This window comes from Schistocerca serialis, unplaced genomic scaffold, assembly GCF_023864345.2.
Source record: "Schistocerca serialis cubense isolate TAMUIC-IGC-003099 unplaced genomic scaffold, iqSchSeri2.2 HiC_scaffold_1393, whole genome shotgun sequence".
NCBI classification, from domain to species: Eukaryota; Metazoa; Arthropoda; class Insecta; order Orthoptera; family Acrididae; genus Schistocerca; species Schistocerca serialis.
Genome location: NW_026047617.1, coordinates 15,368,712 through 15,654,570, shown reverse-complemented (window position 1 = coordinate 15,654,570; position 285,859 = coordinate 15,368,712). Strand labels below are relative to the sequence as shown.

At 43.3% G+C, this 285,859-nt stretch overlaps 2 protein-coding genes across 6 annotated transcripts; one reads left to right on the top strand and one right to left on the bottom strand.

The window, feature by feature from the left end:
* Positions 1–52,139: 52,139 nt before the first annotated feature.
* LOC126442629 (membrane-spanning 4-domains subfamily A member 14-like) lies at positions 52,140–134,962 on the bottom strand. The gene is made up of 2 exons (XM_050090716.1): positions 134,867–134,962; positions 52,140–52,742 (listed from the first exon to the last, which is right to left on the bottom strand). Exons 1-2 carry the CDS (start codon positions 134,960–134,962, stop codon positions 52,140–52,142), a joined length of 699 nt encoding a protein of 232 aa, XP_049946673.1.
* A 3,513-nt stretch (positions 134,963–138,475) lies between these two features.
* On the top strand, positions 138,476–278,525 carry LOC126442619 (uncharacterized). Of its 5 annotated transcripts, XM_050090706.1 has the most exons (8): positions 149,476–150,105; positions 183,966–184,281; positions 219,280–219,481; positions 232,451–232,770; positions 253,646–253,825; positions 257,954–258,193; positions 276,335–276,468; positions 277,585–277,719. In XM_050090706.1, the coding sequence occupies exons 3-7, from the start codon at positions 219,338–219,340 to the stop codon at positions 276,423–276,425; spliced, it is 975 nt and encodes a 324-aa protein (XP_049946663.1). In that variant the 5' UTR covers positions 149,476–150,105; positions 183,966–184,281; positions 219,280–219,337; the 3' UTR covers positions 276,426–276,468; positions 277,585–277,719. The 5 variants fall into 5 exon arrangements, with proteins under 5 accessions (XP_049946661.1, XP_049946663.1, XP_049946659.1 ...); XM_050090704.1 differs by lacking the exons at positions 149,476–150,105; positions 276,335–276,468 and adding an exon at positions 138,476–138,562 and having other exon boundaries at positions 277,585–278,525; XM_050090702.1 differs by lacking the exon at positions 276,335–276,468 and having other exon boundaries at positions 149,477–150,105; positions 277,585–278,525.
* Positions 278,526–285,859: the final 7,334 nt, after the last annotated feature.

The window sequence follows — 285,859 nt, the reverse complement described above, 5'->3', positions numbered from 1 at the left end:
GTTTGTTTCAGTTAACATGGTAATAATTGAACACTGTATTTGAAATGTGCAACTCCAATGAACATTAAGGCCTAACGACATTAATGTTCACATAACATTTCTAGCACTTAGATTTTTTGCAGCTGCCATGGCACTTCGCCTTCAGGGTTGATGAAGTAATTTGCGATATCTTCTCTGATACCGTTCGCAATATTTCCTCCACGGGCCAAGGAAGGTGACATGTCCTGCAATCCCTGAATAGTTAACGTATCCTCAAACTGTATTCCATCACGATCACGCACAAAGGTATGGAGGAGGCATCATGTCTTCACAATACTCTGCCAAATCCAATTTAACATCCAGTGGTCGATTGAAAATGCGCCACTTGTTTGCAAGAATTCCAAAAGTACACTCGATGTACCTTCTAGCTCTGCACAGTCTATAGTTGAACACACGTTTTTTTAATGTCTACATACTTTCCACCATAAGGGCGCAAAATAAATTTCGGCAATCGGAAACCTTCATCTCCTACTAACATGAATGGCATAGGTCTTTCAAACGACAATGACAGTTGTTTTGGTGCAGGTAAATCTAGCGTACCATCCTGTAGTTTATTATTTAACACTGCATTACGAAACAGTTGAGTCGGACGATTTCCCATATGCTCCAACGTCTACAAAAAAGAATTTGTACGTTGAATCACAAACAGTTAACAACAGAATGGAAAAATAGTTCTTGGAATTGTATAACTCACTTCGAGTGGTTCACTCTACTATAATTATGATGTGCTTCCCGTCCACTGCACCCACACAATGAGGAAAGTTCGCCCTCTTATGGAATCCTTCAGCTGAGGCAAGCCATGGATCTTTCGAGAGATCGGGAAAACATTTTGACTTCATTTTACGCGATATGGCAGAGCAAACGTCTCGTATAATATACGAGATAGTTGATACTCCAATTCTGCACTGAAAATGTAAGTCCATCATGGATGATCCGGTCCCCAAGTACCTGTAAAAAAAAAAAAGATAAAGCATATGGAGCAAAACTAAGTGTGCGTGCGTGTGTATGCTTGTGTGTAACCTGCATAATTTTGTAGACATTATAGATAACCAACTGAAACACCCGGCAACTATAATTTTAATAAATGCTGTCATAGTAGGAGGAAAGGTGATACTCCTCCGTGGCGCGTCCCAGATGGCGGATAGGGAAGTCCTCACCGGTTTACTGGCGGACTTGAGTGAAATAAAATAGCTCTCGCAGAGCAAACACACCCTCTGCGGTTAACAACCGGAGTTGTAAATCGAAGCTTGCTCCAACTAAGGTTGACAACCTTCGACAGTCAAAAATGGAAAGGTCTTTTAGGAAAAATTCCACCGTCCTGCTCAAAAAGGCAGGGAAAGGCTACATCGGATTCGGTGGGTAGTCAACTAGAAGACAGCAACGAATCGGAGCGTTTGCAGCCATCCAAATGTACACTAATACACAAAAAGAAGATTAAACATGAGCAAATAAATTATATAGCAACACACCAACATAAGGATGTCACAGATAGTGAGTTTAAGTTTTCCGGTCTGAAGTAAACAAAAAATTTTAATAACAGGGATCCAAGAAATGAGAAACACCACAGAGGAACCATTCGAATCACAAGGATACAGAATTTATATTGGGAAACAAGGACCGAGGGCAATGAAACAATGTCCCCAGTTTGGAACAGGGTTTTTAGTAAACATACAAATAATGACTCGGTGCAGTGTCCCGGTGTGAATGCTCCAATTCAAACGAATGTATCTCTGTCAGTGTCCGTCACGTGTGTCCCAGTGTGAAACGAGCCTAATTGCTGCAATTTATTAGTAGAGAAGCTTTATAAAAATATTTTGTACCACACTGAAAACTTTATAAAAAGTTCGCGTACGTACGGGACAACAGTATATTTAGGCGTGGCTTCTGCATCAGGCCGATTTGTTTTGGATAGAATGCTGTGTGAATTGCTGTTCTGTGGAAATGTCGAGCTTAGAGAGGCGAATGGGGAGCCATTACACTAGCGGCACGTGCCGACATTCTGTACATCCACTGGGAGCAGCGGTAGGCTGTTGGGGCGCAGCGTCTGGGACCGGGACCGGGTTTCGCGCCAACTGCCGAGCGAGGCGGCTGTTGGCGTCGTGGGAACAGCTGGAGCTCACAACGCGGCGCTCCTCGCTTCCAGCAGGTCCCGCTTAGCCCGCCGAGTTGCTCCGTGGACACGGGCTAACAGACTGGATCTCGAGCCGATGGCGGCTTCCCACGTGCAGCTGCGACTCCGCGTACTTGTCAGACCCACGTCACACGAAACAGCCGCTGTACGGCGTTCCTATAGTTCAATTCTTTTATCTTGGCGGCTCGCGCATGCCCGCCCACACGCGGGAGATGGCGCGTACAACTGGCAACGCAGCAAAGAGCAGCAGCGCCATATAGTATAGTTCGCAGACTTACGTTTAGGGGGGAGCGCGCAGTTTATGAAGTAAATCCACCACGGCCGCATTAACCCTTTCGCTGCTACAGACACGTGCTCCCCGAATTCCGCGATGTGCGCGATTTTGTCATCATTGAATTGCTCGCCTGTGCAGACACACGGTGTTTCGACTACTTTGACACACTTATCATTCGATTTCACAAAACCTTTTTGGCCCAAAAATTTGATTTTTACACATCTTCTTGACTGAAACGTCCCCCCATAAATCACTTAACTTTGTTTCGATGTTTAACGCAGTTATTGTGCAGCATTTGATGTAGTAAACCGTTGCACGAAATTTTGAAGATTTCGCAGCGGTAAAAGTCCACAGCGCATACTTTCCGTATGGTCGATTTAAGTTGCCACTAGAAATTTCAAAAAATTATTTCATTAATTTGATTCGTTTGAATGTAAGACAATGCGATATTCTATTTAAATAAAGAAAGTATTAACCACCGACTAAGGATTAACCATTACGCTGAGTGAAAGGTTCTGAGTTCAAAGTGTATGGCTGCTAACACAGCTCGTCGCTCAATTATTCTCCCGGAGGACTTTAAACTGTCGCGCAAAATACCGACAAACACTGTTGGTATGACTACGAATTACTCACGTTTCGTCGAAGTACAATAGGAAATAAACAATTACCGCTGTTCTTTATTGCGAAAATGCGGTTAGTGAAAATGATACAAACACGTTTCCAGAGGCTTATTGCTTGTTTGCATCATATTCTATTAATTAATTAAACCAATTAGTATAAAGAAAGCAGATTTTCTTTTATAGAAAGTGTAGAAAAAGCATTCAAGACATTGAACAAAAGCAATTACTTTATTTATGACTGAACGTTTCTAAAACTGAAGACACTCGTCCGTGCTCTGCACTGCTGTCGAGCTCTGGCAACGTCGTTCTCTGTTCATTGGCTGACTAGGTTCGTTCTGCGCATCTGACGCCGCAAAACACAAACTCGGCCGCCATCATAAATGACGCCCACTTTAAACGTGACCGATACGCTATTAAACCGGTCGCGTCAGCGGTTTGGCTCGTCGGCGTATGTAGAGCAGGCGAGACGCTGGAAAAGCAGCTTAGTTTTAACTGCGAACGATGAAAATATAAAATTCACTTGTTAAGAGCTGCAAATACGAAAGGGGAGAATATGGTGCACACGGTGACTTTTTACGTCACGCGTTAAAATTACACTTAACTGAGCCAGAATTTTGCACCACAGTCTGTTATATACGATGTGAACAATGTTTTGGGAATAAACGTGAAGAACTAGAGATATTAAGGAGAAGCTGTTGAAATTTGTCAACTGTCCAGGATACATTGCCATTTATCATCTACATACATACTCCGCAATCCACCGTACGGTGTGTGGCGGAGAGTACCTGGTACCACAACGAGCATCTTCTCTCCCTGTTCCACTCCCAAACAGAACGAGGGAAAAATGACTGCCTATATGCCTCTGTACGAGCCCTAATCTCTTATCTTTGTGGTCTTTCCGCGAAATGTAAGTTGGCGGCAGTAAAATTGTACTGCAGTCAGCCTCAAATGCTGGTTCTCTAAATTTCCTCAGTAGCGATTCACGAAAGAACGCCTCCTTTGCTCTAGAGACTCCCACCCGAGTTCCTGAAGCATTTTCGTAACACTCGCGTGATCAAACCTACCAGTAACAAATCTAGCAGCCTGCCTCTGAATTGCTTCTATGTCCTCTCTCAATCCGACCTGATAGGGATCCCAAACGCTCGAGCAGTACTCGAGAATAGGTCGTATTAGCATTTTATAAGCGGTCTCCTCTACAGATGAACCACATATTCCCAAAATTCTACCAACGAACCGAAGACCGCCTTCCGCACAACTGCCATTACATGCTTGTCCCACTTCATACCGCTCTGCTATGTTACGCCCAAATGTTTAATCGACGTGACTGTGTCAAGCGCTACACTACTAATGGAGTATTCAAACGTTACAGGATTCTTTTTCCTATTCATCTGCATTAATTTACATGTATCTATATTTAGAGTTAGCTGCCATTCTTTACACCAATCACAAATCCTGTCCAAGTCATCTCGTATCCTCCTACAGTCACTCAACGACGACACCTTCCCGTACACCACAGCATTGCTATCCACCGTATCCAAAAGATCATTTATGTAGATAGAAAACAACCAGCGGACCTACCACACTTCCCTGGGGCACTCCAGATGATACCCTCACCTCCGATGAACACTCACCATCGAGGGCAACGTACTGGGTTCTATTACTTATGAAGTCTTCGAGCCACTCACATACATGGGAACTAATCCCATATGCTCGTATCTTAGTTAGGAGTCTGACTCGGTGCCCCACTGCAAACGCTTTCCGGAAGTCAAGGAATATGGCATCCGTCTGATACCCTTTCTCACATGTCTTGTGAACCATAGATGAAGGGTGATTTGCGTTTCGCAGGAGCGATGCTTTGTAAGGAAACATTAAAATCAAAGTTGTTAAGGAGGAGCAGACGTGTGGAGACAGACTGGCACGGGCGGCAGCTAGCCGTGCCAGTCTGACTCGCAATGTCGGTCACGTGACCGCCTTGCCGATCGAATGAGAGATGTGTGGGGGCGCCATCAGTGGAACGATAGAGAAGTAGCGTAAATTCACGTAATTGTGAATTGCAGAGTAAGCGTGTAGGCGTAGATGCAGGCCACTCTTTGTGCAAGATTTTCGTTTTTCCCGCGGGCTGTTCGAGTCGTCATTGTTTTGAAGAGCGCGCCGCAGCGCGTAGTGTGAAGCAGTCGCCCTCCGTTTCTGGCGGTGGCGCCGCTGTGGCAGTCGCAGCTCTTTGGTGTCTCCCTCTGGTGGGAAAGGCGAAAGGTTGCCTGTTGACGAGCATTTAAGGGGCGCTATGAGCTCGCCCGTCGGGCAGTCTGGGTCAGTCTCTCGTCCGCATTTCTTAGGCAGGTAGTGTGTCTGTCCTTCGAATCAACCTTTAAAGCCGGGAAAATGAGTCTCTTTCCACTCCGCCCGTAAGAGAACTCAGCGAGTGGTCGCCCACTCGGGGCTGAGTTCCTGCATCTGAGTCTGCGCGTTAGGCCGCCAGCCTGCTCGAGTTGCCCGGGCGACGGTCATTGGCGGTTGGATCGGTCGGTCGGTTGGTCGGTCCGTCCCGCACTGAGACACGAGATGACTTGTCCGCATTGAGCGTCGGCGCGTGTGAGGTCTCCACGTGAGTCCAGTGGGCCGTGCCGTATAGCGAGGGGTAGTGGCTTCGCGGCCGACACGAGAGCAACAGGAGTCAAACGACGACGTCCGTCTGGCCGGTGCGAGCTGCGACGCCGGGAGACGGGAGATCGGCGCGCCTTCCTGCGTCCGTTGAAGCGGCTGGCAGCGGACGGTTCGGGAGAGCGAATTCGGGGTGCTGCGCCAGGTCTTCTCGAGAAATCGCAGTTTATTAGACGTGATTGGTGATATCTTGTTTCATTTACTGTTCTTAAATTCTGTTTTCTTGTTGAGGTCACCAGCCGCTTTGTTTTGAGGTCGTGCTACCAGTCTTCTCCGTTTGCTCACCCGCGGGAAAGTGGTTGTTTTTCCCTTATAAACAGACCAATTTATAGAGTAGGGGCGGGGTAGAGCAACCTGCGGTTCAGGTTGTTCGGTAATGTCCCTATCGATCTGCCGTATGTTAGCAGCTGCCTCTCATGTTTGTCTCATTTGGTGTTAACATATTCCAGGCATTAGGCCGTTACAGTCCAAGAAATTGCGTTTTGATCTTTGGAAACTTAGATACCGCTTCTCAAGATCATAGGCAAAAATATCGGTGTACTGTAGAGCATCTTAACTATTGTTTAGCCAACCTTGTAGAATTTTATATAAGTTTGCATTTCATGGGCTTTTATTAAAATGATTTCGTAGAAGTTAAAAAGTCTTACGGTGAAAGGGTGGCAACTTGATCGTATACTAAAATGAGTTGCACCTTCGGTGGCAAGGTTAATATTTTAATTGTTGGTACAAAACACCAGTCTGGGGCGCATAGCTTGTGTGCTTGTGTAAATTGTTACAACTTTAAACTAAGTTGCAGATTTGCACCAGTGTAACTCACCAGATAGCCTTTCAGAGGCTGTTGTGAGCGGTGGTAACTACGGCCGTGTCACAAGGGAGCGGCACGATTCTCTGCCCGAAAGCTCATACACTCAGAGACAGAAAGAAACAAGGTTTAACCTTTAAAGAACTTTTAAACAAAATGCTTTTAGGCACTATGAATAAAGTGAATAAATATCAGATTGAGAGGGTGCTTTCTGATTAAATTCCTTCTAACAAATGGGACGTTTACAATTTTAGAATTAGTTACTCCGTGGCAAGTGACGAAATCAGAACCAGTTGCACGCTTACATAGTGTGATTAAATGTGTTAATGTTCTCGATGAATCGCTAGCAAATGAAATGAAATGAAATGAAATGAATTAAGAATATTGTTTGAAAATAAATCACGGTTCAACCACCATCTGCAAACAATCTAAGACCACCGTTCAGACTGTGTCCTAAATCGTTCATGTTGATTATGAACAACGGAGGGGCTGTAAAACATCTGTCGATACGTAATACTTCCTTGGCGAACGTCAGAGTCATAGAGTATCATTACTTCGTGAGAACATAACGTTCTTGTGAAACACAACTAGCTATTCCCTGAATAATCCGCGTTGGCTATTTGTATCTCGGAGAAACAGATTTATTGACACTGGTGAATGTGGTGCACGTCTGTCAACATGTATACATTCAGTGCTCGCATTTCATACTCGGTACAATTATTATTACCTGAATTATTTCTATCGGTTGCCTGATTTGACGATTTGTACAGCTTGTCTCACACTGATCTGTGAGAGGAGCTTGGCGCCAGGAAGTTTCCTTATTTCCTAGCAGCCATGATGGCTTTGTTTTCCGATCGCCAGGGCAGCACGTAGTGTCGTTTGAACATTGGCCACTACTGAAAGTTTCTTCTCAGTTGGTTGGTGAGGCAGGTTGGGGAACTACCTACTATTTATGCTCGATTTTAACGTTGCGAGGTCGCCTCCCTGTGAAATTGCGGCCCTGTGAATGGCCAGTTGAGGTGCTCGCCCGTTTTTCGCGGGTGGGTGGTGGGCTGAGGGCCAGTAGGGCAGTCCTGGTGTGGCCGGGGGCGCCGCTTCCAGGAGGTGAAGTTCGGTGAGCACGAGCGCCGGCGCCGGCGTGCGCTGCAGACTCGCGCCCTGCGGCCCACAGGGAACCTTGTAGCTCACTGTGAACAGTTTCGCGTCTTGCGGGTTTTATTCCTTCAGTACGGGAGGCTACCGAGCGACTCACGCACAGTAGCATCTTTCTTAGTCTTTGGCTGATTCGTGGTGGCGGTCGTTGCATGCCTGCAACCCCTTCCTTTAGTAAACTGGACCCCATTTGATAATACGGCGATCGTTACTAAAATTCCTTTCCTCCTGCTGTCGTGGCTTGTTATGAAAGTTCGTCGGGGGCAGGCTGCTGAACTCGAATCTTTCTTCCCCCACCCCCATTTGGTTGTATTATTGTTCGATTCTCAACTGTTTAATAAATGAGTCCGTTATTATTACATTCTCTCTTTCATTACGTGAAATCACCCCTAGTGTCACAGAACTACAACGGTTGCTATAAGGTCGTGCACATCATTCTACGTCTCGCGCCATTAACGATAGGATAAAGATTCAATATCGCGCGCCTGGCACGACCATTGCACCTATGACAGTAGTAATCATGTTCAACTATTCGCCATTGATAAACTGGGGCCGGCCGGAGTGGCTGGCTAGTCTGGAAGCGAGCGACCGCTACGGTCGCAGGTTCGAATCCTGCCTCGGGCATGGATGTGTGTGATGTCCTTAGGTTAGTTAGGAGTTATCGGTCGCCTAGAACGTAGCGACTTGACCTCAGGTTTAGCTAGTTCTTAGTGCTCAGAGCCATTTAAACCATTTCTTTTATAAACTGGTGTTTTCCGGCTCGGTGTCAGTACGTGAGCACTAATCCACTTGATGTGGTGGAAGTAGTGGCCTCTGTTTTACCTTGCTAGCTTAGACAAAATCGGGGTGAGCCCTGGGACGGCGACCGGGGTGTGCAGCCTGCCATCGCCTTCATCCGCCGGCCGAGTCGGTCTGTCGGGCTCTGGCGTACTCCTCGTATTTATCCTCGGGACACACTCATCACCATTTACTACGGAACGACGGTAAAAAGTGTGATCACGTCTGATTTCGCACCGCCTGCTTATTTCACTTCTAATCGTAAATACTGAAAAGCACAGACAAGTGACTCCGGTGTCAGACCAGAAGAGTCGGATACTGGAAGATGTGTCAGTCAGTGAGGGATGGGGTACGTCTTGTGTGTGGCAGCCTCTCGCATTTCTGTCGACACGCCCTAAGAGACGTGTCGGTACAGACGTGACGTCTGTCGCCCTACCAGGTGGTACGGGGTACGTGCCACAGCCCGAGGTCGGTGCTAGCCAGACTCCCGGTAGCACTGGGTGGTGGCCGCTTCGCACTGCAGAGGCCGTACACCCGTCTCTCCTGTGCCTTCGGGAGCTGGTCTGTCTATTAGTAAAGTATGCGTTCAAGACCGTACAGTAGATTCCAGTAATTAGCCTTCAGTTGTCCTCCAAAGTAGTTTCTACGAGATTCACATATTGTGTAAATCTATGTTTTACCTACATTTTCAATTATTACGTGAAACCGTTGCTGTTGTGCAGCTAACATCTTGAGCTACTCTTCCCACAGATATAAAGGACGGTAATATACTGAACGACCAGTTGAACCTTGCTTGTAGACAATTTTTTCGAAGGCTTTAAACCTGTACTGTTGACGGTATAATAATGCTGGTAACCTTTCTGGTTTATTTCCTCAGGAAGCTGATACACCTTTAGTGCTTTAAGCTCACTACCCCTTACGTAATCGTGGTTTTGTCACGATGTATGATTGCTACTACATCAGCCCTTAATTTTTAGAGCCAGGCAAAAATAACATTTTTCCTGTGAATGTGGTACACGATCCTGTTAGTAATGGCTCTTGTCAAGAAAGAATTACGAACACTGTATTGTCAATTGTACATTTCTGAGATGTCTACCGTTTCGGTGTATAACTATATTATTGAAGCCCACAAACTCTGACGCCCGGTGGCATACATAAAAAAGGCAGGTGGAGCTTTCGCCGAGAAACTAATTTTTTTTATGTATTGTAAGAGGTATGCGCTGCCTGCGATATGCAAGGTACAAGAGAATCGCTGACCAGAGAGCAGTGTTGACTGTACGAACTGTGCGCTTGTTAGGACTAACTGCTACAGCTACAGACAACCTCAGTTGTTGCTAGTCGCTAGTCTGGTGTATCATAGTGGCTGGGCCGGCCGCGGAGTATTATTGTATAAGGTAAAACATACATGGGAGTTTACATATTATTAGATATGCGCGAGGCTGCTTTTTATCTTTTACCATCAATGCTTGTTACTAGGACATTTATTTCAATTTAAAGAATGTAATATTTTTGTCGATGCATGATCATTCCGATTGTTGCAAAAGAAAATAATTCGCTTCCTTTTTTCCGTGTTACTTCACGTAAGGACGTTATTAATACAGATAATTTACACGTTGCCTTGGTACGCCAATTGGCGTATGTTTCTCGGCACGGGCGCCACCTGCCCTGTTTTCAGAGTAACTGCACTCGGTTGTGAGCTCTGCAAGATCCACGACCCGACTGTTGTATATTAACGTGACAAACCCTAATTGTGGGGCTATATTTTATTTCTGACACATGGATCTATACCGACAATTGTAAAAACGGCGATGGTACATTAATGCGAGAGTTCATACTTTTCTATAGTCCTATAATGTCAAATTGTAAGAACCTTTACATTTATTCTTGGCGTATAAAGTAAGTACCAGTCGTCGTTATCATACGTCTAACGTAAGCTACGATTTCCATTGGCCTTAGGTTACCTTCTGAAGACAAATTTATACTTGAAACATAGGCAAAGAATTTCTTTATCCATTGCGACAACTGGTCGGCTGTTCGTATGCGTGGGTACATCTAAAAGGTTATTAGTTTGTCCCATAATGTGTTGTTAAATGAAAGATTTGCTAAAGACGTACTTGGCTCGTTCCTACATTTCCTTTCATTGTACAGTCTCAGAAATAAAAATTGCCGAAACCGTCGTTGTTAGCTGCAGAAGAACGTGCGTTCCCGGTAAGGGTGCGGAGGCCGTGAACGTGCACAACTAGAGGGGCCACCTGTGACGTCAGAGCGAGCACATGCGTTCGTATAAGGTCCACCGCACACCCGCTCGTGCCTAAAAGACGAAACTTTGCAGAGCTTTTCCTGACGACGGGAAGAGTGCGGGCTGCGGAAACTCTTCCGTGAACGCACCGACTGTCCTGTGAAGTCTGCACGCGTTGCGGCAGCGCGGTTCTATCCCGAAACGTAGATTAGTGACTAACTGCAGCCTGGTTCACGTCGAAGTACAGTAGGTTTCGCTCGGCTTTCCTACTGATGATTTGCTGAGACAATGTTCACAGGTAGGTGCAGGTCCGTCGTAAAGGGACGGAAAGAACCGCGCCGCCGCAGTCTCACGTCAGTGTGTAGTGGTTTTCATTATTTAATGACTGGTATTATTGCAGGAGGAAGTTAGATCTAGAAAAAACAGCTAGAGCCTGCGATTAAAATGGTCAGCTTTCTAATTTAAAAAATGTTTCATTTGACGTGTGAGCGCCACACAGTCGGCCTCTGTCAACCCTGGCCAGAGCCACACTTGGGGGCCGAGCGCACAACGGCGGCGACTGTCTCCCACACCACAAGTGGAAAGCGCAGGATCTCAGCATCTTTTAAATGGGGTGAGGACGTGCAGCTTCGGAAGCATTTGCTCAATCTTGACCACATAAAAACTAAATGTTGGTGCAACACAAGAAACGCACAGATTGGGTTCCATCTGCAGCTTATTTACATTAACCAGACCGCCCTGGCGAGGACCCTCCGACTGGGCTCAGCTCACAGCCTCTGCCTCCTTCAGCCCAAACCGGCAGAACACGCGTTACTTGTTAACTACCCGAGCAAAAACTCAGCCAAGGGGACCGGCATTACGAAGGAATATTTGTACATGTCCGTGCTCAAAGGCGTCACAGGCCAGCCAATACAGAATTAAAAGCATGAAACACAGAAATGAGAGTTCGAGTAATTTTGGATTGAATGCTTACTGAAAGGCGCTCGGGAGGCAGGGCAGATGAGTCGAGGGAAAGATTTCCAGCTAATTGGGACTTGGGGGGTCGTCATTCCACACTGACTGCAGAACTGGTCTCTGGCGGCGGACTCCAGGCAGACCGAGCTGCGGCCATGAGGTTATCTGTAGGGACAGTGAAACCCTCCATATGGAATGTCGGTCGGTTTGTGTTTTACTTTCGAAACTTGGTCATTTGCATCTCTGATCAGTGGACAGCAAATGTATTCAGAATCATGACACAGCTCTATTGAAAGGAACACTTTAAAACAGAGTGTCGGTCCAGTACAGTTATCAGACACAATCTGCCTTTGCCTCTACGAGGTTCTCACGAGAGCTTATGTGACGTTTGGAAGGTAGGAGACGAGGTACTGGCAGAAGTGAAGCTTTCGCCCGCGAATGGCAAAGCTCCCACGCACAAGTGCTCCACCATCTGAGCTACCCGAGTTCAAGTCTCGGTCCGGCACACAGTTTTAATCTGCCAGGAAGTTTTATAATGGCACACAGTCAGCTGCAGAGTGAAAATCTCCCTCAAGACATGTACATTACATAAAGGAAGTGATTATTGAAAGCATATTCGACAAAATCGTACCCCAAACCCTACCGCGAAGTAATTGCTACCAACTGAAACAATTAACAAGCAATAATATTGACGAAGCAACATCGTAACAAAGATCACAATTCAGTTTAAAGACTTGCAGGAAATAGTTTGAAACACATTCTGGAGGATGTTTACTTACCTTCACTTAAAATACGGTGATCTGAGCAATTAGTATCCAGTTTAATGCTTTGTCAGACCACTTACAAATACTGGTGTTGAATGCAAAGCGAGTAATGTCTTATAATAGGCCCAGTGAAGCAGGTAGTAGACTGTAGAGCTATCAATAAAGTGACATCATTCGTTGGAAATTGGAGAAACATTCTGGTATTCGTCACACTGATTCGTAACCACTGTGAGGCACTTACCAGTGACACGCTCCGCATTTAGTGTATCTGGAATGTTGAAGAAACGGACCGGTCGACTAACACGTAGCGGCATCATTTACAGTCGGTTCTAACGAAATGTCTCACAGAGAGGACGAGGATGTGATTATTGTAATCAGAGCACACAACACATCGAGTATAGATTTGTCAGGAAGTCGTTCCTGAAAGTGTTTATGTGGAGTGTAGCCATGTATGGAAGTGAAACGTGGACGACAAATAGTTTGGACAAGAAGAGAATAGAAGCTTTCGAAATGTGGTGCTACAGAAGAATGCGGAAGATTAGATGGGTAGATCACATAACTAATGAGGAGGTATTGAATAGGATTGGGGAGAAGAGAAGTTTGTGGCACAACTTGTCCTACCAACCGATCCCTTCTTCTGGTCATGTTCTGAGGCATCAAGGGATCACGAATTTAGCATTGGACGGCAGCGTGGAGGGTAAAAATCGTAGAGGGAGACCAAGAGATGAATACACTAAGCAGATTCAGAAGGATGTAGGTTGCAGGAGATACTGGGAGATGAAAAAGCTTGCACAGGATAGAGCTGCATGAAACCAGTCTCAAGACTGAAGATGATGACGACGACGACGACAACAACAACGTAATAAAGTTTGAGGCAAATATGACTTATCTAGGAAATTTTCCCCAAAAAATATTATTTGCATGAAAATCGAATGGATGAATATATCTATTTATAAGACTGTCTGTTTCACAATGGCGTGAAAATATTCTTTGTTTCTTGACCTCATCGCACCATAAGTAACATTTACATTACAGCCTACAACAGGCCATTTGCTGTTACGAATTAATTATTCAATGTGCTGAAACTAAGTCGTAGCTACTGTTTATTTTTCAAGCGTCCGTTCGAGAAGGAATCCACACTGAAAACATCATCACATCACGTCGTATATTGGTTGCCAATATGCGACAGGTGATATTGTATGCGTGACGTCAGCCTTTTTGGAACACACTGGTAGCGTGAACGTTGAAGGCAACAATGCGGCTTTCAGGGTAAGGAGGTAATATCTGTTGGTAACTTCGTTAGAGCCATTTGAACCATTTGTTTGGAAACGCTATCTGGGAACTATGGGACGTAACATCCGAGGTCATCAGTCCCCCAGAACGTAAACCGAACTAATCTAAGTAGTTCTAAGGACATCCATGCCCAAGGCATGATTCGAACCTGCGACCGTCGCGGACGCTATTTTTTTTTTCCATCACAGTTCAGTTACCATACGCATGCCCAGGTGAGATATTAGTTCATAGCTGATTTCATATTTCATGTGCATACATGTAGTTATACAGTTTATTGGTGAAGAAAACTGCACTCTTGCTTTGTGTGCTAATGTCACCTGACTATGGGATGTTTTGCCTCTCAAATACTGTCTCTGTAAAGGGCGCTTTACGCCTGTACACTAGCACTTCGTGCGTATGTGCTGTGACAGAAAATGAGCTGCAAGTGTCGAAGTGAGTGCCAAAAGTTATACGTAATGTAAAACGTGCCTGAACATAAGTGGAAAGAATGTGTTGTGATCAATGACCACAAAACTGTAAAGCAAATGAGTTTATATAAGGTTACTATATTCGTACGTTTTTGTTTAGTATATGTGACATATAAATTCGTGGACGTACATAAATTACCTGTCAACAAAGTGACGAGTAGAATGCTACAACACGGTGTGCTGCTTATATAAAACTAAGGGAACCAGTGGGAACAATGCTCCTCTTTGAGAACTAGCAGTGTGCTGTAAACATTTGTGGTTAGGAAGGCAGAGTAAGATTTGCATGCAAAGTGACGACACATATACTCATGCATTGTCGCGCTGAAAGATAGTTTGCTCCTGTCTGAAAGGGTTCACACCCACCCCCGCCCCACTGACAGGAGCAAAACAATGCCACACTACGACATCCTTAGCAACGTTTGTAGTGTAGGGGACAACGTTGGACACTCCTGAACTTCTGTCACTGCCTGCACCACACCGCAGCAGCTCAGAAGAGGGCATTCTTACCCGCTGCCAGTGTTGTTTGTACATCACACCCTATAGCGGACCACGTGTTCTGTTAACACGTTTTATTCCAGGTGAGTCGTATAAGTGATGTATTGTGGGATTGGGCCAATTCCTACTTTTATCCGTTTAGATTTATACACGGAACGACGAAGCATGTTTCGGAACATTTATGGCTGCTGCACCCTGCTGTCGCCTTAATGATGTGAAAGAGTGCATAGTTTCTGCACAGCCCCACCCTCATGCTCGACAGCGGTGTTAAGCAGAAGCACCAGCACCGTATGTGGGTTTGAGAACTTCTCACGTGGCAGATGATCGCGCTTAGATACACGTAGTGCTACGGAAGATACACACTGAACTGCAGTCTGTTCTTGTTGTAGTAGCTAATCTAACGTACAAACCTTTTCGATACATAGCGGGCAAAAGCCAGTTATCTTGCATGACGAATCCCCTCAGAACACCAAGTAACTCTGCACTCTTTTCGCAAAGAATGGGTTCGTACAGCACATTTTGCATTACAAATCCTTATACCTTCTTTTGTCTGCAGGGTAAATATATCAGATCTTCTTCGAATGAAACTCTACCAATACACCCACCTCCACATGTGGTGGAATCTTGTGCTGTTGTGGCGGAAACCAAATGATGTATGCATATGTTGGTTGCTTTATTCAGTTGCGACAGGTGAGGCATATTTTAAATTTGCTGATACAACGCTACGTGGCATACTAAACCGCAAAGGTACGTTAATGCGTTTCCACACGAACGAGACAGGTTAATGACAGTGGTAGACAAATACAGTACACATCCTATGTATTAAACTATTACGTCCATGTTACCTACTGAACGATTAAATGTTAGTTGGTCCCTTGCATGGGGGGCTTAATTATGATTAAAAATCATTTCCACATTTATTTTCGGTGGCTGTAGGTCCGATTACGCTGTGTCTCGTAAACGGTTGGCCCTGACTAGTATTTGTACGCAATCTGACTGCGTGGAACAACAATGAAAGACGATTTTCGTTAACACAATTAAGTCCCCAGCAACTACAAAACCAACGCAACAACAAGCACAAGAGTAACTGTTCTGTGTGTGGGAGTGTGATTCAACGTACACATCTGGCACGGTTCTTCTTCAATAAGACAAGAACTTTTAAATAGCGTTTATACTGACGTATTAGAGTATATCTATTTTGTAATTACAAGACGACAAGCCAGATGCTTTGTTGACTGAACCTGTAATGATGCATTATTTACGACATTGAGACAAAAGGAAAATTTTATTTGTATTGTTTTCTTTTACCTTCATATATTGACGAAAAGCACTCTCTAATCATTACAATATTTCCACACCGACTCGTGATACCGAAAAGTTTTTGTTGAGATGTGATAGTAACATCTCAGCAAGCACTGCCTACTACGAGTTCTCCGCAAGCACTGCCAGTGGAGGCGGCTGAATAATACTCTTTGGCGCAATCTCTGGCGCTGTGGCTCAGTGTAGCCACCTTTCACCCTTTGCCAAACTATGCAGTCGTCCCCCGCTCCGACCTTACATTAACTAAATTCGATACAATCCCATATTAGAAGAGAATCCCTATTTTCGTCCTCTACGGTATCATTTTATGGACATGGTTCGCTGCACTCAACTACAGTCACACAACAAAGACCTGCAGGAACAAGTACGAAACCTAACGAATACAAACACTGGTTTTGGGCTCTGACACTGTAGTTAAAGTGGCAGAATATGTCAAAGAGGCTCGAAGGATATAACAGGCTAACACACAACTGGCGACATATATATATATATATATATATATATATATATATATATATATATATATATATATATATATATATATATATATATATATATATATATATATATATATATATATATATATATATATATATATATATATATATGTCGCCAGTTGTGTGTTAGCCTGTTATATCCTTCGAGCCTCTTTGACATATTCTGTGATATATATATATCACACAAACAGCACATCAAGACGCCAAAGCTGTTCGACAGACAATCGCCACGAATCCACATCCCGGAAAAGGGAATATACATATAAAATCAATCAGACCCACCCACACTGTCTGTAACAGCTGTGACAGACAGTCTATACTGTCCAGGAGCCGGTCATACAACTATAGCTGTCTCACACACTAATCGCGAACGCCCACTGCCAACCTCAGAACAATCACACAAATACAAATCAACATTACAGAGAAGCTACCAAAGAGCAATTTCCTGGAGAAGACAACGTAATACTGCGGCAGATGATTTATTTGATAATGAACCCATCCCGCCCCCTCACACACTCAACGACGTTACAGGATAGCTGCGTTAATACGAAACAATATATAGATGACATGGCAATCGGTGGCTCCATAGACTACAACGTGGCAAAGCAATATCCTCCAGTGGTGTAATTGGAAGTTTAAGACAAATAACATTAACGTAGAGGATAGATGAGTTGGACGATGCGCTTATACACCACTTCTTCACATTGTCGGTTTTGTTTGGTATATACATTCACAAAATTTATCGCAACGTAGGAGTATGTACATTTTCTTGTGCACAAACACCGAACAACGCGCTCTAGTACGCGGCCGCCAAATACACACGCGCGAAGGCGGCCAGCGATGTGAGTCAGCACAGAGCAACTGGCTACGCCAGGAAGCATTGCGATTGGTTGTCCCTGGAAAACCGCGACCCCAGCCGACGGCTCCATTAACTAGCAAGCCGTATATAAACCCGGCAGCCGCCGCCGCAAACGACAGTTCCCGATGAGAAGTGCAGTACGCCGTGTTCCAGCTGCTTGTGGATGACTCGCCGCACCACTCGAGGTTACCTGGCTGCTCGGCGGAAATATAGCGACGTCACTCGGAGAGACTGGACTTGGGAATAAGTACGGGAGGTGCACCCCACCATGCACATTTGGTATAACCAAGTCTACTCAGGCTCACACTCAGACAATGCATAATTAGGCGCCTGGCGAACATAAAGTGGTTTAACAATTAATCACAAATAAACCAGACTGAGGAGGTTGTACGTGGGCTTTGGTGTGAACACAGACGTGTCGTAGGGTTTTCCATATGATGTGTATGTAAGGATGATATTCCTGGGTATAACACTGTGTAAACTGTACATCACATTTGTATTGCGAGGCACTCTTTCCTCGGGGTGAAAAGGGACAGGCACGTAGTCCCCTGAATCGAAACACTTAGACCGAGTTTAGTATTGGTCCGTGGCCTACTTGTAATTGGAACTACTGGCCCAAGACGTATACATGACAAATCTGCGGGAGTGACATTTGCAACGATGTCAACGTGCGTCTAGAAACAACCTCCGCCCCCAATTACTGGGTGTTCTAGAAAGACAACATGTCAGTCCCATACAAAGCGCCGCCGATACCAATGCAAAACGTGTAAAGGCAAAAGCAATGAAGAAGCGCGTGACGTCCCAAAGAGGGTCGCCGATTGGGAGACATGGTGTTTGCTTAACAAGCCACACTCCGTGTAGTGCCACCTCTGGGGACCACACCAGAAACCAAGCCCGCCACAACTAATGATACTTTTAATCTAGAATTTAAGTAGGCTACAGCAACAAGAAATACAATCATCCTGACAATCTACGTAGCATCCGCTGCGCTGTCTGCAGTGTCCGCTCAATCACCCTCTGGATGGCAGATACTAAGGACAGAAAATATTCCTACATCGGCTGAGCCGCTGCTCGACCTCACATTCCAGACATATATCTCAAATACAGGGGCACAATAATTAATCAACACACAAACACAATCAGTGTTATTATAGATATGTTCGTCAGACTGACTTTATGTGTATAAATCCGTCACAAACAAGTGCCAGTCAAACGGACTGACAACATCGACATGCATTTTGTCAGCCCGGAAAATCTAACATAGCACAGCATGTGCTATATCAGGTTCTTGTAATAGACATGGGCAACTGATATTGTGGTAGCATGTTTTAGTCGACATAACGCAGCACAGTTGTAACATGATTGCATGTTAATAAACCCTTTACTATTGCAGCCTTTGTCAATTGACACTGAGGGTTGTTTCCGAGTGGACACCGTTCGTAACGGTGTGACCATAGAGATAATCTGGTTCGTTATCTCCGATGCTAGTTTTGTTTCAACGTTACTGAACGGTGTAAGCGCCTGCAAACACCCCTGAGAGCTCTGAAGCGGAATTGGTGTTGGCCCATACACACAGAGCTGGCAGTTCAATACATGTGGTAACGCAGTGTTGATGCCATGAACCAGGCCGTGCACAATCTGCAGGTACCACAGTCACTGAACTGTAGTCTAGAAAACCGTTGTAAAGACCGAGTAGTAGTCGAATGGTAGATGGACAACCGGAAAGTAATTACAAGAGTTCCCAAACGCTGTCCTCAAAACCTGCAGCCCATCTTCTGGGACATAAACGAACCCCTACTACCTTCTGGATGGGGGCTTTGATTGTGTTATGGGTTATGGGCGCAAAACTAGCGCCCAGTCCGTGCCTTGTGAATGACCATAGTACAAAAACGAAAATGGAAACCAGCAGCAATGGGAGCGAAACGCAACAAATGTTAAAGCTTTCCTTGTACGTCTGGAGAAACTAACACCACTATTGAAGCTCTTTTTGGGGACAGCCAACCCCCTTCTAATGACTGACGTCATTTCACTGGCACTGATGAACTCGACACGCGATCGGCCAAGCGCGTTCTCATCTGCTAAAATTGACGATATATCAGGCGACAGCTGTAGACGGCCGCGTAACGGAGTAAAATAGGGGCACTCGAGTAAAAGGTGTCTGACCGTCCACAGCTGAGAGCAGTGGGGACAGATGGGGGGCGGATAGCCACTTAAAAGATGTCGATGGCTAAAAAGACAATTTTAACTAGACTCCGGATAGGGCACTATCTCCTCCCGACAACGAGTTCGGGAGGAAGAGCTCCAAGCACAGGGAAGAGCTTTCACGTCCCGCAGTTTATTATTGGGAAGTGTCGACCAATGTGCGTGCCATAAAAGAACAACACGACGACATAAACCGCTCCGTAGATCGGCGAAGGGAATCTATTGAATAGCTGGCCGAGGAAGAGAGACTGCAGCCTTGGCCGCAATATCGGCCGCCTCATTTCCACAGATACCAGCGTGTCCCGGGAGCCAGAGGAACGCCACCGAGACGCCCCCAGGTGGAGCAAGCGCAGACAGTCCCGAATCCGGTGGACCAGAGGCTGCTCAGTGTAAAGAGCTTGGAGACTGAGGAGAGAGCTGAGAGAATCTGAGCAGATCACTACATCCGCCGCCATCAGCGGATACAGTACGTTGACAGCCTGGAGAACAGCGTAAAGCTCCGCAGTATAAACCGAACACTGGTCGGGAAGCCGAAATTGATTTGGGGCGTCGCCAACAATATAGGCACTCCCTGCACCTAACGATGTTTTCGAGCTATCAGTGTAAATAAATGTGGCTTGCTTCATTTGTGCACATAGAGCAGCAAATGCCCGACGATAAACAAGTGAAGTGAAGGGGGGGGGGGGGGGTACCATCCGTGGGAAATCGACAAAGGGGACGGAGCCAAGGCGGTGCTGTACCCCAAGTTGTCAAGAAGGTTTAAGGAAGGAGAATGGAACAGGTGATGGATGGGGATGACAGGTCATCTGCATAGGCGACAATTACGTCTGACCTGATAGGGGAGTAACAACAACGGGGCCCAGGTCGAACACTACTGAGTAATTGTTTGTAGCATTCCACTGGCTTTGCAGTGACAACATATCTTTTACTGAAAACGTCACACTTGCACATAGACGCGGTAAACAATCTTTCAAATCGCATAGTGAAGTGGGACGTTTAGTGAGCACCCTCGTCTGGTGCAAACGTTCTATGAGATTGGATTTCGGAATTTAGCCGTCGCGAGAGCGTTACAAGGCACGACTCTTGCCGCTCTTGTATGGACCTTCTCAATCTCTCGAATCAGACCATACTGGTAAGGGTCCCATACAGCCGAACAATACTCTGGACGAACTGACGTAGTCATTGTAAGCTACGTCCTGAAGCGATGCAGTCCTTCGTTGAAGGATTGTACCAATAAACCGCAATCTAGAGTTCGCCTTATCCGTTACTTGTGTAATCTCACCATTCCATTTGGGATCATTTCGAATAGTCACACCCATATACTTCACGGAGGTTACCGCGTCCAAAGACTTACATGAATGAGGAGTTTCAGAGTACACAATAAATGATCACCGTGTTACACGCAGTATGTTTCACTAATATTGAGAGATGACTTGCAGGAAGTAAATGTGTAATAACTGCCAGTCTCTTTGAGTAGTATCACACGAACGTTGTGAACAACTACAGCATCACCGGCAAACGGTATTGACAGCGGCCCTACACGGAACAATCTGGTTGATAGAGTAACGTATTTGCCATGGGGATGCGTAGGCCTTCAGTTTGGTGATACACTAACGTTACGTAAATCGCACAATGCGGAGGACCTATTTAAACACGTATTTACATCTCCAAGCAGGTGCTTTCTCTCACGAATCTGGCACATGCTGGCAGTTGCAGCAGAGGGATGTGTCAACCCTCAATAGTATTTTGCACATGGTTAGCAGTAGTAAGGTATGTGTAACGGTAAGTATGTGCAGTCTCTACGGCATTTCGCGATGCACAGGGTGATTACGAGTATTTTATTTCATTGCTTCAATAATAAAGCCTTCAGGAGTTGAGTCAGTATGTTCAACTGCACGGTTGTCCGCGAGGCGTGATGGGAATTAGTATGCGCTGTATGGTTTGGTTTAGCGAGGAGGCCCACTGTCATGTGGATGGGTTCGTCAAGCGCATTTGGGGGGGGGGGGGGGGGGGAGACTGAGGATCTGTATTTCACGACTTGGAAGTCCCTTCGCCCTCAACGGCTGATTGGACACTGCGCACCAGTCACGAAATAATCTGTGCGGTATGCCTCGATGGCACGGGGACTCCCGAACGGAACTTCCAAAACCTTGAAGATGCACGAACCACATCTTCTCGAAATCGGAGTGGGGAAGAAAGCGAGAACGCAGCTCGACGCCATCGACGTGGGAGTGTGATGTCCTGGAGCAACACATTCTGGTTCTGGGGTACCAAGAGGCCACTGGCATGGCAATCGATTGTGTGTTCATACCCGGAAAATACGGTGGCCAGTCTTTAATATGCGACTCCATTTTGTGGAGCTGTGTACAGCAATCACCCCAAAACCATTCCTGAGCTGAAAGCAGCCATTCAGGAGCTCATAAACATCATCCGTGTTCCGACATTTCAGCGGGTCATGCAGACCTCTATTCGTCTGTCGATGCTGTGGCGCAATTATGGCGGGCATATCGAACATGGAATGTAAGCAGATATTCGGATTTACGTTGAATGACGTGTCTGCACGCCGTAATTTGAAACAGACATACGGTGATAATTATTGACCTATATGAACAAAAACGTATACCTTGAGTGTGCCTTGAGAGATCCCATCCAGTCATGCTACGGGTGGCGAACATGTTGGATCGGGTGGGACTACGTAACTGCTTTTGCTTTTTGCACACTACACGACTGGTTACCTTAACTGGCAAACCTATGTAACGGAATGAGGACTTAGTTTGTTAGTGCGTGACCATCTTGTTACAAAAGTACGGAAGACGTTTTGCAATCGGGTTATCTACAAGCAGGGATGGTAACTGCACGAGATTCGAGGCAGAGGGCGGACCTCATACTGGGCCTGGACATGTTGCGTAGCTGTAGTGAAAACCCGTAACGTGCGTCTGCATCCAGTAGTGCATAGAAGTGGAACAAAAGTGCCTGGACACTTACTTGCGGACGTTACATGGGGGCATGTTCATCTCTCGCCTTTATGGCGGCTTTAACCACTCTGGGGACAGTTTCAGGGCGTGGTGGTGTGGGGGGTGGGGGGGGGGGGGGGGGGAGAGGAGGTGATAGCAATGGAGGGGCGATTATACTGAGGGCATGTAATACGATGAACAGCTCATAATGTCTGTTACCTATAATACCAATGAGTGACAGTTTGCTTCAGTGCAGCAAATCTGTACCAAGCCTGGGAATGTAACATTCGTCTCCTGCGTACTAGGCAGGTGCGTCAGCCACTGAGTCACGTAGGCACATTGCTTAGCGCAACTGCCTGCGTGTGAGGGGAATTTACGGTAGTCTGGGGCAGCAGGGAGAATCCAGACAGAGGAGGTGGGCTTGCCACGGCGGTTTGTGACGGGGTGCCTCTGCGGCGGCTCCAACACACCTGAGCCAGGTTCGATTCCCAACCTCCGTTCAAACCGTCACTTGCTGCCCTCGCCCATACACACCATATCTGTACCAGTAAAGCTCTGAAATTGTCACTTCAGTTTTGGGTGTCAGCCCCTGTTTCTACACAGGTTGCATAAAAAGCAGTGGCACAAATATTACAAATAATTAGAGTGTGGTAATGCTGAAACATACGTACCGAACAGTTCAGTTCTGTGGAATTGTGCTACTGGTCAACACTTACCCGTTTCTTTCATCCGACAGTCAGAGCCCCGAATGTGCCTAACAAGTGGAAAGAGAGAAGCAAACACGACAAGACGTTTGTGGTGTTACGGATTACATTTGGTGGAAACATATTCTAGTAAATAACGAATCCGCGCAAACTACGTAGTGCAGCACCACCCAAAAGTGTCCCAAGCAAAATATTCACCACCACCACCACCACCACCACCACCACTACTACTACTACTACTACTACTACTACTACTACTACTACTACTACTACTACTACTACTACTACTACTACTACTACTACTACTACTGCTACTGAACCCATGAGTCGCTTGGGTAGCCTTGCTTCTCCCATGCGTGTAACATGACCCCACCATCTAAGCCTGTTCGCCCTGACTGCTACATCTATAGAGTTCATTCCCAGTTTTTCTTTGATTTCCTCATTGTGGACACCCTCCTGCCATTGTTCCCATCTACGAGTACCTGCAAGCATCCTAGCTACTTTCATATCCGTAACCTCAACCTTGTTGATAAGGTAACCTGAATCCACCCAGCTTTCGCTCCCATACAACAAAGTTGGTCGAAAGATTGAACGGTGCACAGATAACTCAGTCTTGGTACTGACTTCCTTCTTGCAGAAGAGAGTAGATCGTAGCTGAGCGCTCACTGCATTAGCTTTGCTACACCTCGCTTCCAGTTCTTTCGCTATGTTGCCGTCCTGTCACAATATGCATCCCAAGTACTTGAAACCGTCCACTTGTTCTAACTTTGTTCCTCCTATTCGGCAATCAATCCGTTTATATTTCTTTCCCATTGATATTACTTTCGTTCTGGAGATGCCAATCTTCATACCATAGTCCTTACATTTCTGATCTAGCTGTGAAATATTACTTAACTTTCAATCGAATCTGCCATCACAAATAAGACATCCGCATATGCGAGACTGCTTATTTTGTGTTCACATATCTTAATCTCACCCAGCCAGTCTATTGTTTTCAACATATGATCCATAAATAATATGAACAACAGTGGAGACAGGTTACAGCCTTGTCTTACCCCTGAAACTATTCTGAACCATGAACTCAATTTACCGTCAACTCTAACTGCTGCCTGACTATCCATGTAAAGACCTTTAATTGCTTGCAAAAGTTTGCCTCCTATTCCATAATCTCGTAGAACAGATAATAACGTCCTCCTACGAACCAGGTCATATGCCTTTTCTAGATCTATAAAGCATAGATACAGTTCCCTGTTCCACTCGTAACACTTCTCCATTACTTGCCGTAAGCTAAAGATCTGGTCCTAACAACCTCTAAGAGGCCTAAACTCACACTGATTTTCATCCAATTTGTCGTCAACTAATAGTCGCACTATACTTTCAACAATACCTGAGAAGATTTTACCCACAACGCTGATTAAAGAGATACCTCTGTAGTTGTTACAATCTTTTCTGTTTCCATGTTCAAAGATTGGTGTGATTACTGCTTTCGTCCAGTCTGATGGAACCTGTCTCGACTCCCACGCCATTTCAATTATCCTGTGTAGCCATTTAAGACCTGACATTCCACTGTATTTGATGAGTTCCGACTTAATTTCATCCACCCCAGCAGCTTTATTGCACTGCAATCTATTGACCATTTTCTCCACTTCCTCAAATGTCATCCTATTTCCATTATCATTCCTATCCCATTGTACATCGAAATCTGAAACGTTACTGATCGTATTTTCACCTACATGGAGCAACTCTTCAAAATTTTCCCTCCATCTGCCAAGGAATCAACAGGATTCACCAGCAGTTTTCCTGACCTGTCCAAAATACTTGTCATTCCCTTCTTACCTCCCTTTCGAAGACTGCTAATTACACTTCAGACTGGTTTTCCAGCAGCTTGACCCATAGTCTCCAACCTGTTTCCAAAGTCTTCCTAAGATTTCTTCTTGGATGCTGCAATTACCTGTTTGGCTTTGTTTCTTTCTTCAACTTAACTTTCGCTGTCTACCCGAGTTCTAGTATTTAGCCATTTTTGAAACGCCTTCTTTTTCCTTTTACAGGCTGCCTTGACTGTGTCATTCCACCAAGCTGTTTGTCTTGGAACAGTAGTGTGTAAAAGTAGGAGGAAGCATTCTTTAGCCACCTAGTACTGTGTCCCTGTACCTTGTCCATTCCTTTTCCAATGACTGTAATTGACTACTTTCAACTAACTGGTACCTTTCTGAGATCGCTGTTATGTACTTGTGCCTGATTTCCTTATCCTGAAGTTTCTCCACTCTTATCCTCCTACATATGGACCTGAACTCCTGCACTTTCGGCCTCGCAATCCCAATTTCACTGCAGATTAAATAATGATCAGTGTCATCAAAGAATCCCCTGAATACACGTGTGTCCCTCACAGCCTTCCTGAATTCCTGATCTGTTATTATATAGTCAATGACAGATTTGGTTCCCCTGCTTTCCCAAGTATACCGGTGAATGTTCTTATGTTTAAAAATACTGGCACAGAAATCCAAGAGTTGCTGCCCGTTCCTGTTGGCCTCCATATCCTCTCCAAATTTACCCATAACCTTTTCATACTCTTCTGTTCGATTTCCAATCCTGGCGTTAAAATCACCCATGAGCAGAACACTGTCCTTGTCCTTTACTCTAACAACTACATCACTGAGTGCCTCATAAAAAAACTATCCATCTTATCTGGATCTGTCCCTTCACAATGCGAATATACTGACAATCCTAATTTTCTTGCTAGACACTGTCAAATCTATCCACATCAGTCGTTCGTTTGCAATAAGGTATGTAACTACGCTGGGTTCCATTTCTTTCCTGATGTAAAGCCCTACACCCCATTGTGCTATTCCTGCTTTGACTCCTGACAGGTAGACCTTGTATTCTCCCACTTCCTCTTCTTTCTCACCCCTTACCCGAATGTCACTAACAGCTAAAACGTCCAGCCCCATCTTACTTGCAGCCTCTGCCAGCTCTACCTTATTCCCAGAGTAGCCCCCATTGATATTAATAGCTCCCCATCTCATTACCATTTGTTTGCCAAGTCGTATCTTTGGAGTCCCTGGTTTTTCAGTTAGAGGTGGGTCTCCGTCACCTCCAAAGGTCCGAGGCATTGTGCTCTGATTGATGCTGGGAAGCAGGTTGCTAGCCTTACTTTCCCCGAGTCCCATTGGGTTTTACCCCTAACGCTTGAGGGACTAACCGGTGGATCTGGTAGTCGTTGCCGTCTGAGCACAAAGGTGACCACCACTGGCACTGGGCGAAATTTTAAAAGACGGAACTTAGGGTTGTGAGTGAAATAAAGAGCTCGAGGAAATCGATAATGGTGGAAATGTAAGTGCATTGTACACGGTAAGTGTTACGGCGTGAAGTGAAGCGCCGGCACGCCAGTCGGTAACGAGACAGAGAGGGGGGGGGGGGGGAGAGGGGAGAGAGAATCGCACGCTGACCAACTCCCCTCCAGGATGACAACGCGGCAGCAGAGGACGTAAGCGCCGCGACCGACTGGCGACTTGTATGGCAGCGTCAACTCTATTCACTTTGCTTGTACACTATCTAGCACATGCTTGGGCTTGTCGATACTGAAGAGAGTTTATTTTGTACGTCGCTGTTTGCCTGAGACAGATTAGTGCAATTAACTGTTGCAATTAATGAATTTTGTTACAAAAGTTTTGTGTAATATGATTTGTCTGAATGTTTAGAATTTCTACATACTGTTCGCTAGACAGACACCACAGTAAGGGGGTGTAGGTAAGACACGGACAGGTCAGAACATTAGTAAGTATCCCTTTCCTCAACACTTTAAAGAGAAATGCCGAGACAGTGGAAATAAATACAAAATGTAGGCCAGGTGTGTGGAGACCAGAGTACATGTTGAGAGAACAAGCGTCATCTCATTCAGTGGTGTGAAACCTATCACAGAAGCAAGCACAACCCAGACTGTCGATAATTGGAATTTCGTAGTAATACTCATCACGATACATAATGCAAACATACACCTTTTAAAACAACTGTAAATAGATTATATGCCTACTTGCTTATTACTCGCGCGTCTCGATGCTTTCCTCAAAAAATAAAGAGCAAAATAAAAAGACTCGTCATGTAAAGCAAGTATAGTTGATAGTGTTTCTTTCATCTGCATACATATCGCTAGTACAACGAGATATTACCTGTTACTGAATTCTGTTCTGGCTGTTTGGCTACAATGTGGTACGAACATTAATTGGCGCACTGCATAAAACACTCCACCTTTCTTGGTTATTTTGTTAATTGTTAACTATTGTTTGGCATGCAGCAAACATCCCTGATTACTGATTTGTTCGTCACGGGGAATACACACATTTATCTCGGCATCTTATGTTCAGCGTAATATGAAAATCTCAGTAAGAGGAGGACAATGGGATGCCAGTGATGCAGGCAATAATACCCAATTATTTCTGTCGACTTAACACCATGACAAGTCTAATTAGCGTCTCAGTGTATTTCGATTATAATTCGTTAGCCTTCGTACGACCTCGTTCTAATACCTCGTGGGAGAAGGATAGTAGATGGAAGGGTACAAAGAAACAATTAGTCTTCTAATGATGAACTGGAACTACACCCATGCGTCTAATTAATAGGGAAACATTACGAAGGCAATGAATATGCTGGTTAGTATACATTAATTGTATAGAGGTGAAGATGAAAAAGTGCAGTTCTGCACAGTGCCTGCATCTGCACTTCAATTCTTCTCTTCTGAATTTTCAGTTTCTGTCTTAATCAATTCATTTAAAAATTATGCGCATTATTACGTGGCACAGGATAATTAGTTTACTGTGTTTCTTGTAGCTTCCACAACAACGTTACAAGTAGAATTTCATGAATGATCACAAGATTGGACCTCGAAATCGATAGCATCGAGGTGCAAATTGTTTGGAAACCAACTTTAAAAGTCTTTGCCCACCTGTCACGCAAAGTAAGATATTGTACTGATATATCGTGTTAATTACGAAGTAACCTTGCCACAGTTTCCCACAAAATATATACGAATAAAACACTTGTGATGGAAGATTATACACCTGAATGTTTGGTTAATTTGCAGCATTTTCTCTTACCAGTTGTCAAACCACGCGCCTCCTTTGTATCCTATGACACGAGCATGGGATTCTTCTCCCATACCGCTACAGAGCCATTCCTAGCACAGCCAGGAATTGGCAACATTGCACTGTCACAGTGTTGCCAAATGCTTGCGACAATCACTTCCACGTATGATACTGAATTGACTCATTCAAATGGAAAGGGAATATCAAGTGAATTTAGTGACTCGAGCTATATAATCCTCATGTAAACTAAGACACTCGGCATTTATTTAGATAAAAAATTGGTCACTTATGTGGAGAATACAAAATTCACTTTTATTATCTTTCATGATGTGCTATGAGGCTGAGAGGCCAATACCATGATGAGAGTGGTGTGCTGGCAGCAGTGTGTCTCATGCCACAGTGAGTCATCGGTTCTAACCGTGGTAGGTGCTAGCGTGTGTGACCTTTTTTCTGATATATTTTATGGAGCTGCGAATTTACAGAAAAATTCTGTAACGAAATCGGACGAAAACCTGTAACACAACTTACTGGGTCGCACTGCCAAGAGGACTTTATGTGTTATAGTCAGAAAGCAGAGATCTATGACCGCCAAGCTGCTTAGCAATACCAGCATCTCTGAAGAAATTCGAATCGACCGTGAACGATACGAATTTCAATATTGTTCTTCACGTAAGACTCACATGCCAGGGTGATAAGTATGAAGGAAATGAACCTCTTGATTAGTGTAGGGCCTCTATACTTAATGTCCACAGTAGCGATTAGGAACTCTTTGCTGACATTTGCCAACAGCGGCTCTCGTAACTTACGTGTTTCAAGCTTCAATTGGATTAAATGTATGTTATGTAGCAGCGATGGCGAGGCATGACAGAATCTCTGACCAGAGAGTTATTTATCGTTGCTAGTCTGCGCATGACCGCGCGAGAGTTCAGTTGAGTTGCGAGGCAGTAGTTGAACTACATGCTCTCGTGACTCGCTACGTACGTCAGTGCTAGTAGCGCGCGAGAGATAGTCGGAGTTGTGTGTGAGGAGTCGGCGGGCGTCGACATGGGGCTCTGGTCAAGATTCAGGACGATATATATTTTTTAAATAAGGTAATGAAGCAGCATTGCGCACATCTGAGAATGTAATCTATCTTAACTGTAACTAATGTATTCAAGAAGCGCCCCAATAATTGCTTTTCTTAAAAATGCTTGGTTTGAAAACAATCATTTGAATTTAAAGAAAGTTTCCCATGCATTTTCTTAAAGAAAAGTTTCACTTAAATTCAAAGTTGCACAGGGCCTAAGATCGACATTTCGGTCTATTTGCGTTTTCATTGTCACTGAGATTTCATGATCATTGAATTGTCTTACATTTTTGTGGACAGCTTTCACTTGGTTTAGATTGCTATTTCTCATTTGTCATTGTCAAATTATTTCATTTGCTGGGAGCTTACACTAGGTTCTATTCTCGTTAACATTTAAATATTGTCTTTCAAAATTTTGCGGGGAGGTTACACTTAGCACGATTTTCATTGCCATTCAAATTTTTGCCATTCAAATTTTTGCCATTCAAATTTTTGCCATTCAAATTTTTGCCATTCAAATTTTTGCCATTCAAATTTTTGCCATTCAAATTTTTGCCATTCAAATTTTTGCCATTCAAATTTTTGCCATTCAAATTTTTGCCATTCAAATTTTTGCCATTCAAATTTTTGCCATTCAAATTTTTGCCATTCAAATTTTTGCCATGCAAATTTTTGCCATGCAAATTTTTGCCATGCAAATTTTTGCCATTCAAATTTCTCCGGGGAGGTTACAAGCTATCCGGAGAAAAAGTGACAAAATTGCCCATATTTGAATATTTTAAATATCACTTTTGAACAGCGTTCACTTCTCCATTAGTTAATGTATGGACCTCTAAACAAGCAATTTGCCTCAGTGGCTATAGAGCAGGTTCTGAAAGGTATTGACACAATCTCTCGAATACATGGGTTTCTTTATTTGATTCCCTAACACATTACGGTGCATTTACTCTCTGTGCCTTGGCTAAGTTATTTTTGTCATGGATTCATATGTTATTCTTAAGAATCTCCTGTGGAAGGAAAAAGAACTGGACCACACTTTAATGTCATTGTTTCTGATACAGCATGCTATAATTAATTCTGTACCACATTGATGTATTGCATACTAGTGTAATGAAATACTTTTCAAAAAAAAAAAAAAACGGTTTTGTGCCTCCGTTGCTATCGAGTATGAAACACAACACTCAACATTAAAGCATTGTACACCGTCGAGAGTGAGGAGTGGTCCAGAAGTTGTCAGCAGAAGGCGAGGCAGCGCAGTGCCTCAGACCCCCGCCGGCTGGCATCAAACGGCTGCCACAGATCTCAAGTGACTGCGATGCTCAGAGGCAGGTGGTCGGCCAAGAAATCTCTCGCTGAAATATTGTTAAACCAAGCTGTTATTACCGATGTGACAGAGAGAAATATATTGTAGATTCACTTTTAATTATACTCATAGCTTCAGCACCAAGAGGAAGGGGGTGATAAACATTTTATCGATATGCGCTTTCAGTTACGGGACGTCATATTAGATAGTCTCGTAGTCTCGCGTTTTACCTCAAGACTACAGTCGAAGTCAAAGCTTCCTCCAGGAGGTTCCGCCGTATACAAAGTTGCCGTATCGAGCAGATTGTGGGACAGAAGTCTGAGAAGAGCACGACTGTATTGTCCAAGACTGTGTCTGCAACACATGTTGCACGCTGAAGACCCAGTAGCATTATGAAAAAAATTAGCTTCAAAGCATTCAAACTATAGTTAGCGTTGCTGTCGTGTGTGTGTGTGTGTGTGTGTGTGTGTGTGTGTGTGTGTGTGTGTGTGTGTGTGTGTGTGTGTGTGTGTGTGTTAAACTTCCAATGGCCACTCAAGGAAGACAAGGATACACAGTCTATACTATTGAAGCTAAATACATCTCCGTTTGTGGATAATCATTTTGAATATTTAGCACTATTGTACCACTGCTGTTTCACTCGTTTTCAACCAATGATTCCCACAGCTACAGGAACACTACTTGTCCGATAGCACTACGTAAGTATTTTGTCTAAGAGGTATCACAAGATCAACCCGACACAAACTGTGGGAAGTTTGTTTTACAACCTTCGTACCTGGATAAAGAGCTTTTCCTATTTACGATATCTGTGAATGTTGCGGTATAAGACGATTTAAGAAGAAACTAAAAACTGCCGTATCTGAAGGAGTTTAAAGAAATCGTCTTAACGGCACTATGTAAGCTTTTTGCCTTCCAAACCACGATAGAGTACGGCCGGTAAACGATTCACAGACAACCAGCGAAATGCGGCAAATTTCACAGAAGGAAAAGGGGGACTAAATGACTCCTACTGGATGGTATTGTTTTTGTAATCATTTAAATAAATCAGGTAAACCTAACAGTGAGGTTGTCAGTCAAAGCACATTACTGTTTTCAGTATGATGTTGCACTGCCGAGGACCTGTAATGATAAAGCGCCCGTTTAGGTCAGGCTTATTTTATACAAAAGTGGAAGAGAGAGAGCACCACTAAATTCTACAATCCGTATGCATTGTATACACACAGAAATTACTGTTACAGTGTACTTATGGAGCCTATTGGGTTGAAGCATATTTTCCGGTGAGAGAGCACTGGCAAACACACTTCGTCTCTGACCGTAATGTAGCGAAGACTAAGGTCAGAGTGACGCCAGTTTAAGTAACCTAAATTCTAGCTCACTGAGTCGGATGCCGGTTTTGCAACTGTGAAATACTTTCGTACATTATAGAGGCGAACATTATCGGAATATTAGTTCAAATTTAATTTTGAACTTAGATTGATAGAATGAAAATCTTTCTTTTTATTGCATAGGAAACCAAAGCTCTATTTTCTAAAACGTTCTGTCATACACAACTTGGAACAGGTGACGTTGACCAAATCATATGGAAGAACTGACAGCGACATAGCCAAGGGATCTTACGGCCTTCAGATTTTTCTTTGGCAGAATTCGACAGCGTTCTCTAGGTGCAAGTAAATGAAAAGGGCAGCGCGTTTTTGTTATCAAGTAACGTTTCCATCAATTACTTTAGTTTTAATGTAATCTACGAGTAATTGCTCATGTTTGATATTAATATGAAAAGAATTCCGTAGGCAGGGAAAGAACCTGTTCTTGGGCAACTACTTCTATAATGACCAAAAGGTATTAAATGATCCTCAAGCACATGGGTTCCAGCAACGGTATGAAGAAAATGATAATCGAAAAACTCCACTCTGAATTATCCGGTAACTTCAAACTATTACCGTCATTATTGCTAAGAAATTTGCTGAATTTGTGAAACTTTAAAATGGCTTCACATGTAGGGTGTGATGCCTAGAAGAGTCCATACGTGCTGCTGACATGAGAATAGCATGATGTCCGCGTCAGAAGCTTGCTTCTACTTGGCATTTTGTCCACCGTGACTAGTCAAGTAAATGGTTCATTTTGTAAGCTAAGCACATCATCCGTTACAGCACACACCTGGGGCTGGGAAATGTGGCCACGATGGTCTGGTGGAACGAACTATCACAGGTGAAATGAAATGCGTGGGTTCAGGCACTTACTTTTAAGAGGCACAGACAGAATTACTTTACCTCTGGTAACTTCAAGAGGAAGACGCTATAATCCAGAATCCGCATTAAACATCACATTGCTTCATTACCAACAGGGGCTGAGACGGTTTACGTTGGGAAATGACAGAGGCGCAAGTCGTGGTAAACAGAAATACTGCCGGCAGTAAATTTAGTTACATTCGAAAATTTTATTTTATTTGATGAACCGTTAGCCATTTAAATGAACAGCGCTCTTAGTGACGTTGAAAAATTTGGTGCTGGACTGCGATTCGAATTCGTATCTCCTCTTTCAAGGATCTGAATCTTTCGGAAGAGTATAGTTCAATCATTTCGTTCCTTTTTCCCAAGACGGCAATCTTTTCAAGGTCTCCTCCAAAGGTAAGTATGTGGGTCCGAATCCTGCTCAAGTACGAAAGTATTCATAATTTCATTTCAAGCCGTATCACGTGCGCACCGGCCTGCTAGTGAAAATTAAAAATGCACGTTAATGTCTAGAAATGATTGTTGGCAACACATGAATAGTCAAACACGCGAACATCTTACTTTTGGTGAGTAAGCAATTGATACTTAAAGGAGGACGGTAGGTGTGCGATTCGATTGTCACACAGGCACAAAAATTTTTATCATCCACGAATATAGCTTATTTTAGATTCAAACACCAAGCAGCTGGTAAGAAAAACCGATACGTAACATTTGACTTAACGTGTTGGTTTCGTATGTCCGTCGTAAAACTTCATGCATTTAAAGATGAAGCGCATGATGTGAACACTTAGTTAACAGGGATGAAACGATGTCAGATATACCTCCATTCAGAAGTAATAAACCGGGACTCTTATCAAGACCTTTCGTGGTTTATTACAAAAACTGTCGTCTTGTATTTTCAAGTTCAGATTTGGTTACGGATATACACGAAAATTTCGGTAATTTAAGACTCTTCATGGCTAGTCAGTAATATGATATGATTAGATTAGATTAGATAGTCTTCACACTCTGCATGAAAATTTTATCACAACTGACCTACATTTCACGTTAAGACTACCCCCGGTGCCAGTTCTCAAAATATTCTCAGTAGTGTTTCGCAAAAAAGAGTGCCTTCTCTAACGGGAATTCCCGGGGGGGTTCCTGCAGCGTTTACGTAATATTCGCATGACGATCGGACCCACCGGTAACAGATCTGTGGGGGGGGGGGGGGGGGCAAGCTTCTCAACTACCCTTAACGACATGGTGGGGAGTTTTGAGACTTACTCTACAACCGACTGCACCACCCTTTCTACCAGCAGCCCCCGTTGTAGAAAACAGTTACACTTTCCTAGAATTCTCTCAGTCGCCTGAAGCTGGCAGTAGTAGGGAAGGCGAACTGTTCTTCCCTCTCGTACCGCTTTGCGACACACTGCCTGGATATTTGTTTGATGTGACATTACTTTCCCCTCAACAGTAGTAGTCGATACCAGTAATATTGACCTGTGCGAAACTAAGAATCTCATTGTATACAAAATTATATGAATTTTTCAGGAAAACGGCTGTTATATTTCAAGCTAAAATTTATGAAAAGGAATTACTTTATTTTCGCTGTTACAATCGATATGTACTATCTCTAAAAGTACAGTTGAAACTTTTTTTTACACATTTAAAACCACGAAGTATTTGACACCCTTAATAATAACAATATTGGAAAGGGTTTACAATTGCTATTACCGCAGAGTGAAGGATTAGTAAGCATGGCTCTGATGCGATCGGAAGCAGTTTTGTATTTTGGGAGAACAATGTAATTTCGGCGTTATTAATGCGAAAATGCAGAAGAATTTGTGATGTATAAAATGTGACAAAATAAATTGTCACTGCAAAATTTGTTTTTACGTTAATCTTCAAATGGAAATGGAAATGATCGTATGGCAGTGTTGGCCTGCAGGCCCCATTCGGTGGAGTTCGGCCGCCGCATTGCGAGTCCACCTCAGGTGACGCCCGCCACATCGGCGTGGCGGTGGACGCACAACACCCAGTCCCCTGCCGGGAATAGAACCCGGGCCTCATGTGTGGTATGCGGAAACGTTACCGCTAATCTGCAAAATTATTTAGATTGGTATGTTTACCTAAGACAATGAAACACGGGATGGAGTCGCAATATTTACGCCGTGAAAAGAAGTGTACGACGAAATAGTTGTATCGAGTGACAAAAGGACGATAGTCCACCTCAAAAAAGAGTGAGAAACATGCCGAACAGTGTGTGGATGGCGAAAACACGGTGAATATAGAACAGTGTTAAAAGTGGTAGTGCGACCTCCAGACCAGATGTGAGGTAACTCAAATCATCCCACTGATGATGGCTTAAAACAGTAAGAGACGAAACGCGTATGGATTCAATATAATAAATAGCAGCAGGAAAAGGCAGTTCGATTTGCAAAACAAGTATTTATATGCTTGCTGTGGAGGATATCCACAGAAACAAACTTGTTATTTAGATCAGTTGAACCGTGAGAATCTAGCATGCGAGAATTTCAGCTTCAGGAATTAGACCCGTAGACACAAACAACTGGAGCCAACTCTACGTATCTTTTCCTGTAAACTAAAAAGTTTATTCTAATCTTACTTCTGTCAAATCTTCAGAAAAGGCTTTGTAATTGTGCTTAGCAGGGCGCGCTCTAGTGGGAAAGTTGTGTACGCGCTGACTACGTGGAACTATGTACACAACAACAGCGCAGGCGTAGCACTCGTCCGTCTCCGCACTACGAGATGGCGCTGCCTCAGAGACGGACCAAATTCTGCTTCCGCCGATCCGCGTATTAATGTGTAACACAGCCAATGAGATTGCTGCTGACATAGAACCTTTTCTCCTCGCAGTGATACCTGAACGCGCGAGTGTACAGACCTCCGATTAATGCAGACTGACTAATCTTATTAGGCGCAGACAAACTTGACTATAGACTGGTATAGACTATCATATTCCTGTACATAGCCATGAAGATAAATGAATAGACACTTTGTCAAGTATCGGAGATATGTGAGAATAAGATTAAGGTACCAAGACCAAAGGAACTTCAGATTTTCAATTGTAGATAGCATCCAGAATCAAGTTAAGTAATGTCTATGCTTTTTATTACTTTGAACAGAACTTGATTAATTTTCAGACACATTTATTAAAGTTGGTCACCGTCATCGTCAATCTGCTACTCTAAGCGTGCAAGTGGCATTTCTATCGTCTGACCTAACGGCAGAAGATAAACACGCCACGATAAGACCACGAGACATATTACTGACACTCGCCTACTTCGTTAGAGCGACAAGTGAAATAATCTGATGGTGTGTGTACCGAAAGTCTTACAGTACGCACACCACAGTAATCTACCCCTGCTTCCTAATTGCTGCTATTCTTCACTGATGTGCAAATTCGAGCAGCATACCACTAATAATGTATCCGAGTATTACCACAATTTTTTTCTGCTCATTTGCAGTAACACACATTTAGAACAAACCGCCACGCATCACATCAAATGGAACTTGCAGGAAAGTCATCCCATGTCCTTCCGCAGTCACTAAACGATTCTTCCCGATTTTCAACAGCATCATCAGCAAACGGTCACAGACTGTGTGCATATATAATGTAACAGAGCTCGTGACATCCTATCTCCCTGCTACAGGTGCCCTCGCCTCTGATGAAGACTCGCCGGCTGGGACGACTCGAGAAGTCTCGTGGCCTCTCATGTATGTGAGGACCTGTTCTGTACACTACCGGCTCTGTTGTGTGCGTGTGCGTTTTCTTTTACCCTTCCTATAGACTGGAGTCACCTGCATTTTTTTCCATTCACTGGGGACACTGAGCTTTCACGCCATTCGCTAAGACAGTAAGTACATCACTTTGTGGTCTAAGTTTACCGTAACATTGCTACTGATAGGCGCAATTCACAGTTAACGCGTGGTAATTTATCGTTTTCGCTCTCGGTTTTCTGTGTCTCGCTGTTATGTCCTTAAACTTCTCGTCCATTCACTAGGTGTAATGGCCTTACGACAGCTGTATCTCAAGTAGTACTAACTTTAACAAATTTCATGGTAGCTTTCTTGAAATATTTAATGAAACTTTTCCAATTAAAGCCAAATGTAACAAAACGACTAAGAAGATTAAATGGATAGGTCGGGGTGTTTACCGTAACTACATAATGAACTGAAATATAACAGACATTTTACTGTGTATGTGAAACATTATAAAGCAATCTTCAAAAAAATTGTAAAGGCAGCAAAACAAATGGCAAACAATAAGTTTATTTTACAACATAATAGTAAGACAAAGGCAGTGTGGTCTGTTGTCAAATCAGAGCTAGTAATGAAATAACTACTGACTTTAAATGGATGATAATGTTGTTCTAAACCCAGCTCAAATATTGAACACACTAATCTTAGGTGTTAAAATAAATTCTTCATAAATGTAGCAAAGTCCGAAGTTGATGTAGCAGGATAGAGTAAAGTAAATCCCTTTGGACTCTTCTAAAATCTGTGTGATACTCAGCTTCTTGGTAGAGTCACAATAAAGGATGTGAAAAATGTTATATTGTGATTAAAAAATGAAAATTCTGCTGAGTGGGATAGGACACCAAGTAAAGTGATTAAAGCAGTATATGACATAATAGCACAGCCACTAGCTAAAATAATCAACCCATCTTTTGAACAGGGGTGCTTTCCTCCTGTGTTAGAAATAGGGCGATAGTTTGCCATATCTTCCCTCGACCTTTCCTTAAACAGAGGTCTCACTTTGGCATATTTTATTCTCCCAATCCTGTCAAAAGTGTTTGAGAAAGTAGCTGCAAATCAGATCAAAAATTTTATCGTAAAAAATGATATTGTAAGTAACCAATTTGGATTCCAACAAGGAAAAAATACACTGGATGCAGTAAGTAACTTTGAGAAGATATGCAAATCATTGAATCAGAGGAGTAAAGTCGCAGGTATCTTCTGCTATCTTTCAAAAGCATTTGACTCTGTGAGCCATGACTTGCTTATCTGCAAATTAAACAAATATGGGATTAAGGACAAAGCTCTGAAATGGCTCACATCATACTTTCACAACAGAAAGCAAAGGGTGTCACATCAAATGCACTGAATTATTCTAAATGGAGTACAGTATCGCAAGGTGTGCCTCAAAGCTCCATTTGAGGCCAATCCTGTTCCTATTCTATGTAAATGACTTGCCCATAAATATAAATTCCCCGTCAGTTCTGTTTGCAGATGACACGTCTGTTTGAAGACGATGCAGAAAAAATTCATTGTGAGCACAATGGGTACTCTAGAAAACTGGTTCCAGTTAAATGGCTTGAAACTGAACATTGCAAAAACCAATATGGTACATTTCAAAACCAAACATTTGAAATGTGTGCATCTTAAAATACATCATCACAATCATCCTATGGAAGAAGTTAAACTGGAGTACACATATTGAGTTACTGTATTAAGTTGTTGTCCACATTTAGTCCTAGGAATTTGACTATCAAACTAAGCAGCTTTGCATTTGCAATGTAAATACTAGCAAACTCTACTGACATGAGTACACGAAAAATAGCAATCATAGATATTTTGAATCTGTCATTAGGTATGGTATTTTCTGGGGAAATTTAAGTACTGTATCTCGAATACTGAAACTGCAAAAGAAAATTATATGATACATGTGTAGTGCACAACAAACAAAATCTTGTCGCCCATTATTTCGGAACCTGCAAATCCTAAGAGTTCCCTCCATATACATTTATGAAATTATAATCTTTGTACACAGCAGACAAAAATTATTTGAGGAAAATCATTTTAATCACACATGTAACACAAGAAATAAAAATAATTTTATGTTACCCACACACCATTTGAAATTACATGCACAAACTCCACAGTGTATGGGGATGAAAATATATAACAAGCTAATGGGCAAAAATGTATTTAATATGAAGCCAGAGTGTCTAAAAATAAGGCTACAGCAGATTCTGTGGGATAAATGCTACTATTCAGTAGAAGAATTCATAGATGACAATTTGAGAAAGGGGTAATTATTAGTCTTTTATTGTATGTGTAAAAAAATTGTATGGTACCATTTGTTAAAATCAGTTTTAATTGTTAGTTTTTTATTGTATGTGTATTTTTATATTGTATTATGGTACCATTTGTTAAAATCAGGTGTTGTATGTATATGGTAAAACATTACCAAAATTTTGACGTGTCTCCCGTACCTGAATCAAATGATTTAGATTATGTACGTTATGAGAGTAATAAACCACAATTCACTGTGCCTCCAGTGGCGAGGAAGCAAACACTTATAAAGGCGAGAATCAAAAACACGACGCCATTGGAAAAGGAGCTACACGATAAAATATGTCTGTCATACAAAATGCCAGAGATGTAACTGAGCAGTAATGTATGTCTTGCAGAAACTTAATTTGTGACTGCAAAGTGTGGCTCTGGATGTAAAGTGCTTACCTTTGTGGCAGAGGATACTTCACCGTGTAACATGTCTTAGGGTTTCTTTTTGTTCTGCTTCATATGGAGTGTGGGAAAAAACGAGTGCTTAAACTCGTGTGTGTGCGCCGAGTAATCAGTATATTTTCGTGTGCCCGGCCCCTGTGGGAGTGATACGTGGGGGAATGGTTCTTTGAATTTGGTAAGCAAGCTTTCACAGGCTCTCTGTGTTTGTGTTCACGTGTGTGACAAGCTGAACTGAGTGACACTCTCGGGTATGTCAAACATGTCAATATTCGTGCTGCCCTTCATACACATGAGAGATCGGGAACATAGCAGGTGAGTGATGTTGAGGGTCCCATACATCTACACTTACACTGGAAATGTGCTTAATTCATTAGATAAAAAATTGCATGGAACTGGTATATGACGTATTTCATTGTGTAAATCACAATATCCTTTTAAGTAAATTAGAATATTATAGTGTAACAGGAATTGCTGCAAAATGGTTCAAATCTTATATCTCTGGCAGGAAATAAAGGGTGTTATTAGTAAAGAGACAAGTATTAAAGTATCAGGCATCATCCAACTGGGAACTAATTACATGTGGGGTCCCACAAGGTTCCATTTTAGGGCCCTTTTTCTTGTGTATATGACCATTCATCAATAACATTACCAGATGCCAAGTTCTTTTTGTTTGCCGATGATACAAACATTGCAATAAATAGCAAATCAAGTGTAATCTTAGGAAGATTAGCTAATAAAGAATTGGCTAGGAACTTGTGATTAATGTCCACAAATATTTTGTCACTAACCTTTTAAAAGTTCTGAACTGCATGTAGTGTGTGTTTTCAGACAACGTAAGATCCCAGCACTGGCAAAAGTTAAGGGGTGTCCCAGGAGTATATGCCTAACATACGATGACAAGCAGATAGAAGTGGACAGTGTTAAATTCTTGGGATTACAGCTTGATAATAAATTCAACTGGGAGCAGCACACCACAGAACTGTTGAAGCGTCTTAAATCTGTTTGCAATACGAATTGTGTCAGATATGGGGGATATAAAAATGAAAAAGCTGGCATACTATGCTTACTTTCATTCCATAATGTCATATGGGATTATTTTTTGGGGCAATTCATCACGACAAGCTAAAGTTTTCCGGGCAGAAAAACGTGCAGTGAGTTATATGTAGTGTGAACTGAAGAACATCCTGCAGAAGCCTGTTTAGGGAACTAGGGATACTAACTACTGCTTCCCAATATATTTATTCCTTAACAAAATTTTTAAGTGTTTAGTAGTTGTATTACACGTTTATTACCTTATAAATAAAAAACTATTTTAAACTCAGTGCATTAGCATTTGTAAAATGATTCATATGACGGCCATGCCATTTGGGACTTGTGGACTGGTACATTAGCTTATTTATTTGAGCTGTAAATAAATGTCATGTATTATTGTTTTTCTGACAAGTTCTACATTCTGGAGGACCACCTCACTACAGATCAATTGGAATGAAAGTAAATCTAATCTAATCTGAGAAACAGCGTCAACTCTTTCTGTATGTAAGCCTAGACCACACTTACTTTGGATTCAAACAGGATCGACGGCAGTTGAGAGATATATATACCAGATAAATAAAGAAATAAATAGACAACAGGTCCCACATGGTACACAAAGCAGGTTGTTACACCATTACAGAAGCTACGAAGAAAAGCACGCCAAATTTAAGAGAACGTAAGATCCCAGCACTGGCAAAAGTGTTTTACAGAAGCTGGAAACTTTGCGCCAACTTCTGCAACGAAAATGTCCCGAAATCTGGCAGAATCCAAAGAGATTCTCGTCGTATGTAAAGTACAACGTCAACACTCGATACCTTCACTGCGCGATAAAAAATGGTGATATTGATGAAGTGGCACTAAAGCCGATTTGCCAAACATGATTTTTCCGAAATACTTTCAGCAAAGAAAACTAGGTAAATATTCCAGTACTTAAATCAAGAACTACTACCAAGATGACTAACTCAGCAGCTGGTATCCTCGTTGAGAAGTAGCTTACATCACTTAATGAAAGCAAGGCCTCCAGTTCAGATTTTATACCATTGAGGTTAGTTTCAGAATACACTGATACAGTAACTCTACATTTAGCAATCACATACAACCGTCTGCTGACGAAGATCCACACCTAAAGACTGAAGCTGCACAAGTCACACCAATACCCAAGAGACACGGGTCTGTAACTGAGCGAATTACTATCACTAACGCAGATTTGCAGCAGGATTTTGGAACAAACTGTGTTCGTACATCAATTATCTCGAGGAAAGCTACTTGTTGACACACAGTCAACACCGGTTCAGACATCTTTGTCGTGAAGCAGCGCAACACAACTAACTCTTTAGTTCCGCAAAGTAGTGAGTGCTGTCTACAGGGGGACCTCAAACTGATTCCACGTTTTTAGATTTCCAGGCTTTCGACACACTTCCTCAGACGGGACTTGTAATAAAATTGCATAACTATGTATTATCGTCTTAGTTGTTCGCTGGAGTCAATTTCCTGTCAGAGGTCAGAGATCTTAATAATCTCGGAAAGTCATCTAGTAAAACAGAAGTAATATCCAGTGATCTCCAAGGGAGCGTTATAGACCCTCTGCTGTTCCTGATCTACACAAACGATTTAGGGGACAATCTGAGCAGTCCTATACTGTTAGCCAACGATTCAGTCATTCACCGTCGTGTAAAGTCGTCAGTCGATCAAAAACGAATTGCAAAATAGTTTAGAGAAGATATCTGTATGACGCAAAGAGAACAGAGCATCCACATGTGAACGAGAAGATATCCGCTAAATTTCGGATTCACAATGCGTCGACGTAAAGGCTGTCAATTCAGTTTAATAGCTAGAAATTACAACTACGGCATAATAAAACTGGAACGATCATATAGAATATTGTGAGGAAACCAAACCGACGACTGCGATTTTCGACAGAACACTTGGAGAGAGCCACGGCTTCTACAAGAGAAGAGTGTACACAAGAAGCTTGTCCCCCAGGTGTGGGATCCGCATCAGATAGGAGTGACGGAGGACAACAGTAAGTTGGAAGAAGGGCCGCTCGTTCTGTATTATCGCCAAGTAGGGGAGACACTTTCACGGATATGATACGCGAATTGGCGTGGCGATCGTTACAACAAAGGCCTTTTCCGATGCTGTGAGATCTTCTGATGAGACTTTGGTCACCAGTCTTCTACTGGAGTGTGGCACCCAGAGCTCGCACGACGCGACTCAAGTGTTCGCGAGCCCCGCGCGCTGTTCGCGAGTGGAACGGAAGAGAGAGCGCGAAGCTGGCTCCATGAACCCTCTGCATCGCACTTCGTTTTGAACTGCAGATTACTCGTGTGCATGTAGATTGTGTCGAGCGTCACAGTACTGATACGTTATTGCAACGTTACTGGCTTGTGTCTCTTACTTACACTTACACTGAAACTGTATTTGGTGTCATGAATGGCAGCTTGCTCTACACGTAGAAAAAATGCAGAGTCAACCTGTGTCCTCATGGAGTCCCTTCCAAAGCTGTTTCACAGAGGAAGACCGCACTCCAGTTCCTTCTCTAAATCCTCGCACAAACGACAACATGGCTGACATCGAAGTACGTGTCCAAGGAATAGAAAAGCAACTGAAATGACTCAGAGGAAAGTCCACTGGACCTGACGGGATACCAATTCGATTCTACAGAGCACGCGAAAGAACTTTCCCCCCTTCTAACAGCCGTGTACCGCAAGTCTCTAGAAGAACGGAAGCTTCCAAATGATTGGAAAAGAGCACAGGTAGTTCCAGTTTTCAAGAAGGGTCTTCGAGCAGATGCGTAAAACTATACGCCTATATCTCCGACGTCGATCTGTTGTAGAATTTTAGAACATGTTTTTTGCTCGCGTATCATGACATTTCTGGGAACCCAGAACCTATTCTGTAGGAATCAACATAGATTCCGGAAACAGCGATCGTGTGAGACCCAACTCGCTTTCGTTGTTCATGAGACCCAGTAAATATTAGATACAGGCTCCCAGGTAGATGCCATTTTCCTCGACTTCCGGAAGACGTTCGATACAATTCCGCACTGTCGCCTGACAAAGTAAGAGCCTACGGAATATCAGACCAGCTGTGTGGCCGGATTGAAGGAGTTTTTAGCAAACAGAACACAGCATGTTGTTCTCAATGGAGAGATGTCTACAGACGTTAAAGTAACCTCTGGCGTGCCAAAGGGTAGTGCAATGGGACCATTGATTTTCCTATACAATATATATATATATATATATATATATATATATATATATCCTAGTAGATAGTGTCGGAAGTTCCATGCGGCTTTTCGCGTATGATGCTGTAGTATACAGAGAAGTTGCAGCATTAAAAATTGTAGCGAAATGCAGGAATATCTGCAGTGCATAGGCACTTGGTGCAGGGATTGGCAACTGACCCGTAACATAGACATATGTAATGTATTGCGAATACACAGAAAGAAGGATCTTTTACTGTATGATTATATGATAGCGGGACAAACACTGCTAGCAGTTTTTCTGTAAAATATCTGGGAGTATGCGTACGGAATGATCTGAAGTGGAATGATCATATAGAATTGTTGGTAAGGCGGGTACCAGGTTGAGATTCATTGGAAGAGTCCTTAGAAAATATAGTCCATCAACAAATGATGGTGGCTTACAAAACACTCGTTCGACCTATACTTGAGAATTGCTCATCACTGTGGGATCCGTACCAGATCGGGCTGATAGAGAAGATCCAAAGAAGAGCGGCGCGTTTCGTCACAGGGTTATTTGGTGAGCGTGATAGCGTTACGGAGATGTTTAGCAAACTCGAGTACCAGACACTGCAAGAGAGGCGCTCTGAATCGCGGTGTAGGTTTCGAGAGGGTGCTTTTCTGGATGAGGTATCTAATATATTGCTTCCCCCTACATATACAATCACGAATGTAAAATTGGAGAGATTCGAGCGCGCACGGAGGCTTTCCGGCAGTCGTTTTTCCCGCGAACCATACGCGACTGGAACAGGAAAGGAAGGCAATGACAGTGACACGTAAAGTGTCCTCCGCCACACACTGTTGGGTGGCTTGCGGAGTATAAATGTAGATGTACTTTTCTGGGTGCCACTGCGTCATCAGCAAACAGTGGAGCACGTAATTGTGATGAAAGTGCAAAGCAGCTCAACACACTGGACCTAAGTGTAGAAGCACGGAAAGGTATCCTGTTTGCTGATGATTCGACAGTTCTATTAAAAGGTGAAAACAGCGATGAGCTGCAATCAAGTGCTCCACGAGTCGGGCAGACCACATCCGCCAGCAAGGTTGCTGTTTCTGTGGGTTGTTCTGTTGTGGTGTACATTCACCGCGACCGAATTTTTGTTTAGGATTGTAAAGTCGAGAGCGTCCTGTTACAAAACTCCGTTGTGTTCCACTGTGAGAGAATATGAAACAGCTTTCCACCGGTACGCTTAGTACGTTTAACCCAACACGGAAAATGAATATGACTACAGCAATAACTCTAAATAGCCACATCTAAAATATTTAGAAATATTGTAGAGAAATACACCAGCAGTTTCAGTACCTTTACAATTGAAAATAAGGCAGTCCCAATAATTAAGAGGAATAATTAAAGAATGGAAGCGTGCAAACATGTAGCAGTACTCAAACTTCCACTACCTTGCGACAGGGAAGTCAAAACAACCTTCCGCGACATTAAAAGCAAGGGTGATAACATTGAGTGCAACGGGAATTCCACTGTTAAATGCAGACGAGAGAGCGGATAGGTGGAAAGAATACATTGAAAGCCTCTATGGGGGAGAAAATTTGTTCGACGTGATAGAAGAAGAAACAGGAGCCGATTTAGAAGGGATAGGGGACCCCCATATTAGAATTTAAAAGAGCTTTGAAGGACTTAACATCAAGTAAGTCAGAAGGTATAGATAACATTCCATCAGAATTTCTAAAATCGTTGGGGTAAGTAGCAGCAAAACGACTAGTCACGTAGGTACGTTGAATGTACGAGTCTAGCGACATACCATCTGACTTCCGGAAAAGCGTCATCCACACAATTCCGAAGACGGTAAAAGCTGAAAAGTGCGAGATTTACGGCACAATCTGCTTAACAGCTCCTGCATCTAAGTTGCTGACAAGAATAATATACAAAAGAAAGGAAAAGAAAATTGAGGATGCGCTAGATGACGATCAGTTTGGCTTTTCCTGTAAAAGGCACGGGAGAGGTAATTCTGACGTTGCGGTTAATAATGCAAACAAGACTAAAGAAACATCGAGATACGTTCACAGGATTTGTCGACCTAGAAAAAGTCGTTCGAGAATGTAAAATGGTGCAAGATGTTCGAAATTCTGAGAAAAATAGGGGTAGGCTATAGGGAGAAACTTGTCATGTACAATAGCCAAGAGGGAATAATAAGAGTGGACGGCCAAGAACGAAGTGCTCATATTAAAAGGGCCCCTACTGCTCAATCTGTACATCGAGGAAGGAATTATGGAAATAAAAGGTCCAGAAGTGGAATTAAAATTCAAGGTGAAAGGATATCAATGATACGATTCGCTGATGACATTGCTATCCTGAGTGAAAGTGAAGAAGAATTACATGATCTGCTAAATGAACAGTGTTGTGAGTACAGAGTAGGGACAGAGTAAATCGTAGAAAGACTAAGGAAATGAGAAGCAGTAGAACTGAGAACAGCGAGGAACTTAATATCACGACTGCTGGTCGCGAAGTAGATGATGTTAAGGAGTTCTGCTACCTAGGCACAGGACGGAGCAAGGAGGACATCAAAAGAGTAGCAATGGCAAAAGGGCAAAAGGGCATTCCTGGCCAAGAGAAGTCCACTAATATCAAATATCGGCCTTAATTTGAGGAAGAAATTTCTGAGAATGTACAGCATTGTGTGGAAGCGAAACGTGGAATGTGCGAAAACCGGAACAGAAGAGAATCGAAGCATTTGAGATGTGGTGCTATAGACGAATGTTGAAAATTAGGTGGACTGATAAGGTAAGGAATGAGGAGGTTCTACGCAGAATCGGAGAGGAAAGGAATATGTGGGAAACACTGGTAAGGAGAAGGGACAGGATGACAGGACATCTGCTGAGACATGAGGGAATGACTTCCATGGTACTGGAGAGAGCTGTAGAGGGCAAAAACTGTAGAGGAAGAGATTGGAATACATGCAGCAAATAGGAGTTAGGTTGCAAGTGCTACTTTGAGATGAGTTTGGCACAGGAGAGGAATTCAGAGGAATTCGTGTCGGGCCGCATCACACCAGTCATAAGACTGACTTGGGGGGGGGGGGGGGAGGAGAACTTTGCGGCGCAACCAACCTATGGGAGAAAACCGCTAAATCAAACCTACTGCAGCTCACAGTCCCATCCCCCAATTAAATCACGGAGGAACAAGTTACGGAAGTAACTACCCCACGTCTTATGGAACCCACCACCCCCTTTGACGGTATTTGTTGGGTTTGGATTGTCGGAGTCCACACGAACGTGTTCAGAGACCTGTACCCACTAAAAATCGGACATACGCAACAGACCACCTCAGCCACACTGCCGATCTTGAGGAGCGAGTTGATACTCAACTACAACAGTTAACAGACACAATGTATACTTTGTCTGCCGTATTGCAGCGCGCATTATCAGAAAAAAGACATGTGTAAGTAAAGATGCGATGTAGGAGGTTGAAGGACCTTCCGCAACAGTGAACTGCTTTGTCATTAGCCATTAATTAATAGACTGAGTTACTGATTTCTGATCACCCAATAACCGTGTGCACAAGCAACATTCATGTACCCAAAAATCAGAAGTAAAGAAACGTGCATAGAGGGACATGCATTCATCTGATTGAGAAATTTCTAGTCTAGTAAAAACAGGCAAGAGAACAGATGGAGATGCCCTGACATTAACTCAAGACTGTTAAAAAAGTCACTATACAGTCGGACAGTATCGTGAAACTAACTTTGTAGGCACGGAGTTCACTTTCACAAGAACGAATGACATCGTCACTTATTAAACTAACACTGTTCCGGTAACTGACCAAGGTAACTGACCAAGGTAACTTGTACTCAGGGATACTGGCGACAGTTTAACATCCAGGGACTATCTGGGAACCCGGTACCAGTTGCAAGTTGCCTAATTAATGCCTTACAGCAACTATAAAAATTCGGTTTTCAATATTTCGTGTAGTTATTGACTGCTTTAACGCAAAAAGACACACTAAATGTTTAACATACGATTGTACGTCTTACCGAGCAGATGTCTGCTAGTGTGGACAGCTGGGAACTGTCGAGGCAGCGCGACTCCTCGCGTGCGACTTTATTCGTCGAGCATCTCAAGGTGAGTGCACTTACAGACTTCTGATAAACTTCAATCTCGTAAGCAGGAAAAAGTTTAGCAAAAGTTTGAAATTATGCTGCAAGTGAAATATTTAGCGCATTAACTCATTTGCAAAGCAGTCAGAAGTTTGACGCCGTCTTATAGACGGCAGTTAGAGTCTAAACAGTGGGCAATTTCCTGGCACATTTACAGCAGCTGGACTATAAGGTACTGAATTTTCACATGTGAACAGGAACATGGAAATATCACTATAACAACAATATCAACATCTTCGTGATAATCATATGTACACCAATTATAGTAACTTGCGAACAACAAAGTTTGTCTTAACAGAATAAGGGTAACATGCGTTACATGTAACAGCATAAGCACTCTGAAAATGTTTATGAACAGTCTGTTGTATTATTACCTAATTGTTTCATTCACATTCTTCGTCACTGTAAAACTATAAGGAAATATGACTGTAAAACTATTTATAAGGAAATATGACTGTAAAACTATTTATAAGGAAATATGACTGTAAAACTATTTATAAGGAAATATGACTGTAAAACTATTTATAAGGAAATATGACTGTAAAACTATTTATAAGGAAATATGACTGTAAAACTATTTATAAGGAAATATGACTGTCAATAACTGAACTACTGTCTGGGGTAACATTTCTACAAACATATCTAAACAATCGTATGGACATTACAGAATAACAATGTATTTGAATTACTGCAAATTTATATCCATAAATTAAGACGGAAGGAAAGCTTAAGTGCAAGCAGTTTTTCACCGCCAGGTAACAAACTAATTTAAAAACAAAGTTTCAAAAATTTACAAAGCGTTTACACAAACTTGGTTCACTATATTGGCATCAAAATAAACTTTACTGCAAACAAGCAGCTTGTAAAGTATCCAATTTACCAACTAGCATCATAAAAATAAACTACACAAAATATACCATTTCTTTTTGTGTAGTAATATTGATAACACGTGTAGCAAGAGGAATGATGTGCAAACTAGACATGAAGGACACTTGCTGAGGCTCAGTAGCCTCTCCCCAACACGTGCCATCCATCCAGTCATTAAAAAAGCCAGGGTGTCGCACAGTTCCTGTTACAGAGAGATTCTGGAGCAAACTTTATCCGCCAAGTTTCATTAATGAACCCATGTCTGGAAACGTACAAAGTCCCTTTTACAACTCCTACAAGTCTGTAATAGGAATTGTGACATGCCCTGGGCATTGGAAGTGGCTAGTCATCTTACATTATTCACTTTAAGTGCAGTGCTACAAATAGCAAGACCAATACTGTAGGTAAGTTCCAGATTCCAAAACAGTTTTAATGATTTAAAAAGATTGAGTGGAAAACTAGGCTTTAGAGTTTCTATGAATATGTGCCTAGATTTCCACATTATAAAAAAGCATTATGGCATCTCTGCAGTCATAAAATCACCTTTCAGCAATTACTGTATTAAAGAGGCGACATAAATAAACTCTCTATCATAGGCCGAGGCAATGTCTGGAACCACAAATTAACGATAAAAAACTTATAATTAATCTACCTTAAAATTTCCATCTCAAACTGCGTGGACACATTTCGTTGCAAAATTTCCACACCAAGCCAAATGCTCATTAACGTAAAAAATGTAACAGCACGGTGCGGCAATTTTACAACAGATTTCTTAATTTCTATTAAATTTAACACCACTGAAAATGAGCCATGAGCATGAATGGTGTGGTATTTGTTACTAAATAAATGGCCAAAATGACCATCGTTCTTTTTTGATAGATTCTGAAGTCATGATATGCTGCCTATCTGTTATCGGTAAAATATTCATACTTAATTGGCAGCTAAAATACAACAAATAACTATCATTTATCCACACCATTTAACTGGCACATTACATACAAACAAGGTCCGTTATTTGAGGTGGTAACTATTTCATTTATTTTCATTTAAAATACAATGCATCGTGTGAGTCAGTTGGAAATCCACAGCCTCTCTGCAGCATATTGTTGCTAAACGGAAGTGGGAAATGATGCTCAAACCACAAATATATAACAATTTTTTTGGCTGAGCGTATTACAGTTTACAATGAGAAAAAATTAAGCTGCAGAACAGAAACAAAGTTGAATACCATGTAAAGTATATCTAAAGTGAAAGGAAGGCCAGAGCTACTTCATGTGTTGTGCACACACAACCAACCCGACCGGATCTCACCGGCTGTGTTGAAACATTGAGAAGGGAATCGCACGTTTGAGGTGCTGGGCTAAGGCTGGCATCTGGCACCGCATTTCTTCTGAGCCGGCTCCTTTCCTTCCATACCGGACACAAGTGATAGCCACTGCTTCTGCGTAACATCGCATCCAGCGCAATACTAGTCCGGACGCCTCGATGTAACTACAGCGTCGACGCGTGACGTAGGATCCACGACTTGCAGTCTGCGGCATTCGTGAAGTGCCCTCCGTACGCTGGTGTCCTGGCTTCTACAATACTGAGGTACACGTTTTTGGGACGGTGAGGCACGTGGTGAGGCACGTACGTGGCTGCTCGGCAAGCAGGGCTTCTGACGCCAGACAGACTTGTGGAACTTGGTTGCCCTGCAGGCAGCTGACGTCCGTTGGCCGTGTAGGGTGCAGGTGCAGGTGAAGGTGAAGGTATCTGGCGAAGCTCTCTAGACCTCGTGTCTTCCCATTAGCAGACTAGCAAAACATTTGTCCAGAATGACAATGGTCTTTCTCCCAGTAGCGGACACCAAAATACAAATGATGGGCTCGGGGCAGACATCCGTGAGGTCTGGATGAAAGACCCGACTCAAAGTAGCGTCTGGGAGACTGCTTATTAAGAAGGTATTGTTTTGGGATGAAGTACGTCGTACTTGGCTCCAGCACAGTGCCCCGTCCTCATTGTCACTTCAATCTTCTCAAAACATCTGGCACCTCCAAACTTACTTTCGTGTCCGTCAGGAATGTCCAGCCTCTAGCATAACGTCACCGGAATTTTCAACGGCAGCCTGCTTTGTGTCACAAGCGTTTGTTCACTTGCCACGAAGGGCACTTCAGTGCCGTGCTGCTCTCCAGGATTGTCTCTACTAATGGCAGCAATAGGTTTCCAATATTCCCACTACTTTTGGTGAGGACATCTCCAAGAGCAGCAAGTTCCCACGGTCAAGGACGCTTCCTTTAGGCAGGACGGCGAAAGAAGCCTTCCATACATTCACTTTTGTTGCAGAGAAACGTCTCCAACCATGCATCACGTTGTGTTCCAAATGCAGAACTCTTGCGACTGAGTATGTAATGGTAGGATCTCTGCCGTGTATACACCCAGTATTTTAGGAGCTGTAGCATTGCAGGCAGCCAGCCAGGATGAAACCTTCAGAATCACAGCCACTTCTGACTTGCTCCCTTTACTACCAGCTGATGGGCTGACGGTGACAAATTTAATAATGCTCGTCAACAGCACAGTCTTCACAATGTTCAGATACAAGCATTGCCGAAAGTTTCCCCACATACATTGTGGAGATTCAAAATACTACTACTACTACTACTACTACTACTACTACTACTACTACTACTAGAATGCCTGAGGAGGTCGTCCTCCCCATCAGAGAGAAGATTAAATAAAGAAAATGAAAGACACCCTCCGGCCTCGCAACCTAATACCGTCGGGGTCGAAAAAAATCAAGAGTTGGCCAAGAGAGACCGACAGGAAAGGAAACAGAATACGCCTGACAAGGAAGAGGAAACAATGCCAGACGTCTCTAGTAGTGAGCAGACAGCGAGACAGATACAACTTTTTTAAAATGGTCAAATACTATTTGACAAACAGAACAAAGATATGTCATATGTAAATCATACAGTATTAAATTTATGCTGAGGCAACATGTTGACAATACCATGTTCTCTAATACTGCAAGAACATTCTCTGGTCATGATACAACTCAACAATGGGTACGTTGTTGCATTACAGGCAACATTACAAAACTGAATACCTCCAAGGTACCAGATACTTGTGCTGTTACATTTACTGAATCGTTTGAACAGTAATTTTTAGAACACAATGAAATTTACGATTTAAAGGCCTCTGTAGTCACTACAGGGTACACCACAGCTAAAAAATAAATCCTAGTATTAGAAGTATTTTCTTAACGTCGAGTACAGATGAAATAACTCTGCAGGTTGTTTGACCTGATCCTAATACACAAAATAATATATTTCACATTACTAAATTGCAATCAGACTGTATGAAATACTGAAATATGGGAGGGGCGTTCAGTAAGTAATGCAACAATTTTTTTTTTTTAAAGCAGGTTGGTTTCATTCAGGATTTCAATACACCATATTATTCCCTGCGATTCTGCCTACAAAACCTTACTTTTCAACGTAACTTCCGTTCAGTGCCACGACCTCGCTGGTAGGGCTCGCACGCCCGCGCGACACCACAGCTTCACTCCGCTCTGCTGGTCGACGTCTCGTTGCACTGACAGCCTGCCTGCAGGGACAGATCTTCAGTGGACAGATCTTCAGTGGGCAGATCTTCAGTGGGCAGATCTTCAGTGGGCAGATCTTCAGTGGGCAGATCTTCAGTGGGCAGATCTTCAGTGGGCAGATCTTCAGTGGGCAGATCTTCAGTGGGCAGATCTTCAGTGGGCAGATCTTCAGTGGGCAGATCTTCAGTGGGCAGATCTTCAGTGGGCAGATCTTCAGTGGGCAGATCTTCAGTGGGCAGATCTTCAGTGGGCAGATCTTCAGTGGGCAGATCTTCAGTGGGCAGATCTTCAGTGGGCAGATCTTCAGTGGGCAGATCTTCAGTGGGCAGATCTTCAGTGGGCAGATCTTCAGTGGGCAGATCTTCAGTGGGCAGATCTTCAGTGGGCAGATCTTCAGTGGGCAGATCTTCAGTGGGCAGATCTTCAGTGGACAGATCTTCAGTGGACAGATCTTCAGTGGACAGATCTTCAGTGGACAGATCTTCAGTGGACAGATCTTCAGTGGACAGATCTTCAGTGGACAGATCTTCAGTGGACAGATCTTCAGTGGACAGATCTTCCTGAGCCATCCGACAGTCCGGATCTCGCACCGTCTGGCTTCCATCTGTTTGTGCCGATGAAGTTTTCTACGCTCGTCTCGAGTGTGTAGACTCGTTCGAGGTCTTGCGATGCCACGGAGAAGGTGTTCATTTCCATTTGTGTGGCGACGAACGCGCTGGAGTCGTTCCTTCAGCTTCCTCACGGTGGCGCAACACACTTCAGAGATGACCTTCACACAGTGACGGAGGTAACCGAACATAGCAACACCTTCACAGTCTCAGAAGACCGCCACCGTGACTTTAGTGGGCCAGGATGTGGCTTCGAACTTTGTCTTCGGAAGAGATGGTATGGCGCCACCCACGTATTGCAGTTTTGTTTCTGGTTCGAAGTGACGCACCCACGTTTCGACGAAAATTCATCATCATCAGCCTAGTAACGCTGAGACAACTCGGCACTTCGATGCCCTTTACGGTCCTGAGTTGGGCGGCGAGGAAGCCAGCACGGCACACCCCCTACTGGTGGGCGGGTGTAGCAGCGAGGAGTCATCCGACGTGACCGGCGGGTCTCAGGATTGGCACCTGTGCTTTCTGCCACTACCAGGTCTCCGTAGATGTTCTCCAGCGCACCGCGAATATCCGCGACGGTCTGGTTTTGCACCGAAAACTCGGCAGGTCTCTCCTCGGAGGCTACGTACAGTGCTGTCACTTATCGGAAATCCGCGGAATATTCCTACTTCGGTCCCTACAGTTTCATCATGCCCACAACAAATTGTGAATTTCTGGAACTGACATTGGCTGAGAAAAATGTGTCGCATTGCTTACTGAACGCCCCTCTTACACAGTGTTACAAACTCAGATTCTCATTACGTGGAAAAAGCATCACACAGAAATAATGTTGAGGGATATTACAAGTAGTGTGTCTAGAGACATTTTGGAGGAGAAAGTACTGCCATTGTGGCAGCTGTAGTAATGTGTGCGGATAACAAAAAGTACAGTAACTGCCTGTATACACAGGTTACATAACAGGAACTAAATATAACTTTCCAGAAATTATTCTGTGAGTTTCTAAATTATCTTAAAGTAAGTTTTCTACAAATAAAATTTAAAGACGTAATGACAATCATTTAGAAGCTCATTAAATTCCCAACTGTGCTTACACCTTCATCAACAATTTTTATATCTAAGTTTCACAATCTTATTTCGAGGCTCTGAGCTCTCATATAAACATTTTCTAAAAGATGTAAAAGAAAACATCGTCCACTTACAAATGTGTACCATGTTGCACGAGATGTGATGTACAGATTAAAGTATCAGCCCACACAGGAAGCCACACATGTGCAACATATTCTGTATCAAAGACAAAGGGAAGATCAGTACAGGATATGATAGTTCCATACCTAGTATAACTCAAGGACGAAGATTTCGTCCTTTCACTGCAGGACCGTACTGTATCGTGTGAGAACCACAACTAATCAAATCTACTAACACAGAATGAACGATTAATCAGCTGTTCCAACTTCAGCCGAAGACACACTAAAAGACAATGTACAAGTCTTCTCATACTTCAACATTAGGCACAGTACGTAGTTACCTGGATTGCCAATTATTGTTAGTTGAATCTTACATTCTAAAATACATCAAAATGGTATAAACGCAGTTACTGGATTGTGAGTAATATTTATACACAGTGAGAAGACTGATAATATCCAGCCCCTCACGGTTTCCATCTCATCTTCGGGAAAATGGCACATATTTCTGCAAATACATGCATCAGTTGCTTACCTATGAAGTACAATTGTAAGAGTGACCTATAACTTAAGGAATAATAATGTTTATGGCTACAAAAGTACATCTGGGTTAGAATTTCAGGCACGAGTGACGAACAATCAGATCATAAAAATATTCTCAAATTACGGTGCACAAGAAGTATCTTCCACATCAATCGTCTTCAGTACCTTTAGAGACAGACTACCGTATAGAACAGTTTCAGATTGACTGCTTTGCAAATGCCCAACTGTAGGAAAGGTTTGTGATTTCCAAAAATCTTTAAACATAATTTCAAGCTCTCATTATGAAACATTTAATATAAATTTTCTATATACATCTCGTACCACGATGTTAAACTTTTGTCATAAGGTTATACCTCCTAAGTACTAAATTATGACAGGAATTTAAATTTACTCCATATTTGTATGAAATAGTGAAAAATCAAAGAAAGCAGTTATATAGGCTACGTGCATCTGGTACTGTGTCATGAACCGGATTAGTCATTTAGTAATACAGACTGTAGTGTTTGGGTACAAAAACATTCTTCTGTCCTCCTGGATCCTTCAGCGACTGTGATGTGTACTGAGATCTGCCTGCAGTTGTGAATGGTGTGTGTACAGCAGAAATTTACCATATTTGCAGATGACGCCATCATTGTAACAGAATATCCGTCAAACAATCACCAACTACATTTCCACCAACATTCTGTAGCAGGTTTGTCAATTCCCTTCCTGCCAACGTAAGCAATGTACATCTGGTCACGAAAAGCCAAACAGAACACTCAGTGACACTGCTGGTTATTCAGATAGAGATTTGATATCATCAGGTTCTTAGGCATTCACTTACAGTGCAAATCACGCTGGGAACGTCACATTTATTGGACTGAGGAGTGTGTCAGCTCAGCATCTCTGGAGATTAAGAGGTCAGAGAGGTAGCTTATTCTGCTTCTGCACACTACCTACTGTCACATAGGACTATGTCCTGCGGGAACTCTCCTCTTAAACCGTTTTCACTGCTTCGTAGGGAGGTTAGAGTCGTGTACAGAGAGAGCCCGTGAACCTCCCGTTGCAAATAGTTTAGTCAGCTGAGAATATTTGCTACTGCTTCCCAACACCTATTTTCCCTAATATGTAGTGTGCCTAGAGACTAGATCTTTGGTAACAGAACTCTGCCGTCAACGTGTGTGGCACTAAACAGAGGAATTATGTGAACTGTGTGCGCTGCAGAGACGCTATGCCTGCTGCTTTCCACCCCCTTCCCGCTGAACTGAAAATCTTAATGAACAGTAAATATATATTTAAAACTAAACCACATAACTTTATCTCTAAACACTACGTCGGACAATATGTTTATAGACAACTCATCTAAGATATACCCAACAAATTTCCTAATTGACAAACGTTAATACTAGTATTTCAGAGCTCAGTGCAGCTTCACAGCCTTAAAGGGCACTACGTATGACTCGTGCGTTGTACTAGAAAAGCAACAACTGGCTAATCTCCTGACTTCGTGAGAAGAACATACCACTCAGAGAACGAATGACTGAACACCACATCAAAAGATCTCTACCAGGGCCAAACATTTACAGAAGTGGGACCAAGTATTAAAAAGCGTCAACTGAACTTTGAAGGTATTAGTCGATCAAAGTGCCAAATTCTAGGAAAGACACTGTTTAAGCATGTTATCAACACGGTCGTCCAGCAGTGAAGCCGTGCAAATAATAGCGATCATCTACGTGAAAGAGGAAAGTGGCTAGGTTGTGCAATATCGTCGATACAAAGTACCACCGTACCTATTGTGAAGGACGAGGACGAGTACACGTTTAAATATAATATAGCTGACAGCAACAATGTGCAATAGCGTGCGCGGCGAAAATGGTCAATAGAGTTTCTGGGTGGGTGAGCGGTAGTGGTTACTGAAGCACACGAAACCCGCCGCCTACTCAGACTGCGGCGAAGGGTCGAACGGAATAAATGGAGAGCGTCTACTGCAGAGGTTAATGCAGCATCAAACGAGAGAGTAACAGTGATAATGGGCCTCAATTTTAGATAATGGAATTTTGAGCACAATGAACCCAATCAGGATTACATCCTGTGCCTTTTATCAAACAGTTCAAACATTTCAGAGACATTAAACCAAACAAGCTAAAATAGACACGTGCGTTAGCCACACGAAGTGTTAAGCACATATATGAGACAGTGTATCCGAAAATTATTCCGAACGCGAAGAATTTGAAACGGCATTCTCAAATTTTGGTCTCGAGAAAAAACAAAGGGATGTAAAGTCAAAGCTTCCAACATATGTCGGGGATAGAGTGCAAAATCAATGGCCACAACTTGCCACAAGCACAAGAAGTAATCTGAGAAGCCTTGATTTATTAAACCAAATGAAGTTTTGGAGACGGCCCTCTCCGAAACTAAAGTTATGGGAAATGGGTCAGAAGTCACAATGTCACAATGAAGACTATCAAGTGTAAACGCGTCACTGTCGCTAAAAACGAGAGAGAGAGAGAGAGAGAGAGAGAGAGAGACTCAAATAAATTTTAATGATGGATTATCATTTGGGTCGAGGGGGCGGTCGACAGCATGGTCAGCAGATATCATTACCCTGTATCCCAATGTGGCCAGGTGCGCAGCAAAACACCACCCCCTGCCACAGTGTTGGAGCCGCTGTAAGGAGTCACGGACGAGCTGCATCAGCGGGTCTACCGGATACAGTTGGTGTAGTGCCTGCAGTGCACCAAGACAGTCGCAAGAGATAACAAAACTCGTACGGTGATGTCTGAACCCTCTCCAGTGCGATCAGAATGCCATATAACTCCACATCAGAATTTGTAAATTTTCCTGGAATACTCACTTTAAAAACCCTATCAGGGAAAACCACAGAACAAACTAGAGCATTCCCCTGCTGAGATCCATCTGTATAAATAACTATAAAACTATGGTACATACTTAAAATAGACGAAAACAAAGTTTTAACAACCAAGTCTGGAGTACAACTTTTCGTGTACCGTGTCAAGCTTAAAATCACTTTGGGCCTCTGAAGACACCAACACTGCACTTCGTTGCATCCCAGACAGATCCAGATCGTTTAGACAGTCTGTAGTATCTATACCAAATGGCTGGGTCGCTTGGGGCCGATTCCAGAACAGTCGTTCGAAGGTGGGTTGGATCACTGAACTAAATGCCAATGATTGAGGTAACGCTGAAAGTTTCAGCGCCTGTCGAGCCCAAAGGACACGTCGCCAGCCTCTAGGCTGGTCCGAAAGGCTCCAGTCGATATCCGAATGCCCTCACGGTGGACAGCATCTAACATCCGGAGGTAGGAAGGACTGGCGGATCCGTAGACCACGCTGCCATAGGCTAAGCGTGATCGAACAAATGCCCTGTCAGCACTGTTTTTCGCCAGGGCACTTCAAAATGTTCAACAACCGGAAGCCCTTTACACACACACACACACACACACACACACACACACACACACACACACACAAGGTTTCCAGCCTCCTAGCCTCCTAATGGTCAGCTTTAGCGCCTCGTCGTCGCCGTAATATCAGAGAAAGAAGAAGATTGCAAAGTCATCCACAAACAGAGCATTTGACAGGGATCCTGACTGCAGAGGAAATGCCATTGATAGCGATGGCAAACTGTGCCACTGGGGCACCCCATTCTCCTGAACATGCCAATCAGAGATGGCATCACCAATGCGATAACGGAAACGCCGGTCCTCGAGAAAGGATTGGATCAGAAGCGGCAGGCGTCCACGTACTTCCCATTCATGAAGTTGGCGAATGATGTACCTCCAAGTATGTCGTATGCTTTTTCGAGGTAAAAAAAACTAAATGGTTTCGGCCTGAAGAGGACTCCTGTATCGCCGTCTCCAGTAGAATTGAGTTGTCAAAAGTGGAATGATAGCGTCCGAAACCGCACTGGGAGCGGCCCAGGTGGCTTCAGTACTCTAGCAGCCAGGCGAGGCGGCGGTTGACCATGCGCTCAACAGTCTTACCTGTACAGCTGGTAAGGGTGACACTCCGATAACTTAGGGGCGCTGTAGTCCTTGTCTGGTTTCCAGAATGGAATTAATATTGCCTCCTTGCAAGTCGTGGGGTACTGTCCTTCAAACCAGATCTAATTGAAACAGGAGAGGAACTGACCTTTCGCTTGAGGGCACAGATGACTAAGCACGGTATAGTGGGTATCATCAGGTCCTGGAGCAGTGTGTGTGGCTGCAGATAAAGCTGATTCCAGTTCCCATGTGCAGAATGGAAGGTTGCAGGCTTCCTCATTACACGAGAAGAAATTGAGCTTCCTCATCTCTGCAATCTGACGGAATACCTGAACAGCAGGAGCTTGTCTGGATGACTTAGTAACGGTAAAGAAGTTTGCAAAACCAAACTGTCTGATGGGATAGCAGCAATCAGCGATTGTATAATGTTACTTATAATCCGTCTTGAATGCAAATTTTTTTTATTCATATGAGCGGTTTATGTTCATCCAGAACAATCTTCAGATCTGTAACGATAATTATACTAGTTTACTATTTCACGAAAGCAAATCTTTTTCATCCTATCTAATCAACATCAAATGTACCAGAACGTACCTGATATTTCAGTTACAGGAGTAACCCGTCCAAATCCATCAAGTCTCATGCTGCGTCACAAAATTGGTTGGCAGAATGCACGTCATTTATATTAATTATAACACTATTACCAACAGGTGGCGTATGGAACATTTGTTACATTCCATTTGCACATGCTGTATTAAGTAGATTTTTTGATTAACTTATCTCCAAAAATACTTAAAATCTGTAGATGTCGAGGTTAAAATCTGTACTTATCAAAATTATCCGTGGTTCCCGCCATTTCGGTGTTGTGCCGCGATCCGCTCAGTTGTCTGATGTCCATCGCCTCAAAGCACTCAGTCACGAACATTGAACACAATTTAGACATCCTGTATAGTGCTCGTAAGGGTAGGTTTAAGATTTTGGAGGAAATTGAAATATACACCCACAAAAATAAAGATCCAGATTTAATCCTCAACGAGCAACACAAAAGTTTTGTCTCAAGTACAGATAGTGTTGAGGATCAATGGACAAAGTTCAAAACCGTCGTACAATATGCATTAGATCTGACTGAGGTTAACAGAATCATAGTAAATTTCACTGCCGCATTCGCAATCCGTACATTCACTCACTGGGAGAGGAAGTACATATTCACAGAAGAAGACAGCATTTCCACCCAAAAATTTCGTTCTTATTGGGAATACATATCGTAACAGATCATAAAACACTTTCATTCTTACTAAATTTGTACCTAACGAACAGCAGGCCAACGCAATGGTTGTTAGCGCTTCAAGAGTGTGATTTTGAAATTCATTACATACCGGTACAACAAAAATAATTCATCAGATGCTCCTTAAAGATTATGAGGGGGAAAGAAATGCGTTAAAGTCGTGCGTATGAGCAAAAGCAAAAAGCAAGTGATCATTCTTCTTGTGAGGGATGTACAGGGCGAGGTTTTCACAGAAAAATTTCTCCGTAATATCAGATGGGAGCAGGTGGTGATCGAAATTCTTAAGACTACTAAAAAAATATCATCCTGATGCAGAGTGTACTTTAAAATGCCAACACCTTTCTCGTTGTACAAAAAACCCAATTTGTGAAGAATGATGGTAGAAGAGCAGGAGCTTTCAAAAAGCGGCTGAACATTTGAATATTTTATCCCAATTGCGTTCACGATAAACCACCCCCCACTCCCAGTCCTGTAAGTGTGGGAGCGTAATTAACGAAAATAAAACCCAAAAACTTAAGGTCTCGTCTCCCCTCTTATTCTGAAACCTCGAAAAAATAATAGCGTTTATATCACATCACAGTGGTACCATCGCTGTGACCAAGCCATCGGCAGTACGCCCATTATTTACCGTATTTAACAATTTCCTTTTTATGTTAATTGAATCAAATTCGTGGATTAACATAAGAAAGGTACAACTTTGAACATGGCTGACGTTTGCAGCAATCTATACACAAATTTGAAAAATATGTAAAAATCAGCCAACCGGTTGCATAGGTTTTCTATATACCTTCACCAGGTTTCGTCACCGGTGTTACTTATGTTTTAATGCTTGACCTTTTGATGAACATTATGTTTTATATTTTAATGTATGACTTGAGCAACTCAGCTCTGAAATCACTGTGCATCTTTGATATGTTCTTCATGTAATTACCTTACCTTGAGATGAAGTCACCCTTAGAAGTGAGGAAACCTGGTCAAGGTATATAGAAAACCTATGCAACCGGTTGGCTGATTCTTACATATTTTTCAAATAAGAAAGGTAAATGGTTCAAATGGCTCTGAGCACTATGGGACTTCTGAGGTCCTCAGTCCCCAGAACTTAGAACTACTTAAACCTAACTAACTTAAGGACATCACACATCCATGCCCGAGGCAGGACTCGAACCTGCGACCGGAGGGGTCGCGCGGTTCCAGACTGTAGCGCCTAGAACCGCTCGGCCACCCCAGCCGGCCGAAAGGCAAACGAACTACATATTATAAAACAGTTTTGTAGCAACCCGTGTTCACTCAGGTACGAGCAGCCCTTACCGGCTTGCCATCTTATTTATTACTTTTCATGACGTCTCCTTTCCGGCTTAGAATTTTTTTAGAATGTGACTTAACTACTGCATCTCTTTCCAGTCAGTACACACTTCAGTTTATTAATGTCTTATATACCTATTATGTTATAGAACAGTTTAATTCTGAAGACGACGCTCGTAGTAGCGTCGAAACCTGGTGAATTTTGACTTAATATTTGTGACTGAGGGGTTATTTGTTCTAATATAATTCTGACACGGTCACTGAACCTCAGCAGCGATGTTCAAAGTTTATTATAAAACCAGCAAGAGAAAAATAAATATGACCCATTGAGCAGCTATAACATTTTTAGTTCGTGCAGAATATAAAACATTTATGTTAGCGTCTTAACAATAGGTACCGAAAAAGAAATGGTGTTAAACTAATACTATTTGAAGAGGTAGTATCGAAGGAAATTGAAGATCCGAAATGTGAAATAATTTGGGTGAAGGTCACGGTTAAAGCAGGCACAGACATGGTAATTGGATGTGTCTATAGGCCCCCTGGCTCAGCAGCTGTTGTGGCTGAGCACCTGAAGGATAATTTGGAAAATATTTGGAGTAGATTTCCCCACTATGTTATAGTTCTAGGTGGAGATTTTAATTTGCCGGATACAGACTGGGAGACTCAAACGTTCATAACGGGTGGCAGGAACAAAGAATCAATTGAATTTTTTTTTAAGTGCTTTATCTGAAAACTACCTTGAGCAGTTAAATAGAGAACCGACTCGTGGCGATAACATTAGACCTTCTGGTGACAGACAGACCCGAACTATTTGAAACAGTTAACGCAGAACAGGGAATCAGCGATCATAAAGCGGTTAATGCATCGATGATTTCAGCCGTAAATAGAAATATTAAAAAGGGCAGGACGATTTTTCTGTTTAGCAAAAGTGACAAAAAGCAGATTACAGAGTTTCCAGAATGAGTTTGGAAGGTAGGAGACGAGATACTGGCAGAAGTAAAGCTGTGAGTACCGGGCGTGAGTCGTGCTTCGGTAGCTCAGATGGTAGAGCACTTGCCCGCGAAAGGCAAAGGTCTCGAGTTCGAGTCTCGGTCGGGCACACAGTTTTAATCTGCCAGGAAGTTTCAGATTACAGAGTACCTTACGGCTGAACACAAACGTTTTGTCTCAAGTACAGATAGTGTTGATCAGTGGACAAAGTTCAAAACCATCGCACAATATGCGTTAGACGAGTATGTGCCAAGCAAGATCGTAACAGATGGAAAAGAGCCACCGTGGTGCAACAACCGAGTTAGAAAACTGCTGCGGAAGCGAAGGGAACTTCACAGCAAACAAACATAGCCGAAGCCTTGCAGACAAACAAAAATTACGCGAAGCGAAATGTAATGTGAGGAGGGCTATGCGAGAGGCGTTCAATGAATTCGAAAGTAAAGTTCTATGTACTGCCTTGGCAGAAAATCCTAAGAAATTTTGGTCAAAGCGGAAGGTGGATCAAAGCAAAATGTCCAGACACTCTGTGACCAACATGGTACTGAAACAGAGGATGACAGACTAAAGGCCGAAATACTAAATGTCTTCTTCCAAAGCTGTTTCACAGAGGAAGACTGCACTGTAGCTCCTCTAGATTGTCGCATAGATGACAAAATGGTAGATATCAAACTAGATGACAGAGGGATAGAGAAACAATCAAAATCGCTCAAAAGAGGAAAGGCCGCTGGACCTGATGGGATACCAGTTCGATTTTACACAGAGTACGCGAAGGAACTTGCCCCCCTTCTTGCCGCGGTGTACCGTAGGTCTCTAGAAGAGCGTAGCGTTCCAGAGGATTGGAGAAGGGCATAGGTCATCCCCGTTTTCAAGAAGGGACGTCGAACAGATGTGCAGAACTATAGACCTATATCTCTAACGTCGATCAGTTGTAGAATTTTGGAACACGTATTATGTTCGAGTATAATGACTTTCCTGGAGACTAGAAATCTACTCTGTAGGAATCAGCATGGGTTTCGAAAAAGACGGTCGTGTGAAACCCAGCTCGCGCTATTCGTCCACGAGACTCCGAGGGCCATGGACACGGGTTCACAGATAGATGCCGTGTTTCTTGACTTCCGCAAGGCGTTCGATACAGTTCCCCACAGTCAAAGTAAGGGCATATGGACTATCAGACCAATTGTCTGATTGGATTGAAGAGTTCCTAGATAACAGAATGCAGCATGTCATTCTCAATGGTGAGAAGTCTTCCGAAGTAAGAGTGATTTCAGGTGTGCCGCAGGGGAGTGTCGTAGGACCGTTGCTATTCACAATATACATAAATGACCTTGTGGATGACATCGGAAGTTCACCGAGACTTTTTGCAGATGATGCTGTGGTGTATCTAGAGGTTGTAACAATGGAAAATTGTACTGAAATGCAGGAGGATCTGCAGCGAATTGCCGCACGGTGCAGGGAATGGCAATTGAATCTCAATGCAGACAAGTGTAATGTGCTGCGAATACATAGAATGATAGATCCGTTATCATTTAGCTACAAAATAGCAGGTCAGCAACTGGAAGCAGTTAATTCCATAAATTATCTGGGAGTACGCATTAGGAGTCATTTAAAATGCAATGATCATATAAAGTTGATCGTTGGTGAAGCAGATGCCAGACAGATTCATTGGAAGAATCCTAAGGAAATGCAATCCGAAAAGAAAGGAGGTAGGTTACAGTACGCTTGTTCGCCCACTGCTTCAATACTGCTCAGCAGTGTTGGATCCGTACCAGATAGGGTTGATATGAGAGATAGAAAAGATTCAACGGAGAGCAGCGCGCTTCGTTACAGGTTCTTTCAGTAATCGCGAAAGCGTTACGCAGATGGTAGATAAACTCCAATGGAAGACTCTGCAGGAGAGACGCTCAGTAGCTCGGTACGGGCTTTTGTTGAAGTTTCGAGAACATACCTTCACCGAAGAGTCAAGCAGTAGATTGCTCCCTCCTACGTATATCTCGCGAAGAGACCGTGAGGATAAAATCAGAGATTAGAGCACTCACAGAAGCATACCGAAAATCCTCCTTTCCACAAACATTACGAGACTGGAATAGAAGGGAGACCCTGTAGAGGTACTCAGGGTACCCTCCGCCACACCGTCAGGTGGCTTGCCGAGTGTAGATGTAGAGGTATACTGTACACATTTGGAATTTTGAAAACTTGTATTGTCTTTGGAATGGTTGTCAGGCATCTGGTAATAACTCTTGATGACGGGTTTCCTGTGACGTGAGGTAGTTGAGGAGGGAGCAGGCAGAGCACGTATCGCCGCCTTTTGGTCATTGTTCTCGGCTGGGTAAGGCTTCAGCTTATTATAAGCCATCCGCGTGCTCAAGTGTTAGCGTGTGGTCAACTAGATTGGACAGTCATTTCAGCTCATCAATTTGCAACTTCATAATGTGTATTCATTCCGCATTAATATTTGCTTTTGGTGCAGAACATTGAAGTCAGTCCGAATAGCAATTCAACAGCAACTATTAAAACTGAGGAATTGTTTCCTGTCAACGTTGTTTGAATGAGTGACATGTTCCCTGCTGCCTGTGCGTGCTCTGCTTCCTCTGACCACACTGCTGTTTCAAATCACATTTGTTACCCTGCCTGTGTATAACATTAGCCTCTGTAGTTGTCACTACATCCCTGTCATAATAGCCTGTTACGCTATCATTCAGTTTAGAATTTGATACGTGTTTAGAAATTCAATCACCGAATTTACCTTAGGGTGGGCCTTTATGATTCACATATTTCTTTAGGGCAAAATGCAACGTTGCACAACCAGACGCCTACATTAGCAACAGAGCCACTAAAGAAAGATAATTTACTGAAATGAAAAACAGTTCCAGATACCTCTGACACTAGTGATGTATATACGCCGACTGAAGTGGCGAATGAAAATTTTTACGAATGGCTGGATTCGAACCCAGGCCCCTTGTTCACTAGGCAGACACCCTAACCCCTACGCCACCCTGTCAGTGGTTTCGCAGAATCGCCCCGACTACCCTAGCACGCTTCCATCCTCCATCGTTCCACATCACACTTGGTATTCCCAAAAAGCTAAAAGCATTGCTGAGGCTCTCCAACTGTATAGGAATAGCACCTCGGCATCTAATGGAATCTAATTTGTTACTATCCCGGCACGGCAGGATATGCACACACCTGTAGTTTCATTTGCCTCTACTTTATAATTTTGTTATAAAACTGGCAGCCAGAGGCTGAAGGAGTCATGGCCTGCGCGACCCACGGCTGCCGGCTCTTCTTCAGAGCCTACCGCCACAGCAGGTAAGCCCTCCTGTGTTCCAGTTAAAGGAGGGGAAAAACAAGGAATCCCAGTAGAATGCTACACCACGATGCCAGATCCCATCGTGCCATCAGACTCAGAACCCAATTTCGTTCGTGTTCTTCCATTCCAAACGGAGGACGTAGAACAAAATATTGGTCATCAGTAGAGGGAACTATAAACAGTGGTAAGCCGTGGTGGATGCCGTAACGAACAACACGACTCCCGAGATTAAGACGAGCCTCCTGTGAGCACGATCATTTTCGGAGGCAAAATATTCGTCATACAGTTTGAGAGATCAGGAAAGAACATGCAAGAACAAGACTTCAACTGTTTTCAGTTCAAACTCTTCCTTTATCGCCTGGTAGTAACATCCACCCTAGCACTTTGATAGGACCGTGACTACTCACTGCCTCGATTGTTGCTTAAGTAGGGGGGTTTAGGTTTTGATGTTGCTAACGTCACGTAGCGCTCTGTATGAAAATCACTGGCTGTGCTGTGTGCAGTCTGTGGATGGTTGGCATTGTTGGAATATCCGCTATTGTAGTGTTAGGCAGTTGGAGGTGAGCCGCCAGCAGTGGTGGATGTGTGGAGAGAGATGGAGTTTTGAGAGCGGACGATCTGGACGTGTGTCCGCCAGAAACAGTAAATTTGTAAGACTGGATGTCATAAACTGATATATTTATTATGACTTTTGAACACTATTAAGTTAAGTACATTGATTGTTCTCTATCAAAATCTTTCATTTGCTGACTATGCCTATCAGTAGTTAGTGCCTTCAGTAGTTAGAATCTTATTTAGCTGACGGTATTGGCGCTCGCTGTATTGCAGTAGTTCGAGGAACGAAGATTTTTGTGAGAGATTCATTTTGTAGGGATTTTTGTCAGTCAGATTGCATTGCGCTAAAAATAGTGTCAATTTAGTGTTGATCGGAATAAGTAAAGAGCGAAATGTCTGTACATTCAGTTCTGCTCAGCTGTTTGAAAATCAAATAACCTAAGATGTTTATCAGCACTGTCATTCATTAATTATTCAAAGGTGATGTTTCAGTTGCTCGAGGTTGATGCCCAGGTCCTTAAAAGAGGAATTGGCTACCAGCACCCAGCCTCTTCCTTACAGGTCTCACATCTGTCAGGTGTTCCTTTCAGCCTACAGGTCACAGCCAATGTAAGCTGGTATCAAACAACACCACGCCCAGAAATTTCCAACAATCTGATTTTTTAAAAGTCTCTCCCATTTCCTCAGAAATCTTAGTTCCTGACAACCCACGCAGTCCTGCGGAACTGATCATACGGGGTGCTTCACGAAGACATCCAGACATTTTAATGTCTTGTTCTACAAATAAGACTAAAGGAGGAAGTTTACATGAGCATAGGTTCGCAAATGTTTAGTTGCACAGTTACACCTAATAAAATATTTTACCTGAATTTTAGCAACTTTGCTAATGCTAAGCCATCGCAAAACTATACGGCGTTAAAGTGAACCACAATTTCCATTTATATTGTTATTGGTCTGGTGAATCTAATGAAGCATGTCCCAGGCGTGTATCTGCATTACTTGCCCTTATTATGAATGCAATATACGAAATTAAGAACCACCCTGCGAAGCTGAAACGAGCAACAAAATCTGTTCATACACGTACAGCTAAATGCACTGAACTCTGTGGAGACATTTTTGAACATTTATTGAGAAATTGTATGTACACTGAACAACTCCCTTAACACTGTGTTTTGTTTTCAGGTCGAACGTGAATTAACGTATGGCATGGTATTAACAAAAGCGGGTTATCTGACATTCACACACATTCAGTTAACGTTATTACCATCATTTTTCGAAAATTAAATTCTCTAAAGCTTCTGTTTGTCTAAAGTTTGAGAAAGAAATTGGGTCAAGTAGTTAATAAATTACAAATTGTACGAAATTACTTCTTTGCCCCTCTGAATGTTTTGGAAAACTACTGCAGATACACGTCTGGGACATGATTTATTAGAGTCACCAGACCAATAACAAAATAAATCTTTCTTTGCTTTAACCTCGTATAGTTTTGAGATGGCTTCATATTAGCGAAGTTGTTAAATTTCAGGTAAAATCTTATTAGCCATAACTCCATAACTAAACATTTGCAGACCTATGTTCATATGAACGTTTTTCTTTAGTTTTACTTGTAGACTGACATATTAAAATATTCGCAAAATTACGTGTAAGGCTAACGCACGTGATACCAGAAACCCATTGCGAGGCCGACATTTAAGCATTCCAAGGCCTTGTACAAGAACCGGACTAGCTGCCGAGGACACTCAAATATCTGAAATTCAGTTGTTTTGTCTGTATGACAAAACACTTATGAAATTTATGTACCATCCGATTGCCACGGACCCCAAAGGCATTAAAAAATTGTGGGAGTTAAGTTTAGTATGAACAGCCATGACCAGGTGAGACCATTTGCATACAGTGGTGTAAAGATTGTGGAGGTTACATCTGTGAACCCAGGATATAATCCTACGGCAGAGTGTCTGGCAACAGTGACAAGTGGCAATTGAAGCAACAGGGGATTTTCTCGAAAATGAGTTGGTGCCACCATTTTGTTCTCTGTGCTGCCATCTATCGATTACGCTCTTAAAACACGAACAAAACAGGTTTTTTCTGCCCTAGAATGTACCTCGAAAACCGTCTACAGATGCAAAACTGTCCTTCCACTTCTGGTTGCAAAGCAAAAAAGTGAATCCATTGTATGATAAAGAAGTAGAACTTCATGTATCCTTAGCATGCGCCATTATTAAAAAGGTTTGAAAATACAAAACTCTTTGTATACATTATGTATTTTGTCCGAATAACACAGTCTTCCCAGCTTATTACTTCATAAACTTTACGTTTGAGCCTATGGGTGGCGATTTGTCAAGTTGTCCTTACTGCAAACTAATGTGAAAAGAGTTGCACGTCAACTGTTACCTAGCCATATTGGCGTGTCGTTCTTGGCTTGGGTTGTTCGGGAGTTATGGAGAACGTTTGTGGTATTGTTGCTGGATAAAATACGAAGAGTGCTTTATCATTTCCTCCATGATCATGGATGCTACTGATAGAACCCATGTACAATCAGTTACAAAAGAAAAAGGTCGTAAAAGTCTGCCATTCCTTCTGGCTGGAAGAGGAACAAAACGAAACACATAGTTAAGATTTAGTCCTCAACCCCAGTATTTTATGCTATTTCACTGCATGGAAATAACATAACGAACATTTCTGTAAACAGTAACTTACACTGCGATGTTTTAGGTTTATGTTAATGTAAACTATAGTCATTTTATATGGCTGCAGACTGGAACGATTTTCGTGATTGAACAGTGCATCACTGATTATATAATCATTTGTTTAGGAAAACTTAGTACAGTATATGATTTTTTAGTGCATTATCCTAGCTTCTTATTAGTACTGTTCTTTGGTAGATATTCCGCAAGTGGATTTCCAGTTCGTACCCATTGCAAGCATGCAGCTTCATCAGTATACCAGTGTGCAAGAGTATCAATGCAGAATATAAGGAGATCACACCGGGCCTTTTATAAAGTTGCAGACAAAATTAAACAGGACACACACACACACACACACACACACACACACACACACACACACACACACACACGCACAGTCTAATCTCCGAGGAGGCGTCGCATTGAAGCAGCAGATTCCAGTAAAAACAAAAGCTTCAATCAGATACTATTTGCCCATTCTGAAAGCAGTGACCTAACTCAGCAATTGCGCGTGCGCCAAAAGATATTTACTAGTGTTCTTGGCATATAAACAGCGAGAATACGAAGAGTCTGTACACGGTACTTACAGACAGAAGCTCCAATTGAAAGACGAGGTGGAGACCGAATGGCGAATATTTATCAAGGAAAACGGGGTGTGGTTAAGAAGTTTGAGAAGCTGAAACCAGTGCAATCACACGCTACTGCTGTGGAAAAAACATTAGTAGACTATGTCCAGTGAATTATCGATCGCAAAGCTCTGCAAAATGTTTAATGCGGATCCAGAGAAAACTGTGGATAAAGTTACATACGAGTTTTTCAGATTTATTTTTATATCTGATAATATCAGTTTCGCTTCCCCGGAAACCGACTGTTGCTCAGTGTGCATCAGTTTAGAACAAATACAGCAATTAACCCGAACAACTGGACATGAGGTGAAGAAACAAGAGTTAACACAACTTGCTTTATACAAAGCTAAGGCAAATGCTTTTTATGATATACTGGAAGTTGAGGACAATGGTGAAATAACCCTGACATTTGACTGCTAGAAAACTCTTCCACTGCCTAAACTGCAAGATCAAAGTGCTTATTATACACGTTAAATATACGCGTATAATTTTACAATCTGTCAAGGACCATCTGGTTCATTGCAAAACAAGAACACATTTATATACACATGGAAAGAAACAGACTTTGCAAAGGGATCCAATGAAATTGTGTCTTGTGTACATCACAGGTTAACATCTACAGACGTAACTACCATCCGACTGATGTCAGTTGTGGAGAGCAAAACAAAAACCAAACGATGTTGGGTATGCTGTGCTATTGGCTAACACGAGAAGCTCCTGTCTACGTGAAACGAGTGAAGATATTTTATCGAATGGTTGAACATTCGTTTCTACCATCCGACAATTTTTGGCCAAACAAAAGTTCACCGAGTGAATACAATGAAGTGTTTGAGGATCACGGAATAGTTTTGCAATTAGGAATAGATATCTGTGTTGGAAGGCTGCAGTTGCTGGTGTCTTTAAGCCACCTCGTCAGTGGCACTTCAGATTTGCCCCTGTAAAAGGGGTTCTGTTCACCAGAAGTAAACAAAGAGAAGCACCAGCAAGACGGGAAGTGGCTCATAGAATGGAAACTGGTGAAGGAAGAGGGATATGCAGACGAGACAGTCATCTCGTCCATGGAGCCAAACGTTATCAGAATTGGAAGAGCCTTAAAGGAAGCTGAAGCGAGGGATTTTGATTTCCTGCTCAAAAAGCATTTCGGGCACACTTGGTAAAAAAGGAAAATCTCGCTTTCTACAAGAATGTAATCCAGTGTCAGACAGCTGGGAACAATGCAGATGAAGATTCATCCAGAGGAATGAGTTGACAGTGTAATTTAGAGGGGACGGGCGGGACTTTAAAGCTTGTGACGTATTAACTACTTTCAAACTATTGTGTAGTGTCATACCTTGTAATCAAAACCTTGAGGTTCGCCGATGACGTAATTCTGTCAGACAGCAAAGGGCTTGGAAGAGCAGTTGAACGGAATGGATAGCGTCTTGAAAGGAGGATATAAGATGATCAACAAAAGCAAAACGAGGATAATGGAATGTAGTCGAATGAAGTCGGGTGATGCTGAGGGAATTAGATTAGGGAATGAGACAAAGTAGTTAAGGAGTTTTGCTATTTGGGGAGCAAAATAACTGATTATGGTCGAAGTAGAGACGATATAAAATGTAGACTGGCAATGACAAGGAAAGCGTTTCTGAAGAGAAATTTGTTAACATCGAGTATAGATTTAAGTGTCAGGAAGTCATTTCTGAAAGTATTTGTATGGAGTGTAGCCATGTGTAGAAGTGAAACATCGACGATAAATAGTTTAGACAGGAAGAGAATAGAAGCTTTCGAAATGTGGTGCTACAGAAGAATGCTGAAGATTATATGGGTAGATCACATAACTAATGAGGAGGTACTGAATAGGATTGGGGACAAGAGGAGTTTGTGGCACAACTTGACTAGAAGAAGGGACCGGTTGGTAGGACATGTTCTGAGGCATCAATGGATCACCAATTTAGTGTTGGAGGGCAGCGTGGAGGGTAAAAATCGTAGAGGGAGACCAAGAGATGAATACACTAAGCAGATTCAGAAGGATGTAGGCTGTAGTGGGTACTGGGAGATGAGGCTTGCACAGGATAGAGTAGCGTGGAGAGCTGCATCAAACCAGTCTGAGGACTGAAGACCACAACAACTTTGTAATCACATTCAGTTTTAGTCATTAAATCTTTCGTAACACTATTAAGGTGTGTGTGTTTTTATGTAATGATAATATATGCTCATCGATCTCTACAGAGGCATAACTCCGCAGATCCCCGGGAACAGAGGCAAAACTCCGTGAAATCAAATTATTTTAGGTAATTACTGGCAAAATAAAAGCCAAATTTTTCAGGGATTGTCAGAAATAAACTCCTTTGGTAAGCATAAATCTACGATTAAAAAGAATTTCGAATATCTTTCATATGAAGTAAGAAGTTTTTTGCGTTTCCTGAAAAAAATGTTTTAGTGCACTCACTGCATTTTGCTTCTGGACACCTCAGATACGCAGGGATTGTTAGAAGTAGAAGACAGACATCAGGCCTGATTTTCGTTGAAGTCTTTCTCTCTTTCATTCTTGATATTTAATATCCCATTTCGCTCTTTAAGTGATATCGCATTCGGTAGCTGCGAGGAGGGTATCTCGCCAAACCTGTCACAACCAATAACGAAAGATGTGGGGAGGAGGAAAGTTTGAATGCGAATTACTTTGGTGATGATGCTGTAGTCCACAGTAAAGTAGTATCACACGAAAGTTGTGAACAAATCAATGAGGATTTGCAGAAAATAAATGCATAGTGTAATGACTGGCAGTTATCTCTCAATATTAGTGTAACCTACTGCGTATAACAAGGCGAAAATCCCCATTAATGAACGAGTACAAAATAAATGCCCAGTCCTTGAAAGCAGTAACATCCGTCAAGTATCTGGGTGTGACTATTCGAAATGATCTCAAATGGAATGATCAGATTACACAAGTAGCGGGCAAGGCGAACTCTAGATTGCGGTTTATTGGTAGAATCCTGAAGTGATGCAGTCCTTCAACAAAGGAAATTGCTTACAATACGTTAGTTTGTCCAGTCAGTATTTTTCGTCTGTATGGGAGCCTTACCAGTTGGGTCTCATTCAAGAGAATGAAGAGATCCAAAGAAGAGCGGCAAGATTCGTGACCGGTACATTTAGTCATCGCGTGAGTGTTACAAATATCAAACGAAGTTTGAAGTGGGACACACTTGCAGATAGACGACGCACTAAACGGAAGAGGCTGCTCACTAAATTCCGGAATCCGATCTTCGCCGAGGATGTAGATCATATACTATTACCACCAACTTTCCACTTTCGCAATGATGACCATTCAAATGGTCAGTCGTTTTTCCCTCGTGCGATCCGCGAGTGGAACAAAGGGGGGAAGGGGGGGGGGGAATATGACTTTGGCGCGAACTGCTCCTCAGCCACACACCGTTTGGTGGCTATCTGAGTATATATGTAGATCTACATGTGGCAGTGACCTATGTTAGCAGCAACTTCCCATGGTTGCACTTCTTACATACAAAGTAACGTAAGCTTTTCTTATTGTTATAGTTATTAGACTCAACTACCGAAGACTAATTTGAAAAGTATTTTACTCTGACAAAAGATTTACGCTCTTCGCTCATTAGCTTTAGTAATAGTTACTTTCTAAGAGCCTTCAACATCGCAGCGCGTCAGCAATCGTTGGTTAATATATTAAAAACTAAAAACCCGCCTAGACTGCGAAAAAGCGCCTAGTGGTGTTACCCCTGGTTTCGGCGTAGATAATTACACCTTCAGAACAATAAAACCCATAAGTGCCTAGAAAGACCTTTGTCAATTATTAAAAGAACACCATAGCTACACATTTATAAATCAAAGAGAAATGGAAACACAAACAGTACATACGTACGAAGTCAAAACCACTACTTAATGGCGTACGCTCCAGCCCAGACCGGCCCATGTTCAATAAACTGCAGCCAAGCTACAAACTGTCGCTCACTTGCAAGCCTGACCCGTTACCAGCAGGTGGCCAACAGTACGTGGCAGAACTAAAATAACGACCGCTTGTTCACGGCGTTTCAGGCTAGTATCTGTGAGCGAACTGGGGACAGAAAAATTTTAGTATTATCGCTAAAATCAAATTGTTGTTTCTCGCTATCATTGGCTACATGAAATTATCCTCTCATTGACTACACGAGCTGCCCTGTTACCAACCAATGAGCAGTCCTGGTTGGCACTTTCTTTCAGATTATAGGCGACACAAGCAGATTCCAAACGAAGAAAGAATGACAGAAAAATTAGACAAAACAAAGTCAATACGACAGTGACAATGACAAAATAATTAACTTAATAGAACAAATAAAGTCTCGATCAGACTTAGAAATAAAATTTTGCTGTATTTTGCGGGGTTCGAACCTATGGACTTTCACATCTCAGTTTTTACGCTAACCTCTGTGCTACACTACTACATGGTGTCTGGTTATATCTGACTATGGCGACCCAGTCAATGATTAATGTATGGTAGCCTTTAAAAATCGAACTTCGCATAATGTGGCAAGCTTATCTAAAGTAAACCAGCCTCTGTAATTGTAACTTTTACACATCGCCAAATGACATATTGTGTAGAAGACTCCAATGGCGTGGTTAGTGCTGTGTATGAAACTTGTGTATTTCATTAGCATCGTACGTGTGCGGGAGCCCCCCCCCCCCCCCCTCCCGCACACGTACGATAGTCGGTTGGTGTTATCACATGTGATGGAATACAAAATAATTGGCCAAATCCAGGATTGAGATCTACACACATCAACAAAAAAGCCGGACAAAGATTACTGGAAATGAACTGACAAAGTACTATCGTAGTTCGGCAACAGTGAACACTCCAGGCATAATGTTGAGCACTCCAATTGAAGAAAACCAGTTCGAATGTGTTGGTTGGTTGGTTTAAAGGTGGGAGAAGGGACCAAACTACATGGTCATCGGTCCCTTGTTCCTAATAAAACAATGGCACAAGTGTGAGAATAAAATAGACGAGACATAACACAAAACGGCAAGGAAAAGCCACAAAAAACGAAGGGAAGGCAACACTAAAAGGAACAAAGGAAGACAAGAAAAGACGCTAGAAACAGAAGAGAGTAAAACGTGAAAGCAGATTACAGTGGCTGGCCAACCACGAGAACAAAAAGGGAAAGCCAGCCACTCTGCAGCACATTAAAACCTCCACCCTAAAAGCACTAGGGTGTAGGACACTGAGGGACGAAGGACATGCGCTAAAACCTACATAGAAGTATAAAACCCACTCTCGGGGATAAAACGTAAAACTGAAGCTGCTGTGGAGGTATTGTCGCCCAACATCGAAGGCAGGGTGCTGGGAAAGTTAAAAGTCTGCCGCAGAGCGGCTAGAAGTGCGCAGTCCAGCAAGAGGTGGACGACCGTCATTTGGGAGCCACAGCGACACTGAGGTGGGTCCTCGCGACGGAGTAGGTGACCGTGCGTTAGCCACGTATGGACAATGCGGAGCCGGCAGAGGACAACTGATTCCCTGCGAGAGGCTTGCATGGAAGACTTCCACATACTCAGTCTCCTTAATGACACGCAGGTCGTCGTGCATGCTGTTACGCCATTCCGTCTCCCAAAGCCGGAAAACCCTGCGATGTAAGACAGAACGCAGGTCAACTTCAGAGATGCCTATCTCTAGAAGCGGCTTCCGCGTCTCCTATTTGGCCAGATTGTCGGTACGTTCGTTGCCGGGATTCTGACGTGTCCTGGGGTCCACACAAACACCACGGAAGAGCGGGACTGTTCCATGGCATAGACAGACTCCTGAATGTACGCTACCAGAGGGTGGCGAGGGTAGCACTGGTCGATAGCTTGTAGGCTGCTCAGCGAGTCAGTACACAGGAGAAATGACTCGCCAAGACATGAGCGGATGTACTAAAGAGCACGAGATATGGCCGCCAGCTCTGCAGTGAAAACACTCCAGCCAACTGGCAAGGAGTGCTGCTCAACATGTCCTCCATGACCATATGCGAAGCCTACGTGACCATCAGCCATTCAGCCGTCGGTGTTAACCACCTCAGAGCCCTAGAACACGTCAAGAAGAGGAAAGGACAGCAGAGAGCGGCAGGGTTAACGGAGTCCTTAGGGCCCTGCAAAAGGTCCAGACCAAGCTGCGGCCGAGGCGTACACCATGGAGGCTTACGTGAACAGACTGCAAGTAGGTGGTAAAGGGAAGGGACTTCATTTCGGTGAGAAGGTACCGCACACGAACTGTAATCGTTAGCCCCGATCTGGGCCGCCGATGCTGGAGATGGACTGCCGCAGGTGGGAAAAGGGAGACTAATTCGGATGCTCAGGGGAACTATGAATGTGTGCTGCGTAGCTGGCGAGCAGCTGCGCACGTCTGATCTGCAGTGGAGGGACACCAGCTTCCACCAGTACGCTGGTCACCGGACTCGTCCTAAAGTCTCCTCTCGCTAATCTAACACCACAGTGGTGCACAGGGTTGAGTGAACGCAATGCTGAAGGCGCTGCCGAACCATAAACCACACTCCGGTAGTCAATTTGGCATTGCGCAAGGGCTCTGTAGAGCTGCAGCAGTGTAGAGGAATCTGCACCCCAAGTCGTGTTGCTCAGGCAACACAGGGCTTTGAGGAGCTGCCAGCACTTCTGCTTAAGCTGACGAAGATGGAGCTTAGTCAATCCAGCGTCGAAAACCAGTCCTAGGAATTCATATGTCTCCACTACAGTGAGTGGATCATCATTAAGGTAAACAGCGGGTTCTGGATAAACGGTACGATGCCGACAGAAGTGCACGACAAACTACTCTCCAGCTGAAAACTGGAAGCCGTCGACTACAGGCCAGCCTTGTGGATGGCTCCCTGGAAGCGCCGCTCAGCAGCAGTACGAAATGCTGAAGTCGTCTGCATACAGAGAAGGCGAGACGGAGGGCCCAACACCTGCTACTAGACTTAATGGCCACTAAAAATAGAGACACTCAATACGGAGCCCTGCGGGACTCCATTCTCCTGGATTGGGTGGAAATATGGGAGGCACCAACTTGGACATGGAAAGTATGGAGCGACAGGAAGTTTTGGATAAAAATCGGGAGTGGTCCCCGGAAACCCCACTCGTACAATGTGGCAACGATATGATGTCTCCAAGTCGCGTCGTATGCTTTACAGAAGTCAAAAAAATATGGCAATCAGGTGCTGTCATCTGGAAAACGCTGTTCGGATGGCAGACTCGATGGACACAAGATTATCAATGTTAGAGTAACCCTGGCAGAAGCCACCCTGACATGGAGCCAGAAGGCCACGTGACTCCAGGACCCGACCCAACTGCCGACATACCATACGTTCCAGCAGCTTACAAAGAACGTTGGTGAGGCAGATGGGCTGATAGCTATCCATATCAAGCGTGTTTTGCTGGGTTTGAGCACCAGAATGATGGTGCTCTCCCGCCATTGCGATGGAAAGACGCCATCGCACCAGATCCAGTTGATGACAAGAAGATGTCACTTGTATTCAGATGAGAGATGTTTGATCATCTGGCTGTGGATGCGATCAGGACCAGGAGCTATGTCAGGGCACTGAGGAGCTCCCACTCTGTAAATGGGGCGTTATAGAATTTACTGCAGCGTGAAGTGAATGAGAGGACGTTCCCTTCCAGCCACTGAGTGCAAAAGGCTCTCCAATGCAGAGGCTCGAGAAAAGTACTCGGCAATCGCGTTTGTGTCGGTACATAGCTCGCCATTTATGGTAACACCGGGGACAGCTGTTGGGGCCTGGTACCCGGAAAGACGTTTGATCTTTGCCCAGAGTTGGGAAGGTGATGTATGGCACCCAATGGGCGAGACGTATCTCTTCCAGCACTCCTGCTTCCATCATTTGATATGTTGGCGAACGTGGGCACGGAGCCGTTTAAAGGCTATGAGGTGCTCCAGGGAAGATTGCCACTTATGCCGCTGTAGAGCTCGCCAACATTCCTTAATTGCTTCAGCGACTTCCGGCGACCACCAGCGGACTGCCGTACGCCTCTGGCACCCTAAAGAGCGAGGGATCGCGTTTTCTGCCGCAGAAACAATTGTGCTCGTCACCTGCGCAACCATCACATCTATGTTACCGTGTGGGGGAGATTCAGCAGTGACAGCAGAGGTGAAAGTTCCCCAGTCCGCCTTGTTCAAAGCCCATCTGGGCAGGCGTCCATTGCCTGACGCTGGGGCAGTGACAGGAAGATGGGGACGTGGTCACTACCACACAGGTCGTCATGTGCTCTCCAGTGGGTAGATGGGAGAAGTCCTGGGCTGCAGATTGATAAATCAATGGCCGAGTAACTACCATGAGCCACACAAATGTGTGGTGGCCCCAGTATTTAAGACGCAGAGGTCGACATCTCTGCCTCCGCCAATAAGCATGATACTACCACACAAGGGATTATGGGCATTAACATCTTCCAAAAGTAGAAAAGGAGTTGAGCAATCAGTGCAGTTACTACATTCAGGGGTACTGCACCATCTGGAGGAAGATATTCATTGCAGACAGTTTATTTCCTGTGTAGTGTCACATCCAGACACCACACTTGCTAGGTGGTAGCCTTTAAATCGGCCATGGTCCGTTAATATACGTCGGACCCGCGTGTCGCCACTATCAGTGATTGCAGACCGAGCGCCGCCACACGGCAGGTCTAGAGAGACTTCCTAGCACTCGCCCCAGTTGTACAACCGACTTTGCTAGCAATGTTTCACTGACAAAATACGTTCTCATTTGCCGAGACGATAGCATAGCCTTCAGCTACGTCATTTGCTACGACCTAGCAAGGCGCCATTATCAGTTGCTATTGATATTGTGAAGAATGTACAGACAAGAGCTACGTTCAACATTAATGGATTAAAGTTAAGTATTCCACCAGTTACCTCTTTTTTCTGAAGTCTAAATTCCTTGTCCTGTTCCAGACCTCACGCCAGCCTGTGTGAGCTTAAGCGCGTGCCTTTCGCCTTCCTCTTACATTAGTGGGTTGGCCCTCCTGCCAATCCACAACATCCTGCATCATTCTGACAGCCACAGCTTCAAGACGGGTTTGAAGGGGCACATGTTCACTACAGACAGAGTTTAGGACATAAAAGCAAACTCCACCAGACACTATTATAGTCACTTTGGTTCCTGTAATATCCCTTATAGCTGCGGAGGGAGAGGGGTCGGCATTGCTGGCAACCAGGTTTCCTGGAGCGCAATGCAGATAGCAGGTGTAAAGCTTAAAAGTTGCCGTAGCTCAGCCAGGTGGTGTGTGTCACGGTCTGGCGAGACCTAGGTCCTCAGTGGACGCCAAAATCTCCACTCCATCCTCAGCTGCAGAGCTTGTAGGTAGCAGTGGTCCTTGGTCTTAGGGGTTTTCTTTTTGGATTTCTCTTGCTGCTTTATGGGTTTCCCTGGCTGGGAGGACTTCACTGGCTCAGTTTCTGGGACTGAGGATGAGTTTGGAGCCCTATGACCAGCTGCTTTTGGGCTCTTCAGCCACTGGCGCGTGTCGTCTTTCCCACTAGAAGAAACCTGGGAAGGGAGTGACCCAAGGGGCCCCTTCATAACGAGAGAAGCTGAAGATTTACGCTTCTCCAGCTTGAAAGTGGGGATGGATGTCCCTGATGGTTGGGGGCATTGCTCCGAAAGTAGGTGGTGCAGGAGCAACAGGGAGGGAAATTTGCCCCACAATCAAGGGGGCAAGTGTAGTCTTCTGGCTCTGAGAAGTGACCTGGGTTGGTGGAACTGATGGTGTCAGAACTGTTGTAGTGGCAGCGTAGGACTATGTCATATGCACAGGATGCAGGCGTTCAAATTTTATCTTAGCCTCAGTGTAGGTCAGTCTGTCCAGGGTCTTTTACTCCATGATTTTCCTTTCTTTCTGGAGAATCCTGCAGTCAGGCAAGCAAGCAAGGCGAATGGTGCTCTCCACAGTTGACACAGATAGAAGGGGGGGCACATGGAGTATTGGGATATGACGGGCATCTGCAATCTTGGCATGTGACGCATGAGGTACAGCAGGAAGACATATGGCTGAACTTCCAGTACTTAAAACACCACTTCCGCAGAGGGATATAGGGCTTTACATCACACCGGTAGACCATCACTTTGATCTTCTCAGGGAATGTATCACCCCCAAAGGCCAAGATGAAGGCACCAGTGGCAGCCTGATCATCCTTCGGACCCAGTGGACACGCTGGACAAAATTTACACCTCGCCGCTCTAAATTGGCGCACAGCTCACGTCTGACTGCAGAAGGTCTGTGATATATGATACCATGGACCATATTTAAGCTCTTATGGGGCGTGATGGTTACAGAAACATCACCCAACTTGTCACAAGCAAGCAACCTCCGTGACCGGGCAGAGGGTGCTGTTTGATATTGACTGACCTATATCATTTTGGCCAAGTCCTCCACCTCCCCGAACTTGTCCTCTAAATGCTCAACAAAAAACTGAGGCTTCGTCATGAAATATTCCCCATCAGCTCTCAAATTTACAAGGTACCGGGGCAAATACGATCCGCTGCCAGCCTGACACTCCTCCCATGGTGAGGCCAGGGAGGGGAACGATTTGGGGTCGTACTTCTGTGCACTGAATTGAGCTCGTGATTGCTTAGAGACTGTTGATGTTTCACCACCAGCAAGAGATGACGGACTACACTTCACTGCATGTCATCCACCCTGATGCCACCAACCAGGAGCCCTCCCCATGGGCGCCACCCAGCCACAGTTAAGACCACCTGGCAGAATGGCCATTGCCACGAGTCCCAATGCCCCATGGAGATGGGCATCTACCCTTTGGCATACGTGAGCCGCTAACGGCGCAGTCATCAGCAGAGCAATCCCTGTGTGGTCAAGGGGCTACAACCAACAGGGTACATGGCGGCCCTACCACAATGGACTAGCTACCGTGCTGGGTATCAGGTGCAAAGAAGTCGCTGGTCATTGTCGACGCACAAATCAACACTGCATAGTGCATGGAGGAAAAGCATCCAGGAAGGTGTCCTCACCCAAGAGAGAATGGACAGGACTGCAATGCGACAGTGAGAAAGTGGGCTAAAGGTATCAATGCACAACGGATACGATGCACTTTGTAAGGCGCCTTTTCCCAATTGGCTCGCTCTTCGGGAAAATTTTGAAGAATGGAGGTCAAATCCCTAGAGGGGACCATCACAAAGGCCGAAATGTGTGATACTCCATTTAGTCGCCTCGTACGACAGGCAGGAATACCTCGGGCCTATCTAACCCCCAGACCCGCAGGGGGCGGCTCCAATGTGTGAAGTGTCAACTATTTAGTAATTTTTATCAGTATAGTTTACAACTTTCTCACTGCATCTACAGCACAAAATGGGCCAAGATCCTTTGACCAAAGTGCAGGTGAAGTCGAAATTTCTAATTTTGACCATAATCTGCTGTGGTCTTCAAAACTCAGGACGATATGGCTAATGCTGATGGTTCTTCAGATGTAGACAGTCCATAATTGAGGCTACATTGCAAAATATCAACCAAAGGAGAGGGCGACAGAAAGAAGTGTGACTAGTAAAATTCGACGGGCCTGAGAAACAGAACGACCGCTCTTTGCAGTTTTCTTTCATTAAACGTACGAATTGGTTAACCAGTGTGAAAGATAAAACCACATGCCATAATGTAAAACATGAAAGAACATTTTCTACATTTATGTCTAGTCCATTAAGCAGAAACAGAGGATAACATGAAAGTCAGAAGACTGTGGCCATGCATTAACTTTACAAGCCCTCTCCCCAAAATCACACATTTCGAAAAGGATTTTCTTACTTTCACAACTACGACCCACAAAAATAAATGTCTGAAATTCTTTCATGCATCTGAAATGTTGCCCTTCATGGCAGTCGATCCACATTCCGATGTTCAGGTTGTCACAATTCATGGGTTATATAATCGTTTATTAGTATAACTATACAGTTTTGAGTAGTAGTTTGCTTCAGAGTATCATCAAAGCTGTCAACCTGCAGCGTGTGTTGTAGCTGTGACGTATGATACAGGTTAAATAGAACATTTTCCGAATCCAGCAAGTAACAGCGAGAGCATATGGGTTTCCTTCAACACTTATCTGTTGAAATCGTATCAGAGGGACTACACAGAGGCATTTTGCTATGTATTAGTTTGAAAATTAGAACATTCTTCCATCGTGCAGTTTGGTAACACCAAAATAGTGACATCACAGCAAAACACCAGATTACTAAAATGCACTTTACTGTAAGTGGATGAGCAATGCAGAATGGACGGCATCACGCATATTTTCATGACCAAAAGTTGAGTGCTTGTATGTTCCACACAAGGACACTATTGAAGTTGTTCAATACATCAAAGGTGTAACTCCAGACCTCCAGATGATAAATGCTCACCTTTGTGTAGTGGGTTTTGAATCAAAAATACAATACAGGAGAATACTATAAAAGATCCTTGGGAATTTTCAACTGATCTTGTTGGCGATTGACTGTTGCCTTCCCAAAAAGATTTCATTACAACAAAATCTTTTATGTTTCAGAAATCCAAAAGTAGTTCGAATGTCAATTATGGATTGACTTCCAGGCTAAATCCAGCTTACGTGTGATCAAAATGAGAAATTTAATACTAGCAAAATTAGAAATTTTTCATCATAACTATGCCGTTTGGAGTAAGGATCTTAGTCTCTAGTATAATGAGATACACCCTGTTCCTACTCGACACCTCAGCATTGGCAACACGTATCCTGTCCTTTGATTATTCTGTATATCAACTGATCAGCTGGCGCACACACATGCTGTCGACGGGAAGTACCTTTCAGATTAGTCAATTTGGTCAATGCTGTTTATGAGATACCTGCAATTAATACTACAGCAAACATGTTGCCATGGAAATATATGGAAATACTGACAATTTCTGTCCAGAGCGTACACATCTGCACAGCGCAATGTGGCGTATCAGTTCCATATACTGCAGTCACAGTTCAATCATGGTACTGCCATACAACATGTCGTGGAAAGTTACAGAGCCGGTTGGTTACATACAGAAAGATTTAACTCTGCAGCGTACTGTGCGCTGATATGAAACTTCCTGGCAGATTAAAACTGTGTGCCGGACCGAGACTCGAACTCGGCACCTTTGCATTTCGCGGTCACGACTCACGACTCACGCCTCACGCCCCGTCCTCACAGCTTTACTTCTGCCAATACCTCGTCTCCTACTTTCCAAACTTTATAGAAGCCCTTCTGCGAACCTTTGGAAGGTAGGGGACGAGGTACTGGCAGAAGTAAAGCTGTGAAGACGGGGCGTGAGTCGTGCTTGGGTAGCTCAGTTGGTAGAGCATTTTCCCACGAAAGGTGAAGGTCCCGAGTTCGAGTCTCGGTCCGGAACACAGGTTTACTGTGCCAGGAAGTTTCGCACATTTGGATAGTTTGCCATCCCAATTTGATTTTACGAGTTGACCGACTCACCTCGATTCCAATGTTGGTTTAGGTCAGACAACCACCTCGCTTCGACAGACCTCCATATACACTGCGTCTGAATGTCACATTGGCCCCATTACCAGAGAGGAGATGGTCCACTTCCCAGTACAAAGAGTGGCAATCTGGCAGTCTCAGTGCTGCTGTGGAGGCCCAATCAATGCTAACTGCTCGGGATGGGTACTCTTGTTTTTGAAGTACATGCATCATCTCCATTACGAAACCCGAATCAACATGAGCAGCTGCCTCTCTGGTACTGCGAACAGCTGACAGCAAGGGGAAACTACAGCTGTAATTTTTCACGAGGGCATGCAGCTTTACTGTATGGTTAAATGGTGGCGTCCTCTTGGGTAAAATATTCCGGAGGTAAAATAGTCCCCCATTCGGATCTCCGGGCGGGGACTACTCAGAAGGACGTCGTTATCAGGAGAAAGAAAACTGGCGTTCTACGGGTCGGAGCGTGGAATGTCAGATCCCTTAATCGGGCAGGTAGGTTAGAAAATTTAAAAAGGGAATGGATAAGTTAGATGTAGTAGGAATTAGTGAAGTTCGGTGGCAGGAGGAACAAGACTTCTGGTCAGGTGAATACAGGGTTATAAAAACAAAATCAGATAGGGGTAATGCGGGAGTAGGATTAATAATGAATAAAAAATAGGAGCATGGGTCAGCTACTACAAACAGTGAACGCATTATTGTAGCCAAGAGACATGCGCAGCCTACACTTACCACAGTAGTACAAGTTTATATGCCAACTGGTTACGCAGATGAAGAAATTGAAGAAATGTAGGATGAGATAAAAGAAATTATTGAGATAGTGAAGGAAGACGAAAATTTAATAGCCACAGGGGACTGGAATTCGATAGTAGGAACAGAAGGAAAGGTAGTAGGTGAATAATGAATAGAGATAAGGAATGAAAGAAAGCCGCCTGGTAGAATTTTGCACAGAGCATAACTTGATCATAGCTAACACTTTTTGTTGTGGACTGGCAAGACAGCCAATCCACTGTGACGGGTAGCCGAAAGGCACCCGTTTAAGCTCAGGCAGGATGGCGTGAGATCTGGAACAGGACAGTGTCTTGAGACTAGCAAAAATAGGTACGTAGAATCTGGAATACTTTAATCCATAATTGGTGAACATCGGTGTGACGGTACATGCATCACAAGATAAATAGCAAATGATAATGGCGCCTTGCTAAGTCGTAGCAAATGACGTAGCTGAAGGCTATGCTAACTATGGTCTCGGCAAATGAGAGCGTATTTTGTCAGTGAACCATCGCTAGCAAAGTCGGCTGTACAACTGGGGCGAGTGCTAGGAAGTCTCTCTAGACCTGCCGTGTGGCGGCGCTCGTTCTGCAGTCACTGACAGTGGCGACACGCGGGTCCGACGTATACTAGCGGACCGCGGCCGATTTAAAGGCTGCCACCTAGCAAGTGTGGTGTCTGGCGGTGACCCCACACTTTTTTTAAATCATGAAAGAAGGTTGTATACACGGAAGAAGCGTGTAGATACTGGAAGGTTTCAGAGACTGTATAAGGGTAAGACAGATTTAGGAACCAGGTTTTAAATTTTAAGACATTTCCAGGGGCAGATGTGGACCCTGACCACAATCTGTTGGTTAGGAACTGTAGATTAAAAACGAAGAAACTGGAAAACGGTGGCAATTTAAGGAGATGGGACCTGGATAAACTGACTAAACCAGAGGTTTTACAGAGTTTCAGGGCTAGCATAAGGGAACAATTGACATGAATGGGGGGAAAGAAGTATAATAGAAGAATGGATAGAGTTGAGGGATGAAATATTGAAGGCAGCAGAGGATCAAGTAGGTAAAAAAATGAGGGATAGTAGAAATCCTTGGGTAACAAAAGAGATATTGACTCGAAAATATAAAAATGCAGTAAATGAGGCAGGCAAAAAGGAATGCAAACGTCTCAAAAATGAGACCGACAGGAAGTGCAAAATGGCTAAGCAGGAATGGCTAGAGGGAAAATTTAAGGTCGTATAGGCATATATCAATAGGGGTAAGATAGATACTGCCTACAGGAAAATTAAAAATACCTTTGGAGAAAAGAGAACCACTTGTACAAATATCAAGAGCTCAGATGGAAACCCAGTTCCAAGCAAAGAAGGAAAGCAGAAAGGTGGTAGGAGTATATAGAGGGTCTATACAAGGCCGATGTACTTGAGGGAAATGTTATGGAAATGGAAGAGGACGTAACTGAAGATGAAATTGGAGATATGATACTGCGTGAAGAGTTTGACAGAGCACTGAAAGACCTGAGTCGAAACAAGGCCCCGGGAGTAGACAACATTCCATTGGAACTACTGACGGCCTTGGGAGAGCCAGTCCTGACAAAACTCTACCATCTGGTGAGCAAGATTTATGAGACAGGGTAAATACCCTCAAACGCCAAGAAGAATATAATTCCAATCCCAAAGAAAGCAGGTGTGAAAGTTAACGAACTATCAGTTTAATAAGTCACGGCTGCAAAAGACTAACGCGAACTCTTTACAGACGAATGGAAAAACTGGTAGAAGCCGACCTCGGGGAAGATCAGTTGGGATTCCGTAGAAATGTTGGAACACATGAGGCAATACTGACCCTACGACTTCTTAGATGAAAGATTAAGGAATGGTAAGCCTACGTTTCTAGCATTTGTAGACTTAGAGAAAGCTTCTGACAATGTTGACTGGAATACTCTTTCAAATTCTGAAGGTGGCAGGGGTAAAATACAGGGATCGAAAGGCTATTTACAATTTGTTCAAGAACCAGATGGCAGTTATAAGAATCTAGAGGCATGAAAGGGAAGCAGTGGTTGGGGAGGGAGTGAGACAGGGTTGTAGCCTATCCCCGATGTTTTTCAGTATGTATATTGAGCAAGCAGTAAAGGAAACTAAAGAAAAATTTGGAGTAGGAATTAAAATCCACGCAGAAGAAATAAAAACTTTGAGGTTTGCCGATGACATTGTAACTGTGTCAAGCAGTAAAGGACCTGGAATAGCAGCTAAACGGAATGGACAGTGTCTTGGAAGGCGGATATAAGATGATCAACAAAAGCAAAACGACGATAACGGAATGCAGTCGAATAAAATCAGGTGATGCTAAGGGAATTAGATTAGGAAATGAAACGAAGTAGTAGATGAGTTCTGGTATTTAGGGAGCAAAATAACTGATGATTGTCGAAGTACAGAGGATATAAAATGTAGACTAGCAATGGCAAGAAAAACGAGTCTGAAGAAGAGAAATTTGTTGACATCGAGTATAGATTTAAGTGTCAGGAAGTGTTTTCTAAAAGTATTTGTATGGAGTGTACAGTGTAGCCATGTATGGATGTGAAACAAGAAGAGAATAAAAGCTTTCGAAATGTGATGCTACAGAAGGATACTGAAGATTAGATGGGTAGATCACGTAACTAAATCAGGTACTGAATAGAATCCAGGAGAAGAGTTTGTGGCACAACTAGACTAGAAGGAGGGATCGGTTAGGACACGTTTTGCGGCATCAGGGGATCACCTATTTAGTATTGGAGGGAAGCGTGGAGGGTAAAAATCATCTCCAGTCTTCCGAAAAGGGTATATATGTAATTATTAATGTACACAAATTTAAAATGTAGTTTTGACATTTACAAGGTGTCCCATCAGTAAAAGGAATGAAGGAAACGTGTTGGATTGAAGAAACTAGTGTTCCATCGTAATTTACACACAATACAATCTTCAGGCATGTGGTAGGAATGATTTCCTTATTGTGATCACGGAGTAATTTACGATAAAGTTCCTATATTTCGAACTCAGCGACAGCTATTTTTGTTTTGAAGCCAGAAATTGTTTGAATCCATAATAAAAGTATGACACGACTTTTCGGTTTGAATCAGACTCATGTTTTAATTGTTAATAGTAATTAGACCTGTAATTACGGCCAAATTTTACTCTTACAAAAATTAATTAGTTGCATCTATGCCTTTCATTCGATAGAACTTATCACCCTTTACACCTGAAAATGTTAGCATGATTTTTCTTTGAGTCTATTTACTATATGCAAATTAACGAAATATATTGTTGCAATGACAAAACAGTTTATAGTCTTTGTACGGAATTTATTCTTTGTAAATTTCTATGTAACCTGGCAAGGTGTACGTAAAAACTAACTGTTCTTATATAAAATTCAGTATGTAACAGTGATTGTATTTGTTTGAAGCCATATAAATAAAGGCAGTTTGTACGCCGCCATACTTCAGTCTCAGGCAGAATTTTTTATCAATAGCATGTAGTCAGACTTGTCACGGTGTGAACTGTTTTGTAACTGGAACATGTAAATTCTACGAAGTAAAACACGCTCGCCGTCGAACAATTAGCGTGCGAAATAAAAACATTTGTAAACGAGAAAATATTCTACTAAAACTTATTTCGAGCATTTCATAATACCCATGTTGCGATGCAGTAACATAAAAATGAACCTACGGCATAAAGAAGCAGCACCCCGGATTACAGATTCACGCAATTGCTTGCAAAACTTATACCAGGTTAACTGAACTTTAATTTTCGAAGTTTTGCACCTAAATCGGTAAAAATCCAATACAACTCGTGGTAATGGTAATTAAAACGTGGTATGAAATAATTAGATAATGACGGAACATTGTTTCTCGTGTGTTAAACTACGACACGCATCACAAACATAAGTAAATACGATTCCTCAGGAAACTTTAAAGGCGATTTTCTCCGAAAACTTGTGAAAAACGTTAAGGACGGCCTGTTCTTGCCACTTTTCGACGGTGCTGCACTCGCCTGTTTGGCTACCGATCAGCAAGCGGCGTGAAGAGCTCAACAGTACACAGACTGCTATCGTACATTTTTTAAATAAAAACTACGTCGCTGAAATACGGTTAAGAAAAACCCTGAAGCCTGTCATTCATTAGAATACCTTCAAGTTTCATTTACTGTAATATAGTAATAATACATAAACAGTGTAAGTACCCACAATACCTAAGCACGGCCCACAATACCTAAGCACGGCCCACAACCAGTGTACATGTTCTACAGCCAAGGACGCAGCCAGGATTTTGTCAAAGGGGAGGTCCGATTTGTTAAAAAGGACATCGAAAAGGCTCATGTTTTTCACTTACTCTGAAGATGCATTTGGTTATTTTGTGTGCACGATTTGTTTCCGGGTGACAGCATTTGGGATACAAGAAGGAAATTCTCAAACGCACAAATATTTCTTTATTTGGCATTATGATAACTTCACTGTCAAGGAATTAAAATTCTAATATAATGTAGTGCCTCTTTGCACAACACAGCGTCTTCTGAAAGTAGGTTCAGTATCGCACAACAGAAAATTTTACGTTGGGATGAGTAACTTCAATGGACACCCCTTTTGAAAATAGCTCTCTTTCTCCTACTACAATCTTGCATTTAAATTATCTGAAACCAAGTCAATTTCTTCAGCAGATCTGAGCAAACTAAGTTCCTCAGTTCTGTCTCTGATTTTACTAGAGTATCTTCCATTTCGTTAAAATTCTCAAGTTTCCTTAAGTGATCAAGAACTTCCTACATGACTATTTCAACAGTCAGCTTGAAACTGTGGAAATCAAATTTGTTTGTAAAGGAAAAGGAGACCCACGACCAGGACCTGGAGAACACGCGATAGTCGACAAGTCGCCGTGTCATCCCCAGTCCCACCGAGGAAAAATCTCTGGCAGCACCAGAAATCTAACCTGGGTCCTCCACATGAGTGTCGCACTGACCAATCGCCTACGGCGGCGGACGATGTATTTTATAAAGCGAAAGTGAGTACACAGTACAACGAGCTACAGTTTTGGAATCTTAGCACCGATTCAAGCCTTGACTGCAACTAGACTTCTGTGCGACCTCAAATGGTTTAGTGTTTATCCAGAGTAATACGAGGTTTGTTCAAAAAATTCCTGAACACGCCTGCGTTTAATGCGAAAACTGCCGGGAGTTTCATTGTTTTATGTTATTGATCATTGCTTTAGTCAGTACAACGTTGTGTTACGTGTGTTCGCGAATTTTGAGATGCCATAGAGGAGCAACGCGTCTGCATTAAGTTTCGCGTGAAACTCGAGAAAACCTTTACAGACCCCAAACGATGCAGGAACCCTACGGTGGCGAGTGCTTAAGCCGTACTTTGTGTTACGAATGGTTCACACGGTTTAAAAATGGCGGGACGAAAACTAAAGACGAGCCTCGTTCAGGACGCCCTCCCACGTCCACCGACGACGCTCGTTAGAGGAAGGTCAACGAAACTGTGCCTGCCAGTTTAAGAGTAACTGTCTGAGAGATTACAGACGTCTAACATTTCAGTTTGGTCATGTCATGAAATCCTCACACATCTTGGAATTATGGTTTTGGCCTCACGATATCTGCATCCACACTCCGCAATCCACCGTACGGTGCGTGGCGGAGTGCACCTCGTACCAAAACTAGCATCTTCTCTCCCTGTTCCACTTCCAAACAGAACGAGGGAAAAATGACTGCCTATATGCCTCTGTACGAGCCCTAATCTCTTATCTTTGTGGTCTTTCCGCGAAATGTAAGTTGGCGGCAGTAAAATTGTACTGCAGTCAGCCTCAAATGCTGGTTCTCTAGATTTCCTCAGTATCGATTCACGAAAAGAACGCCTCCTTTCCTCTAGAGACTCCCACCCGAGTTCCTGAAGCATTTCCGTAACACTCGCGTTATGATCAAACCTCCCAGTAACGAATCTAGCAGCCCGCCTCTGAATTGCTTCTATGTCCTCCCTCTATCTGACCTGATAGGGATCCCAACCGCCCGAGCAGTACTCGAGAATAGGTCGTATTAGTGTTTTATAAGCGGGCTCCTTTACAGATGAACCACATATTCCCAAAATTCTACCAATGAACCGAAGACGACTATCCGCCTTGACCACAACTGCCATTACATGCTTGTCCCACTTCATATCGCTCTGCAATGTTACGCCCAAATATTTAATCGACGTGGCTGTGTCAAGCGCTACGCTACTAATGGAGTATTCAAACATTACGGGATTCTTTTTCCTATTCATCTGCATTAATTTATTTATATTTAGAGTTAGCTGCCATCCTTAACACGAATCACAAATCCTGTCCAAGTCATTTTGTATCCTCCTACAGTCACTCAACGACGACACCTTCCCGTACACCACAGCATCATCAGCAAACAGCCGCACATTACTATCCACCCTATCCAAAAGATCTTTTATGTAGATAGAAAACATAACGCACCCGCACATTTATGCCTGTTGGTGCGTGACTACTGCGAACTTATTTCCAAAATTGAAAACCCCTTTGCAACGCTGAAGATTTGGAACGACAGGCGAGTTTAATTCGCAGCCGGCGCTTCGCGCGAGCCTGCAAGATGTCTACCGAGACGGCCTGCGTAAGCGGAAACGGTGTATCAATTGTGGAGGAGAGTATTACGAAGGAGACCGTGCACAATAAGTCAAAGCTAAGCGTAGAGAGGTTTTGTGGAAAAGTTAGAGTTTAACAGATCTCGTGCAGTCTTTCATAAACTACGTTGTAGAGACCACAGTACAACCGTACAGTAGAAATATCTCTGGAATAAGGGACTGTTGTAAAATGGAATCTCTTGAAAGAATGTGGGACCCAGAAAAGCCTACAACTGCACTATTTGTAGCGAATTAAGATTTAAAATACTACCTGCACAGGTCTAAAAAAAATAACATTTGACTAGTTTAGTCCGAACGCCCGTTCTTTACGTTCGTAAACAGCCACACTATCCACTCTCGCTGAAACAGAGGTGAAACGCTCACGGAATGGAGTTCTTACACATAAACCGTTTCTACGTGCTCTAATAATGATTTTCAAAGGAAATGTGCGATATGTTAGACTGCAATGAATCACCTCGTGTTCTGTATATTATATTGCTTGAGGAATGAAGGGAAAAGTCACTCTTTCAGGATAAAAATATCAAACTGGAAAAAGTGGACACATGGGACAACATTCTCGTAGAATGAAAAAGTGGTGGCCCAAAGGAAACTCCTGTTGAAAAAAACACAAAGCTTGTACATCGTACCCTCCATGACTTCTTTTAAACTTAAAATACCAAAACTGCTGGACAACTTTCAAATTTGAAGTACGTTCACATTTTCCACAGTTCATGCAAATTCCTCCAAATACGAGGGTGGTCCCGTAAGTGCCCGGCCTGACCGGGAGATGGCAGTTTTGTTGAGAAATACCTCTGGATTAGAAAGTATAAGATCTATGATGCACATGTTTCAAGTTTCAAGACGCCATATTGTTTAGTATTTGTTTGGCAGCCATCAATAGAGAACGTTGTGATTCAATTTGTGAAAATGGAGAAAATTGGTCATTATGTGATATAATTTTTTTTAAGGCCTCAGCGCAACCAATATCGAAGCCGAGCTAGATTCTAATTTGGGAGAGTCTGCTCCTTCGTTGACAACAGTAAGAGTTTAAAAGAAGCCGTACGAGCTGCCAAGACTAGGATCACAGTAGTCGACCAAACGAGGTGACGACTCCAGAAATGGCGAAAACATCCACAAAGAGGTACTGGATGATCGTCGACAAAGTGCGAGAGCTGGCAGACATAGGACGCATTTCAAAAACTGCGGTACGCCGCATATTACCTGAAAATTTGGACATGAGAGAACTGTGTGCAAGATTTGTGCCGCGTTTGCTCACACTCGAGCAGAAACAGTGTCGTGAAGATGTTTCAATTGACTGTTTAGTAAAGTTTCGCAGCAACAAAGGTGTTTTTTGCGCCGTTTCATAACCGTTGATGAAACAGTGGTCCACCTCTTCACTCCCGAGATGAAAAAAATCAAAACGATGGTCACAAATTGGAGAACGGACTCTCAAAGAAGGCTGAGACCGTTTCATCTGCAGACAAGGTCATGGCGCCAGTTTTTTGGGATGCACGTGGAATCATTTTCATTGACTACCTTGTAAAAGGAAAAACTATCAACGGCAAGTATTGAGCGATCTTATTGCACCGTTTGGGCGAAGAAATCGAGCAAGAACAGCCGCATTTGGCCAAGAACAAAATGTTGTTCCTTCAGGACAATGCACCAGCTCCCAAGTCCATTATTACAATACCGAAAATGAATTAAAGTTTGAATTGCTACCTCATGCACCCTATTCGCCAGATTTAGCCACCTCGGATTAGTTCCAGTTCCCAAACTTGAAAAAATGGCTCAGTGGTCGAAGATTTTCAACAAATGAACACGTTATGTCGGCAGTTGATGGCTATTAAGAGGTTGTGATATTAGCTATTTTTGGCTTCATTAAAACAGCAAATAGTTAATACTTTCAGCCAGAAGGCAAATACTTGTTTATAAAGAATGATTAATGTATAATGAGGCGTCGCATAGCGACGGTGGAATTTCCTAAATAATGTAATTCGTCGTCTTTGGGCGGCAATATAAACAGAAAAATACGGATAGATATGCGATCCTTCACGATTTTGTTCGCTGGAGAACAAATGAAGCCTTGAGCGCTAAAAAAAAAAGAGTTTTCGTAAGACGGACGGAGATTTGTGGCGGTCTGATCTAATTTTTTACTAAATAAATTACAACGTGTGCCGTCTGAGTGAAGTGTAAAAAAGAAGAACTGTTGTAACATTTTGACTACGCACTAGCGACTCAAGAGGACAATGGCTATCTATATAAAAGAGCGCTCAATGGACATGAAACGGACATAAAAATCTACCGTCATTGTAGTACTAAGCTTTAAGGTACGATATGCTTTAGTTATAATAAATATTTGTTCTGGGAATACTGAATCATTTAGCAGTGCTCATTCCTATCATCTCCTCAGTAGTATTTTCATTTTAATTATGCATTTTGCTAAGATTAGCGACACCAAGATCAGCAGTCCAATGTGCGTGTTACATTGACAAAAAGAAAACTGTTTGATCGTCTTCTTGCATCAGCTTTAATACTGAATTTCCCTTTTGTGTGATGTTACAGTTGCTTTTGCGCCCTTAAGAACTTTCTGGTCCCTTAGGAAATTGTTTTGTCATAACAATAACTTCACAACCGGGTATGATCGTATCATGAAGTAATTAGAATGACGATAACGCAATTTCTTAATAGCACGCTAGTTGTGACTGCTTCAAGCCACGCGAAACTGCAATTGAAGACTATTCACATTTCATAATGCAATATTTTATGACAATGGTCAATCCACGATTCTTACGCCAATTGTGATTGATAAAACAGTAAGCGAAATCTCAAATTCCAACTTTTCCATTGAATAACATCTCACTTATTTTGTTACATCACAAGGTGTTACAGTTCTCATTATAAAAAAGAAGTATCAAACTTATTGAACATCGCTGGGAAAAGTGTATACAGCTGAAAAGAGATTATATTGGAAACTACATTTCCGCTAAAATTTGTGTGTTTTCTTTGCTGGGTCGGGTACATATGGGACCAGCCTCGTATGATAATCGCTCACTACAAGAAACCTCAACAGTGAGACAGGCAGTGACATGGGGTCTCAGTGAGCCGCCTCGCGGTCTGAGCTAACTGAACAAGCGACCAGTGACACGACACGCCAGCACAACTTTAAGGCTAACCTAAAGAGTTTTACTGAGCGCTGTCGTGCCAGCCTCCAGCTCCAGACGCAAGTGTGTGTCGCCACTGCGCACGGGATTAAATGCTGTTCTAATAGAATGACGGGACAGAGTTTCTGGAGATGTTTGTGGGGCACGTCGCGCGAGAAGCATAGCGATACAGACAAGAAATGAGGCACTTTTTCATTTTTTTAACAAATGCATGATGGTTTCGTGAAGCACACAGAAAAACTCCGCCGATCCTGAGTATTTCCTTTGTGTGTTTTATTTCCGATACTTATCGTAAATGAAATCTAAAAACCGCAACCAGAACCATGCTTGCTTCATTGTTTTAAGTTTCAAGAAGTCCAGCCTATAAGCATGGCCTGTGGTACAAGTAGCAAATTGTGGGACTTTCTTTTTACATTCAATTTTTAAACGCTACTTTTCTGATTCATCCTTCGAATTTGAAATGAGTTTAACAGATCTATGCTACATGCATAAATAAATTACTTTCGTTCACATGAATGTTTCATTCACTTTCCTCAGTCAGCTATAAATCACATTGCCGGTTTCAGGATACGAGTTAACAATCGTGGCGATACAACAGCACTGAATTTGAGGTCCTCTCAACCTCTGCCAGTGACTACGGATCGTCATGTGGTTAACAGCTTCCCTCGCAGCTTACAGCCTGTCTCTCGTGACTATCCTTTTTGTTAAGAACTGACATGCTCCGAAATCCAGGATTCATCCAGTCTTTGATAATTAAGAAAATCATAGACTCCCCAGCTTCTTAAGAATGGACGCAGGTGCAGATAAAATTCTTACAGTACCGTCTTTGTACATACTCAAAAGTCTCCTTTATACAAGTACACACTTTAATAGTTTGCGTATGAATTCGGACTCACATAACTGCAATACACGTGTAAGTAATCTGCATGGAGAAAGACGTAGAAAAAAGGCAAACATTTGAACCATTATGCAATAAAGCTGTATAATGCTCCGCTAATTTGCATCAAAGGAAATGGAGATGAGAAAATTTACGCCAAAATTTAAAAAATTACCCGTTAAATGTTTCTATAAAATTCTGAATGCATGTACCACTAAACTTATATTCATTGTCATTCGAACATGCTATTGTAATTCTAAATTTTGTATTTTGTTTGTAAATTCTTTTAACTATAAATGACGTGATATATGTGTTTCTCAAACCGTACTGCATGCATGTCGGGTCAGAGCACGTGGAAGGCCCATGCATTAGCTCATTCAGAATTTCTTTTAATATATTTTCTAAAATATTAGCTTTACGATGATTTATCTAATTGTGCTGTGCGTATGATGAATGGCATTACGACAGTTCCTATGTCGCTTAAGTGATACAAAGGGTACTAATAAACTTCACGAACTTGACCGGGATTACAGAAGTGTCCGATTCCACCCGTCTCCTTTGACCAATGACGTCACCAATACGGCGGAAACGACTATTGACAACGACTCCATTATAGCGCCTATGACATAACGAAAACAAATTAGAAACGCAACACACCCATCTTCCTCCAAGGATATAATCAAACTAACAGGATCAGCGTGGGAAATTGGTAGTTTTTGGGCCAAAATTTCCCAACATTCCACCACCACCACCACCACCTAAACAAATAAAATTGGAATGAATACTTCACTTGACCTACATAGGTTTATAGCAGTTCACGATACCAAAACATAGCTAAAACAGCCCATTGGAATCTGACCCTTCCCTTGACCCATATAGCTCAAAAACTAACGATATCAAAACAAAAATTGAATCGAGAGATTCCCCAAAGATACATAAATCAAATCCAAGTGCCAATACTGAAACATCAACTAAAAACACATGCAGTATATACCACCGACCTCACAACTCTAATACCATACCGAACATCGTAACACGAAAACTACACCAAAGAAAACACGATTACTTACCACGAAAAAGTTCCGGCGCTACACACTAGGTCGAGCACCACAATCTCTCTCTATACACACACACACACACACACACACACACACACACACACACACACACACACACACGAAAAAGTCCCAACGCACCCACAACCTACCAACCCCCCATCCAAACTCCCCCCTCCCCCCAAAAACGAAGATCCATCAATGAATAAATCTCAGCCACACTACAACTCAAAAACTGCAACAAAACATATCACAACAATCATAAAACAACCACCCCCGCCACCCGCCTACATCTAGAAACAAAACGCTCAAACAAAACTCCGCGCCATTGTGACTTGTCACACCACAACACCTTTACGTCACGGGTCAAAGCCGACAGGTGGGGTCGGATGTCCCAGTTGACCCACTTTACCTGTGCGGCAGCCCTCAATGCCAAAAACCAACACTGGCGTCAAACCCGTTACGCAGACCTTGACTTACCCTACCTTAAACGAAATCCACTGTACGATAAACGAAAACTCTGCCACATAAGTGATATCAAAAACGCAACCTAACCATAGATTTAAAAAATCGTCCGCTGTTACACGAAATAATCCCGTCGCTCACAATTTCTTCGCCGACTGCAAGCGGCAGTGAGCTGACGAAACTGGTGTCCGTTCCCTGTTCTCTTCCCGAAAATGCTGACAACATACTGTGCCATGTTTGATCGGTTTCCCACTTTCCTTCTCACAGCCTTCACCAGGGAGGCTTAAGAGTTGGATCGATAAGAAATCTGAAGTCAAATGACAGAAATAAAACCACTAAAGCAAAAATAAACAGCGCAACCACTGCTGATCAAATTTAACCATCCAACGAATCTAAACGAGCGAACAACATAAAATATAGATTTATTTTCTTATTTACTGTCAAAATATTCACAATGACCATGCTATTGTGTGAGTAGAGAAAAGTTTTAATGAACGAACAAGTCATATGTAACGTTCATTTTCATTTTTTATGCAACACACTTTTAAAAAAGAGCTTTATTTTATGGAGAAATACGATTTACAAGAAACGTAAGCGCGTTCACTTACCACGGCTGTCGTGCTGCAGTACGTGATCAGTCTCGTCTCGTTGTTCTGAGGGGTGAAAAGAAGAAACCTCTCCAGAGTGGAAAAAAAAAAAAAACCTCTGACAACACAAAAAGCAACTCCAGACCCAAAAACTGCTCTACCTCCACAGCAGCCCCGACACAACAGAACTATACACTGTACTGCATAATACCGACAAGCGCAGTCGGCAGTCGTCACACACGGAAGCAGAATGAGCCACGGCGCTTCGTTTCGTCTGCCGCGGCTGTGAGCCAGACCACGTGACTCGCCAGCGGCGCCTCAATGAATGAATGCGGCCCTACGTGCGGCCGACCGGCTAATCGGACGAGTGTCGGTGTTTTGACAGACCGACCGCCCGACTGCCGGCTGCTCGACCCGGCGCGCTTGTCGTGTCTAGCGCTGTCGGACCAACTGTTCCGATGCACGTGGCAGGGTGCGCGGCGGACGAAACTTTAAGGACAGCCTGTTTAGAGAAATTTAAAGGATGCAGATGTTTGTCGGACGCGTCTCCCGAGGCGTATAGCAAAAGAGATGCAAGAAACGAAGCACTTGTTTCATTTTTTAACGAATCCACGATGGTTCCGTATGGCATATAGAGAGATGGAAAGTCGGTCGGCTTTTTTTTTATTGAATTTCGATTCCCTCCGAAGGGGACGGGCTGGCAGCAGCTTACTACGCTGCTCTGCAGCCTACAGACTTTTTAAAACGTAAGAAGAAGTTAAGAAGCAATAAAAGCAGGCGATAAAACGGCGTAAAATTGTGGAAAGTTAAAACATAAAGCAAAGGGTTGGCAAAGCGAATAAAATACACAGGAAGTAGACAGGTACCATCGTACACAGACAATTAAAAAACATGGCGACAGTCTGGTTTCTGTTTGCAAAAGATATAAAATCACACCCAGCTACAGTACGATGTCCGTTCGCAACACTTCGGAAATACACACAGCACTGAACACTCACTGTAAACACTGCACTAAAATGTCTGCCTACCGCAGATGTGGGGGTGGACCTGGATAGATGAGGGGGAAAACAAGGAAGGAGGGAGAGGACTCATAAGGGGGGGGGGAGGGGCAGGACAGACGCAAGAGGGAATGGGAAAAGGCAGAGGAGGCAAATGCAAAAGGACTTAGGGAAGAGAAGGGAGCAGAGAGAGGGTAGGTGGGGAAAAAAGAGGATGGAAGGGGGGGAGAGGGAGCCCGGGAGAAGGACAGAGGAAAAGAGGGGGAGTGAGGATAAGAGTTGATAGGAGGGATAAATGGAGGGAGAGAGGGCATCACCCGGGAGGGGGAGTTGATGGAAGCCACCGTGGGAAAGGAGATGAAGGGTGTAGAGACGGAGGGTAGTGGGGACACGACAGTGAAGGCGTGGCAGGGGGAGGGGGTGGGAGAGGAGAGGAGCAACCAGGGGGGTGAGGGGGATCCAGGCGGCGGGAGGTGTAGAGTGTGCGGATATGTTCGAGGAAGAGGAGCAGGTGGGGGAAAGGAATCAGGTCGTACAGGATCCACGTGGGGGACGCGAGGCGGATACGGAAGGTGAGACAAAGTGCATGACGCTCGAGGATCTGCAGATGAGGGATCCAGGTGAGGTGACGGTCAATGGTGAAGGTCAGTCGGCCTCCTGTATTTCTCTTTTTAGGTTTTATTTCCGATACTAATCGAAATGAAATCTAAAAACCGAAATATCGACATTCCAGGGACATTAATTCATAAAATCTACTTGCTTCGTTGCTGTAAGTGTTAAAAAGTCCAGGCTATATCCAAGCTCTCTGCTATGAAGAGCAAAGTGTTTTTTTCTTTTTGTTGCCTTTCTTCTTCGAATATGAAATGAGTCTCTTCAATTTACCGGCCACCTTTTACGCTACTGCCATAAATAAATTAATAATATTACCACCATTCATAAATTAATAACAACATTGTCACGAATGCCTTTTGTTTTATTTATTTTGAACTTTCAGCATTGCAGCCCGCCAGAAATCGTAAGTATCGAAATAATTATGAAAAATCCGCCTCGATTGCACAAACTACCTGATGTTTACCTAGGTTTCAGCGTGGGTAACCACGTCTTCTTCAGAACAAATATAAAACAGCTTCCCCTAATGGGCATAGTCAAAGGCTAAAATCAACACCTACAGCGGCAAGACCCCTTTAATTTTTTTTTTTTTTTTTTTACAAATACAAAAAAATTGTTCAAATGGCTCTGACCACTATGGCACTTAACATCTGAGATCATCAGTCCCCTAGAACTCAGAACTACTTAAACCTAAGTAACCTAAGGACATCACGCACATCCATGCCCGAGGCAGGATTTGAACCTGCGACTGTAGCAGTGGAGCGGTTCTAGACTGAAGCGCCTAGAACCGCTCGGCCACGGCGGCAGGCTTAATTTCTGCAAGTGGCTGGAAATCGCAACTGACAGCGTCTGCCATGACTGCATTATTTTTCTCTTAGAATGGTTTGATGACTGTCAGCAGCTCCGAAATGCACGGTTCACCCATTGTGAAGTAATTACGAAAATCATCGGCTCCCACCTGCTTACGTAACAGAATGTGGGCGAATTTCTTTCCTTAGATTAGCCACTTCTTTGCCCACAGTTTTCTCTCGCACTTGCTTGGCCTGGTTACCTCCAAAACAGCCAAGGCGGACCCCCGTTTTTGTTTCTGTGTAAGATCAAGTGGAATCTCGTAGAACATAATTCAATGAACTTACGAGAAACAAATCAAAACAACGGGGCGGCTCTGTAATCGCTGAGCGCGGTCGGTCGGGACATGCATAGGCTGACACGAAATCGGTCGGTCGGCCGATAAATTGTGCGTGTCCAGAGAGGGGCCTTAAACGTCGTTTTCCGAATACCGCGGATTTGTTATACATACGTCACCGTTGGTACTATTTCTTATGATTAAATGTGTGCGCGTGTGTGTGAATTCCGAAGGAAGAAACTGCTGAGGTGGTCGGTCCATATGTGATTAAATGTTAATGGCTGATAACGCACTGGAGGTAAAATCCTTCCGTAAACGCTGGGGTGAATAATAATAATAATGCAGCAGACTACATGTAATTAACCATGGATCATGGCTCGCGTGCTGCTGGAAGCCACTATATTTTTTTTTTTCTTCGTCTTTGCCTTTGTAATAGATTCTCGGACCACCAATGACATTTGCATTCGTCCTTGTGCAAAACTAACATGCCGTATATGGTTGTTTTCGTACTTATACCTGAGTTTTACGAAAATACGCAGTTTTAGTGATACACAGCGTTAAACATTTCTTCAAAATCGTGTCATTTTTTACTACGCCTTGTTCTGCAAGTGCCGGGAAATGTACGTAAACGTGAAACGTGCGAAAGTGAATGTTAACACTGAACTGAAGTTCCAGGTTGGCGTTGCACGTAGGTTTGTTTGTAGGTTGACAGTTTGTGCTGGCTTCTCGTTACAACTGAGGACGAAATCTGAAGGCAATGCAATAATCAACAGCGACCAACGTAACGCGGTGGGACCTGGTTAGCAGCACTGGGAAACATTTACATCAGCGACCATTTCCCATTTCAGTAGGTGACACGTCTGAACTGTGGCCTCAGTGTAAAAATCTAGACATCTTAATTCGAATATCTTTACGCCACTTTCGAGAAGTTTCAATTTAGATAATGATGTAGCAACTTCAGAGCTGATATACGTGTTTTTTAACGGATTAAAGTGTCTGGGATTTTTAAAGTCAACTTCACTGTCTCCTACTTTAATGACGAGTTCACGTGTTAGATGACAGTCTCCAATTGTTTTGCGCTTACACGTAACTTTTTTTTTCTAATTAACATATTCTGGGCTTTCCACTCTGCATTTGCTTATTTAATTTGTTAAATGTTGGAAAAATCGAGAAATAGTAAGTACATATGGTTCATTTCCGGAGCTCAGTTGTCTGCGCATGTGTGACAAAGTTTCAAGGTCTTGTACCGTTACGCAACGCGAGCAAGCTCTCCAGCGGGACGCAGACATCCACATGTCGTCAACTGTTGCCAGGCCGCTGACACGGCGCCTCACGTACCGGTGTGCGCTTCAAGTCGGCAGCGAAACAGGTGCACAAGTGAAGAACGACAGCACGTGGGGCGCGAACCGATCCCAGCGCTACTATCCGCCCCTGGTAACTGAGTGCTCAGCGCGACGGAACGTCGTTCCTAAAGGCGCGGGTTCGATTCCCGGTTGAGTCGGAGATTTTCTCCGCTCAGGGACTGGTGTTGTCCTTATCACCATCATCATCATCTCATCCGCATCGACACGCAAGTCGCTGAAGTGACGTCAACTCGAAAGACTTGCACCAGGCGACGGGAGGCTCTCGGCATCAACTCTCACAAGGGAACCTCCCCATCGCACCCCCCTCAGATTTAGTTATAAGTCGGCACAGTGGATAGGCCTTGAAAAACTGAACGCAGACCAATCGAGAAAACAGGAAGAAGTTGTGTGGAACTGTGAAAAAAATAAGCAAAATATACAAACTGAGTAGTCCACGCGCAAGATAAGGAACATCAAGGATAGTGTAAGATCAGGAGCGCCGTGGTCCCGCGGTTAGCGTGAGCAGCTGCGGAACAGTAGGTCCTTGGTTCAAGTCTTCCCTCGAGTGAAAAGTTCAATTTTTTATATAATCAACTAAGCTCTCCAAAATTCCAGGACATGTTCAGATTTGCTTGGGCATGTGCAGGATTTGACGGTCTACACACGGAAAAATTTGAAACCGTTAAAAACTTATGTTTTGACAGACCACAGGGAAAACTGTGCGACTGTGAAACTGTTGCATTCATTTGTAGCAGTTTATGTGACAAACACTCATGTTTTCATCAGTTTTTTGGGAGTGATTATCACATCCACAAGAAAACCTAAATCGGGCAAGGTATAGGAATATTTTTACCCATTCGCCAAGTGTACAAGTTGGGCGGGTGGACAACATATTCCTGTTATGTGACGCACATGGCGTCACCATTGACTTATAGAATATATCGGACGTGTTTTCCTGTGGAGGAATCGGTTGACCTATGAACTTGCGATCAAATGTTTTCGGTTCCCATTGGAGAGGCACGTCCTTTCGTCTACTAATCGCACGGTTTTGCAGTGCAGTTGCAAAACACAGACACTAAACTTATTACAGTGAACAGAGACGTCAATGAACGAACGGACAGATCATAACTTTGCGAAAATAAAGAAAATAAACTCTTCACTCGAGAGAAGACTTGAACCGAGGACTTCTCCTTCCGCAGCTGCTCACGCTAACCACGAGACCACGGCGCTCCTTGGTTCACATTATCCTTGGTGTTGCCTATTTTGCACATGGACTTCTCAGTTTGTATATTTTTTCATAGTTCCACACAACTTCTTGCCGTTTTCTCGATTGATCTGTGTTCAGTTTTTCAAGGCCTATTCACTGTGTCAACTTAAAACTAAATCTGAGGGGGGTGCGATGGGGAGGTTCCCTTGTTAGCGCGCTGGACATGACGTCAAAACACGTGCGCTGCGGCTTCGTTTGGTGTGAACATAAACAACGTGCGTTGCGTGTGTCGTGCTGCGCTGTGTATTGTGACGCTGTGGTGCAGAAAATTCTGATACTCGAAAAAAAATAACTTGGTTTCCTTTGCTTGAAGACTTGCCGGTAGTGACCGAGGGAGGCACCGAAGTTACTGCAGAAAACTGTGGAGCCTTACGAGCAGGAGAAAGACCAGCCGAGTACTGAGTGACAGCCAGCAGTTCCTGCCGATAAGGCTGTGGGACGAACATCAAGAGGCCTCGGAATTAGTGCAGGAAGGGTGGTAAGCGAGTGAGTGCTACTGCAAATGCTGGAAGGTGTAGACCTGAGCCCCAACAATTCGGAGCCGCCTGGACCAGCTACTGTATTTTCAGCGACTCTCCGAAAGAGGGAAAAGGAGCCTCACCCGGTCACCGACTCGGATTCTCTCGAGGCTGGGCCAACTCGCAGGCGTATTTATCCTGTCTACAGCAGCAAACAGTATTCTACGACGAAGAGTACGGAGCGCTAGATGAACGCAAAGTATTGTTAGAAACGGTGCATTTTTTGCGGCTCGTGATTTGTGTTTGTGATGACAATCGTGAAGTTGGTTTTCGTGCTTGATTCCGGCTTCAGTAACCGTGGGAAGATGGATGGAATTGCGCCATTGTCGCCGTGAAGTGGTGAGTGAAAAGCTATGAATATCGGTTATTTATTGCATTATCTTTGTTACAAGTCGTAGAGCGAGAAGTTAAAATTTCGGTTATTACTTATTTTGTAAACTGTGTACCGTATTGTTTGCAAGGCATCGGCCTTCATCAAATGCTTATTTTCTGTATTTTTTTTTTTTTTGTTCCGTTGTCTGAAGCGTGTGCTTCCTTATGTTTGCATACAGGGTGATTCACAAAGGTATGCAAATATTTTAGTATGTTATTCTACAAGTAAATCTAAAGAAAAACATATAAACATAGGTTCGCAAATGTTTACTTATGGAGTTACGGCTAATAAAAGATTTTGACTGAAATTTAGCAACTCCGCCAATATGAAGCCATCGCAGAACTACAAGAATTTAAAGTAAAGCACGATATCCATTTATTTTGTTCTTATTGACCTGGAGAATCTAATAAAACATGTCCCAGACATATACCTGCAGTAGTTTTCCAGAGAAACAAAGAAGTAATTTCGTAAAATTTTTAATTTATTAACTACTTGGCCCACTTCCTTTTTTTTTTTTAATTCCAGACAATTACATAAAGTTTCCAACAGAAGTTGTAGAGAATTTAATTTTGGAAAAAATGACGGTAATAACGTTAACTGAAACAGTATGAATGTGTCAGATAATCTGCTTTTATTAGTACTGTAGCACATGTGAATTCACGTAAAACCAGAAAAAAAAACAAAGCTCAGTGTTAAGGAAGTTGTACAGTGTACATACAATTTCACAATGCATTCACAATAAATGTTCAAAATTGTCTCCACCGAGTCCAGTGCATGTAGCTGCATGTGTACGAACAGATTTTGTTGCTCGTTTCAGTTTAACAAGGTTGTTCTAATAATCTTTGCTTCTCTGGACGTTCTGGAAAACTACTCCAGATACACGTCTGGGACGTGTTTTATTAGATTCACAGACCAATAACAATAATATAAATCGATATCGTTCTTTACTTTAACCTCGTACAGTTTTGCGATGTATTCATATAAACGAAGTTGCTAAATTTCAGGCTAAATCTTTTACTAGGCGTAGCTCCGTAACTAAACGTTTGTGGATATACATATGAACGTTTTTCTTTTGTTTTACATGTAGAACAACACATTAAAATATTTGCATGTCTTCGTGATCACCTTGTGTACATTACCATGCGGTTGTTTATTTGCCGTTACTGTGGTGGCAAGCCGGAAACGAATGCTTGCACGTACTGTTATTGCCCACTAGCTTACATTTACGAGATGGAACAGAAAACGCTGTCGTGTGCTATGTGGGCAGGCGCTGCTGTAGCCAGCTTAACTTGACCCAATGCGAGCTGTCAAGTGCCATCTACATCTACATCCATACTCCACATGCCACCTGACGGTGTGTGGCGGAGGGTACCTTGAGCACCTCTATCGGTTCTCCCTTCTATTCCAGTCTCGTATTGATCGTGGAAAGGATGATTGTTGGTATGGCTCTGTGTGGGCTCTAATCTCTCTGATTTTACCCTCACGGTCTCTTCGCCAGATATACGTAGGAGGGAGCAATATACTGCTTGACTCTTCGGTGAAGGTATGTTCTCGAAACTTCAACAAAAGCCCGTAGCGAGCTACTGAGCGTCTCTCCTGCAGAGTCTTCCACTCGAGTTTATCATGTATCACCGTAACGCTTTCGCGATTACTAAATGATCCTGCTCTTCCTTGGATCTTCTCTATGTCTTCTATCAACCCTATCTGGTGCGGATCCCACACTGCTGAGTAGTATTCAAGCAGTTGGCGAACAAGCGTACTGTAACCTACTTCCTTAGGATTCTTCCAATGAATCTCAGTCTGGCATCTGCTTTACCGACGATCAACTTTATATGATCATTCCATTTTAAATCACCCCTAATGCGTACTCCCAGATAATTTATGGAATTAACTGCTTCCAGTTGCTGACCTGCTATTTTGTAGCTAAATGATAGGGGATCTTTCTTTCTATCATCATGTTGCGCCGGCGCGGCTGCAAGTAAATGTGTACAGCCCGCAGTCGCACACTCGTTACGTATATCCCTGCACAGGGGAGGCATTTTCATTGTAAGGCACTCGCCCGGTGTTGCTGAATGAATACTATATTGCAGCGCCTGTGTTGTTCAGAATTACGGTGTATGCGTGCATGCGCTTCCAAAGGAACACTGCATCGCAATTTTGAGCAACACAGTAAGTAGAATATCGTACAACATACTTCGCATATTCGGGCATTTAATTCTCGATTAATCTTCTTCCTTATTTCAGTTGAATGTTGCCATCTTTTTTCAAACAAACTTGTAAACTTATTACCTGCTATTATGATGGTTCTTATGCGAAGACTGGAATGCTGTTTTGCGACCCACTTAGTAAATTACTAGTCTTCCATAAACAAATGGAATATTGTACTCAGTCCAGTGTGGTAATTTTTTCGGAGGTCAGCATTTTCGCTTTTGCCTGTTACCTTTATTTAAAAGTGATACCTAGCGATTGTTGTTTTGTTGTTCTTGTTGTCGTCTTCAGTCCATAGACTAGTTTGATGCAGCTCTCCATGCTACTCTATCCTGTGCAAGCTTCTTCATCTCCCAGTACCTATTGCAGCCTACATCCTTCTGAATCTGCTTAGTTTATTCATCTCTTGGCCTCCCTCTACGACTTTTACCCTCCACGCTGCCCTTGATGCCTCAGAACATGTCCTACCATCCGGTCCCTTCTTCTAGTCAAGTTGTGCCACAAACTTCTCTTCTCCCCAATCCTATTCAATACCTCCTCATTAGTTATGTGACCTACCCATCTAATCTTCAGGATTCTTCTGTAGCACCACATTTCGAAAGCTTCTATTCTCTTCTTGTCCCAACTATTTATCGTCCACGTTTCACTTCCATACATAGCTACACTCCATACAAATACTTTCAGAAACGACTTCCTCACACTTAAATCTATACTCGATGTTAACAAATTTCTCTTCTTCAGAAACGCTTTCCTTGCCATTGCCAGTCTACACTTTATATCCTCTCTACTTCGACCATCATCAGTTATTTTGCTCCTCAAATAGCAAAACTTCTTAACTACTTTAAACGTCTCATTTCCTCATCTAATTCCCTCAGCATCACCCGACTTAATTCGACTACATTCCATTATCCTCGTTTTGCTGTTGTGGATGTTCATCTTATATCCTCCTTTCAAGGCACTGTCCATTCCGTTCAACTGCTCTTCCAAGTCCTTTGTTGTCTCTGACAGGATTACAATGTCATCTGCGAACCTCAAAGTTTTTATTTCTTCTCCATGGATTTTAATACCTACTACGAATTTTTCTTTTGTTTCCTTTACTGCTTGCTCAATATACAGATTGAATAACATCGGGGAGAGACTACAACTCGTCTCACTCCCTTCCCAACCACTGCTTCCCTTTCATGTCCCTCGAGTCTTATAACTGGCATTTGCTTTCTATAGAAATTGTAAATAGCCTTTCGCTCCCTGTATTTTACCCCTGCCACCTTCACAATTTGAATGACTATATCAGTCAACATTGACAAAAGCTTTCTCTAAGTCTACAAATGCTAGAAACGTAGGTTTGCCTTTCCTTAGAAGAAAGATTAAGATAAGTCGTAGGGTCAGTATTGCCTCACGTGTTCCAATTTTTCTACGGAATCCAAACTGATCTTCCCCGAGGTCGGCTTCTAGTAGTTTTTCCATTCATCTGTAAAGAATTCGCGTTAGTATTTTGCAGCCGTGACTTATTAAACTGATTGTTCGGTAATTTTCACATCTGTCAACACCTACTTTCTTTGGGATTGGAATTATTACATTCTTCTTGAAGTCTGAGGGTATTTCGCCTGTCTCGTACATCTTGCTCACCAGATGGTAGAGTTTTGTCAGGACTGGCTCTCCCAGGGCTGTCAGTACTTCTAATGGGATGTTGTCTACTCCCGGGGCCTTGTTTCGACTTAGGTCTTTCAGTGCTCTGTCAAACTCTTGACGCAGTATGGTATCTCCCATTTCATCTTCATCTACATCCTCTTCCATCTCCATAATATTGTCATCAAGTACATCGCCCTTCTATAGACCCTCTATATACTCCTTCCACCTTTCTGATTTCCCTTCTTTGCTTAGAACTGGGTTTCCATCTGAGCTCTTGATATTCATACAAGAGGCTCTCTTTTCTCCAAAGGTCTCTTTAATTTTCCTGTAGGCAGGTACGAATGTTTATTTCGTGTGACATAATTACGAATTAACAATTTCGGATTTTCCCCTTTTGTAGTGTTCTGAGACCTTGCATCTTGGCGAATTTCATGATAATAGGCCAGCGAGAAGTACACTGTAGATTTTGATAACTGAAACTTCCTCGCAGCTTAAAACTGTGTGGCAGAGCGAGACTCGAACTCTGGACCTTTGTCTTTCGTGGGCAAGGGCTGTACCATCTGGACTACTCACAGCTTCGCTCCGACCTTCCACTTCACAGAAGCTCTCCTGCAAAGCTCGTAGAACCGGCACACCTGCAAAAAAGGACATTGCTCAGACATGGGTTAGCGATATCCTGGGGGATGTTTCCGGAATGAAATTTTCACTCTGCAGCGGCGTGTGCGCTGATATGAACTTCCTGGCAGATTAAAATCGTGTGCCGGACCGAGACTCGAACTCGTGACCTATGCCTTTCTCTGACATGTTCCCTACCATTTTTTTTTCGGGTCTCCTTCACTCCCCCCCTCCCCCCTTCAACCCGTCCTTTATGCTCCCCAGTTTTTGCCTTCGCGGCCCGTCTTTTGCGGCTTTAAAGAGAGAATGTAACTTGATGCAACAACGCTTCTTCTGAATGGGAAACTAACTATCCCCCTTCTGTTGCCTTTTGTTTGCAACGTGGCTTGAATAAAAAAATATATAAATTTCAGTTGAGAAGGCATTTACATAATTTTTATGTAAATGTAACTGCATCTAAAAATTTCTTTCTCAGTGCGTGACAAAACAGAAGTAAGAAAACTCATTATTGTTATGAGGTAAAATTTTCTTCTTCGGTAAGGTGATAAAGTAGAACAGGCTTCTGCTGGTGATTTTCAACATAAAATATGTCTTCTTGTGAAAAGAAAAAGAAATAAAGGAATAACTGAATAAAAGTTGTTTGCCAGTTTGGTCACTGTGTTTTGTATGCTTTGGTCAAAACAAAACAAAACAATACACACATATGGGCTTAAGTGGTCTAAACTGATCATCTTCTCTGTTTACTTGCAGTTTCAAAAGCACCTCCTGTTGCGTGAAGTAGAGACTTTAACCAAAAACCATTCGTCTAGCCTACGACATGTTTGAATGTGTAATGTAAATTATTGTCTTCTATTGTTTACATTATCTATTAGTTAAAAAATTTGCATAATTTTGTCTGTACTTTTAGTACGCATCGGCGTGTGGTGTCTAGTTGTAATATGTAGCCAGAAGTCCTCCCTATTGCTCGATTCTTTAGTTAGGATGTAGTGCACCGTTTGGCCTTTCAACCAGTTAATTGCGAGTGGTTTTTTTTGGGGGTAAGGAATACCGCCAGGGTTTAAAAATTCAGCTGCCGTAATGGCGTTGGGTGTGATTCTGCTGATGCTCGCTATCTTTTGTCTTATGTAGAGCCATGTCACACAACTTTGTTCTTCGGTATCTGGTATGTTACATAATGTACACAGAGGTGACTCTTCCAATCGAATAGAGTAAAGTTTAGAGTTCGGCGTAATTTTCCTGTTGACATCAAAGTTGCTGTTGGATATAATCGCTGATGTGAGGCAAATTCGGTGTTTTTCGGACACTTGCAAAAGTACTAACGTACTGTCAAGTCGTTTTGCAAGACTATTACTGCAAAATTGTACGTCAGGCTGTGTAATACTATAAAGTGTCATACCATACCGAAAACTACCAAAATTCGACAGCATCTGAACTGTGACACCTATCGCAAAGAAGCAGAATGCAGTATCACTTGCCCTTAAATGTTACGTAGCTGGTCTATTCCCGGTATCAAATCGATACTGTTAAAATGTCTGCGCGTCATACATATATAATCCACGACACGTACGAAAAGAATCCGTGTGTACTGGGGATGTAGTGACATTCGAAATATACAGGGCGCTATACCGACAAACACACGACGTCCCGACAACACGCGTCCGGGCCGGCAATGTATGTTGACAACACAAAATCTGTTCTGCGCGTGTGAATGCTCACTCCAGAGATATTTACTCTATGAGAGTACCACTTGGTTCTTTCCATTGTTTGTATGTGGTTGAAAGGTATAAGATTTGCGCTTTTTTGCTGACGTCAATCTGCTATTCACAACAAAGTGTCTGGCAGAGGCTTCAACGAACCACCTTCTAGTATGATAAAAGAAAAAAGCAAATAAAATATATTTCAATTCTTTCAATTTTAATCTGATATATATATATATATATATATATATATAGTGTTTAATACTAGAATGCCGTGTCCCCAGTTTGGCACAGCTTCGCCACAGGAGACACGAAAGCGGTCGAAGACGTCCGCCTTCTGGTCGGCTCCTGATCGTTGTCAGAAGGAGGCTAGTTTCTGATTACGCAAAGACTTCTATTATTTGGAAAAGAACAACCCGGATTTCTTTACGTAATCAGTATGAATTTTATAATTACCTAAGGGACCTTTAACAACGAATAGTAAAAAAAATGCATTTGCAAATGAAATCATTAATAGATGGGGCAGCTATGAGTTGTACAGAAGACAAGGAGCGGCCTTCTGTCTACGACCAGGATGCCGCAGTATTCTCTGCTGTAGTAAAGGCTGTTTGACATTTACTAAAATAATATGACATGGAGGTAAAAAAAATAAAGGAAAAGAATAGAATAGGAAATCCGGTAAACACTAAATATATTCAAACAATTCTCACTAGCAAATTATGGCTTATTTATAAAACAGTATAACTTATATAAGTAATTTTCTAACTGTATGGTGCGATCAGATTTCAGCCTGTTCTCTACTAGTTTCTTGGTTCACGTTTTTGTCACAAATTAGTCATTACTTTTCTCCTTCCTTCAAGACAATTCTTGCAGCGTTCAACACCTTCATAACAATAACTTGCCGATTTACAGTATCGAACATAAACTACTGGAATTTTATTAATTAATAATGTTGTCTGCTCGCTGGCAAGACCGCTCACTTTTATGGCTTAAAGACGACCTTCCTTACGCTTTCACATTACAAGCTGAAGTACGATAAAATCTGAAGATCTACAAAAGTTTTGACTTTCATCTTTTATTTAGATCGAAGCGGAACGTTCAGTTCAGCTCCTGTTACAATATTTCTTTGACTGCGCAATTGATGTATTAGTGTCCGCGCTAGAAGCGCATCTTCACAGTTACGTAAATTATGTAAAACAAATGTCTTTCAGAGAATAGGTCTCACCTCACAAGTTGATCATTTAATATACAGGTAGGTGAATGCCTTTCCAAGGGTACTCGCAGCTTTCATACGACGGAAATCCCAATAATATTACAACCTTCAAACTGTCTCTCTGCCGTTCCACTCTCGAACGGTGCGCGAGACAAACGAGCACTTAAATTTTTCTGTGCGAGCCCTGATTTCTCATATTTTATCGTGATGATCATTTCTCCCTATGTAAGTGGGTGCCAACAGAATGTTTTCGCAATCGGAGGAGAAAACTGGTGGCTGAAATTTCATAAGAAAATCCCGTCGCAACGAAAAAGGCCTTTGTTTTAATTACTGCCACTCCAATTCACGAACCATATCTGCGATACTATCTCACCTATTTCGTGATAATACAAAACGAGTTGCCCTTCTTAGAACTCTCTCGATGTCATCCGTCAGTCCCACCTGATGCGGATCCCACGCCGCACAGCAGTACTCCAGAATAGGGCGGACAAGCGTGGCGTAAGCACTCTCTTTAGTAGGCCTGTTGCACCTTCTAAGTGTTCTGCCAATGGATGGCAGTCTTTGGTTTTCTCTACCCGCAACACTATCTACGCGATCGTTCCAATTTAGGTTATTTGTAATTGTAATCTCTAAGTATTTAGTTGAATTTACAGCCTTCAGATTTGTCTGACTTGTCGCGTAATCGAAATTTAGCGGATTTCTTTTACTACTAATGAGAATAACTTCATACTTTTATTTATTCAGGGTCAATTGCCACTTTTCGCATCATACAGATATCTTACCTAAAGCATTTCGCTATTCGTTTCGGTCAGCTGATGACTTTACAAGACGGTAAATGACAGCATCATCTGCAAAAAATGTAAGAGGGCTGGTCAGATTGTCTCCTATATCGTTAATAAATAGCAGGAACAATAGAGGCCCTATAACACTTCCTTGGGGAACGCCGGATATTACTTCTGTTTTACGCGATGACTTTCCGTCTATTACTACAAACTGTGGCCTTTCTGACGGGAAATCACGAATCCAGTCGCACAACTGAGGCGATACTCTGTAGGCACGCAGTTTGGTTAGAAGACGCTTGTTAGGAACAGTGTCGGCCTTCAGTAAATCTAAAAATATGGAGTCAATTTGAGATCCCCTGTCGATAGCACAGAATACTTTATGAATATAAAGAGCTAGTTGTGTTTCACAAGAACGATATTTTCTGAAACCGTGCTGACTGTGTGTCAATAAATCGTTTTCTTTGAGGTAATTCATAATGTTCGAACACAGTATATGTTCTCAAACCCTACTGCAAATCGATATCAGTGATGTTGTTGTGGTGGTCTTCAGTCCTGAGACTGGTTTGATGCAGCTCTCCATGCTACTCTATCCTGTGCAAGCTTCTTCATCTCCCAGTACCTATTGCAACCTACATCCTTCTGAATCTGCTTAGTGTATTCATCTCTTGGTCTCCCTCTACGACTTTTACCCTCCACGCTGCCCTCCAATACCAAATTGGTGATACCTTGATGCCTCAGAACATGTCCTACCAACCGATCCCTTCTTCTAGTCAAGTTGTGCCACAAACTTCTCTTCTCCCCAATCCTATTCAATACCTCCTCATTAGTTATGTGATCCACCCATATAATCATCAGCATTCTTCTGTAGCACCACATTTCAAAAGCTTCTATTCTCTTCTTGTCTAAACTATTTATCGTCCATGTTTCACTTCCATACATGGCTACACTCCATACATATACTCTCAGAAACGAATTCCTGACACTTAAATCTATACTCGATGTTAACAAATTTCCCTTCTTCACAAACGCTTTCCTTGCCATTGCCAGTCTACATTTTATATCCTCCCTACTTCGACCATCATCAGTTATTTTGCTCCCCAAATAACAAAACTTCTTTGCTACTTCAAGTGTCTCATTTCCTAATCTAATTCCTTCATCATCACCCGACTTAATTCGACTACATTCCATTATCCTAGTTTTGCTTTTGTTGATGTTCATCTTATACCCTCCTTTCAAGGCACTGTCCATTCCGTTCAACTGCTCTTCCAAGTCCTTTGCTGTCTCTGACAGAATTACAATGTCATCGGCGAACCTCAAAGTTTTTATTTCTTCTCCATGGATTTTAATACCTACTCCGAAATTTTCTTTTGTTTCCTTTACTGCTTGCTCAATATACAGATTGAATAACATCGGGGAGAGGCTACAACTCTGTCCCACTCCCTTCCCAACCACTGCTTCCCTTTCATGTCCCTCGACTCTTGTAACTGCCATCTGCTTTCTATACAAATTATAAATAGCCTTTCGCTCCCTGTATTTTACCCCTGCCACCTTCAGAATTTGAAAGAGAGTATTCCAGTCAACATTGTCAAAAGCTTTCTCTAAGTCTACAAATGCTAGAAACGTAGGTTTGCCTTTCGTTAATCTAGCTTCTAAGATAAGTCGTAGGGTCAGTATTGCCTCACGTGTTCCAACATTTCTACGGAATCCAAACTGATCTACCCCTTGGTCGGGTTCTAATAGTTTTTCCATTCGTCTGTAAAGAATTCGCGTTAATATTTTGCAGCCATCACTTATTAAAGTGATTGTTCAGTAATTTTCACATCTGTCAACACCTGCTTTCTTTGGGATTGGAATTATTATATTATTCTTGAAGTCTGAGGGTATTTCGCCTGTATCATACATCTTCCTCACAAGATGGTAGAGTTTTGTTAGGCCTGGCTCTCCCAAGGCTGTCAGTAGTTGTAATGGAATGTTGTCTACTCCTGGGGCCTTGTTTCGACTCAGGTCTTTCAGTGCTCTGTCAAACTCTTCACGCCTTATCGTATCTCCCATTTCATCTTCATCTACATCCTCTTCCATTTCTATAATATTGTCCTCAACAACATCAGCCTTGTATAGACCCTCTATATACTCCTTCTACCTTACTGCTTTCCCCTCTTTGCTTAGAATTGGGTTTTCATCTGAGCTCGTGATATTGATACAACTGGTTCTCTTTTCTCGAAACGTCTCTTTAATTTTCCTGTAGGCAGTATCTGTCGTACCCCTAGTGAGATAAGCCTCTACATCCTTACATTTGTCCTCTAGCCATCCCTGCTTAGCCATTTTGCACTTCCTATCGATCTCATTTTTGAGACGTTTGTATTCCTTTTTGTTTGCTTCATTTACTTCATTTTTATATTTTCTGCTTTCATCAATATTTCTTCTGTTACCCAAGGATTTCCACAAGCCCTCGTCTATTTACCTACTTCATCCTCTGCTGCCTTCACTACTTCATCCCTCAAAGCTACCCATTCTTCTTCTACTGTATTTCTTTCCACCATTCCTGTCAATTGTTCCCCTACGCTCTCCCTGAAACTCTGTACAACCTCTGGTTCTTTCAGTTCATCCAGGTCCCATCTCCTTAAATTCGCACCTTTTTGCAGTTTCTTCAGTTTTAATCTACAGTTCATAACCAATAGATTGTGGTCAGAGTCCACATCTGCCCCTGGAAATGTCTTAGAATTTAAAACCTGGTTCCTAAATCTCTGTCTTACCATTATATAATGTATCTGAAACCTGTCAGTATCTCCCGGCTTCTTCCACGTATACAACCTTCTTTTATGGTTCTTGAACCAAGTGATAGCTATGATTAAGTTATGCTCTGTGCAAAATTCTACCAGGCGGCTTCCTGTTCCATTTCTTACCCCCAATCGATATTCACCTACTACGTTTCCTTCTCTCCTTTTTCCTACTACCGATTTCCAGTCACCCATGACTACTAAGTGACTTTAGCAATTTTCCAGTATTTAGGAAGGAATCTCTCTGTGAGCGACCGGTTGTATATAATTGCTAAATGTGGAGCTATTGTATCAGGGTAGTCTGAAAGGGACCTGACTGGTATACAATCTGCACCGGGCGCCTTGCCTTTAGTAAGTGATTTAAGCCCTATGCCGAGACATTTCACGCTTACAAGCTCGCGTAACAGACCTTGTGTTTGCGTACCAAGTCCACGGCCGATGTTGAAAATACCCGACTTTGTTGTATTAAGTTTTGCGCCACACGCCTATTCATATTGTGTTACTGTTTGAAGTGCGCTCTCCACTTCAGTACCATTCACGACTAGAAAACCATCATCATCAGCGATCTTTTCTCTCTTTATTTGTAGTCCTTGTAGAAGTTCCATAAGGGATGCAAGCAGGAGTTCGGTGGCGATGGCGAAGAATGCCATTGACACTGGACACCCTCGCCTAATGGTGTGATGACTTCAGTCGGGCGGCTAATGTGTCCATTCGTGACAAATCTGGCTGAGTTGTTCGTTAATGTATTGCGTACTACTGCAATGAATCTGCGTGGGAAGCTCACTGCGCCCGTGGTCCGGAGTAGGAAAAGACGATTAGCCCTGTCGAAGGCTTTATCAGTGTCTAGAGAGATGAGTGCAGATTTTATTTTGCAGACGTCGGCCGTTGAAATTAGCTCCCTGTAATGACAGAGGGTCTGCAGAATTTTCCTGCCTTTGCCCACACTCGTCTGGTAAAAAGCGCAGGTGACGCCTGTATATAAGAAGGGCAGAAGGACGTATCCTCAAAATTATATACCAATATCCTTAACATCGGTTTGTTGCAGGATTCTCGGGCATACTCTCAGTTCGAATATAATGAATTTCCTTGAGACAGAGAAGTTGCTGTCCACGCATCAGCACGGTTGTAGAAAGCATCGCTCCTGCGAAACGCAACTCGCCCTTTTTTCACATGATATCTTGCGAACCGTGGATGAAGGGTATCAGACGGATGCCATATTCCTTGACTTCCGGAAAGCGTTTGACTCGGTGCCCAACTGCAGACTCCTAACTAAGGTACGAGCATATCGCATTGTTTCCCAAGTATGTGAGTGGCTCGAAGACTTCTTAAGTAATAGAACCCAGTACGTTGACCTCGATGGTGAGTGTTCATCGGAGGTGAGGGTATCATCTGGAGTGCCCCAGGGAAGTGTGGTAGGTCCGCTGTTGTATTCTACCTACATAAATGATCTTTTGGATACGGTGGATAGCAATGCTGTGGTGTACGGGAAGGTGTCGTCGTTGAGTGACTGTAGGAGGATACGAGATGACTTGGACAGGATTTGTGATTGGTGTAAAGAATGGCAGCTAACTCTAAATATAGATAGATGTAAATTAATGCAGATGAATAGGAAAAAGAATCCTGTAACGTTTGAATACTCCATTAGTAGTGTAGCGCTTGACACAGTCACGTCGATTAAACATTTGGGCGTAACATAGCAGAGCGGTATGAAGTGGGACAAGCATGTAATGGCAGTTGTGCGGAAGGCGGTCTTCGGTTCGTTGGTAGAATTTTGGGAATATGTGGTTCATCTGTAGAGGAGACCGCTTATAAAATGCTAATACGACCTATTCTTGAGTACTGCTCGAGCGTTTGGGATCCCTATGAAATCGGATTGAGGGAGGACATAGCAGCAATTCAGAGGCGGGCTGCTAGATTTGTCACTGTTAGATTTGATCATCACGCGAGTGTTACGGAAATGCTTCAGGAACTCGGGTGGCAGTCTCTAGAGGAAAGGAGGCGTTCTTTTCGTGAATCGCTACTGAGGAAATTTAGAGAACCAGCATTTGAGGCTGACTGCAGTACAATTTTACTGCCGCCAACTTACATTTCGTGGAAAGACCACAAAGATAAGATAAGAGAGATTAGGGCTCGTACAGAGGCATATAGGCAGTCATTTTTCCGTCGTTCTGTTTGGGAGTGGAACAGGGAGAGAAGATGCTAGTTGCGATACGAGGTACCCTCCACCACGCACCGTATTGTGGATTGCGGAGTATGTATGTAGATGTAGATGTAGAAGTGTATTGGCCTCAGAGCGCTCATTGCTTGCGTGTTGGTATTTTTCGGCACTAACACTACGAGTCCCTTTCGAAATCCTTTCTGGATGTCGTTGTCAGGGCTTAGCACTCCATTGCAGATGAGAGTAAACTTGGCTCTTATGAGGCCACTGAATTTGCGATAAAATCTGCCGGAATTCTGTCTGCCCCTGGAGCCTTATTTTTCATGCTTCGATGTTTCATGCTTCTTCGACGTCTTCTTCAGTCACTTCCGAGATGAGAGTTTGTGCTTGCGCGTGGCATACTTTGCCTCGTAGGTTGATCATTAACTCGTCTTGAAGCTGTTCGTCAACGGGTCGACTAGACATCAAGGAGGCAAAATGCTGTGCGATCGCCTCTTTAATCTCACTGTGCATCGTCAGCTCCCCCCAATCACCAGTTTTTATTTCAGATAATATCTTGCGAGACGCCATTTTGCTTTCACGAATGACATGACCTCACGCTGTGCTATATTCTGGGCACGCGCCCTTATTTGGTAGCCTTCAAGTTGTTAACGCCGAAGTGCCAAAATTTTAGCTTTAATTTTTATAATTCTTTGATAGTTGTCCGCAACTGTAGCATCTGACTTGTACAAATCCTTAGACACTGGAAGTAGAACTCTATAGTTGATTTGTACCAAAAACTTTCGTCTTTCGAGTGATTTATGAAAAACGTCCGAATATTAGGTTTGGCATGTTTTAAGCCACCAGTCAATGCCAGAGTTGTACGAGCTAAATTTGCTTTCACACTCTCTTCATACTTTATGAAATGCCACCTGACACGTTGAGCTTCCATTTGCCTCTACCTCGGTACCTACCTTGTTTTCTCAGATCGATTGTGCATATGTACGCAGCATGATCCGAAAAAAACGGTAGGCCGTACTTCTGACTCCAAAATGAGGTGTTTCATATTGTGCGTTACGTATACCCTGTCTCCACGACTCGGCGAGCGTCTTGTGGTGTGCGCCTTCCATATGCTCCCGTGAGTCTATTAGCCTTAATGCATCAACTATACGTTCCAGTTCGGTACATTGCTGAAATTGCGAATTTGGTCTTCGGCATGCAGCACAAACTTAAAATCTCTCAGGATAAGATGTTCCAAACAGAGGGACAACTTCTTCTTTAAAGAACTCCGTTCTGCGGTGCCTCTTGCTGGACCCTGAAGGTGCAAAATCGTTAATGAGTCGCATATTGTTTACTGTGCCCGCTATGCCTTTACTGTTTGGTAGTTTTACCACATCATAGACTACTTATGTCCTCCTTTGTGAGCAGAGCTGTGCACATGTCAGTTCCACGCCCTGGGTTTGTTATGGCATTGAAGCCAGGTACGTTATCTAGCTCGATGTCTCTCACTTCTTGTCAAAGGACAATGTCACTGTCAGAAGCATGTACAGGGAGGCGCACGAAATGTGTTAACAATTGTTTCTTTCACAATTTACGACGCACATTAGATATCCCGCTGGGATCTCTACAGCAGTACCAGCAGAGCTTGGAAAAACAAATGAGTTACGAAATGACGTGTAATTCACGATACTGCCGCTAGGAGACTAGTAAGCAGCAATGGCTGACAATGGAAGACTGACGACACAACAACGATCGGCAAATGCGTTACTTTTTCATGAAACGAAAAGCCTTGTTGTGGCTCAGAGGCGTTTTCGACAACAGTTCAACACACGATGGGTCCCTTGCAAGAAGACCATCCACAGGTTGTACGATAAATTTGTACAGGAAGGAACAGTATTGGAAGCGAAGCGACCTCGGCCTAAGCCTGTTTGTTCGCCGGAGAATATTGAAGCGGGACGAGTTGCTGTACAGACAAGTCCCGGGAAATCGTGTAGAAAGGCAGCAGTGCAACTGGGAATATCCAGAAGTGACCTCCATATGTACCCATGCAAGATGACCTGTGCACAGAAGCTCACTGAAGAAGACAAGCAGCAGAGACTACTGTTTGCTCAGTGGGCGGAGGATAGAGAAGAAACTCTGAACATCGTTTGGTTTTCAGACGAGGCGCATTTTCATTTAGACGGTGTGGTTAACAAACAAAATGTACGCTTTTGGGTCACTGAAAACCCACAAGTGCTTCATGAACGACAACATTATGCTCCCAGGATTACAGCGTGGGCAGCAATTTCCAGTCACGGACTTACTGGATCCTTTTTCTTTGAAGAAAATGTGAACAGCGAGCGTTATTTGAGCATGCTGCGCAATAGCTTCATTCCACACCTTCTTGCTACTGCCTTGCCCTTCAACACGCAGTGGTTCATGTAAGATGGAGCAAGGCCACATGCTGGAAACACTGTGTTGGAGTTTTTACACGAGCATTTCGACATGCGGATCATTTCACTCAGGTTTCCAGGTCGCTTCAATGAGGGACAAAATTGGCCCCCCAATAGTCCAGACCTCAATCCGTGTGACTCTTTTCTTTGGAGGAACCTAAAGGAAAAAATTTTCTCGAAACGTCCACGTTATTTAATAGAGCCCAGAAGACGTATTCTTCAAGTTTGCAGTGAAATTACGGAAGACATGTGCCATAGGGTAATCACTAGCTTCAGTGTTCGTTTGAATTAAGTCAGGAAACGAAATGGTGGACATATTGAGCATGTGCTGAGTTAGAACAAATCTACACGGACGGCTCTTCATTGCAGTATATGTCCTTTCAGATTGTATTGACTATAAAGTTTATATTCAAAAACAAAATGGTATTCACTATAAAGTTTATATTCAAAAACAAAATGGTAACACATTTCATGCACCACCCTGTATAAAATCTTTTGTTGTTGTTGTGGTGGTCTTCAGTCCTGAGACTGGTTTGTTGCAGCTCTCCATGCAACTCTATCCTGTGCAAGCTTCTTCATCTCCCAGTACGTACTGCAACCTACATCCGTCTGAATCTGCTTGGTGTATTCATCTCTTGGTCTCCCTCTACGATTTTTACCCTCTACGCTGCCCTCCAATACCAAATTGGTGATCCCTTGATGCCTCAGAACATGTCCTACCAACCGATCCCTTCTTCTAGTCAAGTTGTGCCACAAACTTCTCCCCAATCCTATTCAATACCTCCTCATTAGTTATGTGATCTACCCATCTAATCTTCAGCATTCTTCTGTAGCACCACATTTCGAAAGCTTCTATTCTCTTCTTGTCCAAACTATTTATCGTCCATGTTTCACTTCCATACATGGCTACACCTCATACGAATACTTTCAGAAACGACTTCCTGACACTTAAATCTATACTCGATGTTAACAAATTTTTCTTCTTCAGAAACGCTTTCCTTGCCATTGCCAATCTACATTTTATATCCTCTCTACTTCGACCATCATCAGTTATTTTGCTCCCCAAATAGCAAAACTCCTTTACTACTTTAAGAGTCTCATTTCCTAATCTAATACCCTCAGCATCACCAGACTTAATTCGACTACATTCCATTATCCTAGTTTTGCTTTTGTTGATGTTCATCTTAGATCCACCTTTCAAGACACAATCCATTACGTTCAACTGCTCTTCCAAGTCCTTTGCTGTCTCTGACAGAATTACAGAGTCATCGGCGAACCTCAAAGTTTTATTTCTTCTCCATGGATTTTAATACCTACTCCGAATTATTCTTTCGTTTCCTTCACTGCTTGCTCAATATACATACTGAATAACATCGGGGAGAGGCTACAACCCACTCTCACTCCCCTCCCCAACCGCTGCTTCCCTTTCATGCCCCTCGACTCTTGTAACTGCCACCTGGTTTCTATACAAATTATAAATAGCCTTTCTCTCCCTGTATTTTACCCCTGCCACCTTCAGAATTTGAAAGAGAGTATTCCAGTCAACATTGTCAAAGGCTTTCTCTAAGTCTACAAATGCTAGAAACGTAGGTTTGCCTTTCGTTAATCTAGCTTCTAAGATAAGTCGTAGGGTCAGTATTGCCTCACGTGTTCCAACATTTCTACGGAATCCAAACTGATCTTCCCCTAGGTCGGGTTCTAATAGTTTTTCCATTCGTCTGTAAAGAATTCGCGTTAGTATTTTGCAGCCGTGACTTATTAAACTGGTAGTTCGGTAATTTTCACACCTGTCAACACCTGCTTTCTTTGGGATCGGAATTATTATATTTTTCTTGAAGTTTGAGGGTATGTCGCCTGTCTCATACATCTTGTTCACCAGATGGTAGAGTTTTGTCAGGACTGGCTCTCCCAAGGCCGTCAGTAGTTCCAATGGAATGTTGTCTACTCCGGGGGCCTTGTTTCGACTCAGGTCTTTCAGTGCTCTGTCAAACTCTTCACGCCTTATCGTATATCCCATTTAATCTTCATCTACATCCTCTTCCATTTCCATAATATTGTCCTCAAGTACATCGCCCATGTATAGACCCTCTATATACTCCTTCCACCTTCTGCTTTCCCTTCTTTACTAAGAACTGGGTTTCCATCTGAGCTCTTAATATTCATACAACTGGTTCTCTTTTCTCGAAACGTCTCTTTAATTTTCCTGTAGGCAGTATCTATCGTACCGCTAGTGAGATAAGCCTCTACATCCTTACATTTGTCCTCTAGCCATCCCTGCTTAGCCATTTTGCACTTCCTGTCAATCTCATTTTTGAGACGTTTGTATTCCTTTTTAACTGCTTCATTTATTGCATTTTTATATTTTCTCGTTTCATCAATTAAATTCAATATTTCTTCTGTTACCCAAGGATTTCTACTAGCCCTCGTCTTTTTACCTACTTGATCCTCTGCTGCCTTCACTACTTCATCCCTCAAAGCTACCCATTCTTCTTCTACTGTATTTCTTTCTACCATTCCTGTCAATTGTTCCCTTACGCTCTCCCTGAAACTCTCTACAACCTCTGGTTTAGTCAGTTTATCCAGGTCCGATCTCCTTAAATTGCCACCTTTTTGCAGATTCTTCAGTTTTAATCTACAGTTCATAACCAATAGATTGTAGTCAGAGTCCACATCTGCCCCTGGAAATGTATTAGAATTTAAAACCTGGTTCCTAAATCCCTGTCTTACCATTATATAATCTATCTGACACCTTTTAGTGTCTCCAGGATTCTTTCATGTATACAACCTTCCTTTATGATTCTTGAACCAAGTGTTAGCTATGATTAAGTTATGCTCTATGAAAAATTCTACCAGACAGCTTCCTCTTTCATTTCTTAGCCCCAATCCATATTCAGCTACTACGTTTCCGTTTCTCCCTTTTCCTACTACCGAATTCCAGTCACCCATGACTATTAAATTTTCGTCTCCCTTCACTATCTGAATAATTTCTTTTATTTCGTCATACATTTCTTCAATTTCTTCGTCATCTGCAGATCTAGTTGGCATATAAACTTGTAGCACTGTAGTAGGCGTGGGCTTCGTGTGTATCTTGGCTACAATAATGCGTTCACTATGCTGTTTGTAGTAGCTTCTCCGCATTCCTATTTTCTTTTATTCATTATTAAACCTACTCCCGCATTATCCCTATTTGACTTTGTATTTATAATCCTGTATTCGCCTGACCAAAAGTCTTGTTCCTCCTGCCACCGAACTTATCTAATTCCCACTATATCTAACTTTAACCTATCCATTTCCCTTTTTAAATTTTCTAACCTACCTGCCCGATTAAGGGATCTGACATTCCACGCTGCGATCCGTAGAACGCCAGTTTTATTTCTCCTGATAACGACGTCCTCCTGAGTAGTCCCTGCCCGGAGATCCGAATGGGGGACTATTTTACCTCCGGAATATTTTACCCAAGAGGACGCCATCATCATTTAGTCATACAGTAGAGCTGCATGCCCTCGGGAAAAATTACGGCTGTAGTTTCCCCTTGCTTTCAACCGTTCACAGTACCAGCACAGCAGGGCCGTTTTGGTTAATGTTACAAGGCCAGATCAGTCAATCATCCAGACTGTTGCCCCTGCAACTACTGAAAAGGCTGCTGCCCCTCTTCAGGAACCACACGTTTGTCTGGCCTCTCAACAGATACCCCTCCGTTGTGGTTGCACCTACGGTACGGCTATCTGTATCGCTGAGGCACGCAAGCCTCCCCACCAACGGCAAGGTCCATGGTTGATGGGGGGGGGGGGGATAAAATCTTTCAAGTTTTGTAATTTAAAGGAACTATGAATCTTACTGAGGTTCACTGCAGCGATCTTGCATGCTTGTACGTGAGACGTAGTCCGTTCTACTTGATCAAACATTAAGAAACACTCTTCAGATTCATCTCGCAAGTGTCAGGTTTAAAATAAATTTTAATAATATTCGCCAGTAGCAAACGGTTCAGGGGAGTGTCCTTGTTTTTTTAGAAGGTTCGTTCACGGAGACGTCATTGTTGAAGAATCATCGTCCTTTGGGGCTGGCGTACAGTCCGATTAGTTTCGGAAACTTCTTTCATTTCTTCATCCGCGCTGTTGTGGTCGCTTCCGTCTGCCCAGCCGGTTCACCTTGTCGTCTTGGGTGGTGTGGTCGTTGTTCATGCATTGGTATTTATATATTATGAAAAGGTGGAGTTAACGTTATTGTGTCTCCTTTTACAACTGGTAAATTGTTTACGTCAGTGACTCAGTTGTGGAATTTCTCGCAGTTACTTTGCCCGACACGGTGTTTTTGTACAATACTGGTCAATAAAATTGCTACACGAAGAAGAAATGCAGATGATAAACGGGCATTCATTAGAAAAATATATTATACTAGAATTGGCATGTGATCACATTTTTACGGATTTTGGGTGTACAGTTCTCGAGAAAACAGTACCCAGAACAACCAAAATATATTATACTAGAATTGGCATGTGATCACATTTTTACGGATTTTGGGTGCACAGTTCCCGAGAAAACAGTACCCAGAACAACCGCCTCTGCCAGTAATAACGGCATCGATACGCCTGGGCATTCAGTCAAACAGAGTTAGGATGGAAATGCAGATGATAAACGGGCATTCATTAGAAAAATATATTATACTACAATTGTGATCACATTTTTACGGATTTTGGGTGCATAGATCCTGAGAAATCAGTACCCAGAACAACCGCCTCTGCCAGTAATAACGGCCTCGATACGCCTGGTCATTCAGTCAAACAGAGCTAGGATGGCGTCTACAGGTACAGCTGCCCATGCAGCTTCAACACGATACCACAGTTCATCAAAAGTAGTGACTGGCGTATTGTGACGAGCCAGTTGCTCGGCCACCATTGGCCAGACGCTTTCAGTTGGTGAGAGATCTGGAGAATGTGCTGGCCAGGGCAGCAGTCGAACATTTTCTGTATCCAGAAAGGCCTGTGTAGGACCCGCAACATGGGGTCGTGCATTATCCTGCTGAAATGTGGGGTTTCGCAGGGATCGAATGAAGGGTAGAGCCACGGGTCGTAACACATCTGAAATGTAACGTCCACTATTTAGAGTGCCGTCAATGTGAACAAGAGGTGACCGAGACGTGTAACCGATGGCACCCCATACCATCACGTCAGGTGATACGCCAGTATGGCGATGACGAATACATGCTTCGAATGTGCGTTCACCGTGATGTCGCCAAACACGGATGCGACCATCATGATGCTGTAAACGTTTTGCCATTCGTGCACCCAGGTTCGTCGTCGAGTACACCATCACAGGAGCTCCTGTCTGTGATGCAGTGCCAAGGGTAACCGCAGCCATGGTGTCCGAGTTGATAGTCCACGCTGCTGCAAACGTCGTCGAACTGTTCGTAGCCGGCCTGTGTGGCCGTGCGGTTCTAGGCGCTTCAGTTTGGAACCGCGTGACCGCTACGGTCGCAGGTTCGAATCTTGCCTTGGGCATGGATGTGTGTGATGTCCTTAGGTTAGATAGGTTTAAGTAGTTCTAAGTTCTAGGGGACTGATGACCTCAGAAGTTAAGCCCCATAGTGCTCAGAGCCATTTGAACCATTTTGTATTAAAACACACCACCATTCGCCTATTGTCGGCAGGCACTCCTCAAGGATGGGTGTTTTTTCCCATCCTTTTTAATATCTATGTGATGACATGCCAGTTATCCCCGAGTGCCACGTAGCACAATGTGCCGGCGACTCAGCACTATATAACCCTGGCTGACCAGGGCTTTGTACCCACTCTTCCGCAGTAGGGAATTTAACCTGCATACCGAGCTCCGTATCTACTGTATGCGTCTGGCGCACGGGCCACGATGAGTGTGACCAGGATGCGGACGTCGCAGCGCCTGCAGAACGAGGTGCTCAGGTGGAGCCTGCACGCCCCGCCACTCACGAGAATTGTCACTCTCTGCGAGGAAGCGGATATCGTCCCCCTCAAGACGATAATACGCGACAACTCGCGGACGCCCCTTGAGAAAGTGGATGCCCTGCGGGACTCTGTCCGTGGTTTACGCCACACTTCCTCGCCGCCGGCATCGACATCCGGTTCCCCTAACCATCCTAGAGGAATCGGATTCCGACCGTGGCTAACGATAGGCCTGGCACGCCCACCACGGATGCATCCTTTGGCAAGCACTCGACCAGTGTTTTTCTCGGGACCCTTTGGTGCGCGGTATTCGAGATGCTGTTTTTGCTCTCGCCGAGTGTGGTCGTTCAGCGACGTTTGTGTGGACCGCGGGCCACATCGGCATTCCAGGAAACGAACGTGTCGATCGGTTGGCCAAGCAGGCCACCACTTCGCCACCCCTGGAGCTCGGTCTCGCGGAAAGAGACCTCCGGTCAGCCCTACATCGCAAGGTCCGCGATGTCTGCAGCTCTGAATGGTCTGCCTTAAACACGCCAAATAAGCTCCGCACGGTCAAGTCGTCCACGGCCGTACGGGACTCGTCCTTGAGGGTCACGCGTAGGGACTCAGTTGCTCTCTGCCGTCTCCGAACTGGACACACGCGGTTGAACCACAGCTATCTCCTTCGCCGTGAGAACCCGCCCAAGTGCCGCTGTGATGCAGGGCTGACAGTGGTCCATCTTCTGACGGACTGCCCCCTTGTGGCAGTCCTTTAATTTACCAGCTGCACTTCCTTTAATTCTAGGTGACGATGCCTCTGTAGCTGACTCAGTTTTACGTTTTATCCGTGCAGCTGGGTTTTATCACTCGCTCTAGTGTGGGCGCTCTCCCACGATTTCTCAGGCTACACCCACTCCAGCGACTTTTAATTGTGACGTGGATACCAAAATAGTGTCATTTATGGTAACAAGTTGTGTTGGTACCTCTATCAGCGCTTTCCAGCTGGAGGTTCTTCGTTTGTAGTTGAGTGGTTGACCTTTAACCTATTCCATCAACCACAGTAGTCTGTTTTACTCTAGTCAACTATTTGCTCTGCTCCTTTTAAGTGTCCTCTATTTTGTGTTATTGCGGTGTTCATTTTAGCTCTGTACCCTGTGGTGTTCCCTCCCTCTGGGTGCAGAGGTTACGCTTTTACTGTATAGGCGTTTTACAAGTATGTCTGTTTGGAACTGGGGACTGATGACCACGTGTTTAGCCCCCATCAAACCCCAAAACCAACCAACTAACCATCGTTTGGCGGGACTAGCCCCCATTCTAGGTCCAATACTTTCCCATCCCACGTGCCGACGCTGGGATGAATGTTGCTGCCTGACTGATGCAGTACCGTCACGTCGGAGGGTGGTACGGGACTGCGAGTCCCACCGCCACACCTCCAGAGTGTACTGCAGTGACGCAGTCTCACTGCCCTGTGGATAGATTTACTGCCTCACCAACGCAGTTAGACCGCAAAAGACCGGTGACGCTGTATTGTAACCACAAATAAACCAACAAACAAATTACCAGGTATGTGACTGTAATTCTTCTCTTCTCTCTTCTTCTCCTTCTTCTTCTTCTTCTTCTTCCTTAGCGTTTGTCCAGCGTGCTGGCGGGGTCCGCTGTTTTGGCTCGTTGTCGCCACAGCTTGCGATCTCGTGCCTGATCTACATCTACATTTATACTCCGCAAGCCACCCAACGGTGTGTGGCGGAGGGCACTTCACGTGCTACTGTCATTACCTCCCTTTCCTGTTCCAGTCGCGTATGGTTCGCGGGAAGAACGACTGCCGGAAAGCCTCCGTGTGTGCTCGAATCTCTCTAATTTTACATTCGTGATCTCCTCGGGAGGTATAAGTAGGGGGAAGCAATATATTCGATACCTCATCCAGAAACGCACCCTCTCGATACCTGGACAGCAAGCTACACCGCAATGCAGAGCGCCTCTCTTGCAGAGTCTGCCACTCGAGTTTGCTAAACATCTCCGTAACGCTATCACGCTTACCAAATACCCCTGTGACGAAACGCGCCGCTCTTCTTTGGATCTACCCTCTCCCCTCTGTCGACCCGACCTGGTACGGATCCCACACTGATGAGCAATACTCGAGTATAGGTCGAACGAGTGTTTTGTAAGCCACCTCCTTTATTGATGGACTGCATTTTTTAAGGACTCTCCCAATGAATCTCAATGGCGCCCGCCTTACCAACATTTAATTTTATATGATCATTCCACTTCACATCGTTCTGCAGGCATACTCCCAGATATTTTACAGAAGTGACTGCTACCAGTGTTTGTTCCGCTATCATATAATCATACAATAAAGGATCCAGCGTGAAGGCCTGAGACCTTGAGCTCTTCGTGGAGGGTGTCGAGCCACCGCTCTTTGGTCGTCCTGCTAGCCGTCTCCCATTTAGACTTGGACTGAAAATAGTCTTTGCCACTGTTGTCTCGTCTGCTCTGAGGACACGTCCCTACCAACATAGGCGGCTTTCCTCATTTTGTCAATTATTGGTGCAACACCGTATAGCCTGCGAACTTCGTTATTTGTAACGTGGTCATGCAGTGTTAATCCCTATGTCCACCTAAGCATTTCCGCCTCCATAGCAGCGAGTCTTTGCTCTCCTTCCCTTGTTGAAGGCCAGCGTTCAGCCCCACGCAATGCAGTCCGACCCACCTAACGAGCTCGTGCTCTCGCAGGGCAAACCGAATTAATTCGTGTCGCACTCGCTCAAAGGCCTGTTCGAGATCGAGAAAGGCGAAGTGTAGATGTTTTGTCTTCTCACTGTGCTTTTCGATAAGCTAGAGAGCTGCGTGTGACTTGTAACCTCCCAACAGTAAAAAATATAATCTCCCAACATAAAAAATATATTTATAATAACCGTCCAACAGTAAAAAATGTAATTATATAATTCATTTACATTCAGCATAACCTACCAACAGATAAATTCTGTAACCTACCAATAATAAAATGTGACTAACCTCCTAATAAAAAATGTGACTCATATGTAACCTTTCAAAAATTAACTGTCTGTGATTTTAAACAGGTAAATTTGGACTCCAGCAGTGCTGCGTCATGGCCCTGAAAGATCATTCTGAATAAATTGAAAATTCCTACCTCAATAAGGTCGCCGGATAACGCGTATATACATACATATATATATATATATATATATATATATATATATATATATATATATATATATATATATATATATATATGCTTCTGTAAGAAATTTTTCTGGCACAGCCCAGTGCAGTGCTGGCCCGATAGATTTGTCAGGTTTAAAAAGAACAACTGATTTTTCTTTACCATAATCTGGATGACCACGGATTGGAGAAATTAGTAAATTCTTTAAATTGAGATGAATTATCGTCAAAAGTTAATTTTTATAAGAAAGATTATTATTAAGAGATTTTTTAAATACATTTACATGGGACTTGACATAACAATAGTACATATGCGCGAGTCTGCTTTTACCTTATACTACATGTCTCAGGCACCGCCATCGCTCCCCACGAGTGGCCCAGCCAACTCCACACACACGACTGCTAGCTACCACTTACTCCTACTGCCACTCAGTTCCTACTGCAGACAACACTGCTCTCTGGTCTGAGATTCTCTTACAGCTTACATATCGCAGGCAGCGCTTGAGTAATCCAACGAAATTACATATGCTCGAGTGCGCTAGCAACAAATTCCTTAGTCATGGGCCTCTCACAGACTGTAATAGTTGTTAAAATTTATTTTTGTAAATTATTTTTACTTTGGTGAAAATGCAAGGCTGAGGAGATTCTCGCGATTTCGTTAAGAGGGGGATAGAAAAAATTTACTGAACTCTGTTTACTCAAATATTATTCAATATTGGAAATATTGATTACTTTTATCGTTTCAAAGGGAGAACCGCTAATCAAGAGCAATCTCCTACATTCCCATTTATGTTTACTTGTCAAAATTAGAAATACTAAGATATTTATTACGACTCTGGGCCGTAATCATTTAGAACAATGGCGCTGACCTCTGCACCAATGTTCCCCTATAAAATTTGCACAAAGAATTTAAATCTACCACTTCATAAATATAGGAGCTAGTACAGATAACTTGCCTCGCCACAAACGGCATCTTACACTACGAACAAACAAAAGGGATGAGCCAGGGATCGTTTTGGAAAAAAAAAATTGCAGTTACATTCGCAGATCATATTAATTCAGGGCTTAACAACTGGCCGGTTTTGAGCGCGAGTACTCGCGTCTGCTCAGGCACGCGCTCGCGAGCAGCTCCGCGGTTGCTGGGAAGGGGGGAGGGGAGGGAGGGAGGGGAAATGCGCGCGCACGTATGAATAGGACCGCAGCGTGCCTATTGAATTCGCGCCGACTGTGTAACGTTAAAAGTACTACGATCAGCTCTGACAGTCACTTCGCTGGTTAAGAATCATGTCAAGTCGCCGTTGTGTAACCCCAACCATGCTTTCGCAGTTCAACCCCCATTGGGAGGAATTGTATCTGTTTACAGAAAAAGATGGTGTTGCAAAATGTTTAGTATGTCACAAAACGCTGAATTCTTTTAGGAAATTTAATTTGCATCGACATTATATGTCGTACCACGCGAAAGACTACGGAAGTGGAAAATGTGATGGACCAGATCGTGCACAGGAAGTTATTAAACTTAAAAGGAAGCTATCCGAAGAAGATCTGGATGACGAAGAAAAATCAACTGAGGCAGCTCTCAGAGTGAGCTACAAAATTGCTTTGTTTTTAGCAAAATCCCTGCGCCCCTTCACTGATGGCGATTTAATAAAAGATGTTTAGTAGTTGCAGAGGAACGTTTGTGTCCATCTCAAGTTGAACAGTTTCGGATTGTACCATTATCTGACATGACCATTATGCGTCGCATACAGGACATGGCAGACGACGTCCAGAGCCAGCTTGCAAATATCTGTAAAGATTTTATGGCCTATTCTCTAGCTCTGGACGAAAGTGTTGATATCACTGTCACAGCGCAGCTTTCCGTATTTGTTAGAGGTGTTAATAGAGATCTTCAGTACCCATGAAGAACACTACAACTGGAGGTGATATTTTAAGTAGTGTTGAAGAAAGTGTTGAAAATATAGGATTGCCGTGGAATTCTTTAGTTTCAGTGTCTACAGACGGTGCACCAGCGATGACAGGGAAAAAATTAGGTTTCGTTGCGTTGTTGAAGGAGAAAATGCAAAAACTGACCGTACCGAATGAAATAAGGGGCGTTCACTGTGTGATCCATCAGGAAAACTTATGTGCAAAGAGTATCACTCTAAAAAATGTGATGAGTGTTGTTGCTCGTACAACCAATTATATATGGAAGCATGGGCTACAACACAGGCAATTTAAAAGATTTCTTGAGGATGTAGAAAGCCAGTATGGTAGCCTGCCTTATTACAGCGAGGTCCGCTGGCTTAGTCGTGGCGAATTATTAAATCGAATTTTTGCCTATTAGATGAGATAAATATGTTCATGGAAATAAATAACATGTGTGTTCCTGAATTGAAAGAGCCTTCATGGAAATGTGATCTCGGGTTCTTAGCAGATTTAACTAGCCATCTGAATGCTTTGAACATTTCACTACAAGGTAAAGATCTGCTAATTACTCATTTCATAGATCGAATACGAGCTTTTAAAATGAAATTGACACTTTGGATGAGTCAGCTGGAAACAGCAAATCTAACTCTTCCTAAATTATCATCCATGCAAGATGTTCACAAAGACTGTGAACGTTATTCACATAGTTTAGTTGCCCTTAAGGAAGAATTTGATCAACGCTTTCAAGAACTGACAGCACTAGACAGTGATTCTGATCTGTTCTGCTCTCCATATTCAGCGAATATTGAAGAGATTCGTCCTGAGCTGCAACTAGAAATTATTGACCTGCAGTGTGACAGAGAATACAGAGACAAATTTCAGAACAAGAAAAACATTTTGGAATTTTACAGACACTTCCCTCAGGATAGATTTCCTCATTTGCACAAACTGGCAGCTACAATAATATCAATGTTCGGTTCCATGTATGTTTGTGAATAACTGTTCTCTGCAATGAAATGTAACAAGACGCGCCTGAGAAACGCATTGTCTGATCGAAATTTAAACTGCACGCTGCGCCTACGATGCACAAGAACAATTACTCCGAACATAGACGCAACTGTAAAGGGCAAAAAGTACAAGATAACAGAGAATCCCACACTTCAGTGACACCTTTTATTGTGTAACAGTTCACAAATTAATACGAATGTAGAGGCATACACTAAGCTAATAAAATTATGTGGCACGTGTACATTGTCCTTTATTTGTTTCATTTGTGGCAGTAATAATTCGTGAGTGATATCCCTGCAGGTGGCCGCGGATTTACATTGACTGGCGGCAGCTGTTGTGTGCCCCACGTGACTCTCCCCACTCTCCGCTCTGGTCCGGTAGTGGGGGTAGCGTGCTCGCGCCTTGCTGCTCACAGCTTGCTCCGCGAGCACGTATGTTGTGAAGCCCTGTATTAATTGATTACAGAGTCTATGTTATTTTTCTGAGATAATGTTTACGTTTCGTTACGACGTCAGTTTTGGTACATTTGCGAAGTTATTCGATATCACGTTATGTGGCGTACCGCCACAGTGGGACGATCGAATCCTCGGGAGAGTGGGTTCTTTCTCGAGGGTATTGCAGATGCTTTCTTTATTGGTTTTCCTCGGGGAAACCTCCTCGGAAACTGGCGCCACTTTCGTGTTGCTATCCCTCTGTTGGCTCCAGCTACTATCTATCTCCTTCACTTTTTGTCGCAGAATGGGAGCTGTCTCCTCTGCACATTTGCGCACCAGCCTGCATCTCATATTTTTCCTCGGACGCTTGCCTCTCGACGGACTTCCTTCAGTGTCCAAGTTAGTTTCGTTTTCCTGCGAGGAGGTTCGGTCTTCAACCGCTGGCGGATCAGCTTCCTTTGCAGTTGCAGGGGCCTGTTTGGGCGGAACTTGGACAGGTTTTGAAGATTGGCAGGACTCTGGTAGGTCGTCAGCTATGATTGCACTGGCGTCCATTGGAATTTCGGTGTCTGGAGTACTTGTATTTGTGCACACGGAGGCCCAAGTCCCGGGAAGTGTCGTCTTCGCCTGCCGAAACTGCCCGAGTTTGTTACTCAGAGACAATGATATACACTAAGCAATCAAAAGTATCCGGACATCTGGCCGAAAATGACTTACAAGTTCGTGGCGCCCTCCATCGGTAATGCTAGAACTCAATATGATGTTGGCCCACCCTTGGGGCCTTGATGACAGCTTCCACTCTCGCAGGCATACGTTCAGTCAGGTGCTGGAAGGTTACTTGGGGAATGACAGTCCATTCTTCACGGAGTGCTGCACTGAGGAGAGGTATCGATGTCGGTCGGTGAGGCCTGGCACGAAGTCGGCATTCCAAAACATCGCAAAGATCTTCTATAGGATTCAGGCCAGGACTCTGTGCAGGCCAGTCCATTACTCGGATCTTGTTGTTGTTGTGGTCTTCAGTCCTGAGATTGGTTTGATGCAGCTCTCCATTCTACTCTATCCTGTGCAAGCTTCTTCATCTCCCAGTACCTACTTCAGCCTACATCCTTCTAAATCTGCTTAGTGTATTCATCTCTTGTTCTCCCTCTACGATTTTTACCCTCCACGCTGCCCTCCAGTACTAAATTGGTGATCCCTTGATGCCTCAGAATATGCCCCACAAACCGATCCCTTCTTCTTGTCAAGTTGTGCCACAAATTTCTCTTCTCTCCAATTCTATTCAATACCTCCTCATTAGTTATGTGATCTACCCATCTAATCTTCAGCATTCTTCTGTAGCACCACATTTCGAAAGCTTCTATTCTATTCTTGTCCAAACTATTTATCGTCCATGTTTCACTTCCAGACAAATACTTTCAGAAACGACTTCCTGACACTTAAATCTATACTCAGTGTTAACAAGTTTCTCGTCCTCAGAAACGCTTTCCTTGCCATTGCCAGCCTACATTGTATATCCTCCCTACTTCGACCATCATCAATTATTTTGCTCCCCAAATAGCAAAACTCCTTAACTACTTTAAGTGTCTCATTTCTTAATCTAATTCCCTCAGCATCACACGAATTAATTCGACTACATTCCATTATCCTCGTTTTGCTTTTGTTGATGTTCATCTTATACCCTCCTTTCAAGACAGTGTCCATTCCGTTCAACTGCTCTTCCAAGTGCTTTGCTGTCTCTGACAGAATTACAATGTCATCAGCGAACCTCAAAGTTTTTATTTCTTCTCCATGGATTTTAATACCTACTCCGAATTTTTATTTTGTTTCCTTTACTGCGTGCTCAATATACAGATTGAATAGCATCGGGGAGAGGCTACAACCCTGTCTCACTCCCATCCCAACCACTGCTTCCCTTTCATGCCCCTCGACTCTTATAACTGTATTTTACGCCTCCCACCTTCAGAATTTGAAAGAGAGTATTCCAGTCAACATTGTCAAAAGCGTTCACTAAGTCTACAAATGCTAGAAACGTAGGTTTGCCTTTGCTTAATCTTTCTTCTAAGATTAGTCGTAGGGTCAGTATTGCCTCACGTGTGCCAAAATTTCTATGGAATCCAAACTGATCTTCCCCGAGGTCGGCTTTTACCAGTTTTTCCATTCCTCAGTAAAGAATTCGCGTTAGTATTTTGCATCTGTGACTTATTAATCTGATAGTTCGGTAATTTCACATCTGTCAGCACCTGCTTTTTTTGGGATTGGAATTATTATATCCTTCTTGAAGTCTGAGGGAATTTCGCCTGATCTTATTGTCGTGTAACCACCCCGCCTCAGGCCGTGCTTTATGAACAGGTGCTCGATCGTGTTGAAAGATGTAGTAGCCGTCCTCGAATTGCTCTTCAACAGAGGGAAGCAAGAAAGTACTTAAAACATCAAAGTAGGCCTGCGCTGTCATAGTGCAACGCAAAACAAGGGGTGCAAGCCCCCTCCATCAAAAAGACGACTACACCATAACACCACCGCCTCCGAATTTTACTGTCGCCAGTAAACACGCTGGCAGATGACGTTCACCAGGAATTCGCCATACCCGCGGAGCGCCCCATACTGCTCTCTCACGATGTCTAATGACTACTGAGGTGGCTGATGTGGAGTACCTGGCAGTAGGTGGCAGCACAATGCACCTAATATCAAAAACGTATGTTTTTGTGGGTGTCCGGATACTTTTGATCACACAGTGTACGATGGTATGTGCTTTTGTAACTCTACTCGAAGCAACCGTACTCCGTTTAGTACTGGAAATTTGACCGCGCTTGACCATTTCTCGGCCGAGTTGCTAAGCACTTTCCCAAAGGGTGATATTACGGTATTAATTTGTTCTGCTGCAACCTCAAACGACAGTTCGAAGATTGGAACTGTACGAATGTCGAAACCAGCATGTGCAACGGTGTCTTCACCAGCGTTTCCATCAGAATGTTTAAATTTCATGACACCTCCGCAAGACTCAACTATTTTCTCGCGGAACTCGGCACTGCTAAAGTTTACAAAGACAACACAAGCTACGATTGGCATTTGAATCCCTATTATATCAGTAAAGCGGAACTTCTCATCTACTTCTAACCAATTCTCTACTTCGAACGACTTGGATCGAGCATATCGAGAATCAAAAGTAAATTTCAATGTATCTCTTCGAGAAGGTTGGGTCATCGCTGCACACTATTAGCAACTTCTCGAAGTGTCCTATCAAGAGAGATACGAACTGCAACAAGTTCAAGACTTAACGCGGTGAACGCACATTGGAAGCGTGTATTCGTCATCGCCATACTGGCGTATCACCCGGCGTGATGGTATGGGGTGCCATCGGTTACACGTCTCGGTCACCTCTTGTTCACATTGACGGCACTCTAAATAGTGGACGTTACATTTCAGATGTGTTACGACCCGTGGCTCTACCCTTCATTCGATCCCTGCGAAACCCCACATTTCAGCAGGATAATGCACGACCCCATGTTGCGGGTCCTACACGGGCCTTTCTGGATACAGAAAATGTTCGACTGCTGCCCTGGCCAGCACATTCTCCAGATCTCTCACCAACTGAAAGCGTCTGGCCAATGGTGGCCGAGCAACTGGCTCGTCACAATACGCCAGTCACTACTTTTGATGAACTGTGGTATCGTGTTGAAGCTGCATGGGCAGCTGTACCTGTAGACGCCATCCTAGCTCTGTTTGACTGAATGCCCAGGCGTATCGAGGCCGTTATTACTGGCAGAGGCGGTTGTTCTGGGTACTGATTTCTCAGGATCTATGCACCCAAATTGCATGAAAATGTAATCACATGTCTGTTCTAGTATAATAGATTTGTTCAATGAATAGTCGTTTATCATCTGCATTTCTTCTTGGTGTAGCAATTTTAATGGCCAACACTCTAGTTGTCAATAGTTCCACTACCCAAACATTGAACAACAGAATGAAATTTTCACTCTGCAGCGTAGTGTGCGCTGATGTGAAACTTCCAGGTAGATTAAAACTGTGTGCCAGACCGAGACTCGAACTCGGGACCTTTGGCTGTCGCGGGGAAGTGCTCTACCGTCTGAGCTACCCAAGCACGACTCACGACCGGTCCTCACAGCTTCAGTTCCGCCAGTACCTCGCCTCCCACCTTCCACACTTCACAGAAGCTCTCCTGCGAAACGTAACTAGCAGTCCTGAGAAGAAAGGCAAAAGGTCCCGAGTTCGAGTCTCGGTCCGGCACACGGTTTTAATCTGCCAGTAAGCTTCACTGCCAACAAAATTCGTCACCATCCATTTCCTCGAATATTTTCCTATAATCGCATCATTTCATATCACTTTGCATTGCGTGTCCGAGCGACGGACAGTCTCCACTAAAAAAATGGTGTTGATAGACTTGGCTACCCACTCGCTGAGTGCTAGACCGTCTGAGGACGAAATCTCTTGCCGAGGCTGCAGAGCAGTTTCAGTCCGTAGCGCTGCCGACACACGAGCAGGCTGCTTGCACTGCGTCGTCCCTGCACGACCTCGGTACCATGTGATCCCCCAGGCACGACCCACGACCCGTCCTCCAGCCGAGATGACATGCTGCGTCCTGACCACCAAAAAGTCTTCAATCCAGTCACAGATTTCACCCGGCACCCCATATGCTCGTACTTTTCACAACATCTGTAGGTTACCTGAGGCGGCTACTTTTCGTAAATCGGGATATACTGCCTCTACCCGACTGCCTCGATCCAAAGCATTCAGTATGTCAGACTCGAAGAAAATTGTGGCCTCCCAGGACTCCGACGAAGAATGTGTTACTTTAAACAACAGTGTACGGCAACCTGTTGAAAATTTCGTCACTGTAAAATTTCTGAAATGTGCGTTGTTAGTACGAACACCAGCTTTCGTGTGGTAGTGAGGTCGCTGGTGCTCTTAAAAATGTTCTGAAATCCTCAGCGTCCACTTTACACGTCGGAATGATGAAACCGTGGAACACGAGGTTATGGTGGGGCATTCCTTCGAGAGCTCCCAGTTTTTACGAAGAAATTGCCACCACCTTAGCCAGCGAATGTCACAACACGAATGAAGATTTGTGTTACGAGCCCACACGGAAGTTAACGTCAGAGAAATCGGTGAGACGACTTTTAGAAGATGTTCATATACACAGTGTACGGATACATCACTGATAAAGCTGGTTGACCACGATGTTGTTGTGGTCTTCAGTCCTGAGACTGGTTTGATGCAGCTCTCCATGCTACTTAATCCTGTGCAGGCTGCTTCATCCCCCAGTACCTACTGCAAACCCACATCTTTCTGAATCTGCTTAGTGTATTCATCTCTTGGTCTCCCTCTACGATTTTTACCCTCCACGCTGTCCTCCAGTACTAAATTGGTGATCCCTTGATGCCTCAGAACATGTCCTACCAACCGATCCCTTCTTCTTGTGAACTTGTGCCACAAACTCCTCTTCTCTTCAATTCTATTCAATACCTCCTCATTAGTTATGTGATCTACCCACCTAATCTTCAGCATTCTTCTGTAGCACCACATTTCGAAAGCTTCTATTCTCTTCTTGTCCAAACTATTTATCGTCCGCGTTTCACTTCCATACATGGCTACACTCCATACAAATACTTTCAGAAACGACTTCCTGACACTTAAATCTATACCTGAATAAGAGCTGCATATTGATATATTTGAGATTGTTCGGAAGAAACATTATCATTTCTATGCATTTTTATAGTCGCGATGTAGTCATACCTGGATCAACAGTAAGGGACCAGAACATTTATAGACTTTAAAAGAAATGCAACACTACACAAAAAAGTTGGTTCAGAAATAATAGGAAAACGATAATGTTCCTTCTGCCTGATGTTGCGTTCGGCCCATCAGCGTGATCGTAATTTCTGGTGATGAACTAACACAAAATAATTAACAGTCAAGTAAATGAGGAGATGGAAATCATCAAGGTTAATCTACTAAAATAAGCACACGTATCTTTAACACAAGTTTTTTTTAATGCTACGTACCTTTTCATATTAAATTACAATAGATGACCATTGTGGTTAAATAGTTTATACGTAAGTCAAAATGTCCTCTTGCTGTTGTCTGTTCGTAATCAGTTACAAGAAACTACATGTTTTCTGATTGGAAAAAATAACAGTTAGCATATTCACTCAATATTTTCACATGAAATATAAAATACCGTTGCGGAACGCAGCAAGTCCGCGTCCGCCTCTCATGGAATACAAACAGTAAAAGGTGAGGCACCCAACGCCTCATTTGTCTTGAAACAACAGAATTCTTTTTTAATATCGTTAATCGATACATGTAGATTGAGATTTACAGGCACCGCGCAAGAACGTCAAAGATAAAGAATGATAGATTCTGTCGCTGCTGTGCAATGGTACATTTCTTTTACTTGACAATTGTTCGATAACTTTAGGCCATCAGGCGTTTACTAATGAGCGTATATTAATGTTTGTGAGGCTAAAATTACTAATATTACAATGGCGTCCAGCGAAATTGAATCGAGTGTTTGAATCTTCTAAGTGATTACGTATAGTGGCTGTATGCAGAGTTTGAGTTTGGGGATACTTTTTGTGAAAACATGTGGAATATGCCTTGCTTTTTGTGAACACAAGTAAGAAGGAAATCCCGCTTTGCCCGCTGTAAATCAGAACAATAAGATATATTTCAATATGTATTTTTATCATATAAGTTTTGATAACGTAAAATGAATATTTTAGCCTGTAAACAGCAGCCTCTCATTCTCAATGGAGAGAAGTCTTCCGAAGTCAGAGTGATTTCAGGTGTGCCGCAGGGGAGTGTCGTAGGACCGTTGCTATTCACAATATACATAAAAGACCTTGTGGATGACATCGGAAGTTCACTGAGGCTTTTTGCGGATGATGCTGTAGTATATCGAGAGGTTGTAACAATGGAAAATTGTACTGAAATGCAGGAGGATCTGCAGCGAATTGCCGCACGGTGCAGGGAATGGCAATTGAATCTCAATGCAGACAAGTGTAATGTGCTGCGAACACATAGAAAGATAGATCCCTTATCATTTAGCTACAAAATAGCAGGTCAGCAACTGGAAGCATTTAATTCCATAAATTATCTGGGAGTAGGCATTAGGAGTGATTTAAAATGGAATGATCATATAAAGTTGATCGTCGGTAAAGCAGATGCCAGACTGAGATTCATTGGAAGAATCCTAAGGAAATGCAATCCGAAAACAAAGGAAGTAGGTTAGAGTACGCTTGTTCGCCCACTGCTTGAATACTGCTCAGCAGTGTGGGATCCGTACCAGATAGGGTTGATAGAAGAGATAGAGAAGATCCAACGGAGAGCAGCGCGCTTCGTTACAGGATCATTTAGTAATCGCGAAAGCGTTACGGAGATGATAGGTAAACTCCAGTTGAAGACTCTGCAGGAGAGACGCTCAGTAGCTCGGTACGGGCTTTTGTTGTAGTTTCGAGAACATACCTTCACCGAAGAGCCAAGCAGTAGATTGCTCCCTCCTACGTATATCTCGCGAAGAGACCGTGAGGAAAAAATCAGAGAGATTAGAGCCCACACAGAGGCATACCGACAATCCTTCTTTCCACGAACAATACGAGACTGGAATAGAGGGGAGAACCGATAGAGGTACTCAAGGTACCCTCCGCCACACACCGTCAGGTGGCTTGCGGAGTATGGATGTAGATATGACTGGTCATTTTATTCAGCGCTCTGCCTGAAAGTCACAAAAAGTAATGGCGCCACACTCGAATTAGGACGGGCCCATCCTTCTGCCGGAGAAGTTCGTCTGTGTTGCTCTGTCGTTGCTTCGGCCTGTGGGAGACAGCGTGCGCGGTGGGCGACTGTTCCCTGAAACCACACTCGCTGCTATTGCTTTTTACGGTGCAGTCGACAAGTACACGTCGTTTTAAAGTGGTCTGTGTTCTCAACATTCGACACGAGTGTAACTTTTGACGAGTTAGTTATGGGACGGACGAAAGAGTTGCGCGACGAAGTCGACCGCGTGCTACTGTTATAATAAGTTACCAGCTTGTTCGCGCATGCGCAGTGCAGGAATGGCGTAAGACATCCAGCCGAGTGGAAGAATGCTCTGAGCGGCAGGTCGTGTGCGAGTGCGGACTCGTGGAACGCACCGCGCTGTTTGTGTGTGTTGCACTCGTAAGCTGGGCGTGGTAAGTGCTGTGCTTTCTTTTTCTACAGTTTTTGCTTCGAATTCACGAACTATCGTGTTACTACGACACTGTGCTCGTACAGTATATGCAGCTAGACGACAAGTTTTTTGTGCCAAGGAAAGTACGTCGTTTCGAGAAGTTATTAGAAAAACGAGGGCAACGTGTTTACTTTCCGCCTAGTAATGCTCGGTTTTTGGTTCCGAGATGCTGTTCCTCGGTGAGCATCTGCATTTAACATTTGTCACGACGTGCGGATGTTGCTGTCGAGGCAGTAACTGCAAAACTGTAAACAACACCTGGCACGCGGCTGACGTAATACTTCGTCGTTAGCAGGAGATGGCAGTACTCGGCGGATGCAATATCACGTCGCGCCACTTCCGATGATTTTCAGTCGTTTCTAACATTCTTTTTTTGCTCCCGGAATGATCTGTGACATCTGCAGACATCGTAGCGGTATCAGTTTAACCATTCGTCGTTTTTGAAACCTTTGTTGATTCGTAGGCACTAGGTGACGTTATAGAGTTATCTGTTTCGCGGATTTAGTACGACTGTGTGTTCAGAATGTGTTGTGAAGAGAAGAAACGTTTGGAAAAAATGATTTAGAGAGCCCTTGACGAGTCTACATACGATGAAAATGAAGTGTTACATGACGACTAAGATTACACGACGCTTAAAACTTGTAGTAATTCTCAATTTTTTGAAGATGAACTGCTTAAGGTATTATTTTCAAAGATTGTGTTGTTACGAAGGATTCAGGAAATCAACGCGAGTGAATGTAATATTCGACTACATACACTGTACTGCGCTACGTTTGCAAAAATTTTATTGGTCTCGTGCTTTGTTTCTTTCTTTAGAAGCTGATTGGCTGTAAAAGAAAGGTAACGTGTTTGCTTACACAATCGAATAACTGAATTGCTTCTCAGTTTTTTTCTGTGATGTTGAAGTTTGACCTGAGTAGATTATTCAAGGCTTTATACTAGTTGTTGTTGTCGTGGTCTTCAGTCCTGAGACTGGTTTGATGCAGCTCTCCATGCTACTCTATCCAGTGCAAGCTTCATCATCTCCCAGTACTTACTGCAACCTACATCCTTCTGAATCTGCTTAGTGTATCTATCTCTTCGTCTCCCTCTACGATTTTTTTTTATGCCTCAGAATATGCCCTACCAACCGGTCCCTTCTTCTTGTCAAGTTTTGCCCAAACTCTTCTTCTCCCCTATTCTATTCAATACTTCCTCATTAGTTACGTGATCTACCCATCTAATCTTCAGCATTATTCTGTAGCACCACATTTCGAAAGCTTCTATTCTCTCCCCCCATGAACCATGGACCTTGCCGCTGGTGGGGAGGCTTGCGTGCCTCAGCGATACAGATAGCCGTACCGTAGGTGCAACCACAACGGAGGGGTATCTGTTGAGAGGCCAGACAAACGTGTGGTTCCTGAAGAGGGGCAGCAGCCTTTTCAGTAGTTGCAAGGGCAACAGTCTGGATGATTGACTGATCTGGCCTTGTAACAATAACCAAAACGGCCTTGCTGTGCTGGTACTGCGAATGCCTGAAAGCAAGGGGAAACTACGGCCATAATTTTTCCCGAGAGCATGCAGCTCTACTGTATGATTAAATGATGATGGCGTCCTCTTGGGTAAAATATTCCGGAGATAAAATAGTCCCCCATTCGGATCTCCGGGCGGGGAGTACTCAAGAGGATGTCGTTATCAGGAGAAAGAAAACTGGCGTTCTACGGATCGGAGCGTGGAATGTCAAATCCCTTAATCGGGCAGGTAGGTTAGAAAATTTAAAAAGGGAAATGGACAGGTTAAAGTTAGATATAGTGGGAATTAGTGAAGTTCGGTGGCAGGAGGAACAAGACTTCTGGTCAGGTGACTACAGGGTTATAAACACAAAGTCAAATAGGGGTAATGCAGGAGTAGGTTTAATAATGAATAGGAAAATAGGAGTGCGGGTAAGCTACTACAAACAGCATAGTGAACGCATTATTGTGGTCACGATAGACACGAACCCCACACCTACTACAGTAGTACATGTTTATATCCCAACTAGCTCTGCAGATGACGAAGAAATTGAAGAAATGTGTGATGAAATAAAAGAAATTATTCAGATAGTGAAGGGAGACGAAAATTTAATAGTCATGGGTGACTGGAATTCGAGTGTAGGAAAAGGGAGAGAAGGAAAAGTAGTAGGTGAATATGGATTGGGGATAAGAAATGAAAGAGGAAACCGCCTGATAGAATTTTGTACAGAGCACAACTTAACCATAGCTAACACTTGGTTTAGGAATCATGATAGAAGGTTGTATACATGGAAGAACCCTGGAGATACTAAAAGGTATCAGATAGATTATATAATGGTAAGACAGAGATTTAGGAACCAGGTTTTAAATTGTAAGACATTTCCAGGGGCAGATGTGGACTCTGACCACAATCTATTGGTTATGAACTGTAGATTAAAACTGAAGAAACTGCAAAAAGGTGGCAATTTAAGGAGATCGGACCTGGATAAACTGAAAGAACCAGAGGTTGTACAGAGTTTCAGGGAGAGCATAAGGGAACAATTGACAGGAATGGGGGAAAGAAATACAGTAGAAGAAGAATGGGTAGTTTTGAGGGATGAAGTAGTGAAGGCAGCAGAGGATCAAGTAGGTAAAAAGACGAGGGCTAGTAGAAATCCTTGGGTAACAGAAGAAATATTGAATTTAATTGATGAAAGGAGAAAATATAAAAATGCAGTAAATGAAGCAGGCAAAAAGGAATACAAACGTCTCAAAAATGAGATCGACAGGAAGTGCAAAATGGCTAAGCAGGGATGGCTAGAGGACAAATGTAAGGATGTAGAGGCTTATCTCACTAGGGGTAAGATAGATACTGCCTACAGGAAAATTAAAGACAGCTTTGGAGATAAGAGAACCACGTGTATGAACATCAAGAGCTCAGATGGAAACCCAGTTCGAAGCAAAGAAGGGAAAGCAGGATGGTGGAAGGGGTATATAGAAGGTCTATACAAGGGCGATGCACTTGAGGACAATATTATGGAAATCGAAGAGGATGTAGATGAAGATGAAATGGGAGATACGATAAGGCGTGAAGAGTTTGACAGAGCACTGAAAGACCTGAGTCGAAACAAGGCCCCTGGAGTAGACAACATTCCATTGGAACTACTGACGGCCTTGGGAGAGCCAGTCCTGACAAAACTCTACCATCTGGTGAGCAAGATCTATGAAACAGGCGAAATACCCTCAGACTTCAAGAAGAATATAATAATTCCAATCCCAAAGAAAGCAGGTGTTGACAGATGTGAAAATTACCGAACAATCAGTTTACTAAGCCACAGCTGCAAAGTACTAACACGAATTCTTTACAGACGAATGGAAAAACTTGTAGAAGCCGACCTTGGGGAAGATCAGTTTGGATTCCGTACAAATACTGGAACACGTGAGGCAATACTGACCTTACGACTTATCTTGGAAGAAAGATTAAGGAAAGGCAAACCTACGTTTCTAGCATTTGTAGACTTAGAGAAAGCTTTTGACAATGTTGACTGGAATACTCTCTTTCAAATTCTAAAGATGGCAGGGGTAAAATACAGGGAGCGAAAGGCTATTTACAATTTGTACAGAAACCAGATGGCAGTTATAAGAGTCGAGGGACATGAAAGGGAAGCAGTGGTTGGGAAGGGAGTAAGACAGGGTTGTAGCCTCTCCCCGATGTTATTCAATCTGTATATTGAGCAAGCAGTAAAGGAAACAAAAGAAAAGTTCAGAGTAGGTATTAAAATCCATGGAGAAGAAATAAAAACTTTGAGGTTCGCCGATGACGTAATTCTGTCAGAGACAGCAAAGGACTTGGAAGAGCAGTTGTACGGAAAGGATGGTGTCTTGAAGGGAGGATATAAGATGAACATCAACAAAAGCAAAACAAGGATAATGGAATGTAGTCGAATTAAGTCGGGTGATGCTGAGGGTATTAGATTAGGAAATGAGACACTTAAAGTAGTAAAGGAGTTTTGCTATTTGGGGAGCAAAATAACTGATGATGGTCGAAGTAGAGAGGATATAAAATGTAGACTGGCAATGGCAAGGAAAGCGTTTCTGAAGAAGAGAAATTTGTTAACATCGAGTATAGATTTAAGTGTCAGGAAGTCATTTCTGAAAGTATTTGTATGAAGTGTAGCCATGTATGGAAGTGATACATGGACGGTAAATAGTTGGGACAAGAAGAGAATAGAAGCTTTCGAAATGTGGTGCTACAGAAGAATGCTGAAGATTAGATGTGTAGATCACGTAACTAATGAGGAAGTATTCAATAGGATTGGGGAGAAGAGAAGTTTGTGGCACAACTTGACCAGAAGAAGGGATCGGTTGGTAGGACATGTTCTGAGGCATCAAGGAATCACCAATTTAGTATTGGAGGGCAGCGTGGAGGGTAAAAGTCGTAGGGGGAGACCAAGAGATGAATACACTAAGCCGGTTCAGAAGGATGTAGGCTGCAGTAGCTACTGGGAGATGAAGAGGCTTGCACAGGATAGAGTAGCATGGAGAGCTGCATCAAACCAGTCTCAGGACTGAAGACCACAATAACAACAACTAGTATTCTCTTGTTGTCCAAACTATTTATCGTCCATGTTTCACTTCCAACATTTAAGTATTAGTCTATTTTCTGTTATTAACCATCTGTTTACAAAGACAGCGCAGCAACATTTCGTCGGGCGATTACAATGTTACCCTTTATGGGTGGCGACAATCTGAAACAGAGAACATTCTACACGTAGTGGTCCGAGTAGTATCGACTTTAACGATAAGTGCTAGAAAGTGAGTGGTAAACCTCTCGCTTCTTTACTATAGCTGGTCTATTGGAGGTTCACAGTACACCATTTACGTGGTTTGGCAGTTAATAAAAAGTCGTGGAACTCTGCGGCAAGAGGTGCCACCATCGTGTTCTTAGTGTTGGCCCTTGAGCAAAAAAATTTCGACGACCACTGGACCAGGGCCATTGGCAGTAACGGCGTTTTCAGTCTACTGCTCATGGGTTGGCGGCACGGCAGTTTCCCGTAGCCAATCGATGATGCTTTGACATAACCTATGGGAGGCAACTACTGAGCCACTGTATTCCTAGCGCCGACATCGACACCGCTGTCTTGTTTGCTGTTTTTCGGTGTGTGTGTGTGTGTGGCAGGGATTGCTGTAAAGTGGACTGATCTAAGTGAATAAGTAGTGCACAGCGACGCCGTTCGTTGGTGCATGTCTCGTGGGATAGTTGCAGATGTATGGTGTTGAAATGAGTGAAAGAGTGACAAGTTTGTGTGAATGGAATCATCAGGAAGTGGATCTTTTTTTTTTTTTTCAAATTCAGTCTTGCGAAAAGGTAGGTGGTTCAGTGTTTATTAATGACAGTTCAAATGGTTCAAATGGCTCTGAGCACTATGGGACTCAACTTCGGAGGTCATAAGTCCCCTAGAACGTAGAACTACTTAAACCTAACTAACCTAAGGGCATCACACACATCCGTGCCCGAGGCAGGATTCGAACCTGCGACCGTAGCGGTCTCACGGTTCCGGACTGAAGCGCCTAGAACCGCACGGCCACTAATGACAGTCACATGTTCAATATTTCAATATAATAAGAAAACGTTGATGCATTTACTCAGTGCGTAGGTGCGGATCGACTGCGTAGCAACACAGAGCAGAGAAGTATTTCGCTGCTTTCTCGAGTACATCCTGGGTTGCGACGCTGTCTCTGGTTTGCAGATACCTGCACAGTTTAAACAGCTGCGCCCCAAATAAGAAGCAACTGAATTTATACAAAATTGTTAAGGCTTTCGTGGCCACTTGTTCACGAACTGCCTATTGGCTTCTGTCTCGGGTTCTTCGGCCGACGTTCATCTGATGATTTTTCTGACGTTTCGCCAGCACGAGTGGCTGGCATTGTCAAAGCTTCACCCCCCATTGCCGGTGGACAACTGGAGGCGAGCTCGCGGCCGCAGACTGTATGTGCCTGGCACGCCAACGTCCGAGGGCTTCTCCGCGGTCATTTCCGTTGCGGTTCTCCTGCGTCTAAAAAATGAGAACGACAGAAAGTGCAAAATGGCTAACCAGGGGTGGCTAGAGGACAAATGTAAGGATGTAGAGCCGCATATCACTAGGGGTAAGATAGATACTGCCTACAGGAAAATTAAAGATATCTTTGGAGGAAAGAGAACCACTTGCATGAATATCAAGAGCTCAGATGGAAATCCAGTTCTAAGCAAAGAAGGGAAAGCAGAAAGGTGGAAGGAGTATATAGAGGGTCTATACAAAGGCGATGTACTTGATGACAGTATTATAGAAATGGAAGAGAGTGTAGATGAAGATGAAATAGGAGATATGATACTGCGTGAAGAGTTTGACAGACCGCTGAAAGACCTGAGTCGAAACAAGGCCCCGGGAGTAGACAACATTCCATTGGAACTATTGACAGCCTTGGGAGAGCCACTCCTGACAAAACTCTACCATCTGGTGAGCAAGGTGTATGAGACAGGCGAAATACCCTCAGGCTTCAAGAAGAATATAATAATTCCAAACCCAAAGAAAGCAGGTGTTGACAGATGTGAAAATTACCGAACTATCAGTTTAATAAGTCACGGCTGCAAAATAATAACGCGAATTTTTTACAGATGAATGGAAAAACTTGTAGAAGCCGACCTTGGGGAAGATCAGTTTCGATACCGTAGAAATTTTGGAACACGTGAAGCAATACTCACTATACGACTTATCTTAGATTAAGGAAAGGCAAACCTACGTTTCTATCATTTGTAGACTTAGAGAAAGCTTTTGACAATGTTGACTGGAATACTCCCTTTCAAATTCTGAAGGTGGCAGGGGTAAAATACAGGAAGCGAAAGGCTATTTACAATTCATACAGAAACCAGATAGCAGTTATAAGAGTCGAGGGACATGAAAGGGAAGCAGTGGTTGGGAAGGGAGTGGGACAGGCTTGTAGCCTCTCCCCAATGTTATTCAATCTATATATTGAGCAAGCAGTGAAGGAAACAAAAGAAAAATTCGGAGTACGTTTTAAAATCCATGGAGAAGAAATAAAAACTTTGAGTTTCGCTGATGACATTGTAATTCTGTCAGTGACAGCAAAGGACCTGGAAGAGCAGTTGAACGGAATGGACAGTGTCTTGAAAGGAGGATATAAGATTAACATTAACAGAAGCAAAACGAGGATAATGGAATGTAGTCGAATCTAATCGAGTGATGCTGCGGGAATTTGATTAGGAAATGAGAGGCTTAAAGTAGTAAAGGAGTTTTGCTATTTGGGGAGCAAAATAACTGATGATGGTCGAAGTAGAGAGGATATAAAATGTAGACTGGCAATGGCAAGGAAAGCGTTTCTGAAGAAGAGAAATCTATTAACATCGAGTATAGATTTGAGTGTCAGGAAATCGTTTCTGAAAGTATTTGTATGGAGTGTAGCCATGTGTGGTGTCACCGCCAGACACCACACTTGCTAGGTGGTAGCCGTTTAAATCGGCCGCGGTCCGCTAGTATACGACGGACCGGCGTGTCGCCACTGTCAGTAATTGCAGACCGAGCGCCGCCACACGGCAGGTCTAGAGAGACTTCCTAGCACTCGCCCCAGTTGTACAGCCGACTTTGCTAGCGATGGTTCACTGACAAAATACGCTCTCATTTGCCGAGACGATAGTTAGCATAGCCTTCAGCTAAGTCAATTGCTACGACCTAGCAAGGCGCCATTTATCCTTTGCTATGTATCTAATGAAGCATGTACAGTAACAAGACCAATGTTCACCAATTGTGAATTAAAGTTAAGTATTCCAGCAGCTACGTACTTTTCTTTATAGCATTCATTACGTATCCTGTTTCAGACCTCACGCCAGCCTGCGTGAGTTTAAGAGCGTGCCTTTCGGTTACCCGTCACTGTGGACTGGCTGTCTTGTCAGTCCACAACAGCATGTATGGAAGTGAAACATGGACGATAAATAGTTTGGACAAGAAGAGAATAGAAGCTTTAGAAGATGGGTAGATCACATAACTAATGAGGAGGTATTGAATAGAATTGGGGAGAAGAGGAGCTTGTGGCACAACTTGACTAGAAGAAGGGATCGGTTGGTAGGACATGTTCTGAGACATCGAGGGATCACCAATTTAGCACTGGAGGGCAGCGTGGAGGGTAAAAATCGTAGAGGGAGACCAAGAGATGAATACACTAAGCAGGTTCAGAAGGATGTAGGTTGCAGTAAGTACTGGGAGATGAAGAAGCTTGCACAGGATAGAGTAGCGTGGAGAGCTGCATCAAACCAGTCTCAGGACTCAAGACCACAACAACAACATCAACAACTACAAGTGCGTTTCTTACGTAGGTTTACATAAATTATTTTAGTTTTTTGAGGTTTAAATTTGTTTACGCGTAAAAAGAAACATTTCACTGCCCCCTTGAATGATACTGTTTAGTTTCATTACATGTTAGAAAATATAAAGTAGAATTCAGTTGAATGTAAAAGTCAGGTAGCGGGCAAACTTTTAGATAGTTTTACTTTTTAATTATAGTTTTGTTAATGTTCATGTTTACGGAAATTGTCTTTCATCTTTAAAGTTCAACTTATCAATCATTTCATTAAAAGTTCCGCAAATTATCGTACAAATCATACAAGTCCTATAAATGTTACTTCATGTGTAAACGCCTTTTACGAATGAGAAAACACACATAATGTATTCTTTACTGTGCTCTTGGCACGTATTTGTCCATGTCTCGTCAAAAAAAAAAGTGTCTGCTTTGCATATTTATTTAGTTAAAAGTCCGCCGAGCGAACGTATTGGCTGAGCGGACAGTAGCCGCGCGGTGTGCGAGGTCATAGCTTCCGGCGCTCATTCAACTGGGCAGACAAGCGAAGAGCGTCGGCCAGCAGCGGCTGGTGTGATGTGAGGTAGGGAGCCTGCCTGCGTACAGAGAGGGAGTTGCCACAGGTGAAGTTGGCCGTGACTGGTTGATTAGGTTTGGCGCCATTTTTCTGCCAAACGTCTCTCGCGCTTCCTATGTTCGCCGTGCTTGTGAGCTGAATTGAAGTTCAGAGGACTTTTGGAAACGGTTAAAAGGAATCTGAATTATTGAGAGACTTGTTATGCGGTGTGCACGCATGTTCGATTTAGTTGTATGTCGTTTTTAGTACATAATTAGCGTTTGGGATCTAAAATACGAGTTGAAATAATGAAGCGTTTTGTGATGAAGTCGGTAGGCCTACATGTTTGAAGTAAACACGTTAGCAATTGCACAGTATTGTTTTTGACATCTGTAATTCGTTCTGCAGACGTTCGTAAACGATGCCAGGTTGTGCTGCATTTGGTTGTTCCAATAGAGGCGAAGGTGGATTTCGCGTGTTAGCATTTCCACGCAATGAAGAAAGACGAAAGCAGTGGGCAGTTTTTTTAAGTACTTTTAGTCACGCAAAACAGATAGGCCTATTACAATTCAGTGCATTTGTAAGCTTTTATTTCTTTAACAGTTCGTGCACACTGGTAGCATCACAAGCTTTTCTGAAGCCATTATCTGACGTCCTTGCTGGAAACGGGAAGTTCCTGTAATTGCTGTGCCACGCTCATTCGACTTTATAGCGTCAAAGTTTATTTCGTTCCGAATCAGAACAATAGGCATTATTTTGGTTTCAGTATTATTATTGCCTGACTGTTGACGCAGGCAAGGCACTGCCTCTGAGCACTATGGGACTTAACATCTGAGGTCATCAGTCCCCTAGAACTTAGAACTACTTAAACCTAACTAACCTAAGGACAGCACACAACACCCAGTCATCATGGACGCAGGCAAGTTGTAAGCACGTTTTCCGCGGCTGTCGTGGTTGCTCAAACATTTTTCGTAGTAAATAATTGTAGGTACTCTTGAAGACAGTTTTTAATAGGCCTACTTACTGTGGGATAGAAGGGATACGGTAGTTTTCTTGTTATATTTGGTCGTTATTACAGTAGCCTACATTTAACATTACCTGATTTTTGTAATCTTTTTCGTTTGTTATCTACGAGAGGTGTTCAGTAAAGTCGTAAGCAGTTGTTTACTTGTGATATGCAAAAAGTTTGAAGACGTGACAAGAAGTACTAATACGTCTCACACTTTTTGCATGTAACAAGTAAACAACTGCTTACGAGAATGAGATTTTCACTCTGCAGCGGAGTGTGCGCTAATATGAAACTTCCTGGCAGATTAAAACTGTGTGCCGGACCGAGACTCGAACTCGGGACCTTTGCCTTTCGCGGGCAAGTGCTTGGGTAGTTCAGTTGGTAGAGCGCTTGCCCGCGGAAGGCAAAGGTCCCGCGTTGGAGTCTCGCTCCGGCACACAGTTTTAATCTGCCAGGAAGTTTCAACTACTTACGACTTTCATTCATCTGACGTAATACAGGTACGTTAAATCTTTAGCGTTATGCACTTCCGATACAAAACAAATGCTATACACTATTTTTGTTTTGTTTACGTTACTTTTATTGCAATATGTCTAGTAAACGAACTTTAAAGGAGATAAATGCAAGTAACGAATAATTTTTACAGTCACTGTATCAAATTTTCCTGTGCTGTACGTAGTAGGCTACTATGAGTATATTATAGCTGTAAAGAAAGGCATTTCACGAATGATTTCGCCATATTGTCTTGTGCTTTTGATTCGGTGAGTTTGTACTCCACTACTGGCCATTCAAAAGTTCCGCCCGGAGTTTGGCAGAAAAATGTCCGCCGTATCGTCCGGTTGGCCACTCTCTCCCTGTACAGGCTCTCTAGCAACAGGTGGCAGCTAGCGCCATCTCGTAGCGATGACGTCACCCGATCACTCGCCGCATGCCGCGCGCCCTGCTGCCGGCCGGTGGAACTATATGGGCAGGCACATTCCGCGCACGTGATTCGAGTTGCATTGCATTGCTGCGCAGAAGCACGCAGTGCCAATCCACGCGAAGCTTCTTGCGTTCATGAAATGCATAAAACGCGGCAGAATTAGTCCTTTATATGTCACTACACACTGTAGCGTCCTGGGAAAAAGGTTCGGATAAGCACGTGTTGTGTTGTGTGATAAGTATCCCTCTAGCATGAATGTAAATTGTCACTGTTTATTCACTAGAGCGTTAACAGTTCACACGACTGAAGCTTGTCATACTGTTTTAAAATCGTTCCCGGTTTGAATAACCACAACAAAAGTGTCTCAACAGTGTTTCTTATTTAGTGCGTTTATACGCTTATTTTTAAGCATGCATTTATTAAACGTCTCTGCTAACACATTTTATTCATCGCACCGTAAAGTCTGATCGTGTGTGATTGCATTGTTTATGTGTTGTCGATAACACATCGTCCCAGCACTGTGTCTTTAGCGAAATTAGTGACAGTTTGTGCCTGAAAAGTAGCATGTCACTATGGTGCACTACACTATATTGCTTTCTGTGCGTGTGTGAGTGTTTTATCACTCATTGGATTAGGCCACAAGAAGAGGCTGAAGACGTTGGTTCCTCTCCCGTCGGCTGCTACACATCGTCAACAAACGGTGAGTTGGACCTAGCCATTGTTTATAATCTCTTTCTCCTAATTATATGTAAACACTTCGAAGTCCACATTTCGCACTCTCTTGAGTGTCCTATGTTCTGTTGATAGTCCACTTATCCTTGTGGCACTATTTGCGACACATGTAAACAAATTTACATCTTATTTACAATTGAGTCCCTGCTACCTGAATACCAGAAAGCGACGTACTAAATACCTAACTATTTACATAATACATAAATATTAAACTTGTTTACATTGAAACCATGCCTGCATAGAAATATGATGCTGCTATATACTACAGCAGTCTGGTTTAACATTCCTACTGAGTGGCTCATATGTGCAAGATTACTGTCAACACATATGAGACCACGACCGTTCCATGTTGCACAGTACATGTGAAATTCCTAGTCGCAACAAAGGGAAAACGACCGCAGAGAACAAAGCACGAGAGATCCCCCCCCCCCCCTCCAAAAAAAAAAAAAAAAAAGAGAAAGCCAAAACCCCGAAATTCGTGGTCGCGAAATTAAACCTTCCTCAAAAACCATGTGTGTCAAGCCTGTGTCTCGCCAAGCATAATCGGTTCATCTCATGGTCTTATAAAACTGTGCTTACAACCAGGCATATAAATGAGTCTTAATACTACTTTACTACAGTGTTATCTGTGTCATAAATTGTGTTCACATAAAAATGCATATAGATATATACAATAAACAAACATCAGTAAAAATGTAAATGCATAGATGCTTACTAACTTTGAGTCAAAACCTTACAGATATTATTTACATAGATCTGTGGATGTTATTATTTCTGTAGCACATTTCTGGTGGGAAATATGAGAACATGGTATTCATGGACGAAAATTGTCAATAAGAAGTTTCCTAATCAAACATTCTTTAAATGACTCAGTCAGAGGTTCTTCAGAATCAGAATGTTTATTATCCCGTAACATACAAAGTCAAATCACAGATCTGATGTACTGGGGACTCGTCAACATTACATTTACATTACAATTACAATTTGTATATACAGTATTACAAAAACAATATATCAACACTCCAGTTTACATGAATTACAAAGTAATATATAACAACAGTGTTTGCATAGTGGACATATTTTTACAATCATTTATTTGACACAAAACTGCTAAGCTTAATTTACAGGTGATGTTTCCTTGCTCAGACTTCCACATCATCGTTCATAAATTCTTCTACAGAGTAATAAAAATTTTTCCGCTAATAACTTGTGCAGCTTTGATTTAAATTGCTCTAGCTCCATGCTATTTATTTGTTTCTTTTTTAGCATGTTGTAGATTTTCATGCCTATTATTGTGGGGTTTGTGCATATGACTTTAACCTGTGAGTAGGAAGCATTGTCTTATTCCTAGTGCTGTATTGATGCTTAATATTGTTGTCTACGAATAACATACGGTTACTGTATACAAAAATAATCAGTTCAGAGATGTGCAAACAGAGGGCACTTAATACCACTAGATTTCTTAACAGTGGGCGACAAGATTTTTTTGGTCTTGCATTACACATATTTCTAACAATTGATTTTTGTAATTTTAATATTCTAATGATTTTGCTTGTATTACCCCAAAAGATAATGCCATACCTTATAACAGCTTCAAAATAGCTGTGATAAAGTACTTTTCTTATCTCCATGCTAGTTGAATATGACAAAATCTTCATAGCAAAGGTCAGGCTGTTTATCTTATTTGCTTTCTATATATGAAGACCAGGATAAATTTTGATTCCTAAAAATTTAACACAATCTGATTCTTTCAGTACTTGGTTACTGCAGGTAATATGAATTTCATTTATCTTAGAGTTTATAGTTTTGAACTGTAGTAAATGTTTTTTTCCAATATGCGATTTTAACACATTTAGTCAGAACCAGTTTTCTACACTGTCTAATAGATTTGTGGCTGTTGAGGGAATTTGTTGTGAGTGATTGGTTTTGATGAGGGCAGCCGTATCATCAGTGAATAAAACTGAGTGTGAATTTATGTTTAGTGGCAAGTCATTTATGTACAGTAAGAATAAAATTGGAACCAAAAGTCAGCCTTGTGGAACACCTTGTGAAATAATCATCCATTCAGAGAAGAAATTTCCCTTGCTTGATGATATAACTACTCTGTGTTTCTTCTTTGTGAGGTATAACCTGAACCACTCTAAAACATGACCTCCAGTTCCGTATTTTTCCATTTTATACAGGAGCCATTGATGGTTTACACAATCAAATGCTTTTATGAGGTCACAGAACAATCCTGCAACTTTGCTAGACTTGTCTAAGGCAGAACAAATTTTTTTCACAGACTCATAATAATAATAATAGTATTTATTCAACATCGAATAATCAGATACAATCCGTAGAAATCATACAGTGTCAGGACATCATACAGATTATTTTCTGAATACGTCAGTTTATAAATTACAAACTAAAGATTTGTTTGTATTAACAAATTTTACGTTTTGATGCATTTTACATTTGGTAGTATACAATCACAATATTACAAATATTGTTGTTATCAACATTATATTAGTTGTAGGTTAGTTAAAACTATGAGCTTGACATACTTATGAAGCAATTTTCATACGGGTATAATACTTGTCTAGGGAATGAAAAGGGTTTTCAATTAGAATTCTTTTTAGCTGATCTTTTGTTAGTGGGAAGGGTTGTGAGACTTTTTGGTTGGGCATTGGATAGCTTCAGCCCAGCATGAAGTACATTTTTTTCATATAAAGCTGTTCTGTGGCTATTTACATGGTATCTGAACTTTAGCCTTGAATCGTACTGGTGCAGGTCACAGTTGAAATTTGGATTTATTGTTTCCACAAGCAGTATAACTTTCAATATGTATACACCTATAATGTTAAGCACACCTAACTTTGGGAACAGATTCCGACACGATTCTCGAGGTTTGGCACCACAAATAATTCTGATAGCTTTATTCTGTAGTACTAATAATGTGCTTAGGTTGGCTTGAGTTGTTGCACCCCATATTTCTACAGCATGGTTTAAATTTGATGAGAATAGGGCATGATAGGCAGTTTTTAGTACACACATGCCGTTACAATATTTGCTAATCATATTTATAGGAAACACATTCTTCGACAGCTTACATGCTAAGGAATCGATATGCATGTCCCGTTTGAGGCTGTCCTGGATTGTAATTCCGAAGAACTTTGTCCATTTTTCCTTATTTACAATATCATTTTCTATGTATAATTTCATGTCAAATTCTATTTGTTTCCGTATGTTAAATTCCATCATTGCAGTCTTTGAAGCACTTACACCTGCCTAATATCGTGTGGGGCCCCCGCGAGGACGCAGAAGTGCCGCGGCACGACGTGGGATGCACTCGACTAACTGGAGGGAGTGGACACCACGAACCGTGCACGGCTGTCCATGAATCCGTAGGAGTGCGACGAGATGGATTCTCTTCTGACAGCACGTTGCCAGACATCCCGGATATGCTCAATAATGTTCATGTCTGGGGAGTTTGGTGGGCGGCGGTAGTGTTTAAACTCAGAAGAGTGTTCCTGGAGCCACTCTGTAGCAATTCTGGACGTGTGGGGTGTCGCATTGACCCGCTGGAATTGCCCACGTCCATGGATGCAGGTGATCAGACAGGATGCTTACGTACTTGTCACCTGCGAGAACTGTATCTAGGCGTATCAGGGATCCCATATCACTCCAAGAGCTACACGCCCCTCACCACTACAGAGTCTCCACCAGCTTGAACAGTCCCCTGCTGGCGTGCAGGGTCGTTGGATTCATGAGGTTGTTTCCATACCCGTACACATCTGTCCAATCGATACAATTTGAAACGAGACTCGTCCCAGCAGGCAACACGTTTCCGGTCATCAACAGTCCAATGTCGGCGTTGAGGGGCCCAGACGACACATAAAGCTTTGTGTCGTGCAGTCATCGAGGGTACACGAGTGGGACTTCTGCTCCGGAAGCGCATATCGATGATGTTTCGTCGAACGGTTCGCACGCTGCCACTTGTTCGTGGCCCAGCACTGAAACCTGCAGCAATTTTCGGAAGGGTCGCACTTATGTCAGGTTGGGCGATTCTCTTCAGTCGTCGTTGGTCCCGTTCTTGTAGGATCTTTTTCTGGCCACAGCGATGTCGGGAGACCTGATGTTTTACCGGATACCTGATATTCACGGTATACTCGTGAAATGGTCGTAAGGGAAGATCCCCACTTCATCGCTACCTCGGAGATCCTGTGTCCCATCTCTCGTGCGGGGACTATAATGCCACGTTCAAACTCACGTAAATCTCGATAACCTGCCATTGTAGCAGCAGTAAACGATCCAACAACTGCGCCAGACAGTCGTTGTCTTCCATAGGCGTTGCCGACCGCAGCGCCGTTTTCTGGTTGTCTGTGTGTCTCTTTGAATGCGCACGCCTGTGTCAGTTTGTTTGCCACTTCGGTGTATGTCAGGCCCGTAGTATGGGATCGGTACCACGACGCCTCTGTCCTCGGAGACGACCGCTGCACTGCCATTTGCTATTAAAAAGACGCCGAATGCATGTCACGAAAAAGGACTTTGGCGAGTAACGTAACTCTGTCTTCAGTTATTAAAATTACCAATCAAAATTTGCGAATATGAGATGAAGGGAAGGACGTCATGCCAGAAAAGTTAAAAACGCTGTAACTTTGTGGCACCACTTTACTTCTCTCACAACCAATTAGCGTCAGAAGCAACCACCACCTTATACGCATGTATTACGAAAATTTGCACGGCATGTGTCACGAGAGACGCCCGGGAGGCGCCGCCGTCGTAACCCCCCCTCCCCCTCCCCCCCTTCACGGACACCACCCGAGTTTAAGTTGCACGAACAACGTGGCCATCTGATCAACCGACCCGGATCAGGAGAGCCACCGCAGCACATTTCAGTTACCACTGTCTATACTTTTACAAATAAATTCGTAATACTTTGTCAGCATGAACAGGAAGGAATCACGATTCACACTCGTAGCAGTGCAAGTTCAAAAACATAACAAAGTAACTTCTTTTTACATGTAAACTAAGAAAAAATATTGAATTTAATTGATGAAAGGAGAAAATATAAAAATGCAGTAAATGAAGCAGGCAAAAGGGAATACAAACGTCTCAGAAATGAGATCCAAAGGAAGTGCAAAATGGTTAAGCAGGGATGGCTAGAGCACAAATGTAGAGGCTTATTTCACTAGCGGTAAGATAGATACTGCCTACAGAAAAATTAAACAGACCTTTGGAGAAAAGAGAACCACTTGTACAAATATCAAGAGCTCATATGGAAACCCAGTTCTAAACAAAGAAGGGAAAGCAGAAAGGTGGAAGGGGTATATAGAGGGTCTATACAAGGTTGATGTACTTGAGGACAATATTATGGAAATAGAAGAGGATGTAGATGAAGATGAAATAGGAGATACGATACTGCATGAAGAGTTTGACAGAGCACTGAAAGACCCGAGTCGAAACAAGGCCCTGGGAGTAGACAGCATTCCATTAGAACTACTAGCGGCCTTGGGAGAGCCAGTCCTGACAAAACTCTACTATCTGGTGAGCAACATGTATGAGACCAGCGAAATACCCTCAGGCTTCAAGAAGAATATAATAATTCCAATCCCAAAGAAAGCAGGTGTTGACAGATGTGAAAATTACCGAACTATCACTTTAATAAATTACGGCTGCAAAATACTCACGCGAATTCTATACAGACGAATGAAAAAACTAGTGGAAGCTCACCTCGGTTTCTAGCATTTGTAGACTTAGAGAAAGCTTTTGACAATCAAACTAGAATACTCTCTTTCAAATTCTAAAGATGGCAGGGGTAAAATACAGGGAGCAAAAGGCTATTTACAATTTGTACAGAAACCAAATGGCAGTTACAAGAGTCGAGGGGCATGAAAGGGAAGCAGTGGTTGGGAAGGGAGTGAGACAGGGCTGTAGCCTCTCCCCGATGTTATTCAATCTGTATATTGAGCAAGCAGTAAACGAAACAAAAGAAAAATTTGGAGTAGGTATTAAAATCCACGGAGAAGAAATAAAAACCTCGAGGTTCGCCGATGACAATGTAATTCTGTCACAGACAGCAAAGGACTTGGAAGAGCAGTTGAACGGAATGGACAGTGTCTTGAAGGGAGGATATAAGATGAACATCAACAAAAGCAAAACGAGGATAATGGAATGTAGTCGAATTAAGTCGGGTGATGCTGAGGGAATTAGATTAGGAAATGAGACACTTAAAGTAGTAAAGGAGTTTTAGTATTTGGGGAGCAAAATAACTGATGATGGTCGAAGTAGAGAAGATATAAAACGTAGACTGGCAATGGCAAGGAAAGCGTTTCTGAAGAAGAGAAATTTGTTAACATCGAGTATAGATTTAAGTGTCGGGAAGTTGTTTCTGAAAGTATTTGTACGGAGTGTAGCCTTGTATGGAAGTGAAACGTGGACGATAAATAGTTGGGACAAGAAGAGAATAGAAGCTTTCGAAATGTGGTGCTACAGAAGAATGCTGAAGATTAGATGGGTAGATCACATAACTAATGAGGAGGTATTGAATAGAATTGGAGAGAAGAGGAGTTTGTGGCACAACTTGACTAGAAGAAGGGATCGGTTGGTAGGACATGTTCTGAGGCATCAAGGGATCACCAATTTATTATTGGAGGACAGCGTGGAGGGTAAAAATCGTAGAGGCAGACCAACAGAGGAATACACTAAGCAGATTCAGAAGGATGTAGGCTGCAGTAGGTACTGGGATATGAAGCAGCTTGCACAGGATAGAGTAGCATGGAGAGCTGCATCAAACGAGTCTCAGGACTGAAGACAAAAACAACAACAACATGTAAAATTTCATAATTTTTTCACTTACTACATTTGTTCTTACAGGTAAGAGAGATTTTGCGATGAATTCTGCACAGCACACAAATCATACTTACAGGTGTATGAAACTCTAGAATTCATCTAATTTATAAAGAATGAATGAGCTGTTACATTTTAAACTTCGTCTTTAGTCAAAATTCAAAATTTGTAGTCAATTGTCTCAGTTTTTATCAGTTTTTAATAGATTTGGAAAATTCTAGTGTTTTGCGTTAAGGAATTTGTATTTAAGAAGCAGTGCAAAATTCATCTAAGAATCTTTCTTGTGAAGAAATGGGTACCCGTAGCACAATTGCAGCCAACAGTAAGTGAAATATGATGAAATTTCGCATGAAAAAAGAAATTTTTTTGCTATGTATCTGAACTTCCACTGCTGTGGGTGTGAATCCTGAATGCTTCCTGCTCATGCTGACAAAGTTTTACGAATTTATTTGTAAAAGTATAGCCAGTGGAAATTAAAATGTCCTGTGGTGCGTCTCCTGCTCCAAGTCCGCCCGTTTGACGCCTTACGCCCACCCCCCCTAAGCTTCCCTTTATTCACAGTAGGTGCTCAGAATGATGTCCGCCTGTGGTAAGAGCAACCTGAACACATCAACAAACACTCCAGGAATTTCGGTTGCCGAAGTCTGGGAGAGTACCAGCCGAAACCTGTCTTCCAACTCTTAGAGCGTGTGGGGATTGGTAGCATACATATTGTCTTTTGAAATTGTCGAAAGATAAAAGATCACGCAGATTTAGATCTGGAGAACGGGGACGCCAGTCAACTACCCCTTCATCAAAAACACTTCGTATTGCTGTCATCGAACCTTTAGCGACGTGTGTTCTCGCATTGTCATGTATAAAGTAACCGTACATCTTTTTATTAGGTGTTGCTTCTCGAAAAAAAAGTAATATATTGTTTACATGCCTTTCAGAACGTATTGCCTCGTGGAAAAATATTGCACTAACTGCACACCCCACTCCACTTTTCACATCATGCAGAGATTATTGATGTGATTCACGAGGATTTTCGGAGCTCCAATGTCGACTGCTCTGAGAATTTATGTGCCCCAATAAATGCAGCCAGGCTTAATCAGAAAATAAAGCATCTCAGGATCAACTTGCCCACCGCGCACAGACTGTAGCAGCCAGTTGCAGTAGCGACGTCGAGAAACAGTGTCTGAGTTGATGCACTACCGTTATTTTCTACGGCTTCAATTTCGGCTCGTGCTGAGCTCTGTGAGCAGATGTTCTTGACAACCAGTCTGCAGTGCCAAACGGCGCCGAGATTTTCTCGGACATCTTCCCAAGGACTCCCCGATCTCGTCTAATTTATTTTCGCTTAAAACACCAGATTGTCTAGGCCTTCGTTTGTGTAATTCGGATCCAGTGCCCTGACATTTCTTCACTAATCTGCGTGTCGTCGCATCATTGGGAACGGTGCAACACTGGGAAATTTTCGTATGAATTCGAGCCGATATTGCACATACGTTTCTGTTTTTGCATAGTTCAACACAAGAAACACTCTTTGATCCTTCCTGTATACCGTACCAAATGGAAACTGTACAGGAGAGCTGTAAACAGAACACCATTACACTCAGGCGCATAGTGTAAGGGAGTATGCGCAAAGTACTGGTGTCAGAGAACTACGAATCCGGACGTCTTTCGTGAGACACCCTGTAGCTTCTTCTTCTTCTTCTTCCGAATGGGCCAGCCAAGGACCACGACATTCAATTTTTCAGCCTGGGGAGGGACTTGATGTTTGCCCAGTAATCTGGCAGTGACACGCTGCAGCAGTTCGTCGAACATTTGAATGGTGTACATCCAAACATAACATTTACAATGGAGGTAGAGAAGGAAGGGAAGTTACCTTTTTTAGATGTGTTGGTGGAGCGAAAAGCGGATGGACGACTGGGCAATTCTGTTTACAGGAAGCCAACGCATACAGACTTATATCTGCATAGCCATAGCTTCCATCATGCGTTTCAGAAGAGAGCTATGCTGAATACTTTAGTACACAGAGCCAGAACTATTTCCGACGAGGACCACCTTGGTCCCGAGATTAACCATTTGACGACTAAGAGGAATGGTTATTCTGCCGGTGAAATTAAATCTGTATTGCCCAAAAAAGTAAGACATGATGCTGGCCATATACAAGAAGTGGACCAACACACAGCACGGCTTCCATTTTGCGGTGCTACAACAAGCAGGATAGGCAAAGTCCTAAAGAGGCAAGGAATAAAAGCAGTTTTCCGACCACGAAAATTAAGGAAATGTTGAGACCAGTCAAAGATAGTCTCGGCTTAAGGGTACTGGGAATTTATAGTATTCCTTGCGAATGCGGCGAGAATTACGTGGGCGAGTCGGTAAGAACCGTTGCCGACCACTGCATCGAGCACCAGCGCCACCTGAAAACAGGTATTTGGAAAAACCAGCGGTGGCTGAGCATAGCCTGCTTAACAAGCATAAGATTTTATTTGAAGAAACGAGAGTAATAGCCCACACATCGAATTACTGGGACTCTGTGATCCGGGAAGCAGTCGAAATTAGACTTAGCGATAACAACTTTAACAGAGACAACGGTTACGCACTTAGCAACAGCCGGAAGAGTGCAGTGGATAAAGAAAAATCGCAGAGGAAAACTTCCCGCACTTTACCTCCTGATTCAAGGGATGGCGCTGCAAGCGATGCGGGATAGAAACTACAGCTATGGCAGTAGAGGGCAACCACTATGCGCCATATCGCTGTTACTATGACGTATTCCAGCCAATCAGAAGCCGTCCTTTGCATATAAAAGTGGGAGCCTCGCCAGTTCACATTTCGTACGTCGTACCACTCGCTCCTTCCGGCTCCTCGATTTCTCCCTTACCATCTGTGCCCATCCCATCGACCTCTCCCCCACCCTCACCTACCTTGGCCTCACCATTGACCGTCACTTCACCTCGATCCCTCATCTCCGCTCCATCCAATCCAAAGCCCACAACCGCGTCCGACTCCTCAAACACCTCTCTGGCCGTCCCATCCTCTATTATGACAGTCCCACCTGGATATCTGCTCCCCCTCCCCCCCAAATTCTATAAGTTCCTCCAGATCCTCGAGCATCATGCACTCCGCCTCGCCTTCCATATCTGCCTCCCATCCCCCATGTGGATTCTCTACGACATCATTCCTTTCCCCCATCTGCTCCTGTTCCTCGAACATATCCACCTCCTCTACACCTCCCGCCGCCTTGATCCCCCTCACCCCCTGGTTGCTCCTCTCCTCTCCTCTCCCATCCCCGCCCCCTGCCGCGTCCACTGTTGTGTCCCCCCTACCCTCCACCTCTACACCCTTCATCTCCTTTCCCAAGGCGGCTTCCATCAACTCCCCCTCCCGGATGATGCCCTCTCTCCCTCCATCTATCCCTCCTATCAACTCTGATCCTCACCCCCCCTCCTTTCCTCCGTCCTTTCCCTGGGCTCCCTCTTCCCCCCTTCCATCCCGTTTTCTCCCCACCAAACCTCTCCCTACCTCCCTTCTCCCCCCCTTGAGTACTTTTGTATTCCCATCCTCTGCCTTCCCCACTACCTGTCGCGTCTGCCCAGCACCTCGCACCCCTTTTATGGGTCATCATCCTCCATTGGCTCCTTTCCCCTCCTCCCCCCTTCTCTTTTCCTTTCCTCCCACCCTTTTTTATTTTCCCATCATCTGTCCAGTTCCCCCCCCCCCCCCCCACCTGCTCTCGGCTGTGGTATGTCACATTTACCAACTTTTTAGTGCAGTGTTCCAGTGAATGTTCAGTGTTGTTCGTCTTTCTAGTGTAGCGAACAGAATCCATGCTGTCACTGTGTGTGAATTTTATGTCCTTAGTGAACAGAAACCAGACTGTTGCCGTGGTTTTTTTTAAATTGTCTATTTTTTACGTGTCTACTTCGTATGTATTTTATCCGCATCATCATTCCTTTGTTCTATGTTTTAAGTTCCACGATTTTTATTCTCTTCATCTTTTTAACAAAGTCTGCAGGCTGAAGAGCGGCATACTACGCTGCTGCCAGCCCGCCCTCTTCGAGAGGGATCGAAATTCAATAAAGAAAAAAAAAAGAAAAATAAGACCGTTCACGACAGTCAGTTTTAGCCCTGAGTACGACCATGGAGGTAGTGGACGAAATCGTGGAGTTTTATCCTGAACTGACGTGGCGTGTACACCAAGAGTTTTATTCAAGAAATACGTCGCGAAAGACTTCGTAGCCATATCCCGCATTCTGTGGCGATTTTTCTTTCTCTCCTTTGTCCATTGCGGGCTGATTGCCCTGAAACCTTTTGTTTAGTGTCCTTCTGAGAAGCGCTCGGTTTCTAATGTCACTATTCATGGATGTCTATCAGCCACAGTGCCACGATGTTTCTGCTCTTCCAGTGGTTGAGAAGTCGGCTGGTCACTCTCGTTCGGTCCGTCCTTGCGATATGTCCGTAGAAATAGAGGCGCCTCTTCCTGGCTACATCTGTGATTTTCTCGGTATGATTGTACAGCTCCTCGTTCGATTACCTTCTATACTCACCATCTGTTCTGATCGGTCCCAGAATTTTTCTCGGGGTCTTCCTCTCCCGAGTCTCTAGTTTATCTGCAAAGCGTTTCCTGTTCAGATTCTAGTCTTCTGAGGCGTATAGGGATTCAGGGTGGATAACTGTTTGGTAGTGTTTTAGTTTGGAATTGGGAGATAGGCATTTATTATTATAAATGTTCTTGGTTGATCGATGTGCTAATTGTAGTTTCAATAATACACCGCACTCAGGATCTCTCCAAAACGCGTTCAGAGTATAGTTTATTATTCTACAGTGAGAGGATGTGCGAGTTTGGTGTGTAAAAGTTTACAAGTGAGGTTATGAGCACATGTAGATAATTTACGTGGTGAAAGTAGATGTTTCTATTATATGGCGCATGGATCAAAATTTGAATCAACAAGAATTATTTAATTAATAGAAGGTAGATTAGCGGTTTCACAGCAGCTCACTTTATGGTGAAAATTAATGCGGTACTGGCAGTATATTCAGATAAGAATCTAGTTACCTTCAATGTTCTTTTAACACTTGCCCAGTGAATATGAGGAAGGAAGTAACAAAATATCTGGTGACAGTATTATATAGATGGAGTATATCTTGTAATAAAGAAAATCAACAATATTACAGCATCGTTTGATGCATTTGTACGAAGCATTCGTCGTAGAATAAATTAAAAATTTCGTAGTACCGGAACGTGTGGTGCAAGAGTGAAAATATTAGATTTTAAATTAGTGTTTAGGGCATCGTAAATAGCATCCACCATATCAAACACAAATTTTGAAACTGTACTTCTCAGAACGCAGTATAAGCCTGATGAGTGGAAAGATGTAATCGCCAGATATGAAACATCAATGTGTCACTTCTAGTTATACTGGAGCCAGGACTGCATTTAAAGTGATTATCGGATTTTTTTAATAGACCACGAATCACACCTCTCCGGGTAGGAGCCTACTCGAAGTCTGTTCTGTTGAATTAATTTGAATTTGTGCAGACATACTGCACTTACCCGTAAATGACAGTCATTCAATAAACATTTGAAAAACACGCATAAAGTTTAGAATACAAAATACTCTGAACACCTACAACAGAGAAAAGTCAGGGTGTATACGCTCCGAGAAATACGGGAAAAACCTGGAATTTTTTCATCCGGGCAAAAACCGACAAAAACCAGGGAAATTTTTAGAATTCCGGGAATTTTTCATTGTTTTAGTCTTCAGTTTTGAATTTTATGTAATTTTAACTGGTAAGAACTGATAAACAGGAAAATGGTCAGAGGCTTTAGAGCGAAGACCGTGGAATACTTCGTACCAGTAAATTGCTATCGATGAACGTGACGTCACAATTGTTTACATTTGAGTTCGTTTGAGCAGTTGCCAGCGGGCACATGCGCATGCGCAGTTGAATTGCCTATGGGCAGTACCTTTTCCTGCTTTAAGCGTGGCTGTTGGCTGTATCAGATGCAGTAACAAAATGGTTCAAAGGGCTCTAAGCACTGTGGAATTTAACATCTGGGGTCATCAGTCCTAGACTTAGAACTACTTAAACCTAACTAACCTAAGGACATCACACACATCCATGCCCGAGGCAGGATTCGAACCTGCGACCGTAGCAGCAGCGCGGTTACGGACTGAAGCGCCTAGAACCGCTCGGTCACAGCACCGGCAGCCAGATGTTACCCGGAAAATTTTTTCTGGCGCGCCCAAGCTGGGTTAGTCTCCACGTGAGCCGTGTTTACGGTTAGTGATTTTGCTGTTTTCTTCTCGTTTACAGTTCTAACGTCAAATGAAAACAAAACAGGTATCTGTGGCTGAGAGCTGCTAAGTGAATTAAAGTACAATCACGGAAGGCTAAGATATGTTGTTTGTTTCAGTTTTCTGATTTTACTGTATTGCCTTGTTTTTGGAAGTCCGGCATTAATTGCCTTGCAGAACGATGAAGTTATTTTTGTCGGTTTTCTAAATAAATGCCGCTTTTGTTAATCTTTTTCGCAGAAGCAGTCAATTTATTGGAAACGAAGTGTTTCATTCCACACTATTGGCTTTTATCAACTGTTCACTGGTTTAAAAGTGCACATTTTCATCATCTGGCATGTATGACATTAAGCCATAATAAAGAACCAAACATAAGATAATACAGTACTGGTCCTTCAAGCAAATTGCATTATGTCATAATAAAGAACCAAACATGAGATAATACTGGTATGCTAAGAAAATTTGTATCCTGAAAACCTGAAATCAGGTTCGTTCTACTTCATTGTGAATCTGGACATATGAATGTGCACTTTAAGCTGAATTGTGCATTTTAGTATGGTTTACGAAATTCCGATGCTTTAGTAACCTCCGATGTTCTATTTCTTTTATGACGTCGTGTAATATCTCTTAAATACACCAACATACGGGCTTCCTGCGTCCTCACAGCTGCCCACGAGCAGTAACGCCTGTTTTCCGGCGCTTTCTGGCAACTGCTGAAACGATTCTATTTCTCACAGGTCGCGCGAAAATATTGTGGTTCAAATGGCTCTGAGCACTAGGGGACTTAACACCTGAGGTCATCAGTCCCCTAGAACTTAGAACTACTTAAACCTAACTAACCTAAGGACATCACACTCATCCATGCCCGAGGCAGGTTTCAAACTTGCGACCGTAGATGTCGCGCGGTTCCAGACTAAAGCACCTAGAACCGCTCGACCACAACGGCCGGTGAAAATATTGTGAATGGTGCTTCGAAAAGCCTTACTTTCAATGTAAATTTCCTTTTACGCAAGATGAATTATGTTACGCGTGAAAATGTGCAATGAAATGCTTAAATCAGCGAGCGTTTAACTCCGATTTAAAACTTAACGCATTGAGAACCAGCCACTTAGAACAACTTAAAGAGTCCAGAAGTCCAGACATTGTCATTATTTAAAATTTTACTGGTACATTTGTGTGATGTATCTTAAAGTGTAACACACGCAAAAAGACCAGTATCGTATGTGAAACCTTAGCTTTTCTTGTAGCTACAGTATGGTTGGTTGGTTGGTTTGGGGAAGGAGACCAGACAGCGTGGTCATCGGTCTCATCGGATTAGGGAAGGATGGAGAAGGAAGTCGGCCGTGCCCTTTCGGAGGAACCATCCCGGCATTTGCCTGGAGTGATTTAGGGAAATCACGGAAAACCTAAATCAGGATGGCCGGACGCGGGATTGAACCATCGTCCTTCTGAATGCGAGTCCAGTGTCTAGCTACAGTATGTACATTAATTTAAACCATTAACTTTTCCTATTTGTACGATCACGCCAGTTAACAGTGATGCTGCTATTGGCTGTCTACATCACATGTCCTATGCTCTGAATGTCTGCTGTCATTGGCTGGCGAGATCATGTGACATGAGCTATGATTGGCTAACAAACGCGCATTTCAATCTCGATTTCAATGCTTCGGAAACTATACTTCCGTAATTCGAATAAGAAAATATGGAGCGTAAATGTTGCTGCACATCAGAGATCTTTCCAAAACTTATTTTACCGAGTGTTTTCGTTCTCTGAAGTCCCAGGAAGTTCAACGCTGGTGTATAAAACCTTTACCATTCAAAGGACTGATATTTTTACAGCTCCGAGGTAAAACCTTTACCATTCAAAGGACTGATATTTTTACAGCTCCGAGGTAAAACCTTTACCATTCGAAGGACTGATATTTTTACAGCTCTGAGGTAAAGTATACTCTCACCTATCATGGAACAAAGGGTAATTTTCACGTGGGAAAATGTGCTTTAACTGGGAAATCCGGGAAAAATCGGAAAATTTTTTGTTGTCTGCATATACATCCTGAAAGTAGAAATACACAGGTACACGCATTTGCAAAGAACATTATTAAGCAGTAATAATGATTTGTAAACAGCTAATATCCACCTACCATAAACAAAACAGATCCAGCACTATAACTTAAAGCATGAGACACACACCCTTGTCACTGGAACAAATTATATTTTGCCTACTTTTGGTTTCAAAAAACCAGTGATTTCACTCCATAGGTTACGAGCGGCTATATCCCAATGATATTTTTTATGTCCAGGATGTAACAAAACTCAGCCTTTGACTAAACACCAGTTATCCACAGTCCACGGTTCGTGTCGTGTCGGCCATTACGACCGAAAAAAAACAGACGTGAATTTCATCGACAGTTATCCGAAGTCTGTGCGCTCGGGCAATGACACCGAGACCGCGCACGTAATGGCGTACTGATTTGAAAAGATAGGCCTTTTCCGGCTGATGTCGGTCGTCGGCGGAATCGACCGATATCGGGGCGACTGTGACCACGGCGTAAGTGAAGCCACGCAGGCCCTGAGAGTGAGCGAAAAAGCCGGAAAGCTGACGTAAGGGCCCACGTAAACGACCATTTTGTTAAACATCACTATGTTCGCATCACCTCTGTTCCCAAAACTACTGAAGATAGACGTTGACTGTGGATATTGTATCACAGACACAGTCCCTATGACTGAACAGAAGCTGGCCACTGTGGCCGCACGGTTCTAGGCGCTTTAGTCTGGAACTGCGCGACAGCTACAGTCGCAGGTTCGAATCCTGCCTCGGGTGTGGGTGTGTGTGATGTCCTTAGATTAGTTAGGTTTAAGTAGTTCTACGTTCTAGGGGACTGATGATCTTAGCAGTTAAGTCCCATAGTGCTCAGAGCCATTTGAACCATTTTTGACTGAACAGAGATGTCACTAAACCCGCCCAAAGATGTAAACAACCATGCATGAGCAGCGCCTATTAGACGGAGGGAGTCCGACAGCCAATCAGTTCCAGTCATTCCACCAGGAAGGAAGCACACGGCTCGTGTTGTCTGTAGTTCAACCGTGCCTAGACGGTTAATACCACGGCTCGATCGCGTCGCATTTATACTTTGTGCCAGGAAGGGCTCTCAACAAGGGAAGTGTCCAGACGTCTCGGAGTGAGCCAAAGCGATGTTGTTCGGACACGGAGGAGACACAGAGAGAGAGGAACTGTCGATGACGTGCCTCGCTCAGGCCGCCCAAGGGCTGCTACTGCAATGGATGGCCGCTACCTACGGAACCCTGACAGCATCACCACTGTGTTGAATAATGCTTTTCGTGCAGTCACAGAACGTCGTGTTACGACTCTAACTGTGCACAATAGGCTGCATGATGCGCAACTTCACTCCCGATGTCCATGGCGAAGTCCGTCTTTGCAACCACGACACCATGCAGCGCGGTACAGGTGGGATCAACAACATGCCGAATGGACCGCTCAGGATTGCCATCACGTTCTCATCACCGATGAGTGCCGCATATGCCTTCAACCAGACAATCGTCGGAGACGTGTTTGGATGCAACCCCGTCAGGCTGAACGCCTTAGACACACTGTCCAGCGAGTGCAGCAAGGTGGGGGTTCCCTGCTATTTTGGGGTGGCGTTATGTGGGACCCACGTACGCCGCTGGTGGTCATGGAAGGCGCCGTAACAGCTGAACAATACGTGAATGCCATCCTCCTGCCGATAGTGCAACCGCATCGGCAGCATATTGGCGAGGCATTCGTCTTCCTGGACGACAATTCGCGCCCCCATCGTGCACATCTCGTGAATGACTTTCTTCAGGATAACGACATCGCTCGACCAGAGTGGTCAACATGTTCTCCAGACATGAATATCGAACATGCCTGGGATAGACTGAAAAGGGCTGTTAATGGACGACGTGACCCACCAACCACACTGAGGGATCTACGGCGAATCGCCGTTAAGGAGTGGAACAATCTGGACCAACGGTGCCTTGATGAACTTGTGGAGAGTATGCCACGACGAATACCGGCATGCATCAATGCAATAGGACGTGCTACTGGGTATTTGAGATACCGGTGTGTACAGCAATGTAGACGAACACCTCTCCAAGGTCTCGCTGTATGGTGGTACAACACGCAATGTGTGTTCTTCATGAGCAGTAAAAAGGGCGGAAATGCTGTTTATGTTGCTCTCTGTTCCAATTTTCTGTACAGGTCCAAAACTCTCGGTACTTAGGTGATGCAAAACTGTTTTTGATGCGTATATTTCGCCGTTGTCGGTGATGCAAAACTGTTTTTGATGCGTATATTTCGCCGTGTTCGGTGAAGCTTGGCATGTTTGTCAAGTTTAGATCGTGCTTAACGTGTGTGCGAGAAATTCTGATTGGCGGAAAATTTGACAAGATGGCGGACGTTGGTTGTGTCGATGATACGCAGCGCATGTTTAGTGAAAATTGCTTTATTACGATTTATCACACTGTATTGTGAGTTTCCACAACTGTGGAATATACGATCGAGGACAAAAACAAAATAGCACTGACAATTATCAAAATGATAGAGGTATCACATCTTTCCCAGCCATATACTAGGTAGCAAGGGTTTATGAACAAAATCGATGTTTTACGTATAACATACAAGAGTGAGTGCCATGACATAAAATAAATCGAAGTCCTTCGGTTCTTCCGCGTCAGAGGAGAAAGTAGAAGAGAATAATTTTGCGCGTACAATACTTGGCGCTTTTTTTTCTTTTTTTTTCAGTGTGAGGACGGAGTTACTAACGGGTCACTGTCGTTTACGGCTTTTCGTGTGTGTGTATTTCTCTCTCATTTTTAACCATTCCCTGTACCAGGGTCTCGTTCTTTAAACATTGTTCCAGAGTCCTGTTACAAATACTGTATCTGCACTTTCAGCCATTCCCGCAAGTGCCAAAATGCAGAATACACAAAAAAGCGTCTGCTTCAAAAGTAAGGTTAAATTGACAAACTTTCTTGGCACGTGTATAGGCTTGTTTGACACGTGCGTGGCTAGATAAGAGCGAATGTGACGCACGAATTTCCTCTTTTACGCTGCGCGTAACGAGTTTTTGAGAGTTTTATTGCCCATTCGAAGAAAGCTGATTTCGTCATCGGGTTCTGATAATAATAGGACCGTTTAGCTGATTTTGATGTGTAAATCTCTCATTTTAAGCCATTTCCTGGACCAGTGACCTTCTTCTTCTTTCTTTCTTCTTCTTCTTCTTCTTTTTCTTCAAACATAGCACCAACGTCAATACCAGGATGGCTTTGTCTGCATTTATCGCTATTCTCATTACTGTCAAAATGGCAGAATTTTATACGAGGGCTGTTCAAAAATTAAGGTGACTTTTCAAATTGCGCGGACAACGTACATCCGGTTATCGATCTTTTTGTTTTGTTATGTTGGTACACACGTCCCGAACATACGTTCACAGTTTCAAGTTTGTTTTTGACAGATAGAAAGGTTAGACGTGTTTTAGTGTGCTCGACTATTTCCGATTATTACAAAAAATGGAGCAAAGAATTTGTATAATCAATTTTTTTATGAAAAATGGAATCAAGTGGTCTAAAAAACTTCAGATGTTGACAGTGGCATACGGTGAGTCTGCTCTAAGTGAAAAAAAAGTTTACAAGTGGTACAAGCTTTCCAAGATAGCCGAGATGCCACTGACGAACCTCGCTCTGGCCACCTCAGCACATCAACAACAGATGATAACGTCGAAGCTGTGAAGAAAATTGTTTTGGAAGATAGTCGAATTACCGTAAGACAAGCTGCTGAGGATGTTGGCATATCGGTCGGCTCGTGTCATGCAGTTGTTTTTTGGATATTTTGGGCATGAGACAAGTGTTAACGAAGTTTGTTTCGAAACTTCTCAATTTTGTTCAGAAAAACCGTCGTTTGAGCATCGTTCAGGAGCTCTTGACTTGCGATAATGATGATCCTGATTTGCTGAAATGGGTCATACCTGGTGACGAAACACGGGTTTACGGTTGTGACGTCGAAACCAAAGCCCAGTCGTCCCAATGGAAAAGCATCCCGGAGAGGCAAGGCCGAACAAAGCACGCCAAGTCCGGTCAAATGTCAAAGTTCTGCTGCCCACTGTTTTTTTTTTTCCAATCACAGTGGCGTAGTGCATCGTGAATTTTTGCCTCGAGGTCGCACGGTCAATGGGTATTACCTTGACGTCCGGAACTGACGAAAAACAATTCACCGCTTTTGCACCACGATAGTGCACCTGTTCATTCATCGTTGCTTCTGGGAGATTTTTTGGCCAAAAACAACACGACAGTCATTCCTCAGCCACGATATTCACCGGATTTGGTTCCCTGCGACCTTTTTCCTGTTCCCAAAACTGAAGAGACCTATAAAAGGACGAAGATTTTCAACGATTGAGGAAATAAAAACTGCACTGCTGGAAGTACTCAAGGCTGTACCAAAAAGTTCTTATGAGAAGTGCTTCGAGGATTGGAAGAAGCGCTGCCACAAGTGTATTGCATCAAAGGGGATTACTCTGAAGGGGACAGCATGAATACTGATGAATAAATAAGTGTTTTTTCATAAAAATATAAAGTCGCCTTACTTTTTGAACACACCTCGTCTGTCGGTATCGCACTTTCAGGCACTGTAGCTCAACAAACCTAGAAAAACAGGACTATCTTGGATAGATCTATAACGCACTGTAGCACCGAAACCGCATATTTGCGTGATAAGCATGTATAAATACGAAATCCACCAAATACAGCACTACCTATCTGGTCTATGCGGGACTATAACTTCGGAAAATGTGAAAGTGAGATTGCGCTGTACGGTGTGCTTTTGTTCTACAGTCTGGGCAGAGGACACGTCATAGCTTCAACCAATCAGAACATAGAATGAGAGTACATTACACGTTATGTAATCAGCCATAACCCTGGAAATATTTGGTCTCTCTGTCGTTTTGTGGAATGGCACCTCTGGAGTCCCACTTCATTCTCTCCACGTTCTGTGTGTGGACGGAACGCTCTTACGTATCTGTAAGGTTCAGACTATGGTTCACTCTGACCTGCTGAAAACCTACAGTGCCGACTAGAGTGTTGTATTAACTGAAGCAGTCACTAACGATCGTCGTTCCAGAGAGGATCTTTCCTTTTATTATTCTGAACCACTCTTACTTCATCAGAAATTCAGTGGGCTCAAGGAAGCGTTTTTTAGCTCGGCCCTCCCTGAATTCCACCGACAGTTTCCTGAGATTTCACGGCCATTGGTGAGTCCTTTTTCGAAATTTCGCTGCGCCAAGTCACAACCAGACTGTTGTATTCCAACTGTACGTAGACCTCTGGCTACACGCTACAGATCAGTCTGTCACCAAAGCCAGATTTTTGCTGCCGATTCAAGCTGTGATCATATGCCCCGGCTTAACAATAGTACAGGAAATCGCGAGAAATTCGGAAAATACAGCCAAAAAGAGCTTAATCGCGCCCCTGCAAATCGCGACCTATTCGTAGAACAGCCAAATACGTGTAACAACAAAAAATACAAAAGTCACAGCTTCACTGCCAGTAATGTAACCCAAGATCACTGAACCCTCCTAGAACTGACGGTTGCAGTTGGCACCAACGTGGTTCCCGTCAACACTTTTAGCAGTACGATCGTCAGTATACGGTGTAAAACAGGACATTTTGTATGTAACAAACCGATGGAGACCTTATAATTGTAATTAATTAGTGCGTAAACTATAAATTATGAGTTCCTTCGAATAAAATAAGAATAGTAAAATTTAAGATGGTTAGTAGTAATGTCCGTCGAGCAGTCTAAGGCGCTACAGTCATGGACTGTTCGGCTGGTCCCGGCGGAGGTCCGAGTCCTCCCTCGGGCATGGGTGTGTGTGTGTTTGTCCTTAGGATAATTTAGGTTAAGCAGTGTTTAAGCTTAGGGACTGATGACCTTAGCAGTTAAGCCCCATAAGATTTCACACACATTTGAACGTTTTAGTAATGTCAGTGTCATGTGTCCCCCCCCCCCCCCTCGTCGCCGTCCCACTTTAATGGTCTAGGATTAAGTTCTGTTATTATGTCCAAGCCGTGACACACCCTCGGGAATCGCGAAATCAAAATCATTATACAGGGTGCGTCAAAAAACTGTATACACACTTTGAAGCGTCATAGAAAATTTATTTCCCGGCCTACAATGTTAAATTTCTGAAAACTTAAAGTCCAATTGGAAAAATAAATGTACTTTTGCAAATGTGATTAATGTTCAAACTAGTGGCCTTCAGCATCAATACATTTCTGAGTACGAGTCACCACTGACTCTGTACATTGTACCAAAGTGTCCAAAGAGATTTCTGCGCACACCGCCTGAATCTCATTCCAAAGTGTGTCCAGGTTACTTGGTTTACGTTTGTACACCTCATCTTTTACTGTGTCCCGTAAGAAGGAATCCAGCGGCGTGAGGTGTGGAGAGCGTGCAGGAAACTGGATTGGTCCCCTGCGTCCTATCCACTGGCCTGGCACATCGTGATCCAGGTATGCTCGTACGTCCCTATGATAGTGCGGCGGGGCGCCATCTTGTTGGAAATAAAACTCATCATTACCGTATAATGCACGAATGGCAGGGAACATGGAGTCAGCAAGCATTGTTAGGTACGTTTCTCCAGTAACAGTACCTTCAAAGTGGAAAGGCCCAATGAGTCCCCTTGCAGACGAACCACACCACACATTTACACCAGGCAAATTCACAGCCTTTTCAACTGTAATGTGACGATTATCTTCAGCCCAGTACACACAACTGTGGCTATTGACAGCTCCATTGAGTTTGTATTGGACTTCATCCGACCAAATTATGCTACCCATAAATCCCGGTTCACGTCTCACCATCTCCTGAACCCATCACAAAATTCTAACCTTCTATCTGGATCGTCGTCACTTAGCTGTTGCAGCAGCCTCGGAATGTACACACGAAACTTGCCTTTCTTCAGAATGCGTTGCACACTACCAGCACTTACATTACTCTCACGTGCCGCTTGCCTCGAAGATTTTTGAGGCGAACGCTGAAACAGTTGCGAGACCGCAGTTGTGGGGAATCATCACTTGTAGCTGTACGAGGTCGCCCTGATCGACCTTTATGCACATCACACACTGTTCCACGAATTTCTCTCGTAGACGTGAAATTGTTAACCTTGGAGGTGGTTCTGTACCATAGTCACTTCTCCACTGTCTTCGAACCGAGGCTACATTCTCAAACTTCCAGTACCACTTAATTATCTGCTTCCGCGCTTCGAAGCTCAAACGCACGTCCGCCATGTTGCAGGTAGTTCCTTGCCACTGCTGCCACCTGTTGAAGAAACATAACATTACTTTCTCACATATATTAAACCTTGTAGAACGGGAAATAAATTCACTATAACAGTTCAAAGTGTGTATACATTTTGTTGACGCACCCTGTATATTCGGGATGAAAAAGATTTCTACATACAAGAGTAGCAATGTGATTGCTTCGTTGGTGACCGTTTAACATGTCGTCTTACGTCCCAGGCTAAACACATGACGGAAAAAAGCGGAACCAAAATTATATAAGAAGCCATAGCTCTAGTTATTTCTGTAGCTGCTGTATGTGTATTAATTTGTGTGTGCGGGCGAGACGAAACAGTCACTTTGCCATTGCCTGGTCGGTTCACGTCTTCTGTGCTCGCTGTAATTGGCCAACTGGATCACGTGTCCTGTGCTCAGATTGCGTCAACAAAGCCACATCGTCCAGGCAGTCTAGACGCCACGCTTTGCGATGCTGTTGTGCCGTACTGATGGATTTACTTGCTCATCGCGCAAATGTGCGGTTTCAGCGCTGCAGCGCATTGAAGGCCAATCCGAGAGACGTCATTGTCTTTTCGGCGTGTTGTGCTACAATGCCTCAAAATCCGATACGGGCTTGCTTGGCAAATCCGTAGTCAGATAACGATTTTGTCAAACACATTTGATCGTTTGCGGGGGCCTTAGCCGCGACATTCTGGTCTTGCACTCGACTGAAAAAACCGACCGAAAGAAAAAATCGACGGGTAAAATATTCAAATGTGTGTGAAATCTTATGGGACTCAACTGCTAAGGTCATCAGTCCCCAAGCTTACACACTACTTAAGCTAAATTATCCTAAGGACAAACACACACACACCCATGCCCGAGGGAGGACCCGAATCTCCGCCGGGACCAGCTGCACAGTCCATGACTGCAGCGCCTTCGACCGATCGGCTAATCCAGCGCGGCCGACTGGCAAAGTGGTGGTTAAAACCAGTAGATTGTCCCATCACGAATTCCATAATGTTTGAAGTGAAGTGCGGTGTCATACCTTACGTAAATGGTGCCTAGGGTGTTTTGTTTGTATGTTTCAATTCTAGTTGTTGTTTATAATATGTTGTCACCGATATTTCCTGGCAGATCTAAACTGTGGATCAAGTCGTGACTGCAACCTGGGACCTCCACTTTCTTCGAGCAGGTGTTGTGCTTGCTGAGCTATCCGAGCGTGACTCGCGACTTGCCTTCACAGCTTCAGTTCCGGTAGTAGCTCTTTACCTGTGTACCTCGTGTTGTTCATTTCGTGTGGGTGGTGGCTCAGATTAGTACGTTTACTGTGGTAGAGTCACCAAAGTATCCCCAATAGCTGACAGCACTGTTGGCAGCTTTCAGTTGTAGAGTGCCAACAGGTGCAGGTGAGACAATAATCGACTACAGAGGTGTGGCGTCGTTGGCGGGGAGAGGTAGCCTATAGGGAACGCGTTAAGTGACTGCTCGAAGTACCGGGTGATCAAAAAGTCGGTATAAATTTGAAACTTAATCAACCACGGAATAATGTAGATAGAGAGGTAAAAATTGACACACATGCTTGGAATGACATGGGGTTTCATTAGAACAAAAAAAAAACGAAGTTCACAAAATGTCCGACAGATGGCGCTGGACAGCGAAACGTCAGTGACTGCGCATGACAATCGTGTATAAAAGGAGCTGTAATGAGAGTCTGAGAATCTGATGCGCCAGCAGTCGCAGCATGTTGACGTTACCTGAAAAGGCACTTTTAGTGAAGCTGTATTATCAGAACGGGGAATGTGCTAGTTCAGCGTTACGATCCTATCGCCATAGGAAGGGGATTCGAACGGGCACCTGTTACCTGGCGATTTAGTGAAGCGGAGGGCATTTGCGGTGTGGGCGTTTCAAAAGATGCCGGAAGATGACGATTGGTTGAGTTACTAAAATGTAGACTTTCACGGCCGGAAATATCATGTCCAGTATAATTATTCGTTTAGAGGAGACGCAAGTACTAGCGGCCACAAGCGGGTATTACGAAAGGCTCTACAGGGAGGCAATCGAAATCGCTAAACACCCAAATAATTTCAACCGAAAGGAGGAGGGCGTGAAATTAAACGGTATATGGATGCCGGTGTTGAGGAAGATGTGTACCACTCGTCCACTACTGGGTGATGGCAACGGCGACGGACAGCGGCCAATTGCACTGACGTTTCCAAAACACGTGACGTCACGCCGCGGCGCGGGAGCGCGCGGACACGGAATTTAGCGGCAGTCAGTAGCGAGCCAGCGGGTGTGTTGGACCTTCCATCGAGCTATGGACCAAAAATGGTTCAGATGGCTCTGAGCACTGTGGGACTTAACATCTGTGGTCATCAGTCCCCTAGAACTTAGAACTACTTAAACCTAACTAACCTAAGGACATCACACACATCCAAGCCCGAGGCAGGATTCGAACCTGCGACCGTAGCGGTCACGGGGTTCCAGACTGAAGCGCCTAGAACCGCACGGCCACACCGGCCGGCCAGCTACGGACCCCCTTGAAGATGTCTCCCGCAGTCGGAGACGAAACGTTGGGAATCGACACAGAATTCAGCAACCGACCACGGCATAACATCCCGGATAATTATAATGGACATGATTGGTTGAGTAACGTGTTGTGGACCGACGAAGCTCATTTCACGCTCCGAGGGTCTGTCAATGCCCACAACTGCAGAATTTGGGCTACCGAAAATCCTAGAACTGTCGTGGAAACTCCATTGCACGACGAGAAAGTCACGGTATGGGTTGGATTTACCACATCTAACATTATCGGGCTTTTTTTCTTCGAGGATATGCGTGATTCTGGTTTTGAAACTGCTACCATGACGGGTGAGAGGTACGCCGATATGTTACAGAATCGCATCATCCCCAGCCTGGCTGATGAACACCTGAAGAACGTACGATGTTTATACAGGATGGCGCTCCACCCCATATTGCTAGACGCGTGAAAGATCTCTTGCGCCCGTGGTTTGGTGATGATCGTGTGCTCAGCCGCCACTTTCGTCATGCTTGGCCTCCCAGGTCCCCAGACCTCAGTCCGTGCGATTATTGGCTTTGGGGTTACCCGAAGTCGCAAGTGTGTCGTGATCGACCGACATCTCTAGGGATGCTGAAAGACAACATCCGACGCCAATGCCTCACCATAAATCCAGACATGCTTTACAGTGCTGTTCACAACTTTATTGCCGGCCGAAGTGGCGCTGCAGTCTGGAACCGCAAGACCGCTACGGTCGCAGGTTCAAATCCTGCCTCGGGCATGGATGTTTGTGATGTCCTTAGGTTAGTTAGGTTTAACTAGTTCTAAGTTCTAGGGAACTAATGACCTCAGCAGTTGAGTCCCATAGTGCTCAGAGCCATTTTTTGAACAACTTTATTCCTCGACTACAGCTATTGTTGAGGAATGATGGTGAACATATTGACCATTTCCTATAAAGAACATCATCTTTGCTTTGTCTTATTTTGTTATGCTAATTATTGCTATTCTGATCAGATGAAGCGCCATCTGTCGGAAATTTTTTGAACTTTTGTATTTTTTTGGTTCTAATAAAACCCCATGGCATTCCAAGCATGTGTGTCAATTTGTACCTCCCTATCTACATTATTCCGTGATTTATTCAGTGTCAAATTTATTATAGACTTTTTGATCACCCGGTAGATGCGCGAAGCAGCTGAGGCGAGCTCTTAGCAGCTGTAGAGCCAAAACATTATGACCACCTGCTTTGTCTGTCTGTGGAATGCAGTACATCACTGATTCTGCGTGCCAGGGTCCGACAGCTTATTGGTAGGTTTGTGGCTGTAGATGTTCATGCACAGGTCACGTGATTCGCACAAATAATGGGCTGCAGATTTGTGTGCGCGGTGGTGGTGCCTAATAGTGACAAAAACACGTAGGATTTCCATCACGCGAATTTGGTCAGCGAGACATTAATGTGAGCTATAATGCTCCTCAAATTCCTGTTCCACGGTTCTGGCTCCGAGATGCGGACAACTATACTGCAGAAAGATAACACCGCCATTGGGGAAGACATCTAGCGTGAAGGGATGCAGGTGGTTTGCATTTGTCAGAGTGCCTTTGATTACTGCCACAGGTGCTGAGCAGATGCGGGAGAATGTCTCCCAGAGCATAACTCTGGTCCTACCAGCCCGCGTCCGTGGTGCGCTGCACATTCTGAGCCGCCGTTCACCTCGATGGCGGCATTTGTGGACATGACCGTTGTTTACCAAAAATGTGATTCACCCGAAGAGCTGACACGTTTCATCGATCGTCAGTCGAACCCCGACGGTCCCGCGGCCACTGCATATGTGCACTACTGACCATTAAAATAGCTACACCACGAAGATGACGTGCTACAGACGCGAAATTTAACCGACAGGAAGAAGATGCTGTGATATGCAAATGATGAGCTTTGCAGAGCATTCACACAAGGTTGGCGCCGGTGGCGACACCTACAACGAGCTGGCATGAAGAAAGTTTCCAACCAATTTCTCATACACAAACAGCAGTTGACCGGCGTTGCCTGGTGAAACGTTGTTGTGATGCCTCGAGTAAGGAGGAGAAATGCGTACCATCACGTTTCCGACTTTGATAAAGGTCGGATTGTAGCCTATCGCGATTGTGGTTTATCGTATCACGACATTGCTGCTCGCATTGGTCGAGATCCGATCACTGTTAGCAGAATAAGGAATCGGTGGGTTCAGTAGGGTAATACAGAACGCCGTGATAGATCCCAACGGCCTCGTATCACTAGCAGTCGAGATGACAGGCATCTTATCCACATGGCTGTAACGGATCGTGCAGCCACGTCTCGATCCCTGAGTCAACAGTTGGGGAAGTTTGGAAGACAACAACCATCTGCACGAACAGTTCCACGACGTTTGCAGCAGGATGGACTATCAGCTCGGAGACCGTGGCTGCAGTTACCCTTGACATTGCATCACAGACAGGAGCGCCTGCGATGGTGTACTCGACGACGAACCTGGGTACACGAATGGCAAAACGTCATTTTTTCGGATGGATCCAGGTTCTGTTTACAGCATCATGATGGTCGCATCCGTGTTTGGCGACATTGCGGTGAACGCACATTGGAAGCGTGTATTCATCATCGCCATACTGGCGTATCACCCGGCGTGATGGTATGGGGTGCCATTGGTTACACGTCTCGGTCACCTCTTGTTCGGATTGACGGCACTTTGAACAGTGGACGTTACATTTCAGATGTGTTACGACCCGTGGCTCTACCCTCCATTCGATCCCTGCGAAACCCTACATTTCAGCAGGATAATGCACGACCGCATGTAGCAGGTCCTGTACGGGCCTTTCTGGATACAAAAAATGTTCAACTGCTGCCCTGGCCAGCACATTCTCCAGATCTCTCACCTATTGAAAACGTGTGGTCAATGGTGGCCGAGCAAGTGGCTCATCACAATATGCCAGTCACTACTCTTAATGAACTGAACTGTATCGTGTTGAAGCTGCATGGGCACCTGTACCTGTACACGCTATTCAAGCTGTGTTTCACTCAATGCCCAGGCCTATCAAGGTCGTTATTACGGCCAGAAGTGGTTCTTCTGGGTATTGATTTCTCAGGATCTATGCACCGAAATTGCGTGAAAATGTAATCACATCTCAGTTCTAGTATAATATATTTGTCCAATGAATACCAGTTTATCATATGTATTTCTTCTTGGTGTAGCAATTTTAATGGCCAGTAGTGTAATTGACAATGTTGTCGGGTTAAAGTGCGAACACTTACGGATGGTCTGCTGCGTAACATCGTGATCGATAATGTACGATGAAACACTCGTGTGTGCACCGACATTGTGCTCGTTTGGCCGAGACGCCACAGCTCACCACCTATCCTGCCCACGTTCTCTGATGAGTAGTGGATGTCCAACCGTTTAGTGCCTAGTGCTAGTTTCACTGTCCTTCTACCTCTTTCTGTAGATGCTCGAGACAGTGGCGTGTAAACATTTGATCAGCTTATCCATTTTCGAGATACTCTTTCACAGGCACTGCGTAGTAGTAATCTACCCTTTATCAGAGTCACTTATCTGAATGGCTTTCCCCATTTGCAACCCGTATCTTCTCTACGTGTCTGCCCCACTTGTATACTTTTGTTACCACATCGTATGCCCACAATGCCACCAGGCAGCAACGGATGTCGCGGTGGTCAGTGGTCGTAATCGTTTGACTCGTAAGTGTTGTAGGAACAGTGGAGGTGACGATCCGTTGGCAGCAATGATCTCATGGACGGGGTTGCCGTGACGAACTGTGCTGTAATGTAGCGGAGGTCTGGGTTATGTCGGAAGCCGATTGTTCGTCCGAGTTAGCGAACCTGTCGAATGTCTCGCCAGAAAATTCTGTTTCTGTTAAATAATATAATAATAATAATAATAATAATAATAATAATAATATCACATCACAGCCAAGGCAGATTAAGCGTGGAATATATCAAGCAAACGCATTAAGTCCTTTCTGGTTCTGCCTTGCTCTGAACCCACTATCCAACATGCTAAATAATACAAATTATGGATATAATATTACTAGAACATACCAACACAAAATCATACATTTGCTATACATGGATGATCTAAAACTACTGGCAGCAACAAATCAACAACTCAACCAATTACTAAAGATAACAGAAGTATTCAGCAATGATATAAATATGGCTTTCGGAACAGATAAATGTAAGAAAAATAGCATAGTCAAGGGAAAACACACTAAACAAGAAGATTACTTATTGGATAACCACAGTGACTGCATAGAAGTGATGGAAAAAACAGATGCCTATAAATATCTAAGATACAGGCAAAAAATAGGAATAGATAATAAAAATATTAAAGAAGAACTAAAAGAAAAATATAGACAAAGACTAACAAAAATACTGAAAACAGAATTGACTGCAAGAAGCAAGACAAAAGCTATAAATACTTATGCTATACCAATATCTACCTACTCATTTGCAGTAGTGAAATGGAGTAACACAGACCTAGAAGCACTCAATACACTTACACGATCACAATGCCACAAATATAGAATACATCACATACATTCAGCAACAGAAAGATTCACATTAAGCAGAACGAAAGGAGGAAGGGGATTTATCGACATAATAAACCTACACTATGGACAGGTAGACAATTTAAGAAAATTCTTTATAGAACGAGCAGAAACTAGCAACATACACAAAGCAATCAGTCATATAAATACATCAGCTACACCTTTGCAATTTCATAACCACTTCTACAATCCTTTAGATCACATAACATCAAAAGATACAAAGAAAGTAAATTGGAAAAAGAAAACACTATATGGCAAGCATCTGTATCATCTAACACAGCCACACATTGATCAAGACGCATCCGACACTTGACTAAGAAAAGGCAATATATACAGTGAGATGGAAGGATTCATGATTGCAATACAGGATCAAACAATAAACACCAGATATTACAGCAAGCATATATTAAAGATCCCAATACCACAACAGATAAATGCAGACTTTGCAAACAACAAATAGAAACAGTAGATCACATCACAAGTGGATGTACAGTACTAGCAAATATAGAATACACCAGAAGACATGACAATGTAGCAAAAATAATACAGTAACAACTTGCCATACAACATAAACTAATAAAACAACACGTTCCCACATACAAGTATGCACCACAAAATGTACTGGTGAATAATGAATACAAATTATACTGGAACAGAACCATTATAACAGATAAAACAACACCACATAACAAACCTGACATCATACTCACCAATAAAAAGAAGAAATTAACACAACTAATCGAAATATCCATACCCAATACAACAAATATACAGAAGAAAACAGGAGAAAAAATTGAAAATTAGATCCAACTGGCTGAGGAAGTCAAGGACATGTGGCATCAGGATAAAGTTGACATTATACCAATTATACATCAACTACAGGAGTCATACCACACAATATCCACCAGTACATCAACGCAATACAGCTGCATCCAAACTTATATATAGAACTACAGAAATCTGTAATTATTGATGTTCAATTACCCGAACGTTCCTAAATGCAATGTAACATATACCGTACAGTTAAAAGGAAGTCACGCTTGATCGAGGTCCATGTCACTTTCCATTTTTAACCAGATATAACATCTGAGAAAGGAAAGAAATAATAATAGCTTTATTCAACATCGAATGATACACTGCACACGTACAAAGAAACAGTAATGATTAAAGTTATTTGTACAATACACAAGACACATTCTTCTGAATACGTCATTAATTTACAACAAAATTACAATAAGATGTTTACTGATTTCTATTCACATAATTTCGCGAAGCATTTGTTGTTCTTCGTGTAAGTAAGTATGGTACTCTTCTAATGTGTAGAAAGGGTGTTTTACTAAAAGTTTCTTAAGCTGGTGTTTCAATTTAACTGTAGGAAGAGCCATGACTGCACTAGGCAGTGCATTAGCCAATTTTATACCTGCGTACTGAGGCCCCTTTTCGTAAAGTGCTGTTCTGTGGGTGCCAATGTAAAAACTTTATTTCTAGTATTGTACTGGTCGAAATCTGAATAAGTGTTCGGGTGCAGTCTTTTCAGAAGCAATATGGCTTTTAGAATGTATGTGTTTACAACACTTAACACCTCAGTTTTTGGAAACAAGTTGCGACAATATTTCCTATATTTTGCTCCACAGATTATTCTCACACCCCTTTTTTGAAGAATGAGTTTGGTTGTTGCCCCCCAAATTTCAATACTGTAGTTTAAGTGAGAGGAGAAAAGAGCACGGTATGCAGTCCATAGGACTACAGTGTCTCTACAGAACTTGTTAATAGTACTGATTGCAAATATATTTTTTGACAACTTAGTTGTTAGGGAGTCAATACGTGTGTCCCATTTCAGGTTGCTTTGGATTGTTACGCCAAGGAATTTTGCACTAGACTCTTTCTTTACCAATTCGTTGACAATGTATAATTTAATTTCATTATTCAAACTACTTTTGTTAAACTCCATCAAACATGTTTTACTGGTGCTTACATTTAAGTGGCTTTCATTAAAAAACTGAACAATTTCTTTTGTCACATTATTACACTTGGCCTCTAGTTCATTACACAACTCCTTTTTACACACAATGGACGTGTCATCGGCATACAAAACAATTTTTGAATTTATAGTACAGTATTTAATATCATTTACATAGATAAAGAACAGAAGGGGGCCCAAAACTGAGCCCTGGGGCACGCCATATTTTATGCAAGCGATCTCTGATTTGTAGACACCACTTTCCGTTTTAAGCAGAACAAACTGTTTTCTAATGCTCACATAACACTTTATTAGGTCATAAGCAGTGCCTCTAATGCCCATGTTCCGTAGCTTGTCTAATAGGATGTCAACATTCACACAATCAAAGGCTTTTTCTAGGTCTAGGTATGAAATTTGTAGTGACAGACTGACCAGTAGTGTAACCTGAGCCCTAAGTTAGATTGGAAGATGATAGTCTGATTGTGCGTTGGCAAAGCCAATGAATGTGATGGCTTTCTTTTTGTATAGGCTACTGTATTGTGCATTCTAGAGTTAAATTTATGTCGCTGGTGAAGACACTATTTTCTTACAGTGGCTATATTTTCAGATTTTCAGTACATCTACATCTACACCCATACTCCGCAAGCCACCTGACGGTGTGTGGCGGAGGGTACCTTGAGCACCTCTATCGGTTCTCCCTTCTATTCCAGTCCCGTATTCGCGGAAAGAAAGATTGTTGGTATGCCTCTGTGTGGGCTCTAATCTCTCTCATTTTCTCCTCACGGTCTCTTCGCGATATATACGTTGGGGGGAGCAATGTACTGCTCGACTCCTCGATGAAGGTATGTTCTCGAAACTTCGACAAAAACCCGTACCGAGCTACTGAGCGTCTCTCTTGCAGAGTCTTCCACTGGAGTTTATCCATCATCTCCGTAACGTTTCCGCAATCACTAAATGATCCTGTGACGAGGTGTGCTGCTTTCCGTTGGATCTTCTCTCTCTCTTCTATCAACCCTATCTGGCTCGGATCCCACAATGTTGAGCAATATTCAAGCAGTGGACAAACAAGTTTACTGTAACCTACTTCCTTTGTTTTCGGACTGCATTTCCTTAGAATTCTTCATGTGAATGTCAGTCTGGCATCTGCTTTACCAACGATCAATTTTATATGATCATTCCATTTTAGATCACTGCTAATGCCTATTCCCAGAAAATTTATGGAATTAACTGCTTCCATTTGCCGACCTGCTATATTGTATCTAAATGATAAAGGATATTTCTTCCTATGTATTCGCAGCACATTACACTTGTCTACATTGAGATTCAGTTGCCATTCCCTGCACCATGTGTCAATTCATTGCAGATCCTCCTGCATTTTAGTAAAATTTTCCTTTGTTACAACCTCTCGATGTACCACAGCATCATCTGCAAAAAGTCTCGGTGAACTTCCGATGTCATCCACAAGGTCATTTATGTATATTGTGAATAGCAACGGTGCTACGACACTCCATTGCGGCACACCTGAAATCACTTTTACTTCGGAAGACTTCTCTCCATTGAGAATGACATGCTGCGCTCTGCTATCTAGGAACTCTTCAATCCAATCAGACAATTGGTCTGATAGTCCATATGCCCTTACTTTGACTGTGGGGAACTGTATCGAACGCCTTGCGGAAGTCAAGAAACACGGCATCTACCTGTGAACCCGTGTCTATGGCCCTCTGAGTCTCGTGGAGAAAAGCGCGAGCTGGGTTTCACACAATCGTCTTTTTTGAAACGCGTGCTGATTCCTACAGAGTAGATTTCTAGTCTCCAGAAAAGTCATTATACTCGAACATAATACATGTTCCAAAATTCTACAACTGATGGATGTTAGAGATATGGGTCTATAGTTCTGCACATCTGTTCGACGTCCCTTCTTGAAAACGGGGATGACCTGTGCCCTTTTCCAATCTTTTGGAACGCTACGCTTTTCTACAGACCTACGGTACACCTACATCAGATGGCATTAAAAAGAACAGCATTCCTGACTCTCAGTGCCAATGGAGATCCTGTGACATCATCGGAATTTATATTGCAGTGTTTCTGTTTTTTATTATGTCAGCTGTCAGTTATTCCTTAAGGCACATATCTCTATCACATCAATGATGTGAGCGGTCTGTTGGCTCAATATCACACTATTAACTTGTCCTGAAATAGTTTCAGCCATAAGAAATGATTTCAGCGACAGTTGTCAAATATGTTGGCATGTCGTTGCTGTTATTTGTTCCATTAACACAGTGGGAAGTAGCTGAAATCCGTGTGAGTGCGGGTTTGTAATGCTGTTTATGTTTTTTTTGCAGTGTCTGCAAGCATATCCGACAGACGTCCACTCGACAGCTCGTCACCTCCCCTGGCGCCTTCCACCTCACCGTAGTCCGACTGCAGGCTCGACAGTGAAATGGTTTCAGTGTCTGAGCACAGTGGACTGTGCCACGCGGGAGAAGGCGCTGCAGTGTGGCGTACGAGCATTGACGACTTGCCTGAGGAGATACTGATAAAGATCTTCTCTCACTTGTCTTTCACTGAGCTAGTGGACGTGGTACGGAAAGTGTGCCGTCGTTGGAGAAAGCTGTCGCGAGATTTGAGGTTGTGGGCTGACAAGGAATACCATGTCGAGTAAGTAACCTGCTGGCTGTAACATTGTAAAACTGACGTGGGAACTTTGGATGTGAGCACACTGTCGGCACAACTTAGATCATTCTGCTTTTGTATTCAAAATGAGTTCCACTTTTAGAATCCTGTAAAGGAGCTAAGACCTATTTGATTTTGGTATATTTGTTAGATTGAGTGTGTTAGCTAAATTGGATAGTGTCATTTGGTGCACAGGTGCTAGTAATAAACTGTCTTCTTTTACTTCTTCATTAGTCTTGTACCCTGTTCTGTTTGTGAACCAGGGTATACGCCATATTTTTACCTTTCTTTTCTACCCCTTTACTTCTCTTTGCGAGAATGTACCCATTCATTTTTTTCTTGCCCTCATTTTTCCCTGACGGAGTTTCAAAAGATTCCAAAGATCAGTGACTCTCTCTGCCGATTAAATATCTTTCTGCCCACCACCAGTTCCTATTGTGCTCTGGCGTAAGAGTCTACGATAGGGCCAGTGGTGTACTTACATGTTTAATGCAAGAAACATTTCTGTATGTTTTCCCCACATTACATTTTCATCTATCCGTACTCCTAAAAATTTAGTGACACGGGTTTTCTTTATCTTACACTGCCCAAGTTCTGTTGTTATGTGGCTCCTAGTTTGTTTTATGTCTGAAGTCTACCGAAACTCTTTCTTTGTCATTCACAATTAAAATGTTATCCATAAACAATACATTTCATCTTTCTGCGCTACTGTGACTGTCTTCTGAAGGCCAGCATCATTCATAGCTTTAACAGACAGATTGGTGTCATCAGCAAACAATATTGTACCTGCTGCTGATACATGGCTTGGCATGCCATTTATAAATATTAAGAACAGCAGTGGTGCCAGCAGGGAGTCTTGTGGCACCCCGTATCCGACTCTTTGGTATTCTGATGAGTAAACTTTCCCTGTATCTTTACCATTTGGTGCCTGTTACAAAGATAAGATTTGAACCATTCATATGAATCCCACAATGTAGCAATATAGCTCTCTCTCTCTCTCTCTCTCTCTCTCTCTCTCTCTCTCTCTCTCTCTCTCTCTCTCTCTCTCCCCCCCCCCCCCCCCTATCTCTCTCTTTCTTTCTTTTTAAAAAAATACATAAGACATGTTGAAGACACCTCCGTATCCCCCCCCCCCCCCCTGGTCATGATTGATTATATAATGAACTTTTCTCTGATCAGGAACTCTTTCAGGCTCTTGACGCATCAAACAGTGTGGCCTCAGGCCCTGGTTCAGTTAATCATCCAACATGTGAATGTTACTCAAACCTGGCCAGAAAGTATTTTTGCTTTTCAGGGTCAAGATAGTATCCCTATCCTTAAACCAGGCAAAATCCAGACATCCATTGACAGCTACTGACCGATTAGCCTCATCAGTGTGCTCTGAAAACTGCTCGAAAAGATGGTGGCCCGACGGTTGTTCTGGTTTCTCGAATCACTGGGCCTTTTGTCCCCCAGTTTCCAGGAGGAACAATCCTCAATTAACCGTGTGGTTAGGTTGGAAACAGCAATCTGATGGGGTGTTTCTAAACGGTGAAATCTCATTGAAGCCTTTTTTATCTCCATGAGGCATACAACACTGCCCAGCATGATCACATTTTACTTAACCTAAATGACAGGGGCTTTCAAGACGCCCTACTGATTTTTGTCAGCTTTTACTCCACTGATTTTTTCGTGTTACAGTCGGTACACCACTCAGAGTGCACGGGTCCAAAAAAATGGCAGGGCTCCATGCATTTCACAACCTGTCGTACCTCTCGTCACACTCACATTGTTTCAACTTTTGCATTTGTAACAGCTCCCAGTCTGTAGCCTTCACCAAACAACAATTTCAAGGTGTATCCACGGAGCCTCCACTTGGACCCTTTCCCGCGACCTCCAATTCTCTTCGACAAAAATGTGAGACACGCATTTGTGTCGTCCTACCGCAGTCCGTCTGGACCCAGAACTCGACTTGTGTACTTAGTGCCGGGATGTTGTTGCACAGTCTCAATTTTTGGGATTCCTCTTTGATAAAAGGCTGACACAGCTGTCCCATATTTGTTAACTAAAGAGTCACCCACACGCGTAAGCTTAAACCTCTCCACTTCCTCGCCAAGCACCTCTCGGAGAGTGAATCATCCTATTCGGCCTAACTCCGTACGTACCGGGCCACAGTTTCGACCTAACTGGATGGTGGTCACCAGGTTTATGCTTCAGGGGTACCTTCAAATTTGAAATGACTGCACCGAGTCTGTCATCGTGGAATAAGTCGAGTCACTGGCACCAGTCCACAGCTCGTCGTATAGTGGCTGCCTCTGGGCTCCAGTGTCCCGGGTTCGATGCCCGGACCGGGTGGGGATTTTCTCTGCCCGGGGTTGGGTGTTTGTGTTGTCCTCATCATTTCTTCATCATCATCATCATCATTTGTGATTGTGGCTAGATTGGGTTGTGTAAAAATTGAGACTTTGTGCGGGTGCTGATGACCACGCAGTTGAGTGCCCCACACACCAATCATCATCATCATCATCATCATCATCATCATCATCAGACCACTTCATTGAGACTACTTCCTTTGACACTCTGTGATATAGCATGGTTCTCCTCTCCCATCTGCTAAGTTTTGAATATCTGCTGATAGCAAATTTTTTTTCTTTCCTATAATTTTCTACCATGTTTCCAGTACTGTTTTGTAAGTCATATATGGCACATGTATTGCTTTTGCAGAGGTGTAACTGGGCTTTCTCCATTTAGCTTTGTCGTTTAGTTTATTCTTCTCACTACGCTGATTGCATTGGTGGCATCAGTTTGGCTGTGGAAGGTGTTGATTAAGTATTACAATCTATTGGGGTTAACACCATAGTTCGATACGTGTGAAACTTGGTGAGCTAATCGGCACAATTTAATTTAATGACCCATACCAACAGAATGCTGAGCATTCTGACTTTTATGGAAAGTACTTTAAATTACCAGTGACAAGACAGTTGACATTCAAATACATCAGCAGCCCCGTCTTCCATTACAAATTTCATCATGTTGTTGTTTTGGTTGTGTTGCATCACCCGACTTAATTACACTACATTCCATTATCCTTGTTTTGCTTTTGTTGATGTTCATCTTATATCCTCCTTTCAAGACACTGTCCATTCCATTCAACTGCTCTTCCAAGTCCTTTGCTGTCTCTGACAAAATTACAATGTCATCGGCGAACCTCAAAGTTTTTATTTCTTCTCCATGAATTTTAATACCTACTCCGAATTTTTCTTTTGTTTCCTTTACTGCTTGCTCAATATACAGATTGAACAACATCGGGGAGAGGCTACAACCCTGTCTTACTCCCTTCCCAACCACTGCTTCCCTTTCATGTCCCTCGACTCTTATAACTGCCATCTGGTTTCTGTACAAATTGTAAATAGCCTTTCGCTCCCTGTATTTTACCCCTGCCACCTTTAGAATTTGAAAGAGAGTATTCCAGTCAACATTGTCAAAAGCTTTCTCTAATTCTACAAATGCTAGAAACGTAGGTTTGCCTTTCCTTAATCTTTCTTCTAAGATAAGTCGTAAGGTCAGTATTGCCTCACGTGTTCCAGTGTTTCTACGGAATCCAAACTGATCTTCCCCGAGGTTGGCTTCTACTAGTTTTTCCATTCGTCTGTAAAGAATTCGTGTTAGTATTTTGCAGCTGTGACTTATTAAGCTGATAGTTCGGTAATTTTCACATCTGTCAACACCTGCTTTCTTTGGGATTGGAATTATTATATTCTTCTTGAAGTCTGAGGGTATTTCGCCTGTTTCATAGATCTTGCTCACCAGATGGTAGAGTTTTGTCAGGACTGGCTCTCCCACGGCCGTCAGTAGTTCCAATGGAATATTGTCTACTCCGGGGGCCTTGTTTCGACTCAGGTCTTTCAGTGCTCTGTCAAACTCTTCACGCAGTATCATATCTCCCATTTCATCTTCATCTACATCCTCTTCCATTTCCATAATATTGTCCTCAAGTACATCGCCCTTGTATAGACCCTCTATATACTCCTTCCACCTTTCTGCTTTCCCTTCTTTGCTTAGAACTGGGTTTCCATCTGAGCTCTTGATATTCATACAAGTCGTTCTCTTATCTCCAAAGGTCTCTTTAATTTTCCTGTAGGCGGTATCTATCTTACCCCTAGTGAGATAGGCCTCTACATCCTTACATTTGTCCTCTAGCCATCCCTGCTTAGCCATTTTGCACTTCCTGTCGATCTCATTTTTGAGACGTTTGTATTCCTTTTCGCCTGTTTCACTTACTGCATTTTTATATTTTCTCCTTTCATCAATTAAATTCAATATTTCTTCTGTTACCCAAGGATTTCTACTAGCCCTCGTCTTTTTACCTACTTGATCCTCTGCTGCCTTCACTACTTCATCCCTCAAAGCTACCCATTCTTCTTCTACTGTATTTATTTCTCCCATTCCTGTCAATTGCTCCCTTATGCTCTCCCTGAATCTCTGTACAACCTCTGGTTCTTTTAGTTTATCCAGGTCCCATCTCCTTAAATTCCCACCTTTTTGCAGTTTCTTCAGTTTTAATCTACAGGTCATAACCAATAGATTGTGGTCAGAGTCCACATCTGCCCCTGGAAATATCTTACAATTTAAAACCTGGTTCCTAAATCTCTGTCTTACCATTATATAATCTATCTGATACCTTTTAGTATCTCCAGGGTTCTTCCATGTATACAACCTTCTTTCATGATTCTTAAACCAAGTGTTAGTTATGATTATGTTGTGCTCTGTGCAAAATTCGACCAGGCAGCTTCCTCTTTCATTTCTGCCCCCCAATCCATATTCACCTACTATGTTTCCTTCTCTCCCTTTTCCTACACTCGAATTCCAGTCACCCATGACTATTAAATTTTCGTCTCCCTTCACAATCTGAATAATTTCTTTTATTTCATCATACATTTCTTCAATTTCTTCGTCATCTGCAGAGCTAGTTGGCATATAAACTTGTACTACTGTAGTAGGCGTGGGCTTCGTATCTATCTTGGCCACAATAATCCGTTCACTATGCTGTTTGTAGTAGCTTACCCGCATTCCTATTTTCCTATTCATTATTAAACCTACTCCTGCATTACCCCTATTTGATTTTGCTCACATAATTCATCATAGCTACTGTTAGATTATGACTTTTGACTACTTATTTTTGTATATAAAATGATATGCAGTATTGATTAATTGATTTAATAATTAATAATTTCATATAATTTACCCTAATTTGCAGTAGGGCACTGATGTATGTAAATAAGGGATCTACATTGTGTGAAAGTAATAGCACCCAAGTATTTTTCTGAATTTCTGACCAGCAACATTTTCTGTGAGCCAAAATCATATTAGTTCTTGTAATATAAGAAAATCAGAAAAATCCAACCTAGCCATTTTTAAACCACAATGTAGCCTCCAAAATAGCAGTTTGTTCTTGTGCCAGTCTACAAAGAGTCAGACTTCACCCAGAATTGGCAGTCGGTCGTTTGAAAGCTCACGAGTAAGACCTATGTCGGGAGCACCCCCAGTGTCAATTTGTGCCACTACTACGTGTGTTCGGCAAGCAAAAATATGTCCACTGACAACAGCAAAGCTCGAGACTTGGATGCTTAATAATTTTTGAGTGATTTCTGTAGCCTAAATTAATGAACATCTTTACTAAACTGTGTTGTGATTGAAAAATGGTAGGATTGTTACGGTCATCAAAACTACCGATTGTTGAATACTGAAGCTCGTTATGGACTGGATTGAACTACCGAAGTGTAATCATTTCTGTAATAAATTACTACAGGGTAGTGTTAAAAAGGAACTGTGACTTTTTTGTGTAAATACTGACTGTATTTTGTACCACAGTCAAACAATTAACTTCACCACTGTTATTGTAGATGTCGATCTGGTTTTGTGGGCTAGTAAGTTTTTGTAATTGATAAACGGGTCACTGTTCTTAACAGTTGAACTTAGTGAAGAATGCATGTATGTGTGTTAATGCAATCTAGATTATATGTACATTTTTGAGTAAACACCATCCCTCACTCATTTGGACTTTCAACTTCACTGATAAAAGAGTGATGATGCTACTGAGGAAAGAACTACAATAAGCAGGTCAGTTCTGCTTAAAGTCTTTGCTGAAGCAGAGAACTTACCTCTCCGTTTCTCACAGTACCAACTCCAGCTCACTTACGCAGTCGCACTCGAATGTTTTCCTAATTGTCCAACTTATCGGATTCTTCTCGGATAAGGGGCACCGATCCACCCACCCTCGGGGGTGATTAACAGTCGGAATGCACCTGGAGGTCCCCCACGTAACTTGCTCAGAATGTGCACACCGTGTTCTGCCCCCTCCGTTAGCACCCAGACCACGAATTGAGACCAACCTGCATCATCCCTGTTATCTTTCAATGTCTGTTTTTGTCAGTTCATCAGGAGTATCAGGATGGTAGTAGCTCTGAAACCCCGAGTAAGGCAGGATATGCTTTACGCCTCCTGCTAACCCTTTTTTTTAAAAAAGAAAATTGCTACCAGGAACATCTAGTGTTTTTACTGCAGAGCTGATAGTCATTAACAGAGCTTTAAGTTTTATAAAACAGACTTCTGTTGATGAGATCTTAATTTGTAGTGACCCAGTGAGCAGTCTCCGTGCTATTGACCGATGTTACTTTCGTCACCTACTGTTTACGATCTTTTCCGTGACCTCGGTTGCAGTGCCTGCTCAGTTGTCTGTCTCTGGGTCCCGAGTCCAGGGAATGAACCGGCTGCCTGTTTGGCTGGAGAAGCGATTACCCACCCGACATTCACGTAGACAGTAGTGTGTGGAGATCTGCAGACCTCTGTTCACTCAGAAACAGAACATCTGGTGAGCTACTGTCCCTTTTAACAAACTCTACACTATCGAGGAGACTGCTGCTGTACCGCTGTAATGAATCTCCTATCCTACGTAGCACAGTCTTCCGAATTGTTCACCTCTAATGTTGGTGGACAGCGTACGGTGGTTTTGAAGTGCTTTTGGGATGGTGCGGGATGGTTTGGCTGGTTCTGTGGGATTGTCAACACCACCATGTCTATTAGCTGCCACGGTCATACCTCTCCTACTCTGTTTTAATCACTTTCAGGTGTGGTTTGCCCTTTTTTCTGCCATACCCTATTTTGTGTTTTAGGGGCAACACTCCATTGTAGCCGAGACCTTAATTATTTCTTACCCTCCGTACTAGCTGTTGACAGAGTATCTGCTTAATAGGGTTTCACGCTTCCCCCAAGATAGTGGGTGCTGTTCGCCTCTTTAAGACTTCGACTCTCCGGAGAGGGGTGGCTGAGGGAGGGGAGACTCCCGCCACACGCCGAGCCCCGAGCGACACTCGCACGCGCCCACCCACCTCTTGACGTCACTGTTACTCTCACCTTATTTTCTTGTCGGCAGCCCATCTGATGTTCATTACGTTTATAGATTTATGACTTTTGCTATTTTGAATGTCCTGGCTAGGTCATCTTCTTCCTCTGTAACTTGGTGAGCCCATTATGTGGTCGGTGGGGATCGGATAGGAGTGAAGTTTCTGCCTCCACAAATGGGTGTGGGGAGAGTCCTCGTATGCTCTTATAATTTTATATCTGCCCAACCCGTAGACATTTACCTCTCTTTAAATTAATTCTCAGCTGTGACAGAATGTCTGCAAGGTCGCCACAGGCTCTGGAAATTGGGGAATATCGGGGAATTTTAAACACGTCAGGGAAATTGGGGAAATTTGAAAAAACACTAGAAATACTCATTTTTGTCTCGGTATGTGAAATGGTTTGTTTACTGATGTGTCGTGCACCGTCGCTGAGCATGTGCGCCTCTTCCCTACTCCCTCATTGCTGCTGCTTCTCTTCTCCCCTTCCTACCGTTCCCATCAGTTCGCAGTCGGTGCTGCCGACACTTCTTGCCACCAGCCTAGCAGCTGCCGACGAGAGGCGTGGAGGTGTGGGGAGTGGTTTGTTCGGATCTGATTCTGAGAGACTGTAGACGCAGTGGCCAGAGCTGGCAGCCCTGCGTACGTGAGTTGCGTCTTAGTGATTGTGTGAATGCGTGTGTGCTCTTGTTTGGCTGTGGCTGAAAATTTAGTTGTGAGAGTGTGATTGTCTTTTCTACGTGCCCGTTCTGGTTCAGCGATCGTCTTTACGGTGACTCGCTACCTATCCTCATTATTATCGATTCTCGGAGTATTCGTACGGATCGAGCACCGTGGCCTCATTTCGTCGACGCGCTGTCTGTGACTCTGAATAGCTGGCCACACGAGTGGATTTCCGTGACGACCTAAAACTGCAGGCCATTTCTGCGAGTATCTGTAATGTGTCTGGCCTGCCGTTCAGTTTCCACTAATGTGCAGGCCCTGCCTGCCTGATCTAGTCCCACTGATCTGCCTGCAGGCCGGATCTGCTTGTGTGTGGTGCGATGCAGCAGATTTTCACGGTTTATCCTCGGACCCAGGTCTGCGGTGCTCCTCAGCAGACCAGAGGCCGTGGGCAATGGATTTCAGGAATTGTGACTGTCTCACCAGAAGTACGTTGCACAGTGCGGCATTTTATAGACATTTTATTTGTTCTAGTACATTTTGGCACTTCAAAAGTAGTTTATATATCAGAAAAATTGTGTTGGTTGCTGGCAGCTTGTGCACTATGTACTCATGTATTTGTCAAAAGAAAAGTCACATAATACTCACTAGACATGGCCTGCACCTCAACAGGTATGGGAAGGGGAGGTTGGCAAAGCTTATACGTGACAGCATAGGTGGGGTTGGTGGGATCACTCGTGGGAAAATTCCTGCAGTAGTGGGTGTTAGAGCTGCACCTTTTTTAGATTGAAGTCAGCTGATAGGTATTCCTGCTTAAGGGAAGTTTCTCGAACAAGGGAATCACTTTTGACAAAGCTTAGGTATCCGAGTAATAAGGGAATTAGTATATTTCATCAAAATATACAAGGTATTAGAGATAAAGTTAGTGAACTGCTTATAGATGTTGACTCTGAAATTATTGGTATACCTGAACACTTCTTAAATAAGGAGATAATTCAGAGGCTTCCTTTACCAGGATACAGGTTGGCTGGCTGCTTTTCGAGGAGCTCTTTGCAGTGTGGGGGAGTAGCCATGTATGTGAAAAACGGCATCCCATTTGAGTCAATTGATGTGTCAAAGTACTGCACTGAAAATGTGTTTGAATGTTGTGCAGGTGTGGTTAAATTTAATGGAGCTAAACTTGTAACTGTTGTTATTTATAGATCCCCAGACTCCGATTTCACAACATTTTTGCTAAAGCTAGAAGAGGTTCTTGGTTCACTTTATAGGAAATACAAAAAGTTAGTTATATGTGGTGACTTCAATATTAATTGTATAAGTGATTGTGCAAGGAAGAGGATGTTGGTAGACCTCTTTAATTCATATAATCTTATGCAAACCGTATTCTTTCCAACGAGAGTGCAAGGGAACAGTAGAACAACCATAGACAACATTTTTGTTCATTCCTCATTACTAGAAGGGCATTCTGTTAGCAAAAAGGTGAATGGCCTTTCAGATCATGATGCGCAAATTTTAACTTTAAAAGATTTTTATGCTGCAACATGTGTTAAATATAGTCATCAGCTGTTCAGGAAAGCTGATCCAGTTGCTGTAGAGACCTTTGTAAACCTTATAAAGGAACAAGAGTGGCAAGATGTTTATAGTGCTGATACAGTAGACGATAAATATAATGCTCTTCTCAAGACTTTTCTCATGCTCTTTGAAAGTTGCTTTCTGTTAGAACGTTTAAAACAGGGTACTAGCACAAACAGGCAGCCTGGGTGGCTGACTAGAGGGATAAGAATATCTTGTAGAACAAATTGGCAATTACATCAAAACGTTAGAAACAGTCAAAATCTAAATGCAGCAGCCCATTACAAACAGTATTGTAAGGTGCTTAAAAATGTTATTAGGAAGGCAAAAAGTATGTGGTATGCAGATAGAATAGCTAAGTCTCAGGATAAAATTAAAACCATATGGTCAGTCGTAAAGGAAGTTGCTGGTCTGCAGAGACAGGTCGAGGATATAGAATCAGTGCGTAGTGGGAATGTCCGTGTTACTGATAAGTCGCATATATGTACAGTATTTAATAATCACTTTCTGAATATAGCAGGTGAACTAAATAGAAACCTAGTCCCAACAGGGAATCATATAGCGCTCTTAGAAAAAAGTGTTCCGAGACTGTTACCTGAAATGCTCCTCCATGATACTGACAAGAGGGAGATTGAGTTAATAATTAAATCACTAAAGACCAAGAACTCTCATGGATATGACGGGGTATCTAGCAGAATACTGAAGTATTGTTCTATGTATGTTAGCCCAGTTCTCAGCCATATCTGTAACTTTTCCTTTAGGAGTGGTCGGTTTCCTGACCGATTAAAGTACTCGGTAGTGAAGCCACTTTATAAAAAGGGAGACATTGATAATGTTGACAATTTTAGACCTATTTCTATGCCATCGGTGTTTGCTAAAGTTATCGAGAAGGTTGTATATACAAGGTTACTGGAGCATTTAAATTCACATAATTTGCTGTCAAATGTTCAGTTTGGTTTTAGAAATGGTTTAACAACAGAAAATGCTATATTCTCTTTTCTCTGTGAGGTTTTGGACGGATTAAATAAAAGGTTGCGAACGATAGGTGTTCTCTTTGATTTAATGAAGGCTTTTGACTGTGTTGACCACAAAATATTACTGCAGAAGTTGGAGTAAGGGGAGTAGCTTGCAATTGGTTCGCCTCTTACTTTAAGAACAGAAAGCAGAGGGTAATTCTCCGCAATATTGAGAGTGGTAGTGATGTTCAGTCCCAATGGGGCACTGTTAAGTGCGGCGTTCCCCAAGGGTCGGTGCTCTTACTTTAAGAACAGAAAGCAGAGGGTAATTCTCCGCAATATTGAGAGTGGTAGTGATGTTCAGTCCCAATGGGGCACTGTTAAGTGGGGCGTTCCCCAAGGGTCGGTGCTGGGGCCACTGCTGTTTCTTATTTATATAAATGATATGCCTTCTAGTATTACAGGTGATTCAAAAATATTTCTGTTTGCTGATGACACCAGCTTGATAGTGAAGGATCTTGTGTGTAATATTGAAACAGTAACAAATAATGTAGTTCATGAAATAAGTTCGTGGCTTGTGGAAAATAATTTGATGCTGAATCACAGTAAGACTCAGTTTTTACAGTTTCTAACTCACAATTCAACAAGAACCGATATTTTGATGAGACAGAATGGGCATATTATAAGCGAGACGGAACAGTTCAAATTCCTAGGCGCTCGGATAGATAGTAAGCTGTTGTGGAAAGCCCATGTCCAGGATCTTGTTCAGAAGCTAAATGCTGCTTTATTTACCATTAGAACAGTATCTGAAATAAGTGACAGTTCAGCACGAAAAGTAGTCTGCTTAGCATATTTTCATATGCTTATGTCGTATGGTATTATTTTTTGGGGTAATTCTTCTGATTCAAAAAGGGTATTTTTGGCTCAAAAACGGGCTGTTCGAGCTATGTGTGGTGTAAGTTCGAGAACCTCTTGTCGACCCCTATTCAGAAATCTGGGAATTCTGATATTGCCCTCACAGTATATATTTTCTTTAATGTCGTTTGTTGTTAGCAATATTAGCCTATTCCCAAGAGTTAGCAGCTTTCACTCAGTTAATACTAGGCAGAAATCAAATCTGCATGTAGAATGCACTTTTCCTTGACTCTTGTGCAGAAAGGAGTGCAGTATTCTGCTGCATCCATTTTCAATAAGCTACCACAAGAGCTCAAAAATCTTAGCAGTAGCCCAGACTCTTTTAAGTCTAAACTGAAGAGTTTCCTCATGGCTCACTCCTTCTATTCTGTCGAGGAGCTCCTGGAAGAGCTAAAAAATTAAGCAAATTCCAGTGTTACATTGTTGATTTTCTTCTTGTCACCTGAATATGTTTTTTTTTTTATATTTCATTTTATCTGTTTCTAATATCGTGTTATAATTTTATGTATTGACTCGTTCCATGACCATGGAGACTTCTCCTTAATTTGGTCCCACAGAACAATAAATAAATAAATAAATAAATAAAATAATAGATGTAACACGATATCAAACATAGTAGAACCAACCTTTTATTGGCAGCCACCGACAGAGCTGGTTTACACAGTTCATCCCCATCTTACACACTTCTTTCAAGAGGCCTACTTTTTTCTGAGGTTATTTATGAAATTGGTGAAGGTATTTTAAATCTCTTTTAACTCCAAGGAAATGCGTATTTTTGTCACCAAAAATGTTTCATTTATTTGAAATAAATTAATATCAGTGGTTTTAATGAAACACACATACCGTGTGGCTTGCTTTCTCCATCTAAAAACAGTTCATTACAAAAGATGTTGAGGTTAGTACTAAAGATTTTTGCTCACATCAGGAAATGCCATCTGCTTGCAAGGTTTTTTTAAAGATGTTTCCTAGTTTACACTATTGTTTCTTGTACCGTAGCTACAAAGACAGATTGTCAACTTACATCTTAATTTTCACCCTTGAAATCTCAAAATTTGTCAGGGAAAATGCTAAAACTTGTCTGGAAATCAGGGAATTTCACTCAGGGAAACTTGTGGCAACCCCAGTCCGATACATCGCCATGAGTCCCTCGATCCTTACCGACCAACCGACACATTTCTTTGCGTTGTCCTGCTCCTGTAATTGTAACCTCTTCACATTTTCAACTGTGCGAATCCGAGCAAAGGAGATTGCAAAAAAGGTGACAGTTGCTAGGATATTAGGTATAAAACCTAACATCCGAGAAGAAATACGTAGTCTTAGAATCTATAAATTTCGGTACCACTTTGCGCAGTGGACAGTGACAATTAATGCTACACGGTGTCAATTCACGAGCCTAAGTTCGAATATTCGTGCGAGTTGCTCTTTCTGTGTAGCAGAATTAGTGTAACTCCGTTTTTCTGCGTAAATCTGTTTCCAATCAGTTGCATGTCGAACAGCACCCACTCGGCAGCAGTAGTACCTGAAAAACAGCATTCGGTGAAATCAAAAAAGTGTATGAGCACTTTGCAAAGTGTCAGTTGCACCCAAATAGTACTACTTTTACTGCAACAACAAAAGTAAAGAACATTAACAGTTTGTGTTACAATCGCCCGGTAATGACGACAGTCCTGTACTGTGATCTTGACAGACCTCTTAGCCACTTGTATGCATCGTGACTAAAATGCTTGTAATGTAGTTGAGAATTCAGTTTTTTATACAGATAACCTCCTCAATTCTCATATTTACTATTGTAACTCAAAGCATTAAACTTACTAAGTATATTGTTCACCCTCAAAATTATATACAAATCAACTCGAATCAGTCTGTAGTTTGCAGTTGTAGTGTACAGAATGTAATTATAATACTACTGCGACTCCCTGTTAAGTTACAGCTGTGTGCCGGAGTGGTACATTACCTTTCACGGGCAAGTGTTCTGCCTACTGAACAATCCGAGCACGACTCACGACCTGTGCTCACAACTTTACTTCTACCAGTTCCTCATCTCCTACCTTCGAAACTTTACGCAAGTTCTGTCACATTCCTCGCAGTCTCGACACTCCCTAAAGAAATGATCGTACCCAGAAATGGCTCAGCTGTTGCCTAAAACGTAGTTTCTGCAATGAATTTTGACTCTACTGTGGAGTGTACACTGATAAGCAACTTCCTGGCAGGTTCGAGTCTTGGTCAGCCACACACTTTTAATCTGCCATTAGATTTCAAATTGGTGCACACTGTGCTTGAGGTTGAAAATTCATTCAGAGCAACAAAACCACACAAACTGAAAAAAGAAAAAATAACAAATGACAATAAATTAAAAGCACATTTTGGTCTTGCTGAAACTTTCTCGGCAGCAACAGTACTTAAATACCAAATTACATAAAACTGCAATAACAGTCCAACACGTTTTCATTAAACAGTCTCAGAATAATTAATTATGTTGAAAGGCTCATCTCTACTTACTTTTTAAAGAAACATTCATTTATGTATTGTTAATAAGAAACAGTGATACACGTTAACTCTAAGAACAATAATGCGAAAGAGAGATCGTGTTTTATTATAGTTTACTTGACCTGTCTCATATATGAAATTTTTCAACATAAGAAAAAGCAGATACATATGGCTAAATTGACAGTGAAATTAGTCTATTCTTAGTACACATATACAGAAACAAATATTGCTACACATGATCTTTGTCTTGTCATGACAACTGTATCACCACTGGAATTAGTTCACAGTGGACAACTGGCAGATTCTGCATCTGATATACCCATGACGCGCATAATCACAGGTGATTGTCAATAAAAACAAATAAGATAGTTAGAATATTGTTTAAAAATAAAAGTATAAAATTTGTAGCTGATGTTGTTGTTTGTGCCTGTTACTTATAATTGACTTTGTAGAAGGTTCTTGTAAAATAAGTACAAAAATGAAAGAAAAAACTTTAGTAGACAGTCTCCAAAAATTTGTGCTATGCACAAAGGAAAATAAAAACTGTATTTGAATTTCAGCTCCATCTCTAGTGGCCTCATTGTCGACAGTAGGTTAAATGCTAATCTCCCTTGCTTCTTTTGTTTGACTACTACTACTACTACTACTACTAGTAGTAGTAGTGTTCCAGCAGTAATTGTTCCTATTCATTAAAATGCTTATCATTATACAGTCTAATTTTGGAAGTCTAAGTATCTCAAGTGCTATCAACATTTAATATGGTTTAGCGTTCCTTTACCTTTTATTCTTGACAGTTGTGCCTTTATGTGCTTGTTGGACTTCTGATCCATCTGTTTTAGCATTGCTATTAAGAACTGTTACACCACATTTTTAAATAATTAATGGAAAATCTCGTATAAGATGTGAAACAAATACTAACAAAGAGATAGAGGGGCTGGCCAGTACTTACCTCAGCTCAGTACAGCCGATAGATACACATAAAACAGAACTGAAAATTTACATTCCTAGCTTTCGGAACTTTGTTCCTTCATCAGGGAGGAGAGAGGGGAAAAAAGGGAAGAAGGGAAAGTGGATTCAGTTACTCACAACCCAGGTTATGAAGCAACAGGGAAAGGTAAACAGGGAGGGTAGCAAGGATGGAGGCATGGTTGTCAGAGGGAAGCCAAAGATATTCTACTGTAAGTACTGTGCCAGCTTCAAACCAAAGAGGATGCATACAGAAGTAAAGAGGTATACAGTATAAAGATAAACACAACTATGTAGGATGAAAAGATGCGTGAATGGCTAAAGAGGAAAGGGAAAGAGGAGAAGACTGAAGAGTGAATGGGAGTGAGGTTGTTTAACGTAGGTTCAGTCCAGGGGGATGGCAGGATGAAAGGATGTGTTGGAGTGCAAGTTCCCATCTCCGCAGTTCAGAGGGACTGGAGTTGGGTGGGAGAAGCCAAATGGCACATACGGTGTAGCAGGTTCCTAGGTCCCTAGAATTATGCTGGAGGGCATGCTCCGCTACTGGGTATTGGGCATCTCCTAGGCGGACAGTTCGTCTGTGTCCGTTCATGCGCTCAGCCAGTTTGGTTGTTGTCATGCCGATGTAAAAGGCTGTGCAGTGCAGGCATGTCAGTTGATAAATGACATGTGTAGTTTCACACGTAGCCCTGCCTTGAATTGTGTATGTTTTACCAGTAGCGGGGCTGGAGTAGGTGGTTGTGGGGGGATGCATGGGGCAGGTTTTGCAGCGGGGTCGGTTACAGGGGTAGGAACCGCTGGGTAGAGAAGGTAGTCTGGGAATATTGTAGGGTTTAACAAGGATGTTACGGAGGTTAGGGGGGCGACGAAAGGCAACTCTGGGTGGTGTGGGGAGAATTTTGTCAAGGGATGATCTCATTTCAGGGGTTGACTTGAGAAAGTCATATCCCTGGCGGAGTAATTTGTTGATGTTTTCGAGGCCAGGATAATATTGGGTGACAAGGGGGATGCTTCTGTGTGGTCTGGGGGTAGGAACATTGTTGTTGGACGGGGAGGAATGTATTGCTCGGGAAATCTGTTTGTGGACAAGGTCTGCAGGATAGTTGCGGGAGAGGAAAGCACTGGTCAGGTTATTGGTGTAGTTGTTGAGGGATTCGTCACTGGAGCAGATACGTTTGCCACGAATACCTAGGCTGTAGGGAAGGGAGCGTTTGATGTGGAAAGGATGGCAGCTATCAAAGTGAAGGTACTGTTGTTTGTTTGTGGGTTTGATATGGACAGAGGTGTGGATGTGAGCTTCAACAAGATGAAGGTCAACATCCAGGAAGGTGGCTTGGGTTTTGGAGAAGGACCAGGTGAAATTCAGATTCGAAAAGGAGTTGAGGTTATGGAGGAAATTAAGGAGTGTTTCTTCACCATGAGTCCAGACCACAAAGATGTCATCTATAAACCTATACCAGGCCAGGGGAAGCAGCTGTTGGGTCTTCAGGAAAGCCTCCTCCATGCGGCCCATGAAGAGGTTGGCATAGGAGGGAGCCATCCTGGTTCCCATGGCCATTCCCCTGATTTGTTTGTAGGTCTGGCCTTCAAAAGTGAAGTAATTATGGGTGAGGATGAAGTTGGTAAGTGTGATAAGGAACGAGGTTTTTGGAAGATCTTCGGGTGGGCGTTGGGAGAGGTAGTGCTCAAGGGCAGAGAGACCATGGGTATGTGGGATGTTTGTGTAAAGGGATGTAGCATCTATGGTGACAAGAAAGGTTTCAGGTGGGAGAGGAGTGGGAATGGATTTGAGGCGTTCTAGGAAGTGGTTTGTGTCTTTGATGTAGGATGGGAGTCTGCGGGTGATAGGTTGTAGGTGCTGGTCTACCAGAGCTGAGATACGTTCGGTTGGGGATTTGAAGCCTGCTACAATGGGACGGCCAGGATGGTTCTCTTTGTGGATTTTGGGTAATAGGTAGAAGGTAGGGGTACGTGGCTCAGGTGGAGTGAGTAAGTCTATGGAAGCCGTTGTGAGGCCTTGTGAGGGACCTTGGATTTTTAGGATTTTTTGCAGCTCAGTCTGGATGGAGGGAATGGGATCCTGGGTAACAGCTTTGTAGGTTGAGGTGTCAGAGTGTTGACGCAGTCCTTCTGCCACATACTCCACACGGTCAAGTACGACAGTTGTGGAGCCTTTATCCGCCGGGAGGATGACAATAGAGCGGTCTATTTTCAGCTCCTTAATGGCACGGGATTCAGCTGGGGTGATGTTGGGGGTTGTCGGGATGTTCTTCAAGAAGGACTGGGAGGCAACACTGGATGTGAGGAATTCCTGAAATGTCTGCAAGGGATGGTTTTGGGGGAGGGGAGGAGGATCCCTTTGAGAAGGCAGTCGGAACTGTTCTAGACAGGGTTCAACACTGGGTCTAGTACTTGGGGGCTGTGTTTGGGTAGTGAAGTGATATTTCCAGTTGAGGTTCCGGGTGAATGAGAGGAGATCTTTAACCAGGGCAGTGTGGTTGAATTTAGGTGTGGGGCTAAAGGTTAAGCCTTTTGATAGAACAGATGTCTCTGGAGGAGAGAGGGATCTGGATGAGAGGTTTAGGACTGAATTGGGACTGGTGATATGTGGCATTTGACTGTGGTTATAGTTGATATTTGGTCTGTGTGGGGTATGTGCTGGGATGGGGAGATTGAGTAGGGTGGCTAGGCTGGGTTTGTTGGCTATGAGGGGGGTTTGATGAAGGTTCTGTTGTGGTTGGTGTTTGTGAGGGATAGGGAGAGGGACCCCACTTCTTAGGTGTTGCACTAGCACTGTGGATAGTTTTTTCAGGTGGTGTGTGGCATGGAACTCAAGTTTGCAGCTGGCTTCTAGGATGATGTTCCTCAGTGTGTTCTCCAAGCAAGGGTTTGAGAGGTGGAGGACTTTGAAGAGAGATAGGAGCTGTTGGGAGTGGTGGTTACATGAAGTAGTGTAGAGATTCAGGACAAGTTGCGTAAGGGCTAAGGATTGAAGGTTGTGGAAGTCCAGGAGAGACTGGTGGAAGGAGGAATTGCACCCGGAGATGGGAACTTTTAAGGTAAGCCCTTTAGGGGTAATTCCAAAGGTTAAGCAGGACTGGAGGAAAAGTATGTGGGATTGCAGTTTGGCTACGGTGAATGCATGTTTCCGGAATGAATGTAAATAATGTGGTATAGGATTAGGGTACATAGTGGGTAACTGGTGGGTAGGGAAATTAAATAACTAAAGTTGAGATAGTAATCATAAGAAGGAGTAAAACACGGAGGGAAGGACGAGAAGGAAAGAAATTGTGTTGGTAATGTTCAATACCAAAGGAAGACCACTAAACAAGAAAAATACGGAAAAAGTTGACCAGACCAAGCAAGTATGTCCAGATCAGGGGAAAAAGAACACACGTAGCTCAAAAACAGAGATAGCGAGTGGCGAAAAAAGATCGCGCGTGCCGCAAAAGCGATCGCGCGTGCCGCAAAAGCGATCGGGCGTGCCGCAAAAAAGATCGCGGGTGGGGCAGAAATGTCCCAAAAAATTTTTCTTGTGGCAGAGAAAGATAGCCAATGGCACAAAAATATCGCCAGCAACAAGAAATCGACGGAAATGGATGATACTGGTAGGTGTGGAAGAGATTGTTGGCAGTGATTGTTGGCTGGGAAACAGCGAATAACGAACGTTAAAACTATGGAATGTTGAATAAATAAATAAATAAAAAGAGAAGAGGACTATAAACGGTACAAGATAATAGGAGGAAGATGAAACTAGCACAGTTGGTGACGAAAATATTTATTTTTGTATATATAAAACACTGAAGAAGAGAAAGTGTTAAGATGACAGACGTAAGTGATAGCTAACAAAAGGGACAAAACAATGAAGGATGTGGACCATATAGGTGATCTAAATAATTAATGGAAAACCTCATATAAGATGTGAAACAAATACTAACAAAGAGATAGAGGGGCTGGCCAGTAAACAGGCTTTGGCTTCCCTCTGACAACCATGCCTCCATCCTTGCTACCCTCCCTGTTTACCTTTCCCTGTTGCTTCATAACCTGGGTTGTGAGTAACTGAATCCACTTTCCCTTCTTCCCTTTTTTCCCCTCTCTCCTCCCTGATGAAGGAACAAAGTTCCGAAAGCTAGGAATGTAAATTTTCAGTTCTGTTTTATGTGTATCTATCGGCTGTACTGAGCTGAGGTAAGTACTGGCCAGCCCCTCTATCTCTTTGTTAGTATTTGTTTCACATCTTATATGAGATTTTCCATTAATTATTTAGATTACCTATATGGTCCACATCCTTCATTGTTTTGTCCCTTTTGTTAGCTATCACTTACGTCTGTCATCTTAACACTTTCTCTTCTTCAGTGTTTTATATATACAAAAATAAATATTTTCGTCACCAACTGTGCTAGTTTCATCTTCCTCCTATTATCTTGTTCCGTTTATAGTCCTCTTCTCTTTTTATTTATTTATTTATTCAACATTCCATAGTTTTAACGTTCGTTATTCGCTGTTTCCCAGCCAACAATCACTGCCAACAATCTCTTCCACACCTACCAGTATCATCCATTTCCGTCGATTTCTTGTTGCTGGCGATATTTTTGTGCCATTGGCTATCTTTCTCTGCCACAAGAAAAATTTTTTGGGACATTTCTGCCCCACCCGCGATCTTTTTTGCGGCACGCGCGATCGCTTTTGCGGCACGCGCGATCGCTTTTGCGGCACGCGCGATCTTTTTTCGCCACTCGCTATCTCTGTTTTTGAGCTACGTGTGTTCTTTTTCCCCTGATCTGGACATACTTGCTTGGTCTGGTCAACTTTTTCCGTATTTTTCTTGTTGAGTGGTCTTCCTTTGGTATTGAACATTACCAACACAATTTCTTTCCTTCTCGTCCTTCCCTCCGTGTTTTACTCCTTCTTATGATTACTATCTCAACTTTAGTTATTTAATTTCCCTACCCACCAGTTACCCACTATGTACCCTAATCCTATACCACATTATTTACATTCATTCCGGAAACATGCATTCACCGTAGCCAAACTGCAATCCCACATACTTTTCCTCCAGTCCTGCTTAACCTTTGGAATTACCCCTAAAGGGCTTACCTTAAAAGTTCCCATCTCCGGGTGCAATTCCTCTTTCCACCAGTCTCTCCTGGACTTCCACAACCTTCAATCCTTAGCCCTTACGCAACTTGTCCTGAATCTCTACACTACTTCATGTAACCACCACTCCCAACAGCTCCTATCTCTCTTCAAAGTCCTCCACCTCTCAAACCCTTGCTTGGAGAACACACTGAGGAACATCATCCTAGAAGCCAGCTGCAAACTTGAGTTCCATGCCACACACCACCTGAAAAAACTATCCACAGTGCTAGTGCAACACCTAAGAAGTGGGGTCCCTCTCCCTATCCCTCACAAACACCAACCACAACAGAACCTTCATCAAACCCCCCTCATAGCCAACAAACCCAGCCTAGCCACCCTACTCAATCTCCCCATCCCAGCACATACCCCACACAGACCAAATATCAACTATAACCACAGTCAAATGCCACATATCACCAGTCCCAATTCAGTCCTAAACCTCTCATCCAGATCCCTCTCTCCTCCAGAGACATCTGTTCTATCAAAAGGCTTAACCTTTAGCCCCACACCTAAATTCAACCACACTGCCCTGGTTAAAGATCTGCTCTCATTCACCCGGAACCTCAACTGGAAATATCACTTCACTACCCAAACACAGCCCCCAAGTACTAGACCCAGTGTTGAACCCTGTCTAGAACAGTTCCGACTGCCTTCTCAAAGGGATCCTCCTCCCCTCCCCCAAAACCATCCCTTGCAGACATTTCAGGAATACCTCACATCCAGTGTTGCCTCCCAGTCCTTCTTGAAGAACATCCCGACAACCCCCAACATCACCCCAGCTGAATCCCGTGCCATTAAGGAGCTGAAAATAGACCGCTCTATTGTCATCCTCCCGGCGGATAAAGGCTCCACGACTGTCGTACTTGACCGTGTGGAGTATGTGGCAGAAGGACTGCGTCAACTCTCTGACACCTCAACCTACAAAGCTGTTACCCAGGATCCCATTCCCTCCATCCAGACTGAGCTGCAAAAAATCCTAAAAATCCAAGGTCCCTCACAAGGCCTCACAACGGCTTCCATAGACTTATTCACTCCACCTGAGCCACGTACCCCTACCTTCTACCTATTACCCAAAATCCACAAAGAGAACCATCCTGGCCGTCCCATTGTAGCAGGCTTCAAATCCCCAACCGAACGTATCTCAGCTCTGGTAGACCAGCACCTACAACCTATCACCCGCAGACTCCCATCCTACATCAAAGACACAAACCACTTCCTAGAACGCCTCAAATCCATTCCCACTCCTCTCCCACCTGAAACCTTTCTTGTCACCATAGATGCTACATCCCTTTACACAAACATCCCACATACCCATGGTCTCTCTGCCCTTGAGCACTACCTCTCCCAACGCCCACCCGAAGATCTTCCAAAAACCTCGTTCCTTATCACACTTACCAACTTCATCCTCACCCATAATTACTTCACTTTTGAAGGCCAGACCTACAAACAAATCAGGGGAACGGCCATGGGAACCAGGATGGCTCCCTCCTATGCCAACCTCTTCATGGGCCGCATGGAGGAGGCTTTCCTGAAGACCCAACAGCTGCTTCCCCTGGCCTGGTATAGGTTTATAGATGACATCTTTGTGGTCTGGACTCATGGTGAAGAAACACTCCTTAATTTCCTCCATAACCTCAACTCCTTTTCGAATCTGAATTTCACCTGGTCCTTCTCCAAAACCCAAGCCACCTTCCTGGATGTTGACCTTCATCTTGTTGAAGCTCACATCCACACCTCTGTCCATATCAAACCCACAAACAAACAACAGTACCTTCACTTTGATAGCTGCCATCCTTTCCACATCAAACGCTCCCTTCCCTACAGCCTAGGTATTCGTGGCAAACGTATCTGCTCCAGTGACGAATCCCTCAACAACTACACCAATAACCTGACCAGTGCTTTCCTCTCCCGCAACTATCCTGCAGACCTTGTCCACAAACAGATTTCCCGAGCAATACATTCCTCCCCGTCTAACAACAATGTTCCTACCCCCAGACCACACAGAAGCATCCCCCTTGTCACCCAATATTATCCTGGCCTCGAAAACATCAACAAATTACTTCGCCAGGGATATGACTTTCTTAAGTCAACCCCTGAAATGAGATCATCCCTTGACAAAATTCTCCCCACACCACCCAGAGTTGCCTTTCGTCGCCCCCCTAACCTCCGTAACATCCTTGTTAAACCCTACAATATTCCCAGACTACCTTCTCTACCCAGCGGTTCCTACCCCTGTAACCGACCCCGCTGCAAAACCTGCCCCATGCATCCCCCCACAACCACCTACTCCAGCCCCGCTACTGGTAAAACATACACAATTCAAGGCAGGGCTACGTGTGAAACTACACATGTCATTTATCAACTGACATGCCTGCACTGCACAGCCTTTTACATCGGCATGACAACAACCAAACTGGCTGAGCGCATGAACGGACACAGACGAACTGTCCGCCTAGGAGATGCCCAATACCCAGTAGCGGAGCATGCCCTCCAGCATAATTCTAGGGCTCCAGTGACGAATCCCTCAACAACTACACCAATAACCTGACCAGTGCTTTCCTCTCCCGCAACTATCCTGCAGACCTTGTCCACAAACAGATTTCCCGAGCAATACATTCCTCCCCGTCTAACAACAATGTTCCTACCCCCAGACCACACAGAAGCATCCCCCTTGTCACCCAATATTATCCTGGCCTCGAAAACATCAACAAATTACTTCGCCAGGGATATGACTTTCTTAAGTCAACCCCTGAAATGAGATCATCCCTTGACAAAATTCTCCCCACACCACCCAGAGTTGCCTTTCGTCGCCCCCCTAACCTCCGTAACATCCTTGTTAAACCCTACAATATTCCCAGACTACCTTCTCTACCCAGCGGTTCCTACCCCTGTAACCGACCCCGCTGCAAAACCTGCCCCATGCATCCCCCCACAACCACCTACTCCAGCCCCGCTACTGGTAAAACATACACAATTCAAGGCAGGGCTACGTGTGAAACTACACATGTCATTTATCAACTGACATGCCTGCACTGCACAGCCTTTTACATCGGCATGACAACAACCAAACTGGCTGAGCGCATGAACGGACACAGACGAACTGTCCGCCTAGGAGATGCCCAATACCCAGTAGCGGAGCATGCCCTCCAGCATAATTCTAGGGACCTAGGAACCTGCTACATCGTATGTGCCATTTGGCTTCTCCCACCCAACTCCAGTCCCTCTGAACTGCGGAGATGGGAACTTGCACTCCAACACATCCTTTCAACCCGCCATCCCCCTGGACTGAACCTACATTAAACAACCTCACTCCCATTCACTCTTCAGTCTTCTCCTCTTTCCCTTTCCTCTTTAGCCATTCACGCATCTTTTCATCCTACATAGTTGTGTTTATCTTTATACTGTATACCTCTTTCCTTCTGTATGCATCCTCTGTGGTTTGAAGCTGGCACAGTACTTACAGTAGAATATCTTTGGCTTCCCTCTGACAACCATGCCTCCATCCTTGCTACCCTCCCTGTTTACCTTTCCCTGTTGCTTCATAACCTGGGTTGTGAGTAACTGAATCCACTTTCCCTTCTTCCCTTTTTTCCCCTCTCCCCTCCCTGATGAAGGAACAAAGTTCCGAAAGCTAGGAATGTAAATTTTCAGTTCTGTTTTATGTGTATCTATCGGCTGTACTGAGCTGAGGTAAGTACTGGCCAGCCCCTCTATCTCTTTGTTAGTATTTGTTTCACATCTTATATGAGATTTTCCATTAATAATTTAGATCACCTATACGGTCCACATCCTTCATTGTTTTGTCCCTTTTGTTAGCTATCACTTACGTCTGTCATCTTAACACTTTCTCTTCTTCAGTGTTTTATATTTACACTCCTGGAAATTGAAAAAAGAACACCGTGAATTCATTGTTCCAGGAAGGGGAAACTTTATTGACACATTCCTGGGGTCAGATACATCACATGATCACACTGACAGAACCACAGGCACATAGACACAGGCAACAGAGCATGCACAATGTCGGCACTAGTACAGTGTATATCCACCTTTCGCAGCAATGCAGGCTGCTATTCTCCCATGGAGACGATCGTAGAGATGCTGGATGTAGTCCTGTGGAACGGCTTGCCATGCCATTTCCACCTGGCGCCTCAGTTGGACCAGCGTTCGTGCTGGACGTGCAGACCGCGTGAGACGACGCTTCATCCAGTCCCAAACATGCTCAATGGGGGACTGATCCGGAGATCTTGCTGGCCAGGGTAGTTGACCTACGCCTTCTAGAGCACGTTGGGTGGCACGGGATACATGCGGACGTGCATTGTCCTGTTGGTACAGCAAGTTCCCATGCCGGTCTAGGAATGGTAGAACGATGGGTTCGATGACGGTTTGGATGTACCGTGCAATATTCAGTGTCCCCTCGACGATCACCAGTGGTGTACGGCCAGTGTAGGAGATCGCTCCCCACACCATGATGCCGGGTGTTGGCCCTGTGTGCCTCGGTCGTATGCAGTCCTGATTGTGGCGCTCACCTGCACGGCGCCAAACACGCATACGACCATCATTGGCACCAAGGCAGAAGCGACTCTCATCGCTGAAGACGACACGTCTCCATTCGTCCCTCCATTCACGCCTGTTGCGACACCACTGGAGGCTGGCTGCACGATGTTGGGGCGTGAGCGGAAGACGGCCTAACGGTGTGCGGGACCATAGCCCAGCTTCATGGAGACGGTTGCGAATGGTCCTCGCCGATACCCCAGGAGCAACAGTGTCCCTAATTTGCTGGGAAGTGGCGGTGCGGTCCCCTACGGCACTGCGTAGGATCCTACGGTCTTGGCGTGCATCCGTGCGTCGCTGCGGTCCGGTCCCAGGTCGACGGGCACGTGCACCTTCCGCCGACCACTGGCGACAAACTCGATGTACTGTGGAGACCTCACGCCCCACGTGTTGAGCAATTCGGCGGTACGTCCACCCGGCCTCCCGCATGCCCACTATACGCCCTCGCTCAAAGTCCGTCAACTGCGCATACGGTTCACGTCCACGCTGTCGCGGCATGCTACCAGTGTTAAAGACTGCGATGGAGCTCCGTATACCACGGCAAACTGGCTGACACTGACGGCGGCGGTGCACAAATGCTGCGCAGCTAGCGCCATTCGACGGCCAACACCGCGGTTCCTGGTGTGTCCGCTGTGCCGTGCGTGTGATCATTGCTTGTACAGCCCTCTCGCAGTGTCCGGAGCAAGTATGGTGGGTCTGACACACCGGTGTCAATGTGTTCTTTTTTCCATTTCCATGAATGTACAAAAATAAATATTTTCGTCACCAACTGTGCTAGTTTCATCTTCCTCCTATTATCTTGTTCCATTTATAGTCCTCTTCTCTTTTTATTTATTTATTTATTCAACATTCCATTGTTTTAACGTTCGTTGTTCGCTGTTTCCCAGCCAACAATCACTGCCAACAATCTCTTCCACACCTACCAGTATCATCCATTTCCGTCGATTTCTTGTTGCTGGCGAAATTTTTGTGCCATTGGCTATCTTTCTCTGCCACAAGAAAAATTTTTTGGGACATTTCTGCCCCACCCGCGATCTTTTTTGCGGCACGCGCGATCTTTTTTGCGGCACGCGCGATCGCTTTTGCGGCACGCGCGATCGCTTTTGCGGCACGCGCGATCGCTTTTGCGGCACGCGCGATCGCTTTTGCGGCACGCGCGATCGCTTTTGCGACACGCGCGATCTTTTTTCGCCACTCGCTATCTCTGTTTTTGAGCTACGTGTGTTCTTTTTCCCCTGATCTGGACATACTTGCTTTGTCTGGTCAACTTTTTCCGTATTTTTCTTATTTAGTGGTCTTCCTTTGGTATTGAAAATTACCAACACAATTTCTTTCCTTCTCGTCCTTCCCTCCGTGTTTTACTCCTTCTTATGATTACTATCTCAACTTTAGTTATTTAATTTCCCTACCCACCAGTTACCCACTATGTACCCTAATCCTATACCACATTATTTACATTCATTCCGGAAACATGCATTCACCGTAGCCAAACTGCAATCCCACATACTTTTCCTCCAGTCCTGCTTAACCTTTGGAATTACCCCTAAAGGGCTTACCTTAAAAGTTCCCATCTCCGGGTGCAATTCCTCCTTCCACCAGTCTCTCCTGGACTTCCAGAACCTTCAATCATTAGCCCTTACCCAACTTGTCCTGAATCTCTACACTACTTCATGTAACCACCACTCCCAACAGCTCCTATCTCTCTTCAAAGTCCTCCACCTCTCAAACCCTTGCTTGGAGAACACACTGAGGAACATCATCCTAGAAGCCAGCTGCAAACTTGAGTTCCATGCCACACACCACCTGAAAAAACTATCCACAGTGCTAGTGCAACACCTAAGAAGTGGGGTCCCTCTCCCTATCCCTCACAAACACCAACCACAACAGAACCTTCATCAAACCCCCCTCATAGCCAACAAACCCAGCCTAGCCACCCTACTCAATCTCCCCATCCCAGCACATACCCCACACAGACCAAATATCAACTATAACCATAGTCAAATGCCACGTATCACCAGTCCCAATTCAGTCCTAAACCTCTCATCCAGATCCCTCTCTCCTCCAGAGACATCTGTTCTATCAAAAGGCTTAACCTTTAGCCCCACACCTAAATTCAACCACACTGCCCTGGTTAAAGATCTCCTCTCATTCACCCGGAACCTCAACTGGAAATATCACTTCACTACCCAAACACAGCCCCCAAGTACTAGACCCAGTGTTGAACCCTGTCTAGAACAGTTCCGACTGCCTTCTCAAAGGGATCCTCCTCCCCTCCCCCAAAACCATCCCTTGCAGACATTTCAGGAATTCCTCACATCCAGTGTTGCCTCCCAGTCCTTCTTGAAGAACATCCCGACAACCCCCAACATCACCCCAGCTGAATCCCGTGCCATTAAGGAGCTGAAAATAGACCGCTCTATTGTCATTTTCCCGGCGGATAAAGGCTCCACAACTGTCGTACTTGACTGTGTGGAGTATGTGGCAGAAGGACTGCGTCAACTCTCTGACACCTCAACCTACAAAGCTGTTACCCAGGATCCCATTCCCTCCATCCAGACTGAGCTGCAAAAAATCCTAAAAATCCAAGGTCCCTCACAAGGCCTCACAACGGCTTCCATAGACTTACTCACTCCACCTGAGCCACGTACCCCTACCTTCTACCTATTACCCAAAATCCACAAAGAGAACCATCCTGGCCGTCCCATTGTAGCAGGCTTCAAATCCCCAACCGAACGTATCTCAGCTCTGGTAGACCAGCACCTACAACCTATCACCCGCAGACTCCCATCCTACATCAAAGACACAAACCACTTCCTAGAACGCCTCAAATCCATTCCCACTCCTCTCCCACCTGAAACCTTTCTTGTCACCATAGATGCTACATCCCTTTACACAAACATCCCACATACCCATGGTCTCTCTGCCCTTGAGCACTACCTCTCCCAACGCCCACCCGAAGATCTTCCAAAAACCTCGTTCCTTATCACACTTACCAACTTCATCCTCACCCATAATTACTTCACTTTTGAAGGCCAGACCTACAAACAAATCAGGGGAACGGCCATGGGAACCAGGATGGCTCCCTCCTATGCCAACCTCTTCATGGGCCGCATGGAGGAGGCTTTCCTGAAGACCCAACAGCTGCTTCCCCTGGCCTGGTATAGGTTTATAGATGACATCTTTGTGGTCTGGACTCATGGTGAAGAAACACTCCTTAATTTCCTCCATAACCTCAACTCCTTTTCGAATCTGAATTTCACCTGGTCCTTCTCCAAAACCCAAGCCACCTTCCTGGATGTTGACCTTCATCTTGTTGAAGCTCACATCCACACCTCTGTCCATATCAAACCCACAAACAAACAACAGTACCTTCACTTTGATAGCTGCCATCCTTTCCACATCAAACGCTCCCTTCCCTACAGCCTAGGTATTCGTGGCAAACGTATCTGCTCCAGTGACGAATCCCTCAACAACTACACCAATAACCTGACCAGTGCTTTCCTCTCCCGCAACTATCCTGCAGACCTTGTCCACAAACAGATTTCCCGAGCAATACATTCCTCCCCGTCCAACAACAATGTTCCTACCCCCAGACCACACAGAAGCATCCCCCTTGTCACCCAATATTATCCTGGCCTCGAAAACATCAACAAATTACTCCGCCAGGGATATGACTTTCTCAAGTCAACCCCTGAAATGAGATCATCCCTTGACAAAATTCTCCCCACACCACCCAGAGTTGCCTTTCGTCGCCCCCCTAACCTCCGTAACATCCTTGTTAAACCCTACAATATTCCCAGACTACCTTCTCTACCCAGCGGTTCCTACCCCTGTAACCGACCCCGCTGCAAAACCTGCCCCATGCATCCCCCCACAACCACCTACTCCAGCCCCGCTACTGGTAAAACATACACAATTCAAGGCAGGGCTACGTGTGAAACTACACATGTCATTTATCAACTGACATGCCTGCACTGCACAGCCTTTTACATCGGCATGACAACAACCAAACTGGCTGAGCGCATGAACGGACACAGACGAACTGTCCGCCTAGGAGATGCCCAATACCCAGTAGCGGAGCATGCCCTCCAGCATAATTCTAGGGACCTAGGAACCTGCTACACCGTATGTGCCATTTGGCTTCTCCCACCCAACTCCAGTCCCTCTGAACTGCGGAGATGGGAACTTGCACTCCAACACATCCTTTCATCCCGCCATCCCCCTGGACTGAACCTACGTTAAACAACCTCACTCCCATTCACTCTTCAGTCTTCTCCTCTTTCCCTTTCCTCTTTAGCCATTCACGCATCTTTTCATCCTACATAGTTGTGTTTATCTTTATACTGTATACCTCTTTACTTCTGTATGCATCCTCTTTGGTTCGAAGCTGGCACAGTACTTACAGTAGAATATCTTTGGCTTCCCTCTGACAACCATGCCTCCATCCTTGCTACCCTCCCTGTTTACCTTTCCCTGTTGCTTCATAACCTGGGTTGTGAGTAACTGAATCCACTTTCCCTTCTTCCCTTCTTTCCCCTCTCTCCTCCCTGATGAAGGAACAAAGTTCCGAAAGCTAGGAATGTAAATTTTCAGTTCTGTTTTATGTGTATCTATCGGCTGTACTGAGCTGAGGTAAGTACTGGCCAGCCCCTCTATCTCTTTGTTAGTATTTGTTTCACATCTTATATGAGGTTTTCCATTAATTATTTAGATCACCTATATGGTCCACATCCTTCATTGTTTTGTCCCTTTTGTTAGCTATCACTTACGTCTGTCATCTTAACACTTTCTCTTCTTCAGTGTTTTATATATACAAAAATAAATATTTTCGTCACCAACTGTGCTAGTTTCATCTTCCTCCTATTATCTTGTTCCGTTTATAGTCCTCTTCTCTTTTTATTTATTTATTTATTCAACATTCCATAGTTTTAACGTTCGTTATTCGCTGTTTCCCAGCCAACAATCACTGCCAACAATCTCTTCCACACCTACCAGTATCATCCATTTCCGTCGATTTCTTGTTGCTGGCGATATTTTTGTGCCATTGGCTATCTTTCTCTGCCACAAGAAAAATTTTTTGGGACATTTCTGCCCCACCCGCGATCTTTTTTGCGGCACGCCCGATCGCTTTTGCGGCACGCGCGATCGCTTTTGCGGCACGCGCGATCGCTTTTGCGGCACGCGCGATCTTTTTTCGCCACTCGCTATCTCTGTTTTTGAGCTACGTGTGTTCTTTTTCCCCTGATCTGGACATACTTGCTTGGTCTGGTCAACTTTTTCCGTATTTTTCTTGTTTAGTGGTCTTCCTTTGGTATTGAACATTACCAACACAATTTCTTTCCTTCTCGTCCTTCCCTCCGTGTTTTACTCCTTCTTATGATTACTATCTCAACTTTAGTTATTTAATTTCCCTACCCACCAGTTACCCACTATGTACCCTAATCCTATACCACATTATTTACATTCATTCCGGAAACATGCATTCACCGTAGCCAAACTGCAATCCCACATACTTTTCCTCCAGTCCTGCTTAACCTTTGGAATTACCCCTAAAGGGCTTACCTTAAAAGTTCCCATCTCCGGGTGCAATTCCTCCTTCCACCAGTCTCTCCTGGACTTCCACAACCTTCAATCCTTAGCCCTTACGCAACTTGTCCTGAATCTCTACACTACTTCATGTAACCACCACTCCCAACAGCTCCTATCTCTCTTCAAAGTCCTCCACCTCTCAAACCCTTGCTTGGAGAACACACTGAGGAACATCATCCTAGAAGCCAGCTGCAAACTTGAGTTCCATGCCACACACCACCTGAAAAAACTATCCACAGTGCTAGTGCAACACCTAAGAAGTGGGGTCCCTCTCCCTATCCCTCACAAACACCAACCACAACAGAACCTTCATCAAACCCCCCTCATAGCCAACAAACCCAGCCTAGCCACCCTACTCAATCTCCCCATCCCAGCACATACCCCACACAGACCAAATATCAACTATAACCACAGTCAAATGCTACATATCACCAGTCCCAATTCAGTCCTAAACCTCTCATCCAGATCCCTCTCTCCTCCAGAGACATCTGTTCTATCAAAAGGCTTAACCTTTAGCCCCACACCTAAATTCAACCACACTGCCCTGGTTAAAGATCTCCTCTCATTCACCCGGAACCTCAACTGGAAATATCACTTCACTACCCAAACACAGCCCCCAAGTACTAGACCCAGTGTTGAACCCTGTCTATAACAGTTCCGACTGCCTTCTCAAGGGGATCCTCCTCCCCTCCCCCAAAACCATCCCTTGCAGACATTTCAGGAATTCCTCACATCCAGTGTTGCCTCCCAGTCCTTCTTGAAGAACATCCCGACAACTCCCAACATCACCCCAGCTGAATCCCGTGCCATTAAGGAGCTGAAAATAGACCGCTCTATTGTCGTCCTCCCGGCGGATAAAGGCTCCACAACTGTCGTACTTGACCGTGTGGAGTATGTGGCAGAAGGACTGCGTCAACTCTCTGACACCTCAACCTACAAAGCTGTTACCCAGGATCCCATTCCCTCCATCCAGACTGAGCTGCAAAAAATCCTAAAACTCCAAGGTCCCTCACAAGGCCTCACAACGGCTTCCATAGACTTACTCACTCCACCTGAGCCACGTACCCCTACCTTCTACCTATTACCCAAAATCCACAAAGAGAACCATCCTGGCCGTCCCATTGTAGCAGGCTTCAAATCCCCAACCGAACGTATCTCAGCTCTGGTAGACCAGCACCTACAACCTATCACCCGCAGACTCCCATCCTACATCAAAGACACAAACCACTTCCTAGAACGCCTCAAATCCATTCCCACTCCTCTCCCACCTGAAACCTTTCTTGTCACCATAGATGCTACATCCCTTTACACAAACATCCCACATACCCATGGTCTCTCTGCCCTTGAGCACTACCTCTCCCAACGCCCACCCGAAGATCTTCCAAAAACCTCGTTCCTTATCACACTTACCAACTTCATCCTCACCCATAATTACTTCACTTTTGAAGGCCAGACCTACAAACAAATCAGGGGAACGGCCATGGGAACCAGGATGGCTCCCTCCTATGCCAACCTCTTCATGGGCCGCATGGAGGAGGCTTTCCTGAAGACCCAACAGCTGCTTCCCCTGGCCTGGTATAGGTTTATAGATGACATCTTTGTGGTCTGGACTCATGGTGAAGAAACACTCCTTAATTTCCTCCATAACCTCAACTCCTTTTCGAATCTGAATTTCACCTGGTCCTTCTCCAAAACCCAAGCCACCTTCCTGGATGTTGACCTTCATCTTGTTGAAGCTCACATCCACACCTCTGTCCATATCAAACCCACAAACAAACAACAGTACCTTCACTTTGATAGCTGCCATCCTTTCCACATCAAACGCTCCCTTCCCTACAGCCTAGGTATTCGTGGCAAACGTATCTGCTTCAGTGACGAATCCCTCAACAACTGCACCAATAACCTGACCAGTGCTTTCCTCTCCCGCAACTATCCTGCAGACCTTGTCCACAAACAGATTTCCCGAGCAATACATTCCTCCCCGTCCAACAACAATGTTCCTACCCCCAGACCACACAGAAGCATCCCCCTTGTCACCCAATATTATCCTGGCCTCGAAAACATCAACAAATTACTCCGCCAGGGATATGACTTTCTCAAGTCAACCCCTGAAATGAGATCATCCCTTGACAAAATTCTCCCCACACCACCCAGAGTTGCCTTTCGTCGCCCCCCTAACCTCCGTAACATCCTTGTTAAACCCTACAATATTCCCAGACTACCTTCTCTACCCAGCGGTTCCTACCCCTGTAACCGACCCCGCTGCAAAACCTGCCCCATGCATCCCCCCACAACCACCTACTCCAGCCCCGCTACTGGTAAAACATACACAATTCAAGGCAGGGCTACGTGTGAAACTACACATGTCATTTATCAACTGACATGCCTGCACTGCACAGCCTTTTACATCGGCATGACAACAACCAAACTGGCTGAGCGCATGAACGGACACAGACGAACTGTCCGCCTAGGAGATGCCCAATACCCAGTAGCGGAGCATGCCCTCCAGCATAATTCTAGGGACCTAGGAACCTGCTACATCGTATGTGCCATTTGGCTTCTCCCACCCAACTCCAGTCCCTCTGAACTGCGGAGATGGGAACTTGCACTCCAACACATCCTTTCAACCCGCCATCCCCCTGGACTGAACCTACGTTAAACAACCTCACTCCCATTCACTCTTCAGTCTTCTCCTCTTTCCCTTTCCTCTTTAGCCATTCACGCATCTTTTCATCCTACATAGTTGTGTTTATCTTTATACTGTATACCTCTTTACTTCTGTATGCATCCTCTTTGGTTTGAAGCTGGCACAGTACTTACAGTAGAATATCTTTGGCTTCCCTCTGACAACCATGCCTCCATCCTTGCTACCCTCCCTGTTTACCTTTCCCTGTTGCTTCATAACGTGGGTTGTGAGTAACTGAATCCACTTTCCCTTCTTCCCTTTTTTCCCCTCTCTCCTCCCTGATGAAGGAACAAAGTTCCGAAAGCTAGGAATGTAAATTTTCAGTTCTGTTTTATCTGTATCTATCGGCTGTACTGAGCTGAGGTAAGTACTGGCCAACACCACATTTTTAATCTGTACCAGATAACTTGTGAGATATCAATTGCATTAATGTGTGTTTTCTTCACAAAACTTACGTAGACTTGTTAAGTCAAACCTACTCAGTTCAATAAGCCGTGTCCAAAATGGCTCGGAAAGAATGATGGAGATTATAATGTCTCCTTGTCTAACAACCTTCAGTCGTTTCAACCTACGCTTTGGTTTTCAGCAATTTTATTCTCACATTGCAGCCCCCCCTCCCCCCCCCCCCCCCCCCACACACACACACACACACATGCACAGGAGTTGTGTCGCGTCACTGGCTGCCTCCACAGGCACAACAGTTGCCGATGCACGTGGTTCTGATGCAGAATCGTGTCTTTCTCAACTCACAATGAAGTATTGACAAATCTATATTTGTTCATGATAGGAGGTCACATGTTATGACAGGTCGGTGTAGCAAGCACGTTATTATAAATGTTTTCATAGAAATAAAGTGGTGATGGCTAATAACTTGTAGTTCGCATATTTCTGTACTTCGTGGACCCGATGCCCACAATAATCCTGACAAATACCCAGGGAGACCCTCAGCCAAGATACAGACCTCATAAATGCCTTGTTGTTGTTGTTGTGGTCTTCAGTCCTGAGACTGGTTTCATGCAGCTCTCCATGCTACTCTATCCTGTGCAAGCTGCTTCATCTCCCAGTACCTACTGCAGCCTACATCCTTCTGAATCTGCTTAGTGTATTCATCTCTTGGTCTCCCTCTACGATTTTTACCCTCCACACTGCCCTCCAATACTAAATTGGTGATCCCTCGATGTCTCAGAACATGTCCTACCAACCGATCCCTTCTTCTAGTCAAGTTGTGCCATAAGCTCCTCTTCTCCCCAATTCTATTCAATACCTCCTCATTAGTTATGTCATCTACCCATCTAATCTTCAGCATTCTTCTGTAGCACCACATTTCGAAAGCTTCTATTCTCTTCTTGTCCAAACTATTTGTTGTCCATGTTTCACTTCTATACATGGCTACACTCCATACAAATACTTTCAGAAACGACTTCCTGACACTTAAATCTACACTCGATGTTAACAAATTTTTTCTTCTTCAGAAACGCTTTCGTTGCCATTGCCAGTCTACATTTTATATCCTCTCTACTTTGACCATCATCAGTTATTTTGCTCCCCAAATAGTAAAACTCCTTCACTACTTTAAGTGTCTTATTTCCTGATCTAATTCTCTCAGCATCACCCAACTTATTTCGACTACATTCCATTATCCTCATTTTGCTTTTGTTGATGTTCATCTTATACTATCCTTTCAAGACACTGTCCATTCTGTTCAACTGCTCTCCCAAGTCCTTTGCTGTCTCTGACAGAATTACAATGTCATCAGGAACCTCAAAGTTTTTATTTCTTCTCCATGGATGCCTTATAAAGGTGAAATTACTACTATTAATGATCCTTCCTTCCCATCAACATCAGAACCACTGGTTTTGAAAGTTAACATTTGTGCTGATATGCCCCCCCACCCCCCCTATTTTTGTGCTTGTGTTTGTTATTGTTTGGTTTTCCTATCTGTTCACTTCTGGTTTCGCACGGGACAGCACTTCGATTGTGGGTGCTAAAATAGACTGCCACAGTGTGTTGACAAATTCTCTGTCCTGCCAGTCGGAGATACTATTCAGGAGTGAACTGTCGACATATTGCTATTCCACAGGGTCTCGAGGCACTGCAACTCGTAGAACTGTAAGAGCGGCAGGACCGAGCGGGAGGCGATGCGTTTCTTCCGCAGTGCCCGAAACCTGCGTAAAGTACACAAGTGGTGCACCGTCAGCCCCCACGTCATCGACGTGCTCTGCGACAAATGCCGGAGACTCGCAGATCTCCGCCTGCACGCCGCCCAGAAGCTCGGCTATTCGGTAAGTGTTACATTCTTTTTATTAAAAGATGGGAAATCCGGGATTGAGTAATGACAAGATTGCTATTGATAGATTGCTATTCACCGTATAACGGAGATGCTGAGTCTCAGATAAAACAAAAAGTGCTGAACAAGTAAACTTACGGCTGAAAGGCCTCCTTCTGGATTACACACACACACACACACACACACACACACACACACACACACACACACACACACACACACCGCACATGCACGCATGCAAATAGAACTCACATACATGCCCACTGTCTCAGGCTGCCGAGGCCAGATTGTGAGCAACTGCATGTAATGGGAGAAACAATCTGGGTAGAGGGGGTGAGGATGAGACTGGATGGGAGGGATAGCACGTAGAGGTGGGGGACACTATAAAGTGCTGCTTGTGGGAACATACAGGAATGAGGAGGGGAGATGGCAGGGCAGCTAGGTGCAGCCGGGGTGTTAGACAGAGAGCGGGGAGTTGGGGAGAGGGGGGTGCGGGAAAGGAGAGAAGTAAAAGGACTGTGGGTGCATTGGTGGAATCGAAGGCTGTGTAGTGCTGGAGTGGGGACAGAGAATAGGATAGGTGGGTTAAAGACAATTATCGACAGAGGTTGTGGCGAGGAGAGTTACGAGAACATAGGATATATTGCGAGAGTTCCCAGCTGTGCAGTTCAGAAAAAGCTGGTGGTGGTAGGAAGGAACCAAGTGGCACAGGCTGTGAAGCAGTCATTAAAATGAAGAATGTCGTGTCGGACAGCACGCTCGGCAACTCTGTACCACCTCTACAAAAACCTCCGAACGTCCCACACGTCGCCTCGTAGCTGAGAAACCCTGTCTTGCTAATGTTGTACTTTTACCCCGCCCTCAAAAACTCCCTTCCACCACCGTCCGGAATTCAGAACCTAAATAGACCCGAAACACAGTCGTGATCTTTCCTCCGAAAGACTTAGCCCCAGAAAGTCCTTTCTGAAGGACTTACCTCTTGCCTGGTTCCAAAGTTCAGTCCTGCTGGACTTTTTAAGGAACTTCTCTCCTTCTCCTGGTCTCTGCAGTGGAAAAAATTGTTTGCTACCGACCCTACCCACCAGACTCGACCAAAGACTAATGTCGGACCTGGCCGACTCAGTTCCCTCCCATTGCCCCCAACTCACCCCCTGTTAACTTCCCAGAATTTCTTAAGCTCGGACCTCGCTTCACCGTCATTCCCCAAATTCCTCGATGTGTAAACTAACTTTCCATCTGGAGAAAGAACTCAATCCACCATGTAAAAACTGATCCTGACCTTGCAAGCCTACCTGCTGACAAAGGCTCCACCACTGTGGCTTTGAACTGCAAGGATTACGTGGCAGAAGGGCTCCACCAGCTGTCTGATTTGTTCATCCACAAACCGTCCCACATTGACCCCGTTCTAGAAATCTAGCAGGGTCTCCAGACTCTCCTCAAATCTTGCACAACCTCTCCCCAGAGTCTCAGTCTCTCTCTCTCTCTCTCTCTCTCCCTCCCTCCCTCCCTCCCTCCCTCCCTCCCTCCCTCCCTCCCTCCCTCCTCCTCCTGCTCCTCCTCCTCCCTCCTCCTCCTCCTCCTCCGACCCCCCCCCCCACCACTCCCCCACTCACTGCACTCCTACTTTCTATATGCTCCACGAACTGAACCACCCACCGTTACTGTGCCCCCACTGAGAGAATCTCTGCTGTTGTAGAACAACACCCTCAGCCTATTACTTACAACCTACACTCCTATCTTAAAGACACCGACCATTTTCTCCTCAGACTCTCCACAGTTCCTTTACTGCACGGTGCCTGCTCGTCACTATTGGTGCCCCCTCCCATTACACTAACATTCCCGATGCCCACAGCGTAGCCAATACTGAATGCTACACCTGAAAAATTCCAGATCTACAACCTCCTTCCTGTCACCCTGACCAACTTTCATCTGGTACTCCTCAACCCGACAAGCCACCTTCCTCGATATTGTCCTCCACCTCGAGCGCTGCTACTTCGGCACCTCTAACCACACGGAACTTACTGGCCACGAGCAGTACCTCCACTTAGGCACAGCTGACACCCGTTCCGTACAGAGAAACCCCTGTCCCCTTTGAACAGCCCAGCCACTCCCGGCCGTCGCATCTGTAGTGACGAGCAGTGCCTCCCGCTGACGCCTTCACGGACCGACCTCTTGCAGAAACAGATATCCCGTGCCTTATTTCTCCGGTCAGTCGCCACCTTCCGGAGTCCCACTGTCCGACCGCAGAGGACCGTTCCTCTCGTGACTCGGTGCTGCCCACGACCGGAGCAACTGAATTGCATTCTCTGCCGGGGTTTCGGCTACCTCTCGCCGTGCCCCGAGCTGAGGAACATCTTGCCCACTATCCCTCCCAAGCTGGTATTCCGCTGTCCACCGAATGTACGCGATATCCTCGTCCGTCCCTAGATGGCCTCTGCTCCCTACCCTACGCCTCTAGCTCGTATCTGTGTAAAAAAAAAACGAGATGTGAGACCTGTTCCGTATGTTCTTCCATCACCATCTACGTACTGAGATGGTGGCGCCGCGTATAGACGTACTACTCGACAGATCCGCGGAAAATTAGAGTTTTTAAATCCTGTGTGTGTAAAATGTAGTAAGAAGGTGAGAAATGGTGTTAAATTATGCCCACGGTCCCAAAAATGGATCCGTCGACAATGTTTAAATACTTTAGAAGAAAGAAATGCGACTACGCCTCTAGCTCGTATCTGTGTAAAAAAAAACGAGATGTGAGACCTGTTCCGTATGTTCTTCCATCACCATCTACGTACTGAGATGGTGGCGCCGCGTATAGACGTACTACTCGACAGATCCGCGGAAAATTAGAGTTTTTAAATCCTGTGTGTGTAAAATGTAGTAAGAAGGTGAGAAATGGTGTTAAATTATGCCCACGGTCCCAAAAATGGATCCGTCGACAATGTTTAAATACTTTAGAAGAAAGAAATGCGACTTGCGACTGTGGGAATGTGCACTGTAGTTATCGTGATTTATTGTTTTTGCGAAAGGAATATCGAGAAGGCTGTGTGACTGCTTCATTAAAATACGATCTTGTCAGCCAAACTGTACGTACAAAGCTTGAAAAAGTGATAGGAGTCAATACAGAGTGTAGTGACACTTTTGTAAATGGGCCAAATGATAACTTCATATGGCCTAAAAAGTTCCCTCGTGTTAACCGTAAAGAGAAAAACTTCAGTCTCCCAGTGGCAAAAAACCTGTGACGAGTCTAAAAGATGTGAAAATAGCGAAAGAAACAAAGTACTTTCACCAAATGCAGAGTTTAAAAACCAGTCGAGTACGAAGTCTTGTAATAACGAGCGAGGAAGTACCGGTACTATAATTTTCAGTGAACATACGTATTGTGAGAACGTGACGAACACAAGTAAGAAGAACAAAGAAGATATTTACATGCTCTCAGACAGTCATGGAGAGGGCTTAGCTGGTATCATGTGTAACACGCAAACTGTGTTTAAAGTTAGTGGAATGACAAAACCAGGGGCTCCCTTGAGTGAAATTCTAAAACACTGTGAGCATTTTTTGGAGCCCGGAAGAAACTGTTTAATAATTGGGGGTGCTAATGACGTTTATAGGAATGAGGGTAAACTTCCCACAAGAGCACTAAGAAGCACTCTACAGAAAATTACAAATGTGAACTTCTATACTGCAAGTATACCACAAAGACACAATCTGATGTAAAAATCTTGTGTCAACAAAGAAATCGCTGTTACTAATAGAAAATTTGAAAAAATATGCCGAAGCTTCCCGAATGCCACACATGTGAATGTACTGTCTTCAGAAAGAAGTCATTTTACCAGCTACACAGAAATAAACTTGGAAAAGCATTCATTAGTCGAGAAATACTTAATGCAGTGTTAGCAGTTGAAGACAAGAATATCCGTACCATACCACTACCACCACCCATCACAGCAACTGAAATTCTCTAACATAAAAATGAAACTAATTCACCGGCAACAGATCCAGCACTAGAATCTTCACTTGCCACAAAAGTAGCTGAGGCAAATAAAGCCTCCACAACAGCTCCAACAGTATCAGAAACAGCTACAGACTATACAGCAGCATCACTAGCAAGAAATGTGCTTACGGCCAGCGAGTCGCATCAAAGTTGCGACACATACAGAAGAAAGAAAGACGAGATGCATGAAACCTCTGTCCCTAAGGGATTTTTGGTACCCAGCCTCAATATGAAGAAACCGTTGACACTGGACAATACAAGGAAGAGGTCCTCTCAACCAAGTTGCAACATCTTAAAATTACTTAGCCTTAATATACAGTGTCTCAAAAATAAAATTCTAGATCTCGAGATTGAGGCCAGTGAATATTGTGTTGATTGCATTTGTAATCAAGAGCACTGGTGCAAAAATTATGAATTAGAATACATTAATATTTCCCCGTATACCTTGGTTGATCATTTTTATAGGAAGGAAGCCAAGAATGGGGGTGTCTGCATTTATGTAAAATCAGATATTAAAGTGAAAAACAGACCCGAAGCTGAACTCCTGAGCATAGAAAAACATTTTGAGGCAACAGCAGTGCAAATGAGTGTAAAAAATAGGAAAATAACAGTCATGTCAGTGTATAGATCACCATGTGATGACCCAGAATTTTTTTAAGTAGACTCAAGAACTGCTGAGCTTCTTACATGATGAGAAGACATCAGTAATTGTATGTGGGGACTTCAATGTCAATATGTTGGTAGGTAGTTCATTTAAAATTAAATTCCTCAATATTTCACATAGTTTCAACCTATATTCTAACATAAACAGTCCTACAAGGGTAACAAACACTTCAAAAAAGTTTCATAGATAATATAATTTCAAATATAGAAAGCCCAGATACAGAAGTTTTGAATATTGACCTAGGAATATCTGATCATAATGCACTTATTATTAAAGTGCTCACAGTTCCAATACATACAAAAACAGTACATCACATGTATAAGAGAATTTTCTCTCCCGAAAACTGCAGCCAGTTTGGTATCACACTGACTAACCAATCTAGGGCAGAAGTATTGTCACAAACTGATACAGATGCTCTCTCTCTTTTCATGGCAGATTTTGAGATGTGCTTTTCAAAAAGATTAGTTAAAATCAACTCATCTAGCCATACACACACAAATTCTTGGTTCACGTCTGGCATTAAAAACTCTTCCAAGACTATGAAAAGACTAAACACTGAAATGAAAACCAATACCGACATTACTTTTAAAAAAATATGTTAGTAACTACAAAAAGGCATATAGAAGGATAATTAATCTAGCAAAAGTATTAAGTAATGATAGACTAATAAGGAAGTCAGACAATAAATCAAGGACCACATGGGAAATTGTTAAAAGAGAAATAGGAAAAAGCTCTAAAGACCAGGATATTGTACTTAAATCTAGTGATAACATTGAAATAAAGAAGGAAGTCTTGCCCAATTACATTAACAACTACTTTCTAAGTGTACCTGACAAATTAAGCAAGAGCCTTACCAAACAACAGCACCAAAAGTAGTCAGTAGCATGATAAGAAGTCCCGCTAATACATATGAAATATTGAAAGTAATTAACAGTATGAAATCTAAAATGTCTGCAGGACTGGATGAAGTGTCAGTGACAATAATAGAAAAAGTCGGCTCACAAATCTTGGAACCACTGGTAGATATTGTCAATTTATCATTCAGTGAAGGTGAGTTCCCCAAAAGGCTGAAAATTTCTAAGGTTAAACCATTATTCAAAAATGAGGATACGCATAAGATAGTGGCCCCCTATTATTCCTAATCTATATAAATGACATTGAAAGGCCGAACAGATCATCAAAAATTATGTTATTTGCAGATGATACAAGCATAATTATAAGTGATGACAGCAAATCCTTGTTCAGTACAGCTGAAAAAGTTGTGAAGAGGGTGCAACAGTGGTTTTATGTAATAAGACAGACAGAAAGTCCGCTGTACAAAATTTTTGGGCATGTACATTGATCAACACTTGAGCTGGAAAGCCCGTGTCACATACATATCCAAACAAATTCAGTTCAGCATGTTTTGCACTGAGAATAATTTCCAGAGTTTGCAGTGCAGAGTGTACAAGATTAGTGTATATGGCGTATTTCGATTCTATTATATCCTATGGAATAACATTGTGGGTACAACTAAATGTCTCTTGAGAGAGGTTTTTAAATTACAGAAAAGGGCCATTAGAATTATTAGACACAGCTCTCCACAAACACACTGCAATCCCTTGTTCATGCCGCTAAACATACTTACAGTACCATCTTTGCACATATTAAAAAGCATACTGCATACAAGAACACACTCGAGTAGTTTACGTGTAAATTCAGATCTTCATGACTACAATACACATATCTGTAAGAATCTGCATGTAGAAAGAACAAGGAAAACAAAAACTCAAAAACATGTGAGCCGCTGTGGATTAAATTACGGTGAGGCAAGGTTCAAGCTTAAGAAATTGTGGGAAGTTAACAGGGGGTGCTCTATAATGCTCTGCCACACTGCATCAGGGGAACAGAAGATGAAGGAAAATTTAAGTCGGAATTAAAAAAGTATCTGCTAAATAAATGTTTTTATAGCATAGAGGAATATTTCGAATCCTTAAGTCACTAACTGATAGTTGTATTGTCAATATCATGTTGTTCTCATTGTCAATTCCATGTCTCCTTTATACTCTTTTAACTCTAAATTATGTGCAATATGTTTTCGAAAATGTACTAAATATATATAAATTCATCACATATGGTACATGTTAAAGGAGCATGTTTTAATTTTCAACATATTATACAATGTTAATTTTATGTGTTTGATAGAAATTTGTAATATTCTGCTGTGCATATCCTGGACAGTATTATGACATTTCCTATATCATGTAAATGATGCAAAGGATGATAATAAATGAAATTACGGTCACAAGCATTACCTAATCCCATCGAAGGCAGGGCTACCTGTGAAACCGATCGTGTGATTTATGAGCTAAGTCGCAACCACTGTGCTGCTTTCTAAGTAGGCACGACAACTGTCAGGCTGTCTGTGTGCACGAACCACTAGCGGCAAACTGTGGCCGAGAAACGGCTGGACCCCACAGTTGCTGAGTAGGCTGCTCTTCAGGACATTCTCCATTTTAATTACTGCTTCACTGCTTGTGCCATCTGGATCTTTCCTAACATGTGTCCTTCCTAACAGTACCAGTTTCTCTGAATTTTGCAGGTGGTAACTCTCCCTGCAATACATCCCGAGTACCAATAACCCTCCCAGGCTGAAGCTTCATTAGTTATTGTCCATTGTCCTTCACCCGCCTGTCCCCTTCCTCATTACCCCTCAGCACTGCACTTCTTCCTTTTCCACTCTCCTTTCCCACCCCCTGCCCCTTCTCTAATCTGCCGACTGCACCTAGTTGCCCTACCCTCTCCCCACTCTAGTACCTCCCGCTGTGGAAGTCGAACACGCACCAGAACAAATGGACGTGGTCAGCCCGTAGAGGACTCCACGTCCGCGGCGGCTATTCCGCGCAGCGGCTCTCGCGCAGCAAGGGTACCACCGCAGACAGCGGCCAATAGCCGCTCTCTCCGGTTTCGTATACAGGTACCCGCTCTGCCCTAGTCCGGCCAGTCTGGTACTCACTCTGGATTTCGTTTCTCTCTCGGCAGTACTGCGTTCTGGTCATTGCTCGTTGTTGACATTTGCCTGGCTCTGGTTCTGAGTGGATTTACTGTCGGTGTTTGGTGTTGTGGTTTCTACAAGCCCCCGTTGTTTATCTCTTCCTCGTTGTGTCGGTCATAGTCGGTCGTGGTCGGTTGTTGTCGGTTGTCGTTGGTCTGTCGTCCGACTCGTCCTCGTGTTTACCCGGTGTTGCGTGCTCCACCGCCGGCGGCTTCCCCACCTGGCGGCTCCGATCTGCAGCCGAAGGCGTTCCCGCAGTTGGTTTTGGTTACTACACCCAGCCTGTCCCTTATGCTCCCACAAGCAGGACTCTACCGTCCCCCACTTCTATCCTGCCATCCCTTCCCATTCCTGCCCCCAGCTTACTCCCACCACCCAGATTTTCTCCCATCTTGCACAGCAGTAGCTTGCACCCTGGCCCGAGCAGCTCGAGACGGCGGTTGCGTGCGAGTGAGTTGCGTGCGGGTGCGTGGGATGGATGAGTGTGGGAGTTGGGTGTACTTCAGAAGGGGTCAGTGAACTGGCAGCCACCAAGTCTTGTTTGCTCAGACTGTTAGCTTTCTCTTCACCTTTCCATCACTTTTCCTGTGCTTGCAAATACTCACATTGGGTATTAGGAGCCGAAATAACCAGCTTGGCATTGCTTCTGTATAAATAGGTTGCAGTGTTGTTTTGTGGATGAAACAGTTTCTGGTTGGCTTATTAGAGATATCTGTGGCATTGTTTTTTGCTTGCTTTAATTGAAACTGCTGAAATCCGTATCACTAAATGGCTGACACGATAATGGTCCCCATTGCAGATTGGCTGCGTAATAGCCTACAGGGGCAACAAACAATTGATTTTCGGTACTTCATATAATTACTGTCTGACCTTAAAAGAAAATGCTGTCATAATATACCCATTGAGAGGTATAATCCTAAGTCAAAGATTTAATGTAATAAAACAAGTATTACAGTTCAAAATTGTGCACATCTTGAGGCTGCATAACACACAGCACACAAATTACCCAGACTGTATACTTACACACACACACACACACACACACATACACACACACACGCACACGCACACAAAATAATGAAAGGAAAAAATTTCATCACTTATCACATTTTCACTGTTCATGCAGTGAAACATCCACATCAGGCATTACTCTATTACTTCTTCACTACTAACTCTATTTTCAACATGTTTTGCAGACAGTATCCACACATAGCACAGATAGATTAGGAGATATGGTTGTTGATGTCTTCAGTCTGAAGATTGGTTGATGCAGCTCTTCACACTACAGTTATTCTGTCCTGTGCAGGCTCCGTCATTTCGAAATAACTGCAATATACAGGGTGTACATAAAGCCCAAAAACACTTCAAATAATTTATTGCACAAGAACTAAACATTGTACAGGTATCATACATATGTAATTTTGAAGAGAAAACCTGAAAGTTTTTTTCACATATACCGCCACAGCATAGTTGGGTAATTTGCCGATAGTTGGCACTAGTCGCAAATGTGGTGAGTTGAGGTGCAGAGCAAGCTTTCTTTGTGTCGGAGTTCGACATAAACGAGTGTGCTACAGCTGTTCGACAGATGTTTAGAACCGAGTACAGTAAGAAGCCACCGACAAGGAAGGCTATTTACCGCTGGCACAGCAAATTCGTTAAGACGGATTTCTTGTGCCCGGCAAGACGAGCGGATGTCCCAGTGTGGGTGAAGTGAATGTGGAGCACATACGAGGGACATTCGTAAGCAGTCCAAAGAAATTGGTAGGTCACGCATCCCGTGAACTCGAAATGGCTCCGATGACAGTGCGGAAAGTCCTGCGACAGAAGCTGTCTGTGAAACCGTTCAAATTGGAGTTAGTGCAGAAGCTCAATGGCGACAACAAAGATGAGCATTTTGAGTTTTGTTCACAGTTGCAACAACTGAATGAGAATGCGGATGGCATTGTTGATCGCTAAATTTTTAGCGGTGAAGCTACTTTTCACACTGATGGGAAAGTGAACAGGCATAACTGTCGAATCTGGGCTACAAAGCATCCACACAAAGGCATTGAATTTGAGCGTGATTCCCCAAAGGTAAGTGTTTTTTTGTGCCTCGTCATGTCGAAAACTGTACGGGTGATTCTTCTGGTCGAGAGCACTGTCACTGGACATTCCTACCCGGACATGTTGCAGCGATGGCTGATGCCTCGAATGCAATCGGACTTTCCGTTCATCTTTCAGCAGGACGGGGCTCCACCCCATTTTCGTCGTGAAGTTCGTGGGTACCCGAACACGGAGCTATCGCATCGATGGATCGGCCGTGCTACAGAAGGGGACAGCTGTTTCACGAAATGGCCTCCCTGATCGCCAGATCTCACTCCGTGTGACTTTTTTGTGTGGGGACCATTAAAGACCTGGTGTATGTACCTCCTTTATCACGTGATGTAGCAGAGCTCTGGGAGAGAATACGGGAAGCGACTGCCACAGTCGACTATGCCGTGCTGGGACGGGTACGGCAAGAATTTGATAACCACTCGTGGTTTGCACATCGAATTTTTGTACAAAAAACTTTCATAGTTTCTCTTCAAAATGCAATATGTATGACATCTGTACAATGTTTAGTTCTTGCACAATAAATAATTGAAAGTATTCCTGGACTTTATGTACACTCTGTATGTGCCTTTGACATCTACACGATTACTCTGCAATTCACAATTAAGTGCCTGGCAGAGAGAACATAGATCCACACTTAGGCTACCACTCTACCATTCCACTCTTGAAGAGCGTGCAGGAATAACAAACCTAAATCTTTCTGTGTGAACTCTGCTTTCTCTTATTTTATTATGATTTTACCCCCAGTAGTTCCCTCCAGTAATAAACTGGTAATTGCTTGATTTTTCAGAATGTGTCCTGTCAACCATTGAGCTCTTTTAGTCAAGTTATGCCACAGATTTCTTTTTTCCCCAGTTCTGTTCAGTACCTTTTCGTTAATTATATGATCTATCCGTCTAATCTTTGGCAATCTTCTGTAGCACCACATTTCAACTTCCTGACACTTATATCCATGTTTCATGTCAACAAATTTCTCTTCTTAAAAAACTCTGTTCCTGCTATTACCAGTCTACAGTTTATATCCTCTCTACTTAAGCCCTCATCAGCAAAACTCATCTATTACTTTTAGTGTCTCGTTTCTGAATCTAATTCCCTCGGTATCCCCTGATTTAATTTGACTACATTCCATTACCTTTGTTTTACTTTGTATCCTATCTTCTCTTTATAAGACACTATCCACTCGGTTCAACTGCTCTTCCAAGTTCTTTGTTGCCTGACAGAATTACAATGTCGTCGGCAAGCCTCAAAGTTTTTATTTCTTCTCTCTGAACTTTAATTCCTACTCCAATTTTTTCTGTAGTTTTGTTTACTGATCATTTAGTGTAGAGACTGAATAACATCGGGGATAGGCTAAAACCCTGTCTCACTCCCTTCCTTTTCGTGCCCCTCAACTCGTAACTGCCACCTGGTGTCTGTACAAGTTGTATACAACCTTTTGGTCCTGACACGTTACATGTGCTACCTTCGGAACTAAAGAATGTATCCCGCTTAACATTGTCAAAAGCTGTCTGCAACCCTACAAAATCTATAAGAGTAAGCTTGCCTTTCCTTAATCTATCTTCTAAGGTAAGTCATAGGGTCAGTATTGCCTCGGGTGTCCCTACATTTCTCTGAAATCCAAAAATATGTTCCCCGAGGTTGAGTGCTACCAGTTTTTTGATTCACCTGAAAAGAATTTGTGCTATTATTTTGGAACCAGAACTTATGAAACTGTTAGTTTGGTAATATTCAGACCTGTCAGCATTTGATTTCTTTTGGAATAGGAATTATGATATTCGTCTTCAAGTCTGAGGGTACTTTACCTGTCTCATATATCTTACATACCAGGATATCATTAGTTCAGAGGGAATGTTGTCTATTCTAGGGGCCTCGTTTCGACTCTCGCAGTATTGTATCGTATCTCCCATCTCGTCTTCATCTGTATCCTCTTGCTTTACCATAATATTGCCTTCAAGTCCATTTCCCTTGTGTACACCTTTTGCATACTCCCTCCACCAGTCACCTTTCCCTTCTTGCTTAGGACTAGTTTTCCATCTGGCCTCTTGTTATTTGTACAGATGCTTTCCTTTTCTGAAAATGTCTCTCTAACTTTCCTTCAGGTGGTATCTATCTTTCACTGGGTTATATATACTTCTGTATCCTATGTCTTCAAACCACTCCTGCTTAGCCATTTTGGATTTTTTGTTAATCTCATTTTTTAGATGTGTGTACTCCCCTTCAACTGCTTCATTTGCTGGATTTTTATATTTTCTCCTTTCGTCAACTGAATTAAACATATCTTGTGATATCCAGGGAGACATTTAATCGTAAGCACTGAGACGTTTGAAAGACTGCATTTTGCTTAAAACAGAAAAAAGTTATCCGAATAATACTCCTCCAGTGTTTGATGAATAGGATGGCCATTGACTTTCAGCACACTTCAAACATAATTTCAAACCTTTACTAAACCTTTTCTTGTTCACATGCTGAACATTAACACATTAACTCATATGTAATCACACATTTAATGCCATTTTTGTATGTGATAGTTTGTTTCTTAAAATAATGTTGGTCAAGTGTTGCATTGGTATCGTATTACAGCTTAAAACAACTAAAAAAAACATTAAATAAACCATAATGGACCTAAATGAACCTTTTGGGTAGTAAGCATTTTTTACTGAAAAACTCCTTCTGAACTGAGGAAACTCCACTAATGTATTTCCATTCTGATCCATTGAGCTTTTGCCCAGTAACTACTTTGTCTCAATGTATATATGATTACTGGGGTGGCACATAGTCAATTAACAACAAGGAAGAAGAGTAGAGTTCAGTTGTTCTGAAATGTAGGCCATTCAGAGTGTTTCCTGGGATCAAAAAAGACACACGGTGGTGCAAGCAGCTGTGACATCGACAATACGAACTGACTCGGGAGTCATCAGAAGGGAGGACACCTGTTAGCTGATAGGAAGTCAGTTTGGTGAGTGTGGACGGTGCGGGTGCTTTCCTCTCGTTCACCGCAGTTACTGACTTCCTCTGTGGCCATCTGTTTAGCTGCTGTGCAACTTCTGTTGCTGGAAATTGGTCAGGTGCTTCAGAAGAGGCAGAAAGCATCTGTTTGAACGACCATTAATAGTGCTTCTTTTGTTTCAGTGTATCCCACTCCTTAGCTCAGAAGTGTTACTGTACTACAGGAAGTGTGCGGTTGCAGACGGTGAAGAACTCGGTCGAGCAGTGCTCCGGGATACACGTGCTGACGGCACCCGACGAGCTGCTGAAGACCGAGAAATTTTCAGAGGCGGTGTCGCGTCTGCAGCACCTTCGTGTGCTGTGTCTGCAAGAGAGATACGTGGGGACGACTTGCGTCCTGCGTCCTTGTGTGCTGAGACCTTTGGGTGACGGGTGCCCCCGACTGGTCGAGATTGACTTCGGATGTATGTCTGTCGATACGGATGATCTGAAGTACTTTCTGAATGCCAAGAAGAACACCCTAAAGTGCTTACGAATAAAGTGGTCGGTGGGTGGAACGAGGTGAGTACTATTACCTCTCCTCGTACGAATGTCTAACTTTTACTCGAGCCAACTTTTGCTCGACGAATACTGTTCTCGTATGTTCGGTATTTTTCACACTATGTAAAAGACATTTGGCATATTTCACCATTACATATACATAGGGACACGAGATACAAAATGTTAAGGAGACATCTAATTATTGTTACAGTGCTTTTAAGCTAGGTCTAGTTCAGTAAACATATCTATGTCTTCAAACATCTTCTGTCACGTTTATTACGTAATTACTTTCACTCGTAGCTAATAGTGCCGCTGTATTTAACAGTTGTGCCCAGTTCAGTTCTGTGTGATTCGGTAGTACCCGGCAGACCTGTCTCACTCGCACATTTTGGGTTTCTCAGTTTTTTTCACATTAGTCTGTAGATGGGGCTTCGTAGTGAAATTAATGGATAGACTGTGTCATTTCAGAATGGGGACTTATAATTTAACATATGCCACTGTCGATTGATTGCGTATGCACAGCCTGTGGAAGAGGAAGTTTTTGAAATGTTTATCCCTCAGGGCACAATTCTGGGCCCATTACTTTCCCATTTACATCAGCAATATTCTGTCATCTTTTACTGCTCTTCTACTTTTTGCTGCGCAGTAGCAACAGTATGAGAAACTTGGCAACTCGTATGTGAGGGGACTGTGCATGCTACTGTGCAAGCTTGTAGTGGAACATATGTTTTGGTACTATGTAATTTTATTGTGAAACATGTGGCAAAAATGGCTTTCTACTGCAGCTCGCATATGAAAGTGTGACCGTGTGAATGTCATGCTAAACTCCCGAAAATAAATACAGTAAACCACTGTGTTTACATTCTCACATTTTACATTTTCTTGCTTTTTATATTCATTTTTGTCATTACAATCAGGAGTCACATTCTCTGAATTCAGTACTTTCCTGTCGTCACTGATTCCGTGTTACGACATTTCCCGCACCTTTAAGTTTTCTTTGACATTATCACAACATTTGACTCTGTTTTTCTTGCAGATATCTGCAAAAAGTGCATTGTATTCCTACTCAAAGTCAACCTCGGAACAAAGCAGAAAATGGAGACTATACACAAAGTTAATAATCGTGTCAGACAGCGTTAGCATAGTAAGTGAGATTTTCATTGTCATCATGTTTGGCCACAGCCACCTGTTTATAGGTACGCAGTGTTTGGAAGGGTGGGAAAGCACGCTGAGGCACTTCCCGAATGATGATCGTGACCTGACAGTATTGACTGTAGTAGCAGCCTTCCTTCTGCTCATTGTCTTGTATTACCACAGCTTTGATTTAATTTCAGTCATTTATACAAACAAGACATCACTCTATAACGAGCTTTCACGAATTGTTGTTACTTAAGTGTAAAATACATGAATCCGTACGAGGCACGCAGTCTTATGTCGGTACGACTTAGTGTCAGACGTAAATATTCCTCCTCGAGATGCTCCATAATGTTGCAATTTCCGTCCTCTTCCTCACCCAGGATGTTCCTGAATCGTGTGATCTCCTTGTCGACAACAAGCTGTATGATTTTGTGTCTGTTGTTCTCCATTTATTAAAGACTCCCAACATTAATGTTTCAACCAATATTGTGTTACAAGTTTTATTTACCATAGGTTTATAATGATTACCAGTAATAAGTTTGACAGTAGAATTAAAATGCTCTTTTAATGTGGTTTAACAAAAGAATACAACAAATTGCTGTTAGAAAGAAGCAAAAACAATTATTTCAGTTTTTTTTAAATAGGCAAAATTTAGATTGTTATAATTTCTGATTTTGAACAATATAAAGAGAATGACAGTAAGATAAATTTATTCATTTTTTACTTGGTTTGTTTGCAATGCTTTCCTGTATTTTGCACTTTCCTGCAACTTACACTTTGTGTGTGTGTGTGTGTGTGTGTGTGTGTGTGTGTGTGTGTGTGTGTGTGTGTGTCATTCCACTGAAAAGTGTAAGCAGGGGTTTAACTGTATGTCAAGAGCTGGTCCCAGCACTTGGATGTAAAAATTCAGTTACACACTTCAGAGTTCCTTTACCTGTGATACATTAACTGTTGTCCATAATTAACCATTATCAGGAACCACTGTGGCCTGGACTGTCATTGTTTCATTGTTATGCACACACAAAAATAACTCCCTGTGGAATATGCACTCAAAATTTAAAAAAAATACAGTATAGAATTTTCTGTAGATAGTGTTCAGTGAGCACATGTATTTGCAGTGATGGTTGATAACGCTGACACATGGGGCAACAGTATCTGAACAAAGTAAACCTCACACTTAGGCGAGAGAGAGAGGGGGGGGGGGGGAAGAGAAGAAAACCATAAACACCTTTTGTTCATGCATTCATGTCAGCACAAGTGCATATTTCATATCTTGTAATGATACATTGAACTCACAAAAATGTAATTAAATTATGTAGATAAATACCGATACACGATGATGGTTGTGATATAACTGTATAATAATAGTGGTAGTAGTAGTAGTAGTAGTAGTAGTAGAAGCAGCAGCAGCAGCAGCAGCAGCAGCAGCAGAAGCAATGACGCTTGGTATTGGTTATTATCCTGTAGTGAGGAACAGATTTGAGGCAGAGATACGAGCTTCACACTGAAACACAAAGTTCACTGCAAATGCTGCATTCTCAGATTAAGATTTGTAAAGTTGCATAGTGGTGAACTCACAAACTGATCAGGGCCTAACTGAACTACAAAAATCAGTTGGGTTGGCGCTTTACGTGCCTAGGTTATCCTCTCGGTATCGCCTGTCCGCGAGTGCCCGGCATTCGATCGCGCACCTACTCGTATTCGGAGCTAGTGCGGCGCATCTCTTCCACTGTGGCTTGTCAGTCTGCGCCTCATACATGACAGTCATTTTAAAGGACTACACTTGCCAAAATACAGGGTTATTCAAAGAGGAGTGGCATATTTCTGGGATTAATCTTTTACGTACTATAAAGGATAGAAATGCAACTCCAGACAGAGAAAAGTGGAAACTTTTGAGCAGTTGACATAGAAGTTCAATTAAAGGTGCAGTGCTGCTGTTGCTCATTCGTAGGAAAATGGAGACACCACGGAGGCATTTGTTTTCTGTGCTGCAATTAGCAAAATCGGAGTCCACTGTTAGTGTGAAATGTGTATTTTGATAACAATTTGACAGAGAGCTGCCTGCCAGTAAACAAATGTACGAGTGCCACTGAAAATCACAGAAAATTGGTGCATCTGCAAATGGAAAAGTGAGTGTCATCCTTGCACATAGAGTGAAGATGTCAAAGGTATCTGTGTAACTTACAAAAGGCGCCCTAGGAAATCCGTGACACGAGTGAACAATATACTTAAAACCTTTCAACTCGAGATATGGTGAGTTCGGAAACTGACTGCATCAGAAATCATACACACTGGAATTGTTGCAAGCATTGCATCTGATGACCACACCAAAAGGTAAGAATTTTGCACAGGAATTCTAGAAGAAATGGAGGTGCACATTTTTTCTGAGCTATTATATTTTTTGTATGAACCCACTTTTCATCTTTCTGGTACAGTTAATTGGCATAGAGCTAGATTTAGATTTTGGGAGAGCAAAACTCCTATGGTAGTAGCTCAGCACAAATGAGACATCCTTTTGTCTTTCCCTCTCCTTCCCTCTTTCCTGACGAAGCAACCGTTGATTGCGAAAGCTAGAATTTTGTGTGTATGTTTCTGTGTGTTTGTGTATCTATCGACGTGCTAGCACTTTCGTTTGGTAAGTCTGATCATCTTTGTTTTTAGATATATTTTTCCCACGTGGAATGTTTCCCTCTATTTTATATACATATATAAAAACAAAGATGATGAGACTTACCAAATGAAAGTGCTGGCAGGTTGACACACACACAAACATACACACAAAATTCAAGCTTTCGCAACAAACTGTTGCCTCGTCAGGAAAGAGGGAAGGAGAGGGAAAGACGAAAGGATGTGGGTTTTAAGGGAGAGGGTAAAGAGTCATTCCAATCCCGGGAGCGGAAAGACTTACCTTAGGGGGGAAAAAAGGACAGGTATACACTCGCACGCACAAACACACATATCCATCCGCATATACACAGACACAAGCAGACATTTGTAAAGGCAAAGAGTTTGGGCAGAGATGTCAGTCGAGGCAGAAGTACAGAGGCAAAGACGTTGTTGAAAGACACGTGAGGTATGAGCGGCGGCAAATTGAAATTAGAAATTAGCGGAGATTGAGGACTGGCGGATAGTGAGAAGAGAGGATATGCTGAAGGGCAAGTTCCCATCTCCGGAGTTCTGACAGGTTGGTGTTAGTGGGAAGTATCCAGATAACCCAGACGGTGTAACACTGAGCCAAGATGTGCTGGCCGTGCACCAAGGCATGTTTAGCCACAGGGTGATCCTCATTACCAACAAACACTGTCTGCCTGTGTCCATTCATGCGAATGGACAGTTTGTTGCTGGTCATTCCCACATAGAAGGCTTCATAGTGTAGGCAGGTCAGTTGGTAAATCACGTGGGTGCTTTCACACGTGGCGCTGCCTTTGATCGTGTACACCTTCCGGATTACAGGACTGGAGTAGGTGGTGGTGGGAGGGTGCATGGGACAGGTTTTACACCGGGGGTGGTTACAAGGGTAGGAGCCAGAGGGTAGGGAAGGTGGTTTGGGGATTTCATAGGGATGAACTAAGAGGTTACGAAGGTTAGGTGGACGGCAGAAAGACACTCTTGGTGGAGTGGGGAGGATTTCATGAAGGATGGATCTCATTTCAGGGCAGGATTTGACGAAGTCGTATCCCTGCTGGAGAGCCACATTCAGAGTCTGATACAGTCCCGGAAAGTATCCTGTCACAAGTGGGGCACTTTTGGGGATCTTCTGTGGGAGGTTCTGGGTTTGAGGAGATGAGGAAGTGGCTCTGGTTATTTGCTTCTGTACCAGGTTGGGAGGGTAGTTGCGGGATGCGAAAGCTGTTTTCAGGTTGTTGGTGTAATGGTTCGCGGATTCCGGACTGGAGCAGATTTGTTTGCAATGAAGACCTAGGCTGTAGGGAAGGGACCGCTTGATGTGGAATGGGTGGCAGCTGTCATAATGGAGGTACTGTTGCTTGTTGGTGGGTTTGATGTGGACAGACGTGTGAAGCTGGCCATTGGACAGGTGGAGGTCAACGTCAAGGAAAGTGGCATGGGATTTAGAGTAGGACCAGGTGAATCTGATGGAACCAAAGGAGTTGAGGTTGGAGAGGAAATTCTGGAGTTCTTCTTCACTGTGAGTCCAGATCATGAAGATGTCATCAATAAATCTGTACCAAACTTTGGGTTAGCAGGCCTGGGTAACCAAGAAGGCTTCCTCTAAGCGACCCATGAATAGGTTGGCGTACGAGGGGGGCATCCTGGTACCCATGGCTGTTCCGCAAACATGCCTTCGCCCTAGCCAGATTACACTCCCATATTTTATTTTCTCAGGCTTGTCTGACATTTGGCATCACCCCCAAAGGCCTCACACTTAAAGTTCCCATCTCTGGCTGCAACCCTTCTTTCCATCAGTCCCTATACCAGTTCCAAACTGAACAATCCATTGCCCTCACCCACCTAATCCTTCAGCTACACACCCACTCAGCCAATCAACACACCCGTCAACTCCTATCCTTAATAAAAGTCCTCAATCTTTCCTCTCCCACATCCACACCGGCTGTTCAGAGAATCCTCCTACAGGCCAACCGCAAATTGGAACAGCATGCCACCCTCCACCTTAAAAAACTATCCAATCTCCTGGTTTCCCACCTCCGGAAAGGCAACTCACTCACCCTTCACAACCTTTCCAGCAAACCTCAACTTCCTCTCATTGCACACAAACCCAGTCTCTCCCATCTACTCAATCTCCCACTTCCAGCTCCACTCCCTCCAAAACCTCAAAATTCCAATCAACACAATCTGGAACCACAACACCCCAATTCAGTAGTTAACCTTTCCTCCAAACCTCTCTCCCAATCTGAAACCCCTGTCCTATCCAAAGGCCTCACCTTCAGCCCCACTCCCAGATTCAACCAAACAGCCCTCGGCAAAGATTTACTGTCCTACACCTGTACTCTCTGCTGGAAATATCACTGTGCCACGAAGAAAAATGATCCTAATCCTACTCCTAATGATCCAACTCCCCAAGACACTATCCAAATTGAACCCTGCCTGGAACAGTTCCGTCCTCCGTCACAGCGGGACCCACGTCCTCTTCCTCAAAATCACCCTCTCCAAACCTTCCAGGAATTTCTGAGTTCCAGCCTTGCCTCTCAATCCTTCTTAAAAAAACCTTAATCCTACTCCCAACATCACCACTGCTGAAGCCCAGGCTATCTGTGATCTGAAGGCTGACCGATCCATCGCCATACTTCCGGCGGACAAGGGTTCCACGACTGAGGTACTTCATCGTCGGGAGTATGTGGCTGAGGGACTACGTCAGCTTTCAGACAACACTACTTACAAAGCTTGCCAAGGTAATCCCATTCCTGATGTCCAGGCGGAGCTTCAACGAATCCTCAGAACCTTAGGCCCCCTACAAAACCTTTCACCTGACTCCATCAACCACCTGACCCCACCAACACCCCACACCCCTACCTTCTACCTTCTTCCTAAAATTCACAAACCCAATCATCCCGGCCGTCCCATTGTAGCTGGTTACCAAGCCCCCACAGAACGCATCTCTGCCTACGTAGATCAACACCTTCAACCCATTACATGCAGTCTCCCATCCTTCATCAAAGACACCAACCACTTTCTCGAATGCCTGGAATCCCTACCCAATCTGTTACCCCCGGAAACCATCCTTGTAACCATTGATGCCACTTCCTTATACACAAATATTCCGCATGTCCAGGGCCTCGCTGCGATGGAGCACTTCCTTTCACGCCGATCACCTGCCACCCTACCTAAAACCTCTTTCCTCATTACCTTAGCCAGCTTCATCCTGACCCACAACTTCTTCACTTTCGAAGGCCAGACATACCAACAATTAAAGGGAACAGCCATGGGTACCAGGATGCCCCCTCGTACGCCAACCTATTCATAGGTCGCTTAGAGGAAGCCTTCATGGTTACCCAGGCCTGCCAACCCAAAGTTTGGTACAGATTTATTGATGACATTTTTATGATCTGGACTCACAGTGAAGAAGAACTCCAGAATTTCCTCTCCAACCTCAACTCCTTTGGTTCCATCAGATTCACCTGGTCCTACTCTAAATCCCATGCCACTTTCCTTGACATTGACCTCCACCTGTCCAATGGCCAGCTTCACACGACCGTCCACATCAAACCCACCAACAAGCAACAGTACCTCCATTATGACAGCTGCCACCCATTCCACATCAAGCGGTCCCTTCCCTACAGCCTAGGTCTTCATGGCAAACAAATCTGCTCCAGTCCGGAATCCGTGAACCATTACACCAACAACCTGAAAACAGCATTCGCATCCCGCAACTACCCTCCCAACCTGGTACAGAAGCAAATAACCAGAGCCACTTCCTCATCCTCTCAAACCCAGAACCTCCCACAGAAGATCCCCAAAAGTGCCCCACTTGTGACAGGACTGGATCAGACTCTGAATGTGGCTCTCCAGCAGGGATACGACTTCCTCAAATCCTGCCCTGAAATGAGATCCATCCTTCATGAAATCCTCCCCACTCCACCAAGAGTGTCTTTCTGCCGTCCACCTAACCTTCGTAACCTCTTAGTTCATCCCTATGAAATCCCCAAACCACCTTCCCTACCCTCTGGCTCCTACCCTTGTAACCGCCCCCGGTGTAAAACCTGTCCCATGCACCCTCCCACCACCACCTACTCCAGTCCTGTAATCCGGAAGGTGTACACGATCAAAGGCAGCGCCACGTGTGAAAGCACCCACGTGATTTACCAACTGACCTGCCTACACTGTGAAGCCTTCTATGTGGGAATGACCAGCAACAAACTGTCCATTCGCATGAATGGACACAGGCAGACAGTGTTTGTTGGTAATGAGGATCACCCTGTGGCTAAACATGCCTTGGTGCACAGCCAGCACATCTTGGCACAGTGTTACACCGTCCGGGTTATCTGGATACTTCCCAACTAACACCAACCTGTCAGAACTCCGGAGATGGAAACTTGCCCTTCAGCATATCCTCTCTTCTCACTATCCGCCAGTCCTCAATCTCCGCTAATTTCTAATTTCAATTTGCCGCTGCTCATACCTGACCTGTCTTTCAACAACATCTTTGCCTCTGTACTTCCGCCTCGACTGACATCTATGCCCAAACTCTTTGCCTTTACAAATGTCTGCTTGTGTCTGTGTATATGCGGATGGATATGTGTGTGTGTGCGAGTGTATACCTGTCCTTTTTTCCCCCTAAGGTAAGTCTTTCCGCTCCTGGGATTATAATGACTCCTTACCCTCTCCCCTAAAACCCACATCCTTTCGTCTTTCCCTCTCCTTCCCTCTTTCCTGACGAAGCAACCGTTTGTTGCAAAAGCTTGAATTTAGTGTGTATGTTTGTGTTTGTTTGTGTGTCTATCGATCTGCCAGCGCTTTTGTTTGGTAAGTCACATCTTCTTTGTTTTTAGATATATTTTTCCCACGTGGAATGATGAGACTTACCAAACAAAAGCACTGACACACAAAAAAACAAACACACACACAAAATTCAAGCTTTCGCAACAAACTGTTGCCTCATCAGGAAAGAGGGGTGGAGAGGGAAAGAAAAATATATCTAAAAACAAAGATGTGTGACTTACCGAACGAAAGCGCTGGCAGATCGATAGGCACCTATATATATAAAAACAAAGATGATGTGACTTACCAAACGAAAGCACTGGCATGTCGATAGACACACAAACATAAACACAAAATTCTAGCTTTCGCAACCAACGGTTGCCTCGTCAGGAAAGAGGGAAGGAGAGGGAAGGACGAAAGGATTTGGGTTTTAAGGGAGAGGGTAAGGAGTCATTCCAATCCCGGGAGCGGAAAGACTATTTTGTACCCAACAGAAGGCCTAGTACCCAGTGCCCTGACACTCACCACGATGTCTGATGTATACCCACGCAATCTGTCCCTCACAGGTATACTTTCGATGCAAATTAATGTGGTGGTAATAGTAATGATGTCGTATTTCAGTGGCAAGTGATGTAAAGGTGACAGTCGAACACAGAAATGTTACAAATGCAAAATAAGAACCCTTAATTTGGAATTGGAATATAGTGTATGCCGTTTGTGTGGTCTCCTCAAATGTGACAGAAGACGAATAATTTTCACGAGCCCCATTTCTGTTGTTACACAGGCACGTCATACCGTTGCTGCCGGTATATGCCGACAGCTTGGAACGTCTGGAACTTTATGAGTACGACATAGTCCGCAACTCGGCCAGAGAGGCGTTCACTACCGTCGGTCCCCCCAGGGGATCCACAACTCTTTTGTGGATACGTGCGTAGCGAGCACGGGGCTCCGAGCTAATGTGGCCTTCCTTCCTTTCCGGGCTGCATACCTTCCCTTTCCGCATCCTTCCCCATCCCCTGTCTTCACCCCCCCCCCCTCACCTCTGGCTCTTTCCTTCACTTTCTCCCCCTCTGGGAGTATGGTTTGCGCCTACGTCCGGAGACGGACGCTTGTCAATGTACCGCATTCTTCTTCTTCCTTGCTTGTATGTCTTCTTCCTTCCTTTGTCCTTCTCCATTCCTTACCTCTTCTCTTTACCCTTTTCTCCGCTGCGGCGTTTGAGACCCCCTCTTCTTTCCTTTCCCTTTCTCTTTCTTCCTCCCTGTGCGTGTCTGAAGGCCGACCCACGCACTTCCATGCGTAGCCGGTGACGGGGTAACGCGTAATTCCCCGCCCCGGGTAGACAGGTAGGACACGTACGTACCCCCTGGTAAAGGCCAGGCCCAGGGAGGGGTGATTACCCGAGCTGATACCTTCCGAAAGTGCCGATTGGTCCCTCCGTCCGTTTGTCGGGAGGTGTGACCTGAGGTGTGAACAATCACCTAAGGCGGGTGTGCCCTCGGTGGGGGCCCCCACAAGGGAGGAGCGCGCCATCGGAGACGCCGGTAATCATGGGGGATTCTTCCGCAATGGTTTCCTCACCTTCCACTATGTCTGCTCACAAACGTAAGTTCACTGAGTCTCAGCCACAGACGGTTCTTCCATCGTTGCCACAGTTCCTTGTTGTTCCTCGGTCTGACGAAGGTCACGACTTTTCCACGGTCAACCCTTTCATTATTCAGAAAGGTGTCGACGCAATTGCGGGTCCTGTAAAGTCTTGTTCCAGACTACGGAATGGCACCCTGTTGTTGGAAACACACAGTGCCCTCCAGGCTCAAAAATTGCTGCGTACTTCTCTGCTCCACACCTTCCCTGTCCGGGTGGAACCGCACCGTACCTTAAATTCCTCGCGTGGAGTCGTTTATACACGCTCCCTCGATGGATTGTCTGACGAAGAAATTCAGCACTACCTGTCTGACCAGGGCGTCACCGCTGTTCATCGGGTTACGAAAAGGGTTGACTCGAACATCATTCCAACCCGCACTGTCTTCTTGACATTTGACAAAGTTCAACTCCCATCAAAAATCAAAGCAGGCTATGAGATAATTTCCGTTCGCCCTTATGTCCCGAACCCTACGCGTTGCTATCGATGTCAGCGGTTCAATCACACCAGCCAGTCCTGTTCCAATCCGGCCAAATGTGTTACGTGTGGCAGGGATGCCCATGAGGGTGCTTGTCCACCTCCATCCCCTCGCTGCATCAACTGTATGGGTGACCACGCTGCTTCCTCTCGAGATTGCCCTGTTTTTAAGGACGAAAAGCTGATCCAGGAAATAAGAGTGAAGGAAAAGGTGTCGACCTTTGCTGCTCGAAAGTTACTCGCCAGTCGACAGCCCACCGTGCCTCAGAAAGGAAAATACAGCGCTGTCCTTGCTTCTCCTCGGCCAACAAAGGAGGCGGCCACGCAGACTTGCGACCTCACATTTAGTACCACGGTCGTCAGATCGGCCAGCGCAAAGATCGCCCGTTCAACCTCACCTCTTTCGCCTGCCCACTCTATGGCTCACCCTTCGTCGAGTTCTGCTAAATCTCGAGCCCAAAAGTCAGACGCCAAGTCTTCAAAAAAAGAGCATTCTCGTGAAGAGTTTTTACGTACTGCAACTTCACAACCATCGGTTCCTCCTTCATCTAAACATACCTCCAAGAAGGCTACGAAGAAACACAGTTCCTCTCCCTCTCCGCCGCGGCGTGTCCCATCTACAGCACCACCTGGCGGAAATCGCCCTCGGCCATCTTCTGTGTCGCCGAGGCGCACTGTTGGTGGCCGGTCAACTGGCCGATCGTTGGTGGCAGGAGCTGCTCCTGACCAACCTATGGATCAGGATCTTCTGCCTTCGACTGAATGCCATTCCATCCTGTCGGTCGCAAGCTCTGAGCAGTCGTTGAGTTGACAGCACCCTTGGTGACGTTCCTCCATTTTCTGTTCACCCTATGTCCATTATCCACTGGAATATCCGCGGCATTCGCGCCAATCGGGAGGAATTGTCGATCCTCTTACGATCCTACTCGCCGGTCATCTTCTGTCTTCAGGAAACAAAGCTGCGTCCCCATGACCGCTTTGTTCTCCCTCATTTTCAGTCCGTCCGATATGACCTCCCCTCTGTTGAAGGCACTCCAGCCCATGGAGGACTCATGATTCTGCTCCATGATACTCTCCATTATCACCCAATCCCCTTAAACGCTTCCTTCCAAGCTGTCGCCGTCCGTCTTTCCCTTTCTGGATACACGTTCTCTCTTTGTACGGTATACATTCCATCGTCTACACCAATGGAACGAGCTGATCTCCTTCATCTTCTTGATCAGCTTCCACCCCCCTACTTGCTGGTTGGGGACTTCAATGCCCACCACCCGCTTTGGGGATCTCCACATCCTTGTCCACGTGGCTCCCTATTGCTAGACGTCTTCCACCAAGCGGATCTAGTCTGCCTCAACACTGGGGTCCCCACATTTTTGTCTGCCTCCACGGCAAATTTATCCCATTTGGACCTTGCGGTCGGTACTGTTCCGCTAGCTCGGCGCTTCGAATGGTTCGCCCTTGATGATACACACTCGAGTGACCACTTTCCATGTGTTCTTCGACTGCAGCCTCCACTGCCATATATGCGCTCGCGACGCTGGAAGTTTGCCCAAGCCGATTGGACACTTTTTTCGTCTCTAGCGACATTCGATGACCGTCGCTTTCCCAGCGTCGACGATGAGGTCACACATTTTACCGACGTTATTCTCACAGCTGCGGAACGTTCAATACCACGCACCTCCGAATTGCCCCGGCGCCCTCCAGTTCCTTGGTGGAACGAGGCATGCCGTGACGCAATACGTGAGCGGCGACGTGCTCTTCGCATTTTCCGTCACCATCCAACTTTGTCCAACTGTATCCGATATAAGCAGCTCCGTGCGCGATGCCGTCGCGTCATCCGCGATAGCAAGAAGGCAAGCTGGAAATTCTTTACTAGCTCATTTAACAACTTCACTCCCTCCTCGGAAGTTTGGAGTCGGCTTCGACGGTTCTCAGGCGCGCCTAGTTTCTCCCCGGTCTCTGGGCTCACTGTCGCGCATGATACCTTAGTGGACCCCGTCGCAATTTCTAACTCATTGGGTCAGCACTTTGCTGAGATTTCGAGCTCTTCAAATTACCCGCCAGCGTTTCTCCCGAAGAAACGTGCAGCGGAAGTGCGACATCTTGCTTTCTCCTCTCAAAATCGCGAAAGCTACAATACTGTTTTCTCCATGCGCGAACTCCAACATGCACTCTCTTCTTCTCGCTCCTGCGCCCCAGGACCGGATGGTATCCATGTCCAAATGTTGCTGCATTTATCAACCCATAGCCTGCGTTACCTCCTTCGCCTTTATAATCGAATTTGGACCGACAGTACCTTTCCCAGGCGATGGCGGGAAGCTATCGTCGTTCCCGTTCCGAAACCTGGAAAGGACAAACATCTCCCCTCTAGCTATCGCCCCATTTCTCTCACGAGTAGTGTCTGTAAGGTTTTGGAGCGTATGGTGAATTACCGTTTAGCTTGGTGGCTGGAGTCCCGCAGTCTTTTAACACCAGCCCAATGCGGATTCCGAAAGCATCGTTCTGCTGTTGACCATCTTGTTGCTCTCTCCACTTATATCATGAACAATTTTCTCCGGAAACGCCAAACGGTAGCAATATTTTTTGATCTGGAGAGAGCGTACGATACCTGTTGGAGGACAGGCATCCTCCGCACACTGTTCTCTTGGGGCTTTAGAGGCCGGCTGCCCCTTTTTCTTCGCGAATTTATGGCAGAGCGCACATTTAGGGTGCGGGTGAACACTACTCTCTCCCGTACTTTCTCCCAAGAAAACGGGGTACCCCAGGGCTCCGTGCTGAGTGTTGTACTGTTTGCCATCGCCATTAATCCAATTATGGATTGTCTCCTTCCTGATGTCTCGGGCTCCCTCTTTGTGGACGATTTTGCGATCTACTACAGCTCTCAACGGACCAGCCTTCTTGAAAGACGTCTTCAAGGATGTCTCGATCGCCTCCACTCGTGGAGCATCGAAACCGGCTTCCGTTTCTCACCCAGTAAGACCGTTTGTGTAAATTTTTGGCGACGTAAGGAGTTTCTTCCGCCCTCCTTACATCTAGGTCCTGTCAACCTTCCGTTTTCCGACGTCGCAAAATTCTTGGGTCTTATGTTTGACAGAAAACTGTGCTGGTCCTCCCACGTTTCCTATCTTTCGGCTCGCTGTCTGCGTTCCCTTAACACCCTCCGTGTCCTGAATGGTACCTCTTGGGGAGCGGACCGGGTGGTCCTTCTCCGCCTCTATCGCGCCTTAGTGCGCTCGAAATTGGATTATGGAAGCATAGTCTACTCCTCTGCTCGGCCGTCTATTCTTCGGCGTCTCGACTCTATCCACCACCGTGGATTACGTTTAGTGTCTGGAGCTTTTTACACCAGCCCTGTGGAAAGCCTTTATGCTGAGACTGCTGAACCTCCACTGTCCAATCGGCGGGCAGTCCTTCTGAGTCGTTATGCTAGCCATCTGTCTTCCATGCCTGCTAATCCAGCCTATAACCTTTTTTTCGACGCCTCCTTTGATGTCGAGTATGCAGGCCGCTCCTCCTCCCTCCTACCCCCGGGAGTCCGCTTCCGTCAACTGCTCCATTCTCTTTCCTTCCGCTTTTCTAAAACCTTCTTGACAACTTGGGGTACAGCACCGCCTTGGCTCCGTCCCCGGATCGACTTGCTCAGAGACCTATGTCAATTTCCCAAGGATGGTACCCCTACACTTGTTTACCGTCGGGCATTTGCTGCTCTATGTGCACAAATGACGGAAGCCACATTTATTTACACCGATGGCTCGAAAACATCGTTAGGTGTAGGGAGTGCCTATATTGTTGGCGACACCCCAAATCACTTTCGGCTTCCCGACCAGTGTTCGGTTTATACTGCGGAGCTTTACGCTGTTCTCCAGGCTGTCCACTACATCCGCCGCCATCAGCGGATACAGTACGTAATCTGCTCAGATTCTCTCAGCTCTCTCCTCAGTCTCCAAGCTCTTTACCCTGTGCACCCTCTGGTCCACCGGATTCAGGACTGTCTGCGCTTGCTCCACCTGGGGGGCGTCTCAGTGGCGTTCCTCTGGCTCCCGGGACACGCTGGTATCTGTGGAAATGAGGCGGCCGATATAGCAGCCAAGGCTGCAGTCTCTCTTCCTCGGCCAGCTCTTCAGTCTCTTCCGTTTACCGATCTACGGAGCGGTTTATGTCGCCAAGTCACTCATTTATGGCATGCGCATTGGTCAACACTTCCCCACAATAAATTGCGGGAAGTGAAAGCCGTTCCTTGCGCTTGGACCTCTTCCTCCCGAACGCGTCGTCGGGAGGAGGTAATTTTAGCCCGACTCCGGATAGGGCACTGTCTTTTTAGTCATCGACATCTTTTAAGCGGTGATCCTCCCCCACTCTGTCCCCACTGCTCTCAGCTGTGGACGGTCAGACACCTTTTAATTGAATGCCCCTATTTTAATCCGTTACGCTCCCGTCTACAGCTATCGCCTGATCTATCGTCGATTTTAGCAGATGACACGCGCTCAGCTGACCGCGTTCTACAGTTTATTAGAGACAGTGAAATGACGTCAGTCATTTGAAGCTTTTTTTTGGGGGACAACCAACCCCTTTCTATAGTGGACTTTTAAGCATTCCTTCTGCCTTTAGTTTCTCAAATTTTCTGACTTTGTTTCCATTGCTGCTGATTTTAAATTTCGTTTTTTTCCTGTTTTCTACGTCACGGGCTGGGCGCTAATGACCATAGAAGTTTTGCGCCCTAAAACCACAAACAAACAAACAAACTACCGTCGGAAGCTTGAAGCACTTGCGGGAACTCAGGATGTCCGTCCCCGATCGAATACCGCCCGGAACAGCTGCTCTGGCTTTTACGTAAGTGACCCATCAAGTAGGTAACTGCTGTATTTACCTGATTATAAGATGAGGTTTTTTTTCCAAATTTGCCATTCAGAAAATATGAGATCGAGTAATATTGGCAGATTAAACTATTGCTGCTGAGATTAACATTTTAACATTGTTTAATAGAGTATATAGAGGGTATCCTACATTTACAGATGAAGCTTTGCTAGCTGAGGTCACGTGCAGGTTTATTTTGAAGAATTCAGAAGGGCAGGGCCGGGCAAACGATATTTGCATCGAAAGAGTCTCGAGGTTTCCCGATAGAAACATTAATACTAATTTTTAAGTAAACCTAACATTCAAAAGCGGAAATGTTGTCCTTCAAAAAACATTACTCGATCCTGACCCCAGATCAATATTTTATTTGATTATGAGAGACTGGAAGGATTTATCAAGTGCATTGCAAGTGAGAAATTCAGTTGCTGTTCGTGTATTAGAACAATGGGTGAAACATTACCAACTTTTAATCAGCTTTAGAACATGGTGACATTCAGATGAGAAGAGAGGAAAATTAATCCAGAATTAGATTTCTAATTAACAAAATAAATCGTATTAGGTTGACTGTAAATTATAGTGGCGAGACTCATCAGGAGATAGTACTGACAGACGTCAGTAGATCGTGGGGTAAGCAATAGTTAAAGAATTGGACCGAATCATGATTGTGAACTTTATTTATGTATCGGTTGTGGTTGTCATTGTTGTTACATCTGACTTGCACTCTGAAGATATTGTAGTACACGTTCCACAGTCTCGAGCAGCACTATACGAGGCTCGGTGGGGGAACAGCTTGGCAGGGAACTAGGATGAGTGTGGGGAGGGGAATAGAACAGAAGAGAATCTTTTGTGGTGTCGCCACCAGACACCACACTTGCTAGGTGGTAGCCTTTAAATCGGCTGCGGTCCGTTAGTATACGTCGGACCTGCTTCAGCTACGTCATTTGCTATGACCTAGCAAGGTGCCATATTCAGTTACTATAATCTGAACAGATAATATTGTGAATCATGTACCGTCAAGAGCAATGTTCATCATTAATGGATTAAAGTTAAGTATCAAACTAATTATGTCCGCTTTCTGAATTCTAATTCCTTGTCATGTTCCAGATCTCACGTCAATATAGTTCTTCCCTCCTTACGCCAGCCTGCATGAGCTAAAATGCGCGCCTTTTGGCCTCCTCTCGTAACACGGTGTTGACTCTTCAGCCAACACAACATCTTTATTGTCACATGACATGTTATATACAGTCGTTTGATTGAAATATTGGTCACTCATCAATGAATAATTCTGTGCCTACCTAAGGATACCTAAAACAAGATACATTAAAATAACGCATATGGAAGTATTTTTCATGTTTGTTTCTGTAGTTTATAAATATGGACATACCTCAAGGACCACATATTTCCATAAATGTAATATATGTGTTTACATCTACATATTTAGATACATAGTTCTCATGATAGTTTACAAGTATCGACACATTTAAAAAGAACATATACCTCCAGTAAAAGGGAACATAAGCATACACATAGAACGTAATGTAGAAAAAACAGGAAAACAAAACAGATATATTATCTCCTACTTGTCTCTGTTTATAAAATCATCCACACTGTAGTAGCAGTTGGCTTTTTAAATATTTTCAATGTTTGCACAGGTAGATTCTAGCTTACAGTCCTTCATCTTTGAATGGATTTTATTTGCTAAACTTCAAAGCCATGTAATATGCAGTATTTTCAGATAATGATAGTCTATGGCAATGTAACATGTAATCTTGTTTGTGTTTTGTTGGATAAGTATGTGTAAATGAATTTCCCTCAAAAAGATGTGGGTTTCTTAACTCAGAGAAGTGTTTCATATATAAACATGGAAGGAATGGTCAGAAAGTCAAGGCTTGCAAATAAAGGTTTGTTCCAGTCATAGCTCTGATAATTTTTTTCTGTAGCTTGAACACTCTTAGGTGGCTTCCTTTTCAACTCCCCAAAAAATTATGCCATACCTTACAACTGATATAAAATATGTATGATACACAATTTTCCTAACAGCTAAGTCAGTTACTTTATTCAGAACCCTCATTGCATAAACAAAACTATTTAACTGCTTCAGTAAGCAATCCACATGATCAGTCTGTTTTGTTTTCTGTGCTAATTCTTCAGTGTTTTTACAGCAGACTACTGCTGTTGAGTCATCTGCATACAGAATCGTGTCTGAAGTTACCTTACCTGGTGTGTCATTTATATAGTAATGGGCCTTGTATGGACCCCTGGGGTACACCTGCATGTATTTCCTTCCAACTAGAGCAAGCTTTCTTGCCCTTATGTTGTATAACTACCCTGTTTCCTATTTTTGAGATATGACTTGAACTAATTTAAAGATTTTTCATGGACACCATAAGAAGCTAATTTGAGGGGCAGCTGCGTATGGTTCACCATAGCAAATGCCTTACTGAGGTCACATAAGATACCTGATATGCCAACCGTGGTAATCTGTACCACATACTCTGTCTCTTTTTGTACATCTTCCATGTTTAAACTGCAGTTTGCCTGAATGCACATGTATTCAGAACTGAATTGACTTTAAAACTGGACAAACACACAATAGTAGTATTAACTTCTGCAGCAGACAGTTAGTCTACATAGGGGCCAGTGGCGTAGTTGTGTGTTTCCCGCTGTAGTGTTATCGATGTTCACTGTGATGTATGACGGGTGTGAAAGGATATGTGTCAGCTGTCAGTTCTATGTAGCTAATGAGAGAGCAGTGAGCAGATTATGTGTTTGGAAGTGAGAGACACCGTAAAATTGTCACACCTGTACAAAAGCAAAATCCTACACGTATTTGGATGAAAACAGCCATATTCTGAGGTCATCACATCAGAACAACTCACAGTTAATTCAATTAAAATGGCATAAATTTAGAACAGGTATAATGTTAACTCTTTAGGCAAATACTTTGTCAATAAAACAGTTTGTAATTTTGATTGGTCAAGAATATGTTAAAAATTAATTTTTCTTAAGAAGCCAGTCAAATAAAAGGGGGCTCGTCTTAAAATTGGGGTCATCTTACCCTTGCATATGTACAGTATGGTGTGCTGTTTGTTACTGAAAACATGTACTGAGCCAGCAGGGGTTAGGTCTCTCAGCTGTCAGGGTTACTCACAAATTTGGTGGCTTCAAATCAACCAGCCAAAGATCTGGCAGTTCTAATGTAAATATTATGAAGTAAAGGAAGCCTCTCACTGCACTAGATAGCAGAAGTGTAGAGTTTTTCAGAAGAAACCCTTTGGCAAGTTAGAGGGGACACACACACACACACACACACACACACACACACACACACACACACACACACACAGAGAGAGAGAGAGAGAGAGAGAGAGAGAGAGAGAGAGAGAGAGAGAGAGACACAGAGAGAGAGAGAGAGAGAGAGAGAGAGAGAGAGTGAGTGTAACAATTTTTGTTTTTCATATTCATGTTTCCAAAAAACGCTTAAAGAAAGATTTTCACAATTCCTGTTGCAGGTTCCTAAGGGTTGTGCAGGTGACTTGGCAGAACAAATCTGATGAGGAACCCATGTCTGCAAATTTACCATTTGGATGTAAAATAAGTTTGAAGGTTGGATCACTTTCATATCTTCCACTTCACTGTGTGCAGACACGCACACAGTGGAGGTAATGAGCTCCAACTCGCGTGCTGTAGGAGCACACGATACAGTCAGTGTTTAGAATATTCGTCTTAGTGTTCCATTCTACGTGGTGAAGGACATTCTCTTCAAAGTAGAGAGTTTGGCCGGTCTGTGAAACACCGCAGATCGCTGCAGTTGTGAACGTACTGACCAGTGAACGTACTTGCAGCCATTGTTGGAGTCAGAGGAAAATAGTACGTGATGTCATAATTACAACAGCGTGTGAGAACGGCACATTCTTCTCAATAGGTGCGCGCACTGGGAAGTGGTAGATTCAAAAGTGTTCTAATCTTCAAACTTATTTTACATCTCAAGAGGTGCAGGTTCATTATTAAAAACTTGTATACTAAGTCCCCTCTCCAAGTCCTAGAAGACAGCAATAGGAATTGTAAAACACTTTGTTGCCAATAAAAAACAGAAAGCATACAGAAAGCAGAATCTGGACTGAGGATCAAAGTAAACAAATAATATGAACACAGGTCTCGTACCAGTCGGCCACAGTCAGTGAGGCCTTTATCTCGAGGCACATCTGTGGTAACGGGTGAAACTTTGGCGTGACACATACCACAGCTGTATACATTTTAAGAAACTTTTATTTTCACAGACTCAGTTGTATGACATAAATGACTGAGTTGTTTGGTCATATGAAAGACAGAGAACAACAACCTGACTGATCGATTCAGACCACAGAAGAGGACACAGAATTGACAAACATTTTCTGAATAACTGTAGGTCATAACTGCACCGTTGTGGAGCTACAGCTGATCGGTGACGAGAGCACGGAAAAGTGTGTGCTCTGAGCACAGTTACTACTTAAATTAGCTGCAGATGATAGTATCAGCTGGTCTGTCAAACTTGGTAAAACTTTAAATACATGTCCACGGCTAGTTACCTGACACACGAATTTTCTGTTATGTTTATTGTTTAATGGTAGACTGTTAAATCCAATTATGCTAATAGTACTGTAATGTCAATAATAAGATACTAATTGGTACTGGAGAAACAGGACTGCATGTAGATAGTTGACATGAGGTACTGTAAGATCCAGTGTTGTTAATACTGAAATGTATAGGCTACATGTTTGTTTTTTTGTCATGTAGAGATAACCTGAATTAACTTTTATTCTAACAACTTCAGTAGCACCGATTCTGACAAAATTACACAACTAGAAACATCCTCGCTGCTGACCGGCTGCTGTTCTACAGCGGGATCTTCCCGACGGTGCATTTCTGACCCGTGGTTCTCTATTGCTCAAATCGAGGTTGCCAATGTTGCTCTACTCTCGTGTTATGGCCAGTTTTATTTTCCCATACTATATAATGATCACCTCGATATCCGCGTGTCCCCACTGTCTGTGATCAGTCGAACATATATGAAACAAATTTAAATTAGAATTTTGATACCTGGAAAATTAATGTAGTTACAATTTCCCTATTTTTTAGTGTTCTAAAATTGTACTTGGTGCAAATCAGATAGCGGCTCGGTTCATTTGACGTGGATGTTTCCAAAAAATGTAGTGTTGTGACCCTATCCTTTCGTGAGAGTTACTTTGCTGTGGCAACTGATCAGCGTCCTGAAGTTATCAAAATTGGTGAGCAGGGTGTGTTCTGTCATTGTAAGCAGAATGTGTCAGGTTGCTGTTTCTTATTTTTTCCCCCCATTATAAAGACAAAATAATGTGTCACAACATAAACTATGTACTCGATTCTATTTTTAAGGAATGGAGGACTGCCACAACTGAAAGTGCTGGATCTACCACACGGATACGGTGTGGAAGATAACACAGTAATTGCCATCAGCCACGGATGTCCCGGTTTGCGGCAGCTCTCCGTCACTCACGCTACGAAGCTGTTGCCTGCTGCCTTCTCGGAGATCGACCGTCTAGAACATCTTGAAATGTAAGTGATGTTGCTGGCTTTGCAGTGTAGTGCAGACAGAGTATTTTGCTGAATAATGAAAACGTAACTGGTGAAGTAGTACAGAATCGTGTGAGTTACTCATAAATGTTGTGACTGAAATTGTGTTGAAAAAGAATTGTAAGTCAAGACATTAAATAAAATATGCAGCTGGCCATTAAAACTGCAATATGACTGAGGTAGAGTGCAACAATTGTCAAACACGCATGAAGTTTACTACTGTTTTTACTCAAGTATAAGACGATCCGAAAGGCTTCTTTAGAAACATTTATTTTAACATACCCTGACTAATCAGAGTAACAAACTGTTTTATTGACATTATGTATCTGCCTAAAATTCCAGTTTTGACTGTCTACATTTTGATAATACATGGAGAATTAACCCCTTAATATATATATATATATTTTTTTTTTTTTCAAATTATGTTCCAAAAATGATATTTTTTATTAATGAAAAACATTATATACTGAAAGACATTACATACTGAAATATAAAGATGGGTTTTAGAGCTCAAAATTATAAGTTACAAAATTTTGAAAATCACCAATAGTAAAATCCTGAGCATACTGGTGCACTAGACTTCGATTGAAATATCTGAAACTTGGAGTCATTTTTAGGTTTCTGTGCAGCTGTCAATTCTAAGTGTGGATTTCACAACGTTTCCCTGTGAACAGAAATCTCGTAGAAGCTGGCCAGAGCACAGTGGACGTATTTATCTCGTACCACCGGCAAGTACTTGTCGCTCGACTGGCAAACTGTCGTCACTTTCGGTCTCGAATGAAATAACGCCACATTCTTCTTCACTTTCTAAGGTGCAGTAAATGAAGCAGGGAAAAATGAATACAAACGTCTCAAAAATGAGATTGACAGGAAGTGCAAAATGGCTAAGCAGGGATGGCTAGAGGACAAATGTAAGGATGTAGAGGCTTATCTCAAGAGGAGTAAGATAGATACTGATTACAGGAAAATTAAAGATCTTTGGAGAAAAGAGAACCACTTGTATGAATATCAAGAGCTCAGGTGGAAACCCAGTTCTAAGGGAAATCAGAAAGATGGAAGGAGTATATAGAGGGTTTATACAGGGGCGATGTTCTTGAGGACAATATTATAGAAATAGAAGAGAATGTAGATGAAGATGAAATGGGAGATATGATACTGCATGAAGAGTTTGACAGAGCACTGAAAGACCTGAGTCGAAACAAGGCCCTGGGAGTAGACAACATTGCATTAGAACTACCGACAGCCTTGGGAGAGCCAGTCCTGACAAAACTGTACCATCTGGTGAGCAAGATGTATGAGACAGGCGAAATACCCTCAGACTTGAAGAAGAATATAATAATTCCAATCCCAAAGAAAGCAGGTGTTGACAGATGTGAAAATTACTGAACTATCACGTTAATAAGTCATGGCTGCAAAATACTAATGTGAATTCTTTACAGACGAATGGATAAACTGGTAGAAGCCGACCTTGGGGAAGATCAGTTTGGATTCCGTAGAAATGTTGGAACACATGACGCAATACTGACCCTACGACTTATCTTAGAAGAAATATTAAGGTAAGGCAAACCTACGTTTCTAGCATTTGTAGACTTAGAGAAAGCTTTTGACAATGTTGACTGGAATACTGTCTTCCAAATTCAGCAGGTGGCTGGGGTAAAATACAGGGAGCGAAAGGCTAATTACAATTTGTACAGAAAGCAGATGGCTGTTATAAGAGTCGAGGGGTATGAAGGAGAAGCAGTGGTTGGGAAGGGAGTGAGACAGGGTTGTAGCCTCCTCCGATGTTATTCAATTTGTATATTGAGCAAGCAGTAAAGGAAACAAAAGAAAAGTTCGGAGTAGGTATTAAAATCCATGGAGAAGAAATAAAAACTTTGAGGTTCACCGATGGCATTGTAATTCTGTCAGAGACAGCAAAGGACTTGGAGGAGCAGTTGAACGGAATGGACAATGTCTTGAAAGGAGGATCTAAGATGAATATCAACAAAAGCAAAATGAGGCTAATGGAATGTAGTCGAATTAAGTCAGGTGATGCTGAGGGAATTAGATTAGGAAATGAGACACTTAAAGTAGTAAAGGAGTTTTGCTGTTTGGGGAGCAAAATAACTGAAGATGGTCGAAGTAGAGAGGATGTAAAATGTAGACTGGCAATGGCATGGAAAGTGTTTCTGAAGAAGAGAAATTTGTTAACGTCGAGTATTGATTTAAGTGTTAGCCATGTATGGAAGTGAAACATGGACGATAAATAGTTTAGACAAGAAGAGAATAGAAGCTTTCGAAATGTGGTGCTACAGAAGAATGCTGAAGATTAGATGGGTAGATCACGTAACCAATGAGGTGGTACTGAATAGGATTGGGGAGAAGAGGAGTTTGTCGCACAACTTGACTAGAAGAAGGGACCGGTTGGTAGGACATGTTCTGAGGCATCAAGGGATCACCAATTTAGTGTTGGAGGGCAGCGTGGAGGGTAAAAATCGTAGAGGGAGACCAAGAGATGAATACACCAAGCAGATTCAGAAGGATGTAGGCTGCAGTAGGTACTGGGAGATGAAGAAGCTTGAACAGGATAGAGTAGCATGGAGAGCTGCATCAAACCAGTCTCAGGGCTGAAGACCACAACAACAACAACAACAACAACAACAACGTGCTTAAATTCAATGTCAGACTTAGGATCACTGTAGTAAACCTAAACAACAATACAGGAGAAAGGCTGGAATGCACGTGTTTAATTGTCGAGCATCTAAAGCTGCACACAATAAAGATGGTACCGAGTGGCAACCACCACGACAGCCAGGTGCAAACGCAGTACCAGATGCTCTATAGTGGCTGAACACTTAACTATCAGTGCTGAAACAGGTATAAATGGAGTTCTACTTTTTCACAGGTCTATTTATAAGCTGCCCAAGTACACTATGGATTTTTAGTATCTGTCAGAATAATAAAACCGAGGTAACTCAGGGTTTTATGATAAGGAGTTAAAATAAAGGAAAAGATATGGTTTTCATTAATATTTGGACTGTTTTCTTTTCTACCTATTTTGCTTCTAACCCAGTTTTTTTGTGGTACCACTGTTTTTAATCATTATCCTGACAGTACAGCTGTGAAATTTATATCTTTGCTGTCACAATTATTTGCCTGTTTATTCAGAATACATTGCAATTTCAAAGGTTTTGGTGGGACCTGAGAAGGCATCTGTCATCCCTCCCTCCACCCTTTCCCTGCCCTTCCAAATTCTTCAGAATTGACCTGCATGTGACCTCAGAGTCAAAGCTTCATCTCTAAATGTATTATGACCTCTATATGCTCTACAAAACAATGTGAAAATGTTGACTGTGAATACGAGATGAAATGATCCTGCAGTTTAGGAATGATGAGTTTGGGAAAAGCCTCATCTTATAATTGGGTAAATGCGGTAAACATTTGTATATGCAAAGAATCGGCATTTCAGTGCAATCGTGCAAAATTCTTAGCGAAACCTCTACCTACATTCTTTATGTAAGGAAATATTACAATGGTGGTTTCTCTGCACTGGAGCATAAAAGCCTTTACAGTTCCCAGGACTGATAAATTTTATAGCTCAATGGAAAAGTATATTGTCTCTTAACATGGAAAAAATGTACTTTCACCCAAGGGATAGTGTATTTTCTCTAGGCAAAAAGTGTGTTTTTGTTAAAGAAATAAAGAAAATTTTTTCTTCTCAATGCATAACCCTGAAGCTTCTCATTGTGAGATAGTGGCTAATGTAGCATTTTGCTCTTTTCCATTGTGTTAACAATGGCTTGGTGATTATAAAGCCTGATGTTGAGGCTATCTCAAGGAGTAGGGTATCGTCGTCAATGTTGCAAATCTTTGCTTCAGATCTTGTGTAAGGTGTTGTTTTTGTGACTTTTCCTTTATGACAGTCATGCCACTTTGTAGGTGTATTTGTCATCACCCTCACCTTAGACTTAAGTTTAATTTTGGAACAATTTTACTTGAAGATGTACAATAATTTTGATTTACATGAAAAATGCTCTGTCTCAAAGGCGACAGCTAGGAGTAAAATTCATCATATTTATTTCTGCCAACTTGTTCCCATGTAAACGATAGTGCACTTGTGGTTTGTTCCAGACTAGATGTGACAGGTTGTAGCAGACTCGGCGGAGGCCTATTCCCCTGCCTCGTCGGGCTACCGCGACTTCACACGTTGCGAATGGGTACCGTGTATTTCGGTACCACGTATTTTACAGAGTTGCAGCCAGGTGTGAGCAGCATCCTCAAATTGTCAGGTTTGCGCTGTCTGACATTCGATTATTCGGATGTTACTGGAGTGCCTTTTGATAAGTTTCCGGAGAATCTCATCAGTCTCAGGTAAGGAAAGATCTGTGTCTACATAATTACTTTGCAGGTTCAAGCTTTGGAAACTGCAGGTTGGAATAAGAATAATATAAGGAAAAGGATAGATTCTTACTCACAACAAAGGTGACCTGTCGAGAAGCAGAAATGCACGACAGAAAGACTGTTACACAGTATAGCTTTCGACGAGAGAGAGAGAGAGAGAGAGAGAGAGAGAGAGAGAGAGAGAGAGAGAGAGAGAGAGAGAGAAGCACACCTCATGCACACATGTCCACTCCCACCAGCAGGTCTGACTGGAACGCAACTGTCACATTAATAGCAATCTGAACCATGGACCTTGCCGTTGGTGGGGAGGCTTGCATGTGTCAGCAATACAGATAGCCGTACCATAGGTGCAACCACAACAGAGGGGTATCTGTTGAGAGGCCAGACAAATGTGTAGTTCCTGAAGAGGGGCAACAGCCTTTTCAGTAGTTGCAGGGGCAACAGTCTGGATGATTGACTGATCTGGCCTTGTAACACTAACAAAAACGGCCTTGCTGTGCTGGTACTGCGAACTGCTGAAAGCAAGGGCAAACTACAGCCGTAATTTTTCCCAAGGGCATGCAGCTTTACTGTATGGTTAAATGATGATGGCGTCCTCTTGGGTAAAATATTCCGGAGGTAAAATAGTCCCCCATTCGGATCTCCAGGCAGGGACTACTCAGGAGGACGTCGTTATCAGGAGAAATAAAACTGGCGTTCTACGGATCGGAGCGTGGAATGTCAGATCCCTTAATCGGGCAGGTAGGTTAGAAAATTTAAAATGGGAAATTGATAGGTTAAAGTTAGATATAGTGGGGATTAGTGAAGTTCGGTGGCAACAGGGACAAGAGTTTAGATCAAGTGAATACAGGGTTATAAATACAAAATCAAATAGGGGTAACGCAGGAGTAGGTTTAATAATGAATAAAAAAATAGGAGTGCAGGTAAGCTACTACAAACAGCATAGTGAACGCATTATTGTGGCCAAGATAGACACAAAGCCCACGCCTACTACAGTAGTACAAGTTTATATGCCAACTAGCTCTGCAGATGATGAAGAAATTGATTAAATGTATGATGAGATAAAAGAAATTATTCAGGTAGTGAAGAGAGACGAAAATTTAATAGTCATGGGTGACTGGAATTCGAGAGTAGGAAAAGGGAGAGAAGGAAACATAGTAGGTGAATATGGATTGGGGGTAAGGAATGAAAGAGAAAGCCGTCTGGTAGAATTTTGCACAGAGCATAACTTAATCAAAATTAACACTTGGTTCAAGAATCATGAAAGAAGGTTGTATACATGGAAGAATCCTGGAGATACTAGAAGGTATCGGATAGATTATATAGTGGTAAGACAGATTTAGGAACCAGGTTTTAAATTACAAGACATTTCCAGGGGCAGATGTGGACTCTGACCACAATCTGTTGGTTATGAACTATAGATTAAAACTGAAGAAAGTGCAGAAAGGTGGGAATTTAAGGAAATGGGACCTGGATAAACTGACTAAACCAGAGGTTGTACAGAGTTTCAGGGAGAGCGTAAGGGAACAATTGACAGGAATTTGGGAAAAAAATACAGTAGAAGAAGAATGGGTAGCTCTGAGGGATGAAGTAGTGAAGGCAGCAGAGTACCAAGTAGGTAAAAAGACAACGGCTAGTAGAAATCCTTGGGTAACAGAAGAAAAATTGAATTTAATTGATGAAAGGAGAAAATATAAAACTGCAGTAAATGAAGCAGGCAAAAAGGAATACAAACATCTCAAAAATGAGATCGACAGGAAGTGCAGAATGGCTAAGCAGGGATGGCTACAGGACAAATGTAAGGATGTAGAGGCTTATCTTGCTAGGGGTAAGATAGATACTGCCTACAGGAAAATTAAAGAGACCTTTGGAGAAAAGAGAACCACTTGTATGAATATCAAGAGCTCAGACAGAAACCCAGTTCTCAGGGAAAGAAGGGAAAGCAGAAAGGTGGAAGGAGTATATAGAGGGTCTATACAAGGGTGATGTACTTGAGGACAATATTATGGAAATAGAAGAGGATGTAGATGAAGATGAAATGGGAGATACGATACTGCGTGAAGAGTTTGACAGAGCACTGAAAGACCCGAGTCGAAACAGGGCCCCAGGAGTAGACAGCATTCCATTAGAACTACTGATGGCCTTGGCAGAGCCAGTCCTGACAAAACTCTACCATCTGGTGAGCAAAGCGTATGAGACAGGCGTAAGTAATACCCTTAGGTTTCAAGAAGAATAGAATAATTACAATCCCAAAGAAAGCAGGTGTTGGCAGATGTGAAAATTACCGATCTATCCTGTGAATTTTAACTTATTTTATGTTTAATCAAGAATATTTTGAACAGACTGATGGTGTCGCCATGGGTAGCCCCCTGTCTCCTTTGGTGGCCAACCTTTTTATGAAGGATTTTGAAGAGAGAGCGCTTGAATCAGCTGTCCTGAAGCCAACTGTTTTTTGGCGGTATGTGGATGACACTTTCATAGTGTGGCCTCATGGAGAAGATAAATTAATGGAGTTTCTACATCACCTCAACTCCATTCATAGCAACATCCTGTTCACCATGGAAATAGAGAAAGATGGTTGTTTGCCTTTCTCGGATGTCCTGGTCGAAGGAAGAATGATGGTTCTCTAGGGCATTCAGTTTACCGGAAACCCACTTGTACTGATTTGTACCTGCAAGCATCGAGTTGCCATCACCCATCACAAACCATGAATTTGCTTAAAACACTTGTTCATAGAGCTCATACTGTCTCAGATCTAGATAGCTTACCTGAAGAATTCGCCCATCTAAAGACAGTACTCAGCGAAAATGGGTATTCCATCCGGCAGATTAACAGGGCACTAACAATTAAAACTAAGAAGCAGGAAGAGAATAAAGAGGAGAACATGCCAGAACCATCTTTAGATTTTCTTCCTTTTGTTGGTAACACTTCGTTTAAAATAGCAAGAATCCTCTGCTGAACATGGTATTTCTACTGGACATTCAATGGAGTATGAGAAAACAATGATTTTGTCTACAGCAACGTCTTTCTGGGACTCCATTATTGAAGAATCCGTAGAAATACGACTGGCGGAAAATCTGTTAAACTGTGCCAGCGGCTACCAGCTGGACAGTGCATGGAATCCTGTCATCTCCACGATTTGCTCAAATCGAAGACGACCGAGTGCATCGACGACCGTGGCAAACAGCAACGCAGAGGGCGACTGAGTTCCGCTATTCACCAGCGAGGGCGCGGCCGGCGGGCAGTGTGGTTCAACTATCAAGCTTTCGATGCATGCGCAGAATAGTTACAGTACGCTATATATTGTGGAATGGAGGACGTTTTCGCGTCTGCGACGGCTCAGCTGAAGGTGACTGGCAGGTGCCCAGTTGACATATCGTGCGAAGTATTGAATGACGACCGGCTGCAAGCCCGAAATTTGTTTGAACTACCGACCTATCCATTTAATATGCCACAGCTGCAAACTACTAACACGAATTCTTTACAGACGAATGGAAAAACTGGTAGAAGCCGACCTCGGGGAAGATCAGTTTGGATTCCGTAGGAATGTTGGAACACGTGAGGCCATACTGACCCTACGACTTATCTTAGAAGAAAGATTAAAGAAAGGCAAACCTACATTTCTAGCATTTGTAGACTTAGAGAAAGCTTTTGACAATGTTGACTGGAATACTCTCTTTCAAATTCTAAAGGTGGCAGGGGTAAAATACAGGGAGCGAAAGGCTATTTACAATTTGTACAGGAACCAGATGGCAGTTATAAGAGTCGAGGGGCTTGAAAGGGAAGCAGTGGTTGGGAAGGGAGTGAGACAGGGTTGTAGCCTCTCCCCGATGTTATTCAGTCTGTATATTAAGCAAGCAGTAAAGGAAACAAAAGAAAAGTTCGGAGTAGGTATTAAAATCCATGGAGAAGAAATAAAAACTTTGAGGTTTGCCGATGGCATTGTAATTCTGTCAGATACAGCAAAGGACTTGGAGGAGCAGTTGAACGGAATGGACAGTGTCTTGAATGGAGGATATAAGATGAACATCAACAAAGCAAAACGAGGATAATGGAATGTAGTCGAATTAAGTCTGGTGATGCTGAGGGAATTAGATTAGGAAATGAGACACCTAAAGTAGTAAATGAGTTTTGCTATTTGGGAAGCGTAATAACTGATGATGGTCGAAGTAGAGAGGATATAAAATGTAGACTGGCAGTGGCAAGGAAAGTTTTTATGAAGAAGAGAAATTTGTTAAAATCGAGTATAGATTTGTGAGGAAGTTGTTTCTGAAAGTATTTGTATCGAGTGTGGCCATGTATGGAAGTGAAACATGGACGATAAATAGTTTGGACAAGAAGAGAATAGAAGCTTTCAAAATGTGGTGCTACAGAAGAATGCTGAAGATTAGATGGGTAGATCACATAACTAATGAGGAGTTACTGAATAGAATTGGGGAGAAGAGGAGTTTGTGGCACAACTTGACTAGAAGAAGGGATTGGTTGGTAGGACATGTTCTGAGGCATCAAGGGATCACCAATTTAGCATTGGAGGGCAGCGTGGAGGGTAAAAATCGTAGAGGGAGACCAAGAGATGAATACACTAAGCAGATTCAGAGGGATGTAGGTTGCAGTAGGTACTGGGAGATGAAGAAGCTTGCACAGGATAGAGTCGCATGGAGAGCTGCATCAAACAAGTCTCAGGACTGAAGACCACAACAACAGGTGGGGGGAGAGAAGAAGACGGGCGGGGCATGCAGGGACTAGATGGAGGTACAGCAATACTGGCAGGTGCAGTGTTCTGAGGTGGAGGGAGGGGGAAGATTGAAAAAGAGGAGAAGAGGAGGGGAAAGGATGGTCAGGTGCATTGGCAGAGGGAGGCACACAGCGAGGGTGAGAGGACACGAAAATGGAGGAGGTGGAAGGACAGAGGGAATGGAAACAGTAGCGACAGTAGGTTACTGTATGTTCAGGCAGCTATAATTTCGGGAGGGAGTGGAGAATGTCTTGTAAGGATGATGCTCATTTTTGCAGTTCGGAAAAGCTGGTGTTGGAGGGTAGGATCCACACGGCTCGAGTAGTGAAGCAGCCGTCAAAATCCAGCACATTATGTTCACCTGCAAGTTGTACCACGTGGTGCTACTTCGCTCTCGCCCCCCAGATTGGCGGTGCCCGTTTGTCTCGTACCGATATAGAAAGCTGTGCAGTGATTGCAGAGCTGGTAGATGACGTGGCTGCTTTCTCGGACGGCCTGGCCTCTGGTGGGCTAGGACGAGGCTGTGACGGATCTGGAATTGGAAGTGCTGGGAGGTGGATTGGGCTGGTCCTGCACCAGGGTCTCCACAGTGATACGATCCCTGTAGCTGTGGCCCAGGACGGGGAGTGGCATAGGGATGGACTGAGATGTTAACGTGTCATATTTATGGTGAATAGTAATCTATCCTTTTCCTGCAGTTTACATTTGTTTGGCAAAGGGTTCAAAAATATAGAAGCACTCAGGCTTTATCTGTGTTCTGTCTCAGATAGCATGTGGGGGAAATAAATAACTTCTCTTGCAGTTCTGTATCAGTGTTAAATAAGGATAAATGTAAAATAATGACTCTGTGTGTGTGTGTGTGTGTGTGTGTGTGTGTGTGTGTGAGAGAGAGAGAGAGAGAGAGAGAGAGAGAGAGAGAGAGAGAGAGAGAGAGAGAGAGAGCTGTGTAGTATCTGCTTATAAGATTAGTAGCAAACATCTTGAGTGTATCACATTGTACATGCATTAATGGGTAATAGTAAGAAGTTATATGAAATATGGTGATCAGGCAAAACATTACTAGGAAAGGTGCACAGAAAGCTTAGATTTGTTGAAAGGGTGCTGTGATTTATGTCTGAATAGGAAATTGCACATGACGCACCAGTGCAACCATTTATGTCACTGTAGATGTTTGTAGATACGGTACCGTCCCAAAGTGTGGCAAGTGTTGATGATGTACTCCTCCAGTCCGTGCACACACAGTGATCATTTGAAGAAATGTCAGTCAGAATCACTGCTACTTCTCTGAATTACAACAGCTGCTGTTCTCCTATTTGGTATCAGTTGCGTGGCAGTCTGTATTCTGTGGAGTTATGTGCTCGTTCTCACGGCCAGGAAATCTAGAAAAAATGGGGGAACTTTTTCGTCTGGGAAAAGTCCAGCAATTTGTTATAATTTTGGGAATTTTTCATTGTTTTAATTTTCAAATCAATTTTTGTAGTTTTGACTGATAAAAACTGATATTCTAACAAATAATTTTACTGTAGCCCACTCCTGCAGAATAATACTGCAGCAGTAAAACATAAACCAGAGAATGACACCAAAGCAAAAGTTAAGACTGTGAAAACTTTGTAAGAACAAATTGCTTTCGATGAGAGTGACATCACAGGTGTTTGCATTTCCAACAAGCTGTGGGAAAATATTGTGAATGGTTATTTGAGAAGCCCTGCTTTCAAAGTAAATTTCCTTTTACACAAGACATGTGAGAATATGTGATGAATTAATTAAATTGTGAAGTGTTTCACTGTCATTAGAAACTTAAACATTTTGAGAGCCAGCCACTTTAAAAACGACCAGCCATTTATGCCATTATTTAAAATTTTAATGGTGCGTTTGTGTTTAACACATGCTAAAAAGAGACCAAGCTTCAAGGTTAGTTTTTCATATTTATTTCAGTTCTTTCGTAGATTACAGATTATGCAAAAACAATGGCAGAAGTATGATTATCCTTTAGAAAACGAAAAAAAAAAAAAAATTGAAGGATGAGTTCAGCAATTTCACACGTAATTGGATTTCCAATGAAAGGGTCAAAGTTTTCTCACATGTAGGGGGATATGTCGCAGTCGTAGCAATACTTGTTTGCTTCTTTCCTGCTCATTTTACAAGTAAATTGTCTCATCTTCTCCGTACCGTGCTCCGAATATCTGCTGTCTAGGTTGTGTGACACAAGCTATAATTGGTTAACGGAAGTGCATTGTGCAGCACAGTCTAAATTTCACTGCTCCGAAAGCTACTGTGCTGTACGTGCTGGAATTCGTATTTATACTTTTGTAATACCAGTTTATACAATGTTTATGTTGCCCCACGGCAAAGAGCTTTCCAGAACGCATTGTTTTCTTGCTGGATTTTGTTTCCTAAAATGCTGGAAGTTCTGTGCTGGTGTATAAAACGTTTACCAGTCAAAGAATTGAAAAGTTTTACAGCTTCGAAGGAAAATATACTGGCACTTAACAAGGAAAAATGTACTTTCTCTCAGGGTATAGTACATTTTCACCCAGAAAAAGTGTATTTTTAACAGGGGAAAATCTACGTGGTTTTTTCTTATTTATTTATTTATTTATTCCCCCCCCCCCCCCCCAAATTGTCCGCATGTACACCCTGTCGTAAAGAATTTAAATCCAGAAGCTCATTGAAATAATGGTCCTGATGCATCTCCATAGTGCTTTGAGTCATGAAGCAAGTGATGTTCAGTGTGTGTGCACTGCATCCTGTCACTGCAGTTATAGTATTGAATAACATTACACAACTGCTCTGCACGTGTCGCCCACAACGTAGCTGATGTTAATCAGTTCCTGTCCTCAATGTAGATAATAAAGTTCGTGTTAAAGTACAGTCTGTCTGCAAAGGAATGTCCCGTTTCAGTGGTATATTATAACAGTTTTTTATACAAATATTCAGTTCGACCTAAAATACAATTCTTCCCACACTTTGGGTAATAAGTCCAGAGCAATGGAAGCAACAACAGCCCCTTCAGTTCTGTGTCTCAACTCTGGCAGATCATTAGAGAGTGGCACAAAGCAGACAAGATCTTTTACAAAGCCCAAAGGAAAAAAATCACAGGGGTCGAGGCCAGCAGAACAGTGTCCTCGTCATATCAGTTATTAGCACCAGTCCAGCGGTCAAAGGCTTCGATGTTCGACTGTGCTCATACAAAAACGTGCCGACGGATAGGGGCCCGATGTTGTTGCCGAGTAAAGTTTTTGGGGTCACCTTTTAACTGATGAAAGAGCCGTTCTGGTAACATATCCAGATAAGCTACCCCTGCTATGGTAGCTTCAGCAGAACAAAATAGTCTGAACACTTGACATTGGGACACACCACAGAAAAAGTTTAATTTTGGGATTTCACATGTTCTTCCATTGCGTAGTTCTGTACATCTTAATTGTCACATCGGATAGGTCATCTGCAATCACTTTGTACGGTCCACGGAATTGTGCAGCTAGCTTCTTAGAATGACACCTTCTTACAGTCTCATCAAACAAAAGAAGCATCCTAAATATTCTTCGATTCTCCAACTCTTCGTGTGAGCTTTACTGGTTTCCTTCATTTCTTTTATCCTTTCTCGTGCTACTGGATGTGCTGCTTGCAGCATTCTAGTTGGCTGATATGCATAACAGTTCATTCCTCTGTCTTTATGACTCCTGGAATGTGTACTTGTCTCCCATAAATTTATGCCAACAATGTATAGCCATTGCTACTGTGAAAATATAAGTAATTGGATAGATTAGTTTTCCACATCTTTCATTTTCTAACCTTCTATTTCTTGCAATCCCCATCCCACCTGTACCACATACAGTGCACTTAGCTTTCCGCATTTATTAGCTCGTGCACGATGTTACAGCAGTATTCTCTGTTCCTCCTATTACTGTATCTACCGTGTTTAAGCTCTCAGATTTTTGAATCTTGTCCACTGCAGTCTATAACGGTCAGTCTTTCCGTCTCCTCCTGTCCGGTAAGTCTTCCTCCGACCAGAGGTTCTGCGTGACTCCTCCAAACTCTACTCCTTTTCCTAAACCTTACCAGTCCTCCTCCTTCACCGCTCTCCCTTCCCCTTCGACCCTTCTGCTAGGAGAAGGATCCTTCACTGCTCTCCCTCCCCCTTCGACCCTTCTGTTAGGAGAAGGAGCAAGTGGCTCCAAAAGCTTGCAAACTGTAATACCTTTTTCATGTGTGTTCTCCTGCCACCACATGATGAATAAATTTTTTTTCTATCCAGTTACTTGTTTGTTTCAAAAACTGATTATTTTCGTTGAAACTTTGCTACTGTGAGGCATATTAAATACAGAAACAGTATACTGTTCCCATATATTCCAAGTACAGTGGTCCTCTCTAACGAAGTGTCATAAATATTCCACCAGTGTCCTACGAGTTCTCTAGAGCACCCCGTTTGTCAGTGAAATGCTGTTGTCACAGTTTTCTGGATCCTTAATAACTTATGTACCCTCTTCTCTGTGTGAACTTATTTCTTTGAGATTTGTAATAGTTCCTAATGTGTTCCTCTTTTCATGTCTTTCCACTAATTATAGTTTTCTATTTGGCCTAAGTTTCTGTGCATCCTCTGATGACTGCCTAACACTAGTTCGACCTTTTCCTCTGTGTCTAGTTCATTTTCTTCACACGTTCTTAATTTTCCCTAACCACTCTGTGTCTCGTTCTTTCGTGCCCTCTACATCGTCTGACCACATTCGGCTCAATGCATGTTATTGTTGCAATGTTGCCCAGCTCCCAGTAATTTTACACGTCATATGTCCACTTTTCTTGTAATTATTTGGTTTAGGAAGCCTAATATGTGCTGTAATAGATGTTACAACATACAGTCTTCGGTTACCTGACATCTTGTCACCTCGATAACAGACGTGAAAATGCTGCAAGGCTTGAAGCAAACTCGGAGTTTTCTCTCTTACTCCAACTCTGTGCAGACAGTGCACACCACCGTACTCGGAGCGGGTACGAGTCGAGTCGACGCCCGTCCGTGGCAACAGGTGGCTCATGTGCCAGTGACGTCGGAGAGTAACGCAGTCGGCACGCAAATTCCCTGACTCGAGACAGTTCCTAATGTCCCGTCAGAAGGCACCACTCTATGGACGACGTGTCTGCCAGCTTTCTCTCATTCATTTGTCATCGAGGCCACTAGAGTGTGCCATTCCACCATCCACAAAGTTAAGAGTACCGATCTTTTAACATCGGTTGTGATAGTTTTGTTTTTTGACAAATTAGTTTTGAAGGTAGAAATTCGGAGAAATTTTTTTCTCATCAGCATAACTGGAGTTTATAGTTTTTTAGTTGTAAATTGAGCGCAGATTTAATGTAGTGGCATTTGGAAAAATGGCTGGAATATTGCAATTGTAGCTGTTACTGAAGTCCTAATGTTTTTATTTATCACATTTAGAAATATTATCTCCGAGAACCTCGTGTGTATACGTTGTGGCGTTTCGAGGTGATCGAGTGTATCGGTTCTCGATACTGCATTTTTCTGTGCACTGTTGCATATAATACGTTCTGTACAGTGAGAACTAGCTCGTCACACAGTTCCTAGTTTGCAAAGTGTAACCAGTTTTAAACACCGTGCAAAATATTAATACTGGAAATTGACAGTTTAGGACAGCGTTTAAAATGAATATTTGTAAAAATAGTGATTGGTTGTGTGGCTGTGAATTTAAAAATGCATTATTTTGCTTCCCATGCCTGTATGATGTTGAACCCTTGTGGACAAAAGTGAGGGTTACAGATGTAAACCATCTGAGTACCAAAGAGTAAAAGCACGAATCTTCAGCTGCTCAAATACAAAATAGCTGAACAACCGAGTAGTGCATCGAGAAGGAAAATTGCCGAGAATGACGTGTCCGAAAGAACAGACGTCACACATTTGTATAACCGATCTGCCATGATGGGCACTGAAATCACAACCTTCAGTGCAGATGCACATTTACATTCAATCTCCAGCAGGAATCTAAATGTAGTGAGTGTGGACGACACGGGTGGGGGCTGTGGATAGGTACTAGGTGGGAGTGCAGGTCAGCTGAGATAGTCTGTGCATTTGTGATAAACAGTCTGTCCGGGTCACACAGTGGTTAATGCGACTACCTAGTAAGCGGGAGATCCCAGGTTTGAGTCCCAGTTGCGTGCACATTATCCCTCGTCACAACTTATTTTGCACAAAGTCCTGATACGACTGATATCTTAGTACCATCCCCGTATGTTTATTTCTCCTCCCTCCACTGTCAGTTTGCGTAGTAGAAGAAGTTGGGTGTAATAGGTCTGGGCTAAATATATTTCTGTGGTTCCTTCGAATTGGCCTTAAGGGATCATGATAAAACTGAATTGTTATCAAACCCTGACTAATTTTACTTCTGGATTGAATGCAGCATTGAAAGATAATTTGGGTAAGGCAACTGTTTTCAAAGGAACCTTCAAAACTATTCAAAGTGAACTTTTCCAAATTATGTTGGATGTATACCAAGAAGAAATTTCAAAGCAAATAAGGAATCATAATTTTTAGCTGTTATAGCAAATAAAACAAACAGATCAAACATATTTCAGATGGCTGTTGTATACTGTTACGTATTGAGACCCAGAGGTTCTAGAGTTTCCTATCTCCTTGTGAACACGGTGCACAGATGTTCGCTGCGACTTTGCTAGAAGAATTGAATAGGCAAAAAGACTCACCAAAAATTACTTGCACAGACCTGTGATGAGGCATCTGTTATGGCTGTTTCCTCGGGTGGGGTACAAACTGTTGTGTAAAAATTGTCCTAATGCAGAATGTGTACATTGCTATGCTGATGAAGTTAATCTTATAATGAGCAAAGCGGTATCAATCAATTGCAGTATGATTTATTTATTTATTTAGCGTTTTCAGAGAATAAGTCCATTCTTTTCATAGAGTGCGCAGTGGACCACTATCCTCGGTGACTTAGTGAGAAAGCATTTCCCTCGATCTTGTCCAGTGGATTTTTCGATCTCAATTCGTAAACGCAGTTCATTACTCCAACAATGTATAAATCACATACTGGAAGGTGATTCTATAAGAAGTGAAACTACAATTTGCCAGGCTCTTCGCCATAAAAATGTTCGTTTCAATCATATCTTAAATTATCAGTGAGCACAGACATTTGCCTGCAGGGTAACAGCAACTGTTATAAATTAAAATTGTAGAGCTGGCACAAGTTGCATGTAATTTTTTATTTATTTTACATGTTTCATTTGTCCAATGCGAGCACTCTCAGAACTTATGTAGCGGGGGCCACACGGTACCCGTTTCAGTTATTGGTTGGAATTTTCTAGTTAAGTTATGCCATTTGTCAGAGTTCTGTTTGGTCAGTTACGGTACGGAGAATCAATGCGTGCTGGCCCATAAGATCATTTCGACATTTAAAATAAATGTTATCGAGATTTGAGAAGTAATTGGTATCACCAGTGGCATTGAATCTGTTGATTACTAATGAATCTACTGATTTATCAGTGAAGAGAATGAAGTTGGAATAGCCTGATGTGAGTAGAAAAGAAAGGCAAAGGTGCTGTGCAACGTGATTGATGTTATAGATCATTGTATTTTTTCACATCATCTTGTAGCTGCTTCATTGTTTTTTCGTGTTAAGTTCCCCTTGTATCTTTTTAAGATATCCTGAAGGTACCTTAAAGGAAATGTGTTCATTGTCATCATTTTTGGATAAGCTGAAACTATATTGTTAACTATCTTTTATCTACCTAGCACGAGAATGTAGATCATTATCTGGTGCAGTTAGTCTAGTTGAGTCTGACAACTAACAGCCCAGGGAAGATGTTCACTAAGTAGTCTAAACTGTTGAAGGTAATTCTCACAATTCCCTTGACATCGGTCGAACCGAAAGGCTGCTTCTCAACTTTGAAAATAATAAAATTATTCTTACATAACTCCGAGTGAGGAAAGGTTGACGGTCTCGGCGATGCTTTCCGCCGAAAGAGGTCTCGCGATGCAGATTACAGACTGCAATTGGTGTGTGACTGAAGAGTTTGTCAGTGAAAAATGGAATGGCAAAGTTTCAATACAAGTAAGACAAGTTCGTTAAATGATGAGTGTGTTTCAGTTCTACTAGGAATGTAGCTCATTCAATAGTTTTTCTAGATAGTTGATAAATCATAGCATGCTCTTTGCTACAGATATTTTTCTGTCAGATATATTTCTCACTTTTTTCAGGATCATAACTTGGATTTAAAAAATTGAATTTTCTGGCATTCATACACACGAATTGTCAGGATGTTTAAATCGTAACAAATGTCGGGAAGCGAGGCACCGATAAAAGAATTTTCTTCCTTGTAACCATCTCGTATAAAAATGTAACATTGAAACTTTGGTGCAACACCCAGCTTCAGATACCACTGGCTACCACTGATGTATCAGCATTTGCATTAAGATTTCTGGGTTTATACACAGTGTAAAAAAAATATTCCTCTAGTTCCAGCCACCATTTCAGTAATCTCGGCAACAGACCTTCGACACCAAAAGTCCGTGTCAGAGGCTCGTGATCTGTTACTATGGTAAAATCTTCCTAAATGTGTGGTCTGCACTGTTTTGTGGCCATACAATTGCTAAGCACTCTACCTTAGTTTCAGCCTTATCCAACAACCGTGGGGCACAGTTGACTGGCAAATCTGAATCTATCTCCCTTCGTGACAGAACTGCTCCGAACAGTTCTGCGCTGGTATCTGCAGCACCAGTGTTATGGTTTCTTGAAATCAGGGTAGCTCAGTATGGGAGGATTTACTAATCTCTCAGTTCCTCAAATGCTGCTTGTGGCAGAGATCCCAGTTCAGCGATTATACAATGGATTCACAGTATTAATATTCAGCCACCCCTAAATATCCTTTAAATCCTGTAATGTATTTCAGAACTGTTCTCCACCTCTTCACATTATGCTCACCTGGCTCCACATCTTTCTTTGTTATTTTGTGTCCTAAGAATATTACTGGGAGATGAAAATGCTTGCACAGGATAGAGTAGCATGGAGAGCTGCATCAAACCAGTCTCAGGACTGAAGACCACAACAACAACAACAAGAATATTACCTCTTTCTCAGAAATTCACACAATCTGGTGTAACTTTAACCTAGGTGCCCTTAAACCATCCAATATTTTCCTGCAACTTCTCATCACATTCCTTTACTGAACTACCTTAGCAAGTTACGTCATCCGAGTACATTGAAACACTTTGTCCCATGCAATCTTGCCAAAGCAACATTCACTAGTCTTTGAAATATACTTGATGCATTCTTTGCCCCATTGGCATCCTTTTGGACTCTTAGTGCTGATAATTTGCAGTGAATGCTGTGTTTTCCTCTATCTGCTGAATCTATTAAAATAGTGGAGAAATACTTGGCTTTCCCCAGTTTGTCCAGTATCTTACTTATGTTGGGGATGGGGAAAGTTTCCCCCACTGAGATTTCATTCTATATTTCCCTATCCCACAGGTGTCCGTGGGTACTTTTCAGGTTCTCTGAACAATTATATCCCCATTAACCATTTTCTCAATTTGCTCCTGTAATACCACCTTTTGTGCTTCCAGTATTCTGTAGGGATGTACCTTTCCTTTGTTGTTTTGGCAATATAGGGAATGCATGCCTTACCATTTATGTGAATGCCAAATTGTCACCTTTTAGATAAAATACCTCACCATATGCCATACAATTCATATCAGTCTTCTTTATCCAACTGACCATTCAGATCATTTCTCTAACTTGTGCAGTGAGATTTCCTTTTGTGCTCATGCCGTTAATTGCTCCCTGTGTGGCTCATGTTGGTGTCACTTTGTCTTATCAGTTCACCTAAAACTTTCACTGTACTCAGATTCCACTTGGCCTCACTTGTAATTAGTACACTGAAAATATATTTCCCTTGCTCTAATAGTACCATAAATTTGGCTGTATGCACACTTGGCATTTCCTCTTCTTTGGGAATAATCTTTTCTTTTTTTTTCATTACTGGGATTCAACCCTGTTTCTACACACGTTCTTATGTTTTTCTTTGCTATGAGCTACTTTCACATCACTTTCTGATGCCCCACTAGTTTGCCTTATAGGTAACTCATAACATGTCGTCTCACAACTTGCCTTTAATTTGCATTTTTAACTTTTCCTTCACCATTCTGTGATTTACACTTTTTCATCTTATGTCTGTCATGTGGAGCTTACCGTCGTATTCATAGATCCTTTTTGCCATCTACTTTTCCTGATTTGTGATTATTGATGGAAGCTGGATCCATCATTACACACCAGAGTCGAAATGGCAGACAAAACAGTTGACAAAAGGCTGGTAACAGTCCACTGAAGAATGCAAAGACCATTTTGTCAGATGGTGAGGTGATGGTCACTGTTTCTTGGGATTCCCAAGGATTACTTGGAAAAAGGCACAGCCGTAGCTGGACCTGTTTATGCTTCATTGTTGCATCATCTGAAACTTGTGTTGGTGGAGAAAAGACCCAAGTTTAACCACAAAAAAGGGTCCTTTCACCAGGATAGTGCACCATCCCACCCATCAGCGATAACAATGGTGAAAATGCATGAATTGGACTTTGAATTGGTTCCTCATCCACCCTATTCACCATACTTAGTCCCAAGTGACTTCACCTTGTTCCCTTACTTGACACTTTGGCTTGCTGGGAAGAAATTTTCATCAAATGAGGAAGTGATAGTTGCAATCAACAAGTATTTTGCAGTGGGATGAAAAAGTTGGTGGATCCCTGGACCAAGTTTATATCCTTCCAAGCAGAATATGTTGAGAAATAAGTTGAGTTATTTACGAAACAAACATTTTTCTCGCTTATTTTAAATGACTTATCAAACCGACTTCATATGTGCCCTGATATCTATTGATAACTGTAACTGACTTCCTAATTTGTAGCAATATTCCACTGCAATTTTGTTTCTTGCTTCAAAATCTGTGACTCTTAACATTTGGGCATTTTGTCACAGTAAGATGTGTATTCCTCGTGTAACACACTCTTAGTTTTCCATTTCACTTGTGGGCACAGCCCCTAATTTCTCATTGAATTGGGGTCTAGCCTTTCACATTTTTCACAAATGGTTATCTTTTTAAGTCTGCATTTGTGTGACCTGGTTTGTCACAGTGGTAACAATATTTCTGAGAGCCTTTTGCTTCTTCTGCCTTCACCGTCTACCCTCGTGTTCCTCTTTGACTTTCCACAGTCTCTAGCCATGTGACCCATCTGCACTCAGTGTCATCATCTTCCCTCTGTTACTTAGAGTTTAGACTTCCTTCACTCTCAGGAATAGATCCTTTTTCTTTCATGGAGAGTAGGGCACTTTCCTCTCTCAACACCTCTTCTGCTGTGGTGCCTAACCTAATTTAATCGGCGTGCCTTCGTAGAGCTGCCCGAATCCTGTCACTCGGCAGGCCCTGCACGGAGCGATCCTGTCCCAGTGTCCGCACCAGTCTCGATGCACCTCACGGTTGTGCTGCCCGTGTCACTGGTGACGGCCTCTCTGAATGATTTTTAAACTTCATCTATCCGATTAACCGATGATGCAATTGCTTTCCCTGTGTGTTGTCTGACCTGACAGGCCTACAAGCATAATAGCCTATGCTGCACTTATCTGTATAATTTTCTTCCCCGATTATATTCACTCGATTCTAGTTATAATTATCCCGGACAGTTAATTTTGCTGTAGCTTTTGCCACAATTTTAGACTTATATTGTGAAGTAGCAATGGTTTGTCATCTGATTGGACTACTTGAAAGCCTGCATTCACATTGTCTGTGAAATCCCTAAGTTTGGAGCTCCAGTAAATGACTTATTTAGTAATACAAGAATATCCTTCGCACTGATGCCTTTAACATCTGAATTAGTAGCTGAAGCCAGCTTACATTGATACGGTGTTATACGTACAGTCTTAAAACTCTTATGTCATTGCTTCCCTGAAGTGTGCCGATGCTGTAGTTCTGCTGATTTCTTTTGCAGTTCCTTCAAGTATTTCTTCCTCTGATGGTCCCTCCTGCGACTTGCCTGGCCCGGACAAAACCACCGAGAAGTCAGTGTTGGGCTCTGGGGATGGCATCTGCTTTGTTTTACCTGTTCCACATTCCTCATCACCAATCTTCTTACCGTACACAGTGTGAAGGACCAATTCCGATAGTCTTTTGGAGGTGTGGCCCGTGTGGTGCAATCGGGCTGTCGATGACAGTGTGGACTGAAGCCTACTGAGTTATCTGTAATGGAGGAGAGGAAGAAAGTCTTGAGGATGCTTAGAACAGGTGATTCTGGAGTGGAGAGGAGAAGTTGTTGGCTTTGTAGGAAGTGAATAAGGGTGCAAACACTAAAGAGGTCGTATGGATAAAAAAGAGAACATTCTTTGGAGAAGATTTTCTGAGTGAAAGAACGTGCTCTGAGGAAGTTCTTTATATCGTATGAACAAAATGTTCAGAGCATATTTTCTGATGAGGGAGTTCATTCTCACTATCTCGCCACCTGCTCGAATCTGTTCTCCGCGTTGTGTCGTCTGCACCGGGCACAGAACGTACTCTTTATCTTGCATTTCGTTCAGCTTGCTGAAATATGCAAACTATTCAGTGTAGAAATATGGAACTGTAGCATCACTGTGTTTGGGAAGAGTTGCATAAAATTTCATTTTATTTTCACTTTTTTGTGCGGCAACAGATTATTAAGAAGATTACAGATGGTTTATGAAAATACATTTTCTGATAATCTTGACAAATTTTCGACATGCAGGGAACTTTTTTTTATTGATGTTAGGTGAACGCATTATGCGAATGAAATTTTAACAATACGTCACATTATTGTCTTCTCCGGATTGTAAAACGAGTGTGTTCTGACACGTGGTAATCTCGATTAAATGGCACATAATATTCTGTTGGCACGTCAAGTACTTAAGTAGTCATCTTGTGGTTTTGTTATGAGAAACAGTTCACTAGGTTTGTAATAAACCTGTTTTTAATTTTTATGATTTGCCTACTTATTTCTAGCATAGCAAAATGGAACATCTGTGCTGTGCGAAAATATGATGAACATCTGAAAAGGTCAGTGACATATTTGTCTGGTTTGTACCTGGTCTTCCCATACACCACTCGGGAAAACTTGGGTCTCGTAAATAGCACAAAAAGGTTTTCATTTTTTCTTCATGATATTTGGGAAATAAGTTCACCACCCTAATAATGTTTTTACTGTTAAACCCATATAAACTTACACAGTTACTCTACTCAATATGTCTTCGGGTTACGTATATCTTTCTTTTTCCATCTGAGCAACATAGATTTATTAAATTTACTAAAAAAACTTGGTAAGACTTAATGTCTGCAGAATTTAATCAGCCTGATTTATGTTACAGAGCTTATATCAAAAAGGGGAGAATTTTCTCTGCTCGTGAGAAACTTCGCTGTGTTTATTCGTATGAAATCGGAGAATGTTCTTCATGTTGAGCAAGGTTACCCACTCATTTACTCAAGCGGAGAACACACTCAGGTGAAGTACATACTCACTTTGTTTTATTTGTGTGAACTTGAGAATGTTCTCCAAAATTCATAGAATTGAGTACTTTCTCCATGTTATTTATACAATCCAAGGATTGTGAAATTAAGAACAACAAATTCCAGTAGCTTTATATCTTTGCAAATCATTGCGGCCGCACCTCTCTAACCCCCCCCCCCCCCCCCCCCACACCATGCCATCAATTTCCCCAATTTCTCTCCTACGCCACCACTGTCCCTACCCATCCCACCATGCTGGCACCCCCCCCCCCCCCTCCCCCTCTCCGTGCACGGTCGCTCCTGCCACACCTCCTTTTTCACTTACCTAAAGATTTTTTTTCTCTGAGTAAATATGAATTTTCATGTACGTTATTAGAATTTTGTAACACTCTCTCTCTCTCTCTCTCTCTCTCTCTCTTTCTATTTCTATTTGTCTAGACAGTTCCAATTCTCTGTGATCACATGAACCAAAGGATGCCAATTTCTTTTGTCCTGCACTTTCTCCTGTAGGCTTTCCAGGTTGGAGCAGATTACTTCTGTGATGCGATTGATTCATTTCACCTTCTGACGTCCTCTTCTTCTAGTGCCTTTCCTCACCATTAGAGTTTTTTGCAGTGAAACATATCTTCTCATGATGTCTCCAAAGTAGGTCAGGTTTTGTTTTAGCATCAGACCTTCCAGGGAGTGCTCTGGTTTTATTTGCTCTAATGTTAACCTATTCATTCTCTTTGAAGTCCACGGGGCTCTAAGGAGTTTCCTCCAACATCACAACTCAAAGCAGTTTATTCTTCACCATTCGTTCCACATTTGTAATGGTCCAGGTCTCACATCTGTATATAACAACTGGAAAGACTGTAGCCCTTACAATATGGATCTTTGTTGCTAAAATTATATCTCTACACCTTAAAACCTCGTCAAGGTCTTACTTTTTATCAAGCAGCGAGCATCTCTCGATATTGTGGAGACGCTTGCTGTTTGGTAAAAAGGCAGTGTCAAAACTTGATGAGGTTTTAAGAAGTGGAGATATACTTAATACTGTTGTACAAACATTCACAGTACAGAAGGATCTCAGTTTGTCACAGTAACAGCAGTGCTCCCGTTCCTGTCACAGGGAGCTGAGTGTCGAAGGGTGCCGAGGTGACCCCAGAGCCACAGACGGGCTGACCGAGCAGATGCCCAATCTCGTAATCCGCGGCACGGTCCACGCTGAGCTACAGCCTTTCTACTTCGAGGCACTCGAGGAGGTAGGGCCCGGCGAAGCAGACGAAGCGGTGGACGACCGTTCGGAGAGTGACGAAGACGGCGACAGTGATAGTAGCGTCGGCGGCAGTGACAGTGAGAGAGGTTGAGAGCACTATATCTGTATGTATAAAAATGATGTGAAATTTATAGGAAAGTACAATTCTCAGTACTTGTCAACATAAGCGGAAACTGTTTTGAAGGAATATAACAAATAATTTTAGAAATGTGTAGAAGAAACAGTAATGTTGTTTGAATACCTGCTGTAATAATCTGCAATAATGTTTGATTCTTGTTGTAACAACAATGGATTCACAATGAAACAAATTTTTTAAATGATAAAATGGCTACACAGATCAGGTAGCAATTCATAAATAGCACTGACAATGATTTTTGCAGTAAGTCGAATTTAAAAACTTCTTTGTTTTTATAAACCTGGGAAACAATAATAAATGAGGACTGCTACCTTGTTATTTTAAGTGTTAATTATATTTATCAGGATACTGCTAGATACCATTTTTAAATATTAAATTTCATTTGGAGGAACCACTTTGTGATTAAAATACACGACAGACTCTTTTACGAATGAACCACACATCACTAGTGTAATACTGTACAGCATTTATTATTTGTTACACAAACCAATTTTTGGCTGATAAGTCACTGTCGGGTATGAAGATAAGTAAGTGGTAAAGTGAAATTGGTTGGATCAAAGATTTTGAAGTAGTGCATCTAAAGAGAATTTCTGTTTCCAGAGGTGAAAAAAAATTAATGTTACAAGAAGGAACAAATAAAGGATTATTTCAGTGTAAATGTGGTGTAAGATTATTTAACTTAAATAAAATATGTGAAGCATTATCTGGTGAACTATAGACCATTAAAGTAAAATTTACTTTGTATAACCACAGCTGCGTAATATGAGTATTATATCTTGTCTGTTTGTAATTTAGGATGGATTAAAGACGAGATTATTTTCTTCAGCTGCATGTTTGGACTATGTCACTAAAGAGTAATGTTAAATTATTTTCTTCTACGTACAACCGTTGTAATTTGTGTAACGGCATCCCGTGCACGGAGAGCAGTTCCCCAGTGTCCCAGGCGGCAGACGCAGCTGAGAAGGGGTCACGTGTGCTCGGTGCACAGGGTCATCCTAACTTGTGGCAGTCAAATGTCAGATTTGCCACAGGTTATGGAAATCGGGGAAATTCCAAACACATCAGGGAAATCTGAACAAACAAAACACTGGAAAAATCTCGTTTTCGTCTCAGTAGATGAAATGGTTTGTTTGCTAAGGTGTCACGCATCGTCGATGGCCAGATGTGGCTGAGTATGTGTGTGCACTTCTTCCCCACTCCCCCCCTCCCCTTCCTACCACTCCCCTCAGCTCGCAGTCAGTGCTGCCACTACTTTTTGTCGCCAGCCTAGGAGCTCCCGACAGGAGGCGTGAGGAGTGGTTTGTTCGGATCTGATTCTCAGAGACTGTAGACGCAGTGGCCTTAGACAGTGGTCGTGTGTCGAAACAAGGCCCCGGGAGTAGGCAACATTCCATTAGAACTACTGACAGCCTTGGGAGAGCCAGACCTGACAAAACTCTACCATCTGGTGAGCAAGATGTATGAGACAGGCGAAATTCCCTCGGACTTCAAGAAGAATATAATAATTCCAATCCCAAAGAAAGCAGGTGTTAACAGATGTGAAAATTACCGAATTAATAAGTCACAGCTGCAAAATACTAACACCAATTATTTACAGACGAATGGAAAAACTGGTAGAAGCCGACCTCGTAAAAGATCAGTTTGGATATTGGAACACATGAGGCAATACTGACCCTACGGCTTATCTTAGAAGAAAGATTAAGAAAAGGCAAACCTACGTTTCTAGCATTTGTAGACTTAGAGAAAACTTTTAACAATGTTGACTGGAATACTCTCTTTTAAATTCTGAAGGTGGCAGGGGTAAAATACAGGGAGCGAAAGACTATTTACAATTTGTACAGAAACCAGATGGCAGTTATAAGAGTCGAGGGGCATGAAAGAGAAGCAGTGGTTGGGAAGGGAGTGAGACAGGATTGTAGCCTCTCCCCAATGTTATTCAATCTGTATATTGAGCAAGCAGTAAAGGAAACAAAAGAAATGTTCAGAGTAGGTATTAAAATCCATGGAGAAGAAATAAAAACTTTGAGGTTCCCTGATGACATTGTAATTCTGTCAGAGACAGCAAAGGACTTGGAAGAGCAGTTGAACGGAATGGACAGTGTCTTGAAAGGAGGGTATAAGATGAACATCAACAAAAGCAAAACGAGGATAATGGAATATAGTCGAATTAAGTCGGGTGATGCTGAGGGAATTAGATTAGAAAATGAGACGCTTAAAGTAGTAAATGAGTTTTGCTATTTGGGGAGCAGAATAACTAATGATAGTCGAAGTAGAGAGGATATAAAATGTAGACTGACAATGGCAATGTAAGCGTTTCTGAAGCAGAGTAATTTGTTAGCATCGAGTATAGATTTAAGTGTCAGGAAGTCGTTTCTGAAAGTATTCGTATGGATTGTAGCCATGTATGGAAGTGAAACGTGGACGATAAGTAGTTTAGACAAAAAGAGAATAGAAGCTTTTCAAATGTGGTGCTACAGAAGAATGCTGAAGATTAGATGGGTAGATCACATAACCAATGAGGAGGTATTGAATAGGATTGGGGAGAAGAGGAGCATGTGGCACAACTTGACAAGAAGAAGGGACCGGTTGGTAGGACATGTTCTGAGGCATCAAGGGATCACAAATTTAGCATTGGAGGGCAGCGTGGAGGGTAAAAATGGTAGAGGGAGACCAAGAGATGAATACACTAAGCAGATTCAGAAGGATGTAGGTTGCAGTAGGTACTGGAAGATGAAGAAGCTTGCACAGGATAGAGTAGCATGGAGAGCTGCATCAAACCAGTCTCACGACTGAAGACCACAACAACAACATGTGTGCACTTGTTGTGTCTGTGTGATTGTTTGAATGCGTGTGTGTGTGTGTGTGTGCACTCTTGTTTTCTGACAAAAGCTACGGCTGAAAATTTAGTTGTGAGAGGACAATTGTCTTTTATACGTCCTGTCGGTGCCTCGGCAATCATCTTTACAGTGAGTTGCTACCTATCCTCATCATTATCGATTCTCAGAGTAATCGAACAAATTACCTGTCGTGCGGACCGATCGCCCCAGTGTCATTTCGTCGACACGCTGTCTGCGGCTCGTGAATAGCTGGATTTGTGTGGGTACCTGTAACGGGTGAGGCTCGCCGACCTGAAGCCGCTCGGTCCCCCCTGGTGTGCGAGCCCTGCTCGTCAGATCTACTCCCACCGACCTGCCCGCAGGCCGGTCAACTCCTGTGCGTGGTTTAAACGCAGCGAATTTTCACGGTTTATCCGTGGACCGGGACTGCGGTGCTCCTCGGCGGGCCAGAGGCCACGGGCGACGGATTTCAGGAACTGCAACTGTCTCACCACAAGCACATTGTACAGTGTCGCGTTTTATAGACGTTTTATTTATTCTAGTACATTTTGGCACTTCAAAAGTAGGTAACATATTAGAAAGTACGGACAATGAGAAGAAGAAAATTGTGTCAGTCGCTGGTAGTTTGTATGCCACTTACTCGTGTATTTTTCGAAATACCTGTAAAATAATAGATATAACGCAGTGGCTAATAATTGACAATAACGAACGTAGTAGAACCGACATTGTATTGGTGGTCACCTACAGTGCTGATTTACACAATTCTTCCCCTTCTCATACACTTCTTTTGAGAGGCCTACTTTTTTCTGAGGTTATTTCCAAAGTCAGTGAACCTATTTTAAATCTGTCTTGCGACTCTGAGGAAATGCGTACTTTTGTCACCAAATGTGTTTCATTTCATCGAAATGAAATAATATTGTGGTCTTAATGAGACACACGTACCGTGTGGCTTGCTTTCTCCATCTAAAAACAGTTCATTACAAAATATATTAATGTTAGTACTTAAGATTTTTGCTCACATTGGGAAACGCCATCTGCTTGCAAGCTTTTTTAGATATTTCCTCGTTTACACTATTATTTCTTGTACCACTGTGGCAATGACGGGTTGTCGACTTAAGTTTTAACTTACCCTCGATACCTCAAAATTTGTCAGGGAAAAATGCTAAAACTTGTGTGGAAATCGGGGAAATATCAGGGAATTTCACTTGGGGAAACTTGTGGCAACCCTGGTTGTGGTTGGCCAGAAACTAGACTAGTATGTCTGCCCTCACGTTCCCACGCACTCGGACATCGGGCCACTGTCACACGTGACTGACCGGCAAATCTCTGTACTGCACGACTCGACTAGCCGGCCGGCAGTTTCTTTCAAACTTTGTCACGTGCTGATAGCGCTGTCTCACAGGATCTGTGTCCTCAGAGATTACTCGACTTCTGACACTGTTTATGCCCCTTATATATCCTTCCGGGCCCATAACAACGTGAAGCACGAACGAGATTAACACTCTCTGGTGGCCATTCTGTGTGTCACAAAGAATCGCGACTCTAACACACACGCACCACTGGCCGTCACGTAAATAATTAGTGTTATACTGTCATCCGGCCACGTCTTCTGGACACTTCACTTCAGTCATCGGGCAGCGTATTTCAGGTCGAGATGCAGCATACGATTTAGAGGTGGTGTCTTACTATAGTTCAATTTACAACAGATTTGATGATGGAATAACTGTTAATGAAGGTGAATTTGTTAGTAATTGAATTTAGTTTGTGTTCTGAAACTGGTTCGGAGATGTGCAGAAATCATCTGACACCCTCTTCATTGATTGTAGCAATATTATGAAGAAGATAGTCACTCTTCACCATGTAGCAGAGATACTGAGTTGCAGGTGGGCACAGCCAAAAGGCTTTCAGAAAATGAGCTTTCAGTTAACAAGGACTTTGTTGGAGGTAGAACACACACACACACACACACACACACACACACACAAATGCAGCTCACTTGCACCTGAGGCCACAGCCAGAGACTGCAGTCACGTTCATATGTTTATCAGTTGTGTGTTTTCTATCTCTGACAAAGGCCTTGTTGGCCCATAGCTCACTTTCTAATATTCTTTTTGCTGTGCCTATCTGCTCCTCAGCATCTTTGCTATGTGGTGAGTAGCAACTATCATTGTCATAATATTGATACATTCCATTCTGGATTCTCTTTATTGATTGATCTCTTGAAATCTGCCAGTAAGATAGTTTAATGTTAGATGGAAAGACATAAGACAGTTTCATGTGAGATGGAAAGTCATAATGTTGTCAATGTACTGGGAAGTTTATCTAGGAAGAGGTCCAAGATATTACTTGTTAGTATTATACTTGATGTACGAGGGGGGACCCAAAAGAAACCGGACTCCGAGTTCGCTGTCACTCGTAGACGTAAAGGTTCTCACACTAGATGACGTTAGTACAGATACTTGATGTACGAGGGGGGACCCAAAAGAAACCGGACTCCGAGTTCGCTGTCACTCGTAGACGTAAAGGTTCTCACACTAGATGGCGTTAGTACAGACCTCCATGAAACAGCTGTGCAGACGGCGCCAGTGTAGAGCTGAACGTGCAAGTCTGGTATTGTGTTTCTCTCACTGTTGGCGGGTTACCTCTGCAAAGTCATTATGGCAACTTTAAAAGAACAAAGAGTGTGTGTGAAATTTTGTTTCCTGCTTAAAAAAGCTGCAATGGAGACACACCAAATGCTTCAGGAAGCTTTCCAGGACGACGCTATGAGCCGCACACAGGTTTACGGGTGGTTTGGGCGCTTTAAACATGGTGAGATGTGTGTTGAAGACCGAGTTCATTCTGGACGCCCTTCAACATCGCGAAATGAGGAGAACATTGAAAAGGTCCGCCAAAAGATCAACGAGGATCGTCGCCAAACGATCGACCAAATTTCAGCTGAGACAGGAATCAGTTGGAGCTCGTGCCAGCGAATTTTGAGTGAGGATTTGTACATGAGACGCATTGCTGCTAAATTTATTCCGTGCCTTAACACACAGGAGCAAAAAACCATCTGCATGAATGTGTGTCAGGACTTGAAAACAGAGACTGCACGTGGTCCAGACTTCTTGAACATGGTCATTACAGGGGATGAGAGTTGGTGTTACAGGTATGACCCAGAAACCGAGCAAGCGTCAAGCCAATGGAGGACTCCCAACTCTCCCAGCCCAAAAAAAGCGAGGCGAGTGAGGTCAAATGTGGAGACGCTGATCACTGTCTTTTTTGGTGTTCGTGGAATTGTGCGCCGGGAATTCGTACCCCCTGGCCAGACTGTTAACCAGCACTTTTACTTGGATGTTTTAAGGCGTCTGCAAGAGGATGTGCAGAGGAAATGCCCAGAACTTTGGCGATCAGGTGACTGGTTTCTGCATCACCACAATGCTCCAGTACACACGGCCTTACGAATGACCCACTATTTGGCATCTCAGAGGTGGTCTGTCATTCCTCACACTCCGTATTCGCCGGACCTAGCCCCGTGCGACTTTTTCCTATTTCCACAAAGTAAAAACAGCTTCACAAAGGGCACTGAACAATATCACAGTTGAAGAGTTCCAAACATGCTTCCAACAGCGGGAAAAGAGACTTGACAAGTGCATCGCATGTAATGGAGAGTATTTTGAAGGTGACTGAAGTAATTTTGTAAAAAGGTTCATCAATAAATTTTTTATGACAACAATCCGGTTTCTTCTGGGACCCCCCTTGTACACTGATAACTGCTCTGTGGAAATCAAAGTATCTTATTTACTGATTGTATATATATTTTTTGTTTGTTTTCATTATTTGACTAGGTGACAAGCTTGGTGTTGCCCACATACATATTTTTTACTAATCAGACTTTTTTGTATACAGTGTTTGAAGCAGTGTGATTGGGGACATGCACAAAGAGACTGTTTGCTTCACTAACACAGGAGAGAGCCATATAAAGCTGCCCGTGCAAAAAGCGACTGACGCCAAGGTCCACACCCGCATCACGCAGCATCTGGTGTTGTGTTTTGTTTGTGGTCTGGCATAACCGTGAATTGCACACATTTAAAGGGAAGTGATAAACTGATAAGAATAAGTGGGATTTTTGGTGTAAGAAGTCCCTCGTTTGTGCCGATTCCCGTCAAATTTTCTGTTTGTACGATGTTACATTGGGGACGAGTAACTTAAAGCCTGTGTGAGTGAAGAGGTCAGAGGTGCGAGATAATGCACAACACTCCCGATCGGAGTTATGTTTCTTGAAAGGAACTTCCAAAGAGCTAGTCAAAGCCTGATGTTCTCAACCCGAAGTGAGTCTCGCGTCATGATCTTTATTAGGTTCTTCAGATGGCATAGACCTGTCTATTAGCCATTCTGGTGTAATCAGAAAGACTTGACTGTTTCCTAGGCATTTTTATTTGTAAACAAAATGAAATTGAAATGTAGTGAGTAGGAATCCAAATAAAAATGCAGATTTAACAAACTCATTTTTTCCTAGCAAAGAGTATAAATAAAACCTATCCAATGAAGTGCACCAATGTTGTTTTACAATACACAAAGCAAAATCTGTAAATCTGGATATCCTAGCCAAGCAATTTCGCAGTTAGTCTGTATTCCTAAAGACGAGATTGCTGTGCTTAATTCTGTCACTGAGGTAAACTTCCTCTCGCACATCTGTAGTGGAGTTAACAAAAACTAAATCGGTTCTCTGGCGTACTACACTGTAATGATTAACACCTGGACTACTAAGCTGCACTGACAATTTTAGATAAAAGTTTGTTACAAAATATATATAGCGTGTTTAAAAAAGTTTCAGATACTTCGACACGTTGTAGTAATCATCAAAAAAAGAAACAATAAACACTGGTCTGCAAACGATATTTTCTGAGATAGACGTGTTTATAGGAATGGCTGCGCGATGCTCGGTTGTGGTTATTAGCACTGTCATCGCATTGGTGCCCTGTCAAATGTGTCGGCATGGTATTATGTTGTCTTACCGTTAAGTGATCCGCAGCCAGTTGTGTGGTTAGAGTTGTGTTGTAGGCTGCATTAGTTTTCATAATGTTCGAGTGCTTATTGTCATTACAGTCAACCCTGGGTATGTATCACGGTGTTTTATCTTCTTCCAAATTCGGATTCACTTATGTATTTACTG

Bases quoted from the DNA above. Each gene is read 5' to 3' on its own strand.
- LOC126442629 (XM_050090716.1), bottom strand. From the start codon at position 134,962: ATGTCATCTCGGCTGGAGGACGGGTCGTGGGTCGTGCCTGGGGGATCA. The intron at 52,743-134,866 runs GTGTGTCGGCAG...CGGATGGCTCAG, and splicing joins GCAGTGCAAGCAGCCTGCTC to GAAGATCTGTCCACTGAAGA.
- LOC126442619 (XM_050090704.1), top strand. From the start codon at position 219,338: ATGCGTTTCTTCCGCAGTGCCCGAAACCTGCGTAAAGTACACAAGTGG. The intron at 232,771-253,645 runs GTGAGTACTATT...TCTATTTTTAAG, and splicing joins TGGTCGGTGGGTGGAACGAG to GAATGGAGGACTGCCACAAC. The intron at 253,826-257,953 runs GTAAGTGATGTT...GGTTTGTTCCAG, and splicing joins CGTCTAGAACATCTTGAAAT to ACTAGATGTGACAGGTTGTA.